This window comes from Streptopelia decaocto, assembly GCF_964273445.1.
Source record: "Streptopelia decaocto genome assembly, chromosome: 6".
Taxonomy (NCBI): domain Eukaryota; kingdom Metazoa; phylum Chordata; class Aves; order Columbiformes; family Columbidae; genus Streptopelia; species Streptopelia decaocto.
Window position 1 is genome coordinate 62,589,878 of NC_138660.1, and position 243,793 is coordinate 62,833,670.

The 243,793-nt window shown below is 40.9% G+C and overlaps 1 protein-coding gene across 1 annotated transcript; it reads right to left on the reverse strand.

The window, feature by feature from the left end:
* Window positions 1–54,781: 54,781 nt before the first annotated feature.
* LOC309441366 (von Willebrand factor D and EGF domain-containing protein-like) lies at window positions 54,782–228,623 on the reverse strand (the record flags this gene model as incomplete). Its single annotated transcript, XM_082055997.1, has 29 exons — window positions 228,488–228,623; window positions 190,392–190,576; window positions 178,686–178,914; window positions 175,909–176,141; window positions 167,899–167,988; window positions 166,517–166,652; window positions 163,005–163,213; window positions 160,158–160,231; window positions 152,442–152,712; window positions 148,460–148,638; window positions 144,216–145,159; window positions 129,345–129,481; window positions 128,145–128,306; window positions 122,970–123,074; window positions 120,185–120,299; window positions 116,544–116,794; window positions 115,111–115,330; window positions 109,348–109,485; window positions 107,367–107,519; window positions 105,760–105,924; window positions 90,677–91,558; window positions 83,592–83,687; window positions 82,754–82,849; window positions 79,839–79,934; window positions 78,379–78,474; window positions 64,105–64,200; window positions 62,892–62,987; window positions 55,619–55,716; window positions 54,782–54,871 (listed from the first exon to the last, which is right to left on the reverse strand). The coding sequence occupies exons 1-29, from the start codon at window positions 228,582–228,584 to the stop codon at window positions 54,782–54,784; spliced, it is 5,739 nt and encodes a 1,912-aa protein (XP_081912123.1). The 5' UTR covers window positions 228,585–228,623.
* Between the last annotated feature and the right edge of the window lie 15,170 nt (window positions 228,624–243,793).

Sequence of the window (243,793 nt, forward strand, 5' to 3'; positions counted from 1 at the left end):
CGACACTCATGAGGTGAGCAAAGTGGGCCCTTTTCTGGGCCAACATTCCCATGTTGAAGGACACTGAATAAGAATCTGAGTCAGTGCCCTTCTTCCTCCGTTCTCTCTTATTTTCTCTCTCTCTTCCCCCACCATTTTTGCATATAATAAAAGCCTGGTCTGGTAGAATTTTAAAGTTTCAGATTATAATCCACTATTACAGGTTATTTGGCTGTGTTGTATGTGACTAGCAATGCTTTTTAGCACAAATATAAGGAATTACCCTTACAATTGAGCTGGCAGTAAACCCATCGCTAAATACGCTAATAATCTAATTAATGACATTTATTTTTCCAGATTATCTTTATTAATTTCAAATACACAATTTCTTGTGTTGGATCTTATAATCACAAGCAAAACCACAGCAACCTGTGAACTGCTCCATGTGGTCGCAACCCAGGGTCTGGGGTTACCTGGTGATATTGAGGTGCATGTGAACATGTTATGGGTCCCCCTTTTTTAGCCGTTCCATGCTATAGCTTCATTTAGAATTCCTTGCTAGTAAAAAATCAGTCTACAAACTGTTCCTTTTAATGTTTTCTTTTTTTTTTTTCCCCTCTGTCCCAATTAGTTTGTAAATTGAAGTCTCTTGTTACAGCTAATGTGCTCATTTAATCTTTTTAATTTCTCTTATCATTGCTGCATATTTTAGGGAAATCAGGAAGTTTATAGTAATTCCATATTAGCAACGTGATCTACTTATTCACCTGAAAAGTTCAGCCTTAAAATAATTTACCTCTTTAAAAGTTATTTAAAAGTCTAACTGAGACAAGTGCTTGATTCTGATTCAGTTAAATTCAATAAACAGGGATTTATGCAAATTGTTAGCCTAACACTTCAGACGCTCAATTGATAGCAAGATTGATACATGAAAAATTCACTTGTGTAATCATTAGATTTCAAAATGCCTAATAGAGAGGGCTGGAACATGTTTAATTTTTATAGGTGGGAAGGAGAGGATGAGGTGATTTACTCATTAAATCAACCTGAGAGTCAGTGGCAGGACTGGGACTGGGCACATGCTGAGTGTGGCCAAGCCCCGTCTGGCGCTCTGGTAGTGACAACAGGGTCATTTCAGCTGAAATCTTACCTCAAATAATTACTTATGTAATGCTAGCAACAGTTCAGACAATTATATATGGTTAATATCATAAATGTATAATATGCGATGTATATGTAATGAGTATGGAGTTACTCATGCATACGTTATGAAATTGTATGTATCACATGATTTATAATTAAGGTTGTTTTTTGAAAATAAGGCATCAGAATATTTATGCTTTTACTTCAACAATTTCTCTAACTTGCTTTTTTGTTGTTATAGTTTGAATTTATTTTTCCTAAGGTCTGGGCACATCCTCCATAGGAAAAATACTCATAAGGACCCTATATCTAAAAACTCTTGGCAGAGTCAGGGGACTCTGTTAGTTGTGGAGCTGGTTTAGGTGTCAGAGAAACAGAGTCAAACTGAAACTTCCACTAAATTATAGGGAAACTGTAAGCGCGGTATAAATGGAATTAGAACTGGGCGAGATAATATGGTTTCATCATCAATCAAGTGATATTTCAGGTGAAACAAAAAAATTAATGTACAGGGAGAATATCGTAATTGAGTCACGTTCAACAATATTTAAAAGCTTCAAAGTGAGTAATTGTTTCGTCTTGTGAGTTCCTCTCCAGCATTAAGAGAACACGTGAAATATTGATGCATCGCCCCAGTCATCTGGAATGCTCCTTCCTGCTGGAGTAAACAGAGTCACTTTCATATTTCTGAAGGTTTCTCTACATTGTAAGAAGCATCACGGGAGCTTATTAAGTTCGTTAGCATACTGAAGAAATGTTAACAGCACTTCTAAGTGTTTCTTTCCACCAAAACAAATTTTGTTATTTTGAGAGGGAAAATATAGGCAGTGAGCACTGGAAAGAGACTCGTGCCGGATAAAATCAGGAGGGAAAAAAAGTAGCTGCTATTGCTGTTTACAGCTATGGAATCTTTTGGGAAGCTTTTGAGTTTAGGCAGTCTGTGTATTTTCGCTCTCAAAGCTTCATTTTTTTGCATCCTATGAAGAAATATCTAGCAAGAGATAAAACACTAAAATAAAGTCCTGGTAACAAGATGCAGCTTTCAAATGTCTCAGCAGAGAAAACATTGAGGAGTCTGGGGCATCTGTCAATCTGACAAGTTGTAGTATGTACAAATGAAATATAAACCTTAAAGAAATGTGTAGCTCTCCTCCACTAAGACTGTCTGAAGTTGGTGCTTCTCGCCTTCAGACAATGGTAATGTGAAGAGTTATACTGGTCCAGAGCATCATCTTATTTTACTCAGCAGCTGGGATTCCAGATGAAAGCCCGATCACGTGGATGCACAAGAAAGCCTTCAGATAAGAGAAAGGACCTCCTGGAATCAGCCTGGATGTGCAAAGCTGGAGTAAAGTTTGAGTCAAAGACGACGCATGTGTGCTGAGCATGTGAGGATGCTGCTTGTGCCTGTGTTGGAAGGAAGGATGCTGTGGGACTGACTTGAAAACTTCTTGGCCTTTGGCTGCTTGGCACCTGGAGGATGTCAGAGAGAGAGAACCTTGGTAGACTTACCTAAGCAGAGCAGCAGTTCTGTGAAACATTACCCTGAAGGCGATTACTGAGTTTGTGGTTTTGATGGTGTCGTTCAAACAGATAGCAAGCTAGGAGCCAAAAATGGTGAGAATGGATGCAGGTCTGTAGAACCACCCAGGAAGCTGGAAGAGGGCTTGAAAGGCTCAGTTAAAAAGTGAAGGACAAGGGATGAAAATCAGGAGATGACAGGGTCACAGGGGAATCAAGGAAGAAAAAAAAAGTGAGATACTGATTGCAGGAGAGAGTCATTCACAAACGAAACAATAGAAGAATGGAAACTGATGCAAGTTTTAGAAAATACATTAAGACTAAGTTAATGGTAGCTAAAAACTAGATTGGACTGGGTCTAGTTTGAGGCTGGAAAACAGCTATGAGCTGTTGTAGGCAAGAAGCTTAAATAATTTAGAAAGGAACATGATCAACTGGGAAGCAATGGGGCTGGCAAAAATGAAACTCTCCCAGGCTTGTACTGAGAAGGAGGGACTGCTGCATAGTCATGGCTCCAGGAAAGCAGTAAAGAAGGAAATGCAGATAGTGTGAGGGAGATCAGAAGCTTGGATGGGCAAGCAGGTGAGTTAGAAGAATGTCATGGAGCCCCGGCATGGGCAGAGGCTTGAGCCTGGTTCTGCTAATGAAATATGGTCCCAGCAGAGCTGTGAGAATCCCCCCTTCTCCCAGTTCCTTCTGTCTGCTAAGGGACATTGTTGTAGTTGATAGGGAGGTCCAAAGGTGAGAAGTACTGTTAAAACAAAGAAGGGTCAGCTCAATACACTGAATATAGAGTAATAACAACAGCACGATACTCCAGCAGGAGCAGTAAGGGAACAGACCACAGTCTGTGTGAGATAGAGGTTGGCTGGCTCATCATGGCTACTTAAAACAGCAGAGGGTGGGATTTTGACCCTCTGATATCTTCCTTAGTTCATCCTCTATTTCTGACCTGCTGGTGTGACTCAAACAAGTTGTGGAACCCAGAAGTGTCTGGGGCTCAAAGCCCTTCCAACCACCCCGTTTGTCTTTGGGCACCAAGGATTTCCAGCCCTCGCGAGGGATTTCCAGGTACCTAATTACACTGGCTTTTTTTTTCCTTTTCTTTGTTTGATTTCTCATTTCTGGCATTGTGCTCCTTGCGAGGAGACATGAAGCAGACTGAGGCCTGTCCTGTTATGCCTCACAGGAAGGAAATCTTTCTCATCCAGTCATCCTTTACGTGTTTTGAGTCCTTGTCGGAATGATGTATTCCCAACCAGCACCACTACTAATGTGGATATTGAATTCTGAATAGATTTTTATGACATGTATATCAGAGTTTTGAAGACCACTAGGGAAAGTATTTCTAGTAACTGCAATTTGATGAAAAGCATACAATGCCCAAAATATCTGTTAATTTCAGACGTTGTTGCAGTTACAAGCATTAGTAAAAAACAAATAGGTAAAGCAAAATATTTTCTTCATTTCATGTGTATATGCTAGTTCCACTGTGAGATTTAAATAGCGGTGATTGTCTCTCAAAATATAGTTTTCAGAATTAAAATATATATATATTTGTCTGGAAACTTCTAATATAATAATTGATTTTGGCCAACTGTAGAAGAACTTTTGGAGAGGTTATGAGAGTAGATTTAGAAGCCTGTGTGATGAAGAGTGAAAACAAAGCCCTATTGATAGGGCAGAGGCTTTTATTTCTTTATCTACTAAATGGCAGAGAACAAATTGAAAGATGCCTTCGCTGTAAGACATTTTGCTCTTTGATTGCAGCTTTGATTCTCTTCAAACATAGAGCATTAACACCTTCATTTAGATGTTCTCAGTATGAACAGAAAATAGATGAATTCAGAGGAGTCCTATGAAAGAAGATAGTGCATATGGGATAAGTATGGTCTCATTATTTATTCCCAGTTTGCCTTCTTGAATATTGAAATACTGGTGCTCTTGAAAGACAAGTTTTTCTAGTGGAAATTAGTGTAAAAATGGCATGGTGTAGTAGTTACTAATGGAACATGATCTTTGGATGCATTAACGGAAGAAGGTTCTGTTTGTTAAAGTCAGTTTTCTGGTTGGCCTTGTTCTTTATTGTCTCCATGCCTCAGCTTTCTTATCTATAAAATGGGGATCCCTTACATTAGCTGTTTTGGGGATTCTTGAGTAATGTGCTATAAAAATGCAAATTTTTATATTTTTTTTCAGTTATGGATTTAAAATTCCTTAAAGCAGTCATAAAGATAACCATTTTAATTTCCCTTTGACTTTTAATTCAAAGCAAAATACTCATTCAAAAGATGGTAGCATATAAGGTCAGCTAAGTTCCCTTTACAGTCTGCATAATTCATTTCTGGAATAGCTGAGTCAACCATTTATAGTAGTCTTAAAAATTCTTAGTAATAAGCCAGAAAGCCAGTCTTCAGGAAGGTCAAGAAGACCAAACCATGATCTTTCTCTGAGTAGTAGCTGCTCTTGATAAATTTCTTTTCATCTGTAATTTATTGTTTGCTCTCTGTGTACCTCTACAATTCCAAGGCTTCTCATGTGCTCAGAATAAGTTGGGTTTTTTTCCTTGAGTTTACACTGCCCACCCAAAAGCCAGTGTCATATTGAAGTAATAAAGGAATCGTGACAATTTAGTTTGATCATGTGAATCACATGAATATCTGCAGAACAAGTAAACTGTCACCACTAGGGCTGTCTGTAAATAAGTGATAGACAATAACACTCACCTGCAATTACAGAATCACAGGCTGGTTGGGGCTGAAGGGACCTCTGGAGATCATCCAGTCCAACCCACCTGCTAAAGCAGGTTCACCAGAGCAGATCACACAGGAAGGTGTCCAGGTGGGTTTGAATGTCTCCAGAGAAGGAGACTCCACAGCCTCTCTGGGCAGCCTGTTCCGGGCTCTGGCATCTCAAAGTAAAGAAGTTTCTCCTCATATTCAGATGGAACCTCCTGTGCTTCAGTCTGTGCCCGTTGCCCCTCATCCTGTCGTTGGGCACCACTGACAGGAGTCTGGTCCATCCTCTTGACACCCACCCTTGAGATATTTACAAACACTGATGAGATCCCCCTCTCAGCTTCTCTTCTCCAGCTGAACAGACCCAGCGCTCTCAGTGTTTCCTCATAAGACAGGTGCTCCAGGCCCCTCATCATCTTCATAGCCCTAACACACTGGCAGCAAATAACAAATAATAGCAAAGTAATACCTGTGGAGATATTATTTTTTATTAGTATAAATAAATACATTCAATCAGGCATAATAGTTTCATTTATTTGAGAGAGTAAGATTTATTACTTTACTTTTTGGTCATTTAAGTAAATAAATAATCTGTGTGGCCCATAATCTTGTATGAAACAGTTCTTTATTTTCTTTCATTCTAGCAGTTCATAAACGTGTAAGTAAAATTCCATATTTAAATAACACTAAAATGGTGACACAAATCAAAGTCACAGCAGCGTGAAGAAAGTATAACCTGCCAAGATAAATTTGAATGTCCTAATTCTGATTATTTATGTTGCAATCTAAATGCTGAACATATTTTTGTATCGAATATGTTTGTAAATTTCCAACGGGATTTAATTTTTTAAAAATACAAAGTTACCGGGAAAAGAAAATATACTATGACTATAATTTTCTTGCTCCTCTGCTGACACAAACAGCTACGCAAGCTTTAAAAGTTTGTTATTTTATCAGAACACATTTAAGCAATGAAACTCAATGGGTGGTGTTGTTAGGGTAAGATAAACACCCCCCGGGGTGCCCTGAGACACAGCACGGCTGATTACCTCTAATCCTGTTGGGATGTAATTATTTCATGGTAACGATATTCTTGGAACTGCCTTATTGCTGTTATCAAATTTCTTTTAGCTTTAGATATAAACACATTAAACAATGACTTTGTCAACTTGGAGATCCGTTGAGATTAACCTATCTTTTCACAATGTTTAATTGGCAGTTGAAATATTGGTTTCAGTTCCCTTGTAAGGAACAGCAGAGCAAAAGAAGAGTCTGATCCGTTCGAATGAAGCTGCAAAGCACAGAGAGTTTTACAAAATACATTAGGATTAGGCAAGCAGCCTGGCTGGCTAACAGGGATTCCAGGAAAATGAAGAATATGTCTGCACTGAAGTCATATCAGATCTTCAAGCCTCCTGTTTTCAGTGCAGGGTAAGACACGAATGAGTCTGAACTCTGGAAGCTCAGCAGGACAGGCAGGCGGGAGGTCCTAGCAAAGCCTTTGGATGGGTTCAAGAGAAAACTGCTGGAGAGAGTCCAGCGCAGGACAACGAAGATGCTGAAGGGAGTGGAGCATCTCCCGTGTGAGGAAAGGCTGAGGGAGCTGGGGTCTGGAGCTGGACAAGAGGAGACTGAGGGGTGACCTCATTCATGTTTACAGATATATAAAGGGTGAGTGTCACGAGGATGGAGCCAGGCTCTTCTCGGTGACAACCCACGGTAGGACAAGGGGTAATGGGTACAAACTGGAACACAAAATGTTCCACTTAAAGTTGAGAAGAAACTTCTTCTCAGTGAGGGTCACAGAGCCTGGACCAGGCTACCCAGGGGGGTTGTGGAGTCTCCTTCTCTGCAGACATTCCAACCCGCCTGGACACCTTCCTGTGTAACCTCATCTGGGTGTTCCTGCTCCAGTGGGGGGATTGCACTGGATGAGCTTTCCAGGTCTCTTCCAATCCCTGACATTCTGTGATTCTGTGAAAACAGCTCCATGCAGGTAGTTTATCTTGCTTTTTGGTGGATCTCACAGCCTGTACTGAGCTGCTTGCTACTGGAGTAGCCGGCTTGGGTTTACAAGACAGCCAGATCAAAGCCAGCTTGTGCATCAGCTGCAAGGGAGACATGTCATTGGCTCCTCTTATATAAACGCTTGTTCAAACATATACATTTGTTTGCTCAAAGTGTCCAAGCCTTTCTGCTCTCTTTCAGATCTATATCGCAGGTCAGCACAGCAACCCACAGAAAGTAGAGGCTGGGAAGACATTGCATTGTGAATGGCGACGTCCAGTTCTAGAGTGTTTATTTTTCCTGGGTTATGAAGGCATTTCTGATCTCTTCAGGCTGGTTACCTGAGGGAAGCTGCTCAAACTGAGGGTTCTTACAGACTTTTAACTGGGAGAAGCGACACATAGTAGAAATTCAGAGTGAAACTCTCTCCCTGTGTCTTCATACTTCATCTATCATCGAATGAAGATATTAATTCAAGACCCGGGAAGAGGAGAGCTCCAAACCCAATGCCGAACTGAAGAGGGGAGCTGAGGAACTGGGACCATTCCCTGTCTTGCATCTCAGCCAAAGACACTACAGCTCTGAAGCCTTTCTTGGTAGCTTGTAAAACCAAAGAATGGATCTAGGATTTGAAATGGATTGAGCTGGCTTTTGTGTGTTGGTGTAAGAGAGGGAGAAGAGCAAGAAATTTGTCAATGGATAAAGGCATATTGTTGGGTCAGCACACTTTGAAACTATTGAGCCCTTCCTGGAGACGAAGAATTATTCTGCTAAATCCTCTGAGCCCTATTAACTTGAGCAAGGATAAAGAATTGAAGAGTCCCTTTGGGGCAGAAGAGATTATGGCATAGAACAGAAAGATCCTGAAGCAAAAATCCCTAGAAACAGTTATGGGGGAAGGCTTAGAGTAAGATCCAGGCCTTTTTGTTGCATAAATTTATGGAAGAAAGACTCCAGGAAACTGAAAAAGTTGGACCACTGTTTATATAACGTGTCCAAAACAGAGCAGGATCTTCTCACAGCATGATAGGAAAAAAAAACAGATGGTTTATTTTTATTTATAATTAGTGGAAATGTGAATGCCGGCTTTTAGAGATCATTTTATTAAAAAGAAAGGAGAAAGGATGAGCGAGTTGTAATGCTTGCTGGACCTCTGCCCATTCCACAAATCACACTCTCCTCCATGTTTTCTCAGCAGAACATCTTTATTTTCTATTGAATGGTGTACTCAAAGATGAGTTGTATTAATTTATTTTCTAAAATAGGGCTTGTTTGCACTCTGTTTGGAATAGATTTCTGTCTTATTATACTAATGCACGTTCAGTCCTAATCTAATAATCTGGTCTGGATTACCAAATGCTCACGGAGCTGTTATCTATCATGGATGAGTTTATCCCAATGAAGGTGATGACTTCCAAAGGGAATAAGCAATGTTTCAGAGTACATATGTGAATAATAAATTAAGATACAGGTAGCACATTTTGGTAATGAGGAGGTAAAATGATAATTGGGTGGCTCAAAACTGCTGTGATTTAAAGTAGATTGTAATTAACAGAGATTTACAAGGTACATGACCATTCTGCAAGTTAACAGTGTGGAAGTAAGAGGATACAATACTTTCAAAAATTATTTTTGCAAGAGAGGAGGTGTCAGCTCAAATGAATTTGACTCAGGGTTCATTCTGCTTGTCTGAATTCTCTTTGGAGTTTAACGGTAATAGTAGTTTTTTAAATTCTTACATGCAATTTTTACATAAAGACCTTGAATTTCTGATCTGAGTCATTCAGATACTTCTTAGAGCATATGCTAGCCTTGAAAAAATCAATTTTCATGATAAAATCAATTATGAATTATGCAAAGGAACCTGCATCAAGTCCAAAATCACAACTCTTGATGGTAATGATAGGATTTTTGCAGATTAAAATGTTGACCTTTTGTTTTAGAGATAGGTTTAATTTTGTGCAAGTAAGATAACAGGTCTCCTCTGACCAAACTTAGGAGTTGAGCTTTGATCTGTGAAAGTTTTGTCTGAGATACGAGGCCTTGATCTAATATTTGAGTTTTACTTTAGTGAGTCTGCTGACTTACTGCAGGAAGAGACCCAGCAGGTTTAAATGCTGCAACAGCAAACATTTGAGCCATAAATATAGAGTCGTTAATAGGAATATCCCTATCAGGAGTTTAAGTTCCAGTAAGTACATTTTTGTGTCAATGATAAGAAAGGAGAAAGAACAATCAGTTATTGTGGCTGCTACAGGATATTGTGCGGCTGGTGCTACGGTGAAGGGCGAGGAGACTTTGTTTGCCTGAAATATGAGTTTGTATTTCCAACAGAGGAGGTGGTTTGTGATCCTGACGAATAGGTGACTGTCTTTGCAAGCACCAAAGTGATCGAGGATTACTTGGAACCATGGGTGTCATCCGTTTTATAGCAGGTTCTGTGGAAGTGGAGGGAGGAATGAAATCATGGAGGAAAATAAATCAGGACAGGGGGGAAGAAAAGGAGATGACACCACTAAAATTGTATCGGTTTCAGGAGCAGAAGGATCTGAAGGCTGCCTTCGTAGCTGAAAATGTCAGATTGCTCCAGGGTTTAGCAAAGAGGGTGAGTGTTCTGCTGTCTACAGAAGGTAAGTGTGGAAATGAGACACAAGGAACAAGGTGAAGGCCAAACAAACAAATGAGACACCAGGGCAGCAGAGGACGCTTTGGGGAGATATTTGGCCTATTGGAAATACCACTTCACCAAGCACGGTTAGAGATTCAGGAAGGGAAGAGAGGGAAACATCCATCTGTGCTAATAATTTTCTCAAAAATCCTTTCTGTCCCTTCAGTAGGAGATGAAAGACAGAAGAATCCACTGTGGGTGAATGAACGCTGCTCAACAGGGCCTGCTGCCTGCTTTGGTTGTGCTTTACAGCACATTTTGTACCAGTTTTCCTAGTTAAATTTACATGTGTATTTTGATGTGACACATCAAGCAAACAAACTTGCCTGTGAGGATGAATTTTAGTAACAAATCAACATTTCACAGATGTGCTGCAACTCTGGGTTCAGTGCAGGAAAATTATAGTGGGAAGGCAGCTTCTTTGCCTCCTTTGTAACAAGTAGGGAACACGGTCACTCTTGGAAGAACTCGGAGAATTCCAGCCCTCCTGCTGTCTCTCTTGATCACAAACAGCGGGGACATAGGGCTCAGGAGAATATTCACAGTCTCTCTGAATTTTAAAAAGCTGAATGAACGCTTTACCTCTTGCCAATGAAGGGGGAAAATGTATAAATCACCTGAACTCCCTCTCTCTTCTTCTGGAATTATGAACACGAGCATTTACACGCAGAAGATAGAGTTACTGTTTCCTGCAGTTCCCAACAGCAGAGACTTGAATTTTGCTGGAGACCCTAATAATTGCTTTTTAGGCCTATATCTCATTTACCCTAAGTGAAAAGCAAAGGCTTTTTTTCTAACTGTTATTTATGATGGAGATACCGAACTGAAACCTTGGTCTAGGTAGGCTGGCATCCTTTGCATTTTCATTCAAAAAATTCAATTTTCCTTATAAAATGGACAAAATCTGATGTCTGCATAGTTTAATATAGATTTTTTTTAATAAATGTTTTATTAGTACTGGATAGTTCCTGAGGTGTTGAGAGTATTATTCTTAATGAAGGAATGCATAGTGCCTGCTTTGGAGAGTTTATTACCTTTGAGCAAGAGTGTTACTATGACTTAAATCCCACCAGGGGCTGGAGGGATCGCTGTTCACACACCTCCTGTCTATTAATCCATTACTGTTTCTCTTTTTCTCACCTTTGGCATCCTGGTCTGTATGGTTGGCACGCTGTCATTCTCATCCTATGAAAATTTTAGTACTCTCGGAGAGTAGAATACTCTTATTTTGAGAGTATGTGCTGGACATAAAGGGTGTATTAGAAAGGCACAATTTTACTTGTGCATTGCATGCTTTTTCACCAACTTATTGTAATTATTATTAGCCAACCTTGGATCATCCCATTGATACAACTTCTGTGTATACAGCACCCCACATACAGAAAGAACCTGGTCTTTGCAAGCTGCGCCTCGGAATCTATATCTTGACAAGCAGACATGAAATCTTTCACCATTTTATTGATGTCTAAATAGGCTAATGCTGGATGAAAAGCATGAGGACTATGTGCCCCACAAAGAGGGATATCCTGCTGGCTTTAGCATCAGCTACTGTAGAACAGGCAGTATATATTCTCATATCACAGTGGTCTGCTACATAGATAGATAGTCAATGCAAGGGCAATTGAGAGTTAGGTAACTGAAATCTATGTCCTGAATGCCCCTTGTTAATTATACAGTGGTTTTATAAAGGACTCCAAATGAACTATGAGCTAGTTAGCTGGGTTGGTGATTGGCTTGAGTTTATTATATAAGTTAGCTTTGGCTCATTATTTAGAGAATCACACAGAATTGACTGGGTTGAAAAAGACCTCAGAGATCATCAAGTCCAACCCTTGGTCCAACTCCAGTCCATTGACTAGATCATGGTACTAAGTGCCATGGCCAATCTCAGTTTAAAAACCTCCAGGGCCGGTGAGTCCAGCACCTCCCTGGGCAGCCATTCCAATTACCTCTTCTTGCTCTTAATCTCTTTCTTTCTTTCTCTTCAAACCAAAAATCTCCCAAACCAGAAGTGAGAAAGGAAACTTTAAAATGTACTCCTTTCCCAATCTTTAATGCCCTCTAATTCTTTTCAAGATAATATTCTCTCTTCTAGCTCATCTGACTCATCCCCGCCTTTGCCCCTTTATATCTTTGTCTGTGCTATTTTCACACTTCATTTTCTATTCTTTCATTCCTCTTCTTTTTTTTTTTCCCCTTGAGTTTCTGACGTCTCTTCCCCAATTCCTTCCTTAACTGGTTCTCTGGGGCTGAGCTGATACTTAAGAAACTGGATCTCATAGCGCAAAACAAATGAGATTGTTTTCATTAGCCAAGAAAGGTCTTAGTGAGAATTACTTTATATCAGATAAGAACCAAGGACCAGATCCTTAGGTGGAGTGAAGCAAAATGCTGCTGTGATGCTGGGAGGGAGATGCACTGATTGACTGCAGCAGCAGATGTGGACCACTACTTAAAGAGAGAACACTAGCAAAGGATATAAAAACCCCTGTACTACCACACTGAAAATGAAGTGTATTAAGCCAGTATAAGAAGAACGAGCAGCAGAGTAAAAGTGCTGCAAAAAGATTGCCAGATATACCAGAGGAAAGAGGGACTGAGTCAAGGAATGAACAGCTGGACCCCAAACAGTAATTGTAAAAGCATTTTTGATCCCTAACATTAGTTACAGCAAATTGCTACATTCCTGTAGCACATATAGGAGACTGAAAAATACATTATATCTGTTCCTTTTTGGATTGGGTAAAAATGTAACCTGGGAAGCCAGACCTGCTTTCCTTTCTTTGGAGACTGAACCAAGTGTTTTTCTTCTGTCCAACACTGTCCAGTTCTGTCTAAATGGAGAAAACAAAGGAAATCTCTTTTCATTCAGGTGCAACGTTCTTAGCTGAATTCCTTGGTTTGTTTTTCCCCTGTGGAACTGCAGTCTTTCTTCTGCTGCTGTTTGCAAATGATTTCTTCATGAGGCAAACGTGATGGAGCTGTTGGTTAGGCTGTCTGTGTAGATGAGCTGTTGGCAGGTGGGATTCTGGATCGTGCTGGCTGCATCTCACCTCTTTCCTTTTATCAGTTTGAATTACTTTCTCCTAGAGAGCCATAAGGAACACTTGCAAAGATAGTGCAGGTCGTGGAATTCTCAGTAACTGGAAGCCCAAGAAAGGAAACACCAGTTTGAAACTGGTTTTTATGGGTATGTCAGTATGGGTGCTGGCAAGGGAGCACCCAGGGATTTTGGTATGTGGTGCTTCCCTAGAAGACTATGGGTCTTCTTCAGCCCTTGGGGTTGTCCTTCACTTATTTTAGAGCATTGTTGTGATCCCAATAATCCAAAGAGTTGTCTATCAGAAACTCAGGATCCACGTATGGGTTTGAATTTTCTAAAGTAAAAGAACTCATGCCCTAAATATCTGGCATTATTCTAAAAATGGCTGCTGTGCACACATGTTTTGAGGACACAGGCTGCTGCAGGTATGTTAGCTGACAATATGTATTTTGTTGCCTTTTACAATAATGATAGCTGAAAATGTCACTGCCATTACACAGAACATTTTATGCTGTTTGTTTAATGCCCTTAAGCATCCTGCCCTGCTAAACAAAACTGCAAATTACTGGACCTGGGTAATCTTCCCTCAGCAGTTTAATATTTGTGTTTTTAATTGTCAAACTAATTATCAGAGCTTTCTGCTAGAGCTGCTAATATCATTTTGTACTTAGCCAGGGGAAAAAAATACTAACCACCTCCTAGGAAATCATATATTGAAATATAGGAATCTAAAAGTACGTATTTTAAACTCTGAGGAAAATGTGGTATTTTGTTTTGTTTGTTTGTTTTATTTTTATTCGGGAGGTATTGTGTACTTCAGTCATAACAGAATTAACATTGTTGTTCACTTCTGGAAATCTCAGCTCCTGTAGGGAGTTCAAATTGGTGGTGGAACATTGTGTAGGAACTCATAAAAGCTCTGATAAACCTAAGAGCCTATGCTGAAAATCATTCTTGAGTTTCTTATAAACAGAGTCACTGTAGTTTCCATAGTGTCGATGTGATCTCTTTTGTGCTGGGCTACGAACTCTTTTAGCATGTTTTCCCCCATACTTAAACTCTGCTTCTCAAGGCACGTGCTGTTTTAAGGAGCCGCTGTAAATGTCAGCATTCATCCTGATTGCAAACAAGTGCCTCTGTGATCACAAACCCAACCTCTCCAAGTGGCAGAAAGGACAGGGCTGTGGAAACAGTCTGGGGAATGCGAGCCAGTTCTTTAAATCAGAGCGACATGGTGGGGTTTTCCCACCCCCATAAGGTTTAAATGACTTCAGAGGCCAAAAACCTTCTCTGGGAAATTTTACTGTCTTGTATCTGAAAAGGAAAACTACATTGTTCGTGCATTAATGTGCTATTTTTTCTGTGAAGTACGCAGAAACTTTTTATGAATCCGTGTTTTCAACTGGTATACACAGAGGGGAAGAAATGGGCTGGGCTCCCTTGGAGTAAACTGTTTAGTGTGAATTAATCACCTCTGTCAAATCATGTAATCTGACCGGAGAATGAAAAATGAAGATCATAGTGAGCAAAAGCCTTGCCGTGATTTGGACAGTTGGGTTTTTTGGGGATGAACCACAATACTCCCTGGTAAAGACACGTGAACTAAGATCATACCTCCGTTATTCACTTTCAGCTTTTAAATAACGTCACCCAGTCATAAAAGAAATCCTTTTTAATGATTGCTACTTGCACATTGTTTGAGAACAGTCTGTAGCTGTGACTATGTCAGTACCCATCTCCGATTAATAGGCTTCTTATTGCAGAAATATAGTGTGTATATATATACACATATATTAACTGGGGAATGTATTAATCTGTACCAAACTATTTTGCAAAACTACATTTTATCCTACTTACTCAGCAAACACATTTAGTTTGGACAAGTGCTTTTTCTGACACACAAGTTTCACCTGCCTTTAACAGAGAGTCTGTATGTACTTGCATGTGCATACACACAGGAGTATATGTGTACATATATGTATATGTATAGGGGTATGCATGCATGTGTATTTGTGAAATCAAACAGTATTGTTTATAAATAATTAATATATGCTATTTAGGTACTTCACTGCAGTATTTTAAATAGTTAATGTGATTACACGTTTATTGGTAGATCACTGTTTTCCTGCTGACAGCTCTCTCCTGAGCTCGCTCTTTATTTTCAATATTCTTTGCAGAGCCCCTGGATGGCCGTGGTGCAGGTGACCCCATAGTTTGCTCGGAGCACAGTCCTGATGCTCAAACTCTGACCAATTGTTCTGGGTGATTGGGACCAGGAGAAAGTTGCATATTGATTTATGTCCAGGATGCACATCTGGTTCTGTACAAATTCAGCAAAGGGGGGGCACAAGCCCGAAGCAAACAGTGCAAGCAGCTAAAACAGTACACATTTGATTTTATTGTTGCTCTGTTTGCACCCTGGCTTTCAGGAAAAAGGATGGAATGGCTGTTTCCTAATAGGACATAAGTTATTTTGGTTTTGTGGTTTTTCTTCTTTCCAACAGACAAATGTAGATTTGTAGATTTAAATTTTTCTTATTTTTACATCTCTTCCCCCAAAGTTGACTTTTTCCAAAGCCACAGCTGTAGTAATTACAATTCAATGAACATCTTCATCTCTCATTTGATTGATTATTATTATTTTTTTAATCAGCGTATTTTTCTTTTTCAAAATAGTATTTTTCAACTGGAAAATCCAAAGACCAGGTTCTGTTTCAGTTTTATTCGGATCAGTTTCACATTAACGTGCCACATGGGAAAGAGCGATCATCAAGTAATTGGTAGAAAGGCTCTGGAGTGAAGTGTAGAGACAATTTACGCAGAACAGAACGTCAGAACAGAAGAAAATTTAACACTAAGTGATCCCAAATACTGAGATGACAGAGTTTTGCCCACGTTTGCAGTGTTAAAGGTAGGATATCAGGATTTTTATGCCCTTGTGGAGAAACGTAATTAGAAAATGATACCATGTAGATGGAGAATGTATGGTTGAACATTATTTTTAGTCTCACAGGAGTGTAGATGTTTAAGAACAGCTTGCAAACTGATTAGTTTTAAATCCCATAGTGTGAGTAGTTGCTGTATTAAAAAAGAAACCCGCCAGCGGAAAAGATATTGCTGGAGAAAAGCACTAGGAATGGAGTGCTGATCGTTCACGGGAACACTTGTGTGGTCACACCCATTTTGAACACTGTCCTGCAAAAGTATTTTGAGGTGCTGGAAACCATGTAACTAAACTTTTCATTTTTTTTTTTTTTTTTTTTTTTTTTTAATTTTAATAGCGCGTCCTAGTAAGGCACTGGTGAGGCCCCACCTTGAATCCTGTGTTCAGTTTTGGGTCCCTCATCATAAGAAGGACATTGAGGTGCTGGAGAGAGTGCAGAGGAGGCGACACAGCTGGTGAGGGGCCTGGAGCACAAGTGTGATGAGGAGCTGTTGATGGAACTGGGGGGTTCAGCTGGAGAACAGGAGCTGAGGGGAGACCTGATCACTGTCTACAACTGCCTGAAAGGAGGTTGGAGCATGGAGGGCATTGGTCTCTTCTCTCAGGTAGCAAGTGACAGGATGAGAAGAAATGGCCTCAAGTTGTGCCAGGAGAGGTTTAGATTAGATATTAGGAAAAAAATCTTCATGTAAAGGGTTGTTGGGCATTGGAACAGGCTGCATAGGGAAGTGGTGGAGTCACCACCCCTGGAGGGGTTTAAAAGGCAGTTAGACGAGGTTCTTAGGGACATGGTTTAGTGCTGGAGTCAGGTTATGGTTGGACTTGATGATCTTGAGCGTCTTTTCCAATCAAAATGATCCTGTGATTCTCTCTGATGTGACCAGTGTGTGAACCTGAATATTTTTGCTGCATGTATAGGCAGAATAAATGTTTGGAGTGACATTGTCTTGATCCAGGGGCCAAAACTGCATGTTGGGAGTTTTCCTATACCCATGTGCGTAACAGGCAGCTTTTAACCACAAATGCTACTGGAGTGTGTCAACAAGCAAACTTCAGCAAAGTTGCACACGCCTGATGAGGTTCTGAGCTGTCAATGGGGCCGTTGATGGCTCTTTATCCCCTTTTGTCCCCCTGTGCCCCCCGGGCTCGGTGTCTCCTCAGGTCACCCCCGGCCGGGGCAGCAGGAGGGCGGGACCCCGCTTGACAGACAGGGCGCTCGGCCCATGAGGGGCCCAGGCCCAGAGAAGCTTCTGGCCCGGCCCGTCATGGCCGCGGCCTGGGCCGGCTGAGCTGGTGAACGGGGACCCCCGGAGCCCCTGGAGCTGGTGTGGGAGCAGCGGGGGTGAGCACAGCCCGGCCCGGAGAGCAGCGACCGAGCCCTCCCCTGCCCTCGGTGAGTGACTTTCTGCTGGGGACACCCCGGAACGGGCTTGGGGCTGGGAGCTGCTTGTGGATCATTCTTGGCTGGTCATGCCGCTATAATGTCCCCACCTGGTGCCCGAACCTCTGCTTTATAACATTGGAGTGCTGAATAATTTTTGATAAACCCCGTTTCTAGCTGTTTTTTCCACTAAACAGTTCTGGTTGGGATAAAGAGATAAAGGGACCTGGGGGTCCTGGTGGACAACAGGATGACCATGAGCCAGCACTGGGCCCTTGTGGCCAGGAAGCCAGTGGTACCTGGGGTGGATTAGAAGGGGGGTGCTCAGTAGGTCCGAGAGGTTCTCCTGCCCCTCTGCTCTGCCCTGGGGAGACCACACCTGGAATATTGTGTCCAGTTGTGGCCCCTCAGTTCCAGCAGGACAGGGAACTGCTGAGAGAGTCCAGCGCAGGGCAACAAAGATGCTGAAGGGAGTGGAGCATCTCCCGTGTGAGGAAAGGCTGAGGGAGCTGGGGCTCTGGAGCTGGACAAGAGGAGACTGAGGGGGGACCTTATTAATGTCTATAAATATATAAAGGGTGAGTGCCATGAGGATGGAGCCAGGCTCTTCTCAGTGGCAAACAATGATAGGACAAGGGGTAATGGGATCAAGCTGGAACACAAGAGTTTCCACTTAAATTTGAGAAGAAACTTCTTCTCAGTGAGGGTGACAGAGCATTGGAACAGGCTGCCCAGAGAGGTTGTGGAGTCTCCTTCTCTGGAGACATTCAAAACCCGCCTGGACATGTTCCTGTGCGACCTCACCTAGGTGTTCCTGCTCCAGCAGGGGGATTGGACTGGATGATCTTTTGAGGTCCCTTCCAATCCCAAACATACTGTGATACTGTGAAAGTCTCTTTGGAGCTTGTCACCGAGATGGATTTTTGGGTGCCCTGGTGACAGCCTGGTGTCTCCAGCCATGCCAGAACCAGAGAGCTTGTTGGAGACACGAACAGAGTAAGAACAAAGAAAAATTGCATTTCTATCTGTTTGCAAGTCAATGAATTATGCAAATTAATCTTGATGATCAAACCACACCTGCATTTACAAATTTAATTAGAGACATAAGGTAAATATATCCACAGGCATAACTAGCTGAAAAACGAGCTTTTCTTCCACATAATGTACTTCCAATTATACTTTTGACAAAACACTAGGAGATGATAATTCTTACGTAATGTCCTGCAGCATTTAACTATCAGATATGTCTTCCTAATTAGGAATTCAGAAGGCAGTAAAAATCATTAGAGAAGTAGCTGGGTGAATGTAAGTGATATCTTTTTTTTTTTTTTTGTTTTGCCATGAATGTCATCTTGAATTTGCAAACGAATTCACTTTGACAATATTTCCCCGTCTTAGAGTTTTATATCCTGCAAACATCTGAGCAATGGAGTTTTATTATTATGAACAACGACAGAAAATAAACCTGAATATTTAAATCAGCATGGACATATTTTAGACAAGAGCTTGCATGTGGACAGGGTTTAGAAACTCCATTGCCAGTACGCTAGCACAGACATTAAAATGGGCAAGATACGGATCTTCTCACGTACATTGCGACTTGTGCACAAAAGCAAATGAGTATTGAGGAGTAAATTCAGTCTCGTGGATGTTGGATCTCATGCAGATGTGAGCTTTGCAGGTCATCTTTGCATACATGCGCGTGTAATCTTTGCATCGCATCCCTAATACACCACAATATCATTGCAGGGAATCCAGTGTATCAGAGCAGCATGGGCATGGGGAGCTTTAATTAATAGGTAAAAAGCTCATGAATCCTTGTGTCACTGCACGATGCGAGATCGCAGTCCCTTCTGCTGTTCTAGTACTTGGCAACCAAATGTTTGTACCTGCTCACAAGCATCTGAATGGCTCTAGGTCTGGTTTGACTTGTTCTTGCTCAGGAGCCTGGTCTAATTCTCCTGTTATAATTTGGATTAATTTACCACCTGTCTTTGTTGTCTAAACTTCTGTTTCTGTTTGTAGAAGGCAATTTTCAGAATAAACAAGTAGTTTTCAGTTCCAGTTTTAGCATAATGATATCCTGAGTACAGGAGATAATGATTGCACCGCCTGCCATGTGTGAAAATACCATGAGTTCCAATAAATTTATATCATATTTTCCCTGTCTGGAGTTTGAGCCAAAGGGAAAAATGTATAGGCCAGAGAAAGTGCATAGTGAAACCAGAAAAAAAAGAAATAAAACCCAAAACTAAAATTCTGCTAAAGCAGGTGATGTGGTAAAAATACAGCCCTGTTCACTCCTCCAAAACGCGAGTCACCAGAACCTTGGTTCTTGCTTTGTAATTTCACAGATTTCCTTTCCACATCACCAGTGCTCCCCGATGTATGAGCGTCTGTCTTATCAGTGAAGAGCACAACCTTTGCAGAGTATGAAACTTCTAAGGAAGGGAATACTGTCCCAGAAAGTTTTTATTAATATGTAGTCGTCGTAACAGATCTCTGAGAAAACAGCATGTGTTGCATCTTCTTCTATGTTGCAGGATGCTGTGATGTAGAAAAAGGATAATGTCAAGGGGAAAGAGGTTTTTATCTGGAGAGAGAAAGGGCGTTTTTCTTGCAAGGTAATGTTGGAAAGCCAATGGTCAGCACACTTGTTAGCGTTCAATGGAATTGTAGTGTAAAAGTGGAATTTAAAGATGGACTTTTAATGGAAAAATGAAATTGTTTGGAAAAATATTCTTTACTGCAACTAGATAACCCCCCTAGAAAATCCTCTGCTGTATGTTTAGAATAATAAGTATTTGCATAAAAATAGATGGAAAATTAAAATAATGTGTGATTTCTTAAAGTGAGTTGGCTCAAAGTAAAAATTAGTGGAAGAAATTCTGCAAGATGTGACTCAGTGCCAGCAGGGATGTAATTTATTCCCTGATGCAGCACAACATTTTTCTCTTTATCTGGTCTATTCGCCCTAATGCATCAATGACTGTCCTGTGTGAATGATTCTTCTTGATTATTGAGAAAGGATCTTCTCTGTGGAAATAACTGCTTTTGAATCTGGTTTTTGGCCTTATCTGCAGAAGTTTGATCTTAGGTTAGATACGGTTTGGATTTATCGCAATGGATGGATACGCTACAAATAGATTTGATAGGTCAGTACTTAGAGTGGACCTGAGTACAGGCCGCCAAGACCTCCTGCTGGTTTTAAGACAGAGAATGATATAAATTTTGCTGGTTATGACACCTGGTTTTACTACCTGCTCTACAGCTCTTGTCTTAAGGGCCAGCAACCTGAAGTGAGCACGTGATGAATTGCTGGTGGAGGATACGTGGAGGGAGGACTGGAATTGATCTTCCCTGCCCTAACTCCGGCAGGTGGTATCACACACCGTCCGTCTAATTGCCTGATTGTAATGATCCCTTCTGGAGAGAGTGTGTGATCCATATTTGAAGTGTCCCTACAGCTCTGTTAAATACTTATCTGTGCCTGATGCTTCCGTGTCTCTGTAGAATTTGAACTGCAAAGTGTTTTTCCATAGGACTTAATCAGACAAAACCAGCAAGTCTAAATGCAGCTGAGAACTTCGAATGGCTGTAACAAACCATAGGGGTGGGAGAAGTATGAAGGTTACAATAACTATGTGGCAAACTATTCAGGATGATTTGGCATGGATAGCTCGTTGTGTTATGTGCACCCCAGCCAATAAGTCATATGGACATAACCAATTACACCCTAAGTAATTCTGGCCCTGACAAAGGACAGTGGCTGTTCATTCGGTTTAAAGTTTCTAATGAGCTTTTTGTACATCACTATTCTTGGAAAACACCCAAAACAGCCTTGTCAAAGTGAAAATGGTATTTTATCTTTGAAATTAGGGTTAGAGAATTTCATTGCCCTGAATATTGAGCGCTTTTCACATCCCAGTTCTGCTCATTGATCACGCGTGTAAAACATTAGTGGCATCCTGGGTACTGAATTAAATTCAGTCTTTGCCATTTGCAATTCTACTCACTTTAGAGGTCACTGAATGTGGCAAGGCTGCCTTTTAGCTCTAAAAGCCGTGTAAACAGCTCCCTAGCCTGTTGCTGCCTGTGAGCCCAGGGAACAGCGTGTGCGGCTGCTGGGAGTGCAGTGCGGTCCACAGCAAACGAGCCAGTTTTGGGAAAGAAACCTCCGTGAATCCTTTGAACGTCTGATTAGCAATAGGGAACTGCAAAATAAATGATCCATATGGCTGCCACAAATAGCAAGAAGAATAGCCAGGCTTTCAGTGTCCTGACTTATTTACCCTGTTTTCCCAAAAATAAGACCTACCCTGAAAATAAGCCCTAGCACGATTTTTCAGGATGTATTTAAGCTCTACTCCAAAAATAAGCCTTAGTTACAGTGCATTAAAAAAGTCAATTTAAATAGCGTCCAGGCAGCTACACATGTAAAAAAGTAAGCATCTTTTGGAGCAAGAATTGTATAAGACCCTGTCTTATTTTTGGGGAAACAGGGTGCTTTCCTGCCTTTCTTGCTTTCAGGTTTACATCACCAATATTTTTCTTCCCCTTCAACCCCAGTTCTTCTTGCCTTTATTGTGGTGAGGTTAACCAGCACAAAAAAGCATTACCTGGAGACGATCTTTTAGACTTAAAACATTGTACTAAACTCAATTAAGATCATTATATATAACAACTGATGTTAATTTATCATTAGATACACATCTGAAGTGTTGGGTGACATATAGCATTGCAAGATAATAAAAGACTTGATGAAAAGCTATTTCTTTTAAATCGGTGAGGTTAACATAGTTACACATATCCAAAGACTTATGCCTTCCCTATTATTTTAGTTTATTTCTTTGCATCCTTATGGAAGAAATTGACAAAGACAACCAGATCCTCATAGTGTTTCTTAAAGATTCAGTAAATGTAATGAATTGCCCATACTTACCTGCTTGTATAACTGTGTTTTCTCTGGCCTGTCTCAATCTATTTTGATGCCCACTGCACAACAATAGACAATACACTTTATGTAATACCAAATGTGCATTTGATTTACAGCAGCGCATGGTAATGTATGCATCAAGTGACATGTTTCTTAGAGGATTTTACCTTCCTCAGAATGCTTTAGAATATTTTTCTACAATTGTATATTATAGAAATATTATTTTTCCTTCTTCGTAGACAAAATATAGAGTTAAACTCTTGTTGCTCGAACCTCAGATCCCAGGGCAGGTTAAAGATATGCTTGGTTTTAATCATGCTTAAATCTTACTGAGGCCAAAGAGGGATTCTCAAGTGCTTAGAAGTAAGCAGGAGTTAAGTGCTTTGCTGGAGTGAGTCAGAATGAACAGCACTTTGCTGGATCAAGGCCTCATGGATTCACGGTGGGATTAGTTCTGTGATTACAAGTACTTTTTGTGTTTTAAGTGTTTATTAGGTTAGAATCCAGGGAAAATGTTGTAGAAGCTCTCCAAAAAGAGCTTTAGGTAGCCTTCTCTAAAGACTGATTTTTTTAAAAAATTTTAATTTCTTATTTTCTTTCCGAGTACATTCTTATTGCTCTTTGCCCTTCGTGTGTGTTTATCGTTGCTTTTCTCCCTTTATGCCCACTACGAAGGTAAACAGTAAAACGGGATAAACAAGCAGGTATTATGAGATAATTGAACTTTAAATGTCGGTGTTATGATGCAAGTAATGCAACTCAAGGTCTCTTATCCTTCAGTAACTAAACAATAATTGCCTGATGATAATCATGATAACTGTGCTCCCTGGAGTTACTTCTGTGCTGTTGAGGAATATCTTCTGGATCTCTTACACGAGCGTGATGAAAACCCCCGCATCCAATTATTCTACTGAAAGCTGAATGATTGCGATCATGTTCCCTGACACGGTGATTTACATAAACAGAAGTTTTATTCTGCAAGGGGAGATCATCATTTATAGTAGAAATAATTAAATCCAATGTGGAAACTTCATTCGTTGCTGAACGCAGGGCCTTCCCCTTTGCACAACAAGCATTTTGTCACCTGCACATTACCTACATTACATCCCTCAGCAAGTGGGGATGTAACAAACTGATTATATTAGGAGAATATTTTTGAAAAATGGGGTTTCAAGGAATAATCGTCTTAGGTCTGGCATGAGGGGTGAATGGAGATTACATCCTGTTAATTGTTTGGGCAAGTTTGTCATTCCTGGATGACCCATGATACCTTGTTACCCAGCACGGCTCACATAGCCCAAGGTGGACTTGGTTTGTTTGTGACTGTTTTGCCAAATGCACAATCATTTAGGCCACCTAAACCAGTTATTTTGAATCTTAATTTACTATGAAAACAAACCTTTTCACAGCAAATATCTCAGTGGATTATGGATAATAAGATTTGGTTTCTTATGCAAATTATCCCAAACGTTTAAAACTTGGGCGGAAATATGCCGAGGTGTTATTTTATTGCTTCCTTGGGAGGTGAGTAGTGTTGAAATACAGATTTTGGAAGGTCTAGGTAATGCCGTCTTTCTCAGGAGACTGCGGCTGCCTTGTGGCTCTCACATGGCTGTTCCTGTAATATATGGGTGAACATTTGGGATGCCGTGCTGGATGCAGCGATGACAATGGCAGGGCACCTGCTGTCTTCAGGGGGCAGGACTTCGCTCGTCCTTCTTTGATAACAACATAAAAACGGCTGGACTGAAGTTCAGGGCTGTCTCCAGCAATTCCCAGGAGCGAGATGCTTAGCAAAAAAAGCAGGAGGAACCTAAGTGAACATACTCTTGGCATATTTATTCAGCCCAGGCAAGAAGCAGTTTAAAGCCCTGATTAATCTGCCTAATACCTTTTAAAATCCATTTATGCTTTTGGTTTCCACAGAATTCTTGGCAATGAACTCCATGATTAAAATGCATTAGGTAAAAATTTCCGTATGTGTCACCATATAGTCTGTAGGTCATTTCTGTTCTAAAGACAATGTCTTATTAACTTATAACGAATTTGCGTGTGTAAAGGCAGGCTATCCCACAATCTCCTGCCTGCCGCTCATCCTCATCGCCCTTCCTCTGCTGTTCTGTAAGGTGCAGATGACAAAGACTTACTTTTTGAAGTGCTGATCTTTTAAAAGGGTGCACATGAGCCTCAAACTGTATTATTAATATTTCCTTCTGCTTTTAAAACTTGTTCCCTGCTTGTATTTTTGAGTTCCTCCTACTCCTTTTAGTTTGGAAAATAATGTATAATTGTTCTTCTCTGTGCTATTCATGTTTTTAAAGCTCCTGTCTTTCCCAATCTGTTGATTCCTTGTCTATTTAGTCCTTGGGAGCTGCTCCAAACCCCTGCTCAGTTCAGCCATCTGTCAAGTAGGGATAATAGGGATAATATTTGCCTTACAGGTTGTTATGAAACTAAGGGACTTAATACTTTAAAAAACATTTGAAATCTGTGGATAGACCTATGTTCTATTTATTAGCCCTTTTCTTCCTTTCTTACATTAATGCAGAAACACAAATGCACACAAACGAGTTGTTTGCTGAGGATGCCAGAAACGCCTGATGTGAGTTTTTGGTAGAGTTTGAGTCTTCTTTTTTTCACCTGAACCACCTCATCCAACAGTTAACAATAACCTCGATAACAATGTTAGCAAGCCATTTAATTGAATTAGCTAATCCATCGCTCCAGGGTGTGCAAATCCAGCAGAACCAGGGGAATTTTGTTACCAAGTGGCAGCAGGTTTCTCCAGGTCTGGGAGCAGGGATGAAGTGTCGTGAACCACTATACCCCATGGTGTTCCCAACTGATCGTGTGGGTTTCTGAGCAATTAAACAAGGTGGACTGAATCCTCCATGCCCTTAAAATGATCATACACTCCTAAGCTTGGAAAAGTTTCACTTATTTCAGTGGAGTTTCTCTGAGTTGTATCAGTTATTTTTTTTCTTGTGCTTTTCTTTAGTTCAGAGTAATCAGAAGGGTGTATATTTGTATGTATCGCATGATAAGAAATGTTTAGACTCTGTATTAAAACAATGGCTAAACCCATGTTTTTCAATGAGGGCAGAAGTTATTCAGCTCTTTGGGAAGCTCTTTTCTAATAATGATGATGGTTCCAGAGGACGAATGGGCAGATGTAAATCTCTGAAGGGCTCACTTGTTTTGAAGTCTAGGGCAGCCTCAAAGATTTGAGCCCACGTCTTATTGCCAATGAAAGGCTGCGTTTTTAAGGCACGGCAATGAAGATGTCCTACAGCCGGATCTGAAAAATAACTCCTGCAAGTCATCCCTGTTTGATTTATTTGCAACAGAAGATCAGGGTTTCTCATATTTGCCTCTTTTTAATCCATGAGAGAGCAGCAGCCCCGGGATTCTGCTCAAGGATCCGTGTCCCCCTCCTGCCTGGGGAGCACGGGGAGGATGAGGAACACACTAATAATAGTTTCCTACCGTAACCACCTCCATTTTCTTCTTCAGACGCTTTGTTTCCTTCGCTAATATTCTCGTTCTCTCGACATAATGAATGAGCTTAGGGACTTGCAGGAGTTTCAGTACCATTTGTTTTCTATCCTAAAGGAAAATACAAACCCCTCTGTCAGATAGGACTCTGCATAAAAATAAGTGTTTTCAGTAATACAGAAGTTGAAGGTGACCTACGGTAATAACCGATAGAAACTTTTTCCAAGCTGAAGACATCCCTCCCTAGGTTGTATTTGTTCTAGCTGACATTTCCTCCCATGATTTAGTGCTGCATAGTATTTAAAGCATACAGTATTTAAATGCTAATAGATAATTGAGCATCTTCGTGGACTTTCTTCTATCTATCCAGCATTGTTTAGTGATTTATTTGGTGAGAAAACGAAATTGAGTGTGGATAAAAGAAGATTTCCTCATTTGACTTTTTCAATTTGAGAATGAAATCAGATATTTTGCCAGATCAAAAGCTGGTAAAGTGTTTGGTTAGGTCAAAAAAGGTGTTTATTTTCTCAGCCTACTAAAGAAAAGCAGAGTAAAGAAACTGTTAAAGAAATAATGTAAAATGAGAACAGAATCAAGAGATTTGGTTAAAAACGTGAGCAGCTTTGTGTTTCTCCTGTTTCTTGCAATACTTCTTAACTCCATGTTAGCTATCACTACATTGTTTTTTCTTTAAAAGTTTGCTGTAAATTTCTTTGCTTATCTGTACCTCTCTATGAGAAAAGACATTTATTTTAATATTACTCTGTGCTAGTGATCAATATTTCTGCTGTTAACCAAGCAGTTGCATCACAACCTGTCTGTTCCAATGCCCAACGAAAATATTTCTTTCTTCTTTCTATAATTTGCTCTTTTACATCTCCTGTTTATTGCGAGAATAAGTTACTTTATTTCTTCAGTAATAAAAGACAGTCCCCACAACTGGAAATACCTGGGGAATTGATGGCTGGGGCTCAGAGGATTGACAGAAATGCTCCGAGTAGAGGTGAGAAAGGCTGATATTATTCTCCTTCATATTCTGAGATGTCACAGTTGTACCACGGGCTGCCTGGTCCCTTGAATTGCAATTTTCCCTCAGTTTCCATAAAATCAGCACTGAGGCCCATAGACACACAGAGCTCTTAACAAACTCATTAATATTCACAAAACCGAGCCAGGAATTGGAAGGATGAACTAATGAGAAATGATTAAGAGTTAAATATGCATGGCATGGCTTAACAACCGTTAAAGCAAAGGACAGAGTAGGTGCCTGCAAATACAGAATGTAAATAGAAGGGGCAGAGGAATTAGTGAGGTTGGTTCTGGAACTAATGAAATAATATGCAGTGAAGTTGTTTTCTTTTTGCTTATTAAACTTTCCCTTAAGCTCTAATGCAATAGGCGATACCAGGAAGAAAAATGAGAAGGAAATTTCAGGATAATAGAAGAAAACTGAAAAAAAAAAACCATCCAGGCGTTTTAGCCAAAATATCAGATTTTAATGGCACTTTCTGCATATGAAATCGTTTAAAAAGGTGAGAAGGGGGAGCTATGGAGTTACAGGGCTCGCCCCAGAGCCTGAGGAAACTGGAACAAATCCCCGTGGATGTGACAGTGTCCAGACATGGGAAGGACGAGGAGGTCACTGGAGCAGCCAGCGCTGGCCTGTGAAGGGCAAGTCCTGCTTGGCTGGTACAGTCACCCCTGCTGGGAGGGTCTCTGAGCTGGGTGACAACCCTGGGCGATGTTCGGTTCAATATGAGAGTGGCTGTCAAGGCAGACCCCACCAAATCCCCGTGGTCCAACTGAGGTGGCAAGGGCTGTGTGGGTGGCTCAGAGGGATCTTAACAGACTGGAGACATCCCCAGAAATGAGAGTTTTCTGTGGTGGGCTGCTGAGATGGACAAGAGCATCTCTTCACCTGTGAGGAGAGGCTGGGCTGGTGGCATTGCCTGGCCTGGAGAAGAGGTGGGTGGGTGCGGGGGACTGAACCTAATAGCGATCTTCCCCAGCTCTTCTCAGAGGAAGGACAAGAGGCAAAAATCAGTGTAGGGGAAAGGAACCTGGGGGTCCTGGTGGGCAGCAGGATGACCATGAGCCAGCACTGGGCCCTTGTGGCCACGAAGGCCAATGGCATCCTGGGATGTATTAGAAGGGGGGTGGTCAGTAGGTCAGAGAGGTTCTCCTGCCCCTCTGCTCTGCCCTGGTGAGACCACACCTGGAATATTGTGTCCAGTTGTGGCCCCTCAGTTCCAGCAGGACAGGGAACTGCTGAGAGAGTCCAGCGCAGGGCAACAAAGATGCTGAAGGGAGTGGAGCATCTCCCGTGTGAGGAAAGGCTGAGGGAGCTGGGGCTCTGGAGCTTGGAGAAGAGGAGACTGAGGGGTGACCTCATTAATGGTTATCAATATATAAAGGGTGAGTGTCAGGAGGATGGAGCCAGGCTCTTCTTGGTGACAACCAATGGTAGGACAAGGGGTAATGGGTTCAAACTGGAACACAAGAGGTTCCACTTAAATTTGAGAAGAAACTTCTTCTCAGTGAGGGTGGCAGAGCCTGGAACAGGCTGCCCAGGGAGGTTGTGGAGTCTCCTTCTCTGCAGACATTCCAACCCGCCTGGACACCTTCCTGTGTAACCTCATCTGGATGAGCTTTTGAGGTCCCTTACAATCCCTGACATTCTGTGATTCTGTGATATGTTGCAAGGAGGGAGATTCAAATTGAACATACAGAAAATAACAGGCAGGGTGATGAACATGGGCTCTGGGTATGGCACAGCCATGCTGTCCCAACCCACCTCGTGATCAGGAGCTATTTAGGAGAGATTTTGTATTGGTAATTGTCTTCTATACTGTTCAAACTAGATTGAAAATGCAAGTCTATTGCAAAAGTTTTTTGATATTTATTGTTCTAATTTAGTTGACAAATTGATGCTACTGCAGAGCCAATGTTCTGTTAAATCTAGTTTGCTTGGAACAATACTTTGCAGGTGAAACACTAGAATAATTGAGGTGTGCATGCCTGTTATGCTGTTTAAAGTGATTCACCTGCCTTTGCATGCATTCAGCAAGATTTACTTTAATACCCAGTGTCATACAATAGAACATTTCAGAGCAATCTGCATATTTAAAATGCTGTAATTCTGTTTGGCAAGTCAACTAAATGAAGCATGGGCTAACAGAATGACAGTGTGTGCTCTTTCAAAGCCTGATGTCTGTAAAACGCTGGAGTGCAGTTTGCCGGCCGGATAATGGTGATAATCTCACCGATGATGATAATCCCACGACCCAACTGCACTCCAGTGGTGGCCTGGAGATACTGACAAGGTTCAGAAGTGCAAGGTGAGCCCTGAAATTTGATTCCTGAAAGCATTTAAAAAATATACTTAGAAGTACACTTCAAATCCTGATTGGGATTTGCAGACATAATAGATTTCTGTAATCTCTAGAATATGTTTTAGTTTAAAAATGTACTATACATCCCAAGTAGCTTTACTGGTGCAGATGTGAAGGAAACAGGATGAAAAACGGAAGATTTAAGTGTAGCTATAGATTGAATATTGGTGATTTATATTGGCAGTCGTCATTTCCGTGTCTAGAAGATCAAGAGTTCTTTTAAATCTCACTGCAACAATATTGGGTCAGAAAGCATCAACCTCATCTAGGATAAAAAAAACCCAACCTTTTTGCCTTTCTTACAAGAAATAGTATTATTGCCAACTTGAAGCATGGAGAAAACCCATTATTGCCTCCAAGGTGGTATGCCATCTTAATAAGACTTATCTTCAAGACAAGAAAAAAATATACTTTTCAAATCCCACATGGATTATAAACCACCACTTACAAAACCTTTGTTCTAAAGTGCTGGCAATTTTACCTGGGGCAGACATTTCACTGCATTTTAAAGGTCTCCACAGGATACTAGTAAATCGAAGGTGAACCGTAAAGACCTATGGATACAATGAAATTTAAAGTTTTGTTTTTCCAAGTTTTTGTTGTCTTTATTCTTTTTCAAAAAATGTAACTTATATCCTGCTAATATAATCTTAGTTTATACTTAATATTTTAAGGGAGAGATGGTTAGTGAAAAGAATAAAATTCATGTTTTTTTCAAGAAATAGCATTAAAAACCCATAGCTCTGTGACAATTAAAGCAAGTAGACATTTGAAGTAAACTAACAACATAACCAGCAATCTATTTGGGTCATGAGCCAGAAAAGGCCATCTGGCATTCCCAGCCATAGCGTGAGCAAGAGCTGCCACCTTTTATTGCGTATTGATAAGGTCTGGTAAGCGCTGGGTTGCTCCACCTGAATGCAAAATTGGGCAACACTGACTCACAAGTGGTGATTAATAGAACTGAGGAATAGCATTGCCCAGCACACGGCCTTTCCAGTTAGAATTGCTCTGCTTTACTCCAGAGACCCAAACATTTCAATTCTGTGAGTGAGAGGATTTTTTTCATAGAATCATTTTGGTTGGAAGAGACCTTTAAGATCATCGAGTCCAACCATAACCTAAATGTGAGCATGTGGACAGCTGAAGATAATGCCTGAAAAAGGAGGTTTTATGATTGGGTTCTTCTTTAACTCAGTTTACCAGCTTGTGTTAGGGTGACACTAATTTTGCCTTTACTAGAATTTTAGATGTAATTGGCAAATGCCAAACCTTTTACTTGTGAAGACAAAGCCTAACTCCTGAATTCCAATCCCACCATTAAGATTGCTGGTCACTCTTAAAAACATTAGAAATAGCCATATAATTTTGTTAGGGTTGAGAACTTCCAGTGTAACTCGGAGAGCTAAGTTTTATAACGACCTTAAAAAAAGAAAAGATGGCACCAGAAAGATGTGCTTTTCTTCCTTACAAAGCCACTTTCCTGACATGTATTTGGATGCCTCTCAGCCTTTTATACCTGGGAGCAGAGGTTATAATAATGACTTTAAATGTGTAATCTTGTGCAATAAACCCCTGCCATTAATGAAAGGTTAAGTACCTGGTTTTGAACCTGTGAGGTCAAGAAAGTAAGGAACTAAAATGGCCAATGCAATTTAGCTTGGAAGTTTAATGTATTAAACAGAGCTTGCAACTACGCACTGTAGTGGAGGAGCATCTGTCCCAACAGTATGAAAACCATTTCTATAATGAATTAACTGGTTTCCTGATCAGTGAGCATTGAAATAGCTCTGAAGCTGATGCCTGTGGTTCCTTGGGGCCGGGCAATGATCAGTCCCGTCCCTTGCCACTCGCCTTCCCAGGAGCCTGAGTTTATGAGACTGCACTGCAAAATGGAATATATGACCAGGCACTGGCTCCATTATCTACACAGAGAAGAAAAAGGCCCCTTCGATCCATTAATCAGTTTTTAGCTTCAGGCTTCTGCTTTCTGGTGGGACTTCTTGTACCATCATGGGCCAGCGTCTGAAATAGCAACTGGAACATGGTTGCACAATATGGACTAGTTGTTTTTGGAAGGTGACAGCCTGTCTTATCTGGTGTTTTATAGTATCTATAAAAAGAGCATGAAGAAAATAGTCTTTTTTCTTTTTTCTCTGTTTGTTTGGGCCTATGAAGTCCAGTTAAATTCTTCAGTCTCAAAATCCTCTCTGACAATTTAGCCGTGTTGAATGTATTGTTTCTTGAACTTGATCTTGGTAAGCAGCATCATTCTTGCCTGATATTCTCTTCTTTTAATGTGATGCACTTTGTCTGTAATCCTCCATGAAACATTCTGTCGTAATTCCATACAAAAGAAATTTTGCAAAAACTTGTATAGTTAGCTTGCAGCGAGTCCTTCTACAGCAATATTTAAAAACAGAGCTAGCTGAAAATCTCTCAAAGGATTCAATGCAATGATTTTAGTTTGCTTCTAATTAAGCTTTCTGTGTCCTCCCTTGAAGCTGAGTCTCCTCTGAGGTGTGTGCTGTGGAAGTATTCACCGAAATTCACGTCACCTCGGTGAAAACTGCAGCAAGGCCCAAACCGCGGCTGATCTTCTGTGGCTCAGCGACCATGGGTGCCACTTGTTTGAAATGGGTCAAAATTTAACGTGAATTTAGTCTCGCTCAGACTTGAATTCTGGTTCTATTGAGCTAATTTGCCTAAAAAACTAATGGGTAATGGCGTGTACTGGTTGGATGTGGGATTTTGAGGATGCTTGCCCAAGGACTCAGCTTATCCAAGGAGGAGAGCTGCAGTCACATGGAAATAATTTCATGCCTCTTAGGTGATCTTGCAACTGCTGCTTTTCCTTGGTTTTCCCTTCTTTCCTCCCTATATTGGCATCACCAGATCAACTTGTCTCTCCCCTTCCCTCACCTCTGGCTTTGTGCGTTCACCTCCTTTGTCCTTGTCACTGCAAATGCCAGGGAGATGGGCCGAAGCGATCAGAAGAACCTCTTATTTCATGGGTTATTCTTGCACACATTATATTCATGCCAGCGCTTTTGTTTGCCCGTTACCTCGTGGCAGCTCATGTATCGGTAAACAATAATTTGGACAATCTCAAAAAGTTTGTTGCAGGCTACAGATGTCAGTTGTTTTGCTGGAAGACTGTCAGAAATAGCAGGGAAGAGAACTGTTGCCAGACTGGATTATCATGTGCCAAGGCTGCATTTTCAGTCATAGCAAAACTCAAATTCAGGTAAAAAAGTCAGGATTTTGCTCTGTAGTGATCTAAAGGAAAAGGGGTTCATAGGTTTTTAATTCATGAGGATGATGTGAATGATTCAGACACTGTGATTGGTGAAGAATGTGTAAGAAATAGTGGGATGCAGACGTGTTTATAACTGGTCTGGTTCACTGCTAATCCTTACGTGTGTGTGATGCTACTGGGGCTACTGGTGCAGTAGGTAACGGTGGGACATGCTCAAGGGACTGGTGGACCATAAGGGATTTGTTCTCCATTAATCCCTTTCATGAGGTTATCCTTTTAAAGGAAAGATTCTCAAAACAAGGAAACGTTTTTATACATCTTAATAATGGAGGCTATTGAAGTATAGAACATTTTCATGCCTTTGCTGAAGGTCTGCAGTAAATCTGTGGCAGATTTAGGATTAAAATGGATGTTTTCTCTCCCCTAGTCTTAAACTCAGTCTCACACAGTCCTAACAGAGCCTGAGTCAGCCCTGTGGAAATGGGAGACTGGCAGGGTCTTCATGGTCATATATATTGTTAACTCTTTCCTAAAATGTTGTGTTCCCTCCTATTGTAAATGAGACCCAGCCGTGTATATTGGGAAATGGAAGAAGTCAAATTGGATACTAATCTTAAAAAACAAAACAAACAAAACGCCCAAACCAAACCAGGAAACCAAAAAAACCCACAACCAAAACCAAAACAAACCGAAACTAAATCCAACCAAACCACCTGTCGGGGAACAACTTATTGACTTACATGTCAATAGACAGACCACTTTCTGTCCCTTGGTACAAGCAAGATGTTATCAGGAGGTGATTAGTGCATAAAAATCTCTTTATAGAAGGCCAAGTACAAGAATGCATCAGACTTAAAAGTTTGGAAGGGGGAGTGAGTTTTACACCTCAGCGATAATATTTTATTTTTCTGTTAATATTATTAGACATTATTAGACATAAAATCACACTAAGCTAAAATGAACTCAAGGTTTACTGGTAGCTCTTTCCTTCAAGTGTGCTAACTGCTCTAATAATCGATTATCTCATTATATTTGTAAATGCCACCTGAAGTAGAATTAAAAATACCATAACGCTTTTCATTCATTTGAAATAAATTATGAGAAAAAATAGACAATAATACTTTTGGGGGTGATATCAGATATTTAGACCACTCTTCTTGATGTTAAATTCTTGCTTTTAAAGATGAAAACAGGAGTTTGTTACAGATCCACTTTGCATTTATTAATGATAAAACCTGTAAACTAGATTGTACAACCTTGATTAAAAAACTTAGAAATAAGAGGAAATGTTTTAAAGTGAATATCATCAGTAAATTAAACAATTATCATTATTGTGACGTGCACGTCATGCAAGATGAATACTGAATGTTGTTCTGCCGCGTTAACAGTGACATTAGTATCTACAATCAAAATAATTTTACTTTTACAATAATAAGTTTGTGCAGTTATTATAAAATAACCAGATTTTAAGTAGCATAGCTCTAGAAATTAAACTCAATACATTTTTTATCAATGTATGTTTAGCTGTTCTCTTTCATGTAACATAATAGATGCTCAGTTAATGAGAATGAGGTATCCATGTAGTAAAGCACCACCTCACTTTTAAAGCTGTTCTTGCTTGTAAAAATTATATTTTAAGGGGAAAAACTTCCATCAAGTACCTCAACTAATTGGAAAACTCTACTTGTGATATAATGTGATAGAAAGTAGTCAAGGCAGCGGAAGGTCTCTAAGGGACGTTAAAAGGCAGCAAGCCCTGCTTGTGTGGAGCTGACAGCTGCACTTAAAATCCGAAAGATTAACAGATAATACTTTATTACTCTGTTCTGATTATCATAACTCCATGTTTTATTTATATATTTTTAAGTGAAGTCTGCAAGCGCTGGAGTTTGTCGTGTTCCTCACCTCTTCCTCATTTACTTTATCTCCATCTCGCTCTCATCCCTCAGTCTCTCCAGCAGAGGTTATTCCTACAATCTTTTCTCATCTCGCAGGCAGAGTTAGTACCGTTTTTTTTAGCTATCAGAATTTAATCAGGGAATGCGCCCAAGTGTAGAAGCAGAAATCTGCTCTGTTCTCAGAGGTAAGAAATGCCAGATTTATGGCGGACTGTGTCCATATTCATACAGGCACCAGCTGAAGCAGCGATCCTATGGAAAAGCGTGGTTTTTGTTATTAAAGCCCGTGTCGCTCCATTTATGAGGGTATTGTTCAGGTTTAAAGGATAAGGATGAGTGTGGCATTATCTGACACTGACAGCCTGACATAGAAAGTTTTAAAAGATAAATGGCCTGTTTTTAGGTGGAAAACAAACTTTAAGGATTGTCTCAGTGGGTGTCGTTAGGGACTATTGCACTTGCAGTTCTGATTCTCCTGTTGGCATTGCAGAAGTGGTTACATTACCTACAGCCCCATGAGCGGCTTTGGGGACGCAGCATTGGCCATTTTGGACAAGCCTGGGACAAAATAACTCCTGAGGTTATTCCTGTTGCAAAGAGGGGTCTGAGTGGTGCTCTCGCACGGTGCGATGGGCCATCCCACATCCCAACCCTTGGCAGGTGCAGTTTGCTCTTCCAGCTCCAGCAACTTTATCCGAGGAGCTTTTGGGGTTCCAGCATTTTGAGAAGCTGGAGAGAAACCCATCCATACACGTTTCTCCTCTTGCAAACCCTGATCCCAGCAACCAAGGCCCGTGGGGTGCAGAGAGGTGCTCCTCTGTCTGCTCCCCCCAAGCGCGCCACACATTTCTGATTAGACCTCCTGTAGAGCTGTTTTAACCAAAAAAACAGATTTTCTGTGGAAAATAACGTCCTACAGCTAAATTAAGTTGTGATGCAATGACTTAATGAACCTGCATTACTGTGCTCCCTGCTTGTGTCTGTTCCCAGAATCACAGACTGGCTGGGGTTGAAGGGACCTCTGGAGATCATCCAGTCCAACCCACCTGCTAAAGCAGGTTCACCAGAGCAGATCACACAGGAAGGTGTCCAGGTGGGTTTGAATGTCTCCAGAGAAGGAGACTCCACAGCCTCTCTGGGCAGCCTGTTCCAGGCTCTGGCACCTCAAAGTAAAGAAGTTTCTCCTCATATTCAGATGGAACCTCCTGTACTTCAGTCTGTGCCCATTGCCCTCATCCTGTCATTGGGCACCACTGACAGGAGTCTGGTCCTGTTGCCTGAAAGTCACTTATACCACTAAGCAGAAATACACACTTAAATACCCGAATACTTAAATTCCTTCTGCTATAAGGAAGCATCAACAAAACACGCTACTTGGTTCAAAATAATGCTCGACAGTTTTAAATATTTTGTGTAGGATAGCAAAAAATTCCCAGTGCAGCTCATCAGCAGCTGGGTTTTGCGTGAACGTTTCTGTCCACGGCGCCTGCTACCCATGAAAATGAGATTACTCAGTCTCTTCATAAATATCCAATGAGCTGTAATGTTATCGGTCTTCCTAAAAATAAAATATTAAAGACTGTAAATGGTGTTTGACCTGTGTTATGGTGTCTGGAGGATTGGAAACGCTGTCTCGCTCGCCCCAGGCCTGTGCTGTGTGTCTGTGGGTGGAGCGCGGCCTTTCCTCCAGCGCCCGCCATCCGTGTTCAGTTCTGTGTCACAAATGATGTTGGAAATATGGAAAATGTGCTGCTGTGACTTCGCCAGACATTATCAAAAATATGGTATCCAACTGCATTCTGGCAGCTTCGCTTTCAGTTTTTCAGAGATGATGTTTTTGCAAGGCTATTTTAAAAATCTATACTTACAGTTCCCTTCTGAGCACTGACAACATATGTTTCAAAACAAAGATGAATTTGTCGTGGAAAACTGCCATATTTTTCTTCAACAGGCAATAAATAATGTTTTGTGTTGCTGAAAGAGTGAAGCTGAACTAGTGCCTTATTTGAGAACACAGTATGATTATGGACGATTGTGTCCATTCTCATTTCTATCAGAATATCCATCATACTTCCATTTTGAAATCAAAGATAAGCAAAGAATATCATCTGGCTTCAGGGCTTTGATTTGCAATTGAATCTGTTTAGAGAAAGAAAGGGGAAAAGGACAAGCAGGTGGATGATTTTGTCTCTATATGTGTGTAGCCTGGTTACTAAGAAGGAAATGAATAATAGCATGAATTGATTAAGAAAAAAATCATGTCAGACTAATCCTTTCCTGTGGAAAGCGCTGTGTGTCTTTGTTGTCTTTCGCAACTGTGTCAGGACTTTTTTTTCATAAGTAAACTGAGGAAACCTGGTCCAGGTGCACTTGCTGTGGGCAGAGGAGGGAGCACATTTGAGGAGTTACTGATGGTTCGCAGTGTCTGTATGGATGTATTTTGCTAGTGAGGCTCCAGTGGGTCTGTCCTGAGGAGTGGCTGACACGCCAGAGGCTGTGCTGCCATCCAGAGACCTGGACAGGCTGGAGAGATGGGCAGGGAAAAATCTAATGAAATATAACAAGGGCAAGTGTAGAGTCTTGAATCTGGGTAGGAACAACCCCAGCCCAGGTTCCAGTATAAGTTGGGGAATGACCTATGAGAGAGCAGCGTAGGGGAAAGGGACCTGGGAGTCCTGGTGGACAGCAGGGTGACCATGAGCCAGCACTGTGCCCTTGTGGCCAGGAAGGCCAATGGTACCTGGGGTGTATTAGAAGGGGGGTGGTCAGTAGGTCAGAGAGGTTCTCCTGCCCCTCTACTCTGCCCTGGGGAGACCACACCTGGAATATTGTGTCCAGTTGTGGCCCCTCAGTTCCAGCAGGACAGGGAACTGCTGGAGAGAGTCCAGCGCAGGGCAACAAAGATGCTGAAGGGAGTGGAGCATCTCCCGTGTGAGGAAAGGCTGAGGGAGCTGGAGAAGAGGCGCCTGAGGGGTGACCTCATTAATGGTTATCAATATATAAAGGGTGAGTGTCAGGAGGATGGAGCCAGGCTCTTCTCTGTGACAGCCAATGATAGGACAAGGGGTAATGGGTTCAACCTGGAACACAAGAGGTTCCACTTAAATTTGAGAAGAAACTTCTTCACAGTGAGGGTGACAGAGCCTGGAACAGGCTGCCCAGGGAGGTTGTTTGGTGACAGCTTGTTTTTGCTAGAAACTGGGATCACAGTATCACAGTATGTTTGGGATTGGAAGGGACCTCAAAAGATCATCTAGTCCAATCCCCCTGCTGGAGCAAGAACGCCTAGGTGAGGTCGCACAGGAACATGTCCAGGCGGGTTTTGAATGTCTGCAGAGAAGGAGACTCCACAACCCCCCTCTAGGAAATGTGGCGGTAAAGCACAGCTGCATAGGGCTGCAGGTAAACTGGAAGGTAGGCGTAGGATTCAAAGCGAGTTTAGTAAATTGGAGCAGTTGTCTGAAAAAATCCGATGCTGTTCCACCGTGGAAAGTAAAACATGCCACACTCAGCAGGAATAATTGGCAGCCTGAGTACCAGATGGGTAGATGACATTTCTGTAAAAACCACGTAGAGAATTATAGTGGATCGCAGGCAAAACACATGAATCCGTAGTGTCCTGTTATAGAAGTCAAAAAGCATTTGGGGATGTATAAAGAAAAGCATTGCATTGGTACTGATGTTGCCTGGCATCTAAAGGCCTTGGCTTTTTCCCCGCACTCAGACGGGGAAACTGGACCTTGGGAAAGGTCTTGAGCATTGCAGAAGCGCAGAGGGGAGCAGTGAGGGTGAGTAGCAACGTGGAACGAGAGTGGGGGGAAACAGAGCCCGAAGAAGAGATGTGGGAGGTGTTCAAGTGAGCAAGAAAGGCTGGTGCAAGCTGAAGCGCTTTGCTGGTATAATGCCCCACTTGGTTATGGAGGATTGGTAAACCCCAGTTTTAACTGTTAATCCCTTCTTCAGCTCAAAACCAGGCTTTTATTTATTCTCTACTGGTATGAACAGTGTCTGAAAGGGGAGAGAGAGAAATGGTGATGTATTTAGTGATAATAAAAATATTACAAAAATAGGAAATGAGTCATTTTACCCATATACCATATAGGGCTTTACCTTTTGAAATCTCATATTGACTGGAAAATTTATTTCTTTTCTCTCATTTTGAAGATGGATTATATAAACATATATATTTTTTCCCTATATATTTTGATCCAAGTCCATTCCAAGTTTTGGTGCTCTGAGCTGCCATATTTTCATCACTAGATATTATTTACAGAATTAGAAAGATAAAGTTTATATATTTTTATTTTGTTGGTGATTTGATAAAATAATGATAAAACAGATAGTAATATTAAACTAATTTTTGGAAAATTTAAAGGCCAAGCTTGACCTGATTGAGTCTCTTTGAGTTGTACTTTGTTTTACCTATAAACCACTAATTAAAAAGAAAGAGCATTGTGCCCCAAAAATGTCCAGATGGATTTGTGTTCTCCAGTAGTTACTTCTACCAAAGAGAAGTAAGCAATCATTTTATAATTTTTAATGCAAGTGTATTATTTAATAATGTTTTAAGTTTTGTCTTTGATAACTCTTGCTGTAATTTTGATAATGTGATGTAATCTCTGCATAGTTTGTATGGTATATTCAGTAGTGACACTATGCTTTTCAATAAAAATGCATGGAGTGCTGGCTTCACATCCCAGTGCCGACTAGACATCTTTCTAATATGCAAATAATTTTAAGTTTTTAATTTGCTATTGCAGACTGATAAATCCACAGCCTAGAACTCAGTGACAGGTTCTTATTTTCTCCAAACTTCGTTTCTGTGGCATTATAAAGAACATAAGCTTTTGAAATCAAAGAAATTCTCTCTTTTATGAGTGTTCACTTGCTTGTTACTTCAGCTCTTGAGTTGCTATAGAGGATAGTTCTGTTACCTGCACGTTCCCTCTCTGGGAGCCCAAGGAGGAAATGCAGGTGGGTTTGGGTCTGGACGTGGAATGTTTCCTTGACGTGATACCCCTTGGCTATGGGATATATGGGCAAGAGCATCTCTAACTGAAACTCCAGCATAGATAAGCTGGTGTTGAAAAGCCTGTGGAGGGGCTGTAGGGAGCTGTGGTTAAGCAAGGAGCTGTCAGCGTTGTGCTTTGGGCCTGGCTTTGGTGGGGCAGGCTCAGCTCAGGCTTCCCCACAGCTGTGCAGTCAGAGGGGATTCTGCTTCAGGCGCCATCCTTTCTGTGGATAAGGGCCATGAGACTGTTTCATCTTGAGAAAGCTTGAGGTCAAAATTAAGCAGAAAGCTTTCTGAACTCCTGCTTAATTTGTTTTGCTGTTGTTTTATGTTTTTCCCCATTTCTGTTAGTAATTCTGCACAGATAGGAGCTACTTCAGCGTACTACAAATCTGTGAGCACACCTAACTTGCATAAAATTGAGTGTATTGCAGGTGCTCTCTCTTAACTAAGAAAATTCAAAGCTACTGACTATAAATCCAAGCATGAAATGATCCAAAGTAGAACTCGGTATCTCATGTGGCCTTTTCTCCTTCATCTCAATTTAACCCTCAAGTCCACAGGTGCATTTGCTGTGCCCGAGCACCCAAGGACAGGACTTGGCCCACAGCATCTGGGCAAAACACTCCCCAGAACTCTCAGGTAGTAACAAATCACGGTACTGTAGTTGTGTTAAAATTGCAAATTCAGATTTCTTCTGATGGACAGAAAGCACTACACAAACCTTAGAAGTGGTTCGTAGTGCCAGGCTGCCGGCACAAACTCTTCCCTTCAAGCACAGGGATAATTCCTCACACATCTATGGAAAATTTATTAGTTCTCAGATTACTTATTAACTGCGATGAGTGGAGAAGTGTGTTTAGATTCTTATACTGCAACTGAAGTATTAAAATGGGTTTAAAATAGCTTGAACTTTGCTTTCTGAAGTTTATTTCAGCTGAAGTGTGGACTAAATAGTAGCAGCGTCGCCTCGTGGTGTCCTGTCACCTTAACACAGGCTTTGAAAGACTTAAGTCTTTTGCGTAGTGTTCAATATCACTTATTTGATGTAGTAAGGTCTTTTTTTTTCCTTTAATATAGCAAGACCAAACGAAAATCTGTCTTTAGAAAAGAAAGATGGCATTATTATAAGAGCATTGGTCTGGGACTTCAGAATTTTGCGTTCAGCTCTTGGCCCTAAGGTTGTGTCAGAATAGGCTCAGTCTGAGTTGGTAGAACTGGCTGCTAGGACGGCCACAAGCTCCGGAAAGCTGTGTAAGCAGAACCGCTGCTGCCTCTGCTCTCCTCTTGACCTTACTGGGAACTGTTTCTCTTCCATCTGCCCGTTCAGGCCATGGAGACCTCCCCATCTGCCGCCTCCTGGGTCTCCTGCAGGATCTCAGCTCCCGGCCATTGGCAGAGGCAGCTGGTTCAACCTGGCAGAAGCGTCTTGTCAGACCTATGGAAGGTCACTCGCCTTGTTGCATCTTAATTTCTTAAATTCACAGGTCTGTTTCGTTTGTCCAGTTCTTGTGTATAGTTTGTTAGAAATTGTGTGTTCATTAATATGCAGCTCAGGACTTGGACTTTGAAAACTCAGGTTCAAGTCCCTGTTTAAATCCCGTCACTTTCTGTTGTGATGACTGGCCTGTCACAGTTCAGTATAAAGTCCATTTTCCTTATTCCATACAGTCTGCTGTGTGAATAGTTTCAGGAGCGTTTGAGGTGGAAGAACAATTTAACATTTCCCTTGAGGCCCTTTTCAGTTAGTAGTTTATTTTTGTGTTGAAACTGTGTTTATACAAGTGCAGTTCTCTTTGCCTGAGCCGTAACATTTCCAAAAGTAAAGACTTGAGCAGTGGATCTGTGTCCATCCTGCAGACCTATGTCTTTGGTGTCTACAGATTAATTATATCAAGTTAACTCATTGGGTTTGAGTTTGATTCTCTCAGTTGTTTAAGGACACAACAAGTATCGTGATTAGACAGATTTTATAAGCATTTCCACTGATAGAACCCTTCGCTTTAAGATCAGCATATGTGCAGCCCCTTCATGATCAATGTTTTAAACTTTTGGAGAGATTTCTGTTCACGCATAAACGTTTTCTGCTATAGACTGCAATCCACTTTATAGGTCTGTAATAATTTCCTATTATTTGATATGAATTCCCTTTATCTATCTTTCTTTTTTAAAATCCAGGCAGTCTCTAGTGTAATATCTGCTAACTTAGATCCTATCTGCCACCATCCCTCAGCTCCTTTCTACTGCTCCTCTAACCTTGCTCAGGGTTCTGGGTTTTGTTGTTATTGTGTGGGGTATTATTATTATTATGATGATGTGTGGTTTTTGTGGTGTTTGGTTTGGTTTGATTTGATTTTTTCCCCCCCATAGAACTTAAAACTCACTCCCAGCTTTTGCTGCCTTGATCCTGAGCCTGGCTTTCTTTTGGTTATTTTGGATTCAGTCCTTTCCTCCTATTCCATTTCTTTAAGGAAAGGGAAATCAATGTTCTGGGCTTACTTTGTAATGACTATAAATCCTTATGTCAGTATTAATCTCTATGCTTTTGCCTTGTTCAGATGCCACCCCAATTTACTGCACTGTTTTATTTTCAATAGCCGGAACCTGCATAACTTCAATAACCAATGGTTTTCCATCTTTTCCATAGCTACTGTCTATAAACCAACTCTGTTTAACTCTCTGCTTATGTCTTGACTTGTATCTTTCTTCTCAGACGTTTCCAAGTAGAAGTTGCAAAACCAGATCTTGTTTTGTGTGAAGAAATAGAGAATAAAGCCAGGTTTGCGTTTAATTTTGTATGTGAATGGTGCTTCAGTCATTTTTATCTCCTGCAGAAAAATCTCTGCTGTTTCTTCATGTCACTTGCCTTCATGAACCTTCAGTCTTTGGCAGTTTGGTCTTGTAAAGTGATGTCAGGTCGTAGCTGTTGAGGGGAAAATGATTGCTTGGTTTATAAGGGCATAAGCTTTTAAAAGTCTTTTAATAGCAGGAGAAAGATTTTTGAAAGGCTATCTGTATTAAAAGGCAAATGGCCGTATTAGGTTGATAGTGGCTCCTGGTATTACACAGATAGGCTGCTTCATTTTGTGCCCATTGAAATGTTTTTTGGTACCCCAGAGTTAGTTAAAATGTGAAATAACAGGCTTGATGATCACCAAGGCTTGGATCTTCTTTTTCTGAGACATCCGTGTTAGTAACAAATGGTTGGCTATCAGAGCTTGGCACGGAGTAAAGAGAAGCCATGCAGCTTTTGAATAGGGTAATCTAGTTTTGCTACACCCTCATGACAAATCTGTCTTATACCTGACACGGACATTGACAGCACTAACAATCTCATAAATCAGTCATGGGTAATGCGTGTTGAAAGCTGCTACAGGGAAAAAATGAAAGGAAAAAGCGGGGAGACTTTGGAGGAGACCAGGACTATGTTTTTTTCTTCCTATGGCTCAAAGGCAAACTGATTAAAAGCCTCTGTATTCTCTCAGAAAACTTATCACAAGTTACTCCCATCTTCCTGTAACAGTACAGATGCCGCCAAGTTACATGTCCAGATTGAAATTACTTCTAAATAGGGGAAAAAAAAAAGTCTTAACCAGGTGTCAATATCCGCTGGGAAATTGGCTGGTCCCTTCAGGAACACTATCATGATAAAAATTTGAGAGTAAAGTTAGCACAAAATTTTTTGACAAAACTGTGATCATTAGGATAAAAGTTCTTTCTGGTTCAGACTGAGAACTTGTCTAGTTAGGGTTTTACCTTGGAAGCAGTTTCTGGGTTTTGATCAGTTTTAATAGAGGGGCTTCTCCAAGCCAGGTGAGCTGCAGGGTTTGGGGAGGTGTTTGGTTATCTATCGTACGGGAAGGTTCGAACAGAACTGACTGCGGCACGGAGGAGGGAGAAGGAAGAGATTCTTTGAACTCTGAAGAGCTCAGCTAACAAGTCTAATTTGGAACTGAGTTGCCGGTGACTCAGAGACGGTGTGTGTCTGAGTCGAGGAGTCCGTCTGTCTCCTGGAAGGCAGAGGCTTTTTTCCTTTCCGAACCTGCCTTGCAAATGCCTGGGGACCGATCCAGAGCTCCTCTTCTCAAGCGCAATGAAAACTTGTTCTGAATGATGAACATTAATTTTGGATGTGGCAGCTCCTACCCAGAGCTCCTGAATATGAATTAGTTTGCCAAAGTAGGAACAATAATCTTCCAGGTACATATTGCTATGCATACCATGTATATTCTGCTATATCCTGCTCCTTCTCTAACTGATATTAATGTTAGAAAATTAATTGAGCATAAAGATGTAGTATTAGGCCCACAGAGCATGTAATGCTCTACAGCTTTTGTACTTTAATAATTTAACGTGAAAATAACTGTATGCATAATTCTATGTGTGTTTATTTATGTATAGGGAGTATTGCAAAGCCTTTTCTGTTTGGGATGTGATATACATTGGCAGACCTTCTCAATGTGCCATCAGCTTGAATTGAGCCCTAAAATATACTCGTTTCAATCCATCATCTGCTGTTTTTTCAATGACCCACGTGGAACAGGGTTTTCTGGCAGGAAGGCTGAGCATTAAATACATGTAAGAGACCAGCCCGCGCTTCTCTGCCCTATGGGCAGCCTCCCTAGGACAGGATTAGCGGCTCGTGCCATTGAGCTGCTGCTGCACTTATTGATGGAGAAACCAAGGAATGAAAGTGCCACATTTCTGGAGCAAAACTCTGCTCATTCTAAAAAGGAATTAAGAAGTTTTATTTCCCCATTCTGCAGGAAGTACATGGCCTTCTTTCGACTTACATTACACTTCCTAACATGAGAGAAAAAAAACCCTTTTTAAATGAAAAGGAAAATGGTATTTTTCCTGCATGAATACTGAATATCATGGCTGTTTTTCCATTAGAAGCATTTTTTTTGCTTCATAGCAATTTCCGGGAGGTTTTCAGCTAATGGAGATGCACACACATATATGCATGCATATGTATGTGCAGTGAAGCATCTAACCTGCTCCATCTTTTTGGCAAAGGTTAATAATGATAGAGTGGGCATAAAAATTAACTCCTTCCTGCTTATGTCTCCTGCTTTCTAGGCAGAAAAGGTGTTATTCTCATGAAAATGACAAAAACCCAGTGAAAATTCAGAAAGAATACAGCCAGAAACTTAATGTTTAAACATGAACTAATATTATAAGCCATGGATTAGTTAAATCTGGCAGTGACTGTGCTCTTAAAGTGTTTGCATTAAGCAAAAAAACCCCAAACAGTCCCCCTTCTGCCTAATGGTTCTGTTTGCTATTTCCATAACAACAGATCGTGATTTATTATGCCCAATTTATTTGGGGTTTTAACAGGATTTTGAAATAAGTCTTCAGCAAACAAAGAGTTTTGGAAGTCATAATGACAATCAGAAGTTACAACTAAATAACTCGCAGCTTCAAGTAACTATGCAGAGCTGGTGTATTTTTGGTAGAGTGCAATTGGTAAGACTGACTCCTGCCTCAAGCTCCTTGCAGCCTTTTTGGACGAATAACAAGTAGAAGAAGTGGCTTTTAAGGCAAGATTTAGAAAAACAAGCCGTTGTATTTGCAAGAAAAAGACGCAACTGGGTATTTTTCAACAAGGTGTAAAACACCTGTGAAACTCTAGACAATAATTTTCCTCTTACATTAATCCTGTTTAAAACACAAGCTGAGCATTTAGTCACCACCATATCTAGTGGCTTTTCAGCAGATTATATTGAACAATCAAGGGAAGAAAAGTAAAGTGGATGGGAAGGAAGGAACAGTGTCAAATGCGTCCTCAAGAAAAGTGTTACATTGATATGATCTGTGAAACGACATAAACTGTAGGTTACCTGTAGTTTGATATCACATACTGGAACCTGTTATTCACCAGCAATTGTTTCTGGTTTGTAACCACACACAAACTATCCTAGATGATGGAAAATAACTTCCTAATTGTCTAAAAATAGATGGGGATGTGTATTGTCTCAAATAGTCATCTCTAGAAATACAGTAAGAAACCGCAAGGTGTTGAAAGCTGGTTTAGGTTTTCAAATCCAATCTTGGCAAGGGGTTTTGTTCATTAGCGCTGTCTCGTGTAGACATTATGGAGGCAAGGTAATAGAAATCTGTTTTATTGATTGGGGCTGTGCTTCACGAAAGGTGTAATTGCCACCCTAAATTTAATCTTGTAGGTATTCATCTGCTGCCAACGTTCTGCTTTAGTATTAATGTCTTCCTGGAACTGTTAAAATGAATGCTAAAAACTTAACTTCATACTAACATTGCTAACTGTGATTTAGATCAGTATGTACTAGGAAAACATAGCGAGTATTTTTGAAGTCTGGTCCTTCATCTAAGTATTTGTTTAGCAGGAAAATTGCAGGGAGTGAAAAGTGTAATTTGTTTTTTAATCTTTTGTGTTCGGGATACTATTTACATTGGAGCAGTTCATAACATAAAACGAAAGACGAAACTTCGAAAATGAAGAATAGAGAGTGATTTATTGGAAAACATCGGCTACATTTAAAAGCATTTTGCTAGTTTAGTTAGATATGGGGAAAAATGCTACTATCAGGAGCTGGGTGAAAGGGAGGAGAAGCGTTTCTGTGAGTTGCAGTACTGACACTTAATATGCAGTATTCAGAGGTCTCACAGTCAGTATTTTTTATCCTTACAAACTGACAGTGAGGGTCAGATCAAATCTTACATCTAGTTAGTGTTGCAGCCCTGAAGGTTTAATCAAAAAAATCCTTACTTGTATCATCGTGCCCTTAATTTACCTCTGGAAGAGCGAGGGAATGTCAAAACTCTGTGTTCCTCCATCAGGGCACTGGTCTGTAGTTGCTGTGAATGTTCCAATGAAGCAAATGAGAGTGTGAACATCCAGAGTGTGGTTTGGGATTCACCTTGCTGAACCTCAGAGGTGTCCAAGGTGACAGTTTAAAACTCTTTTTTCAAGTGAACTTATAATTGGTTTCCTCATTATAGAATCATAGGATAGTTTGGATTGAAGGGACCTTCAAAGGTCACCCAGTGCCCCCCTGCCATGAGCAGGGACATCTTCACCAGCTCAGGGTGCTCAGAGCCCCGTCCAGCCTGGCCTGGGATGTCTCCAGGGATGGTTCATCCACCACCTCTCTGGCCAACCTGGGCCAGGCTCTCACCACCCTCAGTGTAAAAATTCCTTCCCCGTGTCCCTTTCCTCCTGCTCTTTCCTCTTCCCCCCAGGTTTCCTGCCACTGCTCCATCCCGTCCCATGTCAGCGCTGCTGCCTGTGATAAAGCCTGCGGCTCATCTTTTGGCCACCGGTAGGTGAACCAGTAGGAGATTTCTTTAAATCTGGCTTTTCAGATGAAGACACAAACTTCTGAGGGCTCCTAGGTCTTCCAGTATTTCACCAAGCCCCTATCACATGATTAGAAAGCGACTTTTCTAATATGCATCTGGGGATTAAGGCTACGTGGGTCCTTGTGTGTCCTTAGCATGTCAACCCTTAACTTGCCCAGGAGCAATATATAGTCATCACAGAGGAGAAGTTGCGTGTAGAGGCAGCTGAAAGCCAGCATTTCAACAGGTATTGCATCAGTGCCTCTGCACATAAATTCCCACACATTAGCAACTTAGAAAACGAAAGCATTTGGCTTTAGCAGTTACTCAGTGGGAAGATACAGGCTGGAGCTAATGTTAAACATTGAGGTCTCTCCCTTGGCAGCCACTGAAATTTCTCAGTAGAAGCAGGTCTTATTTATTGACTTTTCTCTGGACTGCGGGTAAACATACCTGTTTAAATAATTGGGAAGAAATGAAGGGATTTATCTGTGCCTTCAACTTTTAATGAAAACAGAAGAATGTAGCACTAAAAATCTTTATAAAATGGTTTGTCCCATTTGAAAATCTTGCTGTCAGGAGCAGTTGTTGTGATGGTGTCACTACAGCCATGGATCATGAATTTGAGCCTTGCCCAAGACAGGTTTGAAAATAAATGTAGGTTTATTGACATATGAGGAGAGAGTTTCTTTTATTCTTCTGTGTGATTATATGAGGGAGAAGGGAGAGAACTATATCTTCCCAAATGAAAAACGTGCTCGGTGCCAGATTGTCAATATCCAAATCATTGTCTTCGTTGTCCTGCATTTATGTTATCTTCATCCTATTGGGAGCTGCAAAAAAGAAATGAAGATTCAGCTCCTTAAGGGACTATAGAAGAAACAGCCTCATGCATGTGGTGTCATGTAAGAAATATTATGCACAAGCGTTCAAATGATTTATTGTAGTTACTGTATTTTCTTTGAAATTTTTATGTAATTATAGCAAAATCACAATCTACATTTTTTTCATTATTTTGACTTAGGTAACCAAAGTTTTTATTAAGCAGGGAATGAAGAACATGTTATTGAAAGGGATTAAGCGGTGAAATGATGAATGGAACTGTTTCCAAAGCATGCACATAAAGTGATATCATCTAGCTAAGGCTGATTTCTGCTCCATTGCTTCAACAGGAAAATAGCTATATTGCTGAAATGATTCGGCTTAGGCACTATTATTTGCGGTGGCGCTTGACAGTTATGGAGTTGGAATTCAATTTCTTTCATCTAAAGCAGGTGTGCCTTAAAAAAAAATCACTGCACCACTTCTGTATAACGCGTGGAGATTATTGGCTTCTTGCCTGAAAGCGTTTCAGTGCACTTATCCCATTTTCATACAGCAGAGGTTGTCCATGAATATCATGTGGTTTAAGTACATGAGTGAATTTTCTTTATCCCAAACCAAGATAATAGATGATATGAAAAGCTTTATTTTATGCTAGCACATAGAGTTAAGAACCCATTTTGAAGGGCAGTTTTATAGAAATCTATATCACAAAGCACATAAAGCTGTTGATGTTAATTTATTATTCAGGACAAGAAGAAAGGTGCTCCTTAATCTTGATGTATCTGTATTTGATACGACAGATTAACCTTGATATTAGCATCATGTATCCAAATTTTACTTCCCTGTTTGACTCTAAAATACCTCACCTTAGTTTCTGATAGTGCTGTATCCAGGTAGCAGTTGTTTATTTGTGAATAGTACATGGCACGTTTATTTTATACGAAAAGAGAGTGTACTTCTACAAGAGCCTGCTGGGGTTTAGACAGGTTTAGTTAGAATAAAGATTTGAGTTTACATGGAAAAAATGTGTGTAATATCTGGAGGAGTGATGTGTGATATATATCTATTTATTGGGGTCAAATAAAAATGTATGTTCATGTCTGTGTCATATTACATATTTCCATATATCTAGATACACGTTTATAGTAGAATTTATGTCTGGGTTTTAGATGTATATATATTTGTGTGTGTAAATATATGTATAATCATTGAGTCATTTAGATTGGAAAAGACTCTTAAGATAATTGAGTCCAACTGTTAACCTGGCACTGCCAAGTTCACCTCTAAGACCCTAAGAACCTCTGCCCCAAAGAACCTCATCTACACGTCTTTGAAACCCCTCCAGGGATGGTGACTCCACCACTGCCCTGGGCAGCCTGTTCCAATGCCCGACAACCTGTTCCAGGAAGAAGTTGTTCCTAATTTCCAATCTAAACCTCCTGAGGCCATCTAAACCTCTTGAGGCCAGTTCTTCTTGTCTTGTTACTTGGAAGAAGAGACCACTGTTGTAGGCAGTGATCAGGTCTCCCCTCAGCCTCCTGTTCTCCAGGCTGAACAGCCCCAGTTCTCTCAACCACTCCCATCACACTTGTGCTCCAGACCCCTCACCAGCCTCATTGCTCTTCTTTGGATGCAGATATATGGATGTATGTTTATATATAAAATAAGACATTTTATGAAACTTGAACTGCTGCGTAGGCCCTGTCTACTTTCTTTTGGTAGCAACACGTGTGGAGTAAGTTGGAGTATATATTTAGCACTAAACAGAGCAGGAACTTCTAAGTATTGATGTTAAACAGACCTGTCTGTCTTCACCCCAAAGCCCAGTTCTAAAGGCAGGTGTCAGCTGAAGCCAACACATATCAGGGGAGACTTTCAGTAGGCTGCTTTCTCCTGTGTTTATGAACCTCTAATGAGAGCTAAACAAAAACATCAGGAATACTTTTCTGTCCGATGTAAAAATATAGGATGCATCTTTTTATTGCGGGGAAAGAGCAGAAGTCCAGAATGAACACTTGTGTAAGTTTCTTCATAAGCGTCTCTGAGACTAAAAGTGTGTTCAAGTATTCATACTGTGCACTACCACGAAATCCTTGCAGGACCAGTGGCAGGCGTTGGTCATCGATGGGATGGAGCACACATGGAGACCTCCAGGGCAGCACGGACCTGAGCTGGTGAGTTCACCTGGTAGGACACGTCTCTGCCTGCATTTATCTGGGCACAATCTGAATACGTGAGCAAATACGCATATCAAAGGTGTTCAGTGGTATGATGAGGAAGTCACAGCCATTTTTCTTGCTTAAGTAGCATTAACTACTCTTGCACTCCTTTGTAATAATCAAGTCAATAGTCTGACAATGCCTGTGTAGCTCAGTACTGTTGATATGACTTTGCCTTTTTTATCTCATATTACATCAATTTATTGGTGAAATAATTTATGAATAGGTATGCCATATTTTTCCTAGAAGTCCACGGATGACTCTCTTGTATATTCACAGTCACTGAATACAGCTTGTGTAACTTGAACACCATGATTTGTGGTTTAATGTCTCTTAATGTATAAATGAACAAAGTAATAGTGATGTTAAGGTCAGTAACTGCAGTAAAGGGCTGCCTAATACGATAAATTGTTTATTAAAAACATCTTATATTTTCAGGCTGTACTGAAATCAATATTATGTTTAAGCTGTGGAAGGTAGTCACCAGATTCATTTATAAGGAACGACTGGCCTGTTGCTGTTCGATTTACTGGTAAATTCCAGTGTTAAAAATATCTGCTGTAAGGTTTGCCTTTTCTTAATTATTTTCTGTATTTCTTAATTATTTTCTGCAGCAGGCTACATTTCTCAGTACCTTTATGCCTCAGAATAAACATGCAACAGACAGGCAAGTTTAGCACATTAATATTTAAACTGTTACTGGGAAAATGCACTATCATGATAGCTTGTAGCGTAATATTAATGTACCATTTATATCTGACTAGATAACATTGTTTAGCTTAAATTAATTCTGTTGGCTTAATTAATGCTATTACATTAATCCACTCAGAAAGGAAAAAAAGCAAACTAAAACAAAGCAAGGAAAAGTGTGATGGTATGAGATAGGACAACAGATATGATCCGAATTTCAGCTTTCTGAAAAACCCCCTGTTGTACAAATGGTGCAGTGATTGTCTTGGTCTCTTTTGGGCCTCATGCCAAAGTTTTTAACGGTGTTTCCACAGGAAAAGGAATGTGTTTAGTCTGTTTTGTTTGGGCCGCCCCTTCCAGCCTGGAGCAAATGTGCTCTAATGGCTGCTTTGAATAGAAAAGTCAGCAGGAGCATTTGTCTTCATGTCTGCCACAAAACTCGCTAAATTATCTGGATCTCTCAAAGACTCAATACAAATTAAAAATACGCAAAAGGTTTCTAAAAGTGATTGCTATTTTAGCAAGTTCATTAGCCTTCGGAGGAATGCTGTTGGCAGGCTTTGTTTAGCAGAAGTCCAAAATAAAATCAACCAAAAATGTCAGAAAATGAATTGCAAATCATTTGGCAATGTGGATGTAAGAACTGGGATGTAGATGATGAATAATTTGGGAAAATGTATATTGTTCCTCCAGGAATTTTGACTACACAAAGGGGACTATACCAAAGATTGCAACAGAGAAAGGGGAATAACTTGATGAATCGAATATGGACCGTCCAGCTTTTCCAATGCGCTGGCAAGACCAGGCTCCACACACACCTCGAGCATCCCTTGGCAACTGCTGCTGAGGGAAGGGAACAGGCCGCCCCACTCCAATTTAATCCAGGTTTTAAAAATAATGTTACATGCCACTGCTACTGAATCGTTCCCATTACGTGAAGATTCATACAGAAACAGAGCAAAGCATGAGTTTGAACTCCCGGAGCAAAACAAAGCGGTGAACAGAGCAGGAAGGAGGGGAGATGGCAGATGACACGGGCAAGGCTGATGTGCTCGATGCCTTTTCTCCACTCTTCGCGGAAAGGTTAAATGGGATAAAATGTTTAACGTGATCAGAATTAACAAGGGAACAGGAATGAAAGGGAGAATAGGGAAGAAACTGAGTATTTAAATTCAGAAAAGTCAGATTTAAGGCCTGTTTACAAGGTTAAATGGCTCAGTAATAACCTGAGATTTGGATTTATGGTATGCTATCTGCTGTGCATTAACTCCCCATATAGTAAGACTTAGTAGATAAGAGTTCTTTACATGAAGCAGATTTCCAGGTCAACAGGGCCTCAAAGGGTTTGCTCCAGCATATTTAAAGATGCAGTTTCTAAACCTGAAGGTATAAATAATCCAAATAAACATAGTATATATCTTTAAATCAGGAAAAAAAGAAAAGGAAAAGCAAGGGAACGACAGCCAAAGAGTTGGTATCTGGAAAGATACTTACACAAATTATTAAACAGGTAATTTATAAGTCCCTCAAGCTAAAGAAGGGAAGCAGCCGTCTATCTACCAAGAACAGATACATTTTTCACTTTAGGGGGACTTCTGATATGACTTAGTCAGTCATGCCAGTAAGAATGAATCAGATGAAATAAGTAAGGAGCAAAGACTGTATTATTAGAGAATAATTTTATCAATAGCGTTTAGGCCCTGATTTTTCTACTATTCACTGCTTTCATTGATGTCTTAGACAACGAGATGTCACATTTTTGAACAATGTCACACTTGAAGGCAGTGCAAGCTGGCTTAGAATTAAAAATCTCTTTGATAAATGGGTAAAACAGCTTGAAATCCATGAGACAAAATGAAGTAAAGGTAGTAAAGACGGTGCTTACAAAGGACAAGTCAACTGCACGAATGCCAAATGGGAAATAAGTCATAAGGTATCATCCCTGTGGAAAAGACTGAGCAGATTGAGGCGCCGTCGCAGAAAAACGTGCATCTCTTGCTGTAAATGTGTTAATCGGAGGCTGGGGAGATGAGCAGAGAACAGGGTCTGAGACTGAGGAAAATGGGAGAAAACCAGGCAGCAGAGACTGCAGTTGTCTTCAAACATGTAAATGTTGCTACTGAAAGCGCTGTGATAACTCTTCTCCGTGCCTACCAAGGTTACCCCCAGAACTACCAGTTTTACTTGCAACAGGGTGGCTTTATGCTCAGTGTTAGGAAGAGCAAAACTGTGCTCTAATAATGTAGCTAAATACTTGAATAATTACTTAGATAAATTGTGAGATTTCCATGACTGACAGGTGTGGAGAAGTTGATTGGAGTCTGTTCACATTGTTCACTTATACCTGATTCAGTCTGATAAATTAACCCTTAGGAGGCCTATTGTCCCAACTTCTCTACAGGAATATGAGTATGAATTCAATTTATTTACAATTTGCTCTAATCCATGCTAGGAAATGAGCTCTGCATTTTAATATCTCTCTCTTTTATTTTTTTAGGAGCGTCTCATTTGCTTTAATGTAATATAAGCCATGTAATTTAAACTAGACACCATTAGATCCATCATTTTTATTACTAACTTTGATTCCAGCTTTCAGCAAAGCTCACGTATTGAAGGAAACCCGTTAATTCTCTTCTATTCAGAACGTTTCCTTCTTCACATCAAAGCAATGCATGTTCCTATCAGTGCAGCCAATCAGTACTTTTGCAGAATAAGCCATGAAACTGAAGAGTGCTTCAAAAAATGTGAGATGGATCGTTGCTATAGATGCCAATGTGTTTACACGTGTCATTGATGGCGTGGCATTTTGGACACACGTAGTACGCAAGGTCTTTCTCTACTTTCTTTTTCTTTCAGGACTGATTCATATTCTAATAGTTTATTCATGTGAAAAAAGAAGCCCAGTTTTTTCATGTAATATTTTGTGTTAAATGCAACAACGTTCACTTCATTTGTGAAACGACAAATATCGTACTTCACAATTCCACAAGTAGAATGATGCTCTGAAGCGATCCTGGTAATCTGCTGTCTCAAAAATGGCAACTCTTGACATACCAAGGGAAAATCTCCTGGATATAAAGACCTGCAGACAATAACTCCAGTGTATCTTGGCGTATTCCTGCTTCTGTTTGGATGACTTCTGTTAATTACTTGAGAAAATGTGCAGCAAATTTTCTTAGGCTACAGCCAACCTGTTTAATAGATTTTTTTGGTAATATATATAAAATTACAACACTTAATCGTCTACATCAGTTGCATTTCAGTATTGATGGAGGAGCTGTAATTTAGTATGAGAATGTACTTGTTAAGAAAATCCATACAGAACTGTAATTCTGATATTAAAATCTAATTATCGTTAACAGAATGAAATGACTATCTGAATAGATTTTCATGCTTTCTCTTAATGCATTATGTGGTTGAAGTGAAAATATGTTGATTTTTGCCCCCAGCCTTTCAGAACAGATAAATGGGAGGGTAACCTGCCTTTTTGAAAGCTGGAATTTGGGCCAGTCAGGACATCTGAGTGGAATAGTGTTTCAGTTATGGGCAATACCTGTGGCTTAAAAATGTGGCTCTTAAAATGGCAAATGTAAAATGTTTTGAGTGTTTGTGACTCTGGAAGGGAGAAGATTCCCTGAGAAACAGGGGATGCAGGATATGAAATAAAGCAGTACTCAAAATAGAAGAGGAAATTAAAGTTGGTATGTACACTGTTTAGGCACAGCAGGCAAGACAGAATAGAAGGTTTCATCTTAGTGGTGATGCAGCAGATAAACCGGACTCAAAGACATACACTGATGTGACGGTTGGGTCAAGCCCAGCTGTCAGATGTACCGTAACCTTGCAAACCATCCTGGCAGTGGGACGTGGCCTGTTGGGTTTTTTGGGGGTGAGGATATATTTGCTCAACTCAATGCTTCTCAAATTCAGGCCAAAAAAAAAAAAAAAAATATATATATATATATATTCAGATGAACTGGATTCAATGTGCTTTGGTCAATGCCGGGAAGAAGGAAATTGTTCTTCATAAGGCAACAGGATCAGCTGTCACAGCAAGAAGATGCAGATCAGAGGATACAGATGAGGTGTCACCCGTTTTGGCCGTCAGTCACCTTGGGAGGTCACTGAAGCTTTGGTGCCATCAGCTCTGAGCACACGCCGGAGCACGCTCTTGGTAATGGAGCAGCGACCTCCTGGACAAACTCAAAACCTAAATGAAGCCTACAGAGGGTGGAAACAAGGACAAGTAGCCTGGGAGGAATATTGAGCAACCAGGGATCAGGTGAGGAAGGCTAAAGCCCTGCTAGAATTAAATCTGACCAGACACATCAAGGGCAACAAGAACATCTTCTGTAGCTATGTCAGTGATAGATGGAAGACTAGGGACAATGTGGGCCCTCTGTGTAAGGAAACAGGAGATCTGTTATTTGGAGTATGGAGAAGGACGTGGTATTTAACAAGTTTTTTGCCTCAGTTTTCACTGATCAGAGGGCCAGAGCACCTCTGCTGTGAGGACAGGCAGAGTTGGGGTTGTTCTGTCTGGAGAAGAGAAGGCTCTGGGCAGACCTCATACCAACCTTCCAGTACCTAAAGGGGACCTACAGGAAGGCTGGAGAGGGACTTTTTACAAGGGCATGTAGTGATAGGACAAGGGGTAATGGTTTTAAACTGAAAGAGATGAGATACAAGAAGAAATTTTTCCCCATGAGGGTGCTGAGGCCCTGGCACAGGCTGCCCAGAGCAGCTGTGGACGTCCCATCCCTGCAGGTGTCCAAGGCCGGTTGGACGGGGCTTTGAGTGACCTGGGCTAGTAGGTGTCCCTGCCCATGGCAGGGGTTGGAACTAGATGATCTTTAAGGTCGCTTCCAAGCCAAATCATTCTATGATTCTCTGATAAATAAAGCTTTTGTGAGTTTTATATTTGAAGTATTAAACCATTCCTTAAGGGAAAATTTTGTCTAGAACATGGATACAGGGTTATTTTGGCAGCTTAGCATCCGTTAAGCTTCCTTTATACTGTTTTGTAACCTGATTCACATCTTTCATAATGTTAACAAGACTTTAACACATTTTCCTGTAGGCTATTTCAGTTACATTTGGTAATTTTTGTCTCTCTTACCATACAAATCAGGGGTTTGGACCTTACCTTCTTTTCACATGCTGAACCAGTGTAGCCACTTCTGCAAGCGCAGACGTTTGGTCTTATGCATCTGCTTCCAAATAGACATTTTTGCTCACAAAGTGCTGCAAATGAAAGATAAAGTTGTTTAGAAATACACTTATTCTAAGTCTCGTAATTAGAAAGGGAATATTTAGATGCTTTTGAAAATGTGACAAAATCTGTTATTAGTCTCTAGTTTCAGATGGTGGAGGAAGGGACAAGAAATAAATATAGAGGCATTAAAGATGGTTTGCCATAGGCATTATATGTCTGTTATGTTTATAATTACCTTCATTTTTTCCTCTTCCCCTCAATGGTGGGGAAAGAGAACTGTGCTAATGTAATTGCCTTGCTCAATCAGAAATGGATCAGTGCAAGGCCTGATTTCTGAAGCCGGGATACGTTCTGGACATTGATGGTTGAATCAGATTTGTGCCAAAATTGTTTTTATTTTGTTCCAGTTGAAATAACAGCTGTTGGAAGATCCCTTGTTGACTTAGATGAAGACACATGTTACATACATACTCCCAAAGGTGACGCTATCCCAATAAATAAAAGGGAGGATTTGATGAATTGCATACTTTGCACCTCTGGAAACCAGGGCATAAGAATGTGATTTCATGAATCAGTAGTGAGCTATTTATTCCAAGTGAAAAGGAATCAAAACAACTTTTTTATCTTATCTAGAGTATCTGTGTACTTATAGGTATAGAGGCCCGTCCATCTGAAGCTATTCTGTTAATAAAAGAATCAGTGTTCTTTTCAGGAGAGAGAAAAAAAAAAAGATAATCAATTGAATTAGTCAAATTTCAGCCAGGTTTTCATCCTCATTAGCAGTTTATATCGTAATGACACTGTTTTGGCATAGAGGAAAGAGAACAGCCAATCCATAGGGCATGAAGTGAAGAACACCACACATGTCATAGTATTTTAATTAGATCTCATGAGTTAAAGCTTCTATAAACATTGCCAGAATATTGTATCCTAGTCAAACTAAATGCCTTCAAAACTGGTCAGGTGTGGATCAAGTGGCTTCTTGTATTTCCTTGTGTGGCAGAGGCACTTAGGAGGCTGCAAACCACGCACCACTAAGGCAGAGCTGAAAAGAATGTAAACTCATGTCTGTGGTTCAACACCATCTCCTTCATCATGGAGCTAAGTGTTCCACCACATTTGAAAGAGTTTGGCATATCTCTGTGAGGGTTTTTTTCACAGAAAATCAACAAATTGAGAGGCTGAAGGAAGAAATTCTGTTATAGAATTTTAGGTTTGTTAGACTTAGGTTCTGATTTTGACACAGATTTAAGCTCATGCAAGTTCTTTGTGTTATGATCTGAGGTCTCAGAGATAAACCAGGCCAGTGAAATTTCTTTAGAAAACACATAGTGAGAACCTAAGCCATCCAAATATGATTCTCAGTTATACTAATTATACTGACCTTGGAAGGCCAGGAACAAGCTGTTGAACAACATCTGGAATTTGTATTGGGTTTGTTCTATCAGGTTATCATGGCAGCTAACGCTCAGTGAGGAGGCTGAGATTTTACCAGAGTAGGGAATGTTAACATCTAAATAAATATACTGACCTTCAGACTTGACAGCTACAGGACAGAGGAGTGAAAAAGCAGAATTATTGGCACTGTACTTTGCCTTCCTAGTGTATCAGCAGGTTGAGATATTTCTGCTATTTTGAAAAGGCAAAAGCGCTGCTTTGTTGGAACAAGTTTTTTGTGCAGTAAACTTGGTTTTGTTAGTTGTTTGTTGCCAAGCACCCCTTTAGACCCAGCACGGGCAGCTGCAAACCTCGGAATGTCTTTTTTCTGAGAGGGGGAGGCCCAAGTTTGAATTGTGGGTGTGGATGGGGCAGAGGTGGAATGAAATCACACTCGGGCTAGAACAGGGTGCTCATCCTCTGCTGCTGCTACTTCAGCTCCTCCATGAACTTTGAAAGAACTAAGATTTATAACTGAAAAAAATCTCAGGGTTTCAGTCACTGGAACAAAAACATTTCCCAACAGCGAGAGCTGTGTCAGCAGAAGGGGCTCCGTGTGCCCACACCGCTTTTCTTCCCTGTATAGTAAGCTAGAGGAGAAAGAATTGTGTATGATATTACTATTATTCATTTGATCTGGACTGTTGAAAAATTGAAATTGTTTAATCTAGAGAAGAGGAGGCTTAGAGGTGAGCTCAGCACTCTCTAGAACTACCTGAAGGGCAGTTGTAGCCAGGTGGGGATTGGTCTCTTCTCCCAGGCATCAGCAATAGGACAAGGGGCCATGGGCTTCAACTCTGCCAGGGGAAATTTAGGCTGGAGATTAGAAAGCAATTCTTTGCAGAGGGAGTGGTCAGGCATTGGAATGGCTGCCCAGGGAGGTGCTGGACTCGCCGTCCCTGGAGGTTTTTAAACTGAGATTGGCCATGGCACTTAGTGCCATGATCTAATAAACGGACTAGAGTTGGACCAAGGGTTGGACTTGATGATCTCTGAGGTCTTTTCCAACCCAGTCGATTCTGTGATTCTGTGATTCTCCTTTCAGCTTGATAGTGGCTAAAATAAGGGGTAAGATGAAGAGAGGTGGACTCTTCTCGAGAGCCCTGCAGCAGCTGGGGCTGTACGGGTAGGCATGGGCAGAAGAACAGGCATTAGATAAGGTAAGGGGCTTTTTATTTTTCCATCTGTGGTTTCTTTGGTTCTCAGTTGATGCAAACAAAGAAAAACAAAGGAGAAAGATTTTGTCTTATTCTTTTTTTATCCTTTGCTACCTGCGCGTCTCCCTCTCCAGCCCCTGCTCCTGCTGTAGCGCTCAGAACAACGAGAGCTCCGTTAGGAGAGAAGTCAAAAACATTTTGGAAGAAAATTGGAATTGAAATCACAGAGGATAATAACACAGCTGAAGTTCAAATGAATATTTCATAAATGTATTTAGAAGGGATGCTAAGCCACTAAGCACTAAAAATGACACAGGCTATATATGCATTATCCTGTACAGATTCAGCAAAGAAAGTCATTTAATAAGCTAAGCTTATGTTAAAATTATAATCAATAAATGCCCATTACAGAAAGAGATTTATCCCTGGGTGTTAAAATAACAGAGGTATAATTTGCACGCGAGCTACGTTCTTTTTTAAGATTTTTCTTCTTAAGTTTTGAAAGACCTACATAGGAAAGCCAGAAGAAAGCCTGTCTGAGATGTTCAAGGCAGAGAACGAGGAAGAATGTTGAGGAAATTATACAGCTATGAGCCTGGCACTTATAACATGCAAATAAAGAGAAGTTATTCTGAAGGGCAATGAGGAGCCAGTATGGGTTCAATAATATTAGAACAGAAGATAGCAGCATGAATTTTAATGATGAAGATCCTTTTCAACTAGAACCTTCTTATACTTGATAATTAATTGTTAGAATTATACCTTGATCCTGCATTCAGAGCCTTAAACAACAGGCTTATATCCCTGACCAGAAGCCTTCTGACTTTCCTGGGCCGTGTTTTGGCTCTACCTGTCAGGGTAATCAGATTGTACTGTCAGGTCTTCATCGCTTTGGTCTAAAGTTTCTTTTCTAGCTCCAGAAAACAGAGAGATGTGAGTTAACACCGCAGGAGACAAGGGGAAGCCACAGGCGTGGAGCTTTAGGCTGGATATCCAACATGGGATGAGAAGGAAATCGCCAATGGGAAACCCTGGTGATCGTGGTAGATTGTTTCTCTGTTTTCGAGGGAATTTTTGGGATATTTGTGTTGCTGTCATGAAAGCTAAAAGCAGAGTCAGACAGCAAAAGCTTCTAATGGAAGAAGCCTGATCTATAAAGCTGCTGATTTCTGTGGCTGAGATGTTGAATATTTCAAATGACATTTTTAACCTGTCCTTCCAAAAGGTAATTTCCCTACATTTGTAATACAGTCTGAAACTTGACCATTATTCCTTAAACTACGACCATCAAAGTCATAGGTATTTATCAAGGATAATGTGTGTATTCCACCATACACCTTATTTGTTGGGACAAATGACCTATTTTATTGATTCTCTTTCAGAAGCTATTCTATTCAGTTACAGATGAGTGGGGAAGAAACCTATTCTCTTCACTGACCTCTTTATTTACAGTCTGACAAAAGAGGACTATTGTGCTTTATCCATTACCTATGTCTCCTAAAAGTCTCTACTTTTGCCAAGTTCTGCAGTTTAGTTGTGGCCAGAGATTGCTGAAACTGTAAGAAAACCAGCCTGCATGGATGTCTCTGGAATGTCATTGTGAGTTTGATTGTAGCATTAAGAAATTCATAATTCGCAGCGTTATATGGACATGCAATTTCATTGCACATCATTGCAAAAGAAGCAAAGTTTTTGCTTGTATGATTGCATATCCAAAATGTAGCAGACTGTTCCAAATTAGATATGAGCTCCTTAACGTGTGGTGACTCCTTCTGACAACACAGTCCGGCTGAGATATTTTAAGAATAGTTTAGACATGAAATTATTCTGACTTAGGCCTTGCCAGTCTTCATTGCAACAGAAGTGAAAATCCGTTCTGTGTTCTTGTCAACGGTGTTGTCTGTGGAAAGGTTGAAGCATTTTGGACTGTCACTTGTGATAGAGGCCTGTGTCCTTTTTTCCTGGTGAAAGTTGGCAGGAGAATCTGAGGCATCAGTATTTGCACTTATAATTTAGTTATTAGGGACCTAAAAATAGAGGATGTCACGGTTTTATACTGAAGAGACTGGAGACAGGAATTTAGAAAATATTTTAATGTGGCAGCTGTATCTATTGCTGCCTCCAAACATCTTGAGCTGTGCTTGTAGGCTTAGGCCTTCGTGAGTCAGGAACTGCACTGATGCTGATCTGAGACTTCTTCTTAAAGATAAATCAGAAGTAGATGTCCAAGATAAGTTTTCAGTGTTTGTCCATTGTCTCTTTTGTAGGCTTAATGGCCTACTCTGGCTAAGCTATCCCAATATAAGGTACTGAAACAGGTTTTTTTACCTGACAAATGTCTGGAAAATACTAGTTGAAGTCTCTGCAGTTCCTTTGGTTTAGTCACCTACTGAATGTCATTAGGAATTAATGAGGGAAAAATAAGGTTCAGTGTGTAGACGAAACCTGTATCTGCATTTCTATTGCTGTGTGAATTCACAGGCTGAAAACAAAGAATGAAGACGGGGTTATCGAACCTCCTTGAAAAAGCCCCAGAGAAACAATCCAGCCCTAATTGCTTCTGGATAGTGCAGAAGGTACAGTGATTGCTGAGGAAGGTTAACGTTTGGTTTGTTACTTGTAGAGAGGGATGGAATTTTTGCATTATGAAGTGGAAACAATTTAGATAAATAATATGAAAAATATAATAAGTAATATAAATTAATAATTTCTCATTCAATATAATAAATAATACATAATGTTTTAATACAATATGTACTAGAATAAATTAATATAAAATATAACTATTTGAATATAATGGATCATATGTTGGTATTGATCTCTTCTCTTACAGTGTTTTGCTCTGGTGAGTTTAACAGCCACAGTCTGTAGTTGAAGTGGTGCAGATCAAGGCCACGTTCAGCCTTGTGGCTGATACTGTAGCAAAGCACAGATTTTGGGCATATACATCCAAGCAAGACAGGGGTGCCGAGCGCAGGGAAACCTCAGGAGCTTAAATGCAACAAAGCAGTTTTGCACCAGGGAGCGGTGGGATGAACCAGGCGCCTCCGTGCCAGAAATGCGTTGGTCTGGCAGAGGAGCATGGGTTTGGCCCAGTGTTTGTGTGCTGCTGGGAGGTGGGACAGAGGCCAAAAACCAGAAGAGCAACAAAAAGCTGTAAGCAGAGGTTGTTTGGAGTCCTGTGTGCCGGTGCCAGCAGCTTTCTCGTCAGCGCCGGAGCTGCAGCCAAGGTGAGCACGGCTTCGAGCAAGGGATGCGCTCGGGAGGCTTTTTATGTTTAGACAGATAAATACCATTTTTTCATTCAGTTCTGGATTTGGGCAAATAGCCTCCCATTAAAACACAAACCCAGACTTGCTTTCAGGGGTTACTATGCTAAACTTTATACCTAACATCTGTGAGGATGAAGACTTTCTTGTTCCCCTGCTTCCTCCTCCCCTCACTGTGAATACCCTGGAGCAGCATTGTAAGACCTCACCATCTGCTCTCTGACAATAGGCTTCTCTCTTTCTATCTAAAAAAACCCAGAAATTCCAACCGCTTGGTGATGATTTGGGTTTGCTGTGGGACCCAGGAGTTTCAGCCAGCTCCTTTTGGACAGAAAGCTGAGTTAAATTCCCTCTCCAGTGAAAACATGGGAAGGAATAGTAACAACAGAATGACTGGCAAGTGAGTGGACTTGGAGCAAAGTTTCAAAAGTCAGATAGATATATGAAAAACTGCCTAGGCTTGTGTGCCTGCAAAGGACAGCACAAATGGTTAATGATAGTAAGCCGTACTTGCCTTTCACAGGAACAAGCACAATTTGTTTATTTATTTAATAAGCTGAGTCAAGAATATGTCATCAACTAATAAATAACTTTAAACATTACTGTGTTTGAACTAGAAGACAGCTGGCACAAAGAAACAATTACGCAGCCATTGGGATTTAACTGACAAAAGATTTCTGTGAGTAATTACGCTCTGCGAGTGTGAAAGAAAGATTGCCCTTTAAAGGGGATAATGCCTTGATATTTTCCTCATGCCCTTTTACTGTAAAGCTCATAACACAGACAAACCAAAGTGACCCTAACAGGTCTCTTCCTATTCCAGGTTTTCCAATCCCTCCCATGTGCAAACAATTCCAGGGGTCATTCTGAACATGGAGCATTTACAGGGTTGAGCTCTTAGGTCAGCACACACATTGAATTTCTTTTTGTGCTTAATGCTGTCTGGGTACACAGAACGGGCTGCTTCATGACCCCTCTTTTTTTATCTTATGTTTCAAATTATTTGATTTAAAGATTATTAATTTTGCCTGATAGGGCAAACTCAGCATCCATGTCAGTAAAACATGAGTCAGGTCTCTTTCTCATGCAGATGTTTGGTCCAGAAATGTCTTTGAAAGTGACAGTTTTACTGGCATCATGAGACAGTTCTCATGAATAAGAGGCAGAATTTAGGTGCTAATCATGTTATGGTCGATTTTTAGATGTAATAGAATCAGAGAATCATTTAGGTTGGAAAAGACCTTTAGGACCATTGAGTCCAACCATAAACCTAACCCAGTACACAGATAGGAGGAAATGTCATGCGTAGAGATCTCTGGCGGTGACTCCGGCAGCACTTACGGGTCTGGCAGAGCGTTCCTCCCCATCCTCCCGCGCACTCGCAGATGTTGGGACCTACACACGCTCCGCCGTTCAGACATCTCTGCAGACAGACAGCTGAACAGATCCACATGGAACGCGTCAGAAGATGCGCACGATACGTCTGGTTGTACAAGGTGTGTCTGAAAGGTGACCTGCTAGGCTTTAGTCTGCATGGCTCATTTCTAAAGAAGTGAGTGTGTTCTATTCATCAGATAATTCAGAATTCTTTTGATATTTACTTCTTAAGAAATTAATCTTTGATGGCTGTCTACTGGGAGCTTTGCTATTTCTAACGCTCAGCTCACCATCAGCTAAGAATACTCTCCATGTGATATATTCATATGTGTTATATGCATATTATGTGTTCCATGTTATAAAGAAATAGTTTCTTATAGTAAAATTTGATGTGTTCATTGCATATATTATTTCTTCAGAAATCCTGAAAGAGTGAACACGTTTGGTGTATGTGTGTGAGAGACACACAATAATGTGTGTCTCCAGAATTTCTGAATAAATGATTAACATGATAATCTCAAAACACTGGTTCTGAAACCATATTTACTATCAGGACCCAAAGGGTAAAATGTCAATATATTAATGTGGTTTACATACAGTATGTCATCTTGATTATAAATGTATTCAGTCAACATCACGGTAATGACCAGCCACGTAAGGAAAAATATCCCTTGAAAATATTTTAGGGCAAGAGGTTTTTTTAATTACATTTTTATGTAACTGTAGTCAGATCTGGTGGAGTTACAGGGTAAGCACACATCATTCTCCAAATTATGCACCCAAATGTACCTGGTGACCTTGAGAGTACATCAGTGTGGAAGGCTTTACAGCAGGCTTTAAATAGTTCTATATTTTTGAAATATATGGCATTTCTCTCTAAAATATAGCAAAATATGTGAAGCTGTTAAAACATAAAATCAATGCTTCGAGTTGAATACTATAAAAATGAATTTCCGTAACAAGCTGTGTGGCAGACACCCGCATGAAGCAGAACCAGGACTCCCCTGCGCAACCTTTTTCCTTTGCAAGCATCAAATGTTTGTAGCGTTTTCTATTACCTATTACTTAAACCAGCTTCTCTGCAAGCTGCTGAAGTAGCAAAACAGATTTTATTCACTATATTGTTTTTTTAATATTAAAAGCAGATTGCAGCTGATGGGCAGCAAGAGGTGCTTACGTTGATGGCAGCGCTGTCCCCTCCAGCCAGCCGGGCAGTCGCAGACGTTCGGGCGGACGCATTTCCCTCCATTCATGCACATGGGATCGCAGACACCTGCGGGTACACAGCAAAGGAACAACATGGTAGGTGGGAAAGGAGCTAGAGCTGAACTAGAGACTCACCCGCTGCCTTTTAGAAGGTTCAATTGCTTGTAGTTAAAAAGAACCCAGAGAAGTAATTTGGATTTCAGATTCTGAAACCCAGAAGCTTGGTAGCTCCCGTAAATCCTTCTGGAAGATGCTGCGTCTTGTGTGGAAGCTCCAGTAAGAGCCACCTCACCAGAAAAAATGAGAGAGAGGCATTAATTACAGTGATTCTCAGAAAAACAAGTGAGACATTTTCTGGGGCAGCCTGAATACTTGTTAGAGCTTTCAGCTCCTGATTGGAAAACATGTTCTCAGATGTTCATTTAGATAAGAAAAGACTTGAAGAGGTTAGATTTTTTTTTTTTCACACAGTTTTGGGAATGTTTTTGCATTCAACCAAGCTTAAAGACTAAATAGATCTGTTACTCCGTCACCTTTTGTACCATTATCTGTTAAAGTACTTACCTTTTTACTTTATTCTTTCATATAAATAAGATGCACAAGATAGGTTGTTCTTTCAACCACAGGAAACCAGATGATATTTTTGGTTAGATTTCATTACAAATCTAATTGCTATTTTTTGCACCTCCGATTAAACCCTGTATTTATCAATATTGTTGTTTCACAACATCCAACAGTAAAATCTCGCCGTTCTGGCAAGTCAAACATCTGCAATCCCAGCCAGGTTTGACATAGGTAGATACCACATGCAGATGCCCAAGTCCTTGTCTCCCATTTCTGCACGTCTGTAAGTGCAGGAAGAGGCGATGCACTTTATAAACACAGCAGTGGTGGTATGATGGGAGTGGAAATTATTTGCATTTTACATGGAAAAGTCATTTGATAATGGGGTGGAATACAATAAAGTTGCGTTACATAGTAAATGGTTGGACAGGAGTATGAGCATCAAGTTGGGGAGAATCTGACAAGGTTTGAGCACATATTTATGCCGAATGGCTTCTGCCATGTTTAATGCCTTTTAGACATGACGGGGTTTCCCAGTGCCTCGTTACCGACAGTGCTAATTAGCAGCGGCCCTCCTTGCTCCTGGAGCTGGGTGGCTGCCGAACTCCCTGTGCTCCCTCATCGTGGAACAGGCCCTCAGGGGCTGACAGCTGGAATGTGCCATTACTGTGCCTCTGTTAGACCTCAGCTTGTGGTGGCTTTTGGTACATCAGCAGTAAGAACAGAACTCAACTACTAATCTTGTAGCAGCTCTGATTTTCAAGTCGTCACCATGTCCAGGGCTCTGAAAGTACCACAAGCCCCCCTCAGACCTTTACAGGGGAAGGTGGAATCTTGCAAAGAGCCTCTGAATAGGAATGATTATTAAAAGATAACAGGCAAAAATACAGCAACTGTTACTTGATGGGAGATTAACCTTCTGTTCATCTCTTAGGTGTGATCAGGCATTTGTAGCTAGGTAGATGTACATTCCCTAATTATTCCTCTGATGCACTGAAATATTGCTTGTGTGTCCTGGCCTGTTCTTTCAATGCAGATGCTGCCGCACCGGCAGCTTTTAGCCCTATATTGCTGCTCTTGGTTGGCTGCTACGTTTGCGTTTTGCTCGGTGCCAGCCTCCCGGATCCCTCAGCACTGACCTGCCCTCAGGCCAGGCCTTGTAAGGGCTGCTTGGATCCCAGCCCTGGCACTGTCACCCTCTTTCTCCGCCTCTCCTGATCCGCGCTATAATCTCAGCTTCTGCTTACTAAGGCTAACAGGGATCTACAGTTCTTGCTGAGCGACCAGAAAGTGCTGCAACCACTAGTGAAAACCTGGTTGAGATCAAATCGTTATGGCAATCATCACTCTGAAATAATTTAATCTTCTGTCTTCTTCTGTTTTTCTCCTCCTTTTAATCTCCCGTTGCCAATAACAGATTTCTGACCTACAATATTCTGTTGTATTTGACTTTGCTTTTCAATTATGAAACAGTTCAGATATTCAGAATTTAGAAAATATGACCCCAAATCATAAAATTCACATTTAGGTTTCAAATGACCTTATGCTTTGTGATACTCGCAGACCATAGTGTTCCCAATGCTGACCTGTGCCCCCAAAGTCATACATTTGAAATCCAGGGATTTGATTTTGAGATCGTATGGAACTTGGACAATGTCTTCCCCTGCCCCTCAAAAAGTAAAGCCAAGAAAAAGTAACTAGAAGCACAGTACTATTTGTTCAAATTTGTATTTCTTATATTTTTTTCCCCCTTACATGTTCTATGTATTTTTAACATCATACAACCAATTGCATTGTAAGATATTACCTGCTGTTTTGTATTGATACTAGATTTTTTAAAATTATATGGCAACAGACTCTTCTTTCAGTTACAGGAACTCAAACTAGTGTGCTTTCTTGTTCACTTTCAGTTTGTGTGGAACTGAACTTGTTTCAGCACAATTTGCCTCGTAACTCAACAGAACTTTAAGGAGCAATTGAGCTCCGATCTTGGTCTGAGTTCAAACCGACTTTAATCTTGGGATCTGTTTCTCTTTTGGTTCAGCTGTCTTACAGATGAACAGGTCACTACGAAAATACAGCATGAGCTTCCTTTACATTGTGTGTTGCTTATGGCATCTCTCACTTCAGTGGTAAATCCAAAGGAGTTCAATTCACAGTGACCTAAGGGAAGTGCTTAAGTGGGAAATGTAGGATCAGGGCCAAACCTGTTCTGAACTGGAGGGGCATTTCATCCCATCCCCCGCTCTGGCACAGATGCTTTTTCTAGTGAATTCATAAAGGAATATACATGGATGCAGTGTTATCTCTCCCCTTTTCCTGCTTGACATCTCCACCTTGTTCTCCCTTTCTTTAACTTTCTTCAATACAATTCCACCTCGATACCTATCAGGCAGACTTCAGCACGTGTTGATGATAACTAGTTTGGATCCTTTCTAGTCCCACTCCTTGGCCTCTGTGGAGGAGCTCCAATTTCAAAATAGCAAACAAAAATGTTACAGCCTCTCACAGGAAAACTAAATAAATTATCAGACGCTAGGAGAGCAAATTGAATTATTGTAATCCTCCCAGGCACTGCCATGACTTTGAAAAGACTCACATTTCTTTTTTTCCCCTCCCCTTCAAAAAAGGCATCTTGACGCAATGAAAACATTGGTTGGATAGGTTTTCCACCTGCCTCGGGAACTTGCCCTAACGATATGGATGCAAACACATTTGTGTGCTCCCTTTGTTGCAGTTTGGTAGGGTGTATCACTGGGCCTAGGGAGAGTCCTGTACATCAGCACATCCTGGGTGCAGGCTTGCCAGCAGTCAGTAGGTGTCATTAAGCCGAAATCCCATTCCCCTTGCTGCCAGTGTTGACATTCCCATGCTCTCAGTAAGAACAAAAGCACTGAATTTCATATGCAATGGAGTTACTCAATTCTATAGTGCACCACAATCCTATAGGGCCATTGTTTGAACCTAGAAAGGACTTCCATGATTATGTTTTCCAAAGTGTTAGGTTAGATAAGCTAAGCTTAAGTTGAAAGTGATAATGCAGGTTAAAGAAGAAGCACGATTACGTGCTGTATTTCAGGTGAGGAGTGTTTTTGACAAGGTAACAGGAAGGTGCAGGTGTTAAGATAAATCACAGGTGTTGCACAGAACATCATACAAAATGTACACAATTCTGTGCACTGAAAGGCATTCACAGGTTGCTAAGTTTTCTGGTTTATGCAGCAGCTATTTCTCTTTGATGACTTTAATGCATTTTGACTTTACAATCACTTAAATTTTCCTGTGACCCTTTTTGTAGCTTATCCCCTCTAGGCTGACTTGACCCAGGGAAGTGCTTCTTGCAACTCTTTTATCAGCCTCCATGGAGCTCCGCAGTTCAGCTCTTCAGCCCTAACATCTTTAAGGTAGCCAGACCTCCAGCTTTGTCAGGCAAAGCGAAGATTTTTCCTGCAAAATAAATATTTCCAGAGACTACTAAAGTTCTAAAAAAAAAATCCCCAGCCAGAAATTTAAGTGCTGTTTGTAAAGTCAAGTAGGTCCTCCTGGTGTAAGTAGCATCAGTGATGGATATCTAGAATTCCAGTGCCTTCCTTTGCCTGCCCTTCTTGCCATTGATTTACAGAATCAGTTCCTCAAAAACATACACAGTATTAAGCAAAATATCTCTACTATGTAATGCTAAAAGGGACTGGGGGCAAAGTTAAGCATGGGGCATATTCTTTTGAGAATAATCTGTTTTTCTAACAAACATTCACAATACCGGCCAGCAGTAGTTGCTGATTACTTTACAGTGATTAAAAGAAGCTGGACATTTCCTTCAGATTCCTTCAGACAAAAATGTTTAAGTTGAAACTAAGCCTCCTTTTGATGCTAGTACCCCATTACACCTTTTCTTGCTAGAAGTAGGTAATAATAAGTAGTAAAAAGCTTGTAATTTTGTTGAAATAGGACAGTCTTCATCATCACCCTCATAAAGGCAAAACAGAGAGAATATTAATCAGGCTCCTAAAATCTGGGCAGAAAGGGATTCTCTGCAGTGTTTCAGGAATTCGCCTTGCCACAGCTGAACATCCATGTCCTTTCCTGACAATGAGACTGTACAGACTATTTCTTTCTGAATCCAAAATCACCTGTCATCACATATCCTGAGCCACGCTGCTGATGAGGAGACAGCGTGTCACACTGCAGCGCTGATTAGAAGATGTAGTTTTCACGACAACTTTATTTTTCTTTTTCCTTTTCTCTATGCCATGTAGAAGCTGAGAAAATTGACCTGCTTCTGGATGCGTTCTGCTTTTGGATGGAAGAGAGAAAATAGCCCGAAGGGGTAACATCTGTGTGGGCCAGCTAAGGTAATGCATCAGGCTATAGCTGTACTGATGGAGAGCACAGCCAAGGGAACACCTACTGGTAGATATATACTTCAACATATCCTTTAAGTCGCCATCCCTGTGCTGTCATTTATATGTGATTCACAGGCTTTGCTTTTCTTTCCGGCTGGGGTTGATTTTGGACCGACATCTCTGTGGGTCTGGTGTATATGTCAACTTACTCTCTACTGCTCTTTAGAGGAGCAGGAACCTTGATCAGTCGCAGTTTTGGCTTTTGTCTGTGTACATGTTGTTTTAATGTTCGTTTTCTTCTCTCTGCTTAGTGGTTAACTTGATCTGGTGTGATATTCTCAGAAACAGAGAGCTGTAGCTGGGGAGATACGACACAGTAAGGGCACAGAGCATGGGACAGATGTAAAAATAACACTGTCTGCTCTTGTCGGGAAAATACAGATGACAGAACTCAAGCCGAGAACAAAAATAAAACCAGTAGATGTGTTAAAACAGGCACTTCTAGTCCTTTTCCAATGTTTATGGGCAGTATACATCATCTATTGATAAAACACAAAAACTGGGGAGAAGCTCCATGCCAGGACTTGCGTCCTATTGTCATCATGAGACCGCAGCCGTAAAATGTAGGGATGTTGCTGATGTTTTTCGTAGGATGAGAACTGGAGGTCGGTGGTTTCACAAAACAGCACAGCTCAATTCATGGACTGGAAAGAAGGTTCCGCATCCCTCTGGCTGCATTGTGCATCCCAGCGGCTCTGCTCGGATAAAACATTATCGTGACCGCACTAAGGAAACAATTGCTTCGATGCTTCTAGGCTCCAAATAAAGGTTTGATCTTGCTGAATGATCTTTTCATCCTTTGAAAAAATTAATCACAAAATGGGTGTGTTCTGGCCAAAAAGGGTGTTTCTGACAAAGGTCACTGTTACTTGGATTCTACTGCCCTGACACCAGCAGAAAGTAGTTGAGGTAAAAAATGTCATTCTTGCCTTTAGAGGGTATAACTGATGCTCAACAGATCATTAGCGAGATGGATGTACCAATATATCTGCTGCTGTGAAGGTCCCAATGCACAGAGCTCTGAAAAACATGTTATGGATTCGGGACACTAGCAATTTCTAGTCCCCCTTTTTCTATTTCCAAGGGCAGGAAGGAACTAGTTTTGCCCGTGCTGAGTTTTAGATGCGTATGTTGTTTCAGAGCTTGATTTGCTCTGAAATTCCTCATCTATGTTGATTTGGATTTATAAATAAAGAAATAACTTTGTCTCCAAGCTCTGTCAGAGTAACCTGGGATGTGCGATCCACTGGATGTCAGTAATTGTAGCCACAGATCAAATTTTAAGAAGAAGGAATATTTTTCCTGTAATAAAATCACAGTTTTTGTGCAAGGTTCTTCTAAAATGTGAATCCATACCAAGCTACCAATCATTTTGAGGTTTCTCATCCCTATTTCCTGCTTCATGTATCTCCAACAGAGATGCAAAACACTTCTTCAATAAATTACCTTTCTGAATAGTAAAAATAATCTGGTAGAAACCTCCAAGGGACACAGTGTGGGAGAACAAATTACTACAAGACACAGAGGGAGCAGTAAATGTAATTGTGATGGGTGTGGTGGCAGTTTGCATTTATAATATATTCTCTTTACCGTGCGGCTCTAGCAATATGAGTTAGTTTACATGACCTAGCACACATTTCAGAAGAAAAAATGGTCTGGAAAATGGTAGCAGTGCAGTACCAGTGGTTTGCCTAATTATGTCTGGTCTTCATTCTGATATGCATTCTGATAGACCTATGGGGCCTTCTGGTGTTATTAAAGTAAGAAATAAATCTAATTTAGGTATTAATTCAGGAGAAAAATAATGAATGGTAAAACTACCGAGATGCTAGACTAAACTCTGAGTGTTACTGCATAATCTGTGGTGTCCCCGTTTGCTCTGTCATGTCACTCTCATCAGACAATAACATTTTCTATCAGTTAAAGGAGATGCTGATCTCTCCATCTGCACCTCCAGAAGTTTCCCTGGTAGCATATGGTGGGCAAGACTCTTAACCCTCAGGAAGCCATGGAAGCCACTGAGGGGTTGTCACTACAATACAGACAGGGGACTCTCCTCTCTCCCTGGACTGAAATATTTCTCCCTTTGGGTCTCCTGGTCTTCATTTTACCTAATGTCTTGTCAGGTGAAACTCTCTCTAGAGATACAATGGTGTGATGTTTGGGTAGCTGCACAATGTTTCAGAAGGAAAGCCACAATAATCAAGATAAGCATGTGTTATATCTTTGAGGAACATTTTACTAGGAACTCTCAGTTTTTGAGATCATCGGCATAACGTATTTGTCATGTACTGATTGGTTTTAGTCTGCAGCACTATTAATTTGGAAGAGACTGTAGCTATACTTCATTCTCATCTTTGCAACTGTTAGCTTATAATTAATGTGGGGAATTGTAAAGTATACACTCAGCACAGCTTATATTCCCATCTTGTTAGGATCTTGGGTTTGATAACATTTTCTCTTCATTGAAGAATGCTCTGTGTTTTCTTAGGTCAGTGAACCATTGCAGCGTGTGTATAAATTGTTCTGTGGAGCTGCTTTCCCGTCATGCCTGAATAAGAACTGCAAGAGGATTCTCATATACATTGTTTTCCTCTGCTGATAGTTTTTGCAGCTTCTGCGCTTGCAGTATGACCTGCCATTTAGGCGTGGGTTTATTGCACTGAGTGGGCTAAGCTGTCACCTTGATGCAATTTGGTTTATTTTCATCTGCACAGAGGAAAAGGGAGATCCAGGCAGAGTGACTGAAGAGAACTGCGGTGGTGTGGGAGACACAGTCTGAAGCCAAGAAGGAGAGCAGCCACAGGCCACTGTGGTTTGGCTGAGAACCAAGAAGAGCGAGGACCTCGGGTGGGAGCCCGGTCAGGGGGCTGGGAGGAGGACTGCTGTCTGCATTGGTGCTGCCCTCATCTGCTCACAGAACCACAGACTGGTTGGGGTTGAAGGGACCTCTGGAGATCATCCAGTCCAACCCACCTGCTAAAGCAGGTTCACCAGAGCAGATCACACAGGAAGGTGTCCAGATGGGTTTTAAATGTCTCCAGAGAAGGAGACTCCACAACCACTTTGGGTGGCCTGTTCCAGGGCTCTGGCACCTCAAAGTAAAGAAGCTTCTCCTTATATTCAGACAGAACCTCCTGTGCTTCAGTCTGTGATCGTTGCCCCTCATCCTGTCGTTGGGCACCACTGACAGGAGTCTGGTCCATCCTCTTGACACCCACCCTGGGGATATTTATAAACATTGATGAGATCCCCTCTCAGCTTCTCTTCTGCAGACCCAGCTCTCTCAGTCTCATAAGAAAAGTGCTCTAGGCCCCTGATCATCTTCAGAGCTGCTGGACTCCCTCCAGTAATTCCTTGTCCTTCTTAAAATGGGGAGCCCAGAAATGAGCACAGAACTGCAGATGCGGCCTCATCAGGGCAGAGTAGAGGGGAAGGAACAACCTCCCTCGACCTGCTTGTCACACTCTTCCGAACACACCCCAGGTACTGTTGGCCTTCTTGGCCACAAGGGCACTTTGTTGACTCATGGTCAACCTGTTGTCAACCAGAACTCCCAGGTCCTTCTTTGCAGAGCTGCTTTCCAGCAGGTCCACCCCTGACCTGTACTGGTGCCTGTTAGTCATCCTGTTGTTGTCTGTCTCAGAAAGTAAGCCAAGGCTTACTTAGGAATTGATGTTGGAGAGGGTTGTCTCACCAATGTCTTTTTGTGAATGAACAGTCTCCAGAACTGTCCATCCTCTGGGCTATTCAAGTGGCAGATCCTATGCTGCTTTTTGAAGAAGAGATATTTTAAAATTATTTTAATTAAAAATAGGCCCCCACAACGTATTGTGTCTTAAACCAATTAGTGGAAAAAAGCACTTATCCTCCCTCAGAAGCCCACCACAAATAGAAATGCAATAATTCAGAAGTCCTTGCTCTTTGAATTTACATGTATGTGTTTACATACAGCAGCAGATCTGACACATTTCTTTAGCACCTTTGAGATGCAAGTAAGTACTGGCTCAAAACCTAGATTCTTTACCCTAGTAAAATTCATGCTATAGTCTGTGCATGTTTTGCTTATGGAATGGATACAAATTTAATACATTTTTTGACTTATTTAGGATATATATTCAGTTCTTACCCAGGTATATTCTTGTTCCGTTCCTGCAAAATAAGCTGCATGTGCTCAAAGTTCCTGTTAAAATAAATGCATCAGCTACCTATAGATGAACAAAATGTATCTTTCAGGAAAGGCCAACTAATGGTTTTGTCAAGAATCCTTTCGAAGCTGGAGCAGAGAGGAGCACAGCTCTGTGAGCGGAGCACAAACCAGGTTGTGCCTTGAGTCACCATTTCTCATCTGGCTTTATTCCTTTCTCCAGGAAATCAGAGATCCACCCACATGGATCATGTTGTGTTCAGCTGAATGGGAAAGACAGTAGTAGCCTTGATTCGTTTTTCTTTGTCTTCTGTTGTATTTCCTGCCCAAGGAAGGAAAATGACATCTAACATGAACCTATTCTGTTACACGGGCTGGAAAATCAAGTAAGAACCGAGACCAGTGTTTCCTTTTCCTGTGTCTCCAGACTCTGCACCTACTAGTCAACAGACCAACCTGCCAGTTGTTCCACTTGTGTCACAAGGCTAAAGCTTTTAGCAGAAAGTTACAAGTCCCTCTGCTATGAGCAGCTGTTTATTAATTTCCAAACACCCACTGCCTGAGGATATTTGCCATGCAGAAATCTTGGACAAATAGCTGCTGCTTCCGAGCCCATCCTTGACGTATGAAAAACAAGTCTGATGCAAATGATTACTCCATCCATTTGGATGAGATACGTGGATTGTTCCCTGCTCAGTTGTGTGGGAGGGTATGCTGGACCTCTGATTACAAACTGGCCAATTTTAGATGGCTTGAGTCAATCTGCCTACTCAGGGAAGGGATTCCAGAGAACACATCACTCGTTGTCAAGATGATACCTTGGTGGAAGTCTAATTTGTTGAGCAGTAAAACTTCCTGCTTATGCATCTGGCAAGGCAGTAATCTACAGAAACATTGCATGGGAATGCTGGAATATGGGAAATCAGTGACTTTCACGATATGACATTGCTTAGCAAAAAGCTGCCTTTGAAACCCCAGCTTTCACGTTTCCAATTAGTTTGCCTCTAGCTCTCATGCAAGTAAAGTCCTCGTGGTACCAGCAAGGAAAAAGAGAGGGGGAGGGAAGAGGAGCAAGCAGAGCTGGAAGAATGAGCGTGAGTTATAGTGTGCTCTGTGTATTGGCTATAAATCCTGCCTGCAGGAATTACTGAAATGGAGAAATAGTTATCTACTAACTTGGAGATCCAATCTGCAAAGTCCCAGCGTCAGCGCGATGATTTATGTGATACGAAACCTGCAGGATTCTGCCTGACACGGTAAAATAGATACATGCAGAAGCACAGTCTGTGTTTTAAACCATACGTAAACCCCAGCTCGCTGGATGCAAGGTGGGTGGCGAGGAGATCGGAGGTCCAAGATCTGGTGCCATCGGAGAGGCCGAGGTCAGGCTGGAGGTATCATTGATATCCTGGAGGAGGGAGGAGGATGCTCAGCACTGTTCTCCTGTGACCTTTGCTTGCTGATGAGCTCCAGAGGGAGCTGTGGCTTGTCTTTTCGCTCAGAGATGAACTCACCAAAGCAGCCGAGAAGGGATGAACGTGTGGTCCCCTGAAGTTCTCTTTTTCTCCCCTTCTCTTCACTCCAAACCTTCATAGGAAAACTCAGATTTTATTAGCTTTTCTTTTTCAAGAGTTGTTTCCAAAGCAGTCTGATGGTAATATGTGTAGGAAATAAATGCTATCTAATCTATTTTCTTTGTTCATAATTTCTGTAAAGATGCAGCAGAAATCAGTGTGAACACTGCTTTAAGTCCTCCTGAGCAGGAGTGACATCCCGGGATCGTCACAGCTGTGAATATTTTCAAAAGGTAATTTAAAAGCACTCGCCAACAACTTTCCTTTAGTATTAAGGCAGAGTTGGTTTGTTTGATGCCGAGTTGATCCAGAAATACATTTTATTTTGAGGCGCTGCCAGCATTTGCCTCTTTCCGCTCAACAAGACTGATGATACTGAAAACAACGCGTAGCAAGTGAGGGGACAAGGTTGTACGGTTGCTGAGGCATAACCACACATTTCACTGTCAGCTCTGACACCCGCTCGTCCTGGCTGTGGGTGGCTGGTTTGCATAATCACCAGGCGGTTATTTATCAGTAAACACAGCGGGCAAAGCCCCATATTTCAGCTGGCAGCCAATCAGACCTGGGTGATTTACACCTTTTTGGTTTTGAGAGACAATGTTTATTTACATACAAAACAAACACAAACTTTCAGGCTGAATGCCTTTCTCTATATATTAAAGAAGCAATGAAGAATAAGGCCAAATGGCGAAAGGCTGGTGCTGCCACTCTCCTGCACAATTTTGGCTGTCGAGCAGAGACTATTAGAAATGCCAAACTGCACACACAGGGATGGAAGTGAAAATCTTAAGTCCCATTGCTATATATTTAAAATAAACCAGTAGGGTATTTGAGTTCAATTTAGCAATAACCTGACTTTGATTATCTGCCATGGCTTTTGGTTTTAATTATCTCCTTCAGCTGAGATTCTGAAGTTGCCAAAAGCAAACAGAAGCTTTTGTTTCTCTGTCCATGCAGATGAAATACAAAGAAGGAAAGAGAAATGTCTAAAAGCAGTGGAAACAATGCCAAAATATTTAAGGGGTAAGTGACCAAATAACTGATTTGACTTATTTTTATCTTTGCCTCTAAACACTGTTCCTACCTAAAGAAAACTTTATAAAGCTGATCTCATGACAGAGATGCTGTTTCTTTAGAGTATGTGAATTCTTTGGTGTTATTTCAATTATGGATATAAAGGTGCCTTTATATGGCATTTCTTAAGATGTAAGAAGTACTTATGAACATTATTTACTGGAGAAACAGATACCCACGACTATTGTTGTTCTTATTTTGTTGACTCTTCACAAGGGCAAATGTCTATCCCAGGCTGCTACTTACATCTGAGTTGCAAGACACTGGGGTTCAGACGTTAGGATCAGCCCTAATGTGCAAATCACCTCCAGGATGGGCATCCAAGCGCTTCTGGCTTCTCTGCCTTGACGTAGCTCCATCCGAGGGGTCACCCAGATGTGTGTTATGGTACCATGAGCCTGGAAATAGCAGCACCCCTGCAGTAATCCTGGCTGTGCAAGGAGCTTGGGAACTGCACGGCAGGGGATTTCCCCCTTGCTCTGACTCTGTGTCAGAGCATATTGAAGCTGAAACCTGTTTGCTCATGCTATCCATATCACTGTTAGTAGGTGTCACAGGTAAGGGTGCAAGAACAATATGTCTGTGTATAAATGATGACAGAACTGAAAAGACTGCCAGTCTCAAACATCAGCCGCAGGTTCAGAAATGCATTCTTTTCACTTAGATCACTGTTTCTGACAAGTCTTATTTCTCAGTTTTTCTAGTTCATGGGAAATTTGCAAAACCCACCAATATTTTCCCCAAACTAAAGACCGAGAAATGTGAGGCTGATCTGCATGTACTACATGGGTGGGAAACATCTTCAGACTTGTCTTTTTTTAGTCTTAAGTTTACTCATTCTATCTGGATAGGTTTTATTAGGCAGGTAAGAAATCCACGAAAAATTTGTAAGATCAGGCTCAATTTAAGTACATAGTAAAGTTGATTTTGCAGGCAGAGGGTTTTGAAACTGTGCTACAAGTGGGGAAATCTGAATCCCCTGGCAGAGGAGAGAGAAGCTGTTTCATGTGACAACAGCAATAAGACATACAGCTCTAATAGCAACTGATTGCTATGAAAAGCTTGTGTGTAAGTTCTTTCTATGGATCATGATACGTGTCCAAAAAGCAGTTGATTTTAAGGAAGAAAAATGAAACATTACTCAATGTGTTTTACCTATTAATAGTCAGTGGCCTGTAAGAGTAAGCAGGTAGTAGTATTTGCCTTCTGCTTCATCATGCTTCATTCATCACAGACACAGGTCCTTTATTTAAGTTTGTGTAGTACTGGGCTAAATAAACCAGATTATGGAGTGTTTATTGATGTAGAATGGAGGCTGAGGTTGGACAGTACAAAAACATTTTCATCATAGGAGGAAGCTTTTTTTGTGGAAGATGATACCAAAATGGGCAACAAAACCTCATAAACTTTTTGAAAGTGGAAAGAAACATGCCGAGGGCTGGTAGCAGTTGGAGGATTTAGCAGAATGCTTTGCTACACCGCGACCGTGATCACCTCCCTTTCCTTTGATGCGCCTGGAGATGCGGCGATACGCTTAAAGCTGGAAACAGCACTTTCCTGATGTTCTCTAACCTCGAAAACAAGATGCCAAACAGACGGTTTTTTTCCTCCTTTCTTCCCTCCAGCTTGTTCCTGCCAGAACAGACTATTCAATTGTGTGCTTTGCAGCCAGGCAGAGCTGTGCGATGTGATTCTCCCTGCCGAAGGAGGGGAGAGCCGTACCCTGGGCATTCAGGGGCCTTTTGTTGCTGGAAGGAGTTTTTTACTGGCTGCTTTTCTCTGTGTGTGAGAGACATTGAGTGCTCTGGAAACGTACAGATTCTTCCTGCCAAGAATGGTTGTTTTCACAGCTCCCCTTTTGCCAATTTCAAACTGGTTAAGAAATAATACTAACAATAAAAAAAAAGAAAAGGTTTTCACATACGTATCCTAAACTCCCTGGGTGACAGATATTGTTGAGCAATACAGTCTGTAGAAGTGCCAAAATAACCTATTTCCCCCAAAGAGTAGAAGAATTGGATATGAATACCGATGCTAAGGTGAAGAGAGAGTTTTCAGTGACAAGAACAAAGGCAAGCTGAAGCGTTATTAAACAACTGTGTTAATTAAGCTAGAAGTATGACATTCCGTTATTTGTGAGGATCTCAGTCAGCTGCTCTGCCTTTGGCTTTAATTTTTTCCCAAAATATCTTTAATGCAAAATAATTCATCTCCAAATATGAGCCTTACTCATTCCGAATGCATGAAATATTTAGAGAGGATTCTAGCAAAACGTCCTACTGCCAACATTGACTTCACTTGATGCTATTGTAATTAACAGGTTCATTTTAGACTTAATATAGTGCTGTATGTGCTCTGATAGAAATACCGGAGATCATGGCATAGATCCAGACAAAACATCCTGTTGAACGTCGATAAAATGGAGAAAAACTGTTACGAGTCAGAGGAGCTTTTAAAGCCAAGGGAAGTTTGTAACTTACTTTTGTGACACCATCTTCCAGCGTAGCCCTCGGTGCAGGAGCACACGTTGGGCCGAACACAGCGACCGCCGTTCTTACAAGGGGGGACGCAAACAGCTGCGGAAAGGAAAAGAGAAGTTTTGTGCCATGAAATCGCACAGGGGATCAATGTTGTTTAGATAGAGGCTCTTTATTTAGGTGCCTGTGTTGGGACACCAGACTACGGAGGCTTTTTCTTTAGTTGGGGTGGAAAAGGTGTCTCTCCAACGGGTGATTTGGGCAGATGCTGGAGCTCCTGATTCTCTCCTGGAAAGAATGTGGGACATGACTCCCAGTGCAGTCAAGTGGTTGGAATGTCCCTCAGAATCTCTTAGGTTTTAGCTGTAGCTAAAGGGCTTCTTCATGGGCTTCTGCCTTTGAAACAGAGATCAGTGTTTGATATTTGCTGACTTTGTTTTGGCACTATTACTTCACCCTTTCTCAAAGAAGCAGGAGGAAGGTCTTTTCTTAAGCATCCTTCCACTCTCTCCTCATATCACTTCCATATCCCACAAATGTGGATATTTATTTTCAAGTTTCAGTTCTATCTAAACCATAACACTTAAGGATAAAAGTTGCAAATGATGTGGATGTTGAAAAGTACCTTCCAGGTTGAACGTCAAGAGAAAGATCATCAAATTACAGAGTCTGTATAATTTTCACTCTCTCCTTCGTGCCCAACATCACAAAAACAAAGAGCTTCCAGCAAGCTCCATTTGCAATTAGATTTTTGCATGTGAATCATTCACTTGCAAAAATAAGAGAAACAAGGGAGAGAGCAAGAGAACAGAACTTTAATATTGAAATAGCTCAGGTTTGGTAATACGAGTGTATTTCAATTCCCAGATTCAGGAGGGGTTATTAGAGCCATGCTCAAAAAACTGAAAAGCAAGTGGTATAAGCACAGGGATCTTCCAGCTATTCAAATGCTAAACGTAAGGGATTCTAAATCAGGTCCTGCTCTATTTGATCAGATCCTTGAGTAGGGATCTGAAGAAGTCCTGTATAAGTCTCCCATCCACTAGACTCCAGGGTGGTCAAGTAGGTGATTTTTTGAGCCCCATTGGAAGATAAATTACCATCTATGACTCTAAAACACGGTATAGTACACACTATAGAGTATGCAAAATGAACAAGGTAGAGACATGCTTTAACATTTAACTGAATAGTTGCTAATTAGTGATATCACTGACTTCAGGTAGCTGGAGGCTAATTGTTTAGTTATCATTAATGCCATCATAAATAAGTGCTTACTCCTTCACAGTACCATTAAGAACAATACAATGTGGATTTACAACAGGCTCGAACATCAAAGGAGCACACAGGGAGTTTTGACAAGGAAAATCTCTGGATATACTTCATGTGGGGGCAGATAATAATAGGCTGCTGTTTATATTTTTAGCCTGGATCCTTTATCAAGATGATAAATAGAATCATCTTACCTCTCTGGCACTGTGGCCCATAGAAGCCATAAGGACACGTACAGATATTTGGCTGTACACAGACTCCTCCATTCAAGCACACAGGATTGCACACAGCTATATGTGAATACAAGAGAACTCTATGAATCTCTTATAATTTTGAATTTTTTAGAGTAGATGCTCTTTTGCTGCTGCACATGTCATTAGAATAAACATTCCCAGTAATATTGTGATGAATTTCACACAGTCCTTGCTGGCCAGTTGTGCTGTGACATTTTTTTTCATTGTTGACACAGTGGGAGCATTTCAGTGGTGTTTTAGTATAGCTTGGGGGATGAAATAAAATACAACTTAATAGTCCATTTCTGATGTCCTCCTTTGATTTGCACAGTTCATTTGTTTCTGCTCTAGCATCCGCACCAAACATGATTCCAAGGTAGTAAAATGTAGTCACAGCCTGGATAACCTGGAGATGAGGTATTAACCATTTGCTGCTGTGTCTGAGCATCGTGGCTTTTCCCTCAAGTTGAATATATATATAAAATAAATATATTTAAATCCCAGTTCCCACAACATATTGGCTCATGCATCACTAACAAAACCACTGGCTGAGCTCCCTTTGCCTCTGTATTTATCTCTTATTACTGTAGATGATATAACAGGGATTAGGAATTAAAAGCTGTACAGCGTATTTCTATGCGGCAAGTACCTGGCTGTTGAAAAAAAAAGGGCATTAGAATTGCAAATTAGTTTAGTTGGGAAGTCACTGTGTGAAGAATAAGGAATCTGATAAAGTTTTCATTGTGAAGCAGAGTGACACTTTAAAAGAGTCTTTTTCCTTTATTCCTTTTGTCTTTCAGTATCTTATAAAATAGCCCATTAAAAAAATTAAATACATTTAAGCTTAAATAAATTAAGGGTCACTAAAATGTTTCCAGTGAACTAAAGGGGAAATAAAATGTCAATTTGGAAAGAGAAAAAAGTGAAATTGTAGTCTAGATGAGAGGCTTTTCTGACTAAGCAGCAATCACTTATGAAGTCAAAATGGACTGAATTCATTGCTAATAGTGAATTTGGATTAGTTGCCTCATTGTCCTAGCTAATTCACAGATATCCAGTCTGTCAGTGTTTCTATTTCTGTTGGTAAAGTCCCTTTATTTCTATATCTGTGTTTTCCAGAGACTCTGATCATATCACTTGAGGCAGGAGACGCCAACAGTATCCGCAAAATACTCTGTGTAGTGCACACAAAACTGTGCCAGAGAGGTGAGCCTGACAGTCCTTCATCTAAGGAATTATCAAACAAATCCTGCTGCTGTTCTTCTGGCTTGGAATTTACTGCTGCTGCTGCTTGTCCTCCTCTTGGAATAATTCAGGTTAAAGCCACCCCAAAATAAATGCGCAGAACTCAAGGAGAGTAATCTCTGGCAGGAAAAACAGGAGATAGCGTGAACCAGAATAGCTAGCGGCAATCCCAGTCGTTTACCAGGGATCTTAGCTAGGTTAATTTATGTGTCCTCGATAGGTCTGTCATTTCAACACTTAGAGGAAGAGCAATCTCAGGGAGATGGAGGTTAAAATGACACCTCTCACCTTCCAGAAAAGGTAATGTAAGCTGAAGGTGTCTCAGCCATTTAATATTCACTATGGCAGAGGCAGACGGCCTCCGTAGCCTTGAGGTTTGGCACTGATGAAGGTACTCCTCGTTCTCGCGCCTTTTAATATTTCACGATTTTGCATGCCTTGTCCCGGCTGAGTGCTGTAGTTGCTGTGCCTTCCGAGGAAAAATGTACTCCAGCTTTTAGTGCTTAGGCCCTGAGAGGAAGGTCTGAGCTGTACCTATTCAAACCAGCGTTCCAAACTATGAGTCCTGACTAGAAATAGGTACCTAGTTCCAATCCTCGCCTTGTCATTTTGCACTGATGGGTGGAGGTGGCTTTTCCCTGAGCGTGCACACTTCTGTGCAGGTGTTCTGCACGTGTGAAATGCTGGAGAAGTGCTGTGTTTAACACTGCGGGGTGAACGGGAACGTTCTTCTTGCAAAATACCTTTTTTTTCTGTTTCGAAGCCACGAACCATCTTCTGGAATGGCCAAACTGAATGCAAGAACTGGACCACAAGAATCAAGGTGGTCAGTCTCAGTTTCTGATAGCTTACCTTTTTACATTCGCTTTTCTTCCTTAGACTATGCAGTATTAGAAGTGCGTGTGTAGTTGCTAACTTAGCACCAGAAGACGCATTTTTTTGCTTATGTTCTTGTCCTAACTTAAACTGGCCTCCTCTTCCTGTCTCCATAAACTGTAATTTAAGCTCAGATTTGATGGTATCACCAAAATCCAAATCCTTCTTCTTTCTTCCGTACCACCATTCCTTGAGAGAAATGTGTGGGGGTAAAAGCAATGAAAACTGGAAGCTGCACAGACAAGGGGCAGTACAGAGGGTCATGTTGCCCTTATCTCTGCCACTGCAAGTGTGGGGCAGGATTCAGGATTCATCCTTCGAGCTCTCCATGAGGCCAACAAAGCACGTAGTTCTGTCCATAGCAGCCAAGACTGTAAATCAACATATCTCCAGACTCTTCAGTGATTACAATCAACCAAGCATCTAGAAAGGTTGTAACTTCCGAAATGGTGAGTAGCTTTATTTTTGGTTTTTTGTGCATGCTGAGAAGAAACTCTAGAATCATGCAAGCTTAAAAATGCTGCAAAAAGGTTTTGTTTGTGGATGTCTTCAGTGTGACCCTGAGATGTAGATAAGCATCTAAACTTAGGAATACTTTTGTAAACTCAACGCCTTCCAAGGTTCTGCCCTTTACTAAGTCTCCTGTTCTTGTATTTGAATTCTTTAAGCAATCCCCACTCCCACTGCTGAATTGCGGGAATCACGTGGATTTCAGGCCGCAAAAGAAGTGAACTCCGTCATTTCTACCCACTCACCTGTGTCACAAGAAGGGCTGCTCCATCCGCTGCTGCACCTGCACTCGTCGGGTGACACACAGACCCCGCCGTTGTGACAGTGCCTGGTACACACCACTGGAAAACACCCAAAGGATGAAATCTCTTATCGCTGACACTCACAGATCCTAAAGCTGCTCTCTTAGAGCAAATAACTAATGGGATCAGTCTGTCATGTTCCTTGGTTTTCTTTATCCTACCCGTTCATCCCAACTCTTGCATCTAAAATTCTTTTAAGTATTCGAGCTACCCTGGGTCAGAGATAAAATTACGTTCCCTTCAAGGACAACTTGATATTTAAATAAGCAACAAGGACTGTAATAATGAAACTGCAGATTTTTCACCATTCAGCTCATATAAAAGGCTTTGAAGGCTGATTTTTCCCCAGATGTTCTATATATTGAACATCTTTTTCAACTTGTAATGCACAATAACATGACTCCTAATAGGGATGGGGTTTTTTTGTGTTCTCAAAACCAGTATTACGTAATTCACTCACACAACCTTGAATTTCATAAATGCTACTATAAATAACATGGAGGTTTTTACTTCTTTGTTTGTTTAGACAGTAGTGATTTTATGTAGAAAATGTTGATATAGATGTAGATATTTTTACATAATGCAACTATGCTGCAGGTAAATCTATGCTCTCAAATAGTTTAGCTACCACATTTCTTCAACAGATTGGATTTCCTTTCCGTATTCAATCACCATTTTAAGGGGAAATATAGAAAAATAATAAAGCTTTTTTTTTCTCTTCTAGTTTTCTACAAATTCAAACATGTGATGAGGAGAAAATCCTGAATGAATTCATACATACTTGTTTCACATCGAGGGCCAACAAATCCATAAGCACAGGAACAAGTATTTTGAGACAGGCAAGTCCCTCCATGCTCACATGGTGGATCACACTGCACTGCAGGAATAAAGCATAAGTAGAAAAAGAACAGTTCAAATATTACATTTTGTATGGTTATAAGCACACTTTGTTACTACTTTTCCCATATCATTTTATTAATCCAACAAGTAATTTAGCTACTGAGGGAAAAATTTGGCTCCTGCAGGATAAACGTAGGTATCACATCAGTAATACAGCACTGACTAATTCTGCAAGGGAATGAACACAACAATGTTGTTTAACTTTTGAAGTTAACATTTTTAAGCATGTATTTTTGAAGTCCAGGTGTGGATCCAGGACAAATGTGTTGATAATGCTGCAGACTTGGCCCATCCTGCACAAATTTGCCTTGTGGATGTTCAGTAAACCTTGACATGTGTCAGACGTTACTCTCGAGCAAAGATGAAGGGTTTCTTCTCTGTAGGAAAGAGTTGTGTGGGAATTTGTCAGCAAAATGACAAACATTTAAGCAACATTTTAAATGTTTAATAAGTAGTGTGAGGTCTGCAGCAGACAAAGCAGCAAGTTAAATAATGATTTTTTTGACATATTGCAATATGCCGTGTCATTCTGCGGGAGGAGAGAGGATGAGCAGGTGTAATGCATAAAGCTGGAAACTAATGCAGCTCCTGAAACAGGCTATTTGCTGAAAACACTTGTTTTTTAAAATGTTGATCATTACGAGCCTGATGGCTTCATTGTGCAGGAAGCCTGACAGGTTTAACCTCTAAAATCTAACAAGCATTTAAGGTAGAAACCTGACAACTGATTTCGTGGGCCCCTCTATTTGTAGCCTTCTAATAAGAGAGAGTTTTGTGTGCCAGACGCAGGAGAGGAGGAGGAGGCCACCGAAGGTTGAAGATGACCAGGGACACTTGCTCTGAGAAGCGCTATGTGCCGGAGCAGAAAAAGACGAGTGTGACAGGTGGATCTCGCTTACGCCTTTGGAAAAAAAAGCCACCGCACATAACAGAATGAAAAATACCCTTCCTTGTGCTTGGGAAGTGAATATAGAGAAAAATGTTGCACTTTGGCACACTTTACTGGCAGAGCTTTGTCTTTGGTAACGGATATGAAGCTAAGCAAGGTTATTCCAAGGAAAATGCAAAATGAAGCTAAAGAGATCTGAAACAAAGCATCTTTCATTTTAAGTATTGTTACAAGCAAAAAAAAAAACCCATAATATACCAAGTTCTTTTTTTCTTAAAACTGGAAATTGGACTGTGTAATTGGAAAGCCAGATGAAGGACAAATACTTGTGGCACCAAAAAAATTAAACAAAGCTCATGCACTGAAGGCCTCCTCACCTCCTGTGATCCCACCAAGCCATTGCATATCAGCTTTGTCCATCCAACTTTGCCACCACACATTTTCCAATTGCAGTTAAAAAGACAAGCTCCAAGAAGGTGCCTTTAAATAAACCATTTTGACACAAATAACCGTAAATAAATATATTCTGTATTAGATCTGCTCTTCAGGTGCTTCAGTATTTACATTTTCTGTTACCATACAGCTCAGTTTTAACTGCGAAATTTTCAATGCTGTGTTGAAGCAACTTTAGGATTTGACATGCCTGAGAACAGGAAGCTTGCTAGATATAGTTTAGATCCATACTATACATGCTGAGAATGCCATTAAGCTAAATTTAGTTTTGATTTGTGTCTAGAAGGTTTAGGCATTTGCAATTCAGAATGTTTTGCTGAGATTTCAAGTGTACATCTGGGAGGAAGAAAAAAGAATTAAAAAAAAAAAATGGCATTGTCTGGACAACTAAATAGATTTGATTTAGACCCATTTAAGCCGTTGGTGTTAAGCTTTCCCGAAGTTGTTCTAATTCGGGCAGCGGTAGCGACTGATGGAGCAGGTCAGAGCGCGGGCAGCTCGGGGTCTGGCGCTATTAAGACGAACAGCAGGTACAGCCTGTGATGAAAGGGAGCGTGGAAGAAAGGGAAAGAAATGGAAGCTGTTTTCAAAGTATCTGTATTTATAAGGCACCACTTGCATTCGGGGGGCTTACACTAGATCGTACTGAAGTCAGTGGCAGGTGTAGGGCTCGGAGGGGAGGGTGGCAATCCATCTGATACACATACATCAGTCTGACCCATCTCCATTCTTCTGGGCTTGGGCACGCACAGGACTCGCTTACAAAGGGATTTCTTTGCAATTAGAAATTACCAGTGGGTAGAACCGGGTAATATGCTTTGCACGGAGATAGGGAAACACAAAACCTGGGCAAAATGTACCGCTTTTTTTTTGAAGTCCATGCAATGCGATTGCCTTTCCTGTCGGATGATGCATAAAGCCTCCAGGTGCATAAGTGCTATGCCAAGCACAGTGACATTCAAACATATTAGACTTGATTTCAGAGTTTTTTTGTATGTAGCACTTAATGTGTCCATTTGAATAGAGTACTTTCCATCTGGCCTTTACACGTTTCAAGATGCATCTGAGCTGTCAGAAAAGAACATGGTATTTTGGATATTAAAACATTTAGCTCCTATGGTGACATTTAATAGTAAAATGTTTGAAACTATTCTATAACTGGTGAATAGCAAAAGATAAAAACTGAACCACTGGCTGCAATGTGAGAGAGTAATGTTCACCTAAAAGACATTTTCCTCCGTAATAGAAATATACTGTTTGTGTCAAATTCTTTTCTGAAAGTTCTATCTTTCATCTTCTGGAATGAATATTTTTTTCCATAAACATTTGCTAAATTGTATCAAGGTATTGCAGTGTTTTTATACTAAGAGGTTTTGGATGGTATAAAGTAACAGTAAAGAGGAAAACATTGCTGCAAATGGTCCAACTTGCTGTCAAATGCATGTATTTTCATGTTCATGATTTAAAATCTGGAGGTGAAAATGGAGAAGTCCATTATTGTTTTCTTTGAAAGGGCTTTTTGGGAAATATCCCAAAACTCCTTCTTTTCCATTAAAACGAGATCATGCACTTTTTATAAGTTTCTCTACGATAACTTTGGGAGTACTCAGGAATACCAGATGCTGTGTTATTTCCTCCAATTTCAGTAGCTTAATCAGCAAATGGCTTCCAGGACAGAGTTATTGCTGAACATCTCAACAGCAAGTGAACTCCTCGTGCCGTCTGGTGTGTGCAGGTACAGAAAGGCTCAAGGTACGAGAGTGTTACCTGCTGTTCCACTTGCAAATCTGAAAACCAGTCAGGTCGTTACAGACTTTACTGGAAGGAGCGTAATCTACCTTTTTGTACATTGTACATTGTTTATTTTCTTCCAGAGATGCATTAATCTGGTTTCCTAAATGTACAGATGAAGTCTGAATACGGGCAGCACAAGAGACAGGAAAAGAAAGCTACCAGGTAATTGGTTTTCCTTTTGAAAAGTTGTGGCCTGAAACCTTTCTTTTGCGTGTAAGATATGCAGATAAAGGAAATAAAGCATAGGGTTAAAGCATGTATTATTGCAATTAAAATAACTTATATGCATATTTAAATAGTCCAGCAGTCCCGGAGCGCAGTTATGAAATAAATACCCATTATATCAGATGGAAAGTTAGCAAGATTAACTTGACTGAATAAATTGGGAATACAAATGCAGACGAGTGTTCTAGTTAGGTTGTACTAATGGATTTTGGTTTGCAAAATGTCACCTGAGTGCTCATCTGCAGTCAAAAAAGCAATTTTAGCAACCAGACACTCCCTATCAAATGAAATTGGGGTTAGAGAAACAAAAACAAGAACGACCGAGAATTTGGCTGAAATTCTTATTTTTCTTCAGTGATCAGATCTAGGTCTCTGAGAAGGAAGCACAACAATGGTGCTCAGAGCAGTATTTTATTTAACTTCAGCTCTGTTAAGGAAAGGAAAGGAAAGGACATGTTCCACCTTGGGGCACCCCAGGGAGCTCAAGAAACACAACAGCTGCTCTCAGACGGCGCCATATGCACAGACCCTGGTGAATAAACCGAGCCCAGGGAAAAGGCAGCATTTGTTTCCTTGTCCAGTGGATACAGAGTCTTTGAAAGTGCAGGGGGAACAGAGGCAGGACGACGAATAATCGCTCTAAGGTGACTAATGGTGCTAAAGAAGTATTTCAGAGCATTGGCCTCAAATGTTACGAAGTGCTGCCTTACGTATGTCACTCATGATACACCAGACAAAATATCAGAAATATTCTGAAAACAATCCTGTTTGGACTAATTATGTATTATTAAAGTACTGGTTTTTTATTCAATTGGCATACTGAGATGAAAAGTGCAAAGCTCTTGAAGTGTGATGACACTTGTGCAGTGGCTTTGGCAGGTGGTAGGTGCTGTCTCCTAAAACTGCTGGGAGTGTACCATTGTAATGCAGTTCTTTTATGGTGTCTACCCTTGAAAAAGACACTCAGAGTGGAAATTATGCATTTAGCGTCCTCCCTCAGCATCAGAGGAACTCTTGGCTAAGTTGACTCCAGAAAGGGCAGTGAGCATCTTCTGCCAGAGGTGCTCTATGCGTGGGAATCCAGTGGACTACAGGAGGCCTTATTTCTCCTGCTTATTTTTTATTATTATGTAGGTGATGTTGGCTGTCTTCAAAATGCTCCTCTGAAATGATGTTTGTCAAGGACTTGCCTGCTTAGCAGACTAGTCTTAGTGTTCAGCCACTAATAAAGGGTACTAGTGCCTTTGTGCAGGAAGGTGAAGAGCTCTACAACCGAGAACCTGGCTGGGTGTAGGAAAGGGCGTGGGAATGATGAGTAGAGCCTTGAGGAACTACTTCATCTCAGCTCATCTGCGGAGTAATTATCCACAAGTAAGAGAATTAAGAATCTGCAAGGCTTATTATGTGAAAGCAAGACGGGTAAAAGCAAGGTCCTACTTTTTACAGGTGATGAAGTTGTTGGTAGTGAAGGGAGTGATCCAAATGGAAATTGCTAAGAGCATCTGCATATATCTCACTTCAGATGACTGAATATAAGCCAAACACACTGACATGTAGCTGTGTTCTTCCAAAAGAAGCTGGGAGGATGGACCTGGTGATCCCCAGAGGTCTTTTCAGCCTGGACTGTGATTCCCAGAGTCTTTGATTCCCAAAGCAGGACAGAGCAGCGGGAGGCGACTTCCAACGACATCCTAACAGGGAGACGGAGGGGCTTGTCCAAAGGGATAAGAATATTACAGAACTGAAATTTGGTATGATTTATATTAGAAGAGAAATTAATTTTCAGCCTGCTGCTTGTTTTTTCCCTACTGGTCCTCAAAGCCTGATTTTGAACTGCACAACTGGAAAAAAAAATCTACATTCTGTCACAAGATAAATATCACTTGGTAATGTATTTATTATCTTAGTGTATTTTCAGACACTCTATTAAACAAAGGTCACATTCCCTCAAGCTCCACAGGTATTAAAACTTGCTACAGATGGGCTGTTCCTTTTATCTTGATGAATTTTGATATCAAATAGGATGGTGATAATATTGATAGTGTCTGAGGTTGTTGATATTTTTGCTCACTTGCCACGGATGTTCCATCAAAGCCTAAATATTTTGCAGGTGCTGATCTTCTCTAAGCTTTGATCACTTGTTCAGTTTTGCTGCCCCCAGTTCTTAGAAGGCACTTCTGTTTGGATCTTTCAGCTTCATCTGTCAGGACAAATCAGCTGCATCTGACATGGGGAGAGACGTCACCACTGGGAGGTGCAATGGGTGCTCCTCACCCTTGGCCACGGGGCTGGGGATGGAGTGGGACCGGGGAGCAGATGGGCTGGTTATCGAGTCTGGTGACACAGCCAGTGACAAGAGACAAAGAAAGGATGTTTGTGTATTGTGTCATCAAGACCTGAGACAGAATGATGTTGGTAATAAAGTATTTCATCCTAAGGACCCTCCAGAGAGGTTTTCAGTTATACCAGTAATTAAAGAAAGCATTTTGTCTTGCGAGACAGTAAAATGCAGAGGTAGATTTATGTTTTAAGGACTATACTGGTGGGCATACTAAATATACTTAGACACAAAGCAGCCGTATGCCTATATTCATAAATATTCATATGTACATTGGTCTGGTCTTTGAGGAGAGGCCGTTCTGTTGTCCAGCTTGCTTTGGGCTTCCCGTACTAGGAGCTACTTGGGCCTTTTCTACCTCCAGGTATAAAACCACGATCAAACACAGAGACTTTCGTGTCAAATAATTTTCCATCCTTTAGAAGGAGCATTTCAGAAATGTGCAAACAAGCAAAAATTATAACATCTGAGATTATAGTGACCTTTTCTTATGGATTTTGTAATATATCTTCAGAACTGCTGTGAGCTCAAGAGGGTTGCAGTGATGCCGGGGGCTTTACAGCTGAGACCCCCCCTAGAGGGGGGTGAGAAACTGCACGTGAAAGATAATTAAATAAATGATGCAAATACTTTTGCTTTGTGTAGTGAAAGGCCAATTAAGATATCAACTTACCAGAGGAATTTCAACAAAAAGCATAATTAATGACAGGTGAGTCAGGGAATTCATTGTTTTGAAAAATGTGCATAATGCTATTGTTTTACTGAGCTATTCTAAGCTAATAAATAAGTCAATATTTTGTGAAAACCCTTCTGGCACTATGCATTTCAGATGACAAGTTCAGTTTTGTATTTAAGATATGAGGTAGATATTTAAAAGTTATTTTTAAGGTAGTGGAACAATTAGTTTTTCCTGAAATATGTGTTGCATAGACAAATGGAGTCAATTTTACCATTTCCCACAGAAGTTTTATGTGTGTTCAAATGTAATGACTTTGGTAGCATGAATCTGGCCTTAAGCAAGGCTAAGTGAGATCACAATCTGTCCCTGGTTTCAATAGATTAGATATTATCAAATAAATATGTCATTTTTGTAAGCAGAAAGAGCTCCTTCAAAGCTACAGAATGTTTGTCTGTTATTTTGAAATATAATTGTCTTTGAAAGCCAGAATGATCCCAGCTGGAAAATTTATAATAAAAAATAATTTTGGTTTGGGCAGTTATTACATATGAAGTCATAGAAGAATTTGAAAGAGGCTTTTCCCCTTACCTTCACAGGTAATGCCATCTCCACTGTATCCACTGGGACAAGACCCGCATTTAGATCCTCCATCTTCGCCCGGCTCGCACTGCACGCCGGTAAAACACGGTGTATTGGCGCAGACGGCTTTCTGGTGCGTCCCACTGCTGGTTTTCGGCAGTTCCACGAGACCCATCGCTGTGTGGAATGACTTTCTGGCTGGGGGAGCAGACCCTGGTGGGACACCGGACCCTGGTGGGACACGAGCGCTCGGGGGAGCTGCACCGAGGGAAGGTCCTAGTGAATGGGAAGGGGAGGTGAGACGTGTTGCCAAAGGTGACGCTCCCGGCTGCTCTGTTGGGAAATCTCTCGATGGTTTAGTGTTTGACACTGTGGCTCGACTGAGCCATTTTCTGGGGGAATAGCGGTGCTTGGGATAAGGTTGCTGAACAACACGTGGCCTTGCAAAGAATGAACTTGCATTCGTGTTGCGATGAGAAGGGACCATTGGGGTTGTGCCTGGTTTGTGTGGTTTGGCAGGGAGAAGGGTGTGGGTTGTCACACTGGAACTTGTCACTCGGAGCTCCGGCTCCTCGTGCAGAATGAAACTCTGGGTATCGCTTCTTTTTTCAAGAAAAGATTGTTTCTCAGGTTCTGTGGACTCCATAGCAGGTTTTTTTGCTGACAGTATCCGACCTTGGGAAGTCTCCTTTTTCATTGTAAGGGATGAAGTGTTTATGACCACCGGGTTTCTTTCCAAAAAGTATGTAGTTTCTTGTCGTGGAATTTGCGTTTGGGAAAGAAGGGAATATGTGTTTCTTGATGTCTTTAAAGCATCTTCCCGATGAGAGCCTCTAGCATCTTCGGTATTTCTTCCAGTAATATGCACATAGCTTTGGGAAGATCTTGAAACTAGGACAGAAAGAAGATATACATTAGTCAGATTTTCTGATTTAGAGTTTAAAGGAATCGCAGTGAACATTTAGTTTATGAGCAAGTAGCAGAACATCGATGCTAGAAATAAGAGAGTTAAGCTGTCGTTATATGCATGACATGGTGCACCCTGCAGTTCCTGACCACCTGAGATAATATTTGTTTCTTAATAACTATCAACACTACAACAGTGTGCTGGGAAATCTAGTAGACATGGGGTGTCAAACTCATTGTCACCGGGGGCCACATCGGCCTCGCGGTGGCCTTCAAAGGGCCAAATGTAATTTTAGGACAGTATAAATGTAACTACTCCTACATTTATATGGTCCTAAAACTACATTTGGCCCTTTGAAGGCCACTGTGAGGCCGATGTGGCCCCCGGTGACAATGAGTTTGACACCTCTGTCCTAGGCAATACATAATGCAAAGACTTCACATTTAAGCTCTTGCAGTCTAGGAGTAAGACGAGACATTGCAATTTGGGACAGACGGATGGAAAAATAATCAAATACAAGATGGTCCTTGGTGAAAATAACCAAATGTTAAGATGGTCCTTGGCGAGATCATGTCCTAGAGACACTCTAGTCCCATTGCACCAGTGTATAACTATGCGATGCTTTTGTAGTCCTTATGGCAAAGGAAGGTTTCAGGAAGGTGTTTAAAGGAAACAAGAGGGGCAGCGTGTAGGAGAAACTGCTGGTTTGTAACTGTCGCCCACTTGTTCCAAAGCCAACCAGCTCTTGGGCTGTGTGAGGAGGGTGATGGATGGGGAGAGGGTAGTCTGTGAAGGGCTTTCAAAGTGGAGACGAGTAGTTTGAATCAATACTTTCAGGAAGATTAATGGCCATCTGCTGACTCTGATGAATGGAAGAAGCTATTTTTAACTGGTTCTGGCATACTTACTCCATAGGAAACAGAATACATTGGATCCTGAACAAAAAAACCCCACTTGATTCTAGGGTTAAACCCATGCGAAGGTGTATCTCTGCCTTGCAAATATAAATATTAATCACTTTCTTAAAACTCCTATTGATGTAGAAATTAGCTGTAGTTAGCAAGGAAAGAGATTAAGATGCTTGGAAAAGGTCAAAATGAAAGTTAGAGTGTTGACTTGATGTAGGCAAATCCTGGCATCCAAATTTGTGTTTATTTGGCTGTTAAACAGTGTCATTCTGCTGGTGGCTGATGAGTTTTTATTGCCCTGAAGCATAATGTTTTGGAGTTTTACAGTGGTACTGGATCAAGTTATGGACATCAGTAGGTAAATACACGCTATTTAGTAAAGCAGTAGGCAAATACATGGATTTTACTGTCCAAAGTAATCCTGATGAATGATGAGTTACACAGAATATAAGGAAGGAGATGGTGAAGCAGGGAGGACATCAGCAAAAAGAGCATGAGAGGACAGGAGAAGTCAAAGGATTTTTAAAAATTAATGAGAGAAAGATGAAAGAAATATCCCTGTAGAAAATGATCAGTATTAAATGATCATTGCTACCTTCAGAAAATTCGATTCAGGGCCCAGAAATGGACAGGAATGACGGTCAAGGGCTGAACGACCTCTGTGACGAATTTCCAAAATGAGCCCTGGTTGTAGCTTTGAGCTCCTTCCACCGTGTTGTAATTAAATGAGCTTTCCTCCTAGCTCGGTTTTGGTAACTAGTAAGGGGATGAGACTGACTGCCTGAGAAAAGGAAATCTTTTATTCCTTTATCAGGTGATACCGGTGATATACTCATCCTGCAAATAAGCTTCATCCTTCCCTGTAAGGGAGAACACATTGTTCTTGGAGTGTATCTATGACAATACAATTTTTACATCTCACGTGACACCAGTGACACATTTTAGTTGTGTGTTCATTATGACTTATATTGGTCAAAGTCCCTCATCCACTTTACAGTCCGCCAAACTATGTTGGCATCGTTCAGGTGTGGTAACTTCAGCGTCCTCTCAGCTTTCATTATTTCAGATTTTTATTTATAGCGATACTGTGCAATTTAGTTAGGGTTAGAATATGATAGATTTTTTTTCTGGAATACCTGAAAATTTCTTTCTGCAGTTTTCCAGATATCTAACCAAGCTAAAACAAAGTAGTATACCAAAAGATTGCAGACTCAGTTGTCTGTAGTCAGCAGCTTTCTCAAATCTTGTATTACTGCAATTCATTTTCCTTGCAGTCGATCAATATCTTCAAATGTATAACCCATTATCAATGCAGAAGTGTGATTGCATGACTCTGGTTTTCTCTGTGATGCCACTGTGTGATTACATATTGGACTGGATGAAAATAACAAGAAAACGACAAGGGGAAGTGCTCAAGGTTACGTGACGGTACAAAAATACATTTTCACTACCTGTCAGTATTTCTGCCTGTACTAAAGGGGAAATGTGCAGCAGAGGAACGACTGAGTTTATTTTTCACGGAGGTAGATAAGAGCCTGAGAACCTGCTGCTTTGCAGGAGCTCCATTTGTATGGATGGAGTTACAGCACTGTGAGCACAGCGTAGTGTGGGGATGGATCAGACCCCGAGGAGATCGGTTCCTCTGCTGTCTAGACTAGAACAAGGGTGACAGAGGCCAGATTTGGGGGGTAGAAGCTCAACCTCCGTCATCCAACCCAGCACCAGGACACTTTCCGTCCACGCGGTTGCCCCACATGAGAACCCCCCAAACCCTTTGGTTTGCCCGTGTTTCAGGCACCTTGTGCTGCTCGCACTGAGCTCATAAACCAGAATCATCATAAATAGCCTCTGGTTCCTGCTTGCCAAAGCCATCACGGTGTTGGTAAGGCACAGCAAATTCTGATTCTCACCTGAATTGCATTTTATAGTGAACTACTGGATATCTGTAGTTGAAGAGGATCATGTTCATTCTGAAGGTAATAAAATGACTATATAAGCTAGTGAAAACAGCAGTTCACAAATAGAGCAGACATTCGACAGTCTCTTAAACCCAGGGTGAGGCAGCAACACCCTGAAACATAGAAAAGAAGTCTGGTATCTTGTCTCTCTTCTGAGTTTCTGGGTTTTTTTTCTTGTTTGTTTGTTTGTTTGTTTCTCGCCCCAAATATTTCTATTCCCAGAGAAGCAGCACACATGTCATGCTCGGCCTGGGACAGGCTGGACTAGGTTGTTTCACCCAGGTCTTTGCTGGCTTACGCATCTCTACACCTTTCCATCTATTAGAGTTAGAAAATGAGGTTTTTTTTGTTGTTTTTTATTTTTATTTTTTTTTTTAATGAAAGTGTAGCTTTTCCATATAATTACGTGAGGGTGATACTACAAGCATGGCCATGTAATCTTGGGTGCTGTAATCTCTCAAAGCTGATAAAATGCCCCAAACCAGTCTACTCTTCAGGTGGAGCCTGGCTCCTTCTCCTTAGCAAGATCATCCTCTGCGGTCTCTTCTGCCTGTCGGTTCAGAAGATTATGGGCACCTTTAATTCTGATCAGGTTACAACTATTTCAGAATTCCGTGAATAGCTTAAGAATTCATCTCATTATTAACACAATTCAATAAATTTACAATTTGTGTAGTTTTAGAGCTATTAACATTTAGTAGTACATGCTGTGTAGCACATTCCTCATTCAGAAGAATGTCGACAGAGGAATGCTCTTCTGACATATTACACTATGTGGGTCATCATTTAAAATTTGAAACATCTACCAGCACGTAAATCTTATTTAAAATGTCAAGAGAGAACAGAAAAATTACACTGGTCTAAGAAGTCTTGTACCAGAGTAGTGGGGATCATGCCATGTCTCTCTACTTTTCCACATCCACTTTTTTTTCTGTATTTAGTTGGTGAGAAAGGGGAAATGGAACAGCTGTCAATAGGAAGCTCTAGGGAAATTCTGTTTTTCCAGCAATTCCTAATCTGCTGTTTTATTTGATTAAGTTCTGTCATAACTTTATTTTCTAGTTGGAGTGTGTTTAATTCATAAGTCTTCTCTTAAGCCATCCAAGCATACCTTAATGTCTTCCTTCTCCCAAATATTCAGAAACACAGCTTTGATTCTCCCTTTGTTCCTATTACATGTTCAGAATTTCCCCACATTCAGATGCTGTCTGAACTTCACCATCACCAATGTCACTTCTCTCACAATCAAAAGCAGTAACTCCCAAAATAAATTCCTTAACTCCTTTAAGTGAGGTGCTGCTTCAGCTTCCCAAGTTTTACTTCAAGGAATATTTTTGTAGAAACAAAAGCATTATAAATACTCAGTGAGATCGGAATTTTATTATAAATGTAGATAGGAGGTTAAATTTAGAGTTCACTATTGTTTATTTATTCTGTCAAAAATTGAAAAGTCAGATGTGGTGTTAAGGAGTTTAAGAGCACACAACACGCTGGAAGTAGGTGCAGGCAAAAGTTAATCCCCACTTTGAAAAATGTGGAAATAGAGGGTATAAGTTTTATAGAAGAGGTGCCCAGAAGTGGAATTTGCAAATCAGAATAAGAAGTGGAGCTCCGTGCAAGCTGCCAGCTGTGCATGGGCAGTCTGTCAAAACCTGTGCTCTGCAACCACCGCTTCTGTGGTGGCCGAATTTACTCCCTGAGCTGCATTTCAGCCTAATAGGAAATGAGATTGTATTGCTGGTGTTGCTACCTAGTGAGCAGTTGTCTTCCCCTTCTGAGGCTGAGGGAGCTGGGCTTGTTTAGTCTGGAGAAGAGGAGGCTCAGAGGTGAGCTCAGCACTCTCTAGAACTACCTGAAGGGCAGTTCTAGCCAGGTGGGGATTGGTCTCTTCTCCCAGGCATCAGCAATAGGACAAGGGGCCATGGGCTTCAACTCTGCCAGGGGAAATTTAGGCTGGATACTAGAAAGCAATTCTTTGCAGAGAGAGTGGTCAGGCATTGGAATGGCTGCCCAGGGAGGTGCTGGACTCACCGGCCCTGGAGGTTTTTAAACTGAGATTGGCCATGGCACTTAGTGCCATGATCTAGTCAATGGACTGGAGCTGGACCAAGGGCTGGACTTGATGATCTCTGAGGTCTTTTCCAACCCAGTTGATTCTGTGATTCACCTACCAAAATCCTGAGCAATAAGGAATATTCTATAGAGCCTGCATCATTCAGCCACTTCTGGTTATAACTGTTCCTCTGCCTCAGACTCTTTTGTTTGTCAGATGTGGCTGCAGCTGCACATTCACGATTCTGTAATACCATTTATAATTTGCAATGCAGATTTGTTTTGTGTGCATGAAATATAAAATCATTCTGCTCCCACGCAGTGGTTTTTGTGGAGGAGAAAACGGGGGATCTTCAGCCAGCTCAACCACTGAAGTTTGTTCCAAATCTCCCTGTATTCAGAATAAACGATTCCCACAAATGGAATGGGGTCTGTACTCTGCCATCAAGGAGATCCTTTTCCACTTCTGGGATGTTGAAATCCTATGTGAGCATACAAGAAAACATTACCTCAAGAAGAGGGAGTGTGTTTGATTATGTTGCATTTAAGGTCTTTTGTCTTACACATTATTGTGTAGCTTGTTTGCCTCTAGGTTTTCAGAGCAACACGATTGGCATCTCAATTAATTAACTGATGTATTTAAACAAAATGGGCGTTCTGAGATGCTCAGCCAACAAGCAAACGGTTAATGAACACAGAAATGGTATTACGACTACGTTTCAGAGAACATTTTCAGATGTATCTAAGGTATGTCAAGGAATACACAAAATTACAGATAATCCCTTTCATACTCAACAAATACCAAAACAATGCCTTAGAAAGATTTTGCTTAGGTATAGCTCTTTCCTTATATGAAATATCTTTCTATTCATAAATCTTTTTCAATAGGAAGCATTGTAATTTAGGGATTAAGAGAAAAAAAAAAGAATTTAAAAGAGTTGGAGCACTAATACTGGCTTCGTTTATATTCATTTAAGCCAGATTTCTGCATGGACTTCAAATCACCAGCTCTTTTTTGGGTGTCCTGAATAGATAATAGTAGTATTTAGGCTATAAGCTGGATTTCTAAAATGACATTCAAGTCTAAAAGTAATCAAACAGTTTTAAATATGAACCTTATCTTAATGGATGGCACTTTCTTGTAATACACGTGTATCTGCGTTCCCAGGACGTAACTATCAGCTTTTGGTTATTACAGTTCTTGAGACAAGGGATCGTATGGAGGCAGAGTGCCAGAAGGGTGCGAGGGGGCCATGAACACAATAATAACTACAGAAAAATGAGCCTTTGAGGAAAATAAAGCATTTTGTGCACTTTGTTTGCAGACTATGTTTGTTGGGCTTTAAAAAATTATTTTTATGATGTTTTCGGTACATTTTCAATAACGATTTTAATGTCGGGGTCGCCAGAGACAGTGTTTTTAAAGATATTGTAAGAATTACTGATGGCAAGGATATGAGCACGTTCCTCAAATAGGGAGGTTTTTTTCCCCCTTTATCACTATTTTCCTTTACCGGTATCTTTTTTTTTGGATTGTGTATGGAGATATATAAACTAGCTGTGTTTTTCAAACAAACAATGTTTTCTCAAACACCTCTCCTACCTTCCAGTTTATTTGAAGGTTTAATTGAAAAGTTCTCCCCTAGGGGAGGAAAACTCAACGTATTTGATGTTGTCTCCCCCCTCGCTCCTTTGTGGCCGGATCTATCTGTGCTCTTTGCGTTCCCTGGGTCTAACCCGTTCTCTGCTGCTGTTTTTAGAAGTTATTTTCCTCTGAATATCCAGCCAACAAAACAGGAAGGGAAGGAAAAGTGTGGTTGTGTTTCAAAACACCACAGATCACCAGCTTAACCCCTTCGCAACTGTTTTATCGCCCTTTCTTTCGTTATACCCTGTCCATCCTTCAGGTCTGAACTTCCACCTTTCCTCTTTGTGTCCTACCATCTGCAACTGCGTTATTTCAGACAGTATTAAGATGGAGATTCATTAAACTAAATTACATTTTCTGTTCAGGAATTGGCAGTATATTTGACTTCTCAGCTCTGCGAGAGATGGAAAAATTATTAGAAACTGTGTTGTTATCTGATGATGCCTCATGGGCCTTCAGATTCTCTCAAGGCTTGGGCAGGTTGATAGATATATACAAAACAGGCTAAATCAAGACAGATCGTCTCTGAAGCATCCCTGTCTAATTCTCTGAAACATCTATGTAGAATCCTTTAGAACTGCAATAATAAATTAGAAAGAAAGTTCATAGCATTTCTTCAAAAGAAAATACATAATATTTCCTCAAAGAAAAAATAGCTTAAATTTGAATATTTAACTGAAATTCTCCTTTTATTCGGTTGAAGTAGATTATCTAAAACTATAATTATGTTGTTTGGGGCTGTAAACACATAAAAATGAGTTACTTTACATATGAAAGCCAAGGAACAATCTGAACTATGCCTTGCTGGAGACCAGTAATGAATCTATTTTAATACCATATAAGCACATATAAATACTCTCACTGAAATCATGCTTTCATGAAATTCTCCACAATTTCAACTGATTAGGATGACAACAATCTATAGTTTCTTTCTAATACAGAAAACAGAAAGCAGGGAATTTCACTAATAAGTTTTCTGATGGGATGTCACAAAAGTTCTTAGTTCTGCTAATTTGTGTTTAATTCAACCAAATAGGTTTTTCACAATTGCCGCTGAATTCTATGGTAGCGTGCTGGGGACAGTCATATCATAAGACTTTCCTTTATAACACTTGTAGTTTTCTCTTTGAAAGAGTGTTAGGATGAGCAAGTAGAGAGACTTGAAATTGTTGTTTTTAGTGGAGCAAGAATTTTGAAGCAAGCCAAGGTCACTTAGGGGTGCAACATTGTGGCATAAATAGCTATGGAGAAGATAATAAGTCCCTTTTGTTTTGCATCCCAACAAATGTAAAGGGGAAGTTACGAACTCAGTGGAGGCATTTGGAGGAGGAGGAAGGAAGAAGGCTTCAGGATTACCTTTCCTCTGAGGTACTACATTAGTTCAAGAAGGATTTAAAATGTCATAAACCAATAGCTTGATTCAAATCTGACATGTTTAAGACAATGCTCTATAAGTACCGAAGCAACGTGTGTTAGCATGGAGAAACTCTGAGAACTGCTATTTTTTAGTAATATAGAAGATTTATCAGCTGTTCCACCACTTACAGACCAGAGAGCTCTGGTGATCTCTGCAGTGTGCAGATCTTCCCCCCTGTGTCCTATAGAAATTAAAACAAAACCTTTGTTTGGTTTTATATTTTTGTCATAGTATAGGAGAGAAATGTCCTTTGAGAAATCAAAGGTTGTACCAGATGATCTTTTGAGGTCCCTCCCAACCTGGATATTCTACAATTCTATGAAATTCTTAAGCTAATAAATGATCAGCAAGCGAGGTAATTTTCTCCTGCATCCCAGATGATCAGAGTGTTGTGTTTGCTATAGGCTGTTGCTGTGTCCCTTCAGAAGTGACCTACCTCTATACACATGATGTGTAATTTTGGGGGCAAAATTCACATGGATTGGCAGTGTATATCACCTGATTCTGCAAGCAAATTCACTGGAGTGAGTGCCACCACTTCTGTTCATCAACAACAGCAAGGTGTTAAGGGGTTAGTCCTAAATATGCCCTGAGCAATGATGAGTCTGTGTATTTCACACCTATTTTTACCCCTGTACTGCGCTTTGTATTGCTTATGAATTATTTTTCCTCAACTCCTGCTTTGCTTTTGCAGTTAGTGGCAAAACTCTTGTGTTACCTTAATGGGGCCAGAATATTGGTCCGGTATGAGTTACTCCACAGTTCTAAAGGGCTTCTAAGTGCCTTTAACAAAACAGCAATCTTATCAAATTTGTGGAAACAGGGTTGGCACGCTTTAAAAGCCGTGTGCTCTCATAGCTGGGTGATTAAATGAGCTTGGAAAATTTAAGGAGAGATAATCTTGCTCTCTGTTGTGTCAGTGTAAAAAACTACAGGGCCTCTATCCTCCATAGATTATTTGTTAGAGACAGAGTTGTTATTATCACTTAAAAGTCGTGATGGCACAGTGATTGCTTAAGCAAAAGGTGGCACATTCTTGGTAGGAGAGAAATGTAATCTGTACTTGATGTTCTGATTGAATGTAAATATTATTCATGGCATACAGCTGAGTCCTCTTCCCTAGTGATTTTATGGCGTGGGCTTCATTGGTCTTCTATTGCTGAGCTACATCATTTCCTAAATATATCATCTGGATTGGAAGCACTTAACAAATTCTGGATTGACAGAGTATATGGATCAGTGAAGCTGGAAAGCGTTTATCTTTTAAATTATCTAAACATATTCTTCCCACTGTGCCTACTTTAGTTGTTATGATTGGGTCATAGCATGTGCCATATAGGCCTCTGTTGATATTTTTCTGAAAATACTTAATATTTTATTAGGTATCCGTAAGGAGGAGAAAGCCATCAGAAAGACTCTCTGATTCCCTTTCTATCTTGACAAGTACAGGAGAGGATTTTCAGTAGCAATTATATACTGAGAGGGCAGGAGAGGGTCACAGGTTATGTCCGAAATGCCAGGCTGCTCCTGGCCTCGTGCGAAGATTACTGGTATATGATTTGCAAAACTGTGTCTTTCATGAGTCCGAATTTATCTGGAATGTCTTTGAGTGAGATTTCTAACCCCACTTCAGTTGCCATTTCATCACGTACCTCTTGAAGGAGACATCATTACATCATATCTGGTCAGCCTTAAAAAAATGTACATTTTGTCCTGAACTACACAAGCTAGAAACACTGAAACATGGTTTATGGAAGGGATCAGCGAGTTCCACCACAAATTCCAAACAGGAGTTGTGGACAGAGTTTCAGTGGCCTGAGTCAGAGCAGGAGGTGCAACACTTACAGGTTTTGGAGCCCACAAGAATAGCTGAGAGCTATTACCAGATGGAGGCAAATCAGAGTATTATTTAATATTTCTTTTGTGTTTCTTTTGACTTCTTTGCAAGGATCTCAGAGAACTTCACAGCAAAGAACTGCAGCATCAAAATATTGCTGCCTTCAAGTGAGCTTTGTTATTCATTGCATAAACCAAGTCCAGACTGGTTAGTTACTCATTGCAAAGCACACTTCAAATGCTGGGAAGTGTGTGCGTTGCGTCGACACCTGTTGGTACATACAGATTTCATATGGAGAAGTTCTGTTTGTGATATGCCTGCCTTAACAGCCTGTAAGGTCTGTCTTCAGGAACAGTGTTCAGCTCACTCCATTAGGGTAATGCTGTTCGTTTAATGGAATCATATATGATTTACACTGGTCTAACTAAGACTGGAATCTGAGCTTTGATCTTTTTAATGCAAATTCATCAGTTCTGTTAGATAAAAGATGAAAGGAATCTATTATGTTCTTCAGCCATCTCTTGAAGCAAAATCATTTGATGGGTTCCAGGCAGTAAGAGGTCCCTACTCCTGCAGTTTGCTCCAGAGAATAAACCTTGGGTTGGTGACCGAAGCTTTTACTGGGGTTATTTATTTTTCATGGACAGTGATTAGTGATGAGTGCTAATAATGACAGCAGAGATTTCAAAATTTAAAAGTTAAGAATGTTAAAACTTAAGACTAGTATGTTCCTCTGGTTCATCCTGAGCAGCATGTGTTTAAACACACACATTCCTTTAATTCAAAACATCTTGCTCTCCTTTTAAATCCCAACCTTGATGTTGATCTGACAGTGGTGCAAATGAGAAGGTCACAGAGGTCTCTCTGATGTAAAATCAAAGTGAATTCAGAAGCACGGTGCAGATACTGAAATAGTGTAAAATACAGAGTACATAAACATAACAAATAGCTGGCACATCCAAAAATACATCAAGTGCCAAATGTCTACAATACTGCAAATTAACTGCAATGGCAGGAGAGCCAGCAGTGGTGTTCAGAACGGAACAGCAGAACTCGATTACAGAGATCATAAAATAATCCTCTCTCTTGATCTCTGGCTCCCTGAAGCAGGAGAGGCAGAAGGAGCTGGCTCTGAACAAACAGTCTCTTATTGATGATGGATGTGGCGCTGCTTTGTCTGGTAAAATTGCTGATTTACTAATAGGAAAAAAATAAATCCTTTGCGATGGCACCAACCTCTCTAACCTGCTAAAGAAAGTGCAAACAGATGGGTATCTCTGTGACTGTGAGTGATGAAACCAGTCTAGAGAAATTCCAGTAGCATCTGACATGAACTAATACTGTAACACGCAATAACATCACCAACATTCCCCATTAGGATATATTCATTTTCTTTGTGCCAAGAATATGACCAATGATACTGCATGGTTTGATTTAATAGATATGCCTCTTCTAAGAAAAAGGTAACAGATATTTTATACAAATGTATAATGCAGCCAGTGATGCCTGGACAGATTTACATTCCTTAGACTTTCCTCTTTATTGCAACGCCAGCAAAATTAAAGGACTTTTGATCCTACTAGTAAATTTTTAAAATAATGTAAGATGCCCGCTTTATGGATTTTGAAGGGAGAGAAATAGTTTCTTGTTTATGATAGAAGAATGTATTTTTAAAAATAAAATTTTCCCTTTATATGTGAAACTCCATATCGGCTTTGATACTGGTGATGTTTTTTCTTAGGGCTAATCTAATGTACTTCAGAAACAATCGCAATCAAGTCTGGCTGATTTAAACTGGTACAAATTGCTGATATAAACCAGGTAATACCATAAGTGAGAACAGAATGAGACTCCTCGTTGTTGGCAAAGCAGGTGAATATAGCTTAGAAACTTACTGGTGGAGTTAGACAGTTTGCAGTAAGTCAAATACATCAAGAGATGAATACCTATCACACACCAGTGCTGAGGACATGGCACTTTGTTGACTATAAATCAAATCTGAAGGACTTTTGGGTACAGCTCATCAAACACTGACGTAGGAAACAATTCTCTTCTGGCGTATTTTTTCTCCTCAGTAGTCTACAAAGGCAGTGGGCTAATTTTTGCAGTTTCTGTTAGAAAAAATACTTATCCTTTAATCCTTAAATCACAACAATTGAGTATAACTTCATGTCAAAAGCGGCCAATAAAAGTACAAAATAGGGATTAGCAGGAGTATTTTTAGATTAAAATTACTAGAGTTGGAAAGAAGTGGCACATAATCCCAGTACCTTCACAAGCACTGTAGCAAGCTGAAGAGGATTTGTTCTGTTTCATTTGAAGAATGATACCATAAGTTACAAGGGAAAGAAGCTATTATTCTAGCAGGGAGGATTTCATAATAATCATAATCCATAACTGTACATAAATTTAATTGGAAGTTCTTTCTTTTTTGTCTGATATCTTTTAATCATCAGTGCTATACAATAATTCTGCTTCAACCAGCAGAGCACATGGGAAAGAAAGTTAAACCGATCATTTTAGTCATAAATTAGGACACTCGTACAGCTGCAGCAATTGCTTTCATTTCTAAATATTAAAACAAATGACTACTCTCGTTTAACCTTGAGGCACAAGACTCTCATAGTTTATATTGTGATATAATTCACATGAGTGGATATAAGGTTCTGATGGAACAAAGAATAACTCCTCTTCATTCCCCCCGCACAGTGCATGAGCTGGTTGCATGGGCACATTTGCAGCATGAAGTCCCAGTCTCAGCTTGGCTATTTGAGAGAAAAAAAGAGAAACAACCCCCCAGCCTCTGATACACAACTTGCTTTTGAAAGAATCATATATTAGTTTGAGATCCTGATACTTGGGATGTTTCTTAAATCGTGCCTGGGACTGTGTATGAGAGGTATGAATCACAGCAAATGACAACCACTGTCTACATTTCTTTTTAGAACATGCACAAATGTGTTGGTTAATGTTTATATAAGCACAATGTAGGTGGGTCTGATTTACTGCACCAATATCTACAGCTGTAGAGTATCTGTTCTACTCAACAGCACTTAAATGACCTTTGGGGTATACAATGTATATCCCATTATCCTATTAATGACAAGGTGCAGCTTTGGGCAATAACAGAAATGTTAGTTTATTTATATGCGCAACAATTTATTTCTTGGTGCTCAACTGCTTTTACAGCTTCACCAAGTTATAGAAGAGTCAATAGCTGACTTCGTGACTCTGACAAACTGAGTAATATATTGTACATACTCATTGCTAGAGAAAGAAAAATGTTGGGTTTATTTTTGTGACCTTTAGATTTAGCGAACTGGCTAAAATCAATTTATAGTTCAAAGAAATTGGATGATACCTACACTGAGCGGTAAAATTGCTTCCGCTTTGAGAGTGTGCATCAAAATACAGCACTAGGGCAACAGTAATTGATTTGGATACGGAATGGGGAGCGAAGGTGGGTCTGTCAAGCGGAGGAGGCTGGAGAACAATTTGACAGGTTTCAAGCCAGTCTATCTGGAATACTTAAGGACACGAAGGAACCAGAAATCTGACCTAGTAACTACTGTTATTAAGGAATAAACATGAGGTCTCTTGGCAAATCTCTCTGTGCAGTAAAAAGGGGACAACCATCCAGACCGTCCCTCGAAAGCTGTACATTGAATTATGAGAATTTCATGGAGAGAGAGCAGGCTCGGATGACTGATGAGTGGTTGCTATGCTATTGCCACTCTCTGCCTGAGGTCAGGACCCAGCTTGTCTTTTATCACAGCAGAAGACCTCTTCTAATGATCAGTCCTCAGAGATTAATGGGGCCAGCTGAGCTTCAGAGCTCCCTAAGGAAGATTATTGCTCAGGGTACAAATGATACTATTGAAATGCTTTAATTATCTGTTGCCTTTAGTTGTTGGTGTAGTTGTTCTTTGGTGACACTTTGTTTATCATCTTCACAGGTCACCTTGGAGAACAGATGCCTTGCAGCAAAAGAATTAGGAAAGAAGGGAAGCAGAGCGATACTGGCATGTGTCATGTTCTGATCTTCCCGAGGAGGAAACATGTTTTGAAATCCTGTGCCAGTGCTGTGGTAGAAATACAGATGTGGTGATTCATACCATCTAGTAAGTCCTGTTGTGAAGAATTCTCCCTAACAGCAAATGAGGTGGTTGAGCTATTGAATTTCAGCTCATAGAGTCAGGTATTCCTGAAATAAGACCTGCTAGCTGCTCGTCAGGTAAGAGTGAAGAAAAAAAGCCTTTAGTGTTTGATTATAAAGTATGTTGTATTGTAATACCATACTAGTTAATATTTTCTTACAGCCTTTGTATGCAAAACCTTTTTAAAATTCTAAAAATGAAAAAGTACCTGGCCTGGGGACTTTGGTACAGGTTCGACCATTTCCGAAAAACCCCGCAGGACATCGGCCGCAGACATATCCAATGTAAGGTGGTTTCCGATCAAAACACAACACTCCAGGAAAACACGGCCTGTTGGCGCAGGTAGTAATATGTGACAGTGGTGCCACATGGCCTGAAAAAGAAGGGAGTTCAAACATGTTTATTAATAACTTCTCAAATCAAATGCATATATAATATTAAGCAGTGACTACCTGAGCCTGACTAAAGCTTTAAAACTGCTTTTATTCTTTTAATGTCTAATTAATGCATAATGTTCCCAAACCTTGAGCCAAACATGAGGATGTCCTGTAGGCACGGTGTAACAGAACAGCTGTTTCTCATTAAAGCAAGATTTATTAGTCCTCTAATTACATGTTTTCAAGTTTATTACTCAAAGTTGTTTGACATTTATCATGGATAATATAGAAACTCTAATTTTTAGCATGAGAGAAAGATTAACGGAGAAATTGTATTACTCGACATCCTTTTGTCTTTTGTAATTGGAAGGTAATCATCAAACCTTGCAGCACATATACCCTACTTTTAAAAATACACTGTCAAGTACATGGGTTTCTGATCTAGAAATCATCCTTAATGTGTCAGACCTTGTATGACAGGAGATTACTTTAATTATCTTAGTATTACATGCAAAATTTAACACTCTGGTAATATGTAATATTTTATCACTTATGATGTCACTGAATAGCAAGCGTATATGAACTGCCTGTGAAGTTTTTAATAGTGTCAAGACAGAGAACAGATGATGAATAAAATCTTAATGATCATTGTAGATCTTTTTAAATTGCCCTCAGTGAGGTCTCTGTCATGATTCTCAAGTATTTGCAGCTTTATTTTTGCACCTTGCTTGCAGCATTATGATACCTGTAAGAGGCGTGTTCTGGTTAGGTGTTGGCTGGCCTGGTATAGATACACAAAAGAAGGTGAGGAAAAAACCCACAAACTTTATATGCCCCTACACAACAGATATGTCCAGCCTCAATTCTTCTGCTCCCTGCCTTCACTAGAAAATCAACTAAAAATACAATACCCTTTAGAACTGGGTCAACTTAAGCAGTGTTCAGGTGCACAGCCCTGCTAGAGAGGACTGACGTGCGCCGTGTCTGGGAAAAGCAGCTGCCACAGTCAAGTTCATACTTCAAGAGTCGATCTTCCCTCATGCTCAAAACCCAGCCTTAATTCAGTGGCTGCTTGTCAAACGCCGAAATAAAATGTCAGCATCACTTGGCGATGGCAGGTTGGCATAAGCTGTCATTCTTATCATTGTGCTTTCCATTGATCACTAAGATTTGGAGTGATTTTGTTCTACCTGCAGAAGCGACGTGATTTCTAGTTAAGGCTGGCCGCTCTGATTGCTGTTGCTGTAGTGGCTCTGTTCCCATGTAAAATTGTTTAGCACCAGTCCAGTCTGATGTATTGAGGGTGGTTTTGATTTTATCTTTCTATGATGTACTATAAACAGCTAGTTTATGTTTACTGTTAAGATGATAAAAATGTATGATTCTGCATAAGTAAACTGCAGCAACTGGAAAGGGTTTCATAACCTTGTATACCTACCATGTCTATCACTTATGCTAAAATTCTTAATTACAGAAGAATCCTTTGCCTCTAAGGGTTGCAGTAGCTGCTTAACCTCAGTCTTGTTCAATTCACCTTTGCCATTCCCTTCTTCAGTGCTTAAAGCTTTTGTAATGTCAGCGGCAAGCACAGCTGTGAAAAGCAAGCATGGAGACAAGGAAACAAGGTGTTACAGCTTAGCTGTGATTGATGATAAAAAGCAACAGTAACAGCAAATCAGATAACCTGACATAAGTTTATTCTGGAAACCAACCATCAAGCAAATAAAGGCAAATCGGGTGAGTCAGCTGCTGACATGCAGCAAAGCTTCATCACAAAGACAGAAAAAATGACTATACTGGAACTCACTGAACTTTGCTTATCTGGGAGATGTACTTAATATGCACAGTGATCTTTTATTGAGCTGGGGGCAGCGAGGAGGGCTCGGGTCCCCATGTGTTAGACAGTGTTGTTACTTGGATGGAGATGCTGCACTACACACTGGGACCTGCGCTCTGTCTGATTCCTGTGGAAGCTTCTGTGTTGTAGATGTTTTTTTGGCTTCATTTAGTTAATCTGCAAACTTTGTATGTGTTAAAATACCTGTACAAAGTATACATGGATGTAAAGAGGAAAATTGTTTGGTGGAGACTCTAAAAAACACTGATTTCTGCACAATTTTAAGATAATTTGTTGAGTGAATTAGGGATTGTGAAGTCTACATGGGTAATGTTGCAAGTTAAACAGCTGTTGCTATGGGTCTCTTGGATATTCTGTACTCTTAATAAAGCCTGAGATTAGGATTCTTTAGATATTTAATATAGAATGCACTGAGCTGCTCTAAGAGCTATAAAATTACTTCAGCTTTCTTCTCCTTCCTCTCAGAAGCCTTTATACTTGCTTAAGCAAGGGAAATATGAGTAGGTATATCAAAACTGGTCTGTATATCAGAACTACAAAGAATTATTTCTGTCCTATTTTGGATGAACAAGGAAGCCCTCAGGTTTATTGCTGCTAGTAAACGTGCATTTTTGGAAATAGAGAAATCTTTTTGTAATTCAAAAAAATATAAAGAAATTACTTTTTCTGATACATTTTCTTAAGAGGGCATCATTTATGTATTCTTCCTTCATTGGTCAAATCAGCTACAAAAACATGCGTTAGCGGAACAGATGCAAAATCACTTTGAAATAACCAATGTGGCCAAATAATCCAGCAAAGAAAACAATCTATATGGACATTTGGCAGTACGATTGACAGGATATTTGGTAAATCTGGCAAGGGCAGTCCTGCTGGTGCCAGGATCCTGCAGTTGCACCAGCAAACAAACAAACGTGAAACACTTCAAGTTCTGTTTTCTCTCCTTCTGGCCAACAAAATGTTGTTTTTGGAGGAGACTTACGTGTGTAGGACTGAAACAAGCAGAGCGTGAGTAGGCCGCGGCCTGCGCACTGGGAAGGCCTCAGCATAGCACAAAGTCACTGTGGTCTTTATACTAAACAGTAAGTTGCCCCAAAAGCAAATACTGAGCAGGTGTAAAATTGTTCCTAGCCATTTCCTTCACCAGTTGGGACCTGTGGCAGGAATTTAGGCCAAGCAGGAGCTGAGGAGCTGTGGATTGCTTACACAGCGTTCCCCAACACCAATGGAGTCCTGGAGGTGCTCCCCAAGTACTTCTTAGTGAATGGTGTATTTAAGAGTGAAATAGTGGAGAACATGGGGAACATCCTTGGCAACTTATCCAGCTGGCATCTGGAAAATACTTTTTTGTATGCTGCTGTTCATTCTAATCAAAATGGAACTAAACTGCAGTGAAAAATAGCAAAGAGAGATCAGTTTGCAATTATCCATATTAATATAATATGACAGTAGTCTGATATGGATATTTAAAGGTCTGTGCTTGAAGAGAGTGGCAAAATAATTAAGGATAATAGTAGCAGAATTTCCCCATCTATTAAAATAAATCATGCAAAACACTTACATTTACAAATTTTACCATTTCCCTCCATCCCACTGGGGCAAATTCCACATGCATATGATCCAAAGGTATTAATACAAGACACTCCGGGAAAACAAAGACTCTCTTCACATTCATTCCTGTCTTCCTGACAGTTGAGACCTGTGGCAAAACAAAGGGGAGGTTAATAATCAGGAAAGGCTCCCTGTTTATTCCTCAGCTCAGATGTTGAAGCAGACTAACACTTACTTCTCACCTGTAAACTCATCACCGGGATCATGTTAGTGCCAAATTCGCTCCGTCTCACTTAAACCTGCTTTTATCACACTGTGTGTTACTGTTGTTACTGGCACCAGAAGTACTGAACTTCAGACTACCGCTCGTAGAAAACTGCTTGTTAAATGAATTATTTCCCTGCATTTCACATCTTTGTCGCTGCTTTTGTTGTCTTGTTTATGTGAGATCTTTGTCATATACTGAAGAAGGCAATGAACGTCACCATCTTGGCTTTAGGATATGAAGAGCCATGTACTGACCTATTGTGCTTTTTGTTTCTATGTGAACCTCACGTAACTAATAGCTTATTGTGAATCAGCCTGATAGACTCTGGCTGAAGGTAAACCTTAAAAAATGACCAGATTTTTTAAAAAGCATTTTTTTTTCTATTTAAATTAAAATTTGAAGAAACCTGCTGAAAATATCTGAGGCACAGTGCTGGTGTACAGAAGATAAGCTGCTATAGAATCAAAACCCAAACCAATGTGTCTTGGCTGTTGCTGATTTTGGAAATAAGGTTTTAAACTTCCTGGACCCAACTGATACTTGAATTCACAACTCGGGATGGTTCAACTGATACCTATAGGAGAAGGTGACCCAAAAGTTAAAATTACTATCTGAGTAATCACACATAACATTGTTAAAAAGTCCTTCAGGCCTCTTGTATGCATTCTGCTGTCTCTGTGCACTTGGGAAAACTTAACTTGGCTATTGCTGGTTACCAGAATACACAGCCCTGACAGCCGGTTGTAAACTAGTCCCTGTCATTTCTATCCAGGCATCCCTAGGATACCCAAGGAGACTGGGACAACTTCTGGTCCAGATACTTGCTTCAAGACATACCACAAGGTACAGGAAGGCTTGTTCCATATCAGACATCCAGCTTTATCATGAAAGAAGATTATAGGATAATAGAATTTTTTTTTTTTTTTTTTTTAAATCTCATAGTGAAATGAGTTACAGGATGATAAAGACAGAACATTATTATTCATCTCCTACAACATAATCTCTCATTGCTTCAGCATTTCAGATAGCTTCCATTGCTCAAGTTAAAATAGCATCTCAACGTAAAAAAGTGAAATTGAGGTTTCTCTTGATTAAGCTGCCTAAAAATGTTAGTGACATCACCTTCTCATGTCTTGTGAAAACAAACAAACAAAACCCGAACAGTGGCACAAAAGCCATGTCCCTCTTCTGGTGCTAAGTTGGTTTTGCATGTTTCTTGCTTCTGTTAAATAGGTTGGACATCACGTAGTATTGCGGGGCTTAATTTACTTTTTCCCCTCACTTGTTAGATTTTGGATTACTATTTCTATTGTATTATTTAATTAGCACATTCGTAGCATCAAGCTGCTTTTCTCTGCTTTCTGCTTTCTGATGACACGCTGGGAAATTATTAGACATCACATTCTGGAAAATATTGAATGAGTTACCCTCTGATTAAAAAAGTAATTATTTTCCTTCTCCAAGTATCATGTAAAGACTAAACATGATACCATAGACAATTGAAGTAGGCAGGAAGTTCCCAGTTTCAGTAGCAGCAACCACTTCTCCTCAGGTCCCCTCTCCCCCCTCCTACATCCTCTATTTTTGCTGCAAAGGGCTGACTTTAAAATCTTAAAGATGAATTACAAAAAGCAAAGGAACACCATCAGTAACAAGCTAAATTTTAAAATTCAGTCACTTGACTGATTTTTGTAACGTAAAGGTGGAACCGTGCAAGCACTTCATTTCACTCGGAGAGATTGGATTTTGAACAGTGTCTGATCAATTTAGGCATAATGATAGTCCAGCTGAGTCCAAGGACAAATGTTTGCAAAGTCTGAAACTTAGCTGAAGGTTGTAAAAGAAGCAGCAGGAATGAGTAAAAACTGCCTGCAACAAGAAGCGTCAGTTATTCTGTTTGCACGACCTCCAGTGCACTGCAACACAAGGGGGTCTCAATTCTCTTGGCACTGCTATAGTACAAATAAAAATAATAGGAATGCAAGATCTTTAGGTTGCAGGGTTGGAATATTTGTTTCTGTGCCAGCTCTGTTTCTCCATCCGTGCACAAGAAATTGGCTGAGAAGAGAAGGTTGTTTTGTGCCTCGAGGGGAGTTGACCACCTACAGCTGCAGAGAAAAACTTCTTGAGTGTCTTCACCTTACGTTGACTCTAAGTTGACTCATTTAGGAACTCTGTGGTAATTACAAACTATGCACGAATCTTGGGAGTTTCCTTCAGGTTCCTGAAAAGTAAAATGAAATTATAATTTCATCTTTCACCCCTCAATTTTATATTAATGGATGGTACACGGGGAATGAAAGAATGGTTTTGTGATTGAGATACAGTTTTCAAGGATGAGCTCTGTTCTCAGGTGGGTGATGTTCTTGCTTTCAGTAGCCAAGAGAAGAAAAACCAGGAATTCTTAATAATGTCGAAGAAAAAGGAATGTGTTTTGAATACTCGATGAGATAAGCGCATATAAGTCTCTGCAGAAATTCAAAGTGGTGATAATTCTGGAGTGATCCTTCCCTCACATTTTCCAATGGCTTCTCTCCCCGCCTTGTTCCCATTGTTAAATTATATCCTAAATTACACCCATGCACACGAATTTCCACCGCTTAGCAACACGCTGTGTTCCTTGTGCTGCTGCTTGTCTCGCAGTGGTGTCTGAGAAGCTCTCAAAAGAGTTAACTTTTTGTTTCTGAGAAGCTCTCAAAAGAGTTAACTTTTTGTTTCTACTACCTGTTCGCTATCATTTGTGAAGATTTGATGGTGAAGTGGTGCTGTCACTTGAGCAGGGTAGCGTTGCCTTCTCATTAGATTACTGATGGTTTTCTGGGGAATTGAGACATAAACACAACATCGAGGATGAGCTTTTATTGTTGTCACAGAACCTGCCCTGAAGTAAAATCATCTACTTCCCAGCTGGCTTTCAGCTCCACTCGCTTATAATTTTTCACCTGCTATTAAAACTTTGAGATATATTCCTGTTTCACTCAATCATTTTTTTTTTCCCTGTTGTTGCTTGTGTTTTAGCATTTTTGACGAGGGAAGTACAGCAAAAACAATAGGCATTCATATAACCCAGCGAGAATTAAGGGTTCAGGAAAACCCAGTGTTTCTCTGGCCATCAAGGTGTCCTCTGCCCTTGTCTCTAAGTCAGCTGCATGTTGCGTTGTGTTATTTTGAAGTGTTGGCTATTTCATTCATTACTGTTTGTGTAAGCATAGGAACCACATTTCGGAATATGCTCCGTGTGGATTTTTAAACAATGCATTGTAATTATGGCAGACTATTTTACATGGAATAATAGAGCTTGATTTCACTCCATTTGTGTGCAATACCGCATAAAGTGAGAAGGGCAGCAGTGTGACACTGGTGATGATCAAACAACAGGAGCAGATCCACTGAAGTTATTAACTCATGGAATTATATTGGATTTTATTGTTTCAATCCATCTCCTTACAGGCAATGAAGAATTGTTCTCATAGTAGATTTCCAAGTGTTTAACTAAATGCAGCCAAAAATGTTCCCAAACTTCCATGTCCTCATGGGAATGATATTTCCAGGGGGATTCAAGACATGCTGTATATGTTTGTTTGGTTTGGGGATTTTTATATTTTAATCGAACATTCATTTTCTAACTTTATTCTTCGTGTTTAGACTTGTGTGTTCTTGCATCAGTGGAGTCTTGGCTGGCAGAAACACTTTGGATAGCAGCAGGTTTTCACTATTTGCCAACATCACTTGGAGTTAATAATGTCTATGTGTCCTACATCTTTTAGGCCTTGTTTTCTGAACTCCCACTTCTGAATGTTTTTTATTCTTTCAATTCTGCTGATATTTTATAGTTAATGAAATCTGGACTTGCAGTCTCATGTGACCAAAACAAAGAAGTTTTCGTGAACTGCTGAAAGGCAGAAAGGGAACCTTGCTGCCTGTATGAGCCCATTGAGTAAAATCTGTTCATTGCTTTTGTTTATAATTTAGTTTCTTCTATATATCCACACGATGAGCAGTAAGAATTATGTGCAGTCGATGTTACTTTGACTGGATTTTTCAAACCTGTAGCACTGCACAGCAGCCAATATTATGGGTCTCATGAATCTATTCATGCTTTAGTATGTGAACAGGGTAGGGTTTTTGACAGGTTCAAAGACAGAAATCTGAGCTCAGCTTAACGTGTTTTGGTCTTAGTCTGCTTTTGAAATGATTCTGGTCTAGGAGATGTTCTAACACATTTCCACTTAGGCCCATTCACCTGCAGGAAACTAATTTGACAAGGGCGGATAGCAACACAATGTCTTTACTTTCCAATGGCTGTTATTTTACGTGGCCCTTTGCGAAGCGAAGCAAGAGCCACGTCTAGAAATCCTGCTTAAGTCCTGTATGTTCAGATTTGCCTTGTACCTCCTTAAGAGCCGAACTACAAATGGAAAGACCACAGCTTCCATGAAACTCCAGGAGATTTAGGGCAATGTGAGACTTGGTTATGTTGGAAGCGAGTGGTGTTAGGCACAGCTGGAGTGCGGGTCCCAGCTTGGAGGACGTGGTGGCCACTCTGTAAGACCCAGCAGCTCAGCCAAGCTCCAGAAGCTTAATGCGGTGGAGTCTAATGGGTGGGTCTGTCCGTTCCATTCTGCAGAGCACAGGGCAATTGTCCACGTGCTGCATAAGCGCTTTTTCACGTGTGTGAATTATTCACAGGTGTCCTGAATGCAGTGAAGCTGACTAGAACTTGCGTGATGGGTACCAACACCGTTCCTCCTCATCTGCATCATCTGTTAGATGCTTCTCTTTCTCCTTGCATTTCAGGTTTTCCTGTTTGCACTGTAAGTCTTGCATCCACCTCTTTGGCCGCACTGCATTTCATTCTCCAGCTTCTTCACACTTCTCATTCTACTTTTTTAAAAGAACATTTTCTTTTTTTTTGGTGCAGTGATCATTCCTCTTCCATGTGTTTCTTAAAATCATCTTGGGGTTTAAAAGGTTAGATTTGTTCCATCAGCATGTCTGACAACCAAATGGGTTTGTGGTTTTCTAATGTTTAAATTTAATGAAGCTTCAAGTGGGACTAAAGGACAATTTATTTTTGCTTTTTTTCCCTATCTACTTCTTCTTCCTAGACCTACAGAAATCGTTAACTCTCAATTCTTTCATTAGCTTAATTTAGTAAAATCCCATGGAGTGTGAAAGGGTCCTGGATCTTTGCCTTTTCTCTCTTCTGCTCAGTGTTCTCCCAGCTCACCTCATGGATGGACAAATCCATGGAAATGAGCAGGTGGAAACTGAGAGCAGGGAGTTTTGGAGCCTCCTTGAGTGGTCATTTCAGGACCACAGAGCTTTGCGCCATTTCTCCTTTTGTGAGTATGGATGATTAGATAGCTGGTTTTGCCCATTTTCTATCTGTCCGAAGCTAAGCCATGGGAGCAGAAGAGGAGGCTTATATTTGACTGATGCTTGTGCATCCCATAGCACAATATATCTCTAGTTCAATCAGAGATGGAAACAGTGAGGTTTTACCTCCCAGACCAGGGGGACATATACAAAAGTAGCTCTCCACACTGTCCACACATGTTCCGCTGCCACAGGGGTTTGATTTGCAGTCATTAATATCTTCCTGGCAAAATTCTCCATCAAATCCATTTGGACATAAGCACAGGTATTCACCAAGCCCTGGAGGGAATTTAATGTTGGTGACACACGTTCCACCATTGAGGCAGCCGCAGGGCTTCACTCCAACCTGAGGAAGGCAAGAGGGAGTCATGGTAAGAGTCCTCTGAATAATCACAGCTGAGAGGCTTATTGTTACCCTTTAGGAAGGGACACATTTGCAGTGCAAACATGTTACCAAGTATTAGGAAAACTTAATTCTAACCCTTTTCCTTTGTCTGGATATATGGTCTCATACTCAGCATATTTATTTGACTGAAAGCATAACTTTAAAGGGATTTATTTTCCATCATTTAGGGGCACATTCTAACTTCTTATAAGATAAAAAAAGTATTTGCTATAACAGCAGTTTTTACATAGTATCTGAGGGCAGAATTTGTTCCTTATTTTTCAAAGAAGAAATGAAAAATCTTTTCTCTTTGCCTGCTTTCCTTACTGTTTCACTTTACACACAGCTCCCAGGCAGGAACATGGTTGTGGAATTCCTCACCTGGTCTCTCTCTTTAGGGAGGAGAGGTCCATAGTTGTATTTTTTGTAGGTACAAGAACAGCACTGCAACTGAGTCAAACCTCATATTATCTCACCTAGTTAAACATAGGTCTAGTTTGAAATATTTCCTTTAAAACCAGACCTAGACTCCAGTTTCCCCTTCATTGGGTGGGTTCAGCAGATCGGTATTTTTGATGATAGTGGTTTGAAAGAGTAAAAATAGGAATCTTTAGAAATAAAAATCTTCACAAAACTGTTCTTATGTCAGGAGTCTGCATCCCACTTTATTAGCTCACCCCATCACAGGATTAATGTTAGGCTATACAGTAAGACAAAGCAACGCACAAGCTCTGCCAAGAAACTTAAAGTGTGGAGTAATGACATAAGAGCAAGACACCCTCTAAAAATATCATTGAGAATGAGTTATAATCTCCCTTTTATAGCAAAAACTTGGTCTTTTATGTTATATGCTTTTTTCTGCAATCCAAATGGAGAATGTGAATTTTAAAGCAGATTAATGAACCATTAAAAGGCTCTGCAAGAGTGTTCTTTCGAACAGCAATCAATAGCACTCTCTCGTTCCTTATATATATAGCTTCTATGTTCTCAGAGATATTTATTCCATTAATTGATCATTATTGCTGTGCTGAATAATATACACTTATGAGGAAACCGCTGAAGTCTTAGTTTTCAAGACGGTAACAAATTATTAGCCATAATGACAATTGCACCCAAGCAACGACATGATAAACAGGCTTGTTTTGTTTTTCCTTTAAAGCATTCATTCCCTTACCTCAATAGAGTATCTGCTCTGTGCGTTGCATTCATCCGACACAGTGAATTCAAAGGTCTGAGTTTCCTCTGAATCAACTTTCCAGATCAGAAGGCCAGCGGGAGAGAGCCTGACATCCCGCGGCCCGGCCTCCAAGATGAATAGCACAGCCGACCCTTCCGGATCCGCCGCTATTAGCTGGTAAACAAAATTCTCACCAATAAATGTCAGCAGCTGGCTGGAGGGGGCCTGGAACACAGGAGGCAGGTTGTCTAAACAGCAAAAATGAAACCATGATTACATAAATTCCAGTTTTTCCCATGTAAACGCTCGCAGCGCAGGTCTTTGTAGGAGTGCTCTCAGTGAAAAAGGGACAAAACGTACCCTGAGACTGATGGAGGAAGCACTTCAGATGTTAGGGGCAGCAAATGGCTTTACCAAAAAGTATGCTTTTGTCCTCCTACCTCCTATTTTTCTCGCTTCGCATACTGAACTTTTCTCCCGTACTGAACTTTGGTTACTTTCGATGTGTTATCTGATGTGTGGAAGGAGATTGGACATGACTTTTATAACCTCCCACTAGTCCCCAAGTTCTTACTAAAACTTCAATTAATTGTATTTCCAATACATCTACCTATCTATCTAGCCATTTAAATAGAAGTAAACTCATTCTCAAAATGCTGAATGACAAATGAATTGCATGGGTAGCTTGGAGAGGGTAGAAATTGTATAACTCTTCCATTGAGTAGACTCCTCTGCCTTTACCCATGAGTGGTAATTAAGCCTGAGCAGTTTGAATACAGCTGGACATTTCATCAGAAATAAAGTCTCCTCAGTGCCAGCGGAGGCACATCGGTGATGCTGAGGTTCTCTGTCCCCAGTGACACCAGTGGATAACGTCACCACTGGCATTGTTATTTCTAATGTTGTTTACATTCAGTGTTTCCTTAATGAAGACAAAAGCCTAATTGTACAAGGCTGTTTTTCAGTAGAAGACGAATGCTGCCTGAAGATACTTAAAATATAAATAGATGAGGAGGACAAGGTAGAGAAAAGTATTACATTTTATAATTAGGAACCAAGGAAGAGCGGGATTGTCTGAGTACCCTGAGGTGGCAGCAGCTCTATGCAGGGTTGGGAATTTCATCTCCATGTCCTGAGTCTCCTCCTCCTCTCCAGCCATCTCTCCTCTTTAACCAGCAGTACAAATTGACATGTATTGATATTTAATCTTCCCACGGTGTAATTTGTCCGTAGTTACGTTTAACTTAAAGAGTATTTCTAATACCAAGGATTAATTTCAAGCCACAGTCTAAAACTATGACCCGTGTATGTGTTCTCATAAGGACTGCATGTGTCCTTGCGTTACACTTGTGGAAAGTCACCATTAGGGTTTTTTTTGTGGTGCAATATCCTTTTATCAAGCTTTGCTTTCCATAACATGTCTCACATTAAGCAGTTATTTAAATGTGTCTCTCCACTCATTGCTGCTGTGCTATCAGGGCTTTCTAAACTGCTTGTCCAGCAGATTGGCCTGGCATAACTGTTGAAAGCTTCAATCTATTAATTTACCTTTTATTTCACAAACACTTAAACCATGGAGCCCATAAAAGTTGTGCTCAAAGTAATCAATGAAATATTGATGCTGGGTATGCATTTACAGATAAACACAAAGGTGTTAACTGGATGGAGGGTAATAAAAAGTTGTAGGCACAAAATAACATAAAATCAGATGTTCTGAAAGTAGTCAGTGAATAAAAGTATTTCTAATTCCACAGAGATCTCCTTGCCATCCAGCGAATATATATATATACATATTATATATATAATATATAATATGTATATATATATAATTATTGCAGTATTTGAAAAAAGGTTTTCACAATTTTGAAAACAAGTCAGACAAACCGTTATAATATTTCTAAGTTTTGAAATTATTGAAAAGCTAACCATGATCTGTTTCAGATTTCCCACATCACTTCTAGCTTTATAAATCCACAAACAAATGCAGGTTTTTTTCCTTTTAAGCCATTTTCTGAATTTTAAAATCAAGCTGTCTGGGTATTAATAATGAGTTTGTCTATGTGACAATCATGATCAACTCATCCCCAGAGATGCTGTAGGAGATGCAGTGGAAGGACAGACAGGAGACAAGGTTTATGGGTCACAGATAGTATCTCTCACTAGACTAAACTATATCTGTGGGGAAAAACCCACAGAATTCAGGTCTACAAGCTCTTCTTCAGGCCTGGCTTACCCATAGGCATTTTAACTACTTGCCTAAGTAACACCCAATGGGATTTTTAGTTTGCTGACACTTGGGATGGAGCTGCCTACAACTTTTCCTGACAAGGAGTTTTAAATTCCAAAAGCTGGACTTTTTAGGACATCAAGTAGAGATGTATGGTTTTAAATAGAGAAAATTCAAAGCGGCTAGGCTGGAAAAGGAGTTTAAAGGCTTCACAAACAACTCTCACCCTTCCTATTGTGTTCTTGCTTCCGTAGTTTATTTCAGACAACTTAAGACTTCTTGTGTTGCTGGAAACGGTTGGATCCTTTCTGGTCCTTCTTGGCAGTGTCCCCACTGGAGCTCTGGACTCCAGCCACGGTGTTACAGCTCTCACTGTTCTCCTGCTGTACCTTGTACTCTCTAGCAGCCTCTGACCCTGAGCATCCCCAGCTGTTCCCCACGGACAAGAGTCATTGTTTTTCTCTAAGTGTTTTGTTGACCTAGTCACCCTAAAGATACATAAAACCGCAGACCAAAAATGCAAATTGGTCCTGTCACTTACATACCTCTTTGCAATTTGCTTGTGTTTACAGAACCTACAAGTGCAGAGAAACTCCTTCTAGGACCAACGCACAAATTTACATATATAATGGATATATTACAGAATAATCTTTATATCGACCAGCTGTGAATGTGCTCATGGAAGCGGGGAGATGTGCAGTGAAGCTAATGCTGCTCAAACACACATTATCTGTAAAGCATTAGGTAAGTGGGTTTTTTTTGTTTACGCTGGGGGTATAGCCATGAAATAGTTATGATGAAGCCCTTAGCATTCAGCATTCACCTTCTCCATGCCCCCTGCCCCGACGGGCTGCACAATCAGCCTTTTGGGTCTGTGGCTGAGCCCTGTCACTCAGACTCCCTGCTAAGCCAAGCTCTCTTGTGTGGCATTTCATAGGATTTCGCTCAGGGAAAGAAAACACTTCCTCCAGATACCTAAAACATACATCAGTGTTTTAAAAACAGTATTTTCCCCAAATTGTTCCATTAAAGATTTGTACCTGTGTGATGATGACAGATGTATTTGGGGTCCATCACCTTTAGCTGATAGATCTGGGCACTGCATGGGGCACCGACACATCAACAACTACGTTTTCAGGTGTTATTTTGGTTTTATTAATTTAGGATTTGTCGAGTTTCAGCCAGAATGAGATACATGCCCAGATGCATAATGCAGACGGTGGATTATTGGATGCTTCTGGTCGATCTACACTGCTGGTGCACCCAATTATTATTCCCATTTTAAACAGGCCACTCACACTATTATGCAGGATAGATTCATGTTAGCCGAATGAAGGAACCATGTATTTCATAGACCAAGCCATAATTTCCCAGCTAATTGCTTCTAAATCTTAGAGAAAAACTGTCTTACTTTCATTAATAGACCAGGTGAACTTAGAAATGTCAGGTGCACAGAGAAGACAAGGACTGGTGGGGCTTGACTCTCCTTCACCATAGCAAAGTCCATCTATATTACAAGTATTTTCCTGCCAAAAAAGGAAATAAAAATGGGTGGGAGGTGGAGGTAAGGAAAAAAGAAATAAGAAAGATAAGAAATTGGCAGTTCATGATTTCTGGAGATAAGGAGAAACTTTCCCATTTCTTGAAACAATAAAATAGGAGCAATTTAAATGCTGGTGCTTTCACCCAACAGGGAAAAAACAAGACATGAGTTTTCCAGTGTGAGATCCTTGTAGCTGTGAATGTTTTAGCTTAGGCAACGTGTGTTGCTTCCTGTACATTAATGTGACAAAATGTAGTGTATGTGATCATTATTCTCCGCTGTGACTACTAATGTGAAGGTTATAATATGATTATAATAATAATTATTATTAGCTCAAAAGTGAGCTCCATGAGATCAACAAAAACTGAGACTGCATAAAAGCTCTGTTTAGAATTTTAGAATCGTGTTCTGGTAATTTAGTAATTTCTGGAGGTCCTTGATAAAAATACGAAAACGAGATGATATAAAAGCAGATTAAAGAACTGCATTAGATTTAAGGTTTCCGTGAGATGGTTGTGAGCAACAGCAGAGCACATGGATGGTGCCCATGTGGGGCAGAGCGTCCCAGCTGATGTCCATGCAGGGCATGGTGGGCATAGCAGCTTGGGGACCCACCTGGTCCTCTCCTAGTTAAGGTGGCCACCAGGACCAGGGGGTCCCTGTGCCTTCCCAGTGGGCTGAAGACACTTGGGTTGTCCGAGAAGCAAACACAGGGACATAATTAACAGGTGTAATTAAACATCCACACCACAGGAAGGTCCTGTGGCAGCGTTCTACCTGTTGCTCACATCCTGTATAGGGGTGTCCCACAGATGGGGCTTCATCTGTCGTTGCAGGTTCCTGGCAAAACGTGGGACGCTGTTGAGAACGCAGGATGTCACCGCTGTGGTGGGACAGTGGCAGGGAGAAGCCACCAGGGCCAAAGACATTTTTCCATTTCCTTGCTCTGAATTGTTTTTCTGAGACTGAACGTATGTCCCGTTATTGGCCTTGTGGTTTCTATCTACTTCTTTATTAGTTTCTCAAACTTCTTTTGCAAAGCAGATCAGTCAATATTTTAAATAATACCACTTCGAGAGTAATGGGTAAGGTAGAACAAGAAATTGGACTCTCATAATTGCCTCAACATGATAGAACGTGACAAATCTTCAGCATTAAAATCTGGGTGTTAATTAGATTTTATTACATTGTTGTTTTCAAAGGCTTGATGTCCTGATGAAAAAGATGCATGTGATAGTGTGATGCAGAATGGGCTCCATAAAAGAAGAACACAGAATGTGAAATGGCCTGATATAAAATGTCCCCTAATTGAAACACCTTTTCTGAAAGCAATTTAGGTATTACAAAGTAATGTTATAAGAGGGGATAATTAGAATGTGGTCTGATGCAATTGGAAGCCTAGTTCAAATAGTCCCTTGAAGCATCTTAGGATAGAAATTATTGTAATCCTTAGAGAACAGCAGCATATTGAGAAAACATATATATTTCTGAGTTTCAAAAATGTAAGAATAAGGAAAGCCGTTGACAAAAAAAAACCACCCTAGCTTTAATTGAAATGGTTCTGACACAATTATTTTAATCTGAAATTTAAGTGGTTTTGCCCTCGTTTGGGCCCATAAAGTAATTTCTGTTCAGTGAGTTATTTGAAAAAAATGTGAACTTTCATTTTATTTTTATAACTGATACGTTCTTGCAATCAGTGGAAGTTTGAAAATTGTATTTTCCCATTAGTGTTAATAACAGTGGGGCAAATGAGTTAAGATATACCTGATTAATCTTCGCTTTATAAAAAGGCAGACTGGTCGACTCCTATTCATTCATCCTTGCCCCAGGGTAAGAGAACAGTAACAGCACATTCGAATATGCCACCCAATACCCTCCCAAAGTTTATTTTAAAGCCCCACTGAAAAACAGACAAGTCGTTTAACTCAGCTCTTTAGAAACTAAGAGCAGGGAGGCTCTTTTTTGTAGGGGATGGGGGATGTTACACCAATAAGTCCCCAGGAAAACAGGGTGATAGTGCTCTCCAGGTACTTTGGCAGTTTAAAACGCAGCACTAGACTCTTGATTACAGTTTTGAAACTATCCGAGCACTCTGTTTGTACTGAGCAGGGTTTAGTGTAAGCAGGAATGGTTTATGTTCTCTCAAGTGTGTTTTCACATGACAAAAACTATACAGCGAGCATCTTACATACCTCTTGCTAAGGCAGAAAATGGGTATAGAAATGATATACCTTACAGTTTCAGTGCCCTCGCCAGACAGGCTGGGAGAGGTGAAATAGCTTCCTGGGGGAGACACTGCAAAAGTGAAGTGAAGCTGCTTTTTGGGGAGACTCCTCCGCCTTATTTACTTCCATTAACAGCTTCAACATATAAATATTGTCAACCGTGGTCTTTCTGGTAGTGTCTGCCTGAGAAAGGTGCATCATAAAGCATCTTCTATCAGGTATTCATACCCCAGGTAAATATGGAAAAAATAAAACATCACAGCCAGGAGATTGCGAAAGAGCGAAAAGTACTGGGCTGTGCAGCTGACCTGTGGAATAGATTTTCCTCTTCTAAAGCAGTCATTGCATACAGTACATCAAAGGGAGGGAGAGGGCTAAGGAAGAGATGAACGATCCATATTAAACCTTTATGCTCTTTAAATTACCTTTAATTTACAAAGTTCGGTTGGATGGAATTGGCAAGCCTGGCAGACTGCATCGTAGAGGGTCAGCACTCTGGAGTTACTGTACTGGAAGCCATCGTTAGTGATCTAAATGATACAAAAATCATCCTTATAAGTAATAATCTTCCATATGGAGACTGTCTGCTCGTTTTGGAGCATATACTGTTGCCCCTTTGAACTGCATGCTTGCCAGCAAGATAAATTAAACCACTTGTGGATGGCTCTGCTGCAAGCTAACAAATTGCTTAATGCTCCAAACTGGAAACTATTCATTAATAACCAAAAGATCTTTTGGCTCAGCTGGCATTCAACTTCCCTGATTACTGCTAGGGGTTTTTTTCAATACCCTTGTGGAAACTGCATAGGTACTCAAGTACTGCGGGGGTGTCTTTCAAGGGGTTGTGAAATTAAAAGATTTTTAGATGAAATTCGGGATCACTTTTTACTGATGGCAAATCAGTAAGTAAACTCCTTGGGGTAAAAACAAACAAACAAAAAACAACAAAAAAAGAATGCATATTATTTAGGTGACTTTAAATTGACCTTAAAAATAGTGCTAGCGTGGATAATACCAGGTGGCAACAGTCCTGTTTCCATAGGAAGGTACATCAGAAGAACAGTCACCTGTCCCAGCTCACAGATCCCTGTACATGTAGGTATTTTAGCCTTATGTTAGCATGGCATTTTTCACATGTGAATGCTTACATAATAAGAAAAGGTTAAGTGAGTTTATGTGTTAATTTTTCTATGATAAAAATGGAAAGACATCAGACTACTGTGGAAAGAGTTCGCTTCTGAGAAGGAGTTGTGACACCTCTTGAGACATGTGAACGTTAAAGAGCAGCCCCAATGCAAACTGCTGCTGGAAGCGCTGATGAACACCAGAGGGAAAGCAAAGCCCTTTCTCTCAGGTAATTTATGGGTTTCTGCTTCTCAGTTAGACTAAAGCTGCTCTTCAGCCGATCTAACAAAGCTTTTGCTTCAGCTTGGCCAGGTACCCCTTTGTCCTCTTGCTATAAGACCAGCCCCCAAGTCCTCTTCCATCTCTCCAGTGACCCTGAAGCTGAAACATCCTCAGCCCCTCACAAGGGACTTCTACAAGGTCAAGAGTATAAAGTAAACTATTTATGGAATCATCATTTTGGTTGGAAGAGACTCTTAAAATCGAGTCCAACCATAACCTAACTCTGTCACTAAACCACGTCCCTAAGAACCTCATCCACACATCTTTTAAACACCTGCAGGGATGGTGACTCCACCACTGCCCTGGGCAGCCTGTTCTAGGCCTTCACAACCCTTTCTATGCAGAAATTTTTCCTGATATCCAATCTAAACCTTCCCTGGTGCAATTTGAGGCCATTAGCTCTCGTCCTATCACTTGTTACTTGGGAGAAGAGACCAACACCCTCCATGCCACAACCTCCTTTCAGTTCAGAGAATGAATATGCATTAAATTGAACAAAGATAACTGGAAGTACAAAGAGTAAAAGTTACTTTAATTCATTGGTGCAGTAAAATTAATTGATATAGCTTTAAGGAAAACAATATTTATTCTTGGGCATCATATGCCATTGAGATATTGGACTATCGTATGTTATACTAAAGGTAAAAACTCTTTTAAAAGAAGGAAAGAACTTATGCTGCAGTTTCAGAGGAGAAAAAAATAACAGCCAACCCCCTGGAGACCTGCTCTTCACTGAAAGACAGTGCTTATTGGCAGCAAGATTTCCATTAAGAATATATTATTCCTAATGCAATTTACATTTCATTTCAGTCTTATACCAGAGAGTCCAGTGTTGTCTCAATACTGATGCACTAATAGTGGGTGAAGAAATGGGTAGACAGGGAAAACTATAAAAAGCTATAAAATTGAACTATTTGTTCCATCTGAAGTAAGCATTGTGAATTAAATGTAACTCCTGCCAATTTGATTTTTTTTTTAATTTGGATTTTTTTCTGCATTCTATTATAAACATCCATTGTAGTGTCTTTTTAGAATTGGGTTGTTTTACAGCTATTTTAATTGCTTTTCCATTAGTCACCTTAGTGATGCAGAACAAATACTTCAATGAGACCTAAACTGGGCAAACCTCGCTTCAAATTTGGTTGGCCATTAAACGCCAATGCTTGGAATTGTGTCCTGATTGCGTGAACATACGTGTCATCTGAAAAGAAAGAGCCGCTTTGGGATGAGCAGTCAGGACAGTCAGGAAATCTCTCAGTTGTGCCTGAAGTATTTCATTCGTCATGAAACAATCTTGGCTATTTGTATCCCTCATAATCTACGTACAATTCCACTTGTATGAATGTATGTAAATGAAAAATGAAAGATGTCAGAGCTTGCTGAATTCAAATCTGGGTTCTGCCTCACCGACTTTTTAACAAATGTTTTATTTTTGTGCTCTGCTTTTGGCAAATAACAGGCAACGATAACGAATTGAGGATAAGCAAGAGACCTGCTTCCCAAATTAGATAAATTCCTGCCAAGCTCTTCCAGCTCGTCACCCAGGCATCCGTGTGGACAGCCCAAGTCATCTGCCGCCCAAGTAGGAGTTTGTATTTTGATATCTAAACTAATTATACCAAATGCTCTGGTGTAGCCCCATGTACTTTTCTTATCTATGTTCAGCAGCATGTCATGGAAAGAATGAGCAAAATCAGAAACATGAATACAAGAGCAGATAAAATGAAAGAGCACAGTGAAGAGCTTGTCCAGCCCCCGTTCCCCCAGCGCTGGTAGTGAAAAAAGTGTACGTGAATCTTTGCTGATTCCTCTGAATGTTGATTTGGGAGGGGGGAGAGATTCTGAAAATATTGAACAGTGACATTTCCAGAAAGAATTGTTTTTATTTTTGGTTATGAAAAAAAATCTTTTAGCTACTTTAAAAAAAGTAGCGATTAACATAACCCAGAAGATCAGTGTTGCAGGAAATTTTATCAGGAATTTTCTGGAGCACAGTTTTTTGACCGTGTGCGGAATTCATTTCAAATCATTTTTTTATCTTGAAAAGCTCCGTTGTTTTGTTCTCTGTGCCACAGGGTAAGGCCAGCTGCCTTTGAAACTGAGCACTGAGCTCTGCCTTCCCAATTCGGTCAGCAAAAAGATCCACAGGTGAACTAGGATTGCTATGCAGACTCAAGATGATTTAATTGTGCATTCTCCGTGCAGCCCTCAGCCTGGTTTTTCTGCAGGGTTTGAAGGAGAGGGAAAGGGCAGAAGGCTTACAGGTGCGGAGGTTTTCTTGAACTTAAGAGCAAGGAAAGAGACGTTCTCTATGCGCTTTGAGGGGGAAGAGTCACAAAAAATGTACAGACCTCCTCAGGGCTGAAAGGCAGCACTTGAAAGCGAGCTGCATTGTAATACAGCTGAGCTGCCGGGAAGTTATTCTAGTTACACTGGAGACACGGCCCTGCGCATGTGCAGAAATGCTTTCTGTCCTCTTGGGCCAGGAAACTCAAGGGTTTCTCCATCTCGGATCCTGCCAGCATGAGGCAGCATTTCATCTCACAGCTGGCAGATTTCGGTAGCTCCTTAGGGAAATTTTGGAGCCCCAAGCAGAGGAACTGCTGTCCTGGTACAGCTGAGGGGCTGCCCACTCTCATGGCACTTTCTCCTGTATCAAAAATAGCGTGGTCAGCAGGACAAGGGCAGTGATCCTTCCCCTGTACTCTGCATTGGGGAGGCCACACCTGGAGTATTGTGTTCAGTTCTGGGCCCTCAGTTCAGGAAATATATTGAGGTGCTGGAGCGGGTCCAGAGAAGAGCAACAAGACTGGTGAAGGGACTTGAACACAAGACCTATGGGGAGAGGCTGAGGGAGCTGGGCTTGTTTAGTGTGGAGAAGAGGAGGCTTAGAGGTGAGCTCAGCACTCTCTAGAACTACCTGGAGGGCAGTTGTAGCCAGGTGGGGATTGGTCTCTTCTCCCAGGCATCAGCAATAGGACAAGGGGCCATGGGCTTCAACTCCACCAGGGGAAATTTAAGCTGGCTATTAGAAAGCAATTCTTTGCAGAGAGAGTGGTCAGGCATTGGAATGGCTGCCCAGGGAGGTGCTGGACTCACCGGCCCTGGAGGTTTTTAAACTGAGATTGGCCATGGCACTTAGTGCCATGATCTAGTCAATGGACTGGAGTTGGACCAAGGGCTGGACTTGATGATCTCTGAGGTCTTTTCCAACCCAGTCGATTCTGCGATTCTGTGTGAAGACTCAAGGTCCACCCCAGCAGCCAATGGTCAAGCTCTGCTCCCACAGGGATCTTACATCACTCTCTTAAAACACAAATCCCTATTTATTTAAAATAAATTAAAGGATAGAAAATGCCCACTGCCAAATATCTTTCTGTTTCCCCTGAGCCACCTGGCAGCACATGTCCCTGGTCTGGGGCATGGGGAGCTGTGGGGTGCAGGACAGGCAGTAACACGATGGTGAAGTAAGTGTTTTGTGCTTTTCATTTTTACATGCTGCAGTTTTCAAAGCACATCTGCAATCTTTCAACCATGGCAATATATTTTTTTTCAGCTACGGAGCCTTTCAATGATCTCAGTCTTAAAAAAAACCCCAACAAATCTGCAGAAAATAACCATCCAGGCTGAGAGCAAGGCCAAGGGTAGCAGGCACAGGGTCAGTAAGGCACTTATTTCCTGGAAATATTTAGAAAGTAGGTATCGGTTTGTGAAGAAAAGGGGCTAAAACCGCAGCAGAGAACCTGACATGAACAGGTGCTGCCCACGCTTCTTACTGCAGTCGTTCGTGACCATGACCATGACATCTCTGCTCAGGCCATGCCAGCCCTCACCTGCAGCCAGGGCCTCAGTGCTGTCTTCTTCTTGCTGCCTAATCAGAGGTTTGAGCTGGAGTTTCCAGAAATGAGATACTAATGATTAACAATTGATTAGTACAACTGCATCAATCTTGGGTGATTAGCTGGAGATGTGATTGTAATTTGCAGTTTCAGGTTGCTTGCAAAGACACCTGATTTTAACTCATATTGTTTTGGTTGGTGTGGGTTTTCTTTCCCCTATGTGATATTAATGTGAGTATTTCTACAGGCATTTTCATTTCTGAAGGGAAGCAAATTGTGCTTTGCATTTTAATTTACCGTGACAAGTGATTTTCTCCTTCTAAAGCATTTCTTAGAAACATAAGAAATTCCTACTTTCACTTGCCATCTTGCGATCGGCTCATCACCCGCCACAAAGTGCACAGCCTCTGTCTCTGTGATGTTCAGGAGGGGAATCCGGCATTCAGCAGCCTCAGAGCTGAGAAAATCTGCTGTTGTGGTTTCTTGTTCTCTTGATAACCACTCGCCATTGAGATGCTACAGTAAAACAGAAGGAGAGTGCAGAAACTGAAGGCTCATATAAAGAAATTCCAGTTGTCAACATATGGTTACGTTTCTAATTAATAATATAAGGCGTTTCCAGATGGTTTATTTAGAAGAAATGAGGCTGTTACTGAAGCCACAGCAAAAAGCAAGTCAGGCTCATCTGAGCATGCAATGGACTATTGATTTAGGAAGTGCTGTAGCCTGCACTTGGGATGAGGAGCTGTGGTGAGACTGGGTGATGTGGTGGAGCAACTTTGTGCCTTGAGGATGATGTCTTCTCTTTATCTAAATGGGCTGCACGAGACATCGCTGCTTGTCAAGAGCCTACCGAGCCCCAGGCGGACATGGCAGGCAAATATCAGCTCTGCCTCGTTAGCTGAATTCCTCGTTAGCACTGGAATCAGGCTGAATGTCTTTTATGGGGTGGATTTATGAGATGAATCAAACCCTTCATATCTGAGTATGCTGTTACACCAAACAATTCAGTCCTAGCATTGCCCGTGTATAGTGGTGTGTAATAAAATTACAGTGTCAGCAGAAGAGATGGGTTTAATAGGCATTAAAACTTCTGGCTTGGTATTGAACTATGACTAAGAAAATTAAAATAAGAGACTCTATAACTATGTTAAGGAAACCTTATATTTAACCACAAAACTTAGCAATCAAATGTGTTTAGGAAAATAATGAAGCGTGCCAATTCCAGATGCACAGAATGAGAAATAATATTGTGATTTCAGGCTTCACCAGACTACAATGCAGCTGAACCGAACAAGAGTTAAACAAAAGCCCACAGAGGGCATGAGCATGAGCACATAGCTGTTCATTTCCAAGGAACAAGTCCTGGAAAGGGCTGAGCCTCTTCAGCTCCCCTTGCTCACAGCAGATGTGTTGGCAATGGGATTCAAAGGTGTTTGCACCCGCTGTGGCAATGAGACACGATGGTACTTGGCACTGAAGAGGCTCTGGTAGAAACATGTCAGCGTTTGACAGTATCATCAATACTTCACAATCCCCTGGGAAGTTGCTTACGATTAACCTGGTGACTTGGCAGCGCAGGTTGGGCGACTCTTTGAAGCCGAAGCCAAACACCCGGATCCTGGTGCAGTCAGAGTCACGGATGTCGCAGAGACCCCCGTTCTCTAAGCCTGTGATTTCCAAAGCTTGCCCTGAAAGGGGGAGATAGATACAAAACTTTAGAGAGTAGCACTCACACGCTGTTCTGTTCTGGTAAATCAGAGATTTTGTTGTCGTTGATCCTGGTTGTTTTGGTTTAATTATTTTCCTTGGGGTCTTCCTTGCTCCCCTGTGAATTTCTCTGGAAAAGAGGAGCAGGAGTTGTCAAAGTGGGAAAGCAGCAAACCTCCACTGAATAATTGCCCTGTGCACCCGCTACTGCAAGATATATCAGTGAGTGTTATACAGCCCATGGAATCAATTAACTGAAGCTGCATCTTCGTGATAACAGGTCTTCAGTGGTCACACTTCTGCTGACCCAGGTAAGAGGATGGGAGCTCAGCTGAGGGGACAGGGTGTCATCCCACAGAAGATGACTGTGCCACCAGGCTCCTCATAATGTGAAACAGCAGTGCAAAAAGCAGTCCTCCTTTTATTTTTTTCAAAAGCTATGGATGCAGTAAAATTAATGATCCTCAAAGGAATTCTTGTTTGTGAGGGTTAAGTCATTCATGGGTGGCACTCAGCTCTGCACAGTGTCAGCACCAATGTCATGCACCAGCTAAGTTTCACTTAAATCCTATTTTGAGGATTTAAGTAGGTATTAAGTGATGTGCAGCCTGTGCTGCCCCCCTTACAAGGCTGAATTTCACCCATTACTGCTTTTAAAGTGTTTTATGATTCTCAGGTAAAGGCTCATTTGTGTTTTGTTGTACTTCAGGTTTTCACTGTTTAAAATTGCTCATTGCTTTCACATTGTGGTTATTTTTACAGAGTCAAAATGGGAGTTCATTGGATGTTTGAATTCACATCTTTACTTTAGAAAAAAATACAGTTGGGCAGATATTTGCACCAGCACAGTGTAATTCAAGCTGTTTGCCCTGTTACATGCTGCTCAGCTTTTCCTCTCCCCTGCCCCATCACCGCTGCTCTGGCAGAGCCACATTGCCCATCAGTTTTCTCTGAGCTGTAGCTTATATAAAACAGAAGCTTTGTGTCACCTAATATTTTAATGGTACAATGGTTCAGTTCTGATTTGAAGGGCAAAACGCCCTGAGCTGAGTTGACAACCTCCCCCAGTACCTTACTGTCCTTTTAGGGCTGCGCCATTTAAGCTGTAACTGGGATGAATGCGGTTTAAATACTGTGATCCACCAGATTGCAGCCCATAACAACATGGCTGCGTGGCTCTCATTGTTCCAGAGAGAGGAAAGAAAGCAACATAAATGTAAAAAACAATGGAAAGAATTTTTCTATACTTCTGAAGTGCTTTTAGCTTTTCTTTTTGTTGTTTTGTTTTGTTTTGTTTTTTAATTGATTTTATTGCAGCAGTATCAGCAGCACCGTTGGACAGTTTGCAATATTTACAAGAAGAGAAACGGTTTACAGCTTATCAGCATTCATCAGCTAGTTGTGGATTCCTGTAATGTACAAAACTGTTAGTCAGATGTAGTGAATGGTTTTGATAAATTGCCTTCTTCTGTGGCTAATGCCTAAAAATTAAAAAAAAAGCTTCATTATGTTTTTAGTGAGATTTTAACAGTTAGCCCCACTAGTGCTGAGGTAGCTGGGATTGCATTAACATTTTCATTGTTGTTGCAGATTCTCAGGCTTCTGTGGGTGATGTAAAACCTCCCAGGCTGGGAAGGAGTGAGGCACAGGAGTGTGCTCCTGCAGATGTTCCTCTCCCAGGAATGGACTCTTAGGTTGGTTGCTTGTCCATGAGCCCCACATCCTTCCCCAAGGGTTTCTTACATCTTCATGAGCATCCTGACACTACATGATGCCATTGTGTCAGGGCCAGGGCAAGATTATCCAGGGCCAAAGCTTTTTGAAATGACTCGCTATATCAGCATGGCAGTTCATGTTTATTCCTCTCACACCATTTTGTACACAGTTTTGTATAGCATCTTTAAATGCATCTAAATCTGGAAGATGATTAAGGGAGTGGAGCATCTCCCTTATGAGGAAAGGCTGAGGGAGCTGGGGCTCTGTAGCTTGGAGGAGACTGAGGGTGACCTCATATATAAAGGGTGAGTGTCAGGAGGATGGAGCCAGGCTCTTCTCAGTGACAACCAATGGTAGGACAAGGGGTAATGGGTTCAAACTGGAACACAAGAGGTTCCACTTAAATTTGAGAAGAAACTTCTTCTCAGTGAGGTTGGCAGAGCCTGGAACAGGCTGCCCAGGGGGGTTGTGGAGTCTCCTTCTCTGCAGACATTCCAACCCGCCTGGACACCTTCCTGTGTAACCTCATCTGGGTGTTCCTGCTCCAGTGGGGGATTGCACTGGATGAGCTTTCCAGGTCCCTTCCAATCCCTGACATTCTGTGATTCTGTGAAATATGTTTGCATACATGCTTTGGATGTCTTCTCTCAAGACGTGCCATGTTATGGGTTAATTGGGATGAAAATGAGATTTGTTTTCTGGTGAAATGAGTGAAAGGTATGTGGCAGAAAAATGCACCTTGTTGTTTTCGGTAGTTTGGCGAAGGTGGGGAAGAAGGAGGGAACTGAGCTGTTGCTCGAGTGGGCTCAGCCAGCCATGTCACCCACTGCCTGGTTCAGCTGGGATGCTCTAAGGGAGGAATACACAGCACAGTTGTGTGGGAGACCATCTTGAATTTAATGCTCTATTAGTTTATTTCTGGCCACTTGACATTTGCTACTGAGGAGGTGGTGGAGTCCCCATGCAGATTTTACCAGGCCCTTTTGCAGGGGATATTGGGAGGACAGGAAAAGAAGAAAAGAAAGTGTGATAGAAAATGAAAGTAATTATAATGACTCATTTTTAAACAAATGCATACTGGAGTTCAGCCCTTAAGCCTCAGTAATGCTCCTTTTGAAAATGGTCATTATTTTTAACTAACTGTTTTTTAAAATGAGATAACACATTTAATGGGCATAAGAACATTTGTTTATAATGTGGTTTTCTGCCTGTCTTTGCCTTCTAGTTTTGGCTACGTTAACCGGTTTCAGCCAAACGTGGAAGGTGAAATCTCAATGATTTTAGCTTTGGAAAAATCTCGTGACAGTGGGTATCTGGGCACTCAGCCATGGAGCTCCTGCTCTTGCTGGGGAAACACAATCGAGTTTTGGCTGTTCATCGGTCCCCATGTTAGTGGATGGGTAGTTCATAAACCTGTACACAGAATATGCTCAAGGGCCAGAGAGGCGGAGATGTGAGAAGGAAATATTGGAGAGCCTGAAAAACCTTTAACAAAAGAGCTGCGAGTGGTTCAGCAGAAGACTGGAGGGGAGAAAGACAGGAGCAAAGGGAAGAGGTGGGAAATATCATGAAGGTGAGATTAAGGGTGAAAGTGCAGATATCCAGAGAAAACGGAGGTCATGGAGACCTGGGATGGATGTCTGGTGTCTGTGGAGGGGCAAGTTAAAGAGGCAGGAGAGAAATCTGCGGGAAATCAGGCAGAGCGTGGAACGAGCATGGGAAAAACAATCGGTTTGCACGTTAATAATGTACATTTAGGAGTGTGAATGCCAAAGTATAACAAAATGCAGAACAGTTCATCCTCTTTCTTTTCTCTGTATGACCTACGAGCCAAGAATGTTGTTTGGGTTTTACTGGTAGATAAAAACCTGAAGCTCAGGGCAGCACCTGGGGCTTGGGTGGGTGTCGGGGAGCAGTCACATTATGGAGGAGGATTTAAGGAGCTGTGCGTACATAGGTACTAAAAGCCCTCCAGACCTCGGGCAATTAGATGGGAATAAGGGATCTGTCGGGTTTGGTTTGCAGTGCTTGTGTTGTGGCTCCCTTGAGAGACAGGGACTGTCCCGGTTCCTCTGCTTTACCCCCAGTAGGAATCTGCAGGAAAGAATAGTAATTTCAGAGCTGCTGGCGGTGCCGACAGTGTGGTTTCTTTCTCTAAGTATCTACGTGACTCGAACCTGACAAGGAGCACAGGCTACGTAATAGACTTTAAAAAAACCCTGCATAAATACCTGACTGGTTTTATATATATTTGCTGTAGTGTATTATGTAAATAAGAAGTATGCACAGATGTAGAAGTAAAATGGAGACAGTTGACAAAAAATCAAGAATCTTGCAAATTACACTTATTGAAGTCTTACTGATGGATATATGTGGTTCATGTTGGGCTTCCACTTTTGATTAGAAAATGTCCTAGCACAAATAAACATTCTTTTGCAGTGTTTGAAAGCTACACATGCAACTGTGGGCTGGAGCAGCAAAGCTGAAATTAAAACTGGCAAGGATTTTGTTCAAATAACAAGAAGGAAATGGACTGCTCTTTTTTGGTTTTTTGATCAGGGTGTTATAAAAGCAACCTGACTCATGAAAAGCAGATCAGGAAACAAATCATAAGCGCATGGTCACAGCTTTGCTGAAGTGCAAAAGAAAATGTTGCGTATTTTCCAGTCGCCATGACCTGGAAATTGTGTACCTGGCTGAGCGAGGTGCTGTGCCAGAGCTTGCTGGCCTGGCTGTGGGCAGCCAGTTGTGGCTGTGATGGTTCTGGATCGCAGCAGGATGCGGCTACATTATCTCACAGCTTGGACACAGCAAGTCGGAATCTGCCTCCATTCAAATAAATGCACAAATATTGTATTTCTTTCTTTTGTATGTAATTACAGCGGTCGTATGCACAATTAGTGAATGCATTATTCTGGAACTCATGGTATCAGTAACCCAAAGCTCATTTGAAAATCCTCCCTAAGAAAAAACATTAGCAGCTATATGCTGTTTGCATGCTTCTGCACATCGCTGACTTCCAGATGAAGGCTGTGCTTGTCCCTGCATCCAAAACCACTTCTCAAAGAACCACAGTTTATTGTAGTACTGAACTATAGACCTATGATCTTTAGCTGACAGGGAGAAAGTCTGTTTTCCAGCTTTGAGCGACTCTGGTACACAGGATGGTTTGCAGAAATAAGCCCTGGGAGAGGAAGGGAAGGGCATTTTGCAAGTACTGCATGTGAGAAATGGACTGGCTCAATTTCACACTGAAAGCGTCCATGTGCTGCAACAATATGGTAAATTATTTTTGCTTTAGAAATCTCACTATGACATTTTATGTCTATTTGTTCCTTCTATTTTTAAAAGGCTTGCTAGCAATTTACTTCAGCAACAGAAAGGGTGTGTGCTGTTAACTGTGTAATATTACCTCTTTTCTAGATGGCCTAGACAGGTGGTAAAATATAAGACCTGGTTGTGCATTCATGGCACTTACTGTCCCATCAGGACCTTTCAGTCCCTTGAAGCACTTCATGTTAGAACCCCTGGCAGTATCTTCTGGCTCCCCACCAATGACCACAGTGATGCCACCCAAAGGGATCTGGGCACGAGTGACCTTGTTGGTGTCATCATGGTCCTTATGTCCACACTAGTATCCACTTGGGTGTTTCTAGTGATTTTCTCATCATTACAGCTATTACAGAATAAGATATGATTATTGCGCTTGAGTTCTTATTCACAATTGGCTGAACATTCTGTACTGGTAGATTGTGGGCTCTTTACACAACACAAAACCATGATACAGAGGTGTTAAAAGTTTGCTCTGAATTTTTAGCTCTGGTCAGTTTAAATCAGACCTTTTAATGTTCAGCAGATTTTAATTCTGTAGCTCATAAACTGTCATGAATTTCTTATTTATCATGTATGTGAGTGTGTATTTGGAGAAGGTTGGTTGTTTAGGCCTTTTTGTTTTGTTTTGAATTTAACCAGATTTAAGGCTGAAATTTCCTGTGGTGCCTGCAAACAGCATGATGTAAAGAAGTTACAGGCATGCACCTGGAGTCTATGGCTTTGGTCAGTTTAAATCAGACCTATAATTCTGTAAACTTTTCCAGCATTTAATTCTATACGCTTTACAGAATGGTTTTGTTTAGCTGCACGTTTTCCTGAACTGCTTTCGCTGCTTTGCATTGAAGCAAATAAAGTAATCAGCAGAAAAGACTCATCTCCCTGATCTGATTTGCAGGGAATGGTATGGATCACCGAGCACGCAACCTTCCATGTCCCTTATTACGAGGATTTGATATCCTTTTAAAACCCGGTTTCTATCGACTCTGTAATAGCCCTTCCCGCTCAGCCAGGCCCGGCCTTGGAATGGCAAGACCTGGGAGTTTAAAACAGTAGATTAAGGCTGGTATTGATGTTTGGCTTTTCAGATGCGTGTTTATCTCATCCGCACCATCCAAAAGTAAACTAAAACTGCGGTGAAAAGAAGATCTTCAAAAACCAGCATGGAGCTTGTCAGTCGCTGAGAATCACCCACAAATAGGGTTTATGTGGCTGGGAGAAGTCTGTCTCCGTCAATATAAAACAGAGTACGTAGGTGTCAGTCAGGATACATCAATGGGAGGTTAGGTTAGGTTCACAATTTTATTTTCTTTTGATTTTTAGCTATGTTTCTTGGGTAAATTTTGTATTTGTTACTAATATTTTGTGGTTGGGGGTGTTCCTTCGTTCTACTAGCACGGGAGTGATATTTTCAAAAGCACATAACTCCTGTGTTCAAAAAATTATGTTTGGTTGAGAAATCTCAAAGCCTTGATATTTACTCATTATTATGCCTACTCATTACGCCCTTTTCAATTATGACCACTAATACTACCTTTATTTTTAGACTGAAAATAATATGTTGGTGTAAATTTTTATGGCTCTGATCTGTAGATACTGTAGAAAATTTTTATTCATATCAGATGCCATTATTATTGGGATTCTTAGCTCGCTTTGATGAGGACCAGATAGATATCTGGGAGAAAGAAACAATGTATTTTGTAAATAAATGTTTAATTTTTTTTTAATCTATTTTCATTCAGCATTAAATTATAAATTGGTTGAACTAGGAAAAAGCTGAGTAACCGAAACCAATAATATCTTGAATTGCTTAATATGTATTCTCATATTTATTCTTTATCTATTTTCCAATATTATCTAGTAAGCTTAGGAAAAAAAAATGATATAAAGAGGAAATAATGGCTCCCAAAATGAAGATTTTAATTTTCAAGTTACATAGAACCTCTTTTACAAAGTATTGATAGCTTAGTGAAAATTCCTTCACTTCTTCAATGTCAGCTTGAAGGAAATAAGAATATATTCGTAATATCTTTAATCCTTATGTAAAGAACGCAGTGGAATGGAAGCAGCATATTAATGTGTGTTTTAGGTTGCAACAGTATATAGAGATTTGCATGAAGTGTTCCCTGCTTTATGGAAATTATTACTGAAGAAAAGTGTATTTGATAGGCATAGTTGAGTTCTCTTCTAAACTATAAAAACACTGCTTCTCTTACTGTCCATCAGTTGACAAGTGAACAAGCACATATTTGGGGTAATGTGGGGGGTATAGATGTAGGAAATCTTTAAACCTCCCTCAGTTGGCTGGATAAGAAAACTCAGCATTGTGGGATGGAAAAGGCAATCATTAATTTGAGACAAAATGAAGAACATTTGTAAAGAGACCTTATTTTTTCTTTATAATGTAATACTATATCCACCAAAGTCAGTAGTATTGTTGTAATGGAGAGTTAAGCCAAATGACTTATTATTTTAAAAGAAAAAGAAGCTTTTAAAAGAATAATTGCATTTAATTTTTTAAAAGAAATAGCACTCTGTTTTGGCCAGAAAACTTTAGGTTTAGTAAGTATGGTGTTTGCTATTCTCACAAGCATGATTGACTCTTCTTTTGAAGGCCAATTTTGAAAAATTGATGAAATTAATTGTTAAAGTGTGTTGCATCCTCACTACTGTATGAAGTGTTTTCCCATATTAGCCAAAACCTTTGTTGTGTTTTTTCCTTGTTTCACAATCTAAACCATTTTAAAAACCTGATTGATTCCTGGAGAGAGGATCAGACAGAAATCCCACTATTTCAGGTAATTCTGGTTCTGAGGCCCTTTATGGTGATGTAAAACATCATTCTGCCCCGTGCCACAGGCTGGTCACGGAGACAGAGGCTCCCACCTTTATGTACTGTGAGCAGAGTGTTTCTTTGTAGATATCCTGGTGATTTAAGGAATTAACTGTTTTTTCTTTGAAAAGTCTAGTTTGCATTTTTACTTATATAGTCTAATTTACGTGTGTTGACCCAATACACCCCAACGACTCCATCTGCGCTGTTGTGATGTGTCACGTCAGCAAAGCACATATCGCTTGTGCCAAAAATATCCATTTACTTGACAGACTAAAAGCCTTTAAATAATCATTACGGCACCATGATCTGGAATTTAAAGACCATTGAACTGATAGAAGTGGGAGAATCTTATTTATTACAAAATCAATATGTTCCCATGCAAAATCTCCATAGGAGATGTTTGACACAGAGAACTGAATGAAATACTCTGTCTCTTTTCACCTGAGCATCTTGAAGCAATTTAAATCTTTTCTTCACATCTCCTTCATGTTTTGGCCTTGAAAAGAGGAATTATACTTAAAGCTTAATTATATAAATAGTGGGATTTCTATAATACAAATTTAATCTTCAACTTGTATGACTGGCCTAATTAAAGTTCCGAGCTTATTCTTCCATAGGGGAGAGATGTCTTCGTTTGGAAGACCCCACCTGAGGAACTGTACATGCTGACCCCATACTGTAACTCAATATAATAATTATGTAATGAAAGCACATGAGCAAGACTCAGCCCAGTGCAGTATGATAAATTCAGAAAGTTCTTTATGATCATTCTAAAAACCCAGGGTGTAACTCATGTACCTGCCATTGCAGATGGGTCTGAGGGACCTGCATGGTTGTGATTCACAGCTCTGAAAATGCACTTGGGTTCACAGAACTTCTGAACAGCACTACTGAGATTTATTGATATGAAAATGGTACGTCTGTAAGCGTGTTAGGTAAGCGTTAACTTCTCACCTTCTTACCATCATTTTTGCTCTCTTGGATTTCTTTGGTGGCTATTTTTTTGCCCCAGAACTTTCCAAATAGACATTTAAACTTGAAGTGTTATTACTTCACTGAAACTAATTTGTCCTTATTATTCCTCATTACCTTTTATCTTGTAATTGCTCTTCAGAGCTTCATACAATCTGCATATTACATCCCTCTTTGTGTGCTTTACCGGTCCTGATTTCTTTTTTTATAAGCAACATGGTCGATATATACAAACAGTAAGCACCAACCTGATTTGCTATCTGCTGTAATTGGATTCTGCATTTAATTACAGGTGGTAATGACATTTTAAGCACCTTATACAGGTGTTGGGGGGGTTTTGTGAAATGTTAAGCAACATTAAGAAAGTCTAAGTTTCTGGAGCATTGCCAAATTTCAGAGGTGCCTTTCAACTCCAAATTGCGGTTTTCATGTGAGGATAATTATAACTCTGGCCACCTGGACGGCTCCTGTTGGAGTCAGAGCAGAGGAGTAAGTCTCTGCAAGCACTTTGCATCTTCTCTCTTCCTACATGTTTTCATTTAAAATTATTCCAAATACGTTATGAGTTGTATTCTGATCCCTAAAAATACTGCACAACCATCTTTCTGTGTGTGTGTGCTGGTCAAAAGCAGTGGCAGAATGCGTTATGATCTGTTGGCAGCGTGGCTGAGATTGGGTGACCTTGGAAAAGATATTTGAATTATGTTGATGGCCTCCTTGATCTTGGGGGAGTTTTAATTCACGTATATAATTCCAGCCTGAGAAAATTAGAGGGAGATTTGTTTTGGAACTAATGGGAAAATATATGGCCAGCAAAAGGAGTTGCCTTTTTCTTCATTACTCATGTAATTTCTCCTGGAAAACAACTTTTTCCTGACAACGCCATGTAAGAGTTAGCATTTCCAAAATCAACGTGCATTCTGCTGCTGCTTCTATCTTTTTAAAAGAAAAAGAGGCAGTTTTTTATGTCCTGCAGAAACCTAATTCAGTTATTAATTTCCTTCTGCTTTTCTTCCCTGCCTACAGAACCTCTGCTTACAAGTGCAGAATCCCGAAGGCTGATCCCACCTGCTGCCTGGGTCAGGATGCTGGAGCTGCGCTTTGGGGCTCAAGTTCCCCGTTGGAACATACGGCTTTATGTCTGAGATTGGTCTTAATTCTTCATCTCTAACAGCCTTTTCTGGTGTGAAATCCTGGCTTTAGTGACATCAACAGGACTTCAGTTCTGAGGACTTCCAGCCTTTTGAACTGCCCTTTAAGAAGCGCATCATTATTGTGTGATACCGTGGTACTTATCCCCGCAAATACCTGGTACATCATGTGCTGTCTCTGCCTATGAAATGTAAAACCAAGCAAATATCTTTATAAAAAGTTGTGAATAAAACTCGAATTTCAATAAGAGCTGAGGGAGAAGCTCACACTATTACTTCTCTTGTTTGCCACTACTAAATTAAGTATTATAATGCCAGAATGATTGGCATGCTACAGCTAAGATTTTATTTCTCTTTGTAGATGATCTGACCTCTGGCTAGATGTGTAGATCTGCTTTATATTGTGTTTACGAGATCAAGTACTTTTATAGATACACAGTTTCTGTGTTTTGGTGTACAGAGAAAGAATATTCGAGACCACTCATAACTGAACTTACAAACCATCTGTAATACAAGGAGCTCATTGCAGTTCATCCCATTGATTCACTCTAGAATGTGGTGGGACTTTTCCCTCTCCATGGTTAATGCTGAGTCCAGCTTCTTTTACAAAGTCTTCCCATAGCTTCTCTACAGTTATGCCAAAGACAAAGAAGAAGGCTGTGCAAATTAAGTGTGCTGTTTCTCACCTTGGGTTTGTTTTAATTTTTCTGGAATTTTTTTTTTCCCACTTGATTGAATTTTAAATGCTTCTCCCTCCCATTTTCTCCAAACCAGCAGCACAAGGGATGGAGTAACCCCATGGCCAAGTCCTACTTGCAGTGAGGGAAATTCATACTGCCCCTGCTCGCCTGTCGTGTGAAGCTGAGGGCTCCTCTGGCAACACTCTTTGGGAAGAGTCAGCATTGCAACAGCAAGTTATGGATTCAAAGGTATGTTTTCTGAATTGTTTTGCGTTTCTGGAAGCCATGTTACAGAAGGCATTTGCAATTCTCCTGATCGCTGTTGTTCCCATTTGTGAATACTGTGATGTCTTGGGTAAATTCAGTCAGGAAATGGATCCTCTTTATTTTTAGTGTGTTCATTTTGGGGGAGAAAAACAACAAATCAAATGAAATCCAGCCAAACAAACCTCAGATTTTTGTATTAAAGAGGAGCCCTTCTTTAACAAACAGACTCTCAAAAACGTTAACTATTTTTTTATAATTAGCCTGGGGGCAATTCTTTTTAAGTTATATTTGCTTAAACAACTGCTGTTTTTCATTGTAAGGAAGAACATCGTAAAATATTTTGAATAAATATTTCTTTAGGTTGTGGGACACACAATGGATTGTTAAGTAGTTTTATTGTCTACAAGGATATTTGGGAAAAGGCATTTCCACTTTAAGATTCTAATTGTCATGCACAAAGCAGCTCAGAGGTTTCCATGGGCTGAGGAGTTTATCCCTGTGAACTGTGCTGCATGGTTAGAGTTTTACTCTGTACAAGCTGGTAGACAGATTACAAACAGAAAAAATAGATCTATATTTTGCAGAGAAGATTTTAGTGATTAAAGTTAATTCCACCAGCCTTAATCACAGTCTGTTGTGACATTTTGATTTTTTTTTTTTCTTTTTCTGTACAAACATCCAAGTTCCCAGTGTATGTTCATGGTGTGGAATATACCGTGAAGGACTGTTGCCTTATACCTCTGGGAATGGACAGCTGTTGATGAGAGGGCCACATATAATCTCATATAATCTCACTAGGGTGGTGGAACAAAGGAAAATTAATGGTAAATGTTCCCCAGGCAAGGTGCACCCTTGGGAAGGCATATCCTGCGCTTCAGGGAGCTGTGCCACTGCCTTTTCCTCAAGAGAAAAATAAATACTGGTGGCTCAAAACAGCAATTTCTACTACAGTTTTATTTAATGCTTTCTCTTCTGAGCTTGCTTTACTTAGCTAGAAAGCATTCTTCTCCTTGAGTAGTAGTTATCTGTGTGTTCCGTAGGTTTTCTTTAATAAAAAATAATATTTGCACTTAACATTTCACAGAATCCCAGAATGTCAGGGATTGGAAGGGACCTCAAAAGCTCATCCAGTCCAATCCCCCACTGGAGCAGGAACACCCAGATGAGGTTACACAGGAAGGGGTCCAGGCGGGTTGGAATGTCTGCAGAGAAGGAGACTCCACAACCCCCCTGGGCAGCCTGTTCCAGGCTCTGTCACCCTCACTGAGAAGAAGTTTCTTCTCAAATTTAAGTGGAACCTTTTGTGTTCCAGTTTGATCCCATTATCCCTTGTCCTACCGTGGGTTGTCACCGAGAAGAGCCTGGCTCCATTCTCATGACACTCACCCTTTATATATAGATAACCATGAATGAGGTCACCCCTCAGTCTCCTCTTGTCCAGCTCCAGAGCCCCAGCTCCCTCAGCCTTTCCTCACACGGGAGATGCTCCACTCCCTTCAGCATCTTTGTTGCCCTGCGCTGGACTCTCTCCAGCAGTTCCCTGTCCTGCTGGAACTGAGGGGCCACAACTGGACACAATATTCCAGGTGTGGTCTCACCAGGGAAGAGTAGGGGGGTAGGAGAACCTCTCTGACCTACTGACCACCCCCCTTCTAATATGCCCCAGGTACCATTTGCCTTCCTGGCCACAAGGGCACAGTAACAGTCACAGAAAATATTTTACAGGTATTAGTTTTTAAGAAAACCACAAGTTCTTAGCTGTAGTTAAGGTAATGTGGGTTGTATACAGTGTGACAAGGAGAGCAAAGGCTATTCACTTTTTAAATCAAATATTATCATTGAAATGTTGGCAAAACTGCATGGGCATTTTGGAAAAGGGCCTTCTGCCTTGTGGTAGGAAAACTGCTGAAGCTGTCAATGTTAATTTTGTCACGGCACTAACGAACTCACCCCCAGCAAACGAAGCAGTATAAACACTAAGGGGAATTTATGCTTTCCTAATTGCAATGGTGTGGCTCTGGTGTGGGTCCAACACAAAGTGCGTGTTCCCCAGGGACCTACTGAGCACAAGGATGCTCGTGCTAAAACATATCTAATGAAGAAGAAATAATTTGATAAATAAATAATAATAAACCAGACTCCCAGAAGAAAAGTGGTTGGAAGCAAAGACCCAACCACCATGTTTTTCTCAACTGGAGAAAAGTGAAGCAAAGGCAGTGAGAGGTGGACGAAGCGGTTGGATTGGGGAGCAGTGATGGTTTACAGTGTGTTCCCCCAGCTGAAGTAACGTTTCTTTTCCACTTCTCGCTTCCCTGTGCAATTTTGGTCTGTGCTCTGTACATTGTCCTTGTTTATATTTGATGTCGCAGCAAAAAGACAAGGTGCCATTCGCTTTTACTTGAAAGGTCATATTGAAGGTATTTTCCCCTAATCCGAGGGATTTCAAGCATAGCAAAGTAAAATAAAATTTAAAAATCTGGCCTAAGCAACCTTCATAACCTGACCATATCGCAGGGTTATTAAGTTAAATAGTGGATTGTATATTGGACGATTACTGCAAAATTGCTCAACTTGCTTTTCAGTCACTGGTGTCAGTTGTCCTCTGTGTGAGAGAGTATGAATTCCTCTAAATTTAGGAAATGATCCCACAAATTTTAGCCTGCCATTAACAAAAAACAAGTGTCAGGATATATTTTAGCACTTTCTAAATCAGTGCACCGAAGACACATTTATTACAAAGCACATGGGTAATCCCATCCTGGGTAGTAAATGCGTTGGGGTATCAGATGTGCCGCTGAGCTGCTGGGGCTGGATGGAGATTCGGATGTCTCAGCTAAGCTGTGACAACTGACCCTAGATGTGAGCTTTACCTGTCCTAAAGACAGAAAAATGTCCTAAGCATCACAGAAAAAGGCTTCCCTCCACATTTGGGGTGGGTTAAGAGAGCATTCCTTGTCATTTCAGCTTAGCTGAAATACTGTTACTTCTTAAGCTGCAGGAACTCAACTGTACGGCTGAGCCTTAAGTACCTTTTTGTAACTTTAAGCATAAGCTGATGTGGTTTGCCGAGACAGGGCTTACTTTTTGAAATTAATGCTAACATTTATGCATGTGCTTAGTTTCAAGCACTGTCAGTACTCACATAGGACTTGCATTTTATCCACTGAGGGCCTGAACTGTAAAGAAGAAACAAATCTAGTGGGGTAGTCTGATGTGTAAATGGAATTCATAAATATTTGCAGAATCAGGTCTGCAGGTTCAAATATGTCCTGTAGCTATTTTGTGGCTACAGACAATGTACCTGTTCATTTTGTCACTTTTAATTTTTTTTTGTTACTAGTACAGTGTTTCAAATTAATTTTCAAATTTCATTCTCTGTTGATCAGAAAAAAAAATGTATCTATACAGTGTTAACATGAATATTGACCACAAGGTGAGCAGGACCCTCTTTTTTTTGTCAGAAGCTTGCTTGTCAGCATGCTGGTGATAGATCAGATGTAAAGAAAATCACTTCTGCAAAACCAATTTGCTAAGGGGCTTGTAAAATCCATTTTTAAAAAGTTACTGAGGCGAAAAAGTGAAGGACCAGCCAACCAGATATTTTGATCGGCTCTTCAAGGTCAAAAACTGATTACTAATTCATCAAATATCTTAGTGGTAGCACTGTTTGAAGAGCAAACAACTCTGTGCAGATGTTCTACCTAATAACTCTGATACCACGGAAAGACGGGTAGGGTAGGAACAAACAGAATTTTTTACTTACTTTTGGCAATGCTACAATCGTAGGAACTGTGGTCTTCAAAGCACTGGCAGCCCAGTTCCGTACATTGTCCATTCCCGTTGCAGAAAGCAGGACACCTGAGGACGGTGAGGATTTCCTCCTGGGTAGCAGATGGATGGTTTCCTACCTGAAACACTCTGTTTCTGTTTCCTAGCACTTTGCTTTCACATTCATTTTCCAAAAGGGCTGTCAGTGCCCTCACCTGGGCCACGTCATCCTTGAGCTGCAGATCTAAAAGGCAGATATCGATCACCTCATCCACCTGTTTTCCAAGGAGACCTTTGCACACTAAGCCAATGGTGGAATTCGCAAGAATTTGGTGGCAGATCTCCCGAGCTTTGGCGGCAGTTAGACCGTTGGGAGTGGGCCATGCCAGCTGGAGTTTAACCCGAATTCCTTCAAAGTAATCCTCTGGGAAAAAATACGCAAAGCTCTCTGAGTCTTTCTGGTTTGGGCCGTGCGATGGGTGAAGGGATGAGTAGTCGTAATAGTCTCCTTGCCTTCTATCTCTCCGTAGGTCTTGTGTTGGTTTGGTGGAGCTGGTGGAACTGTTCTTTTCCATGGAAATACGGTGCACAAAGGGTTTTAATCGGTCCACGGGGCTGTCTCGCTTTTGGACTGGTTTAGGCAGATATCTCTGATCAAAAGTCTTGGGCGACAGCTTCCCGTCTTTGCGCAAAGTTGACTCTGGTTCTGTCTGAGCGACAAACTCTGAGGTAACATCTAGATACGGGATTGCGGAGATGTAATCCACCTGATCGTAATGGCAACCAGAAGATTGAGGGGAAGGAGTCTGGAAGGCGTTCAGCGTGTTTATCATGGGCATGGACCTATTGCTTTCCTTCTGACATCTGCAGTAATTTTTCCTTCGCTTCCTCTCAGAAGGTGCTGGAGTCTTGTCAAATAAACTCTTCCCTGGAGGTAATCTGATTTAAAAATAGAGAGAGATTAAAGGAAGGAAACTTCCAGCAAATTAGTCTACAATACCAAGTAAACTTTCTTGCCCTGAGGCTGAGGAATGTATAAATTCCCAGTGCACCAAAGTACATAAGAAAATGCTCAAGTTTAATCTCTCTTTTCTTGGGTCGCTTTGCACTGTCCTTCTTGGGTTGTCCTGTACATATTTTAGCACTACATTGGGACATTTTAGTAAGAGATGCTTAAATGCTTAGCTGGAGTGTTGCCTGACTGCTTGACTTCTCTTTGCAGAACGTTCTCCGAGGTGCAGGTTACCCTTTGCATATTGCACATGAAATAAGGCCCTGGATTTGGCCTTGGTGTGACTAAGGCTTGAAGAATGACAGTGATTTGTTTCAAATGCTTTGTTATTAAAATCATCTTTATCTATTTCCTTGTGCTCTCCTTACTAGGTGTTTCCTCTAAGACCTAGATCACTGCAACTTTACTTTTAAATGCCTTTTCCTTTAACATTTTTTATGCATATTTTATTTCATTTCATTCCTGTCTTCTAAAGGAGCTTTCTTTGATTTTTTCTTTGGACACAAAGCAGTTTTCTATTGATCATAGGGCTAGGCTATCACATAAGGTAAGGTGATTTTATTTTCTCTTTGTAATTTAGTCCAGCTTTAATGACAGAAGAACTTCTAGATAGTTCAGTTTGAATAAATATCCGTGGTTAAAGTTTCTTTGGAAATTTTATGAGCACAAGAGCACTTCTTGATCTTATTTGTGCAGCACAAGAGGAATCCTGGAGCTTCATAGAAAACTATATGCTTCTTGTCCCAATAGTTTGCAGCACTTTATTTCCAGACAAATTTGAAATATTACTAAAAATATAAATTATTTTGGAATTAATTTTGTCTTGCAGACCGAATGTAGAGATTTCAGGAAAGCGAAAGCATTTGTCAACATTAGGGAGCCAGACACTGGATTCTGTTGTAGGAAACATAATTCCGTTTATCCTATTTTTCCAATATATATCGAAAATAGCATCTATGGTATTATTATTTTGATCATTAATACAGTACTACTTTAAATAAAACATCATGGTGTCACAGGCAAAATGAAATAATTTTTGTTTCTGAAACGGGAGCCCAGACATTCATGAAACCATTTTTCCCAATGTGCGGGCACGGCAGAGTACAATACGATAGAGCAGGATGGCGTTTGTGCTCAAAGAAATGCACAAACCGCTCTGTGCTTTCCTACAGCCCAGGACAATTGAACAAATTTCAGTAAAATGAAACTCTTTTGCCTTGATATTTTATTGAAAAAAATTCCTTTGCTGTTTCTACATGATACCAAAGACCTCCTTTGGTCAGCTCTGGTCACCAGGGACCTGTGGTGTAGAAGGGATGGAGCCACTGGAAACCTCATCCTTCCTCACAGGTGTGCAGGTACCAACAGCATCTCCGTGAGCCAGGATGTGCCTCCTGTCCCCTGCATAAGGCGACTAAACTATCATTCCTCTAAGCTGCCTGTTACAATCAAGGAAGAACTAAAGAACAAGCTTTTCAAACTAAATTGGATGCTATTATATAGAGAGAGGCCAAAATTAATAGCGTTGCTGCCGGTTTCTCAAAAGATTTGAAAAATGGTTTGAAAAATTAATTTTACTTACCTAAAATACATGTTTTAAAATTCAGCCTTTCCTTGTCCAGATGCTATTTAAGGTCTGGGAGGCTCTGATGTTGTTTTGTTGTTTAAAAGTTTCATTGGAAAGCTGATGTTTGAAACAAATCTGTGCCATTCAGTGCCCTGCAGCTGCTTGAGAGAGGTGGGAGCTGGGGAGAGAGCCGAGCTGCCAGATGGTGAGCACTCAGCCTAGCTTCAGGTGCTGAAGAAAACCTAGCACGGTTTCAGTCTTATTTAAAGTGAAATTAAAAACAGCAGCAGAAAAATCACCCTCCAGGTTTCGTTTTTCACTGTGCCATTTCTCTGTGGGTGGATCAGAGACTGATCCAGTCTCCTCTGGAGGTGGCTGCAGTCTTTCCATGGGTTTAGCTGGTGCTTTTAACCAGGTTCTGAAGGATCCTTGAGAATCCATCCTTGAGAGTACTGCAAGGTGAAACTCATCACCCCTCTTGCCATTCTCACTTAGCAGGAGCTTCTCCTGCCTTCCCTGAAGTATCTTATGCACCGAGCGCTAGGAAACTCCTCACTGGTTCATAAATAAGTTCCTATATATTGTACTTTGGCTTCTGGTCTTTCGACAAACTTCCTTTGAACAGGTCCTCCTAAATGATCTTGTTATCTGCTTTTGGGACAGTCAGCAGTTGGTTGGTTCTTGCACCAAACTATTTCTCCATTTGCCTTTCCAGAAGCAAGCTCTGGCTGTTTATCATGTTATTAAGATGTTAAAGTTAACTTAAGATGTTAACTTAAGATGTTAATGTTAACTTCTAAATTGTGCGATTTGTACTGACAGGTCAAAATTTCCATTAAGTAGCCATTATTTAGGCCTGTTGAGTATAACTAGAATATGGCAGAGTTGTTTGTTTATTTTCTAAAACGCAATAGGTGCTAAATTCCCATGTACAGATGAAGTGGAATGTTAAAATGGTTTGCCTTATTTTTAAGCATTTGCAAATAATACTTTACAAACAAAACTGCAGAGTAAATCAAACACGTTTTGGTTTTGGGAACACTTATTGGCCATGTTTAGAGTTCAGCAACAGGAATTAAAATGTGAGATAGAGACAGGGAGAGGGACAGGGATATGTCAGGGTGCCAGACTCCTGGCTTTGGTTCCAGACCATCTGTCTTAGAAAGTGCAAGTTTTCAGAGCTCACTGTCATCGTTAGTAGAGTAGATATTAAGTTTTAGCACGGTACGTATATTACCACACTTTGTCAAAATGTAACATTTAATGTATACTCACATATTGTAATTAGTGTTCGGAAAGAAAAGAACAAGGGAAATACCAAACCCTTAATTAATCCCTATTGTCAGTTATCTATCACTGTGGGTGAGAATGGCATTTATTTTTTTTAACAGCTGAGTGGGATCTTAACACAGCTGTTAACATGATATCACTTGTGAATATAAAATTTCTCTCTCAGTAGCTGCTTCTGCGTATTGTGCTGGCTGAAAATGAAGCCCCCGTGGTAATGGGATGGTAACAACTCTCCAGGCTCCCCCTGCTACATAAAGCAGGTCTCCCTGTCAGGTCATTAGCGGGGCACGTAAGGAAATAAACCCATCAACACCCCTCAAAACAGCGCTAAGGAGCATCTCCTGGGTCGGGGTTCTCTCTGGCTTTGTACCTCCACTCCTCTATGAAGTGTTCCTCAGGCATGTTGTTCAGGTCGTTGTCACCGATCCCATCGAAGAGGCCACACAACCCTCGGGTGCTGTTGAAGTCGCTGCCCGGCGTCCTCACCGTCACTCCCATTCCCCACTCGCTCAGGTCGGCTCGAACAAACGCTCCCGAAGGGAAGAGGATCTTGAAAGGTGGAAAGAAACTGTTACCAAACTTTTCAAGCAATAATAAATGTCCTTTGCAATAAACAAAAATATCTAGGTAGGACGTTGGCCATGGCGGACGTAATTTCACATCACTTAGATACGCTATAAATATATATTTGTGCCGTTATTTAGCTTCCTTTCAGCTTCTGTAGTACTAATATGTGATAGCATTACATAAATATAAAACTGCACAAGTACTTTCTTTTTAAATTAATAATTAAAACCATTGAAGTTTTCACACTGGTAAGTTACCAGCTAATTTTTGAAGCGACTTCCATGACAATAAGGCCACCCTTGTGCCTTTGCCTGGGAAATCATTTCTTTGAGATAAACTGCCAAGTCTGAAAAACAGCTTTCTTCTCTCTGAAAAATCGTTTCATTTTCTAAGGCCGGATTACCCAGAAAATGATTGTGTTTTAAAGTGGATAAAGCAATTTTCTCATTAAAGAACTCGTGGTAAGCTTACACTGACCTTTAAAAGAAAAAAAGAATCTCGAGGTTAAGACAAAGGAGTAGCTGTGTGGATAATGGATTTTTCAGATTGGTGTTCCTACCAAATGAAAAAAAAAAAAAGAATAAATCTGTTCAACTGAAATAGTTTTTTTGTTTGTTTGTTTGCTTTATTCTTATAGGTAAAAAGAAAACTATTTTGAAACTGATCTGTGCCAGGAGTGGGAACAGGAGCACTCGGGAACCTGATAAGTAACCAGTTTAAAAAAAAATTATCCATAATTAAAAATTTTCATTTAATCTTCAATTTATTAAGCCGTTGGAAACATCTCATTACAGTAATTTCAAAATAACTATTTTCCTTTTTTTTTTAATCAGCTCTTCCTAAGTATAACTTATTCAGCCAAATAATGTCCATTACTTTTCTTTCTCTCAATGGGGATTTTATAAGCTCCTCCCCACCAAATCTGTTCATATCTCTGAAGAATCAACTACCTTATGTTTGTGATTCTGTGTTGGAATCCAAAGTTTACATTTTGGCTGCCCAGGATAATAATCTTGCCCATTTTAGCTTCCCGGTCATCATTTCAGACACGAGGATGCTTCTTGAGGAGCATTCCATGAGTGATCTCCTTGCCCAGCTGAGTGGAGCAGCAAAGTGCCACTGATTGAAATAACAACCAGAGACACAGTGTTTTAAACTAAGCCTCTGTGTGTTTTAATTGGGGCATTTAAAGCATCCTTTTTCAAATATTACTTGCCTTCATGAATAATGGAAATATGAAAGTCATCACATAAAACCAGTTCTTTGAATAGATCAAAAGGTCTTGGCTGAACCTCCACCTTGGCTGTATGTCTTGCTTCTCAAGGTAAATTAAAAAAAAATAGTGGTTTAATAGAGCAGGAGAACTGCAGTTGACACAGTGCTGAGTAGGATTTGATTTCCTTCTTCAGATAAACATGTACCCTCTAATTACATGGTTTACTATAGGGAGGAGCATTTCCTACAAGGCTGCATATAAAATCCTTGCAGTCTGGACTGCATGAGCTGCTTCAGTCTTCTGTGCTGTCTGAATTAATATTTCCAGGTGTGGATTTATTCCAGGAATTCAGAGCGCTGTAAGCCCTTCTGCTGCTGCAGCCCTGGGCAAGGCATCCCATCTGCCACTGAGGACCTGACAACTGCCCATGTTTTCTGTAACCCACCTGGGTTTAACGCTGCTCATTAAGACTTTCAAGAAGTTTTTTGAGACCTCAGTTTGCAGAGATATGTAGTGACTGGCTGCTGGAAGCTGCTGCCTTGTGCAGGAAAAAGAGGGACTTAACTCCATGGAAAGCATCAGCTGTGAATTACTGGAGAGAGTCCAGCAGAGAGCTACAAAGATGATGAGGGGTCTGGAGCATCTTTTTCGTGAGGAAACACTGAGAGCGCTGGGTCTGTTCAGCCTGGAGAAGAGAAGCTGAGAGGGGATCTCATCAATGTTTATAAATATCTCAACGGTGGGTGTCAAGAGGATGGACCAGACTCCTGTCAGTGGTGCCCAACGACAGGATGAGGGGCAATGGGCACAGACTGAAGCACAGGAGGTTCCATCTGAATATGAGGAGAAACTTCTTTACTTTGAGGTGCCAGAGCCCTGGAACAGGCTGCCCAGAGAGGCTGTGGAGTCTCCTTCTCTGGAGACATTCAAACCAACCTGGACACCTTCCTGTGTGATCTGCTCTGGTGAACCTGCTTTAGCAGGTGGGTTGGACTGGATGATCTCCAGAGGTCCCTTCAACCCCAACCAGTCTGTGATTCTGTGAATGGTGTAGGAGCCATAGGGGCTGGCGATGGGCAACTGCTGAGCAGCTGGGGCTGGACCTTGATCAGGGACTGTGATCAGGGACTGTGGCCGCTGCTGCACCGCTACTGCAGATCCCCAATCAGATCAGGGCAGGAATCATATTAATGTCCCAGGGTGTCCTGATTTATTTCAGGGAGACTTGCACGAGGTGTAAATGAGAATAGGGACTCCTTGCTAAGATTATTCTAGTAATAAAACAGTAATTATATTGCATTCAGTTGCAAAATGAAATAACAGCTTGATTCCCGCTTTTTTTTTCTATTCTATAATTAACAGACTTTCAATTACTACCTTACTAAAATCTGTTCCAAGTGGGATCACAAGCAGAGCCAAGCACATATACTCCCTGCATCATTCTGGCTCTATTGTGGATCCATTTCACCCAAAGTATTTCCTAGCAATAAATCCTGATTATACAACTCTTAAGATAATTTTATCTTCTTCGCCATAATTTGTGGCTCTTCTCCTCACCAAAGCCCCTGGTGCAGCCTGCTCTTATTCTTTCAGTGATTTTACTGGATTAGTGTGGATAAGTGATACCCATGCAAAGTATGTTACGCCTTATATTTTTGGGGCAAATATTTTAAATTATACCAAGTGTCGCAAATTTGGAGCCTATTTTCATGCCTTTTGTGGGCTATCCAGATCTGACTCATATCTCCTTACTGTTCCACTCTAAAGCTACTTTATTCTGCTACCTGTGATCTTTTCTTGAATGTTTATAACATAAGCTTTGCAATGAAATTTGCTCTATGTGATGCAGTTGGGTAGTGCCTAGCATAAACAAACTGAGAGCGGATTGCCATACTGCGGACAGTGAGTAACAATATTGACACTCCGCTATGAGGAATTTCCAGAGATATTTTTTGTTTGTTTGTTTTACAGTTTGTTAAATGAAAACTTTAACCAGTTTCTTCTCAATGCCTCTGGTTTTAGTACATTTTGCTGCAGGCACTCTTACAGCTTTATATACATGTTTTTTGTAGCAACTTCATTAATAATTCACAGAATCACAGAATGTCAGGGATTGGAAGGGACCTCAAAAGTTCATCCAGTCCAATCCCCCCGCCAGAGCAGGAACACCCAGATGAGGTTACACAGGAAGGTGTCCAGGTGGGTTTGAATGTCTGCAGAGGAGGAGACTCCACAACCTCCCTGGGCAGCCTGGGCCAGGCTCTGCCACCCTCACTGAGAAGAAGTTTCTTCTCAACTTTAAGTGGAACCTCTTGTGTTCCGGTTCGTACCCATTACCCCTTGTCCTACCATTGGTTGTCACCGAGAAGAGCCTGGCTCCATCCTCCTGACACTCGCCCTTTATATATCTGTAAACATTAATGAGGTCACCCCTCAGTCTCTTCTTCTCCAAGCTCCAGAGCCCCAGCTCCCTCAGCCTTTCCTCACACAGGAGATGCTCCACTCCCTTCAGCATCTTTGTTGCCTCACGTTTTTAAAGAACAACAAGAATACTCAAATATCCACCTACTGTTATTTTTCTCCCCCCGTAGGACTTGAGGATTTTGACGTGTGGCGACGCCTCGATGCTTTTGATGGCGAGCTGGGGTCTGCCCTCCCGAAAATGGCCATTGCAGGTGTCCAGCACCACGGTGTCCCCCTCCTCTCGCGCAGCCACCCCGCAGTTGCAGGCGGTGGCGGAGCGGCGGCCGCCGCAGTCCCACTGCCGAACATGCACCTCAAACTCCCGCGACACGCTCCGGCACAGGAGGAAAGTGCCGATCTTATAGTTATCGTAGCGCCTAAACAGCAACAAACAACAAAAAGAAGAGGATTTAGAGACCTGGAGCATCCACTTGGGATGGCTGGTTTTTGGTACTCGTAGAGCATCGTCCTTGATGATGTGTCGTGAGTGGCCTTGACGGAGGGAAAAATAAACACGCGGGGAAACGTTTCTCTGACACCATGAGCAAGGGAACGCCATGGCGGTTATTAGCTAGAAGTGCATAAGAATTCCTGTGAAAAGCTGTCTCCCAGCTGCTGCTATGGCAACAGGCATGGCTAAAAAGGATAAACATTTGATAAAAGCAAATGGGAGAAAGTGTCTGCCTCCAGGCCTTAATAAATATGTTTGGGTTCTAACCGGATGCTTTACAGCATGATATTCTTCAAAGCAAAATCAGTGCTCGAATAACCTCTTCTGTGACTAATCACTAACTTTTACAAGACTGACTGTGGCTAGGTGAACACTTCATATGAAAAACTGGAATTCTACTGAAAACCTGTTAAAATGGAGTTGGTTCCCCCTTCAACAACTTTACTGTAAGTACAACTTTTACTCTAAATGGATTTGCACTCAGCACATTGCAGTCTGTTGAATGAGTCGGGACCTTCATTCTTCTCTGTACAAAGAGTCTTTGCTCCATCTGAGTGAGGCCATGGGCAGAATAACTTTAATAACTTTAATAACTCTGCAGGTGTTTCACCTCTGCCAGGTAAAACTCCCCCAGCCCCTTGGGTGTCCACAACAGGGACTTGTTAGAGGATCCTCCTCTGCTTATTCTTTATTTTCCCACTCCATAAGCTTGTTTCATTCTTACTCTATTTTATTCTAACATGATGTATAAAAGTGAACAGTAGCTGTATACTTTATATATGTTGCTGGAGTTTTCTCCTCACAAGCCAACAGCTGCCATCTTTAAAGAAGATGGATTTTTCTGCTTCCTTTTAAGGCTCTGCAGTTAGTTTTAAACATGATTTTTATGAAATTAAGTAATATGGAAGCTAAGTTACAAGTTTATAATAATAAGCGTTATTGTTTTCTACAATAAAATAATGTAAAAAGAAATGCGTAAAATAGCTCAACTAAAGAACAGGATTATTTTTAAGCATTGTCATATAAACATCAATATTTTTTCAGTCTGTTAATGTTTCCTATACAGAGGAACAAATGGCTCAAGAACCAAGATTTTTTTCAGTATGTATTATCTGCATTTTACTTCCCTTCAGAATAAAAGCCATAGAAAACTGTGTAGCTTAAGTACAGTAAGCATTTAAATGCCAAGTGCTTTTCTCTGCTGGAAAACACATCTGACTTTATCTTTCATCTTGAAAAACTTAGTGAAGTTGGCCATAAAGCGATAAGATTTTGAATGGTTCTGTCTCATCTTATTGTCTAATCAGGTACATAAATCCTAAGTACACTGCACAGATGCTGTTGCTCAGATTGATTAGAACTAAGGACAACATAAAAAATAGATAATCTCTTATAACATCAAGTACGAGTTCCATTTGGATATCTTCACAGGAGAGACAGAGGAGACAGGATGTTTTATGGGAATCACCTTCCACAGTTTCCTTCAACAGGGGGATCTTAAAAGGAAAGGTGTTTAGAGAGGCTGATGGAAAATAATGCATCAGAATGGCTGTACCCAGAGTAATCAGCTGTATCGGGTAAATACGACTGTATTCGCATATGGATATAAACATTATTGAAGGTATGGGAGCTGTTTACTGCTTGATAAGCATTGACAGTGGACCCAGTCCAGCTCCCCTGGAAGTCACTTAGAGTCCTTCAGTTAAGTCATGCCATAGATTGCACAGCACAAAACAAATCTGCAGCGTGTCTAAATGGAAGCTTTCAGCTGCCTTTGAATTACTTGAATGGATAATTGAATGTAGTCAGGTAAACTTTTGTGGTGTTTATACAACTGTAATTGCGATAATGATTCTTTGGACAACATTTGAGAAATTGCTCGTGGCACTAAAAGCGTGAAGCAGAGTTACTGGAGCTCTGCATGTTCTTGTGAACCAAGCGCCACACTTCTGTCTAAAATTGCCCTTCACAATCACCTCCCGATGATCTGTAGCAATGGATGTACCGGGTGGAAAGTGGTTCCCTCCCTCACCAGCTGTGTGTTTGGGTTGTTTTTCAGGGGGTGCAACAAGTTCTTGTCCCAGCATGAAGTTGCGGCTCAAGCTGTGAGAACTGTAAAACGCCCCCAAGTCTTTGGTTATGACAGCGAGATGCTATAGGAATCATTTCTGTTGGTTTATCCTTAGAGGGGGACAGAAGGGAATGTAAATATATGTAAACAGTTAATACTAGTAGCATTAAATTAACTAACACAATGCGCTTACTATTCACTAAGCTGTACTTCATCTATTCATTATTGCAGTTATTATTCTGACTCCTCCTAGATTTTCCACCACAGTTTTGCCACCAAATTATTTGATTTGTTGACACATCCCTCCAGGCTTCATCTTCCCTTGCTAGTAAGAATCATTTTATGCTAGTTGTGACCGTGGGCAGTGCTGGGTGATGCTGGAAGATGTTTTTGGTTTCAGAGCACTCATCACTCGGGACTGGTCAAGTTGTTCTTGGGCGGTGAAGCTGTTGGGTTACGTTCAGCAGTCACTGGATGTTTGGGGGGTGTGTAAAATTCTACAGACTATCGAAAAGAACAGCAGCTCTGGCAGGGCTGCTCTCGGCCAGGTCTTCGTTTTGGGCCACTATGATGAATGCCGGTAAAGCCACCCACTCTGCCCTGGTGAGACCACACCTGGAATATTGTGTCCAGTTGTGGCCCCTCAGTTCCAGCAGGACAGGGAACTGCTGGAGAGAGTCCAGCGCAGGGCAACAAAGATGCTGAAGGGAGTGGAGCATCTCCCGTGTGAGGAAAGGCTGAGGGAGCTGGGGCTCTGGAGCTTGGAGAAGAGGAGACTGAGGGGTGACCTCATTAATGTTTACAGATATATAAAGGGTGAGTGTCAGGAGGATGGAGCCAGGCTCTTCTCAGTGATAAACAATGGTAGGACAAGGGGCAATGGGTTCAAACCGGAACACAAGAGGTTCCACTTAAATTTGAGAAGAAACTTGTCAGTGAGGGTATCAGAACACTGGACCAGGCTGCCCAGGGAGGTTGTGGAGTCTCCTCCTCTGCAGACATTCCAACCCGCCTGGACACCTTCCTGTGTAACCTCATCTGGGTGTTCCTGCTCCATGGGGGGACTGGACTGGATGAGCTTTTGAGGTCCCTTCCAATCCCTGACATCCTGTGATTCTGTGAGAAGCATGAAGCTGTGCAAGCTGAAAGGTTTTGTCATTGTGCAGGAAAAGGTGCCGTTGCCCCTGGGATGATGGTGGATGGATTAGTGTAAATATTCGAGAAATATCTTTTTTTTTTTTTTTTTAAGTTAAAATACACAATAATATGAATGATCTATATAGTCCACCAGTCAAATAATATCTCCTTTTTAATATTTTACCTTAAAAGGATTTTCTGCATGTTTAGTTTAAAGCTAGTACTCCATATTTAAGAATCTACAATTTATGGCATGAAAAGCTTTTATATTTATAATGTGCCATAACTAGTAATGAGGGCTATACTTTTGCTTTACCAGGCTTTCACATTTGTTTAATTTAGAAGGTACTTTGCTATAAAAAGAAGTGCTCTCTCTGGATTTTAGCTATATAATTAAAGCTATTTCACATCTATGCTCCAATATACACAAATTGATTGTGCTCACACTGTAAAATATGACACATTCTTTGATTTTCAGTCACTTCCTTTGGTCAAAAGAGTGAAAACATTACAAGATAAGTATTCCTACAGAAATATGTTAGCAGGAGGCATACCAAAGGGGAGTATTATCATCTGAAGTGAGAGTTATGTATTTTAGCTACTTAATGAATAGATAACTACCTCAGATGTGATGTGAGCTCAGTATGTCAGATTAAAAATAATGGAAAATGGCACTATAGAAGTTACGAAATAAAGTATTGTTGTGAAATCCTATGAAACAACCTATACATTGGAAGTAACCATTTCAGTAGGAATCTTTTACTACTAAAAACCACAAAATCTTCCAGTCTTTTGATTTTCATACCATTTTTCAATTTTCCAACAAATCTGCTAAAGTACTTATTCAAATAAATATTTAAAATTTAAGAGAAATTTAAAATTTTTAATGCTTCTCATTTAAATATTGGAAACACAAATAGTTCTATTTTCATGTCTGTTTTCATCCTTGCTTTTCCCCATTGTGTATTTCTCCTTCTCCTCGCCATTGCTAACGGGAAAGTAAAGCAAGGTAGGCAACTCTGTGAAAGGCAGGAGTATGTTTTGTGTATATGCCCTTTGCATAGAAAACTCTGGCACTGTTTTGCTGTTGGCAGCGTTCCCCATCTCCAGCCTTTCCCTTGGTTTTCAGGGAGCTGTTCCCGGGACAGAAATGGTGCTGAAGAGACAATGGATCACCCACCGTCCACAGCAGCTCTGCCTGCAGCACTGTGATCATACAGAGATGGGTAAAGGCTGCTGTTCCCTTCCGTTCTCTTAACTAATTTTGGATGTTTCTTTTCTTTCCTCTGTAACGTTCTTACCTCAGCCTGCATCTACTGATCACTTAAAACTGACATAGCTCCAGATGCCCAAGAGCTGATTCTCTGCTCATCCTCTCAGCCTATTGATTCATAGCATCATAGAAACATAGAATCATATTGGTTGCAAGAGACCCTTAAGGTAATCGAGTACAACCATAACCTACCACTGGCACTAAACCATGTCCCTAAGAACCTCATCTACATGTCTTTTAGACCCCTCCAGGGATGGTGACTCCACCACTGCCCTGGGCAGCCTGTTCCAATGCCTGACAACCCTTTCCATGAAGAACTTTTTCCTAACATCCAATCTAAACCTTCCCTGGTGCAACTTCAGGCCATTTCCTCTTGTCCTGTCACTTCCTCTTCTCTTGCTTTGCTGCTTACAATAAGAAGATCAGTCTCTTTCTGATGTGTTTTTATTTTTAAGCAACACTTGTACTCTTGTGGTGTCTTACTTGAGTCCACAAGTTTTGTGTATAATTCTTCCATTCACAATACCAAACATACACCTCATTTCCAACAGTTTCCCACCATATGGCTTTCACAATCAAAGGCTGGACATGAGGAAGAAATTGTTGCCCTTGAGGGTGGTGAGAGCCTGGCCCAGGTTGGCCAGAGAGGTGGTGGCTGAACCATCCCTGGAGACATCCCAGGCCAGGCTGGACGGGGCTCTGAGCACCCTGAGCTGGTGAAGATGTCCCTGCTCATGGCAGGGGGGACACTGGGGGAGCTGGGAAGGGCCCTTCCAACCCAAACCGTTCTATGAAAGGGGAATCCTTCAGTTCCACACCTCCTGGCCAGCCTTTGTCCTTAGGTTATAGGTTTGTATCAGGACAGAAGCAGGAATTGCATTCCCCAATCCTTAAATACAGAGCTTTAAAATCATTTGCTAATGTGTTAACATTTTGTGGATAGGCAGGCAGAGAAGTTGTTTAACCAATGTGTAATAAGGTGGCATAATCATTACAATAATTGAAAGAGAAAATATTTACAATAATAAATGAGAATATAAGTAGGAGTAATGAGACTGTGAAATGATGGGTAAGAAATTTGGCTGAATATCAAGAAATGATATATCTCAGTGAAATAACCTAGTTATTGAGATGGCAGAAGCCCCATCAGCTTGGCTCATTTAAAGCGGCACTGGACAGAGCAGGAATGATCGTTTGTCCACAAGGAAGAGACATTCTGGAGGGGCCAGGCTCATCCTGTGGTGGTTTTGTTTCAAGGCTGTGGGACTCCGAGGCAGGTGGCCACACAAGGACGGACTTTTCCAGGCTCCCTGTGCTCAAGTAGAATTGTAAATTGCTTAGAAGCATTTCTGTATGCTGTCAACAATAGGATTGCAAAATTAGTTATTAAAATAAAATATTTTGTTTCATTTTAGACCTTTTTATCCCATGGAAGCTATGTAGAATTGTGCTACACCACTGAGAGCACTCCTGCATTCCAAGAGACACTTTTCAGTAATTTATGACCTCCTAAACACAGCAACCTGGCAGATCGCTATCCATTTGTAGCCCTAAATCAGAAGAGAAAATTTAAGAATGTAAATTCATAGAGAGTTTTAAAATAATGTTCTAACCTAGTTTAATATCCCAGAGTTGAAATAATTGCAGATAGCATGAGGCATGGGAATGTCTTTGCATCTCTTGTAGTTCTTCCACAGTTTCTACACACTGAGCAACCAAACTTGCATGAAACAAGTGCCTGACCACATAATAAATGGTATTCAACAAAGCAGGAGGGAAACTGGAAAGCTCCAAATGTGCAGACCTAATCTCCTTGCTGAAACATCTGTATTTGGGGCAGACATACAACTTTTAATGGAGCCAGTGCCTTTGGTACTCGCATATCATCAGCAGGGTTCTCCAGCTTTGATGTCATTTCAGACATTACCTAGTATATCAAAATTGGAATATTATGCCTTCTGAGCCCCAGTGGACACTGTGCCTAAAGTCATTATCTGTGCCGTTAGGAGGTTAATGGCAGAATGACAAACCTCGAATGTGATCTGAAATATGAGCAACTTCGGATCAAATGTGCTGGATGCAAGCTTTAAAAACTTTCTGTTACGTTCTGTTCACTGGGGTAAATAGATTAATGAATGATTAGGGAAGTTAATTGGAGAAAAGTTCTGTACAGTACGGGTTGTCAAGTAGAAAGATGCCACCTTTGGCTCAGTAGGTCTGTAAGCAGCTTATTGCTGGATAATATAGGACATGTGGACAGAACAGGGGGACATACAACTTAATTTTTGCACTCTTTCCCTGATATTTGCCACTTACCATTTCTGGGCATCTTTCATCTGAGACAGCATGGCCATCTTTTTGGTTTTTATGGTTGTGGTTATGGCTGTTAACTCCATACAGAGATGCAGTTGTGCATAAACCAGCTCTGGAAGCAGAAGAATGCAAGAGCATCCTTGGGCTGAGGGACTTTGCCTCAGGTGTTACTAAACTGCCAGGGCGGCTGCGGGTTGTCCCCACGTACCATAATGGCTTTGGTTTTGGTGGAACTGGGGTGTCCTGACATGGTGCCACATGGGGTTGACAGCCTTCCAAAGTCAATAATGATGATTCTGTTTGAAGAACATTTTGGAATTGGACCTTTGTCTTGTAAAAATTATTCAGACTCAAAACCATTGCGGCTTCAACATTAATCCATTTCTAGTCCTTTTGTTAAAAGGAGCATAAACAGCTGGAAGGAAACCATGTATATTATTGAAGCACTACATTAATCACTATAAGCAAACTAGTACAACGCTCTTTTGATATTCTAATGGAAAACCAAATGTATGCTACATCCAGAAAGTGAAAACTGCAGTAATTGAGCCAAATTATTTCAAAGTAGAATACTCACCATCCATCAAATGTGATAATGTGTGGATCAGTGAAAGAGTAGCAGTTCCCTGTTGGGAGGTCTCGAACTGTGACCTAGTTAAAATGAAATGTGTAATGAATACAGTCTACACAGCAGTTTTTCTTCATTACTGTTCCTCACAAAACATTAGGGGCAGAATTCATGTGTCAAGTACAAACTAAAATCTGACTTCTAAAACCTGATTGCGAATGGATACAAAACAGGGTTTGCTTTCAAACAGCAGAGTTTAATCACATGCAATAAGGGAGTTCAAAGTGCCCTTATTCCACCTGATGTAATGCACTTTCTTTATCTGCTAAAAAGCAGAGCTTTTTTATTAAACTTTTTTTTTTACTCAGAAGTAGATCATTCACTGAAATTATCAAGAGAGTAGAGTGCTCATTAAATTGTACTAATTTTGATGCCTGAAGTATGGTGTAAAGTATGCTGTAATTAAGTAGTATTAACATATTTTAGTAGTAGACACTGCCTGTCCCTCAATTTGACCTTAAATTTCCTGATACAGCAAATTGATGGCTGATTTATATATTTCATGTGCAGGTTATTGATCGGGTACTGGTGACAAGGGCCTGAATTGGGCTGCTGGAGCTGTCTGTGAATAAAAGAGGAAAGGATCTGCTGTATCAACAGAGATCTTCAGCTGCTCCTGGTCACTTGGTCACAGCCAAGGTCTGAGAGTCCTGGTGCCCTGAAGGGAGCAGACACACCCAAAAAAGCCAGAGGTAGGACAACTACTTTTGAACTTTCAACACCTGAATCTCAGGCAGCTCTGGACCTGCATTGCCACGTCTGCTTAAGATGTTTTTTCGTTCATACTCTGCTGTCCAGTTTGCAGAAAGGCAAGACTGGTTTGTGTAGTGACTGGCAATGCAAAGAGCTCCCAGTCATACTGGTGGGAGTGATAAAGTATGGTGCTTTTCCCATATTCTGCCAGGCTGGTTTCTTGGCCAGGGCTGTTAATTCTTTGCTCGCTCTTTGCCCATTGAGAAATCCAGAGGTGCCATTCAGTGAGTTCTGCCTGAGGAAGAATGGCCGCTATATCCTTCTGCGGTCTTTCAGTGACAAAGCAGAACTTGTTTTTTTAGGAACAGTGGTGAAATTAAATAAATGAATAAGAAGGTGAAGGTAGAACCACACTCCCTGACAAAATTCTTCCCCTGTGGCAATTTGTCATCTGTATTTCAAAATAAACCCTTAACTATCGCACAGAGACATCACTTAGACACCCACCAGTGTCTGGCCTCCCAAAATGTTAGTGATGGTCTTGAAGAATGAAAAACTGAGCACCTCTGTGAACAGCATTTTGATCTGAGGTCACTTATATCGTTTGTATCTACAGTGTGATAGAAAGAAGTGTCTCAGAATTTTCCCATTTTCTCCATAACCACAACCTTCCTAAGTGAAACCTTTGCACAAACAAATCCACGTGGCCCGTTTTGCTCAGCTCTTTAATTGCATTATATCAGCAGAGGATGTAGATCCTACTTGTTGGCAGTGTTAGTTTTCTGAAGAAATCCACTTTACTGGGTGTCTGAACTTGTCAGGATGTTCTGCCCACCATTTCCATCCAATTTTCAGAAAAATCCAAAATATTTGAACAAGTCTGAAGGACTAAAGATTATGTGGATTATAACATATGGATCTTTCCTTGATATGTTGCAGGAAGTCCATTACATTAATGCTTCTAATTAACTGCAAAGCAGCAATGGGGAAATGGGGGGGAGGGAAGATAATGTCTATTATGTTTCCATAGGTCAAGTTTTAACTGAGATAGATATAATTTATTCTGAAAATTGATTAATTCCATTACACATTTGCTACATTTTCATATTTTAATGGAAGCATTTGTAACTTCAACAAAAAATATGGGTTTGTGAGAGTACAACATGGATTTAGCTGCTATTTATCATTCAAGAATCTTAAGTTTAAAAGAAGCCTATACTAGAGAGGAAAGAATATAGTCACGTGCTAGGCATTTTACCTTTGAAAGCAAAAATTCCTTCAGTCCAGTTTAATCTCATTCTCCAATGAGCAAATCCACAAAAATTAGGGAAGTGAAATTACAAATTTCATTGGGGGTTTGTTTTCGGTTACTTAAAAGATACGAGCTTGGATGTGCCACTACTCTGAGAACTTTGCCTGAGTCCAATCTGAGTTCTGGTTTATTCTCTGGGGCAGTGGGATTACAGCTCTCAAACCTCCCAGCCGAGGCCTGAAGCAACTTCACAGATAACGGACCAGTCCCTGCTTGCCACGGTCCTTTCTAGGCAGTAAAAAGCGTGGCTTGCCTCCCTGATTGATTCCTATTATTTTTATTTTGGACATTTTGTACAGGGATAAATGAAGAGACAGAGCAGCCACGTGTGTAGTCGGAGGTGTCCTGGTGATTCCAGGCACCATCACAAATTGAACACAGTGCTGCTGAGTCCCGATGCTCCTTTCTCATTACTGAGGCGCTGCCATTCCTCTGCTTTTTCAGAAACTCTGCTCCAAATGCTCAGCTTTCCCTCTCCCTCCTCGAAAACCTGCTAATTCCTTAACTGAGGTTCTCCCCCTCTCCTCTTCCAGCATAAATGAGCACATCTGGTTACATCTATAATCCAGCTGTTGGCCTTACTGATATGCCAACTAATAATGAAGCCTAAATTTGTTGAAGCAAAAGGCTTTACATGTTAATTTTCTTGGCACATAAAGAGGCTGTTTTGGTTTACTCTGCTGACAGCAGACCCCCAAATGTTTCTGGGGTTAAGATTTATCTTTGTTTTCTGCAATACTGAACCTCCCGTTTAAATCTGACACGTTTTCCCAATGATTTCAGGACCCGACCTTGACATCCTGGGGTGTGTAAGCCCTCCAGAGCAAATCCCTCCGTCCGACTGGCTGGGCTGCGATGCGGCTGACGCGGTTCCCGTCCTGAGCGAAGTCTGTCACCGCTGTCACCATCAGTGTGGCCGCCGCACAGCGGCTTCCCGAGCAGGGCAGCTCCACCCGGCACGCCGAAAGGGCGATGTTTGAGAGCCCTGGGAACCGGCTGTCTAAAATGAACACAAAGTCCGAGTCTGACAAGAGTTATCCCAACAGTTGCCTGTACCTGGTTTACCGTCCAACGCAAATATTTCACATTCCAGGACACACATTCCTTGAAACCAGATGGGGTTTGCATGAAGACATTTGTGACTGACTCAATCTGGCATTTCTCTGCACATTTTACTGTGGGTTTTTTTCCCCCCCCTGCTGTAGAGTTTGCTAAAACTCAGTGGTGCTTTTCTTTCCACAGGTGCTAATATTTCTGGAATGACAGTCTTATCTTTATGGGTCCATGCCCAGGGAATGAAGAAAAGTAGTTCTCATGACAAAGAAAGAGATGAGTCTGTGTTTCTGGAAAACATTTATCTTTCACTACCTTTATTATAAGCTGTAGTTAGTTAATATTAAAAAAAAAACAACTCAGAACAGAATTCTTGATCTGGAAAGGGAAGGTTCTTGAGTCAATTTTTCGTGAACTTTGGATCCATGACAGGAAGGCAAATGCAGCAGATTTGTATTTGTATTTTAGCTGGGTTACGATGCTTTACTTTCCAACCTGTAAAGTGATGGCAGTTTCATTTCTATCTCTCAGAGTCACTATGAGGATAAATTCACTGAAAGGATGTGGAAAAGTAATAAGCTATGGTGGAAGTGGCTATGTAAGTATCTGTGATGGGTGGTGATAAAATCAATATGGCAATGACAACCTGAGTCATTCATTCAGCTCTGCCTCTGCACATCATATCTTTCCTAAAGGGACCTCTTCTAGGCTCAGTACTAGTGGTGTCCACTTCTCTCGTTTGTGCTAAGTATTTAGTTTTCTGTCCCAGAACAACAATTATCATCTGAAAAGAACACAGTTCTGGAAATGGTGTAAATTGAATTAATCTAATATGAAAATATCAAATTTTCATTTCATTTTTCCCATTTGTAAAATTGCTTAATAATTTATAGCAGATGACATTCAAGTATTTGAAGATAGTATTTCTACCATGATCAAGTTTTTGTCATGGAAAAGACTCATAAAATAGAATATAAATTAACCCTGCAGAGTTCTATAGGAACTGAACGAAAAACCTACAAATATTAATAGCATATTATCTCTTCTTAAAGGCTGCCTCACATCTTATAGAAAAGTCCTGGCTCATTTTCAAGGTTCTTGATTCAATTAAATTGGAGGTTTCCATGAGGAATAGTTATTGCCATCACAGCCCCACGAGCTGTGCTCGCAACCCAGAACAAAAGTTTAGAATCAAAGAAAATCATCTTGTCAAAACAGTAATGATAAACTTAACAGAAGCCGAACTCCAGTGGCTCTGCTGTGCCTTGGCATTCATTATGATATTGTCTGAACTTAGAGAGATATTTCTGTGCTTGTAATTAGCTTTCTTATCACTTATTCCCTACATAATTAGCACAACAGTGTTGTTCTATGGATTCAGTCAGACAAGGAGCTTGTCAGTTAATGTATTCAGTCTAAACGAATCTCAGCTATTTTTTTTTTAATTTTCAATTTATAATGTTGTGGCCAACATTATGTTTTTCAGAAGCCCGCAGTGTTCCTTCAGATAAACTAACAGACCCTACAGACAATAAAAGCACAAACCAGACGTGCAAACACCCAGCAGCAGATACTCAAGTGTATGTAGATATCTCAATTGGTCACAAACAGCCCAAGTGTCATCCAAAAAAATAGCCTCAGGATGGAGCAGTCAAGGGCTAGAGCTGGTTAGTAGTTTATGCTGCAGAAATTAGCTGATTAAAACTAACGGGAATTTTCCACTTTGGTGACAAGTTCCTTCAAAGATTAGTTAATTGGTTGAGTTGCGCCTCCATCCCGGGACCTCTTGGCACCAACACATCGAGCCCATTGACAGCCTGAAAACAAAGCTGCTGCTGGCAATCTTGCCTTCCCTCTTTCTCCCAGTCAAATGCACATTTGGAGGCTGGAGAAGACCCTGGCCAAGGGGTCAGCCTGGGTCTGATCTGTGGAACCCAGCCTCCCGCACTGGGATCTCCTGGCCCACGCATTGGTAGTCACTGAGATTTTGACTCAGCTTTATCGATGCCCGAGAAAACGTGAGATGAAAAAAAACCTTAATGGCTTATGTGACTAATTCTTATTTGATCTTCATAAGCAATAGGTGTCTGTCACTTGGAGGCTGTGGGGACATCCCACCACACACCAGCTCACATTCTGAGCTACCTTGATATCTAAAGAAATCTCTTCCCGTGAGCTCAGAGGCTGTTTGCCTGATGGACCAGGAGGGCTCCAAGCCCAGAGCGATATGTAGAACACAGCGGCACCGAGCCGTGGAGAAATGCAAAGTACTCTGTGCACGGGACCAACACAGCTGCTGGAACCATAAGGTACCGTTCAGTTTAAGATCATTGTGTCACGATACCATTTGAATTAGTTTTTCTTCTGTCTAAGCACATAGCTGAGGATGAGGAGAGAAAGGAGAGGGATTTAGAAAGGGAGAAACAGCAGGAATTAACTGGGTTTTGCCAACTTTTGGGGTTTTTTTTTTAGCTCGCTTTTTGTGGATAGAGAAACTTTGGTTGTAATCCTATTTCTAAATATTTTTCTCAATGAGTCACTTATGGAAGATAAATAAATGCCTTGTTAGAAAAAGGGTTGGGTGTTTCATTTAGCACAAATGGAAAGTAAATATATATATATATATATATATGTTCCCCTTGGTTAGGCACGATATTCCACCAGATTAACCTGGAGGAACCATTTAAACTATTTACTGATTAAAAGGACAAGAATTTTCCAAGTGACGTTGTCAATGTTTTCAACTAAAACTTACTTTTAGAAAAAGCAGAATATATAAGCATAGGAACGATTCTTTTTCTTCTACATTAAGTTAGACAAAAGCTGTAAGCCAGCAAAAGAAAGAAAAAAGGCTTCAGAACACATCTAGTGAATAATAAATCTGCGGGTGAGCTTCTTATTGATAATGAAATTATTCTAGCTAAGACCATTGCTTCTTCAAAAACTTAAAATAGAACTTTATACTCCTGGAATTTAAAATAACTTCTTCTATTCATAGTTATTTCATCCATAAATCCCAATGGACGACCATTGAGGCCATTTCCAGTCAGATTTTTTTTTTTTCTCAAAAACCTGAATGATATTATCATCTGTTTTATTTTGCAAACAAATATATGGCCTAGATTGTTGATTTTATGGCTTCTGCCCTTTGTTGTTATTTAGGTTGTATAATTTCTCTTGGAATTCTTTGTAACACAAATACATGAAAAAATAATCACATTGATTCGATGCCGATACACAAAACTCTTACCCAAATCCTCAGTACTTAGCTGTAAAGTAATTTTACAGGACTCATCGTGCCCAGGACAGACAATGGGTACAGTACTCAGAATGGTCAAAGCATACTCCGTGCCATCCTCTGCAATTTGTAACGATTCTGGTACAAACTGGAAATAAGAAAATAATTTTAGATCATTTTGACAGATTAATTAGGCAATACTGATATTTATGAGCAGTTGAAGTCTTTTAATCAATTATGAAAAGACATAATTGCTTGTAAAATAACAATAATCTTCATAATAATCCTCATAGAAATAATAATCTTCAGAATAATGTTCTTCAACTTTCCAAAGGTAAAATTGTTGTTAAAATCACATTCTTGCTAATTAAGGAAATGTTTGCAGTTGTCATAAACAGTGTCTAATTGCTTCCTATCTCCTAATCTCAAAAAAGGCTTTCATTGAGTCTGAAAATAGCATGATACCATATAACTTACTCATTTTTTAAATCCCTGGTTAAAAGGAGCTCCTATTCAATGCACTAAGAGAAATACGAGCAATATTCATGGCCTGAAGTACGGCATTGCCATTGTGTTTGTGGACTCTGTGTTTGTATTCTGCCCCAGGTGCAAAGTAAGTGCAATTTTCCCCCAGTTGCTCTTCCCTGCCATAGGAGGAACAGTGATTTCTCTGTATATAATAAATTAAGATCTTGGGTGGCTCAGGTTGTGCTGCTTCTCTGTATCTGTTCTCCTGGGGCCAGATCAGAAACAGCACTCAGAGCCACTCAGAAATGGGAATTTCTGTTCCCTGGGAAATTTCTGACATTTCTTAAAAATACGAAACTGTTCTTCAAACATCACACAGAATGGGCTGCCAGATTTTTCAAACACCATTCATGGAGGCATAAAGCTCAGGTACTCAGAAGATCTCAGATTCTCCTGGACTACAGTCTCATCCTCGAGTGGAATTAGACCTGGTTTTTGCACTCAACATGAATTTATCTTCAACCATTTGGTTTTTGTAGTGCCTAACCATATGAATATGATGGATAAAAATTAATTTTTGTCTTAATTTACTTCTACTTTAGGTCCAACAAAATTCTACATCGTTGTCCTTGTAGGTGTGTGTTCCTGTTGTACATAACCACCAGAGTACTCTGGGCTGTATGTACACATTAGTGTACATTAGTGTCAACACCATCCTGATGGTGCTGACGGGTGCTATAGGGCATTTTACAAACAGACTGAAAGCCACGTAATTTATTAGGACATTTTCTCAAAGTGAACATAGAAGCAGCACTGGTTGTGATGATCAAGGCTTGTATTTCTGCATCTTGTTTTTCAGAGCAGGTCACATAATGTATAAATATTCCCTGGGGGATACATTGGACAATCAGGGACATCAGCGTTACCTTAATCCCAGCATAGAAACCTTTGCTCTCTTCAGGCAATGACTCCGGCTCAGGAACGTCCCTGGAAAAGGCAGTGACAGTGCAAAAGACCTGTAAGAAATAAACAGCGTATGCTGTAGCTTTTCCCAAAGAAAAATAATTACGCATCTTCCTGTTGATCTCGGTTCTTGAGGTTTTTCTTTTTTTCTACCATCGAAGCAGATTTTTTGGGGCTTCGGCTTTAAAAATGTTTGTGCATGAATCTTGAGATTTGGAAGAATTTTTGATGCATTTAATAAGCTGAGAACATGGCTTCTATCTCAACAGTTAATAACACTGAATGCGTACAGTGTGTTTTCTTCTGTAGTTTTTCAACACATCAGTTAGCGATATTAACTCATTTTATTTAGGGAAAATTACATTGTTCATAGACATTACTGCCAGGAGTATGACATTAGCCCCTGGGATCCCAGAGTTCAGTCTGGCCACTGGATCAAATATCCTCCCTCTGTACCATGTTTGTAAGCAGGTTGTTTTCTGTAAATTAGTTTGACAGTCATCCAGTCTCAGCAATATAAGAAGATCCTTTTTTTTTTCCTTATTGCATTATAAAAGATGATGCCTACAAGGGTTTATACTGTTTTTTATATATATATATATATATATATGTATAGGCATATATATAAAATAAATATTCCTCCAAACTAAAAAACTCCACCAAACACAATGTACCAGGCCACTGATGTTTTATTCCTAGCACAGTCACGCAACCTTTATCTCTGCTGAGCCCGCGCACCATCTGCCATCTTAATGTTTCATTGGTTTCAGAAAACCCAAACTGCTAACATCATTTCTAGGATCATAAGATTAAACTACAGAAATTTTCCTTAAAGCAAATGACAATAGCCTCTGAAACTGTACTTCTGGATTATTTTTTTCCGGTCTCTTCTCGGAAGCAGAGTAACAGATTGTGACACACCAAATAGTCAGATGGCATATCTAGAGCTGCTGCCTTTTTTGAGCCTCAAGTAACCCGTGAGGAGGAATTGGACCGATCCAGTTTATTTTTTGTTGCGATAAACTCTTTTGGATGGATTTTCCAGCATCACTCACTGGCCCTGCTGATCTTGGTAGCTCTCACGTGCCGGCTCAAGCACAACCGTCATGACCAGTAGCAGCAAAACAGGCTCAAAACAGGATATTCCCATGTTCACAGAATCACAGAATCACAGAATGTCAGGGATTGGAAGGGACTTCGAAAGCTCATCCAGTCCAGTCCCCCCATGGAGCAGGAACACCCAGATGAGGTTACACAGGAAGGTGTCCAGGCGGGTTGGAATGTCTGCAGAGAAGGAGACTCCACAACCCCCCCTGGGCAGCCTGGGCCAGGCTCTGCCACCCTCACCGTGAAGTTGTTTCTTCTCAAATTTAAGTGGAACCTCTTGTGTTCCAGTTTGAACCCATTACCCCTTGTCCTATCACTGGTTGTCACCGAGAAGAGCCTGGCTCCATCCTCCTGACACTCACCCTTTATATATCTGTAAACATGAATGAGGTCACCCCTCAGTCTCCTCTTGTCCAGCTCCAGAGCCCCAGCTCCCTCAGCCTTTCCTCACACGGGAGATGCTCCACTCCCTTCAGCATCTTTGTTGCCCTTTGTTGTTTGTATGGGCATGAGTTGCCTAGCACACTGGAATATTTCTTTTACCATTCTAAAAATCTCTCTTCATTACCATCAAGTCATGAGTTTTTTCAAAACTGAAGACTCCTCCTAACTCATTTGTGCAGAACAAAAAAGCCCCACCAGCGAAACAGCATCATTTGTACAGCTGTGGGAAAAGTCAAGTGTTTTCTGTGCTCTTCAGGTGGATCATTTCCAGCCCAGCTCAGTCCCAGATTTATGGCCCTTGTGGGCCATTTTTACCTTCCTAAAACTTCTCATTCTTTTGCTGCCAGCTCCAGCCAGTTTGGCCCAGTGAAAATAGTGTTATTTGTTACGTTAACTAGATGGAAGCCATGAGGTTGTACTGGGTGTACTAGGGGAAAAAAAGACACATGCCTCGCAGAGATACTTTACAGTTTAAATTTCCTTCAGATATCTCCTAGTTAGCCAGTTTGCCTCAGAAGGAGAACAAGTCGGTGTCTCCTCCAGGTAATAAGCCCCTGTTATCGCTCGATATTTATTATCTGCAAGCACTCCCTAAAGGCTCGTGTTCAGCTTACGGAGTTTTCAAAAAAGTTCTTCTGCGGGGAAGGCAGAACACGAGTGTTGATCTTCCTCCTGCTGCTTCCCCTGCAGCTGCCACCGGGAGAGGCTGCAAAATCGGGATCTGACGAGGCGGTGACAACAAAGCAAGAGTTCAGATAACGCATATTCCCCTTAGTGAAAACGCTCAAACCTGAGCCACAAAACTGATCCCTTTGCAGAGCACATTGAGCAAACCCAATGCACCTGCATTGCAGATATTATATTTACCCTTGCCGGGCTGTTTGCACTTCTGGTTTCAAAGCGTTTTAGCAAAATATATTCCCAGGGAGACTTCCCTGTGAGCACAGCACGCGGAGCGCTCCTGCCCAGGAGGAGCTGTAATGAGAGGCAGCAGGAGCACCGGCGCCGACAGAGGCATCTCCTGGTGATCTTCCCCTAAGTGACATCCTGGGAAATGTCAGAACGCAGCCTCATTCCCTGCGAGCATTGTGTTTTCTCACATATATATTTCAGAGCTATATTTTATTGATAAAGCACTGAACGCTAAAATCAAAAATCATTCTTTAGCGATACACTGGGATATTCTTAGACTATCAGTCCATTCTGGCTCTGTCTTCGGCACTTTTGGAGATGAGCACAAACTTTGCAAATTTGAAAAGTACGGACAGCCGTCGTCAGTTACATTTTATTTCTGTCTTTTATATCATTCCTCCCCTTGTAGTGTCTTTACTTTGTTAGGTGCACACTTCACAATCAGCAGATATGTTCATCGGCTACTGAGCTACAGGTTGACAGTTTGTCATATAATTATTATGATAGTCACTCTGAGGAGGGGTTTTTTTTGCCTTCAGCTAAATACTGCCTCTTTTTCTCCAGTTCAGTAATCAACTTTTTCTTTCTCTTCTCTCTCCCCCCTCCATCTCAGGATGCAGCCCTTTTAAAGCACAGAGATAAAAGCATCACTGACAGCAGTATGCTGATGGCTGTGACAGGTTAGGCAGTATTTTTCCACAAACTCATCGTATCTGTTAAAAAAATCAAATTATATTTTTTAATCATCCCTTCTAAAGGGGCAGAAATGTAAGGGTGCCCTCGGACAGGATGACTGCATTGCTTCTGGCTGTGGGCTGATCCCTTTCCCCTGTGCACTCGCAGATCATCCCATAGGGTGGAAAACTACTTCTAGGCACAAAATTCTGATAGAAAAAGGTGCTGGTAGCTAAGAAGTTACTTCTTCCCTGTGTGTTGGAGATTTCCACCCTTAAGTGGACTCATTTAGATTCCTTCCCACTTTGCTGTGAACCCCATGAACAGCACATTTAGCTAAAAGTCATTAATTTGGTGGGCGTTGGGTAGCTCTGGCAGACAATTTGGGAGGGTATTTCAATCCTAAGACCTGTCACAATCTCTGGCAAATTTCCCTCTAACAAGTTGCACATCAAAATACTGTGTTTTTTTCAGAGCTCTCAGAACCCAAAGCTCACCCAAATCAGTTGTTTGTACTCATTTCAAACATAAAACCACCTCCAGTTTCACCCTTTTCCCTGCCCCTAATTACTGCTGAATGTAGCGCGGGGATCATCTGTGGCAGCTTGAGCATGTAGTGAGAGACACGAGGCCAAGGGCAGAGACGGAAAAGCTCAAAGAAATTCCTATTCACGTTTGTTGGCATCTTCAAAGGCGGCGAGCGCAGAGGTGGGGGCACGGAGGGGGATGCTGGCTGGTACATCAGCACAGCCGTGCCTCCAGTTTCATCAGCCCCTCCTGGCTGGGCCCAGATAAGGGGTTGAGTTCCCAAAGGCAAAACAGGAGATACTTGTTTAGTGATCAAAACCCATCCCTGCTCATCACTCAGGTACCCCTGAAGGCTCTTAGATTTGCTAGATAATTTCAGGAGCTCTCAGAAGGGCCAACCTCGGATGCTTCTCAAGGCACTGGCAGAAATGGTGCTGTTGCTGATCTCAACAGTGTCCCAGGGGATAACGTCCTCAAAATAAGGAGGTTTGGGTCTTCCCATTTAGATGCAAACTCATGTGTTTCACCTAAATAGTCACCAGTGAATATATGCAAATGGACATGCTGGTCTCTGCTTCCTCTCCTAGTGCAGCCTGTGCCGTGGGGCTGAGCTGCTCCCTTCGGACATGCTGGGAGGACCATTCCCATCTCTCCAGCAAGGACTTGAGCTGTATTGTAGTGCCAGAGCCCCCACAGTGACAACAGCAATGGTTTAAAGTTTGAAGTTTAAAGTTTACTGGTAGTGATCTTTCAAAGACCACATATAGCCAGGTGCATCTGAGTAGCACTTGAAGGTCTGGATTAAAAGTTAGGATGGAGGCGCTTTCCTGACCTGGACATCCAACTGCCTGCGGGCCGTGGGGACTCAGGAATGCTGCTCTGATCAGCAGTTTGTGTGGGAAGCTCCCATCTCAACATGAGGTACCATCTAGAGGTCCCTACTTCTTCCCATTTGCTGGGCAGGGCAGTCTGTGTGCTGCTCTCCAGGTGGAGGGGCCTGAGCTGTGGGTGATGAATTCTATTAACACTGGGATTGGATCTGCCCTCTTAGCTCCATCACCCATGTCAGAAGGCAGGCTGGGGCCGCAATCGATGGCGCCAGGTGAAAGGGGGCCCGGTGATGGTTGTCAGGGCCTCCGAGCTGCCATCCTCTGCTCTATTAAATACTAATGGGCCGGGGTTAGAGAAGCTTCGAGGAGTCACTCGGCTGGGAGCTGGGGAGAGAGTTTTGTTTTACAGCCTTGGTGAAAAGAGCAAAGGATGAGCAGAGCCGAAGGATGGCATTTCTAGGGAAGCCAAGGAAAAAAAGTAGTTCTCATTAGCCTGAAGAAACGATGTGGCTGTAGGTATTTGCAGAGAGGGGTAGGCACAGAGTCTCTGGAAGGGCTTTCCAGAAGGGTCAGCAGGAAGGGGAAAGTAGGGAGAGTCTGACTTTGAGTTAATTAGTAAACTAGACCTTAGAGGTTCCGTGGTGCAGCAGTGTGACCTGGCACTGCGGGAAGTCCAGCTCCGGTCACTCTGCTACACACCATCTATAAAGAAATCAGGCCTTTCCGGTTGCCAAATGGGCAAACAGTCTGTGGAGGTTGACTGTGGGTCATTCATCGACTAAGGAAGGAAATTTTCCCAGGATAGGAGTGAGGTGTCTCATCAGCTGCAGAGTTTTCTCGTCATCCCTCTGACCCTTTCAGGTTTAGAATCTCTGTTCAAGTCTACCCAGAGCTCTGTTTCTCCAGGGATGCTCCTCATTTCCTACCTGAAGGTTTAGAGAGAAATTATAAACTCAGGTGTGACCTACAAATAGGCAGGTCTTCCTGTTGTTGACTTTGTAAAGTCCAGTGGTTGGGATGGGACTAGTATTTAAGCAGGGGGAATTTTCACTCATCTTCCCTTATGAGTGAAAATGAGTTATTTGTATATATAAAGGCACTAAATTACATGTTCTTTTTTTGGCTGAGGTCTATTCTGCTGCTGTTGCAGAGTGCCATGCAGAGCAGCCACTTGTAGGACACAGCTCAGAAAGGCAAGGCTTTACTTAAACATTTTATTTTACAATGCGCATCATAGTTTATATAGGGTGACAATTACTCGTCGCTGTATGAACTTTTGGATTGCTGTGCTGAGCAAATCTGCACGGTTTTCTTCTAAACACCTTTCTTTCTTAGCATAACTCATTACTCACAGTGTGCCACTATAATTTATAGATGTCTTTGCCTCAAGGAATGAAATGACCTCTGTCACTATCACATAAATAAGGCTTAGGAATGCCAGGATTTTCATATTAGATGGAGTAGGCTACTTTCAGCATTTATATAGAAATTGTGCTATGTTATAGATTTATTTAAGGCTGCCATAGTTTCGTGAACATTATGCTGCCAACATTACTGTCTGAAATAACAAAATCGCAGCCCAAACATGGGGAAGAAAAGCACATGTGGTGGCTATTAAAAAATAACTGGTTGTTTAGTCAGTACAAGTTCAGAACTGTTGGCCAGTAAATCTCAACTCTTCTCAACTGCATATTAGAATATATCAATAGATATTCAATTATGTGACTAACCTATTACCTGCAGACTTTCTGACAGATAAAAAATAGTATAGATAAATTAAAAGAGAAGAAGCTGATTTCAGGCTATAAAAGCACTGAGGCCAAGTTCAGGGGCTATGTGCAGGCAGGCAAAGAGTAGGACCAACACAAGCAAGCAGTTTTCAAAATGCTGCAAAGTCTTCATCTGAAGAGGACAAATTCTGCTCTGGGGCTGTTACCGCTGGGCTGTGCATGGAGAAGGGGAAGGAGACCTGGAAAGTGCCCCCGATTCATTGTCTGTCCTTTTGTGACTCTTACGGGGTAGCAAACACAGCAAAATGCTTTTTTTTTAATCTTTATTATGTAAAACTGAATTCTCAGTTAGAGCTGAGGATTCATTGCTTGGTTATCACCAGTGATGATTTATGGATAATTATAATTAGTCAAATAGGCCATGAAGACCTTTAAAAAAAATCTCACAAGGAAGAGGATATTTTAGTCTCACTAAGCCCACTAAATTAAACATGTAGTTTCAGCAGAGGACAAAGAAGGGCTTACTGAAAACTTAAGATAATAAAAATGGTCTTATAAAGATTTGGTGATGCTGCTAGTTAACAGAACTATATTTCCTCCAAATCCCTTAGGATTGTTAGAACTAGATTTAAAGTGATTGCAAGTGAAATTATTTTGGTGAAAATATCTCTTCATAACATAAACCTGTCTTAAACTGGCAGAATTGTCTTCCTCATGTAACAATATAAGTGAGGGCAGCATCAGTCAGATTCTGAACTCAGAAGGCATAATTACGAGGAGAAATGAGAAAAAGCTGTCTAGATTGTGCTACTGTTATAAATGACTCATCCTTTCAAGAGCTGGAAAAGGCTTATTCACATTTCTTAAATATCTTAAATATCTCAAAGAAGAGCTGCAAAATGCCAGGACTATTTCCAGCCTACTTTTAACACAAGGCTATTATCCCTGTTTATTCTTTCAGTTCGCTGTAGCATCACTAATGGCTCTCTGCCTGTAGAAGTTATGAACCTAATTTAACTTTAAAAGTCTTGTTCCTGTACCATGAAAGTCCATGAATTCATACACAAGTCAATTTTTTCACATCTTGTATTGGCTTCTGTTTTGTTGTTGTTGTTGTTGAAACTAGATCCGTACTGCTACGTAAGCCATCAAATATACTTCTTAAAGATTGTTTTGTAATGAACTCTATCTTTCAGTATGCTATTGAACCAAGAATTTGGAATCAGAGAGGCAGAGCACCATGAAAAAGACAATAAAATAAACCTCCCTCTGTTTCAAAATGTACCGTCTTTCCTTTCTGTGAAAAGATGTTATTGTGTCTCCGGTCCATGAGTATGAAAATGAGTGAGCGCATACAGCTGTGCCTGCCTCTGCTGCAAATTCTCACTGCTGCAAGATACAAAAATACTGAGCAAAAATTGGCTCAGGCACAAGTACCTGCTATTCATACCAACTTCATGGCATTCAAGCTGTAATGTAAGCGCAAATATTCAAGTTGCCTTTAGAAAATAGTAAGATGGATAGCTTCTGTGAACTCGCTGCAATTCAAAGAAATGTTACAGATCCTGAAGCTGCTAAATGCTATTTAATAATCCCGTTGCAAAACAGTTTCAGTATTGTTTTTCGGCAGTAGTTGTAAGTATAACGAGTGAGAAGCACCACTAATGAGAACACAACAAAGCCGTAAGGAAAGGGGTTGATCCCCCTTAGTGTTTGCCCTTTTTTGCGGAAGGCGGGGTGGCATTACCGTGTCTCCCAGTCTGAGGTTCACACCGTTCATCTCCATGTAGGAAAAGGACTGCAGCGTGGTGTCACGCTGAATCTGCTCCTTCTTGCCAGCAGGGGATAGACGTGACCAGGCCACCAGGTACCGCGGCGGGGGCCTGGACGAGGGCCGGCGGTAACTGCACTTGAGCCGGACACGACCTTGCACAAGCTCTGCACTTATCACCGGTTGCAAAGCCAGGCTTGTGAGTTTTTCTGGAAGGAAGAAACAAGAGTGTAGCACAAAATGTTATTTTAATATTACGGTTGTTCACTCAACAAGAATATTTCGATATTACTAGACACGGGAGGAGCAAGACATTTTATATTCTTGCGGTTTGATTATTGGCTATGTAAGCAAGATGTATTTCATATTAAATACAAAAGTTGTTAAGTGTGTGCAGATTACTGACTGCCCACTGTTGTTATATTTGACCTGTTTTTTTTGTGTTTTGGTTTTATGTTTTTTTTTTTTTTTCAGTATGAGAAATGTTATTGAAATGAAGCATTCAGATTAATACAAATTAATTACTCTGGCAAAAGCCATTAGCTTTGCGTTCCCCTGAAGCACAGCCTTTTGATCCAAGTTTTGCAATAAGTAGAGAAGAGATATCAGAAATAATTATGTTGCAGAGGTAAACAGACTCCCAGAGAGCATCCGGCCCATACTGCCATGCTCTGAAGATCCTTTCCAGTCTGTTCTGGGACATTCTTAGGCTGAATTTGCTCTATATAGTCTCTTTCAGCCCAGAGTAATGCCACTGCTCTAAAAATACCGCTTGCTTTCTATAGGCTTCAGACTTTTATTCCTGTTAAATTCACCTAGAAAGTAGAAACAAAAAGATGTATAAGACTTTAGGATGATGTTCTTTCATCTCTGGAGACCAGGACTCAAACAGAACATGAAGCTGGTTCCAGTGCTTTGAAAGGATAAATTAAGTAACTTTTTTGGAGGAGTGTAGAAAATATTATGGAAGCCCAAGAGAGTAAGGTATGAGGTTGTTATAGCAGAATGAAGAGCCGATATGTTAACATCTGTCCAGGGCAAATAACAAGAGGTAAGCAAAAGAAACAAGTTACTTAAAATATGAATAAGAGCCAGTTGTTTATATCCTTCTCTTCTGTTTCTAAGGGAAACTGCCTCAAACTGTGGCTCGCATCGTGACTTTCTGCAGGAAATTATTCCAGAAGGACAAAGTTGGGTGATGAGCTCCGGGGAGGATGTGAGCAGAACTGCAAGCACGTACACCGCTTTTCCCAGCCGTGTCCTTTCTGCCAAGCTGTGAAGATTTAAATTCATTTTGTTTTGCAGCTAAGAAGTGCTGAGCGGTGTCGTGTTCCTGAGCTGGGGGATCGATCCTGGCAAGAAGCCGCGATGGTGCCAGCTGGGCCCGGCTCTGGGGCTGTGTGGAGGCTCCTGTGGTGCAAAGATCATCACTGCCTTAAGGACAGTGAGTTAACAACCCCTAGTAAAGAACCTCAGCTTTGGATGATCTCCATCCAGTACATGATACCACAAAAAAACGCTACAGACAACAAGTCAAAGACCCGGGAGAGCTGGACCTCACTGAAATGCGTAGGGAAGAGGTGAAAGCGTCAAGAACAGCGGTAAGAAAAGGGCAGAAGGTCGTTGGTTTGGGATAGATTGGAAGGGACAAATTGTATTTTATGAAAAATGCAGCTGGATTTACATTGTTAAACAGGAATGGATCAACAGAAAGGACAAAACTAATCGCCCAAAAGGTATTGGTAAAAAATTCTTCAAACAAAGGTAGTGGACATCTTATAGTTTTTAAAAAAGCTGAGCTTAAACTGGAAAATTATTGTATTCACTTAAAAAGTCATTTCTGAGAAAGAATGATGGAAATTAAAGAGCACTTCCATTTATTTTAGTGGATATTTTTTATTTCAAACAATGAATTAATCTCACTTTCTTTGAGCCTTTTTTCCTCTTTATTCCTCATGTGCAAATGTTGAAATATTGATAAAGATAAGAAAATAGATATCTCTTTAAAATTGACTTAAGCTTGATTTTTGCCTGATTGAAAGGTGACAACCCTAGTTTCTCAGTGTGTCATGTCTCTGTCCAAAGATGCTGATAGGAAAATATAAAGGTAATTTTTCCTTTTGAGAAAGAACTCTTTTCTGACTGAATCTATATGCACCTGAACATGCTCCAAAGTTCAGAAGGTTTAACTGAGCGAGCAATTGCTTTCTGCTATTCCTTTGTTTCCTAGCTACCGAGCAGAGGTTAGATCTCTTGTACTAGGCTGAAAATTATTTCTGACGAGAGTAATTATATAAATGTCATGGAAAAGATGTTATCAGATTGTTGGTTTGGTTTGTTGGTTTTTTTCCCTTCCAGAGTTTCAGATTTATCTTTTTTTGGGGGGATGCTGGATTACTGAAGATAAGAACAGACCTTAGATACAGTATCCTGGACACGGTGCCTCAATAAGACCAAGATGCCCCTGCTCACCGTGCAACTTCAAGCCAAAGTGGAGCCAAAAACAGAAGGAAAGGTTACATGTGAACTGTAACCAAGCAAAGAACACTTCAGTAACACACACCAGATTACATTTTGCTCTGGTAATAATAGCTATTCCTCAGGAACACCTTGGAACACGACTGATTTATTTTCTACATGGTCTGCATCTTACTGGCAGCGACGCTTGACTCGCAAGGTCACCGAGATGTGCATTGCAATACTAGGACCTTTGAACACACATTCTTATTGATAAATACTTTACCGATCCTCACCTTCCGCGCAGTAGCCCATGCATCCTTGAGTAGGCTGCAGGAGATAGACAAAGAATTGGCCGCAGTTCCTGACGGTGACGGGTATCCGAAACAGGCAGCAGTCCTTGGTGCCCCCAAAGGAGACCTGCCAGGTGGCACAGGCTGTGAGCCGCTTGCTCTCCCCGGGAACCGGCAGGGATTCAGACTTCAGCGACAGCCACACCGGAGCTTGCGTCCCGCATTTATTCATCTGGGGATGCACACAAAAGAAACCAATGGCAGCAAACGTGGTAGGACTCCATGGAGAATCATTAAAACACGAGGCGTTAAATGTGGTGATCTCAGAGGATCAGTGAAAAGGCTGCGTAGGTGGGGATGAAAGTATTTGCTCAATTGAGAGAGTTGACGTTACAAAGATAAAATTCTTAAAAAGCACAAGAACTGGATTCCAAAGTATTTTCCTGTATTCTTTTGCATGAAAAAGATGAAGGCATGTAAGCAGGCTAGATCCCTTCCCTGAGAAGCACACCTGGAGCCACATCAGCTGCCTGCTCCCACCTGTGCTTCATCTGCAGCAGAAGAAAGCAAAGGTTGACATGAGACTTGAGGACCACCTTGGAACAGGACATCGCTGTGCCCAGAGCATCCTACACCAGCACCTTCCTCCAAAGCAGCTACAGCTTCAGTGTCCTTGTCCTAACAGCTTCTGCCCTGCCCGCCCAGCATGTACTGGACGCATCTTTGAGGCCTAAGCCTCTCCCTCATTCTTGAAGGTAAAAAACACACGCAGGATATATGAAACACATATGGAAGATATACATGATTTGATCAAATTTTCTAGAGTTTTTTGACGTTCAGGTTTCTGTCTGTTAACATCTCAGGTCTAAATTACCCTCTCTGCCTGCCCAGCTCTGACCAGAGGGACATGATTATCTGAAGCTGTCTTTAATTCACATACCTCAGTGAGGAGATTATAACCTGAGCCTGAAAAAAATATACAATTACAATGGTAACTCATTATTCTACGCTATTACCTATCGTTAGCCAGTATGCAAAGCACACAGATATTTGAGCTAAAGTTTGAAAATTTTTATCAATTCCTGACAATAATTTACTCTTGGAATTCAGTCATATTGCACAGAGCATGACTGCTGTTGTTACTTTGCATTTCTTCTGCCAGCAATAGTGAACTATCTCCAATAGACCCACCCCGGGGACACGCTTCCTCCTGGTGCTGCATACATTTAGCTGTATATCACGTTGAAAATAAACCCCACCATTTTTTCCCATTGGCTCGGGTTTGCTGCTTGACTTTTTAAGATCAAAAGTTGTTCGTGACAGCAGGGGGAAGCAGTGAAAGGATAAATTTAAGAAGTCACGCGCCACTGCCCTCCTGTAATTTGAATTTTACCTGAGAGCTCTAGAAGCCAGAAAGGGGGGACAGGGGAGCGGGGGGTGTACACCCTGTAAAAGTACTTGGAAAAAAAATATAAAGCATATGGCATGACGTGGTTTATTTTCCATTTGGAGCTAGTTACTGTCAGGCTTCTAAAATCAAAGATTTCAGAGAGACACCATTAAAATTGTCCAAAGTCTGTTTTTTTTCCCCCAGAAATGCAGCAGCGTCCGAGCAGAGGGGCTGGCCCTGCCGTCCCATTGCGGTGCCCATGTCCCCATGTCCCTGCAGGAGGCACCGGAGCTGGCCCAGCGCAGCAGGTCCCGGGCAGGGACAGTGTGCTGGTGTTGTGCTAGCGAAGGAGAAGAGGGGATCAGCATGAAAATGGTTTTCCATGGAATTTTAAACGAATCCCTTCCTTTATGTAAAAGCAATGTTGTGTGTAACTTTTTAAGAGATCTGTTCTGTTTATTTATTTACAGCTCTAAGGGACATCTGTGATTTATAAGCTGTGCAAAATGCAGATGTCGGGAATTTGATGTATCTTGGTGAACTTCTGACTGCGAGAGTGAGATCGGATATGAAGTAACGTGTTTCCAAAGCACATTTATGAGCGTACACTTGTAATAACACAGAAGAGTGGAGGAAGCATCACCCAGAGGATGAGCACTGTATGCAAAGGAAGGATGAGCACAGAGAGGGAGGCAGCAACTGGAGCTCAGCCATCTCTGCTTCACATTCCTGCTGTCTTCTTGATGAGATACTCGCACCTTGAATTTCCTCTTACTCCACGTAACCGCTGACTTCGGTGCCTCTACATGTATGAGTAAAGATCGCTGGACTGAATAATCATTTTCAAATTACATTAAAATGCGGGTATTTGTGAGTGTTTTGAGCCCCACAAGCTGGGAAGAATTCGAGTAGGAAGGCACAGAGCAGAAGAGCACTGGAGGCTGTTGCCACCATTCACTGACATTCAGTTGCTGAAAAGCGACCTTCGCTGCTTCGAGGTGACTCAGTCTCCTGCAAACACCTGTGTCACAGGGACTATTTGCACCCGCGGCTGAACAAACTGAAAAAATGCTCTCAACATTTTCTGTAGAAGACGTTTTGCTGCTCAAAATGAGCTGTTGCATCCATTCATTTCTGCATTTACTACCAGTGTAAGTGGCTCCAACACGTCAGCGATGCTCAGTTAGGAGTGCGACACCCAGACTGGCACGAGCGGTGCCTCAGTTTCCCTGGCTGCTGCCTGACCTTGGGTATATCAGTTACTCCTTGTGCGCCTCACTTCATTGTCTCTAAACCAGAGGCTGAGATGGTAATAGTACTTCCCTGCCTTGCAGCAGTGCTGAAAAGATAAATTAATTAATGAGACACCCATCTATCTGTTATGCTGTGGGCCTTGTCGATAAATAGACAGATGCCAGTGCATTCTGGATGTGAAAAAAAAGACAAAATGCCATCCGTATGTAAAAGTGGGTCTGTATCCTGTTAACACACAGAGGAAAAAAAAATAAAACACTGAATTAAGAAGGCAATGATTTTCTCCCTCCTTGTATTTACCCTTGTCACAAGTCTGTGGGACATTTCAGTGTTGGAGGAAGGACAGATTAGCACCAGTGACTTCAGCCACCAGTGCTGTGTGCAGGCTCCCTGATAACCCCCCACTGTGATTTGCAGCACCCTGGATTTGTTCTGGCGAATCCTTCACTGGAACTATTAGAGCAAAATACTTCATTATGTAATGTGTACAAATTACAAGCGATAATGAACCCTTTTGACTGACCTGCACCCAGGGAAAGTCAGACTGTAAGAAAGTAAGGTATTGTAACAAACTATGATACAGTACTACAGGCTGATCAAGGAAAATTTTTTTATATAAATCAAGTATTTCTGTTTTCCAGGCAGCTCTATGACATACATGCATTTATTTTCTGCTTTGGGCTACATGCTGTTCATCTGAGTCAGGCAAGTTGCCCCATGCTAGTCAGAAGAATTTGCTTCATGAGGCCTCTATGAATTAGAAAACAGACCTGGGAAGGCAAGAGCAAAAGAATATTCATGTATTCAACCAGTGGTGCAGACTGGAACAGAAAAAAGTCTAGGAGAAGAAACATGGAGAACCAAAATTTTCAAGTTCCACTACCTGTGGCATAAATAGCATTAAACTTTGTGGCAGCCATTTGGGAGAGTAACCAGAAAATTGAATACAGAGGTAGTAAATTATTGGCATTTAAAATACAGCATTTATCTGCAACAACTACAGTCATTGCTGCTCTAAGAACAGCATAAAGCAGCAGGAATCTCACACCATAATTTGGTGGCCTTTCCAAAATATAGAAGAGCAATTATATATCTGCTTCCACAGAAGGGTGAACTTCGAAAGTCTCTTGGCAGGTAGCAGCTCATCTGCTGGGAAGGCAGCGGTGAGGACCACACCAGGCTTTGCTGGGGTTCTCCAAGTGATCTACAGAATGGAGGCTGCAGGGCAACACTATTGCTGGGGCGTGCAAAATATCATAGACTCATAAAACAGTTTGGGTGGGAAGGGCCCTTCCCAGCTCCTCCAGTGCCCCCCTGCCATGAGCAGGGACATCTGCACCAGCTCAGGTTGCTCAGAGCCCCGTCCAGCCTGGCCTGGGATGTCTCCAGGGATGGTTCATCCACCACCTCTCTGGCCAACCTGGGCCAGGCTCTCACCACCCTCAAGGGCAACAATTTCTTCCTCATGTCCAGCCTTTGATTGTGAAAGCCATATGGTGGGAAACTGTTTGAAATGAGGTGTATGTTTGGTATTGTGAATGGAAGAATTATACAGTAAACTTGTGGACTCAAGTAAGACACCACAAGAGTACAAGTGTTGCTTAAAAATAAAAACACATCAGAAAGAGACTGATCTTCTTATTGTAAGCAGCAAAGCAAGAGAAGAGGAAGTGATAGGACAAGAGGAAATAGCCTGAAGTTGCACCAGGGAAGGTTTAGATTGGATGTTAGGAAAAAGTTCTTCATGGAAAGGGTTGTCAGGCATTGGAACAGGCTGCCCAGGGCAGTGGTGGAGTCACCATCCCTGGAGGGGTTTAAAAGACATGTAGATGAGGTTCTTAGGGACATGGTTTAGTGCCAGTGGTAGGTTATGGTTATACTCTATTACCTTAAGGGTCTCTTGCAACCAATATGATTCTATGTTTCTATGATGCTATGAATCAATAGGCTGAGAGGATGAGCAGAGAATCAGCTCTTGGGCATCTGGAGCTATGTCAGTTTTAAGTGATCAGTAGATGCAGGCTGAGGTAAGAACATTACAGAGGAAAGAAAAGAAACCTGGGCCAGGCTCTCACCACCCTCACTGTAAAAAATGTCTTCGTCATGTCCAGTCTGAATCTCTCCTTTAGTTTAAAACCATCACCGCTGGTCCTCTCGCACCAGGCCCTGCTAAGAAGTCTGTCCCCATCTTTCTTATTGAGTCCTTTTCAGTATGGAAAAGCCGCAATAAGGTCTCCCCAGAGCTTTCTCCAGCCTTTCTAACCCAAAGCGCAAGCGACACAGCAGGAAGAACAATAAGCTACAACACCAGCGATGCTAGAAAATGTGTGTGCCCACAGTCTGTCTGTTTATTTCTGAATGTGTTGGTAGATCTGATGAGAAATCGTCTCCCTACAGATCCCATCTCCCCTCTATGCCTTTGAGCGGTGTCCTGGGTGGCGAGCTGCTGTCTGGTTGACACTCCACAGAAGAGGTCACAAGTGTTTGATTGCTTCAGTTGACATATTTACTTAGACTTGTAGCTGGTCAATGTAATGGCAAGTTAGTGAAGGAAACAATATTGTTGTAAACCTTAAATTCAGGTTATTCGGTGCATCTGTATTAGGTATCCAGTGGCAAAGCTCACGCAAAGGAGAACATCTCTAACACAAAGAGTTTTTAGGCTGTTGCCAGGATTCTTTAGTGCTCTGTATCCTTTCATACTTTATCCAATTATAATTAAGAGGTATTTTTAATCTTCAAAGGATTTTATAAACCTTACCTAATTAATCTTTGCAACACCTCTATGTGGCAGGTAAGCATTCATTAATTCATAATTAGGCACCAGCTAATCTTTTAAATAATTCACTTCAGAAAACCTAAATGAAAATAATAAAAAATTTGTTCCCCCTTTGCCAAAACAATGGGACAAACCATTATTGTTTAATCCAATGATGTCTCCTTCCATTTAGTTGGAGTTTGGTGAATCAACTAGTTTGATTGATTGAACACTCTAAGGTTCTTTATAATTGCAGAAAGAAATCAAGCTTGATTGTTCTTGTCACTTGGGTATTGCACTGAAATTATGCTGTAAAAAAATAAGTAGCACCATATGTGAGAAACGCATTGTTTTAGTTAGATGGAGATGGAGATGGAAAGCTTTTTGGTATACTGTTGGTTGGCAGCTAAACCATTGTGATTTTGCATCTATTATCCACTCAAAACTTTGTTTTAGTTTTTTAAATTTCTTTGTGGTAAGTTAAAGTAAATAAGATTTTTTTATTTCAATCTGGGGCCGAACTCCAAAGAAATCACTTTATGTCAGGAATATATGTAGTAGCAATTAAACTGCTGCCTGTCTTGTGTTTCTTTTAAGTACATGCTTCTGAACAATAGAGGCTGTAATTGTAATTTCTACAGAAGGCTCTTTGTATGCCTGAAAAACAAACAAGAAAAACAAAATCTCTTCCTACCTGCCATTATGATTTGGAATAATCACGTATGCATGCAAAAAACAGAATTACAAATGAAAACATGAAATAATACCTTGAAAGTGTCACTTCCTTTTAAGTTCATAAAACAATTGCAAATTAAAGTAGGATTGGATCCAGAGCAAAATTAGCATTTGAGCCTATTTGAGTATATTATATAAATATATATATATATATTATATATAAAAGTAAATTTATATTGTTTAAAATGTGACTGTAGAGAAAACACCAGCCCTGACTACATAACCTGCCCTTCTCATGCCACATGGACAGCTGTACATGAATTTAGAGCATATACACATTTGGAGATGATATTTCTCACTTAAAGAATGACATTTCTGAAGAAGGATTTTGGGAATGATCTCGATACACCGTCACAGGCAGGTGTTACCGGGCATCTCCAAAACAGTGTCCTATCCATAACTGATCTGCAGAAATCCTTGCTGTGGGATTGTGGCTGATGAAAAATCACAGTGACTGGACGGGCTCATGGGAGAGGAATCGCTTTGAAGTCTCACACAACCCAGGGCTATGAAGTTGGTGAAGGGTTTGGAGGAGAAGCCATATGAGGAGCAGCTGAAGTCACTTGGTTTGTTCAGTCTGGAGGAGACTAAGGGGAGAGCTCATTGAGGTTACAGCTTCCTCACAGGGGAGGAGGAAGGGCAGGCACCAAACTCTTCTCTTTAGTGACCAATGACACAACCCAAGGTGCCAGGGGAGGGTCAGGTTGGACATGAGGAAAAGGTTCTTCACCCAGAGGGTGCTGGACACTGGAACAGGCTCCCCAGGGAGGTGTCATGGCCCCAACCTGACAGTGTTCAAGAAGAGACTGGACAACATCCTCAGTCACACGGTGTGAACTGTGGGGTTGTCCTGTGCAGGGATAGGAGTTGGACATGATGATCCTTGTGGGTCCCTTCCAACTCAGGACATTCTATGATTCTATAACCCATACCTGACTCCAGAAGCCCCTGATGTCTGAATGCAGCAGCTCTGCTCCCTCCTCCCACCAAAAAAAGCAACAGAACCTTCCAGGTTCATGGACCACTATGGTCATGCACCCACCCCTTGAGTGACAGACAGGGCTTTTGACCAACAAGATGCCTCAGTTGAGAGTAGTTTCTGGAGCAGCCCCATAAATGGCCCCAGCTGAGATAGGGTTGCTCTCCTGGGAGCAGTGGGTGTGAAGGTGGAGGCTTTGCTCCTCAGACTGGCCATCTAAGGACTGTTCTTCAAGGACTGAGCTACCTCACCAACCTGGTAAGTGATCTGGGTACCCTGGAGATCCTTCACTTCATAAGAATGGGAAGATATGTGTTTTAAATCATGGTTTCAGAGTTTTGGGATCTGATCCCTTTGGGTTTGAGTTGGCTGTGTAGTAACTAACTCCTAGCTGGCATCTGAACCTGTGTTGTATAAAGTTGTCAGAGTGCTGAGTAATTTTGGTTAAACCCTGTTTGCAGCTGGTTTTCTGCTAAGTAGTTCTGGTTAGAATAAAGTCTGCTTGGAGCTTATCACCGGTCTAAGTTGAATTTTGGGATGGCGTTGGAGTTGGGTAACGTATGAAGCTGAAACCATCACCCTGCTCCTGCCCTTCCCTGCGGGCAAACACGTGGCTGCTGGTGGGGACCCCCCGATGGAGCCAGAGGTGGCTGGGAGGTCCCTGCCATGTTGTAGAATATGAAGTGAACCCAGGTGAGGTGTTGCCTTAGGGCAGGGGAACCAAGGGTGAAGCGGTGGCTGCTCTGAAAGCTGAACTTAAGCTGAAGGGATGTGGTGCTGTGCACGTATGTACCAAAGCATGTGTATCTGTTTAAATGTATCTGTATGGACCTGGTTTGTGCCTATCAGCTCGGGCAGTATGCATATTTTTGCATGTATCTATATATATAAATTGTGAATATCTGAGTCATCTGTATTGATGGGTGTTGTGAGAGGCCTGTTGGCTGATGAGGTGCTCTGGCATTTCAGAAGATCTGGAGACCAGTGTCTCAGCCTGGGAGTGGGTCTGCAGTGATTTTTGTGGTGTGGTAACACCTGTATTAGTCTCTTTACTGAAGGTATCTGGTGCCACAAATCCTCTGTTTTGGACAAAGTGTTTGATCATGAAAATGGTTCGAGTGGTGATGCTGGTTTTAATCCCTTTCTTTTTGGTTTATTGTTTGCTGTTTCAATTGACTACTCAAAGCTGGAAGCATTAGCATTGCTTTGACAAGTAATGAATCTGACTTCTGCATGTGGTGTCGCAAGCAGTATTGCTGGCTCCAGAACCAATCACTATTTGCATAATTAAATTATTAATTGTTGTTTTTCCTTAAGGTTGTAGAGTGTAATTGATGACGTGTAAACAAGGGGAAGGAACGAAGGAAGAAATGCATTTCTAGACATTTTTGACTTCACTGTGAGCTGTGAGCCAGCACTGCAAGGCCATGGCATTGGGATTTGCATTATGGTTTGCAGCATATGCTGCTCCTCTGTAATCCACAGACTGATCTTTTATCTGACTGCAGAGCAGATCTTCAATAACATTGGCAGGTTGTGTTCTCTCTCGTTTGTTTTCAGTGTGCACGCCTTTCCTAGGGCTTGCCTCTATGTACATATATACAGATACATATGTATACCCGATATTATTTTAATTCAGAAGCCTCAGTTAAAATAACTATTATTTCTGTTATTTTCTGGTGTTTTTCCTGCATTTACTGTTAAATACTTCTTTGTATCTTTAATAGATTTTTCTGTTGAGCTTTAATTTTAATGTCACTTTTGTTCTTTTTCTGAAGGTCATTTACTGCTAGGTCTGGCCATGTCTATGCATTGTCCTTGCTCTTAGTGCCTTAATCGTAGTAACGGCTTCCCTGTGCTTTCTTCCTTGAGTCTTTTTGCCTTTCACGGTGGATTTGGCAGTTCTTGAAGTACAAATTGTTGTTTGTGATCTGCAGGCAGCAGCCTCAATACCTTGGGATATAAAACTTTCAGGTTCATGTTGCTTTTCTGGTAGGATGTGTTGCTGGGTGGGGAGGTGGCCGTGGCCAAGAGTGCATGGCCAGGACGTGGTAATTGCTGGGTCTCCTTTGGGAACACGGGAGGAGAGGCGAGAAAGAAATAGAGGGAGGAAGGTCAGGATCATTTGTTACCCCCCGGAGAAATGCAGCAGGCAGTGCCTAAATGGGAAAGCTGTTTCAATCAAAAGTACTTTGCCACTGGAGGAATAAGTTTATGGACAGCAGTTGGATTTTTAGGGATGGGGAACTCAAGAATACAACTCATATTTTCACTCTTTTTTTTTTTGGTCATAAAAACTTCTTGGTTTTTGTCCTTTTTCCACTTAGTTTTTCACTATTTTATATTGTATTATTATATATTATTTTAAATTAGCGATGAGAAATAGCTGCTTAAGAGTTGCTATTTGTTTTTCATTACAGAAGTTGCTGTGCCTCTTAGCTGGGACATGGTTGTTGACTGAGGCTCTCATAACTTCTGTGTGTGACTTGGTTCTGCTCTCTGAATGTAACACTTTCTGTGGTTATGAAACAATATTCAGACAGTGCCATGCTTTTATTGTCGGGCTTTTTTGTGTCAGGATTTGGAGAGGGTGTCTGAAGGAGTCAGCTGCCCCTACCCGGGCACTGCAGGCGGTTTGGGGAGCTCACCCCCCTCGTGCCCACCCAGCATTTGCTGCTTGTCCTGCCCCAATTCTCTCCCCAGGTGGGCAGGACCTCTAAATCTCCATTATAGTTTAAATCTCTTTTGAGCTCAATTGGGTGACAAGAATCCTTATCTACAATTACTTTGAATTAAGAAGTTAATCTTATCCAGTGATAAGCAGCTAATTGTATCTGGCCAGTATCAACAGGCTATCACCAGGCATGTATTTTACAACGTGCTGGAGTAATGTACTTTTTAACTCTCCTGCTGGATTCTCAGGCTTTATTTGGTTTCTCTTCTATCTGTTCAGGATTTTGTCTTTGACTTGTTTAATTAAAATCAGTTCACTCCAGCCAGGCTGAAATGTCCAATAATAACTGCTTATTAAGAAGTGGAAGCTGTGCAGTTACTAAAATTATTTTGTTCCAGAGGTTTTGCTCAAATTAAATGGAAAACCAAATTAAACAATGATTTAATTAAGTGGAAAAGATAGAAGGTAGAGAGGGATTTAGAAGGTGAAGATCAAAAAGAAACTTACTCTTCCGGTTGTGACATCTAACAGATGTAATCCTTCATCAGCATAGAGAAGCAGAGATTTACTGTCATTCAGACAATAATGAAGAAACCAATGGCAAGAATTACGTTACAAGATAAGAAACTAATCTAATGAATATAGCTCTACAAACCTGAATGTAAATCTCCAGAGAAGAGATTCAAGAAACAAAGCATGTATTGTTCGAAAGAAATCTCATGCAGTCAAGCACTACTATATACTTGAAATTGCTGAGATACAATGGCAAACTCAATAGTTTTATAGAATATTGAGTAATGTGTAAAAATAAACTTCATAATTCACTGGGATATTCAACAGTGACCTGCCATGAAATGAATATTTCAATAGTAATCATGCCAATTTGTTCACATTAATTAGATTTATATTTTGTGTATGCAGAAAGTTAGAAATCCCATAGAAGTAACAATTATCTCCTAACATTTCATATAATGTTAGATTAAGATATTTTTCTATAATGACAAGTTTGCAGGTCCATTTTGAATGGATATGGAGCATTGTTTGCTGATTTTGAGAAGGTTCTGCAGCTAGGGTAGCATCACCTAATACTAAACATCCTGGTACTCTAGATTGAATATTTCATCTTTAAAGTCATTTATGGTAATTAGTTTATTATTTTCTGAATAATTTTATTTAATAGTGTGTTTGCAATTATTCTAACCTCCTGCAGCTGCTCTATTTGAGATGGCAGTGACTTTAGTTAGGGTCTCAAGTTGCTCCAGCAGCAATGATTTGCAAGTTAAACATTATTGTCATACATATTAAACACACATGAAAGCAGATAATTATTGTTTTGTCTTTTTTAGAGAGCAGTCTTCTGTGGTGGAGCTTTTTTGCTCTAGAAAGCAGCTAGCATACTTATGAAACTAAGTAATACAATAAATTATAATAGCAGAAGAAGACTCAGATTTAGCATTTCCTTCTATATGACTAGAGAAATGCTTTTCATATTCATTTTTCCGATTCTTCCCTTCTGATTTCGTAATAAGGACATAATCCTAATTAATATTCCTAATTAATCAATAAATTATATGGGGAAAGAGTCAGGTTCCAGAATCCATTCTTAAAGCAACAGAATTGCTTGAAAAAAGTATAATTTATGGTGACATATGGGTTGCTAAATATCTCTCTTTAGAGCTGGAAAACGCTGTGTTTTATGTTTAAATAATGGCCAGGTCACAGGCATTCTGGTCTCTGACTAATGTTTTTGGATGTGACAGTACTATTATTATTATTATTAGAAAAAGTGTTTTTCCCATTACCGCTCACCTATCCCATTGCACTCTACTGGCCATGAGACAATAGAGGTGGCTGGAAAGGAAAATCACATGTAAGGATTTATTTAAGTTGACCAGGGTTTGTGTTTAGGCTTTACTGACTTCGACACACGTGGTTGGCATCTCCGCTGGCCTGTTGTTGATCATGAAGCGGTACCATGCTGGGGGCAAGGAGTGGTCACAAACCAGGTCCCGAGTCGCCCTTCGCTGCAGCTCCAGCGAGTCAAAGCTGGTGCTGCGGTGGGGGTCGCGGAGGATGTGGTGTCCGTCCGGAGAGCACTCGGGAGCTGCAATGAGGGAAAAGGACAATGATTGAATAAGTGAATTCAGTTTAATTCAACTGGGTACTGTTAATAACCACTTAAACGGGGACACATCCTCTTGCCGCAGACTGGTTGGGGTTGGAGGGACCTCTGGAGATCATCCAGTCCAACCCACCTGCTAAAGCAGGTTCACCAGAGCAGATCACACAGGAAGGTGTCCAGGTGGGTTTGAATGTCTCCAGAGAAGGAGACTCCACAGCCTCTCTGGGCAGCCTGTTCCAGGCTCTGGCATCTCACAGTAAAGAAGTTTCTCCTCATATTCAGACAGAACCTCTTGTGCTTCAGTCTGTGCGTGTTGCCCCTCATCCTGTTGTTGGGCACCACTGACAGGAGTCTGGTCCATCCTCTTGACACCCACCCTTGAGATATTTATAAACATTGATGAGATCCCCTCTCAGCGTCTCTTCTCCAGCTGAACAGACCCAGCGCTCTCAGTGTTTCCTCGTAAGAAAGGTGCTCCAGGCCCCTCATCATCTTGGTAGCCCACCACTGGACCTTCTCCAGTAGTTCCTTTTCCTTCTTAAAATACCTTTTTATAAACATCATACTTAATAATACCTCTAGGGGTTAAAAATGTTTTTTGTTTGTTTTTTTTTTCCCAACTACTTCAAATGCTGGGTCACAACCCAAATGATTTCTTTGTGGAAACTCTTTCTTAAAGAGACTGCTAAACATGTACAAGTACATAGTGACCTTCCAGATCCCTGCTCTTATGTTCAGGTTCAGTTTAGGGTTGGGCTAACTTTGAAGGCAAACACTGGGAAAAGATCAAATTTAGAATTAAATATATAATATTGGAAGCTTGGTAACATGAAGGATTTGTCATCTAGATTTTCACGTACCTGAATCAGAGACCTTAACCCTTTGAATGTGATCTCAGTCTAGTTTAGGGATTAGCATATGGATCGCTCCACCTCAGCAATCAATGTTTTGAGTTTCCAAAGCCTTGTGATCTTTGAAAATGTTTCTTAATTTAGTTCGCTGTATGCATGAGCATTTTAAATCATGATATAAATTGATGGTGAAGTATAAAGTGCACTTACATACTTTAAAATACATGTGTTAAGTAATGAAAATGAGAAATGTTAAAAAGAGCAAAAGAAATGGTGAAAGAACAAAAATATGATGGGGTTTTAGAAGTAAGCTCGAGTTAGGCTTGCAGACACTAAAGCCGTGGGTCAGACTTGCCTGAGGTGTGTTTATCTCTGAAGCCAAACGCAGCAGAGCTGCTCTGCATGCATCACAAAGTTTGGATCAAAACTGCTGCCCCTTGATGTACGTTTATTTACATGCCTGCCCCCTCTATTTTAATACATCTCTTGCTTTTTTTACAGAATATTCAGTAGTTTATCACCTAATAAAAAGAAGCCTTGCAGGGAAAGGCTTCTTTTCAGAAAGCTGATCACGTAGAAAACAACAGCCTTTTCTTGGTTGTCTTGGCTATTTCTCCATGAGGCAAAGTCCGATTTTGCTGCGTTAGCGCTGCAGAGTGGGTCACAGGAGGGGACTGAGCAGAAGCTGCTTTATGCATCTGCAACAGAAGGCTCAGCTAATTTCTGCAGTAATCTTTAATTGCTAATGATGATGTAAGAGACAAAGAGCACATCGCAGGAATAAAACAACCTGGTTTTTGGAGCGAGCCTGGCAGTTAGCAAAATCACCCCTTTGCACTGTAAATAAGAGCGTATTTATGTGACACCGTTGACAAGAGAGTAAGACCCCTCCCCATAATACCATTTTTCAAATGTCACTTTTCAGATTATAACTCTGCTTTAATATTATGCCAGTGGCACTCTGAAGCAGATTTATCATTTATATTTTATTGACAAGATACTCAGAAGGTCAAAGTCAATCCATTTATGGCGCTATTTTTAAAGATTATTTTTATTGTGCCAAAGGCAAGGCAATGGTATGCAAGACAAATGGGGACAAAATCTAGCGTAACAGAGCCCTTATTGCAATTTTCAGAGAACTAAATGGTCAAAGCAATAGTGAAATTCCAAAGCAAAATCCAGCTGAAGTAATACAGTTACCTTTTTAAATAAAAAAGCAGAGCCTTAAGCTTTGCTTTTCTACATGTAAGAGCCATTTTAGTGAGGGAACACTTGGAAATACTGCACCTTTAATTAAATCTGATTCCCTCAGATGTCCTTTCTGGGGATTTGGGCCCAGCAGTGGGGACCACATGGAGACTGTCCTTTGCCAATTCCCAACCCAAGGGGATAAGTGACATTTCAGCAGACCAGCTATTTTAGGCAAATGAAAAATTTACCCTATATTTAAAAACCATTTAAAAATGCAGACCCTCGCTGACCCCTTCGATATCACTTGGTGCTTCAGAAGTGTTATTGGGAACAAGATTTTGGCTTGTGGTGCCTTTTGCTTGCCCTAAATAACCTCCTTTCTGAACAAAAAGAAGAATTTAAAAGTAAATAGTTCTTTGCACAGTATTGCCACAGGAATCCTGCCAGAGCACTGTAATATAATTAATAGCATTCACTTTCTCAATAATAATAATATCAAATACTCCCTTTAAATGTAATTAATAACCTTCTGCTCGATGTGTATTACTTACAATCCAAATTTACACAACATGCTGTGGTCCTATAATGATTAACTACTCTGTCTAAACAATGCAAATATGTTAGACACTGAGACACAGCTAATTATTTTTCATCCTTCACGTAGTCTTGTTTGCAGTAGTTTAGAAAATGCTTTTTTGCATACTAGCATTAGAAGAGTGAATGCTTCAGATGGGACTTGCAAAGGACGGGGAGAGATTTGGAGAGGCAGGGAAGGTCAGTAAGGACAGGGATGTTCACTCCTTAAATTTAATGGTATTTAGGACAAAAATCCATGTGTTCGCTCCCCAAAGGGCACACGTGGAGTCCCGTCTCAAGCAGCCACCACCTCTAAAGGTGTATTTTATTCTGTATTAGATGTCAGAATATGTTTATATACCCGTGACAGGGCCTAGTTATGCTTGCAAGGCTGTCATTGCGGAGACAGCAAGGCACAGTGATCCGCTGTCAGCTCCCCCGGAGCCACCCGGACGGGTGCTGTTCCCACCCGGACGGGTGCTGTTCCCACCCGGACGGGTGCTGTTCCCACCCGGACGGGTGCTGTTCCCACCCTGACGGGTTCTGTTCCCACCCGGTGCAGATCAGACCGAAACGCTGTGGAGTCCATGGCACTGAGATGGGGGACAGTGCCAGCAAAAGCTCAGCTGGCTTGTGCAGCAACTCATGAGCAAAGCAATCCCTCGATTATTGAATTTCCCTTGTAAAACAGTGCTTATTATGGCCTTATGACACAATGGCGGTAAACTTCAACATGTAAATTGTGGGCCATGGTACAAGTTAATAGCTACTGCCTTTCCTGCAGGAAAAAAAACAAAGGCATCACTGTAATCAGATTATGTTATGAAAATATTATGTAGGAAAACCCTGAGAAGATACAGTAGAGCCTTGTTGGTTGTTCACCTGAGGGATGCCTGCTTGTACCTTGTGGTGACTGCAGCTACACTCTAATCAGATGGACCCTTCCTCTTAATTTTTAATTAATGGCAAAGTCAGATGCAGATGTCACGTTTGTGTACAGTGATGAAGTGTTCAGTATCACAATTGCCCTCCTGTTGTGGGGAGCAATAAAAGTCCACATCCATGTCTTACTTGAAGTCGTCATTACTCTGTGGTGTGCAGGCTAGATTGCCTTTAAAGGGAAATATTTATTTCTTTATGTAGGAGAAACCTACACATCTAATTTAATCGCCTAGCTCTATTCCTATAATTGCATTAAGAGGGCCTATGAAAAAAAATGCTGGCTTTTCAGGGAGCTGAGTGCTCATTGCCGTTATGATCATTCAGATTTCCTTCTGGAAGAAATTAAACTGTGCAGTGAGAATTTGTTGCTCTCGGCCCAGAGTGTTGTTGGAATTAAATGTTTCACGGTGGCTGGTGCTTTAGTCTCCTGCAAAGAGCTGCTTCTGGAACCACCATCACCCTCGACACAGGCAGGGAGCTGTTGCTAAAACATGAGGATTTGTTCGCTTCACTAGATTTAAAGCATTTTTTTTTTTAAAACCCCAACAATTTTGTGTCAGCAACTTGCTGCAAAGAGACACTGAGTATCTCCTTTTTGGCACAAAAAGCAAACAAATAATACCTGTTGCAGCTGCTCAGTGAAAATGGTATTTGAACAACTCTGGTGGCATGATAAAGCAAGTCTTATGGGGAGAATCTGTCGCTGTCGAAGCCATAACGAAGGTGGTTGTTAATGCCAATGTTAACATGTGGGAAGTGATGTGCAAATGAAATGAGGGGCAGCCCATGGTTTTGCTGGGGAGAGCCTCCTGCAGAAGGTGGAAGCATCCAGAATTATCCGATGGCAAATGAACAGAAAGTAGATATTTGAACTGGGGTTTCATGCTGAAATATTGTTGTGGACCTGCGGTTTGGCTCCCAGCTAAAGGAAACATCAATGACTGTGGCTGGAGGGAGACATGCATGTCAGGAGGTCCTGGGGGCAGAAGTCCATTTGTAATGGGTTGCTCAATATTGCGCCTGGGGGGAAAGAGGCTCCATGGGGTTATACCAGGGACCAGCCAAACAAGAGGCTGGGAGAGTATTTTCAGGGCACTACTTTGGGATACCCCCAGCACAGGCCCACACATTTAACACCTTAAACATCATCTGGCTGGAGCTTATTTCAAGCAGGTTGGTAGCTGGATGGTCTACAAGAAGCCGAGCCACCTGTGCACTTTTGGGCAGTGATGGTGGAAAAGATGCTGCTGTGGGGACCACCAGGCATTCGCTAAATGTCCATCCATCCATCCTGGCCGATGCTCATGACCATGGCAGGAAGCATCAGACATGACAGGGAGGGATGCCAGGAAAACTGGAGCGGCAGGCTGAAAACTTGAAATAATTCACCAAACATTTGCATTTATTTCTAAAGGCAGGTGAGTGTGGGTGTGTTAGAGCTCTACCTGTCACTCTTGCTCCCAGTAAATATCAGTGGCTTACATGGAGGAAGGTTTAAGAAGCTTTAAGATTTTGTTTGTTTGCTTTGAATAGCGGCTGCAAATCAAATAATATCAATAGGTGATGGCAGCTAGAAAACCCTGAAAGAAATATAGTCCACAAGCCTGAGGTTCATGTTTGTTTTGGGCAAAGCAGTGCCAGCCATGCAATATATTTAAAGGGCATTCTAAAGCTCTGGGGAATAGCTGGTGGATCGCAAAACAAATTTTGCGTGGAGGGTGAATGAAAACCCCCTGACTGTTTGAGGTAATGCTAATGAACAGCACCGCTTGGCCATGTGCTCTAACACTTCTGTGACCAGGAAGGATGTATTCCAGATGCAGATTTCTTTCTTAATGTTGTGCCTCACATCGTGGGAGCCTGGCTGGAGCTCCCCCCAAAATCACAGTGAGCCCCAGGGCTGGGGAAGTGGGGCTGCCCATCAGCTCAGAGGCGGGGGGGGGGGCCAAGGAGCTTTAAGTGTGACGTTTGAAAATATGCACATGTAACTAGTATATAGTATATGTACATATATAGGTATATTTCAAATTATGTATGAGAATACTCATTTTTTTACACTTGTATGACATAACGGTAGATGGCAGATTTTCAGATTTCCGCTTCTTGTTTCCTACAATCCATAGTGGAACAAAACATTTTCCAGAGTGTTTGAATTCCTCTTCACAGGAAAATTATGGAAGATCTTAATTTGGAAAAATCAGTCTGAAATGCCTGGGCTGTTAAACCACAACTCCAAACTGGCCGCAGACAAAGGATGTCTTTGCTTTCTTCTCTTTCTGATTTAGAGACAGAGGGAAATATTTTCATCTCCAGCCACTGCCCTGCCCAGTGCTGCTGAAGCTTTCAGTGTGGTAGTGCCATCTGTTTCCCCAAAACATGATTTACTATATGTTGAAAGAGAGTTTGGGCAGAAAAGGAAGGCTGATGTTGGGAAACTCCTTCAAAGCTCTTAACGGATGAGTTCAAAATACCAGCAGAAGGCTCTGACCTGACAACATGTAAAACTTCATTTTGGTGGATGCAGGTTCCATCTGAACAGTGGTCTATTAATAGAGAATGCATTTGTAGCTAAGAAACATCTGTCAGTTTATTACAGATGAAAGTTGCCGCCTTATTTCACCAATATTTGCTAAGATTTAATGTGATTATTCTGCATGCTGATGACAAAGATTTTATTCCTAAAATAATTCAGAGGCAGAAATGTGTTGTGAATATGATCACTACATAGAAATGCTTGAACCATGCATGATCCTCTGGTAGCTAAAACATAGTAACTTTATAAAAACCTTGGTAGCCAATAAATAAAGCTGTTTTCAGATAATGCAGAAGCAGAAGTTGTTCCTACTGAACTGAAATGATAAGAAAGCACATTGTCTAAACACTGAATACTCATAATGGCCAGGCCTTGAACAAGTCATAATGTGTTCATAAGACAAAACTGATAGACATAAATGAACTATTGTGTAAAGTGAATGTAATTATAGAAAATTTGACCCAGGAAGAGACTGAGAACCCACTGAAAAGAATAAGACATTTTTCATACATGCTGTTGTACTGAATAACAGAATTAAGAAGGAAAATGGGGCCAAGCAGGAACATCGTCTTCTAGGTGTCTGTGGCTTAATGCTTCCCCTTAGATATTACACTGTTTTGAAAGTCTTCTTTTAACCTGGGGAACTCGGCATTCAATAAAAGGCTCTTTTGCATGTTTGTCTTATGGAGTAGATGCTCTTCTTCCAAGTAGGTTTAGACTGGAAACTCCTGCAGTGCCAGAGTGTGGTCTGAGCACCAAAGACAGGGACACTGGTCAGTCCCGTGGGTGCCTTATTCATCACCCTCAATATTTGGTACTTATATGTAAGTGAAACTCTTACTACAGAATGCTGCCATCAGGCAGGATTAGTGAGTTTATTACTTAATTTGTAGGGAGTTATTTTTTCCTGCATAGAGGCGATAGCACGGGGCCCTGAAAGTATATCTGAAAAAAATCCTCCTACAATCTCAATATGTTTTCTGTAAGATGCATCTGAGTTTCATTTGCCTGGGAAAAAGGTCACCTGTCATCCTGGTCTTCTATGAAGTAAAGCAATATACTATTGGCAAACCAAGGGCCAACGTTCAGTGCCAGAGAAAATGATTCTTTATTCATGCTAGTACCTCTTATCTTGGCTTGCATGTCTATTTTTAACTTGTGGTTTAGAAAGGAGGAATTGATTATATGAAACTTCTAGTGTGTGTTTTGCCTGAATGCTTTCCAGAATAATGCACTATGTACTGATCACACAGGAGGATGCAGGCAGAGGGAGCCACACGTTGCACAAGGCCAGAAAAGGTGTGAAGGGAGGCCAACAAAGCAGATGAAAACAAGGCATCCATGCAAAAAAAATCCATGAGCAAAGCCTGAGCAGCTTCTGGGCAGCTTAATGTGGAATTTGGAGCTCTGTCACAGGAGATGCACTGGAAAGTGCTTTATTCACTGCTCCTAAGTAGGATGAAGGAACCAAGTATTTCTTTTCAAGGACAACATGTGGCCAGCTGACCTGGATGAACCAAGAAGGTTCCAGCAGAGGTGTTGTCCTTGAAAATGTTTCAGTCTCCAGGACTCGCTATTTGGCATCTTTCATCAATGAACATGATGGGCACAGCGGGGAGGAAACATGATCACACAGATAAAGAGCAATGGGCAGCTGAAGGGGACAGGTGACTCTGGAGTGCAGAACACAGCCTCATCTGCTGAATGTGCCAGTCAGAAAAAACAAAGCCAAATTGTGTCAATTAGTCTATTAAATTTTACCAAGTCTCATCCTCACTAATTGTGGCTCAGCTTCGGAGCCAGGGAGGCTGAGTGTCTGAATATAGAAATCACTATTGCTGTGTCAGAAGAGAATTAAAAACCTCATAAATTTCCTCAAGTTATCTTTAAGTTAATGATGATGCCTTTAAGGACTTCTGAGCAATCAATAAGAAGAAATTTATAATTATTGTTATTGATTAGTCTATTTTGCTCTCATCCCTCGGAATGAAAAAGTGAAACAAAATGAAAAGGTTCTTTTTTACCTCCTAATCTCAGTTGAACATACATTTGCAAATGTTGCTTTCCTAAATAGCAGTAGCAAAAACGAACTCATGTGTTTTGATTTTAGAACCCACTGGGCTCTATTCAGATGGAAATTTGATTTCCATGGCTTACCCCTTTGAGAGCTGGAGCTGTTTCTATGCCTCAACTGCGACGCGGGCTAATTACAATTTGCGAGCCACACATTTTTCCAGACTGCTCCCATGGCAAATGCTGATTTTTGGCCACGTTTCCCCCCACTTCTTCAATTTAATTCTGGATGTGGATGATACGGCGTTGGGGAAGGTGTCGCCGCTGACTTATTGTCAGTGCATCCAGGATGCAGCAGAGACTGGCAGATAGATAAGGGCACTCGGACTGAAGGCAGCTTAGTGCTGCCAAATGCCCGAATCGTGCATTTGTCCTGGGTGTGATTTAATTCCTAATGTATGCAGGGTGACGAGGCAATTTTTCCTGCTATTGTTTTGCTATTATTCATCGCTGTTACTCATTCCATTCACTGGCACAATACCGGTTTCGGCAGCCGCACACTCCTCACATGGCTATAATGGGCTTTTCTGTCAGGGTTTTGACATTTAGGAGGAATGGTTTGGTTGGCCCTTGCTGTTAGAGTGAAGCTCTATTCGCTACTGTTCTGCAGCAATGTACATGGGCACGCTCCACTTCCCAAATAATGCACAAGCCTGGAACATCTCGACACCTCCCTACCAAAATTCAGGTTGTCTTTGACCCTGTCCTTATCCTCTCACAGACTGACAGCTCTTCAAAACTTGGAGACAGTCAACGCAACATGGACTCGAGCACATAGCAGCTCCTGCTGCTGAGGCAAAAACCCTCCTCATGCATTATAGCACTTCGGATGGATTTTAAAATATTAAAATTAAAGGTCATGAGCCAGAAATAGTTGTCGGCCTGCCTGGCCAGCGTGATAAGATAATGATGTGTACTCCCAACCGTGGAAGCGCGACATTAAGTCTAATAGATTTGCAGAAACCAAGTTTATCAGCAATCCTCACTGTTTCTTCAGCATTTAAAAGATGTGGTTTCTGTACATATAGCCATAATTATCTTCAAATTTAAAATGCATTAGTGCCTTCCTCCTATAGAAACAGGACAGTCGGTTCCAGATGGCAATTTCCCTCTGCTGCGGTGATATTTAATGGGAATCTCATACCTCTGGTTGTGGAAAGTGCTGCCCATTGTATATCTATGACTTGAATGAGATCTGTTGATGCCTATTCATACCATGAAAGACCAAGGCATTCAGTACTTGTGCATTAAAACCTCCAGATAAATGCATTTACTGTTTTCATTTAGAGGAATTTAGTCCCTGTTAGCTGTTCCAACAGGTACTCATTTTCCTTTTTGTGTTCGGTCGTCTATACTTTGGTTACTGCTCAGATCTCTGCTTATTTACCAGGAGTACTAGCAGCAATCATAAAAATAGGAGGGTTTCAGGAATCTGTAAGGACTTCAGCTATACGCTGCTTTTTGATATAAAACCAGTTCAGCTGGTATCAGCTGAGTCTTCATTACATTTACAGCTGCTACCTGTGCAATCTTTTAGGATGTAATTACCATAATAAGAAAAAACATTTCCATAATTACACTTGTGTAAAGCAAAATGCCTTTCTCTGGCTGTCCTGGTAGAGCTGCAGGTACTGATACACACGACCACAGCGGACACGGGATTAGGGAGGCACAGGAATAAACACGAGACAATTGTTGCCCCATATGGTGTGTATTATAGGCAGATGTTTTGATCATGACCTGCTGTGCAGAAGGTAGATCAAATTTTTCTCATTTACACTGAACTCACTTTGATCAGAGTGTTTTAAAATTGATGCTCAATTAAAAATGACTCCAAATGCACTGGGGAGGTTGGAGTCCTTGGAAGACCTACTGAGCCAGGAGACCAGCTACGTCCACCGGTGGTTGGTCAGATGGGGGGGGTTTACTGGGATGGGATGGGTATTTTCTCCACCATAACCAATGTGGTGCTGGTGTTTTTTACAGGAGGTGCAGCCCTGGCTCTTTCTAGTTCTTTAGAAAGTAAATAAAATCAGATTGCTAGGTGGAGTATTCCTGATGGGAACTGATCTCTTTCTTAGACAGTGGTAATGCAGGAAAGTTTCTTCTCACCAGACAAGATGAATCCTATTTCTATGGAGCCATTTCCATGCTGAGCTTTCAATTCTACTCCTCTGCCTCCGTGACTAATAACACCAAGTATAGACTTCATAAAATAGAGCTCTACCTTTTAACCTTTTATTGAAAAAGATTATTTTTAAAAAAGGCATTCCTGAAGGAGGGAGTAACCAGAGCTTAATTATTTTCCTGGAGAATAAGTCAACAAAAACTGTTACCTGTGTTATCACCATCCATAGGTAAAACAAGGCAAATACAGGCAGATATGCACTACTTCAGGTTTTCTTCCATCTTTCTGTTATCAAAACCAGAGTCAATTTTGCATTCTTACTTGGTAATTGGCTAATAACTGTAATTTTCATCTTAAGAAGATAGGCTACAAACCACTGCTCAGAAAAGCCCTACAATATAACAATTGATCAATTCTTCATTATACTTGATGCATTCAGTTTACCACAGTCATTTCATTTGCAATTTGAGCTAAAAAAAAAAAAAAATCAGCAAAAATCTACTCAAGCAATTTCAGATTGGAAAGCCATAACGCAAATTAGTACACAAAGAAACAGCAGGCAATCAATTCATCTTTTGCTACTTTATTCTTTAGCAATTTGCAGTCATTGCTGAGTTGCTTTTGAAACTTGTAAAATTTGATTATGTGAAACCTGGTGAATGTCAGGCTTTGGTCATTTCTCTGTGTTTTATGAGTTGTTTGGAGAACAGAGTTTGTATGGGTAGATCTGTCTGGCATCTGCTTGTATCCTACACAAGCACATGTAGATAGAACTTAGCATGGATGCCTCAACAGCTCTACTTTTGTTTTTCTAGCGTTAACCCAGTTCAGAGAAGGTTTAATTCCCACTCAGGCAGGTATATGCTCCTTGATAAGACACACCATGGACCTACATCTGCAACCCAGGGCATGAGTCGGCTGTGGTCCTATGTGCAAGGCTGACTAGTGCATCTCCTCCAGGATCCATGGTGTGGGTGGAATATCACAGCAATGTAACGATGTTTTTGACCCTGCAGTTTGAATAACACACCTGTCAGCCCATTAATAAGAAGGGCTTTGCCTGTGATAGTCTGTGAGAAGCGGTGGTGCCACATGCTGCTGTGCAGACCTTACACCTGTTCACATTTATTCATAGGTGACCTTAAGAAGGCTTTCTATTTTTTATCCTCTGCAGTGTTCATCTTTCTGCATTCATAAATGAGGATCCCATTAACCTTTTTAGCCTTGATGTCGAATTGAGTTATACAAATTTTTTTGCAAGCAGTGGATAAGCTCAGAGGGGCACTGGATGTGCCCAGGGCCGGGGGTGCAGAATAGACCCATCAGGAGAGCAACAAGAGGCAAGAGGGGAGGGAGTTTGGGCTCATCTGGCACGTTTGGAGCTGGCTGGTTTACCCTGATGTGAAACCAGGTCTGACATGTCCTATGGCAATGCCCCAAGCACCTGGGTATCCCATGGCAGATCCCCCATGTTCAATTATGTTCGTAAGATGCATAATTTCAGCAAGAAGATCTACAAGTTCAGTACCAAAATGTTCTGTTGCCTCATGGTATCCCTGAAGAGCAGAAAGCAGGGAGTGGGATATTAAAAACAATTTCTGCTTTACCCCAGTCTCTGCTTATTGACTATAATGAGATTGAAAATGTCTCTTTTCTTAGGCCAGAGAGTTTCTGGCAAGGGCATTTAGCTGTGGGACAGGCTTTCACGGATGGGACTTCTAAAGGGATGGGGGAGATGGATGCAAAGTCCCTAAAGGACAAGGTTTACCTGCCATCACCTGCTCCAGTCTCATTGTGGGAATTCAGGCATCTCTCCCCATGTTATTTAAGTAATATGAACACTTAAAGTTACTTTTTTTTTGCGAATGAAGTTCAGACTTGTCTCCTGGATGAAACAAAAAGTCAAAAATACTATCATCATCCCTTTCAAAGAATCTTCCTAGCTGTCTGGTTCTTAATTAATCCTGTCTCTTTTGAAAAATTGATGTTGAATTGTTTTTTGGGGTTTTAGGTTAGGATTTGGGCTGTTTGTGTTGGAGTCTTTTGCCTTGGTTAGACTGATTCTGCGGCTGATCATGTTTGGCATGTTTCTGTCTCAGCAGTCCAAAAATCAGCTTTTCATCAGCAGAAGTATGCAGCACCGGGCTTATTGCCTCTCAGTCGCGGCACATTGCAGACAGGTCTGTGTTTCGGTTTGATGAACACCAGAAGACCCAACGGTGAGACCTGCCAGGGTGAATCACACCAGGATCACGGGATGCAGCTATTTCTCCGTTTTTTCACTTCAGCCCCCACCATTTACCCACCTGCCTCCAGCTTAACCTTTAGGCAGGAACCGCATCTCTCTGTTTTACCCCACGTGTTACTTTCAAACATGGTGTGAAAGAAGAGCCAAGGTCCAAATTTGCTGTGAAGGTCTTTGCTATTTTTTAGCCTCTTATTCCTTCTCTGTCATGCCACTGTAAAATTGTAGGCTAAGGACAAGTTTCATTTCATCCTTTTTATTATTTGCTGAAATAAGTGTCTAGTGTAAAGGAAAGCACTAAAATCTAGGTTATTTCCTTACAGAACATGTAGATTCAGCAGCATGGCTCAATATTAATAACAACTGAATGGCTAAATCCCTGCAAACTGGGATAAAAGTTTGCTCCTAGGGATCCAGCAAACACACTTAAACCTTTGAATTATCTTAATTCTAAAATAGCCTTCCAGCGGTTCCACATGGCCAGGCTACACTTTGGGTTATTTTGCTGTATCTGGAATTGTGAGGCTGTTCCAGAGACAGACGGGCACAATGAAAAGCAGAGTTGGCCAAACATGTGAAGACTTGATGTATAAAAGGATTAACAGATGCTAATGTTCTACATTTTTCTGCTGCAATAATATGAGTACAGACAGCACCCAGAGCATAGAAGAAAGGAAAAGACTGCATGTAGGAGGGACAGAAAGACACAGCTATAATAACGCTGTGCTTGTAGTAAATTCTGAAACAGGCAACTGTTGAACAGATGTTACGGCACATGGAAAATTTAGTAAGTAGATGTTTTGCAATTCACTGATCCAGTGAGGAAAAGAGACTTATTTCAATCTAAAATGAAACCTCTGTTTTTCCAGAGAAATAGAATCTCTAAAATAAGAAAGTAACATGGATAATAATTAAAAGTCAAGCTAAACTCAACAACCTGAAATTAAATATTTTGGAAATGGTAGACATGGAGTCTTTTAATTTGCAAAGGCATCGAATAAGAAATATTTCAACTTTTAGAAAAATATGCCTCTCTTTCTCTAGGCCAAATAGTCTGTCATGTTCAAAATGAAACAACAGTAGATGTTGCTGAAGTAGAGAAAAGTGCCGCCAATGCCATTTTAACCTGAGCTCTGTTCACCCAAAACCGGTTCCTCACATCAGCTGGGTTTGCTCCGAGGAGCACAGACTCTGTGCTTTCCTTCTCCCTATCTTAATTTCCTTCATTCACATGAACTACTCCATATTATAAGCCCTTATTTTTTATGCTTTTTGTTCTGAATGCAGGACAGCCAGATCCAAAACACAGGTTTCCTGCAGGAACCCCGTCACATTAGAAGGTGGATGTTACCCAGCTCCTATTGCTCTGGCGTCAGGAAAGCAGTGCATGTACATGGCTTAAATATATAGGAGAACAATGCGTGTCTTGGCATGGCGTGTATCCCAGCCCCGATTACACTGGGTAAAGAGCACAGAGGCATTTTGGCATGAGCAGTGCTGAAAAGAGGGTCAGCCTACTGCTTCTTATGATAATCCTTCTTATCGCTAAACTGTAGCTACAGCATCTGCATGGGAGCACGAGGCTGGGAGACCCTTGGTGGTTCTTCTATAATACATGTAGCTCGCTGTCCCCTACCTCAAGCAAGGATGTTTAATTCTGATTTATCTCCCTTACTCTAGTGGTCAGCCATGTAAATGAATGACTCCCCTAGCTATGCCTCCAAAACACTCTGGATCCAAGTCACCTGCAATGTTTTTATATATGTCTTCAACAAAAATTCTTCTTAGCCGTGATGCAAATTTGTTTCTATTGCCAGCAAGTCTGATCTGCCGTTAGCATCTCAATCTCTGACATGGATAATACAGTGTAGGTCTGACCTGAAGTGGCCGTCTGAGCCAGTTAATTTCTGTATTTCTCTCAAACTCATTTCTTGATATTTGTTACTTATTCATTATGACTTCTTGACTACAAAGGGTACATCAAAGCTGAATATTTCTCTTTAATCAGGGACCAAAAACATTATCACTCTGATCATAGGATTGTAGCTTTCATATTTTCTTCTCAGACCTATTCTTGGAATGTGTCCCATCTTTTAAAATCCTATTCTAAGGTAGGAAAAATGCCCTTTTCTTTTTCAGGGCAAACCTTTTCTTCACGTGTACATACCAAGAACGACAGATTTTTATACAGATTGATTCTTATCTGCAATAATATGCAGTAATTTTGCATAGCCAAAACTTTCAAAGATTTCTTACAGCAGCAGGTCGTTCTGGCTGTGAATTCATTGGAAATGGCAGCCCACCTCTTTGCAAAAGGTGCTGCACACAGTCATTAAGCCAAGTCTTCTCTCCCATGAGAATAGGATGTAAAGAACTTGTATGTGATCATGTTTGTGTGTGCATATGGTATGTGTGGAGACGATGAGTCTGTTTTTCAGCCTTTTTATAAGATATGTGTATCTGTGTAATAGCTAAAATAAGAGGTGTGGGGGGTTTTTTGTGCCAGACCAAGTAGGAGTTTGAGCTATTAACAAACAACATTAAGACCAAAGAGAATAAACGAAACAATTAATAATTTCTTCTGGCTCAAGTCAAATTAACACTACAGCTGAGTTAGCCCCTCTTACACTGACAGGGAAAAAATCCCTGCCTATGAGACAAAGCCTTGCTAGAAAGGGCAAGAGGGAAGTCCACTGGGACAGCAGAGTGGTTGTCCCTGTTGTGCTGAGGTCCAGCCTGAGCCAGCAGCAGGGACCTATGGGACACTTGGGCAATGCAATGGAAGGTCAAAGCAAACAGGGCAGGGAAGGACCAGGGAAGGTCACGTAATCCCCCATATTCAGCAGCGTACACCACGGATTATGCACAATCCCATTTTCCACATGTGGGATAACATTTGTCAACCTCAGCGACGTTGCCGTTGCTCGGTCTGCGCTCTTAGCGGGGTGTGTTTGTTTGATGCAGAATTTACCTTTCTGAGCAGCTCCCAGAAATTCCCTTTAAACTTTGCAAATTCTTTTGCTTGAGGTCTCAGCTGCTGCCCCAAGGTCTCGCTGAGGAGGGGGCACTAAGCAGCCCCCTTTGGCTCAGCAGCAAGGGGGGCTTGTTCACACTCTCCTCTGTTTAGCTCAGCATGGCTCTTGCATGCTTGTAGTACTTTCTGTCTGCTAACAACTTGCCCCTGACTGTTTGGAATCAGTATAAAGTGACTAGAGTGAGATACCATATGTTAATTCCAGTATGCTCTTTGGCTGATAAAAGTGAAAAGTAACCTCTTTGTGAGGTTATTGCATATAAATGAGTAAACGCAATTGCATGGGTAAACTAGAAAAGCGGTAGTTTCACCCATTAAGATTTTATCTAAATAGTCCAATGTTATGAAGGAGGAGAAGAAAAAAAGTAGGTTAGGTAGCAAGATCAAACTACCTAAAAATCCTGATCTCTGGTCATGTAGAGGTTTTGAATGTTAAACTTTTTAATATGTCTAAGAGATGCTTAGTGTGCGGAGCTGCATCAGAACTGTTACTTTCTTGCTTGGGTGGATGTGTATATTTTGACACTGTACATATTTCTCCAGCAAACAAATATAAGTGGCAAGGGAAAGGATGTTGTTTCTTGATGCAGTTCTTCTCTTGACACTTCACACTATGAAAAAAAACCTCCAAATTTCCCAATAGAAAGAGACTGAAATTATGAAGAATAAGATTGACTGAAATGGATGACAGTGTTTAAAAAATGTTAGCTAGTATTGATGTTTTGGAGGAAAAAAGTACTCTGAGAACGCTGCCCCAAGGAGGTGATTGATAGGGCTGCCACAGGGGCCTGTGTCACACCAGATAAGTCACTCTGGCCATGTCAGGGGTGATCATTACTTCTATGCTCCTCGTTTCTCGGTGCCTGACTGATGACCCTGATATGCAGAAATATGAGGCACTTAAGCTTAGCGGCTGCTGAAATCCTGATGCTGGAGCTGGCCAGGAGCTTTCTGATGAAGAATTTTTCTGTTGGACGAAGTTGACTTGCCACAGCTGAGATTTTCTCAGAAGTGTGGTTTTTTTCCATTGAAGTTACTGTTGTGTGATTTTTAGTGCAGAATTGCTGGAGGTGAAAGAGGGAGACAAGAAAAGGGAGGAAGCTCTGTGCTATGGAGTAATCAAAGCACATGAGAGACCACAAAATGAGAGGCTCGGGCTCTGCTCTGAGTCTGCCCGAGCAAAATTTCTCAAATTAATGCTGTTATCTCCCAGACCGATGGCTACTGGGCGGCAGGAGGATGGAAGACAGGATCTCTCTCCCTTTTCCTCTCTAAGTACTTTTACTAAACATTTCAAAGGCATTTTGTTTCTTTAAAGTCTGAAAGAGTGGGGGAAAAAAGAAGTCACTGTGTTTTTCATGGAAGGGGAGAGCAGCTCCATGTCTGGATCCCCTTTGGGCAGTGCTGGATTCAGACATCAGACCCCTCAGTGGATGGGACACTTTTAGCCCCATTTCCCTGCCTCTGAAACCATTAACTTGTTGTCCTGGAGATGCTGGTGGAGTCAGGATACATCACGCTGCACACTTGCCTTTTACTCACTAGAGCTGTAACACTGTCAGAGAAGGAAGGTGGCTCGTATAGTGCAAGTAGTTGATTCTTATCCCCTTATTTGCCCCTTTTCTGAGGCAGGATTTAATATTGCTAAGCCACCCACCTCTGGGGTTTGCCCGTCCCCTTCTCCAGGTCAAGGGGATTTTGTGGACACTGATCTCCCATCCCAGGCCAGGCTGGATGGAGCTCTGAGCACCCTGAACTGGTGAAGATGTCCCTGCTCGTGGCAGGGGGGGCACTGGGGGAGCTGGGAAGGGCCCTTCCCACCCAAACTATTCTATGATTCCCACCACTTAACTCTCTCATGGTCAGAAATTGTCCAGCCTACACCTGTGCTGAGATCGGGCTGGTCTTCTGCCCCCATGGATATGAGGAAACACCAGCTGCTGCATTCTCACCTCCCCATAATGGAAGACTAAATGCAAGCCCTTTTATTGCTCTCTTTTCTGAGATAAACCTGTTTTTTTTAACCTTCCTTGTAGGTCACATTTCGAGGCCCCTTGTCAGCTTTGCTACTCCTTTTTTTGAATTGTCTGTAATTTGTCCACCTGATGGTCAAAATTAGACATAGTGCTCCAGCTGTGGGCTCTCAAGTCCAAGTGCACAGGTCTAATGAGTTGCTGTGCTTTATTTGCACTACCCTCAGTAACAAATTCTATTCTTGTTAATTTTTCCTAATGACTCTGCCAGTTGTGAGTCATTAGGAATCTGCACTGAAGGTAGTCTGACTGGTTTGTAGGTTCCCAAATCGTCCTCTCCTCACTTTTTGATGTTAAATACCAAATTTATGCTCCCATCTTAGTCTTTGGATCTCAGAGGTTCTCTGTAAGTTTTTGAAGATAATTTTTAATTGTTCAGATAATGATTTGGCTATTACTCAAGGTGGATTCAGCAGCTATTGACAGCCCGGATAATACCCAATTTTAGCTGTCTCCCTTCTTCTGCCTTGTGTTCCTATTACTGTCTTGAAATTAATTGTGCTAAATATTTGACTCTAAGTAAATTTATTTGGGAAGACTGAAGCGACAAAGACTTCAAATGCATCTATATTCCCCATGTCATTTTACCTGTTCCCCTTCCCTGTTAATGGACCTGCACTACTTCACTTTGCCTTGATAACATCGATAATATTTGCCCTTTACCCCACAAAGGCTATGGAAGTAAATTAATGACTGTGCATTAAGCTCCCAGTTGCTATAATAAAGAAGGAAAAAGCTTATCGGGAAATAAATGGCACTTCCAGGGGGAGTTTAGCTACTTTGTGGCATACATGCATTAAAGCCTTGTGCCCACAAATAAGAATGACATGAAATACTCTCTCACAGCTTGGTAATGGCGCATCACCATCCTGGGCACTGAAGGAAGTGCCATCCTTGAGCAGATCATTGCCTGGTTGTGCCAGAGAGACTGGATCATCATTTGCAAGCATAAGGAGCGAATTAAGGCAGCACAACCAACCTTAGCTGTGGGGTTTACTGGTTTGTGAGCGCTTCCCATCACAACTCTGTGTCGATAGATGGAAGGTGAAGTATTTTCTCTGCCCCAAGTGCTGGGTAGTGTCCCGTCAGCTTCTCCAAGGCACGATGCTTCCTCACTTTCCAATAAGTCACATCTTTCACTTCTGCCTGGGATTGTAACTACCACCCTGTCACTGTTCTCTGTAGTTCCTTATCTGCAGACAGGGAGATTATTATGGTGTTAATGACTACACAAATTCACAGGGATTTCTAGCAGTCTGGTGACCATGATTGTACCAGGCAATCCTGCTGTCTTCTGGAAACATTTGGAGATGGTAACTATGACTAGCACAACTCTTTGAGTGTGGGCAATGATGTACGTTGTCAATGGAAGTGATTCTGAAGTAAACGCAGGCCTCAAGCAGAAACAGTGCCACAAAAACGTGAAATAACAGCGTGAAGGTGACTAGCAAAAGTGATTCTGAAGTAAACGCAGGCCTCAAGCAGAAACAGTGCCACAAAAACATGAAATAACAGCGTGAAGGTGTCTAGCAAAAGTGATTCTTGCAAGCTTTCTGTTTCCCAAACTCATTTGCTGGACTTCAGTGGGGACCAAATGCCAACCTGACATGATGTGACCCACAGCAGACTCTGCACCAAATTGCAGAAGCTTCTAGTGACTTTTTATGGATCATTTCTTCCTTGGAGAGCACTACAGTGCTGATACCCTGGTTGCCCTACGGCTCCTATGACCAGTTGTTTTCTGACTTGTATCTAGCGTCCCTCTACCCAGAGGGAACAATTTAAAGTAGGCTATGTTGGCTTTGTAGCAACCAAGGCTTCCGACAATAATTATATTCTTACCTAGTGGCTTGTAGCAAAATTAAGACCTTATTTTCTGCTGACGAAGTGTGAACAATCACCAGAGGGGGTCCAGAGCTGACCCTGTTTTTCTCCTAAATACTGTGTTTTTTCTCCTGTTGTCCAATCTGGCTGCTGGGGATTTAACTCACAGGCTGTCATCTGACCCCTCTGCCCACAGCTGTAAAATTAATTAAACATGCTTCTCTCCATGCATGCTTGCTAAACAGACTGTCCATTCCAGCACAGCGTTTGCATCAATATTAACAGGAAATATCTAAATACGGGGCATGAATATTTTGCACTCTGCCTGCTGTACAGATCAGCTCATTGCACATCCTCTCCTTGTCCTGTATGTGTAGCCTTTTGTCTCCTGTGTCCTTTCGACTTAATTTTAGTTTGCCCTCTACTTTCACCTCCATTACTGTGTTATACATGGGCAGTTGGCAATGTGACTTAATCATATCAGCCTCCTCCTGCTGTTTTACTTCAATCATCTCCAACCTTTCTCCACTGAACTGACAAAGATACTTTCTCCTGCACCACGGAAAACATGGTCTAAAACAATATGATAGTGTTAGAGTTCTGCATGCGTAATTTCAATAACATCCCATGTAACCAGTCACCTGGCTGGTTTTTTTTTAATGAAATCGCCCTTGTTATCAGCCTGTTTTCATTCAGTTCTCACAAAAGGATTGCTCACAGCGTGAGTCATGCCAGACATTTCAGTGTCTCTGTCAGGAAGTCAGTGAAGATATTTAAAGGGTTACATGCAGACAGATCGTTAGAAATACGACATTTAAGAGCAGCAATGCTGCTGATAGCTTTCAGTCATTTTGCAGAACATTAAGGGGAAAAAGAAAAAACAACCCCAAAAAGCAACATCTAGTTAATTAATACTTTTGTATTGCTCCCCACCGTGCTTGCATTCATTATGTAACTCCAAGTTTTCCACCTTTATTTTTCATTTTAAGGTCTTCTGCTCTCAGAACTTTCTTCCTGGCAAGAACAGAAAGCTCAGCAAGGCATGTGAAGCTCCTCCTGTGAATGTGTGAGGTCGTAGAGGAACCCATGGCCACTATGCTGAGAAATATGCTCTCCTGCTCCTGTGCTGCCCTTGGGCACAGGGGTGAGCAGGTACCTCTGGCAGGGGAGATGCTTTCTGGTCTCAGTCCCCCTCCTATCCAAATAAGAAGGGGATCGGATCATTACCCCACGCACACAAGTGTACACTGAGATCATCTGTTGTCTCCTGCCTGCATGTTTCTCTCCCCAAAAGAACGTTGTTTTTTTTCCCTGCAAAGTCAGTTGGCAATATCTACATCATTATGAAGCTTTTCTGGCACTGCAGCTGCTGATTGATGGCCATGAAAATGTGGCATATTTTTCTTTTTCTGGATGTGAAGCCAGCTGCTAATGGTCTTCACAGGGTGAAGCTGGCAGCTGCAGGATCAGGTCTCAAGGCTCTAAAATGTACATTTGCAGGAGAGCCACCTGGGCTTTTGGCTGTTTCGTGACTGGTCACTACTGCTCATAAGAAGCAATCTAAACAAAATGGGTGCTGGGCCTGGCTATGAATCCTGGGGTTTGATTTGAGAAACCACAGTTACTAGCATCAGATGGAAGTGATCTCAAAAGCTTTGTGCAATTAAAACTTCCCTCTCCTGTTTCTGAAAGCACATTAAGTCTCATGGTCTAACAGTTGACATTTATTTAGTTTTATTCATCTGCCTCTTCAAGTCAAATACAGAAACTAACACATAATTATTACCCTTATGTTGATGTGAACACTTGCTGAAGACCGAAGTACAGCATGAATGCCAGTGCGTCATTAGGCTGAGCAAGAGCAAGACAGCGGCTCTCTGCAGACACCAGTAACTAATCTTCTCCTACAGCTCTTGGATAAAATCAGTGTCTAAGTCCTTGTTCTCTTAAAAAGGCCTCTTAAAAAAGGCCATTTGATTAGACTTTTCTGTACTTCATGGACAGCAAGTGGCAGGGGATCATGGCAGCTGCTGAACCCATCTGGGCTATAGAATCATAGGATCATTTTGGTTTGAAGAGACCCTCAAGATCATCAAGTCCAACCATAACCTAACTCTGGCACTAAACTGTATCCCTGAGAACCTCATCTATGTGTCTTTTAAACCCGTCCAGGGATGGTGACTCCACCACTGCTCTGGGCAGCCTGTTCCAACGCTTGACAACCCTTTCTGTGAAGAATTTTTTCTTAATATCCAATCTAAACCTCCCTGGTGCAGCTTGAGGCCATTTCCTCTTGTTCTGTTGCTGTCCTGCTTCTTCAAGCCCAGTGCAGCTCCTTTTTTAATAAAAGCCCCTGTGACTATGAAGAATGAGATAGGATGTTCTGGGAGGCAGAGACAGGACAATCACAAAGATTTTGGTGGTGCTGCATGTCACCCACCTGCCTGACTCAGAACAAGCCAGGCTGGATGTCTTCTCTTTCCTAAAGAATGATAGGCTCACCAGGATGCTAAAAAACCCCAAAAAGCAATTCACCATCAGTTTTCTAGGCTGCTGTCAGTGGGAAGCAAGCTGATCTGCGTTTGCATTTACTTTTTTTGAGTGTTTTGCAGTGGCTTGAATGGGAAAGAGCAAAGCAGAAATGATTGGTTGTGTGGGAATTCCTGAGAGCAGCAAGAGAATTTCATAATGACACAAAAATCATGCAGGCACAAATTTTGCATTGTTGGCTGCTGCATCCTCGGAGAATATTGACCTTGACACGCACTCGAACAATTTTAAACAGGAGAAATAAGTTCCAGAAGCAGAAATGCTGTAAATCAGAACCTTCCCTCCAGGTAGGAGAGTCCTGTTTTCTTTATTTCTAATCTATATGATCAACAAAATGCATTCATAATTGTTAAGTGGCTGAAGAGTGTGCCCAGAGTGTACATGGCTTTCTGCTGTGAGGCTCTGCAGGTCAAATTCTCTCTCATCACTGTGTGCCACAGAGGCTTTAGATAAGGAACTGGTGAAGAATAGCTGAACAGTGAAAGCTATTATCTCACAAGACTGATATTTACTGGATTCCTTGCTTTTTACCTTTCTAGCTGAGTCACATAATTTCCTTTGTTGCCCCATATGCGTTTTCCTCCTTTCTCTAACAAATACCATTGAACTGAGTGTGCACACATCTTATGCTCTTATCTAGAATTATCTCCAAAAACCCTTTTAAGACCTGTTCACATACAAATGAGACTTGAATACTCTTGAATACTTCCAGGGCAGAGCAGTACATTAGCAAGCCTGAGAATTAACAATAGAATTGGGTCAATAAAAGAAGGATACACTATCTGATCACAAGGTGACTGTTTCCACCTTAATGTGAAAAGCTGCTTCCAGTGCTGAAAATACAGTAGAGCAACAGTTAAATTAATGCCACTGTATAGACCTCATTTGGATCTCTGCTTACAATTTCAGATTTGTGCAAGCGGAGGGAAGGGCTATTAGGATAATTAGGGGAATGAAGAGCTTGCTTTGTAAGTAGAGATTAAAATTAATTTGCTTAGCCTAGCAAAAGGGAGATTGAGGATGTGTTTTGTGTTGCTGATGCATACATAGCAGGGAAGGGAACTCTGTATGCTAAGGGAGAACATTGTGGTGAGAACATCTGCTATAAAAACAACATTTATGAAGGTATGTAGAGTGGAAAATAGGGAATTTCTACCTGTTGAAAGGTAAAGATCTAGGTGACTTGAACAAAATATCTGCTTTTGACATGGATTTGATGGTTGCCTCTACAGCAAGGATCTTGGGTTGAGCAAGAGCAATGGCATGATTCATATAGGAAGGGCTTTTATAAAGTAACTGAAGTAGCACTGTGTGGTGGCATTGGCCGCCTCCTCTTGCCAGTAGAGCTTCTCCAGGTTTGGCTGTGACCAAAACAAGTCCTGCAAAATGCCAAAGATTTCTGCAGCCAGGCCAGCTGGACTGACAGCTCTAGCAGGACAAACCCTTCCTGCTGTGGATGTAACACCCGAAAAACCTTCTGGAGACTGAAAATGAGTGTGATGCATTGAATCCCTCCATAGATTACGTGTGTGTATTTGATAATGGTAGAATATCTGGATATTACTGCAGCTGCTGAAGCAGTAAAGCTGGAAGGTTCTGGTTCAGGGGATCAGAGAGCTCTGAAAGTTCTGAGATGCTGTTCTTGCCCTCACCCACAGCACATTTGATTCCATGCTTAGAGGCCACATTATTGTTTATAATATTTCACTTTTTGATTTAAAAAATTGAAAACTATTATATTTTTTTAATTTTATCATCAATTATTGAATTATTGTTGTGGGGAGTTTATACATTCACCATCTTAACATAAATATCTGGGAATATAAAAATGTCTGATTTTTAGACTCTCACTATGAATAAATTAAGCTGGATTTATGAGACTTATGGTCTTTTCTTCTTCTGTTCTTTGGAGGGCTTTGTGAATGTGCAATGAGAGCTCTTATTTCTTATTATGGAATTTTATTGCCACCGTGTAACTGGGTTAATATAAAAAGTATAAATAGGGATATGCATTTGCCTGTGAGATGTTTTAATATGGAGAAGAGCATCTGAAGTTCAAAAAATATGAACTGAAGTACAGACTGTATATCTTACTCTGTAAATGGGAAGAGAAACTATTTTAAGAGCTGAAGAAAGAACGGAGTATATGGGAATTGTCCCTTAGGAAAGGTTAAAGTGTCACTGGATTTATTTTAAGCCATCTTACTCTACTCTGCAACTGCATTTTAGCAAACATCCTAAAATGCTGCAGTTGCTTCCACTCGCCTGCTGGTGTCCTGCACAAACCTTCATAAAGTGAAATAAAGGCGGTAGAAAGCAAGAGGAGCTGGAAAGTTCTAACAGGCAGGATATTCTGCCTTCTAATAGCTCTACTTTTTGGTCTGTATGAACTGGGCAGATATTACTTCATGTAGGCTGAGACCCAAACAGTAACCACATCCTACCTTTAAAAGAAAAGAGACGCACGAAGTACTCCTTTTAGTCAAGAATATAAGCTAAATCCCATGAGTTTCTCTCTTGCACGTGAAGAAAAAAAACCACAACCCATTAATCCCTGTGCCACCATCTCGTTCTTTACATACTTCGATGGCGTTTTAATAGTATTACATCCACAAGGATGCAGGTGATGTCCCTGGACACAACTGAAGCCAGAAGGCTGCTGCCAGCAGATGGGGTGGGCACAGCTGTGCCCAAAGAGACAGCAGCTGGAAAGGACTGAGGTGGCCACCCAAAGAGAGGACAGCTGGAAAACCAAAAAAAAGAGGTTTTTAAAGTGGTCACACACAAACTGGCTTAAGTGAGAGAAGCAGGTGTTGGGTCTGGGGGAACCACCTTCCTGGCAGCTCTGCAGCCTTTGGGTTGTCGCAATAAAAAGCCACCGGGAAGGGGTTTGGCACAACAGAGGTTTTGGTTTTTCTTCAAAGCAGAAAGGACTGCGGGAAACTGGCACTGGCTGCTGCTGCCACCGAAGGACAATGTTGTTCTTGCTCCTCCCGGGCAGATTTCCTTCTGCTGCCCACAACAGGATTTGCTGTGGTTTTCTGTAGGAAAGCGATTGGGACGAGTTCACTGGTAGGCTGACCGTAAAGCTCAGTATTTTAGAGTAGGGGTACATTTCTCTTTGCATGGCATTATAGGTTATAACCTTTTACTATCTTTTTTTATTCGGAGTTAACAGATCCATTTTCCTTTAGCCCAAAATGTGAGACTGCATCAGGTATACTAAACACAATGGGCAATTTATTTAAAAGGTTTAAAATCGCCGTAGGTTAGAACAAAGCTGTGATTTCCCATTGTCCATGACTGCTGTAGCCATCTTTGCTGCTCTGTGGTGTCAGACAGAAAGCTAGTGGGTTATTGCTATATTGTGCTTCACTGTGAAATCCAGTCAGATTAATGACTTCGGGGTCACTTGAGATTTACGTAATTTATATTGATGACTTTCTGTTTAAAGTATTTTACAAAATCAGGAAATAAATTGTAGGTTTTATAGAAATATCATAATTAAAAATTGACTTGTACTAACTGTTGGCTTCAGGAACGTGCATGAAGTTCAAGTATGATGGATTGTTTTGCTCAATGAAAACTATAAAAAGCCAGAAGAGACTTATGATGATAAAAAGCATATTTTTAAGGTGGTTACATTATCAATCTTTATATTGAGCCAAATGCTGCTTGCATCTCTTCTGTGCATATTTTATTGACTTCATTATGACCGGTTGTGGAAGGAGAGCAATATTTCTATTATAGTGAAGAAATATTATCACATTCAAAATCAAAACGTGTTCTTGAACCAAGTATAAAACTTCAGAAGCCAGAAATCAAGCAGTTGGTTTAGTTATGTCTTCAATATGACTTAATCACTCTAGAATTTAGCAAGCTGTGATAAATCTTTCCGCTATAAAAACGGAAGGGGAAATTTCTTTCCTCGCATTAGCAAACAAAATATTCGGACGGTGAATGTGTTTTCTCCAATAGTTTGATTTGGGAGTAGCGATTAAAAATATGCAAGAGGAATCTGTGACACTTAAGGCTGGTCTCAATGAGGTTTTTTTAAAAGGAAAATGTGTTTGAGGGCAGCTGTTATGATGCAAAAAGAGCCAAACTACTCTTTGTATGGCTGGTATATTTGCAGTGAAAATCAATGGACAGGACCAACAGCCTTGAGTTTAACAAGGTGTTAGAGGGTCCACGATGTGAGATTTCTATGTGAGAAATTAGATGTGCACTTCTATTCGGTTTCAAACCAAAACTCAGTTTTTGCAAGATACTGAAAAGTGGCTGATAAAAATGTAAAGTTCTACCTTGTTGCTACAATTAGAGGTGGAACAAGAAGTGTTTTCCTACCCCTTTCCTCTGCGTGCTGGGGGAGACCAAATGTCCAAGCTCCAACCACTGCCCAGGAGAAGACTGAGCAGGAGCTGGAGGCTGGAAATAGCAGATGTTGGGGTGATGTGGGTTCTGGGCAGGGCCGTGGGACAGCGATGGATGGCACAATGGCGCCAAAACATCTTGCTATCGCTCATCTTACAATCCTGAACTCGAGAGGAATGAATCTGGTGGACGGACATCTCTTATTTGTATGAGATGTACTGTGCAGTTGCAGAAGCAGGGCAGTGGTAGCTGCAGGCTTGTTCTTTTTAATCCAAGCCTTCCCCGTAAGGCAGCGGTGTGTGCACCTCCCTTGTGATGAAATTCCATGTTCAACAAGCTGCGCCTCGCAGTCACGTAATAGAATGGTTATGCAAACAGGGAGAGAGACATCTTTCTGTTGTGCCTTCATGAGATGGGTTGGAAGCAAGTTTTGATCTGTATGCCAGATATCTCTGATAATGAAATTGAAGTTCCACTTAGTGGCTGCTTTTTTCCCTCATTTTGCAGCCCAGTCCTCATTTTCTTTGCTATCGTGCTTCACTGGGAGCCCTCAGAGAAGCCAAAACAGGATGGGAGTCTCTGTGAGTAACAAATCTGAGAGCATAAGGCAAAAGGAAAACATGGGGGAGATATATGTAAAGCTTCTTTATGGTAATCACATAGTGTAAGAGGTATGCTAAACCCAAGAGACTGATTTTTACATAGTGACTGTCCTATAAATGCTCTTCTGCTCGTTGGTGCTGTCAGTTGTCAGGTTGCATGTTCCTTCGCAGCTTCACTTGGGTTTCAAACGGACAATCACACGCTGACAAGTTTTCTGGGCCTTTGTATCCCAGTTCTCTGAATGATGAGCTAGTGGCAAAATGGCACAGATAGAATCTTCCAGGTGCCTTATCTGAGTTTCAAAAATAACTTGTTGGGTTCGCTCTTGAACTCTCACCGTATAGATCACTAGGGGTCACCAGAAAGAAGCAAAACTTTGTACTTAAACCGGAATGCTTATAAATTTATAGAGTGTTTTTCAGCTAATCTTTTAGAGGGGATAATTTAGTTTTCAAAAACTGAGACAAATTATTTTTCCCACAGACGACAGGTATTTCCTACTAATGAAAATGCCATTATAGAAGGCTCATGTTAAAAAGCAAAAAAAAGGCTTGTGTGCAATTTCTCACTCACATAATTGCGTGTTGATATTGAAAAGACACTGTGGTTTGAAGTTTTACTCTAAGCTAAAATAAGATACTTGCTCTTGCGGTTTAGAAACCTGTGTTAGAATACTGGCTTATGCAGCAGTATGAATTTTAATTTTTCAGCTGGGCTTAAACAAAGGAGTAACTATTTAGTTTTGGTAAAAATTCACTGCAATATCTTTTAGTTTGTAAATTGTATAAATATAGGTTACATTTTTACCAGAATTTGGTCCAGTTCTGTGCTCGCAAATCTGAGAAAATACATGGTGTGAGGTGACGAGAGGTTTATCCAAGGATGCTTGAAAGTCTGCTCAGGTAGAAAGAATATTTTGGGAGAAAAGAACAAAGTTAGCATGGGTAGAGTTCGGTGGAAATTTGGGGAAGAATTTGGCACAGCGCTATTTTATTGCTCTTCCGTTCATTCTTAGTGCTGAGCAAAGGCAAAGTTTTCCTGTGAATATTCAGCCAGTGGTCAGTTTGGCCTTAACAAAAACAGAGAACTAGTCAAGGGGCACCTCATTTACCAAAATACATCTATCTGTGTATTTTCCCAGTGGCCTGATGCCTGTCACGGGAGAGACCAGTGTCTTGCAGGAGTGTTTGTCTGTATACTGCGCCCAGCAAAGCTGCATCGTTTGTACTCCTGCCAGTGTATATTCATGAATATTCTGTGTTTTGTCTTGTCCTCTATCAGTCCAGGAAAAACTGGGATTGTTTCTCCCTCTCTTCTTGAATGTATATATTTTATAGCTAATGAAAAAGCTCAGGAAATATAACTGTCCCTCGTATTGATTTTGCTTTTATATAGTGCCTTTTCCCCAAATGGATGCCAGAATGCACTCTTAAAATCAAACTATATAGAACAATAATTTCTACGAGAATGGAAAAACATGGCAGCAGCTTAACAGTGCACTTTAGTGTGAGGCAACACTTTAGGAAATGAAGGTGGCTTTAAGGAACAGGAATAATTTCAAGGCCTTGAAGAAGTTATAAGAGATGGGTATAGAGCAAGAACCAGAGCAGCCTTTCCCCCAAAGCTGGATGGGGGAAACACCTCCCCAGCCCTTCACTCTAACCCTCTCATATTAGAGAGTGGGTGTTATCAGGCATATCTTATAGGGTGAAATATTATTTAAGCTACAAGGGCTCTTAAAACATCAGATTTCAGTTCACGTACCACATAACACAACAGCCCCCAGCTCTTCATGCAGAATTTTCTCAGCTGTATCCCCATTTAGCTGTCAGCTGTGTGCCAGCGGGTACCTCCTGCCCCAGCTCCAGGGCCCTCATCACAGCCTCCCAAATTAGGGACATCTTTGCCTGCAGTAAAACTATGATTTTTGTAAAGCAAAAATTAAGTTTCATTCTTGTTTTCTTCATGCAAAATATCCAATCCCCTTATGCCCTCCCTTAAGCATAAAACAGTAAGGGATACAGGATACTCCATAGCTTGCTTTTTGCAGAACAGGGTCTTTTACGGAAAAAAAAAAACAACACAGTTGAAAATCAGTGAGTTAGAACATTGCTTCATAAGCACAAATGAACATAAATCACTTCTTTCTGCATTGTTGGGGACTCACAAACAAGTATCGTTGCTAATATTGAAATTTACTGCCCTTTTTATGTAGCTTGTTCATTCTTCTAAAAAATGTATGCTTGCTTTAGAGCTGGTCAGGAATTTTAAGTGATTGGTTTATATTCTGTTAATGAAACTTTTTGTAGAAATGTGCAAGTTTAAAGACCTGTACTGGGGTTTTTTGTTACAGGTTTCATGTTAGGAAAGGAGGCATTTGGAGGCTCATGCACTTAGGTGTATGGTTTTGACCAAAAAAACACGTGTCAATCAATTGAATGATCAGTCTTTCTACCTAACTCTGGACTGGAATTGCTTTATTTTTATTTTTTTATGAATAGCAAATACGCTGTGCACCACAGAATGAATGACCCTGCTGTCCATAGCAGTTATTTACACCTTTACAGTAGACAGAGACCTGGGAGGCTGACACAGAAGCTCTTATTCCAAGAGGTATTTAATTACTAATAGAAAGTGAAAGCGTTCAAATAAGAGATCTAAAGATATTCTCTCTGGCATAATCGATAGACCAGTTTTGAGGGCACTTGTCTGTGACAGAAGAGATTGATCCAGCTCCTGTATCCTAAAACACGACATCTTTCCTGTCAGAAGCGATTAACAAAATATCAAGCTATCAGTTGGCACTTGGGGTTTTTCCCAGTTTTGTCTCAGTGGAAAAGTAAATTTTTAATTGTTTTCCATTGTTAAAGCAATTAGACAGAAAAAACCTTCCTGCGTGCATCAACAGCAGCTACTCAACCCAAAGTTGGGAAGTCACGTAGTCTGTGAACTGTTCTGCAGATAATCACAGTGCGGAGGTCGCTGTAGCAGGGGTGAACCTCTGGAATTCAGAGGTAAAAATCTCACTTAATAGTTGGATTTGTATGGTGTATTTTTTTTGTGACCACCGCAATTTTTCTTGCTGTGTTTCTGCAGCACTACATTGAGCAACAATTACATGAAGCAGTAACAGCAGTGGCCAAAATGGTATTTCCTGTGCTTATGTACACGTGTGGCCACCTGTGCTACTTTTTACAGTATTGCAGCGTTTTAGTTGGATACTCAATTTAGCCACATTAAAAGCAACATAAGTGTTAATATATGTTAAGGTTGTCAAAGGTGTACATTATCCTGTGTGATCTGCTCTGGTGAACCTGCTCTAGCAGGTGGGTTGGACTGGATGATCTCCAGAAGTCCCTTCCAACCCAAATCGTTCTGTGATTCTCTGGTTTCTCAGCAAACCAGATTAAAAAAAAAAAAAAAAAGCCAAAATAAAGTTGTCTTCTTCAAGGGTCTTAAAAAAGGAAATCCAAAACCACCACAAAAATCAGGCTTTGGAAGACAGCTTGTTTTCCAGCTAATCATTTTATACACAAGTACTGTTCAGTGTCTTTGCCGACAGCTCTTCTGAGTGGTGAAGAAGCTCCTTCAGCATGGGTCTCTGACCTGGTGTGTGTTTCTGTCCCTGGGCACAGCTCACCAGGTCCCCTTGTGTCACGCTGGCACTTAATGAGGATGCTTGGTATTCTCAGGAGGTGACTGTGAGCTCGGGCCTCGGGGAGAAGACGAAGTTGTTTTGAAACAGCAGATGAACAATATTGTCAGGAGTGTATTAGTGAGAGAAAGTGTCTACACGCCCATGCAAGGAGTATAAGTAATAGCAAACAGAACGAGAAATGTTAACGGATAACAGACGTTATGAAGCGGCAGGAATAACTGTGGGTGATTTTCATGACTAAAATATCAGTTATTGGGAAAACATGAAAAAGGAAGAAGTGCAGGAACGGCGATGGGTAGTAGATCTGTGATTTATGTCAAAGCTAGTTGTATTGTAGGGCGTTGCAATCATGTCAAGAGGAGAAAATAGTCGTAAATTTGGGGGTAATTCCTCTGGGAGATACATAGCTTGTGCTGGGATCACAGCCTGCGACTTGAATCCAGCTATCCTGAAGTACATCAGTATCTTTAAGCCTAATGCTCTCACCCAAGCACAGACTAAGGACAGGGATTAAGTCAGACTTAAACTCTCCACATTCAAGCCTGAGTGCTGCAGACTGGGAATGCTACCGGCCACTCCAGCTTTTAGTGCCACTGTTTGCAGTGGTTTATTAGGGATTTATTCTACAGGATGAATTGGAATAAGTAGTCCAGGCAAAGGACAGAAAATTGTTTGAAACCAGAGGATTCCTAAGTTCAACAACTACGAGTGAGGCTTTTAAAGGATATTATAGGAGAAAAGAAGCCCAAATACTTCAGGAATGTTATGGAGTGTGGGTGTCTGAGTTCTGCTGGCACTTAGAAGAATGTTGGAGCAAAACCCACCTTCTGGGGTGGTTATTGGTTAGCTAAGGGAGAAAGATAGCTTTCTTTTACCTTTATTTTTACTCTGCTTTATACACATTGAGAAAATTAAATGTCCATGTATTTTAGCACTTGGAGAATAGGTTGCAAGCACACTGGGGTAGGAAACAGCCTCCTCTTCATTTTCCTTGTATTTCTTGCAAAAGAGAAACAAGGAATTAATTAATTTCACCCTGCTTATGTCTTTGTTGCTAGCTCTAATCCTAACATCTAATAAAAGAACAGACCAAATGGCTCTTTTAAGAAGAGAACAGAGCTAATGATAAGGTAGCCTGAGTGAATCAAAGTATCTGTACTGTGTTACTGACAGAGGCTGAGTCACAGTCAACTAATTTTATAGCATGCCCATAGTTGATTATAAAGCAAATAATTGGAGGAAAGGGACAAAGCAACCTATTAAAAATAATCTCTGAAAGATATTTGAAAATCTGCCTGTTCTGGTAGCTGGACCAAATCAACAAATAACACATCTGACTGATGCAGTGAAGTCTAATAATGCTAATTCTAAAGCAGCTTTTAATTATTAAGTTATTCATAACAAAATGTTGCGTAGCTATTAAATAAACTAGTGACTGAGTTTTCCCTCCCTTTGTTCTTCATATAAGGCTGTAGAAAATCAATGTGCTAAAATTCCATTAAAAGTTTGCAGGAGGGTCAAACATCAGCAAAATACAATTTTAAAGTGAGATGAGAAGCAATCAGGAGCTGATCCAATACAGGCTCCTTTCTGTAAAGGAACGATCTAGTTTAGATCCCTAGTCATACTCCACATTTACCTTGAAACTCATCACAGAGCTATTAAATTTGCGAACTTCCAAGAACTCTCTTGTCCCTGTATCTATCATCTTTTAGGCTTTTTTCTGTAGAATTTTGCCTTCTGAACCAAATATAAGTTGATGAGACTTAAAAAAAAATGCAGAGAAAATTAGACTTAAGAGTCCAGGATGGGAAATGTTTTACCTTTTCTTATTAGTGTAAGGAGGAGGAAAAGTTGGGGTATCCACCGGTTCATGGGAAGTACAAGAGCTACTGAGCTGATGAAGCATTAGCAAGATACTACGTGAGGGACCATTTACCGAAACTGTCAACACACAAAGCTGTCAAGGGACGGCTGAGTTGTAAAATGCTCCAGCTACCACAGGAGATGAATTACATTATTGTGCTATGTAGATAAATTGCAATCCAGCTCATGGAAGCTGCTTTGCGAACAAAATAGGGGAATGAGATAAACTCGCTCTCGATCAATGAATTAATATAAAACCAGCAAAAGGAGCAGAGCAGACTACTACAATCCCTCAATTATATTAGGCAATCACTTTTTTTTTCCTTTCAATATGTAGAATATTCCCTTGCGGCCCCCGTGGATGCCACGCAGTGTGAACACGGCAATCAAAGTAATAGACGTCAGAATAATCAAAATAATATGTGTCAGAAAGAAGCAAATGAGTACATACATTCATTAAGTAAATCTCCTAAGAGCTTAACACACAAAACTCTTTCCAGAAAAGCTGTACAAACAATTGCGTGCGCTAACATGTGGTTTTTCTGCGGTTTCAAAGGCAGATGAAAAATATTCTTCAAACTAACACAATTTTTTATCAGATTTCACCATAAATAATCTCTACTTAGGGTAAAACACATAGTGCAGCTGCCACAATGACGTTAATAAAGGTCATAACTGAAGGTAAGATACACAACTCCGAAGAAAACTTATGAATCATTAAACAATCAGTATGTTCTGACAATGAAGCATTACACACAATATCCATTCTTGTAGTGGAATAGGCACCAATGGCCAACACTAAACCTTCATCTGTGAGGTGACAAGACAGACACTTAATCCAGGAGGAAAGTAGCTAAAAATTCAGAATGAAAACCCAAATGTCCAAGGAAACAAATTTGTAGACAAAATTAGACAAACCAGTAATCTGGCTGCCTTGAACTTTTCCCTATAAACTACTCAAAGGGGTACAGCAGAAACCCGGTTAAAATAAACAAAATGCTGCTTCTCACAATATTCTCAGCCTTTTGAACCAGCAAGTCTAGTTCACAAAAAAAAGTGGAGAAACAAGTTAGAATGAAGGAGCCATTTTCGAAGCTGGGAACGTGTTATTAGGCTACAGTGGCCTAGGAAGAAGTAGGAAAAAAATGGAAAAGAAATTCTGACTCTAATGAAGTGAGTGCAGGAAAGACTTTTCCTTCTTTTCTTCAACTATATTTGTATGATACAGTTGATTGAGCATTTTTGAAGTGATTGGATCCTTTCCTAATTGAAATCAAAGGGGATTTGAGTGAAATTTCAAGTTTTGGTCCTTTAAAATTTCTTAAGGAGTCTAAAACCCACAAGCAGTACTTTGTGCCCTTGGAGTTTGTGCGTGTAGCCATTTGACTTCAGAGTTTATGAGGAAGATGGAGGAAGGTTCAGCATTTTTATTACACTCCTATTTACTATATTTGCTTTTCATTGTGCTGCAGTTACCAGGGCTGAGTTGTGACTCATGAGGCCTCGATACAGATCTCGGCTCCACCAAAAGATTTTCTGCATGACCTTGAGCCACTTGACATCTCCATCCCATCTGTAAACCAGAATGACGATGCTTCCTCTCCGCAGCAATTTGTCTTGTCAATTTAGGAACATGCACTGATCTGTCTTGACTACTTGCAGCTCCTATCGATTGCGAAGGAAGTTAGATGTGTACAATACTTCTTTGGATTTGGCATTTGGAGACAAAATAACTTTGAGGAACTGGACAATTTAAGGAAGCATTTTGGCCATGAATGTCCTATATTGTTATGAACAGTGCGTAATAAAATGGTCCTCAATTTTAGCACAGTGTAGAGTAAGGAATTTACACCATATATGCATTTGGCAGGTTAATGGAAAATAGGCAAATCTTGAAAGCTGCAGTAGAAGGGCAGCTGTCTCACACCAAACTTATTTTGTAAGGCTGTATAGCTTTGAGAACAACTATTAATTTTTATCAAAAGATTGAAAGACAAATGTGTGAGCTAAAAATTATTTCCTTACCAAATTTCAAAGTCCCAAACGCCAGTAGTGACACACTGATGCTGCTCAGGAGTCACAAACACATTCATTACAAGGTCACCCCACAGTGCAAGAGCCACCTGGTTTTGCCTTCTTATGAAAGAACAATTCCTGTAGTGAACATAACCCTGTTGTCTTTCAGATTAAAAGGAGAGGAACAAAACAGTTACCAGCAAACAAATCATTGTAAAAATGATTTTTACGAAGCTACTAGCTTTGCTTTGACTGCACATAATCATATAAAATCAGATTTCTCTCTTAGCTGAAACAATACAAACTGGATTAATTCCAGACAATGAGGCTACTAGAGATACTTGATCTTGACAGAAACTTATCTAAGAGGGAAATAAGATGTTAACCTGTAAACAGCTTTTGATAATTAAAAATTATATTGGGGAGAAACATGAGGTAAAGGTTGTTCTTGGACATGGCACTAAGTGCTATGATCTAGTCAATGGACTGGAGTTGGACCAGGGGTTGGACTTGATGATCTCTGAGGTCTTTTCCAACCCAGTCGATTCTGTGATTCTTCTACCTTTGGCGGTCATTACTGCTTGTTTGCCATGGCCAGGGAGTCTTGGGTTTACTTGTGCAGGAAAGCGTTCAGCAGGGTATTTTTTGTTTGCACGGTGCTATAAATGTCGGTTGTGCCTTCCACAGAGTCAAGATGGAGCCTGAGTAATCCCAGTGTAATTTCTGAAGTCACAGGAATGTCCCTGACCAAACCCACTCGTGGGCTGAGAGCCTGATCCCTTCGAGCTGTTTCCAGCCAGATATCTGGGGCTTCCCTGGGGGTGCTGGGACCCTCCTGTGCTCAGGGACCCAGGGGCTGCAGGAACCCTGGAGCTCCAGGGGGCTGCAGGGGACCCACGTGGCATGTTTGAGCTCTGACCAAGGGATTGAGGGCTTTGGCACCTCTAGTGGGTGCATGAAGTAGGTGGGAAAGCTCCTGAATAGTTCGAATTATTCATTTTGAAAGACTCATGGGGAAAAGTTTTCTCAGTTCCAGTGTATTTTTGCTTCAAGCATGGAAAGGCATTCAGGTTTTACAGCAGAAGCTCACAAGTGACATCATGGGTTGCTTGTGGGTAGCACACAAAGCGGACTACATACTATAATTTCAATTTTGTTCTTCTAGGGGCAGCAGGAACGAGGTTCATAACATTGCAAGACATACTGAATAATTTTTGCCATGCTAGACTATTCTCATCTACTTTCTTAAATCAGACCATTCGGATCATTTGAGAATGCACTGTCTTTTCCCACTGGCTGTAGGCTCCTAACTCTCCCCCGACACCATCCTCTCTCTTCTTCTCCTTCTTCACCTCAGGATATGTTAAAACTTTTTCTTACGTGTTTCAGAGTTGAGAAAATCCACAGGAGTGAACTTGCAAACAATTCATTGTATCTGATTTTACTGCATGTGTAACACCTTGCAGTGAAGCTTGCGCAGATTTCATGAGCTTCGAGGGCAGCTGATGCTTTGCAGAAAGCTCGTATCCCAATTAAAAGCTTTTCCAATTGTATGTTACGAAAAGGCTCCAGAGGGGATGGGGAGCAATTCCATCTTGCTGATGATGTTACAAGCAACTATCTCTTACTTTTCTCTAAAATGACTCTGTAAAAATGCTCTTGTGAGAAAAGTCTGACACGCTCTGCGTTGTCATTCCTCCCACCTCTATGATTCACTGAGTTGCTTTTGTCCCTGATTCTTTACTTAATCCTCTACCAGAGAGTAGATACAGATGTTATTGGTAACCCTGTCGTGTTTCTCAGTCACAGGAAATGATGTAAAAACCCAAAATAATGAGAATATCCTCCATCATTCGTACCCTAAAATAAACATGCAGAACATGACAAAGTTCTTCCTTGGTTTTTAAAGGCCTTTTTCATCTCCTTCTTAATGAGGCATCTGTAAAAAGCCGTTTGGTCAGACGTTCCTTATTCACGGTTAAATTCTTATGGGATTAGTGGGTTTGTTATACTCCGAGTACAAAAGTAAACAGCATATGGCTCTGTTAATATCCTTGTAATGTCACAACACAATCTGTCAGAATGCAAACTTTTTTTGAGCACTTTCATTTACTTCCAAGTTCACACTATGGAAAAGAAACGACATGCGTTATGAATCCTTCCGCATCACCTGAGAGACAGCAAGCTATTTCTTAATTCTTGTTTTGTGTTCCCAGTTTAATAAGTATGTCTATACATATTACCTTCAGTAACAAAAATACAGTGGAAAATACTGTTACTTAGTTACTAGGAGTTAAAAGGTCATTTCCCCTTGATGAAAAGCTTGTTCTATCAGATAAGTAGCTGCTACACTCCATAAAACTGGCAACCCTTCAAAAGGTTTCAGAAATTAAAGGCATTGTTTGAAGATAAAGGCAATAAGGTCATTTGCCTTGTGTTTAGTGCTGAAAACCTTTCTGGGTGACCCTTTGCTATTCAAATGAAGAGTGCTTTCAATTGTTTTGACTTCATAGAGCTAATGAGCGCTGGCTGACAATCACTTTTAAGACCAGTTGAAACTCTGCTGGTATTAAATTTTGTAAAATATTGCAATGAATTTCCATTAAAGGGGGAGTCCCTCCACAGGCTTTGCCAGAGCTGTATCCATAATCACAGCACTACTCTGCTCTGGTCCTGTTGCTCGGGGTTTTTTTATTAACTCTGTTTTTACTAGTTGAATAATGTCTAACATGAGTTTCAGTGTGTTCCTGCAGGAGATTAATAAAGCTGTGTAAATAAGCTGTGTATGTAAAATCTATGTCCTCTTAGAATTCTATGCTAGAGTGAAACAAGCCTTACATTTAATGCATACACTTGTAGAAAAATTACTCATGAACTTTTTATTCCCAGAGACTGTATAGCTGTGTATACATGTAATTTACTAATCTGTAATGTTGGTCTGATATATGGTGTATATACTTCTCTCCTTAGAGGAATAGATTCTTATTTTAAAGCTTTTTCTTCTTTTATGGTTAATTTCATATATTCCATTTATTGCAGAATGCTGTGAATATTCTTTAAATCACTTGATTTTTTTGTAGTAGTAGGAAGTAAGAATCTCCAGAGGTTTGTAATTTCTTTATGAAAAAAAAAAAAGGTGAAAGTCCTCTAATGGACAATAAACCCTGTGTGCTGTAAGCATGCTTGGTTATCACTATGACCTTCTTCATTACCTTAGAAGTTGTTTATTTTAACCTTGCTTCCATTCTATTTTGGAGACTCTTTCTAATAATAGCCCTCTATCACTCTAACCCACTTTCAAAAGTAAATGTAAACAAGATCATCTCAGTTTAAAATACACATGAACTCTATCCCCCCAAATGACTAACAAATAATTAAAAAGTACAAAATCCTTACCTAACAGAGCTGACTCGGTGCTAACGGCCAACAAGGGAATCCAGCAGAAGTAGGCAACAAGTTGGAGATGCTGATGGAAAGGAAAGGGCTGCTGCATATTGTCCAAGACAGGTTTTATCCACACATCTGCAGTCGCTTAGAAGTTAACTTTTGAAGTACTAAACTTTGCATGAAAAGCCATCAGCCTGCCTGCCTCTTTCTTTTTTTTTTTTTTTTTCCTCTTTCTTACTTTCGTCCTTTTCAACCCACTTTCTTGGAGAGGGCTTAATGTGTCATTAATCCCAGGATTTCCAAGAGGGAAGCCCTCCAGCGGTTCACAAACCCCACTGGCACCCACCCACAGCAGCCATGTGTCCCTGCAGCTGCTGGGATTTACACACCCCACACACCCGCGCACACGGGGCGAGAACAGGAGTGGGAGGTGATCCTGGAGAAATTCGGCTTGTAAACCAAACACGCCTGCTCGGGAGGATTTTAAAGCAGACGACAGAAGCTTTAGATTGTTGCAGCCACATCTGATGCTGCGTTTGAGCGAGAGGGTTTAAAAAATGACTAAATATAAGCTTGCAAATAGTTTTTTCGCTTCAGATGGCAAGGGGTTGCACTTAGGCAAAGCTGTTACGGAGGTGTCTGTGCAGTGCAAATAGCAGTCCTGAAGGTTTGTGTCTTGGGTCGTTATGTCATTCTTTGGTATGTTAGAGAATAGTCCTTTGCTGCTGAAATAAAGTGTGGCAGCATTTGCTCTGCCAACCCATCCTAAGGAATGATATGTGTGTTTCAGAGGGTCAGCTCACCAGCGATAATAACAGAAGTAGAAAACAAGCAAACAGCAGCAAAATAATTCGATCACTCATGTTGCTGAGTTACATTTTTCTTAAGTTTTGTCTCATTGGAAGGTGCCCTGTTGCTACCTCATGGGTCTTTACTGCTACTTCTAGTCGGTGGGAGCAATGTGTATTGTATGAGAATGCATATTGCCAGCTTAACGTGCAATATGAACAATTTGCTATTAAATTGCATGCTATACTCTGATATTCATGGCATTTTATTTAGAAAATATTGTATCCCCACCCACTGTTCAGTGTTTTCCATACCTGCCAGCACTTCTTTTCTTTGACTTGACAAGTTTGATAATTTTGTGTCTGCTTGTTTATGTGAGGATATTGTGAATTATCTGATAACAGAGTAATACACAAGTCTGTAAACATTCCATGCAAATCACTGTGAAGAACATTTCATCTAAAAGCATCACCAAAAGGTATTTTGCAGTACAGCCAAGGAGTTTCAAATGTTATTTGGCTTAGCTGCATCCCTTCAGGAGTTTTACCGCTGGTTTCTTTTAGGGAAATATAGGTTATTTAAGAAGAAACTTCTAAAACGTTTTTTCTTAATTTTGATTTTGGATTTCAGTGTTGTGAAATCACTGCTTTTAACAGTGCCATTGGATTGGCTATCTCATAGGCCTGGTTTGTAGCCCTTTAGGAGTCTTTGTGAGTCCATTGGTTTTATTGATGTGTAGATTTAATTCCTTCAAGCTCACTAAGACTCCAAGCCCAGTATTGCTTTGGTTTGGCCTTGTTTGGTTGGGTTTGGTTTGGTTTGTTTTTTTTCCTTAAGAGATCCCCATCCATTTCTTGAGTACAAATGTACAACAAATGACAAAATTCCAGTTTATTTTAAACAGGACATAATTTCTGCCTTTACGTGGCTTTCTCAGCTAATGCTTGAATTTATTTGTGGCAGTTTCTGCACACTGATGGAGGCCTAAAAGGCATAGCTCTAATGTTTAACTTTTAACACAAAAAAAAGGCTGAAATCTGTTGTGGGTTGAGGTTTATCTTTGCCAAAATACTGGCAGCCAAAAGAATTTACAAAAAAAAAAAAAAGGCAGAGAGCTTTCCACAAACAGTCTAGCCTTTGTTTGTCTTTTGGACACAGAAAGCAAGAGTAACCAGGCAAGAAGCATAATTCAAAAAATGGTATTCGGGACCTCCTACAAGAGCAGAAAAGGGATAGTTTTGTAGATTTGTTTATCCTCTGACCTGCTGCCTCTCTAAGCAGGTTTTAATCAAGGGGAGCCTTTGAAGGTGGTTACTGCTGGTAAAGATGAAGTGAAACTTCCCGTTGTCTCAGCCAGGGAGTTTCCCTGGGTTGGAAGTGGTTCCCTTCAGTTTGGCTGGACAACCAGCTCCAGGTCAGGCAATACCTCCCATTTCCATCCTCCCAGACCAATACAAGACCTTCTAGATGTCAGGAAAATAGCAACCACCACCTTCTCTCCCCAAACATTAATTTAAAATGTCACGGGAATCTAAAACCATGCAGAACCTGCATAACAATCTTGCAAAATACTCTTGGTCTCCAGACCATTAAGCTCGGTAACAGGAGACACTGAAACTCTCCCAGAAGCTGGTGTTGTCAAGTGTGAGTAGTGAAGGCTTACAACAGTTATCTTCACGGTCTGTACAAAAAAACCCAACCCAGCACTGAAGGCCTGACACCAGTCCATCTTGCATTAAATTAATTTTTAATGGTAGGGGTGGATATGGGGAGTTAAAACAAGCCAAAAATCACAGCTGGGAGCTGGCAGCAGCAGTTCAGACTTGGCCAGAAATTGTTTGGTGGACACGCATGTTAAGTATTGAGATCTCTACACTTTATGAGAAAGAGACTGTGTTTGTGTGAAATATCCCACTCAGCAAGTTGGTGCTGGGATGCTGGGGATGGACTGGAGGAGCTGGGCTCACTGGGGATGGAAGGACCAGGCAGCCCATGGGGAGGTAGCAGGGGTAGGAGGAAGGCTGTGGGAAGAGTATTTTTGCTTTCTTCTTCAGATGCAGAACTAAAACTCAGGTTTGGACTGAATGATAACATGGCGATAAAGATGCAAATATCTTGAAGGCCTCCAGGGGCGTGACTTTTTGACACTTTGTTCCAAGTATGAAATGTCCAGGCTCCCAAGTCAGAAGTCCTGGGCAATAGGGAAGTTTTGATGGGTGAATCCCATCACTCAGGTGTCTTCTGAAGGTCACATGGAGTCTCTGCCTGGATCCCCCAGCAAGAAGAGAGGGTCATACTGTATTCCTCTTCTCAAAAATGGAGTGTGGCCAGCACTTTCCTTTTGCAGTTGAGCCAGCAGACAGTTGTGCAGTCCTTTTAAGCACCAACACACTCGGTAAAAACTCATGTAAAAGTGACAGTCCAGGTTTATTTCCTTCTGCTTCCTGTGAGGAATACCCTTACTATGAGTCTGTTCCCTGGGGTGGCTTTCTAGGCATAGAAGAGATTTGTGACAAAGTGAACATGACCTTACCTGTATACACAATTTCCTGGTAGGACGTAGTTCTTCAGAGGGAAAACAACATCTTCATTGGATAGTATAAATGTTTTTGTGAGTCAGTTTACACGTTTACATTGGCCAAAGCAGCCCTCTGCACATTTCTGTTTGCTTGTTTTATCTGATCAAAAATACCTGCAAGACCAGTGACAAGGAATAAATTTGCTGTGCTCCCAGGACAATCCCTTCTCTGTATATAGGGGCTGACTGTGTCTGTCGACTCCAGCAATCCTTTCTGCAGCTTCAGAGCGGGTGGAAAGGTTGGGATGATGGATTTTAACTGAGTTTCAGCAGTTTCCAGGAACCAGTCCTCACAAAGGATTTTCCTAAGAGGGTTGAGAATGGATTCAGGCCTGGGATTCTCTGTCTCTCTGCTGTTGTTTCCTATTTGTTGTAGTAATCTGTGTCCATATATTTTACCGATATGCCAAGCACAGTTATTATAACCAAGGTGTAGTATTCACACACCTCATTAGCCCAAGTGAGACTCTTTATCTCACCACTCTTCAAGACTGCACAGGTGAATGACATTAAATGTAAAGAACTTCATCTCAGCTTGTGTCTTGTTTGGGGAAAAAAACAGTGGTTGCACAGTGATTAGAGCTTGTGTCGTCCTCTGTTTTAGTGTGTAGAACACAGTATTTCTGATTCTTCAGAAAATAACATGAGAAGCGGTACATGTAATTTGCAGGACCAAACTCTTCATTTAAGTGAGGACTAGTGGTGATCTTCAGGTTAATAATTCATTATACAAAAGCATATCCCCTTTTGCATCACTCTGGGAGTATGGCAGTTGATTTGTACATTTGATCATTTGTTGTGTTTATCTGTCGGCTTCCCATGGGAGAAGCCTGATGGCTTTCAGAGCATCACTCCTTATTACCCAGTGGGCGAAACTATATGAGTTCAAACTCTAAAGCAGAGATAAATTGAAGAAACATATTAATTATATGTAGGATTTTTAAGGATATACAGAGCATAAGCACTTGGGTTCTGAGACAGCATAAATCCATCTGTTAGACAAAACTAAATCAGTTCCTTGTAACTTCTCTGCCCCTTGGTGTGGATCAAGGTTGGATATAATCCTGACGTGACATAGTTATGCAGGTGGATGAGTCTCTATTTTGCTCTTTTCACTGTTTTGCCACGTGGGTTTCACTGACCCTCTGAACTTCAGCAGGATGCAGCACGTTCTCATTAAATTTGCAGTGTGCACCATGAGTGCCCTTCTCAGATGGTCCCTCTGCCAGGGCAGGTGGGCTACAGGTGAGCTCAGCACCTTGTGAACTGGTGTGTGCTGTGGCACAGTCACAACCAAGCTGTGCATTCTTCATTCTTTCCTTATTTTACTGGAAAACACCAAACTATTGCAGAGGTGTCAGTATAAATCACATCTGCAATTCACCTCTACTCCAGAGTGCCTGAAGACGTATCTAAAAGAATGGTCATCACTGCTCAGCAGCTCAAAACCAAAAGTTACTTTTCTATGTGAAGAGATCAGCAATTAGCAAATAGTAAACAAAAGAGGACACCCATGTCCACACTGTGTATATTGGAGCTGGCTGGGGATTTCTCTTCAGAATCCATTTTCAGAAAAGCATATGACTTCAAAAAAATCAGTAGGACTAAATATTTTTTGTTTTCAGATAAGTATTTCTTTCCATTTTTTTTGTGAGGTGCCTGAATCAGTCATCACCTTGTCTTCCACAAGGAATTGCTTCAGCCTCTGCGAACATCAGTTATTGTGCAACTTAGCTGAAATGGATTACTTGATTTAAAAAACCCTGCATTGTTATTGTTCTTCTACAAAATTAGTAAGTATGGAAGTATCACAATACTTTCACAGACTGGAAATTTGTAAGAAACTTTTACATTGGTGGATGAGCTCAATAAGACAGGATAGAGTATGGAAAAGAAATTGGACTTTTTCTGAAAAACTTCTTTGCTTGTTCTCCCTAAATCTTGACTTGATGGGATAGTAACAAGAAAGAGTAAGAAAAATGGCTACTCGTAGCCATGATTATGGACGGATAACACCAATACAAAAATGGCCATTACTCAGAAAAATCGCAGGCTGAATTTTCTCATTGAGGGAACTTTCCTTTTAGGAAACGGTTTCCTTTGAAATGACAGCAGAAAGGCATTTCACAGGAGTTTTTCATCAGCATTAGCAGTGGAAAGGCAGGAAGTGGAAAGGTGTTGCTCCTACCTTGAACCATTTCATTCAGCTTTTTTCTGGAGCTTTTCTTTTTGAAGAAATCAAAATCATAGAGGGCAACCAATGCTGTGCTGCTCCCCCCCATATCCTCCAGCCAGGAGTAATAATGAGAATCAGACCAGAACCAACAGGTTTAATAACAAAAGGTGGGAATATGGCTTGGGTTAAAACCAGCATAAAACCGGTATTAAAACTGACTCTCCATATATCTGTCATCTCTTCTTTCATCCTCCTTTTCCATCTTGGCCGTTACAATTTGATCTTGTAAGAAAGTCTCCGTAAGCAGATGTTGTGTTCAAAGAAAGCTCGATTGCTGTGCGGGGCCTTGGTGGGGCTCCTCTCCAGAGGACATGGTGCTTGTTCTACTTCTTCGACACAGATGTTGTCTCTTCAAGGCTTTTAGGCAAGCTGTAATGAAAATATGATGGAAATGGTATAAAAATGCGAAATATGGCTAGTTAATAGGTGAATGAAAATAAGTGGCGGAGAAATGGGAGTATTACAATGTAGATCACTCCTCTACATTACATGTAGATTACATGTAGATCGCCTTTCTACATTCATTCAAGAAAGAAAAATATTGAAAATATTATTTATTTTTAGAGATGATAGGTTAATCTAAGTATTAATGGGGATATTCATTGCTCTCAGCTTGATTATAAAGATGAGCTTTAAGAGACAGGCATCCCAGCAGATTTAATAGGGACGGTTGGATGCCTCCATAGGCTCTCCCCATTGTAAATAGTTTTAGGGTCTCTGAGAAAACCACTGGAGAAACCTCACTGCATCACAGTAGAGGAAACCAAGGCATATCAGTCTACTTTTAAAATTCTCCCTCTTCTTCCTGCCATCAGTATCGTACACAAATAGAAAATGAATTTTAAAGATTTTGCTAAAACATTTGCAATGGAACAAATAGGAATTTTATTTCAAGCTCCCAGTAACATATGTTTCACTCTATAACCTTATCACAGAGTAGGTTGCCTTGGAAAAGACAGAGATTTATTCTGAAACATTTTTCTTTCATCTCTTTATAGTTCTGTTGATGATTTTAAATGTTTGTGCTATTGGTACTTATATACAGTAAACGACAAATGATATATTACAACAACAACTCCATGAAGCTGAACTGCCTTTTTTTTTAGTGAATTTACTGCCTTGAAAGGTAACAGATTGACAGTACTAGTGAATTAAATCCTCTCTTTATCCCCAGAACAAGCATAATATGGGCATTGCAAATATTTTCCAGACCTGTTAATCAGCCGTGACAGCTCAACGCTCATCCCCAGGGACCTGCTGCTCCCCGCGCTTCTCTTTTTCCTAAAACTTCCTCCTCTAGGGATTTTACAGAATACATCCATTTCAAGAACAAATGGGTGGTGGTACATCTCACGAGCTTCTCTTTTCTGTGTTAAACAATAATTATCCACTTTTTGTATTAGGAAGGTCATATGGGGACTATTGCGTGTTGGTGGTTAGGGTGTCTTGGAAGGTGGAACAGGAGCTGCTGAAATGCAGGTCAGAAAGAGTGACCTGCCAGCCGTGGCTGGGAGACTCTCCTTCACCTCTAAAAAGAAAGTGTTTTTTAAAAAATCTCAGCTTTTTAACTCCTAATATTGTCAGAAACCTCCGTGATAACAGGGCTGGGTTCTCTCAGCTGTATTTACTCCATTGCTCTCAGTGGAGTTAAACTGATTTACATGCATCACCCCATGGGAACCACAGGTTTCCAATATAGCTCAGACCTCACGGGAGCTCAGGGCCAATTTATAGCCAGCCCAGTAATTTATTTTGCACAAGGCTTGCTCCATTCATTAATCTCAACCAGATATTTTGAAAGTTCCATGGTTTCATCTTTTGAGATGCGTAAAAATAAATTCATTACTGATTTTTTTCTGAAGAAAATGGTGTAAAGGGAATATCAGGTGTTGAGTAAAACCAGAAACACATTCTTTCAGCTCTTACAAATAATGGTTCTCGTATAAATTCAACGTTTGTGAAGGGATCTCATCTAATTCACCTACCTATGAAAACCCAGTAATAAAAAATCAATAGAATAATATTTGTTATAGATCAGTAACACTTAAGAGGGAATCAATATTCTAGAATAGGTTTTATTTTGTGCATTTTTAATATTTTTTTTTTACTAAGGTGGGCATGCATTCTAAATATCACATACGTTGGAATCATAACTCTACATTGGCTCTCTGGGCAAAAGATAATGGGCTGCTCTTAAATAATTGTGTTGCCGTCTCACACCATACACAGACCTCTCTCAGGCTATTTTTCAAATGTTTCCTTTCTTTTGACCCAACTTCTCTGCTATCATCCATTTCAACAAGCATGGACATTTTTATGACCTCATTTTGGATTAGCTGTTCGTAGATACTTTTTCTAAGGGACACTTCACCTTGAGTATAACAGCTCTTGGCTTCTAATATTCAGAAAATTCATATCTTGCCTACAAACTGTTATTCCTATTGTTCCCTTCCACTGTTGATTTTTATCTTTTTAGTTTTACTGGCAATGTGAGATTTGCTGTTAACCACCCAACAATTCCACAATTGCTGCTTCTGAAGGTTCATAGAAACAATACAAATGTAGCAAAGAAAATATTTGATTTTCTAGTTTTATTTTTTATCTTGGCTCAAACTGTTGCAGTGCGGGTACTTGAAATTAGTAATCTGTCACAGCAAATCTCATACAAGCATTATAGTATCTATTTATATAAAACCAAGACAAACATTTTTGCTTTATTAGGGACTTTAATCACATTTACCTGTTTGGATTTTAGAGCATCGGTGTCACATAGTAGGTTTTACACAGCTGACTGCCTGTTAATTGAATACTCTAATTCAGTCTCTAATTTTACCTTTTAATGGTTGAAAGCCCATTAAAGCAGCTATTTCTCTAATAGCTGTGCAGAAAAGGTGGTGTTTGTTGTTGTTTCATCCTGACTGATACTTCTCCTCATCCTCCGGCTGAGCGGTTTGATGGGGCTGCCCAGGCCCTTTCTGATCGAGTTCAGTGCCCGAGCAGCACAAAGCACTTTGTTGTCTCTTCATTGCATCAGAAAGACCCGCTCTGTGCACAATATCCACAACAAAACAATCCTCTCTTTCTTCTTAGCACATATCTCAGTCTAATATTATTTATTAGCCTTAAATAATGGTCTGCGCATCCCTTTTCAGCATTCAAAGTTAGGAAAATTTGGGCCAAACTCGCCTATCCAGGTGGGCAGAGTAGAGGAAGCTAAGTAAGTTCTCAAAAAACTGTTCTTTTTCAACCAGTTTGTAAAGAGCTTCATAAAACTCTGGACCAAGTTGAAGCAGACTAGATTACAGGACACTTTTCCTCTTCAGCTGTAACAAAAAAAAAGCAGATGTTTGCACCTGCCAAATTTGCTTTTGACTTCCATGCTGTGAACCTGTAATCACTGCAGTTAATGGCTTCTTGTTCAAGAGTTAACTCAGTAGGTAGTATTAAGGGACATGGAGCTTATGATTCATTTTGTTATACGCTTAGCAGAACTGACTAAATATCAATGGCAAAATTCTGACTAAATACCACTGGCTAAGTTACCAAGGTAGCTGATTTTATAACTCTATCTAAATGTGCTTTGCTCTTTTGTAGGCTCTCTAATGCATTATGAATTGCACATGTTTTTAATTATTCTAGAATATGTCAACTTACATAGTTGCTTGGCCTAAAGTCAAATGTAACAAATGCTTTGTTAAATAATTGGTCTAAGACTAGAGAACGAAGTCATCCATCATCAAGTCATGAGTTTTGTTTCCAATAAATTGTTTCAGTGCACTTTTCTTTGGTAATAAATCTTAAATCTGTGATATTCAATACCATTACACAACACTGAAATTACTATATGTGTTTAAATGTAGGCTAAATACCCATATGAAAACCAAGAGCTTACATAGACCTTTTACAGCATTTTCGAGTGTATAACAGACATAAAATATTTAAGACATAAGCCAACTACTGTTCAGCTGAAGGAGGAACTTCTGTTATTCCCCCAGTGCTCATTATCAAGTTTGCTGAACGTTCCTCAGAAGCAGCTGGTGCTGGGCAGCGCTCGACAAGATGAACAACACTCGGGCTTGTTGCATCACAAATAAGTCTCTCAAGTTCGGAGCGGGTCACAGAACACAAACGGGCTGTTTTGTGGTGCAGGAGCTGTTGCATTACTCATATTTTCATCCTTTGGATAAAAAAAACACGTTACTGCCCCTGAGTGAGGATCCTGGCCCTAGAGAGACAGGTGCTGGGGATGAACAAATGGGGAATGAGGCACAGTAGTGATGCAAGGAACACTCAGCAGTCGTTTGGGGAAGGCACGGTCCATTTCATAGCATGACTCGATAAATCCAAGAATCCAATTCCTACTATACTGCCCTTCACCTTTTGGAAGGTGAATTGATTAGTAAAGGGTTCGGTTTCACAAGCTCACAGAGACATGGGAGTCCAAGTGGTTCAATAAGTCAAACAATAAAAGGAAATATCTTTGGATATGTTACGGCTTTCTTTAGGTTTTAAGATCTATGTGAGCCAAAATGGTACCAAAAGACAGTGATTTTTTGCCTATTTTTGTTAAAATTATTGAGAATTTTCCTGATTTTATAAGATTTTCAGATGAAATATGAAGACCATTTTATCACAAGTTTCTCTGAGACTGTCTTGCCAAAACTGAGTCCAGGTTTAGCTGGACAAATCTCGGCGTTTTGTCCTAAGATAGCAGTGTGGATCCATGTTCTGTTGCCGCAAATCCAACTAGCGGTGCTACCAAGATACAACTCCAGAGAAATACGTGCCCATCAGCTCCATGGGCAAGTGTACAGACAGTTTCAAGCCTTTCATGAGATTTGCTATTATTTTGTAAGGTGAAGACAACACACATTAATACACGGTATCTGATCCATTAACACAAGATCCAATGGCACATCAAGGGCAGTGAGTAAAAGCGTTGGCCACTCAAAAAGACTCGTCAGGAGTTTCTGGAATACCTGTGGCGTTTCAGCAATGCTTACAAATTGCAAATGTCATTTTGTGAAAGACTGCAAATAATTTAAAATGGGTAAATATACTGCTTGTAAATGGGCTTGTTGAGAACTTTGATCAAAGACAGAAAGGAATTCTTCTAAAAACCTACTGTTAACAGTAGGTAAAAAGTTAATGAGAAACATGTAAATAATTAATTCTTTCTCCGGAGCCAGAAAAGATGTGTTGTTGCTACTAATGGACTCACAATATAGGTTATTTTGTCTTTTCTGGAGTAAGCACTGAATTACTTGAACTCTATACAAAAGAAAACAATTTATTACACCAATAACTCTATTAGTGTTTATATTCCAAATAAAGAATATTTTCCTGGATTAACTAAAGCAACTTGCCTTGATGATATACACAGGATGGCAAAGCTAAATTGACAGTTCCAAATAAACAGCACACTTCAAATAAACAAAATTGTTGAAGGAAAATATGCAAGAAAAAAGTCTGGCACTTGGTATTTGAAAGGAAGCAATTGCAAAGCGTACAGAACTATTTAAGATGATCCAATTGTAATACTGCATTAATACATGTCTTTCCTCCATGTGATGTTCTTTGAAGCAAGACCCTGACTTGACTTACACATAGAGAGTGTGCAGAGTCAACACAGCTTGAAGGTAATTCAGGTCAAAAAAACTTACAGGATCCCAGGTGTTCAGATGTGTCTGTTACACAACTGAAGGGAAAAATAGGCTCTCCCTACGTTATTTGATAAATATTTTGGAAATACTACAATAATCTCTTGTTTGCCATTATATTAGGTAATGTGATTACTCTCAGTTGTCCTCTTGAAAATGATTCCTACATAGTTCTGCTGAACTTCTAAATTTCATGCCAGCTTGCTGGGTACATTGTCTGCATAGTATTAAAAACTGTGCTGAGGCAGATAGATCTCAGGGACAATAGAGATACCTTGACATAAACCAGTGGATAGCTCAGGGATAGGTAACAGGGGTTTTTTTAAAAAAAAGGCGTAAAAAATTGTCTTCCAGGTTCTTTCTGTACGAGATAGATAATCAAATCCTGGTATGGCTTCAGTCATGTGTGACAGACACCGATAATATTTAATCATAATAAATGCACAAGATATACTGTTGCTTCTGCGGCTGTTGGAGAAAATGCACCTTGGCTATCTGATGCTATTAATTTTCATTTATATGTAAATATAAGTGAATAGATTAAAAGGAAGGATACTTTTTTGTGGGAGAGGGAAAGTAGGTTTCTGAGGCTAGGGATTTACCACCATTCAGCTGTAAAAAAAAAAAAAAATACATTAATATTAATCTAATCTAATAGCCACCTGGAAAAAAAAACCCCTTAAATATTCCCAGTAAGTCTTTTCAGCTGTGGTTGCACTGATTTTTATGTGAGAAAGCCCTGGCTAGGCCCCTGCAGGGATACCTGTGCCAATACCATTCTAGGACCTGGCTGAAGCTGGTACCTGTCCTTATTCTTGCATTAATGACTGTTACCCTGGTCTCCATGTATAACAAAGTGGCCAAGTTCTTCATCCAGCCTGACGATCCTCACCCAGCAGCGGTTCATGGCATGTGGCACTGTCATCTTTACAGCGCGGGTAGGAGGTCACATCTCCTCTGGACATTTCTTCCCAAAAGGAAAAGCATTTTAAATTTCAGTAGCACCTACTAGGAGCACAAGATTTAATGACTTCATCCCGTTTTTTTTCCTTTTATCCTATAGGAGTCTGAAATAGCTAAAGGCATTAACAGTTTTCATAACTTTGTAAAAACTCAAAGGGCTGGTGGAATGAGGGGTCTTGCGTAACTCCAGTGATTCTTCCTCTGCAGAAGGAAGAAATCTCATTGTTTTTTCTCGTGAGGGTTCTGACTCATCTTGATTTAAGGGACAGTAAGAGATTGTCTCCCCGCATCAATGTACGCATGTTTTAGCCCTGTTTCTGACTCCTCTGAAAGCTGTTTCCTGCTGATCCAATTGTTAGCAAGTCTCTGGTCATTTGGGCAGGGAGGGGGTGGAGGGGGACAAAAATGCCGAATGCAATACCAGCTACATCATCCTTGTTTGTGCCTCAGGCTATAGAAAATGATGTGCCTTAACCACGTTAGCTGACTACATAGGCTTGTGACTTTCCAGCTGTTTCTTGCAGAATATCACCTATGCATCACAGACACCCCACATGGTTACTGGAAATGATTTGTATCAGGAATAAGCTTGGAAGGAGGCTACAGTAAGTCTAATACCCCCCAACAGCAAGAAATTCTGCAGCGGTTGTACTTAGTGCAGGAGTAATTTCTGGCTCTTTGTCACACGCTGTTCCCCACATCTGCCCATGGCAGGTGTCTCAACCTGGCAGCGGACGTTGCTATTTCTGGGTTTGTGCTTTGCAGGTTGATGTGTGCAACCGCATGTGACCTTAGCAACAGAAAGAACAAATAATATCAATCCCAAGGGAAATTAAATTAATACATCTTTTACGGGGCACAGCTGCTGTACTGGTGCTGCTACCTGCACAGAAAGGCTATGAAAAATATTCTCCGCTTCCCTGCCTAGATACATCCATGCAAGGCAGTTGGTTTTGTATCCTGTATCTACATAGAAAGCAGCCTAGAAAAGCATCAGTCAACATTAATAATAAAAAACTATGAAGAATTACATGATGAGGGCTTACCAGGCATGTTCTGGTATGTACAAAGAAGCCGTGTCTGGGAGTTGCACACACTCTCGTCTCCGTACATCTGTGTTCGCTGTGTTAACTGGTGCCCAGTAGATGGTGGTGTTATTTCAACTACTTTGCTCTGGGAAGCAGCCAGGCTGCGCGGAACAGCTCTGGGAAAAGTTGCTTTAGGATTTTGCAGCTCCTAGAATTGCACTTACAGGTTATTTCCTGCATCATCTTGATACTTCTTCTTGTAGAAATAAATGTTGCTGATAGATATATATTTAATTTAACATTTTTACAATTGTCTCATTGAAAATACTGGTGACAGGAGGAAGTGCCCTGTCTCGCAAGCAGGAATAAATATTTTGGTGAAGAATCTTTTTTCCAGAAATCTCAGTCTGCTGCAGTGTCGCTCCAGTCTTGGTCTGGTAGTGTAATTACCTCCTTCCAGGATTTCCAGTGTTCTCTGAAGCTTACATGGGATAGATAACCTAATTACTCATGCTATTTACCAGCAATACCTTATTCCTTTCTTTTAACATTTTTACTCTTCTCTGTTCCTGTCCCCTCTTGAGCAGATACTTCATTAGATTTGCTGATACTCTTCCATCTCTCTTTTGTGGTCTGTATTGCATCCTTTTCCTTCTCAAGCTATTGGCCACCCCTAGGAATGCAGCAGCTCAGCTCCTGCCCGTTTGGCTGTCACGCAGTAAGATCCCACGAAGGAGCAGTAAACCCCATCACAGATTTGATGGTGTTTCTGGATGGGAGCTAGAGGGGGAAACAGCATTTTTAGCATGGAGTCTCTCTCTACAAACTCTAAATAAAGTTGTACTTAATCTTTTTCTTAATTGAACAATTGTGATGGCCATTGCAGTGTGATGCGGTCATTCACCAGCTGGAAATGATCATCCAAAGGCAGTTTGAGAAATCTGTTTGTTTGATTGATGATATTCAGTCAATTACTGTCTGAGACAATACCTGGAGACTCGCTTATATTTGAGTACAACACATTTCAGTGCATACTTCTGAGTTGCGCCAGGTATTGAGTTAGCTGGTGTGTATCTTCATGAATACTTTATACAAACTCAAAGTCTGAAACATGATGCAAGCAATTTTTCTGATGCCAACAAAAGTGAAAATTTGTAATACTTGCTTAGGTCTGTGTTCCTCTATTATGATGCTAAGAAAGCAATCACTCATTATAAATATTATACAATAACTAGAAAATTTTAGGACCGAACCTGTTGATTAGATATGGCAAAACCGGAGAGGAGAGCGAGAGGAGAGGGAGAGGGGCTTTTGACGTGAGTGCCCTTAACCATCTATAGTAAAACAGAGTTCAATGCAGGCATAATACTGCTTTTTTTCCACTGTTTGATCATGAATTGAGCTGCTGCAGTTTTCACTTCGATAGCGCCCACCAGCCAGGCAAACCTATGGGATCTCGAGGAGCACAGAGATAGCCCTGGGTCAGCAGCTCACTTGCAATGTGCTTTGCTTGTGGCCACATGGAGAGGTTGGTGCATTTCCAGCCTCTGGCATTTCTGTCCCTAGTTGGAGCTCCCAGAAATCTCGGACTTCTGGGGCATCCAGAATGCAGATACAGCTGAAATCCATAGGCAGGACGGAACTTTCTGTTTCCAGCGTGTTTCCTCAAGCACCACAGACCGTATGTGATCAAGAATCGGTTGTTATGCAGCATTGTAGCCTGGGTTGCACTTATCCCGAGCAGCCAGCCATTCACATCCACTTAGCCACGCAGAGTAAGGTATAAAAATGGAAAACACATGAGAATGAGACTGCTTGAGAAGTACAGAATATATATTTTTTGTAATATAAGGCCATTTATATGTAAAACATCTGTGATCACAAAAGTGCCTTAAATACAATATTCAAATTTCAGCAATAAAAACCCCGTATCTGACAATGATAAATCAGCACATTAAAAACATGTCACTCCGAGACCAGATGCTCTTTGCGGGGGAAACAAGGTTTGTAATGTGGAGTTAAAATAGTGGTGACACAAACAGGAACAGTCACGCACAGCTG